This window comes from Capra hircus, chromosome 6 (genome assembly GCF_001704415.2).
Source record: "Capra hircus breed San Clemente chromosome 6, ASM170441v1, whole genome shotgun sequence".
Classification (NCBI taxonomy): domain Eukaryota; kingdom Metazoa; phylum Chordata; class Mammalia; order Artiodactyla; family Bovidae; genus Capra; species Capra hircus.
This window is the reverse complement of record NC_030813.1, coordinates 11257861-11546218: the sequence shown is the minus strand read 5'-3', so window position 1 is coordinate 11546218 and position 288358 is coordinate 11257861. Positions and strand designations below refer to the sequence as shown.

The window sequence follows — 288358 nt, the reverse complement described above, 5'->3', positions numbered from 1 at the left end:
GGTGCAGAGGAGCATCTGTATTCTGCTGAGTGACTGTAGGCAGGTTAACATAAAGTGTCACTGTGAGAGGCTAGTGACCAACCCTGGGTCAGTCACCACCAGAAATCACGGCTCACAGAAGGCTGCCTGGATCTGGCTGGTGAAGATTCCAGGAGTTAAGTGGCCAGCAATCAGAGTGGCTCTAGTGGCAGCTGCAAACTTTATTTAGCACAGTTCAATCACCAGTATTCCTGGATTATATGATACTGGTATCAGCTGAGTTTGCCAGCAAAAGCTTCTAAGCTTTCCCAGTTTCTCTACAGATATATGAATTAGATTCCACTTTTTTTTTTTTTTGTAGATATGCTGTTCCATTTGGAAGTCAAGGTCAATGTCACCTAGTGGGTTACTGCTGCAAGGAATCTGTGGACATCCTTATCTCTCATTAGCAAAACATCAAGGTCTCTGGATGTCATGAAAGTTTCCCATTACATTACAATAGGAGCCTAGAACAATGCTATATGGACTCCTCTCTGGGCTGGGAGGGATTGGGGGCAGGAGGAGAAGGGGCCAACAGAGGATGAGATGGCTGGATGGCATCACTGACTCGATGGACATGAGTTTGGGTAAATTCCAGGAGTTGGTGATGGACAGGGAGGCCTGGCATGCTGAGATTCATGGGGTCTCAAAGAGTCGGACATGACTGAGCAACTGAACTTAACTGAACTGAACTGGTTAGCCCAGAAAGGTGAGTTGTATTTTTATTTGCACTTTTATTATTATCAACTCGCACATTTTTTCAGGTGTACTGTTGGTTTATATGTCTTCATTAGTGAATGATCATGATGTTTTCCAGTTTTTCTTTAGAGACTGATTTTTGCAAAGTTGGAAACATCTTTCATGTAACAGCTGGCTTCAACACTAATTCCTCAAATGGGTTGCTAAAATACTTTCTCAGTTTAGACTTTCTTTTTTAAATTGTTTAACAAAGATCTTGTTAAAATTGTTTTAACAAGCAACTTTTATTTATATTTTTTATAGTTTTTGGTAAAAAAAAAAAAAAGTGAGGTACTGAAAATAGTTTTTCAGGGAAACTAATCTAGCAGTGGTAGGAAGGGTTGATTAGCCAAGGAAAGCTCAATTAGTATATCAGTTCAGAACTGAAAAATGAGACAAGGTTCTGCAGTCAAAAGCCAGAAATGGAAACAAAATTTAATGAATAAGCATCAGATGCCTTTTAAAGGATGTGGTGCTAGTGGTAAAGAACCCACCTTCCAGCACAGGAGATGGAAAGAGATGTGGGTTTGATCCCTGGGTCGGGAAAATCCCCAGAGGAGGGCATGGCAACCCACTCCAGTATTCTTGCCTGCAGAATCCCTTGGACAGAGGAGCCTGGTGGGCTACAGTCCATGGGGTCACAGAGTGGGACACGACTGAACTACTTAGCATGCACACAAACCTTTTAAGGGAAGAATGATAGGAATTGGTTCAATGTACGTTCTAAAGAGATATGTCACAAATGATTCCAAAATTTGAGAAAGAAGAAATGTACCAGTGCTAGTAACATAAGATGTTGGTATGCTGCCCCACTGTTTTTCTCAAAGTTTGTTTTATTCAATTTTAAGTAAACAGTTTATGGTGACAACAGTCTACAAATATGAACACTGAGGAGTCTTGGGAATTTTTTTTCTGTCTTTGATACACATTCTTAAATAACCAAACTCATGTTTTGTTATATTTCATTATAACCACTGATTGTGTTGTGAGCAGCAGATAAACAGGATTTTCTGTCTTCCCTCTCACTTCCTGCTACAGCTGTGCTGCTCCTCCTGTCCCACACTGGTACCAAGTCATAGGTGACTGGTTGCAACGATCTGCTGTGACATGAGACCCCAGTCTCTCGATCTACTTTCCTTCCTGCCCCTATATGCCAGAATTACCTCCCACTACATATCTAAGCCCAAGCATACTGCTGCTGCTGCTGCTAAGTCGCTTCAGTCATGTCCGACTCTGTGCGACCGCGTAGACGGCAGCCCGCCAGGCTCCTCGTCCCTGGCATTCTCCAGGCAAGAACACTGGAGTGGGTTGCCATTTCCTTCTCCAATGCATGAAAGTGAAAAGCGAAAGTGAAGTCGCTCAGTCGTGCCCGACTCTTTGCGACCCCATGGACTGCAGCCCACCAGGCTCCTCTGCCCATGGGATTTTCCAGGAAAGAGTACTGGAGTGGGGTGCCATCGCCTTCTCTGCCCAAGCATACTACATATATGGAATCATGTGCAATGGCAAATGTTCTGGCCGATTGGGAGCCTGGAAGGAAAATGGTTAAAAGACCAAGTTCAAGGAGGTCTGGTGTAGAGGCATGTGGATCGACATAGGAGAATGAGCACATGTGGAGAACAGAAAGTAGCGCTGATGCCTTGCTGTCTCTGGGCATAGGACCATGGCACCTCGTTCATAAAAGGTTGTCACAGGAATCCCATAGAGTGTATTCATTCCCACTTTCTCTGTCCATCTGACAATGCCTTATCTACAATTCTAAAATCCAAATGTCTCTGACATCCAACAGTTATTTTTCTTTTTGCAAACTCATTTGGCAGCAGAAAATTAGTTGAAGTGACATGATGACATTTATAGTTGTAATTACTATTAATAAAGGCAATAAATCAAAGAACCCAGATGTCACATGATTTTCCAATACAGTAAGGATTGCAATGGGGAGAAGAGCACCAACATTACTAAGAATTCAGGTGGTGACTCTCTCTTGCAGAGCAGGAGAATGTGTTATAAGGCTAAACTCTCTAGTAACAGTAGAAATGAATAAAATCCCCAGACAACAAAGGCTGGTAGTATTGCTTAACCATCAGAAGCCTGGTGGGTGCGACTGATGATAACGACCCTCATGCCATCTATCACTTTTGCACCAGCTCCTGTCCCTCAGCTCACATCTATGGTTGCAACAAAGATCATTTACAACCAGCTGATGGAGGGGTTGGGTTCATGAATGGGTAAGCTGGGGATATGAGTACAAGACAGAATTAGATGACAACTCTACTATAGCTTCATTCAAGGTAAGACAGTGATGATAGGAAACTATCTCCATGATCAGAGGTTTCAGGCAGTGCCCTACTCATCCATTCTGTGGGGACACAGAAGTGGTTCAAGCTTAGAAGATATATGGAATTCTGGGCAATGGGAAGTGGCTTGGCTGACCAGGGTCCTGGAAAAAGAAATGTTGAAAGGTCAGTTTCAGCGAGTTCTGGCTAGAGACGTGGGTTTGGACATGTGATTATGTTCACACATTGTAGACATATTTGTATCACGTGTTAATGCCCACCAGAGATCTCCACCATGAAAACAACACTAAACATCCTAGTAAATCAGATTGAATCGGCCAGTTTACATGAGCCAGCCTCTGTCATCATCCACTCCAGTGCTGACACACTGGTGCATAAAAGAAATATCCATGATGACAGAGTTGGAGGCTATGCAACAGTATGGGCTGCTACCTGTCAAAGCCACAAAACAGCCAACCTGCCAGCAACAGAGACCTCTGCTGAGCTGTCTATACGGCACCAGCTGGTCGCTGGGAAGCCAGCAGAATACACTGGACTCCTTCCACATTAGAAGGTATAGAGATGCATTTTGATAAGAACAGACACATACTACAGTTATGGAGTCATTTTTCCTACCCATGAATCCCTAGCCAGCACCATTGTTCTAGGATCTATAAAACGTATGAGTCATCACTACAAGACTCCACAAATATTATGTCAGGTCAAAGGACCCACTCTATTGAAAAGGGGGTTTGCTGATGGCCTGTGACACATGGCCCACCAGTCATATTACACACAGTGCCACGCAGAAGCTGCTGGCCAGATAGAGCAACGGAATTGGCTGCTGCAGGATAAGGGAGTACGTACAAGTTCAGAGATGAAATGTTACCATGACTTCATTCCTTCTGGACATAGTGTCCACTTTAACTCAGAGGTCTTTATATGATGCTGTGTCCCTAGTAAATAGAGTGTGTAAACCAGAAACCAAACTGCAGGAGCAGGATCAATCCCACTTGTCATCAGTCTAAGTGACTCACCCGGCAAATGTGTGGTTCCCATCCCTGCCACTCTGGGTACTCTTCCCTCAAAAAAGAAGCATTTCCACCAGGACACGACAAGACCTCTACTCAACTATCAGCTAAGGGTTGCCTCCTGGATGCATCATGTTCCTCTTGTAAATGACCAGAACATGAATGGAGTTAGTATGTTGATAGGAGTAATTAACCATTTTCACCAGCAGAAGTAATACAAAGTGGGCAGGGAGCAATATGTCTGATACTCAGATGGTCATTGGGGTACCTCTTGGTGCCCCCTTCCCAAGTTTTGGTGGTCAATAGAAAAGTTTGGTGGAAAAAACTTAGTAATACTTTTCTGAATAAAGCTAGGTTATCTGGGACTCAGAAACCTCAGGAATGTTGGTCTGGATCATGCCACAGGAATGATAAACGTCCTTCCATGAACCTCTGTCTTAGAATCAGATCCTGTGGAACCTAGTCTGAGATTCATGTTTATTTAAAGGGGACTCTCCAAAAGGCTGGAAATGTCATGTACTAAAAGACTCTGATGCTGGGAGGGATTGGGGGCAGGAGGAGAAGGGGACGACAGAGGATGAGATGGCTGGACTGCATCACTAACTCGATGGACGTGAGTCTGAGTGAACTCCGGGAGTGGTGATGGACAGGGAGGCCTGGCGTGCTGCGATTCATGGGGTCACAAAGATTCGGACATGACTGAGCGACTGAACTGAACTGAACTGATTGTGGTATAATGGGCTTTCCCAGTGGCTCAGATGGTAAAGAATCCACCTGCAATGCAGGAGACCTGGGTTCAATCCCTGGGTTAGAAAGATCCCCTGGAAGAGGGCATGGCAACCACTCCAGTATTCTTGCCTGGAGAATTCCCATGCACAGAGGAGCCTGGCGGGCTACAGTCGATGGGGTTGCAAAGAGTCAGACACAACTGAGCGACTAAGCACACACACACATATGGTATAAATATTGTCTTCCTTTTTTTAAATCTGAAAAGCTGGTAATTTTAAAGTGTTGTTGGCCCCAATGTTTTCAGAAAAGGGATTTCAGACTTGTGTTTATTGAATAAAATAGAACAGGGGAAAGACGCCATAAGGATTATATTATAGATCTTTTAGGCATCTTTTATGTTTGCTTGTGACCAACACTTGCACCTTTTGTCTTCTTTCTTCTTTGCAAAAATCAGTCTTCCTCTACTGCTGCCTGATTCAGGAAACTTTCATAGGCTTTGCTCTCCAAGGTGTTGACTAAAAAGATGCAAAAAGTGAGAGTAGTGAGTTAAGCTTTATTTGGGTCAAAATGAGTACTGCAGTCCAGGAGAGAGCACCTCAGATAGCTCTGAGAGACTCCTCCAAAGAGGTAGTAGGGGAAGGTCAATATAAAAGATTTTGGTGAAGGGGAAATTCAATGCAATGAAGTGCTTACTTTACAAGAAGTTTTCTGCTGGTCAGGAGGAGTTGGTGTCACCATGAACGGATTTAGTGCTTTTCTAGATATGAGGAGATGTAAGGATTCAGTTCACTCAGTTGTGTCCGACTCTTTGCGACTCCATGAATCACAGCACTCCCGGAGTTCAGCCAAACTCATGTCCATCGAGTTGGTGTTACCATCCAGCCATCTCATCCTCGGTCATCCCCTTCTCCTCTTGCCCCCAATCCATCCCAGCATCAAAGTCTTTTCCAATGAGTCAACTCTTCACATGAGGTGGCCAAAGTATTGGAGTTTCAGCTTCAGGATCAGTCCTTCCAATGGACACCCAGGGTTGATCTCCTTCAGAATGGGCTGGTTGGATCTCCTTGCAGTCCAAGGGACTCTCAAGAGTCTTCTCCAAGACCACAGTTCAAAAGCATCAATTCTTTGGCGCTCTGCTTTCTTGACAGTCCAACTCTCACATCCATACATGACCACTGGAAATTGGGATCATGAAATCAGTCCTGAAAATAACTAACCGTCTAAAGACCTGTTCCACCAGCTTCCCTGGAGCACAGACTGCCCCACTCTCCACCCTGAACTCCCCTCAGGGGGTGTTGAAGGTCCGCAGTTGCAGAAGCTCAGGGTTCAGTCTCTGCAGGTAAATGCCCTTGTTGTTGTTGTTCAGTTGCTGGCAAATGCTTTTGGCAATTGCTAATTTGTGGTTGACAAACGTTCACTTTTCCTTCTCATAATCTCCAGACAGTGACATCTTAGAAGACCTACTGTTCATTTTTAAATTTTTACTGGATTATATCTTTCCCAGTACAAATATATTAAGTATTTTCTAAGAAATATTCTCCTCAAATCTTCTGAATTAAAAATGAGCAAATTATCCTCCACTAATAGTTCATGATTATATAAAGTTTTCTCTTTGACATGTTTTAAAAATTACTTGGCAAAGATGAAGAGTAATCACTGGAGCGAGTACTTATATCTGATAATTAGGAATATACATTCTAACTACATTTCTCAAAGAGACTGCATCCATGTAAACACTATGGTTTTTACACGGAAGCGTACAAAAGTGTTATCTGGCATTATAGCTCCACCAAGTGGCAAAACTGACATGAAACTGTAGGATTATATTCTTAATCTCAAAATGCTATCAGTTTAACTTCCATACTAGAATTCCTACTAAGGCTGTGTTCATAATCAAATATCTCCTCATTTCAAAGCACAACCTGAGCTATTTTTAATTTGGTAATTCTGATGATTTTATTTATGGACCTGATACGGAGCATTTAGATTTGGGGGGCGGGGAGGAGGAGGCAGGTATAGATATTGAATAAAGCACACCATCCTACTATTTATTTTGATTCTTTACCATCTTTGAATTACCATTTGCTACTGCAAATGGCTATTGTCAGGCCTAAAGTCCTCTCTGACTTTTGGCCAGAGGCAGTTCCTTACCATGTGGGCCTCTGTTTACCGTTGCTCACAAACCCCTGTCTTGCTTGTCACTCTGAGCAACAGATCCAAAAAAGGAGGAGAAACAGCGAGGCAGGAAGAGCAAAAGTCAAGCCACAGTCTTTCTCCGACCTCTTCTCAGGAGTGACATCCCACCACCATCATCGTTTTTCCTGTTGATTAGAGATGCGTCCAGCGCATGATCAAGGGGAGGGGATTACAGACAGCAGAAACACCAGGAGGCAGGGCTCTCTGGGGGGGTCATCTTAGAGGCTGCCTACCACAGTGCTTCCCTGAAATAAGTGCATAACCCCCGAAATGCTCATACTTTATAAAAATTCAAATACCGTATCGTTCACTCGCAGACACTAATAATTTTATTATCCATACTAGGGTTTACTATTATGCTCTGGGCTTCCCAGATGGCACAATGCTGGAGACCCAAGTTTGATCCTTAGGTCAGGAAGACTCCCTGGAAGAGGAAATGGCAACCCACTCCAGCATTCTTGCCTGAGAAATCCCAGGGACAGAGGAGCCTGGAGGAATACAGAACACGTGGTCTCAGAGTTGGACACGACTGAGCAATGAGCACACACAGTACTGTTCTCGAGGTATACTATTCTAAATGTTTTAACACATATTTACTCATTAATTCGGAGAACGCAATGGCACCCCACTCCAGTACTCTTGCCTGGAAAATCCCATGGACGGAGGAGCCTGGTTGGCTGCAGTCCATGGGGTTGCTAAGTCGGACATGACTGAGCAACTTCACTTTCACTTTTCACTTTCATGCACTGGAGAAGGAAATAGCAACCCACTCCAGTGTTCTTGCCTGTAGAATCCCAGGGACGAGGGAGCCTGGTGGGCTGCCGTCTATGGGGTCGCACAGAGTCGGACACGACTGAAGAGACTTAGCAGCAGCAGCACTCATTAACTGTCAACTCTCTAATCCTTGTAACAACTCTATAACACTATTACTAATTCCATCACACAGATAAGGAAAAGGGGGGCTCAGAAAAATTAAGCACGTTGTCAAGATTAGAAACTGGGCCATCTGGCTCCAAGGAGAATACAGTGTTCAAGATGATTTCTATTTGCCATACAACAGAAATTGTAAATTGAAGATAAGGAACATCATTGAAAATAAAGATAAAAGCAGATTTTCCACAGTGATTCTAGCTTCCTACTATTCCAGCTGATACATTTTAAAATATAAAGGCAGTGCTTTTTCTTCACCTTCAATAGCCCAGTTTAGGCCAATATCCTGGCATTATTGTTAATTCTGTCACCCTCAAAAGTGTTGCAATTTGGATAATAATTTATTATTTGTTTTAATATATAGGTTCCCAGGTGGTACTAGTGGTAAAGAATCCAATCCAACTGCCAATGCAAGAGATAAAAGAGACTTGGGTTCCATCTCTGGATCAGGAAGATCCCCTGGAAGAAGGCATGGCAACACACCCCAGTATTCTTGCCTGGAGAATCCCACGGACAGAGGAGCCCAGTGGGCTATAGTCGGACATGACTGAAGTGACTCAGCATATATATATACACATGTTCAAAGTGTCCCAACACATCTGAAGAATACCATACATTTCATCACTGGAGAAAATTTAGTCTTCCCACCATACCTCCAAGTGATTCTGATGTGGTGCTAACAGTTGATAGCCACTTTTTTAGATGTAAAAGCAGTAATGATAAAATAGTGTCATAGTGATTATGCCTTGATTAGGGAGCAGCACAAATCATTTAGCTGCTGCTGCTGCTGCTAAGTTGCTTCAGTCGTGTCCGACTCTGTGCGACCCTATGGACGGCCGCCCACCAGGCTCCTCTGTCCCTGGGATTCTCCAGGCAAGAATACTGGAGTGGGTTGCCATCTCCTTCTCCAAATCATTAGCTAGCTCCCACATAAATCTAGCGGCAGAAACTCGAACGTATGGGAAAAAGTAAGAAAAGTTGTCTTTAGAGTTTGTCTATCACTTTGTCCTTCATAAATACAATGTAAAATGTGGGTCTAGTTAAGTTGATCAATTTTACCAGCAGAATTATCTCAACTAGACAGATTACAGTCCAAGATTTTTAAGAAATTATTTTAGTTTGCCTATACTTATTACACTGAGTTGTTAAGCAAGTGAATGCTTCCATCATTAATAAAATGCATTTGTTTCTAGAGTTAGTAAGAGAAAAACAGACTAAAATTTGTTGAAAAAATAATTAAAAGTTTATATACAGAAAATATCTAAGAACATGCAAATTTTCAGATACTAACATTAGCAGAGAAAAGGCTGCATTTTGACCTTTAGCCAGAAGAGGGCATTACATGACTACCATTTGATTGGAGAAGGACCCGGCAACCCACTCCAGTACTCTTGCCTAGATAATCCCATGGACGGAGGAGCCTGGTGTCCATGGGGTCGCAAAGAGTTGGACACGACTGAGCGACTTCACTTTCACACTTTCACTACTATAAATATACATTTTTTAAATCTAGAAAGACTAGATAAACGGAAAAAAAAAAAAAAAAAACGTGAATGATAGCATCCAAAACCTATACTAGCATCCAAATCCTTACAGACAAGAATTTAAGATGGCGGGATATCATTCATTGTTAACATTTAAAGGACCCTAGCACCGCCACCCCCCATTCGAATTTCTTCATTTTACAAATGATACAGCTGAAGTTCATGCCTGAGATCCCCAGGGCCAGCACGGTCATCTGAGAGTGAATTCTTCTCTAACAACCCCTCACCCGAGACCCACCCTTCTATAGCCTCCAGCTCACCACCACATCAAAGCACTATCTTGAAAGCTGACATGGGGGCTGACCGATTCATGTTAGAACTTCAGCAGCATTGGCAACACCAAGAAAAGAAGCAGCAGCTCATTCTTAAATACTGAAGGTAATGCAGTTTAAACATAGACATTTTCATTGTGACCATACCTAGGAAATGTTTCTTAGTAGAATTTAATTCTCTTTAAAGTGAAATCAACGTGCTCCTTCATGGAAAGGATACAAGAGAAAGCAGCAGACCCTACACTCATTTTCCTGTGGCCCAAATAATGTTGGTCTTTGGTCACAAAATAATAGCAGTGTAGAACTAGAACATCGGCAACGATTGTCTCTCATTTACAAACATTTTATAATGGGTTGGGGAGATCTGCTGGAGAAGAGATAGGTTACCCACTCCAATATTCTTGGGCTTCCCTTGTGGCTCAAGGGGTAAGGAATCCACCTGCAATGTTGAAGATCTGGGTTCCATCCCTGGGTTGGGAAGGTCCCCTGGAGAAGGGAAAGGTTACCCACTCCAGTATCCTGGCCTGGAGAATTCCACTGACTGTATAGTCCCTGGTGTAGCAGAGTTGGACGTGCCTGAGCGACTCTGACTTTCACTGTGCTAGATTATATATGTGTTATCTCTCTTAGTTCTTACTTGGTATGAATATCTTTTTTTGTTTTTCTGTTTCACTGACTCAGAAATTGAGGTCCAGGGAAGTTAGAAATTTTCCCTAAATTATATTGCCTTAAATAATAGACATGATTTTTAAATGCAGGTTTATGTAACAATGACAAACCAGCTTGCAGGAGTCACCATAAAGCCCTCTAAATATTTACAGTTTGAAGCTGTATGAAAATATGAATAAGGCAGAGAAATTACATGCAATTTTGTCTTTTACTTCCCTAAATACCTTTCATTTTTACTGAAAAGGAAATACACTTCATAACATTGTTTTCAATAGTTCCACAGTTCAATAGATTTTGTGTTCACCTATTAGGCTTAAGTTCATGATTCCTCCAGCTATAGTATAAGATGTTTCCACTTATAATCACAGAATTAAATGTATATGAAGCCTCATAAGATGAACTTGTATGCACATTTCCAAAGTTATTTTCTGATTTACATTCTGAAGATCTATGTTGCAGTGATATTATTTCCTATGGAATAATAACCAGCTTCTTTTTATAGTTAATTTAATATATGAAGAATCCCATGGGCAGAAGATCCTTGGGGGCTATAGTCCATGAGGTCACAAAGAGTTGGACACAACTGAGTGACTAAGCACAGCGCAATGATAAAATACTATCTGATAGTATATCTTCTTATTTTCAAGTGGACCTTTTGTGTAGAGAACGTGTGAGCTTGTTAGAGGTAACTTCCTTTCTTCGTACATGTATGAAATGCTTCACAGTATATAATGCATTCATTCATTCACTCACTGATTCATTTTCACACACTTAACAAGTATTACTGAATAATATCTAAGTGCCCAGCACTTTTATAGGTGCAGGTAGGATAGCAGTAATCAAAATAGAGTCCGTGGGCTCAAGTAACTTACTTTCTTATATTATACACGGTCTTAGTCCATTTGGGCTGCTTTAGAAATACCATAGACTGAGTGACTTATACAACAAACACTTATTTCCGTTAGTTCTGGAGACTTGGGTAGTCCAGGAGCAAGGCACTCACAGATTCGGTGTCCAGAGACACCTAACTCGCTTCCCGGTTCATAGACCAAAGTCTTCTAGTGGTGCCCTTATATGACTGAGGAAAAAATGAGAGCCCTCTCTGGGTGTTCCTTTTTATAAGGACGCTAACCCCATCCATGAGGGCTCCACCTTCATAACCTAGTCACCACCCAAAGCCTCCATCCCCTAAAATCATCACATTGGGGATTGGGATTTCAACATAAGAATTGTGCAGGAGTACAAGTATTCAGTCCACAATAGATACCAATAGTTACTATGGTAGGCATGGGAGGAAGAAGTAAGCTAAGTATAAATACAGATTTTCCCCTTCTTTAATTCTTTCCATTTACATACTATGATTGACCTCACAGAAAGAAACCATTAGCAAAGATGCAAAAGGAGAGCTATTTTTCATCAATTCTGTTCACTTTCCCTTTGCAAACTGTCTTCTTTCTCATTTGTCACAATCCCCATTCAACCCAGACCCTTCTGCCTTCGGTCTGAGGGGCAACCAGGGGCACCCATTATATCACTCCATTCTAGACCTTTTTCCTTGGTAGTGCCAAATATTCCCTGTGATTTGTGATTTTTTTCTGGCTATACATGTAACTGTCTGTCCTATCTTCTTAAGATGATTTTAGATAGGTTTCTATCTTGACATGCTGTTTTGATAAGAATGTTATTAATAACTATTCGCTAAAGAGCATAGAATCATCATTCTACTAAATAAATGTCTTTGAAGAATTTTCACGTACACTAGATTGAGTATAATGCTAAACTCTATTCATACGCCATTTATGATTTATAGCCTTCTCTATGTACAACAAATCTGTCCCAGCATCTTCAAGGTGATCAATCTCCTAGAAACCAAAAATGGACTCACCCGCCAAGGAGTAGATTGAATAAGTAGGAGTTTGTCATTCACTGTCTGTGACAGAGTCACTGAAGGACTGCTCTTGATTGCCAGATCAAGGATGCACTTCCATCATTTCAGCAGGCAGTGGTCAATGCAGCGTGAACTACTATATCAAAGTAAGCCTAGGAAACAGAGAATGGGTTTTCATATTGCAACACAGTATGCAAATGTTATTTTCGTATAAATATATACTAGACATGATCTAAGATTATTAAAGCAGGATTAATAATGCAGGATTTAATCTTGCCAGTGCTTAATACCTTTTGCACAGTGTCCGACTCTTTTGTGACCCTATGGACTATAGCCCTCCAGGCTCCTCTGTCCATGGGATTCTTCAGGCAAGAATACTGAAGTGGGTTGCCATTCCCTTCTCTAGGGGATCTTCCCCACCCAGGGATCGAACCCATGTCTCTTACATCTCCTGCGCTGGCAGGCAGGTTCTTTACAACTAGCACCACCTAGGAAGCCCATATAGACCCTAAGAATAAGTCACCATAAGACTCTATCTTCCCTGTTCCATCACAAAGTGTAACTGCCCCTCCACCCCCATTGCCTCCCCAACTTTGTCCTAATACACACACATACACACACATATTTTGGATCCTATCCAATAACAAAACTGTACAAAGATTAGTCAACAATCCAAAACACAAACCAAGTACAAGACCTCATGGGAAGAAGTGGTTAAAAGGATGAAGACTTGTTGGAGAAATACTGTGATGAAAGTGACCACAATCAGTGGATAACTGTATACAGTGGTCCAAGTATTAAAAACTGAAACCCTATACATTTTGGATAAAAGTTAATGAAAGAGAAAACCACTTTCATATATCTATCCTGCAGTGACAGAAACAGGAAAGTAAAAGTTTATCTGCTTATGTCCATTGTCCTGGCTGGTTTAATCATGTGATTATGGACTTTAATTCTCTTCTTTCTTTGGTGGAGGTAAAAATGCTGCAATAATCTGTAACAAAAAAGCAGATGCTACTTCCTGAGACTGTTCAGCATAACATATATATATGATATATATATATATCATATATATATGTCTAAATCTATTTCTATATCAAAATATTCATTATTTATGATAGAAGGATTATTCCATCATATCATTTAAATTGTTAATGAAATGTGCCAATGAGGAAAAATGGTTTTAGTCAAATTATAAATCAGTTTAGAAATACTTTCAGAAACTAGCATAATATTGTACATCAGTTTTATTTCAACTAAAAAAAAAACAGAAAATACTTTCAAGTAGAGTACACAGAATGCTCAGTAATGATTTCACAACTAGAGTCAATTTGTGAGACCAGAATTTGAGATAAATACTTTAACCAGAGACCAAGAGTTAGGCCATGCTGGAAGGTTACTTTGTTGGTATCCTTCCAAAATTTCTGACAAGAAATGTCACCTGTGCTGTGTTTTAAACACCCAAGCTGTTTGGCAAGGATTCTTAAAGATAATTTTTTTAAAAAAGATAAATTGTTTTCAGATCAAGTGAAAGGTGTATCCACTAGTGGTGTGGCAGAGAGGGAGATGGGCTGGAGCAGATGCGATTAGGAGGCCCTTTCATTTGTACCGTGGGCAGGTCGCCCGAAACCACCACCCTCAAATCAGTTTGAAGCCCCTGTGTTTGTTGGGGCTTCCCAGGCAGCACTGGAGTAAAGAGCTTGCCTCCTACTGCAGGAGACTTAAGAGACACAGTTTCATCCCTGGGTCGGGAAGATCCCCTGGAGAAGAGCATGGCAACCCACTCCAGTATTCTTGCCTGGAGAATTTCATGGACAGAGGAGCCTGGTGGGCTACAGTCCACGGGATCACAAAGAGTCAGAAATGACTGAAGTGACTTAGTACGCACGTATTCATGTTTTGTTTGTTTGTTATTCCAGGTCCTAAAAGCTAAAGTGTTTTTGAGGAGAGGCAAAAGTTGGGGATGATAATTTTGAACCACACACACACACAAAAAATGTGTTACAAATCTAAATGTTTTAGGTGTGAAAATTAAGAAGCAAAACATAGGCTTGTGTGGGGTGGATAATTTTCCCTCTGCTCCTTTGAGTTCTTAGCTGAGACCTCTGTAATAAAAGACGGTTACTAAGAGAAAAACAAACAGATATTTATAAACATGTGTACCTCATGTATACATGAGAGAGAGCAAAGGGAAAATGAGTGATTGAAAGAGGTGGCTCAGGATTTAGACTAAAATACTGTAGTAATAAGGAAGAATTGATGCTTTTGAACTGTGGTGCTTGAGAAGACTCTTGAGAGTCCCTTGGACTGCAAGGAGATCCAACCAGTCCATCCTAAAGGAGATCAGTCCTGGGTGTTCATTGGAAGGACTGATGCTGAAGCTGAAACTCCAATACTTTGGCCATCTGATGTGAAGAACTGGCTCGTTTGAAAAGACCTTGATACTGGGAAAGATTGAAGGCAGGAGGAGAAGGGGATGACAGAGGATGAGATGGTTGGATGGCATCATTGACTCAATGGACTTGAGTTTGAGTAAACTCCGGGAGTTGGTGATGGACAGGGAGGCCTGGGGTGCTGCAGTCCATGGGGTTGCAAAGAGTAGGACACGACTGAGCAACTGAACTGAACTGAACTGTGTGTGTATGTGTGTGTCGTGTGTTAGTTAGTCAGTCATGTCTGGCTCTTTGTAGCCCCATAGACTGTAGCCCACCAAGCTCCTCTGTCTATGGAGATTGTCCAGGCAAGAATACTGGAGTGGGTTGCCATTTTCTCCTCCAAGGGATTTTCCCACCCAAGGATCAAACCTGGGTCTCACTTACTGCAGGCGTATTTTTTTTTACAATCTGACCCACCAGGAAAGCCCCCTCTAGGCCTCTTATGGGAGAATAAATAATTTTTAAGAAGATGAGTAGATGGGAGGAATGATAGTTTGCAATGAAGTGTGTTATCAAGCTTTAGTCTCCTCTCCTGTGATGTCAGTCTCTCTTGATTTGTGAAACTCCCAGGGAAAGGATTTATGACAAGTGAGTTCTTTTGATAGCTTTGTATTTAGGCAAATAAAGACAGTTCAGAGAAGGCTTCTCCCCACATTTATTTTTTTAAACGTGTACAACTGAAAATAATCAATATACCAAGGTGCATATTTGGGGATGGCTTGTCCAGATCCCCTATAGTCATATCTCGTACTGGTATATCCTTCTACCCTTCAAGTTCTAGAGAGTTTCCCAGACATTTTTCTTAAAGCCACATATGAATTGCAAATCAAGGATGTATGTATCAATCTTGGTGCATGATTTGTTACAGGTTTAATTATTTTTAATTAATTTATTGTTACTGATTTAAGAATATGTCTTTGAAAGAGTGAAATGTAGTAAGAATACATATGTCATGTTTTCATGACACATTCTGGTAGACTGCTTAAAGATTTTGAACTAAGTAATAGGATCTATGAAAACCTGCACAATGCAGAGGACACATGGAACTTGACCAGAAAACCAGTATAGCTCAAAGAAGTATTATAAGGAAGCATTTATTGCCAAGAAATGTTAAGTCGAAATCAGGGACAAAATTAACTTCAGTGCCTCCTGAAATTTCTCACATAATGCAATTAACTTAGGTGTAAAAGAAGCTGAGGACACAGCAGTTTTTTCATTTGAATATGTTGACAGTAGTGGTGGCTCAGCACCAAGCTTGTGGTACAGAAGTTTTCGGGAGGCAGCAGTGGGAGTCGAGAACCCACATGCTCAAACTTTGGGAAGGGAGGTAAGGTATCAAAAGGAGGATTGTGTTTAAATTCCAGGCAAAATGATCCCAACTCTTGTTATTAATAAGAGTTATTGTTGTTCAGTAGCTCAGTCATGTTCAGCTCTTTGCAACCCTATGGACTGCAGCATGCCAGGCTTCCCTGTCCTTCAGTGTCTCCCAGAGTTTGCTCAAACTCATGTCTATTGAGTCAGTGATACCATCCAATCATCTCATTCTCTGTTGCCCCCCTTCTCCTAATGCCCTCAATCTTTCCCAGGTTCAGGGTCTTTTCCAATGAGTCAGCACTTCCCATAAGGTGGCCAAAGTATTGGAGCTTCAGCTTCAGCATCAGTCCTTCCAGTGAATATTCAGGATTCACTAGATTGATACCATCTAATCATCTCATCCTCTGTTGCCCCCTTCTCCTAATGCCCTTAGTCTTTCCCAGGTTCAGGGTCTTTTTTCCAATGAGTCAGCACTTCCCATCAGGTGGCCAATATATTGGAACTTCAGTATCATTCCTTCCAGTGAATATTCAGGATTCACTGGATTGATTTCCTTTAAGATTGACTGCTTTGATTTCCTTGTTATCTAAGGGACCCTCAAGAGTCTTCTCCAACACCACTGTTCAAAAGCATCAATTTTTTTGGCACACAGCCTTCTTTATGGTCCAACTCTCACATCTGTACATGGCTACTGGAAAAACCATAGCTTTGACTGTATGAATCTTTGTCAGCAAAGTGATGTCTCTGCTTTTCAATAGGCTATCTAGTTTTGTCATAACTTTCCTTCTAAGGAGCAAGCATCTTTTAATTTCCTGGCTGCATATACTCATAATCTCCAAGTGACACACTCCCATTAACCACTCATTTGTGTTGTAAACAATAGGGAATGTTTAGAACAATCTCCAAAAGGTCATAGGGTTCTATAGCCTGGTGCAGCTGGGTTTTGCAGATCACTGGGTCCAACTCACTCCACAGCTCTGTGACCTCCACTTCAATTCCACCCTACCTCAAATTTCCTTCCCCTTGGGTTGGTTGAAAGAATAGATTCAAATAAAGTGAGAACTTTGTCAATTTGTGTGGAACATACCAAGTCACTTTAAAATTTTCAGTATTTTTATAAGCCTATCTCACCAATTTCTGTTGATTAAATTTGCTATGATTCTGCCTTTGTGGCTTGAATGCAAAGATAAAAGTACGAGAGTTGACGGTAGTCAGCATGGAGTTTCCAGAGAAAGTTCTGAGGTTGGCAGAGTAAAGATTGTATACTTCTGTGTGAGTATAACCTTGAAAGTATTACTGAAGTAGATACATACTCAGTATTAATACTGGCTTCTTTCAAGTGTCTGACACTACTATCACAAGCAGGTTATGGAAAGAATATAACCACACTCCTAAAATGCTCCAGAAATGTTAAAGATATACCATATCTAAATGGAGGAAAACAAACAGTTTGCTTGGAAATCAACAGTGGATAGCTTGCAATCAGTGCTTCCCACTTAGGAGCCCAAGGAACTGAGTTTGAACAGCCTTAACTTTATTGGTTCCTTGGTTTCTGAGCAGTGCATATCTTCTCTTCACAAGAAGACATGTGTTGTGCAAAAGGGGAGCATCATCAAATAATACAAAATCCTTAATTCATGCAGGTATGTTCTAAGAGAAAAGAAATAGTAATTTCAGGACTTTAAAAAAACTGAATATCCACAGTATTTGGTTCTCCAAGTCTGTGTTTTTATTCATTTTTGATGATATAAGAAATACAAAGAAGTAAAGATTGGATTGTTATTATCTTTTTAAGAATAATAGAAATCAGTACAACACAAAACAAAAAGTTATTTGATGCACCCTAAGCAAATAAAAAATTAGTAGCTCATGTCTTATAGAGGTTTCCTGAGAAGCAGAGCCTTGAGTGAGGATTCTTGTTCAAATGATTTATTAAGAAATTGCTCTTGAGATAAGAAGAGTTAGAAATGCAAATTTGAGTTAAAAAAAAAAAAGTCAAGCAAGCAGAAACATGTTCTCAGGCGGAGACTAGCTTTAGTCAAATCTCATAGCAAAGCTCTAGAACAGCTCTTGAGATCATAATCTCACAATCCTATATTGAGGGAGGTGGGATAAGAAGACCATATCCAAGTGGTCAAGGTGGCTCTTATTCAGCCAGGAGAAATTTTCCGGAAAAGGGGCAACTTGTTCATTGTTGTCAGCCAACCCTCACATCCGCTGGGGGTGGGTACGCTGGATGGTAAAGCGAAGCTGGTCAGAATACTAGTTTTGTTGGCTATAGACACTTTGTTACCAAGCTTCTCATATTATGTTCACACCATCCAAGCCAGGTTCTCCAGGACTATAATTCATCATAATCCTGTGGAAATTTTTCAGAGGAGAGTTAGTAGGTTGAACTATAGTTCCTAATGCTTTAGCTGGTCCTGAGATTATAACTGATATTGAGCGTCTCCCTCCTGCATGACACATTCTGAATGTCTTTCCCCTTTGGTTAGTGCTATGTGACTTACTCATTGGGCAAATGAAGACTTTTATCACTCATCATGAGGCACCTGTTACTATATCCTTTCATCAGGCTGTAGTTGTGAAATTTAGTTACACTTTCCACAGGCATAACATACCAAGAGACAGCATAATAAATCACTTCTATGCCACATAAATTCCTGCTTCTCACTATAATCTAGCAGCAGCCCTACCTCCTAATGATAATGAGGTCATGCCAGTATGGTAACTTGTCTGATTACTTTCCTTCTGGTGTGAGAAGTGACCAGAGAGCTGTAAAATTCATAGGTTCGGGAAGGCTCTTACCACGATCCCTGGTAAAAACAGCCCTGCTCTAGAAATTGGAGCCTCCAGATGCACGAAGCCTAATGGCATAGGAAGCGGAGCACAGATTCCTTCTTCCACAGTTTGCTGGTTATCTCTGCTTCATTTCCCGTGAGCTGCTGCTTTCAAGGAGGGCTTCCCAGGTGGTACTAGTAGTAAGGAACCCGCCTGCCAATGCAGGAGACACAAGAGAAGCAGATTTGATCCCTGGGTTGGGGAGATCCCCTGGAGGAGGGCATGGCAACCCAGTCCAGCATTCTTGCCTGGAGAATCCCATGGACAAAGGAGCCTGGCGGGCTATAGTCCATATGGTCGCAAAGAGTTGGACTTGACTAAAGTGACTTATCATGTACACTGCTTTCAAGAGCCATCTTGCAGCATGTTAGAATCATCCTGGAACTATGTTCAGTTCAGTTCAGTTCAGTTCAGTCGCTCAGTCATGCCCGACTCTTTGCGACCCCATGAATCGCAGCACGCCAGGCCTCCCTGTCCATCACCACTCCCGGAGTTCACTCAGACTCACTCCCATAGAGTCAGTGATGCCATCCAGCCATCTCATCCTCTGTTATCCCCTTCTTCTCCTGCTCCTAATCCCTCCCAGCATCAGAGTCTTTTCCAATAAGTCAACTCTTCACATGAGATGGCCAAAGTACTAGAGCTTCAGCTTTAGCATCATTCCTTCCAAAGAAATCCCAGGGTTGATCTCCTTCAGAATGGACTGGTTGGATCTCCTTGCAGTCCAAGGGACCCTCAAGAGTCTATGTTAAAAACTCCTTATTGACAGACTCTCCCCTATCCATCTCCCTGCTTGACCCAACAGCCTCAATATCCACTCCTAGGAATTCTTTTCTGGTTCATTCCAATACATGGAACCTGACCAATACCCTTGGGCCATTTAATCATTGTGATCTGTAGCTGAGCAGAGCTCTCTAAGCTAGGGGCTTTCTATCTGCCTGTGGTTACTTCTTTCAAGGATTAAGCAGCTTCATCACTCACAACCCTTGGCTAATGAGTGCAGCATCCAGGAAAATGGAACCTGGGTAAGGCACCAATGGTACCCACCTTACCCGACACCCACTAGAGAAGCTTATGGTGAGCTGCATGGAGTGAAGACACACCCCAATCTCCTTTCTGCTGCTCTATTCGAGCAGCAACATTTTTAGTGCACTCTGAATGGTGTGCTAAATCATTACCAGAAATGGAAGTTTTGAACTGTTAGTACATTCTGGATTTCATGTTTATGCTTGCCATACAAACATTAAGACTGTATTGCTAGAAACTGCACCATACCTCCTTACATATTAAATGTCATTTTGCAGGAATACAAAATCATTTTTAAATGATTTTTTAAATCTTTTTTTCCTGATTTAAAGAAAAAAAGGCTCTCAAAATATCTTTCATTCATTTTATCTAATGCTAGGAAATTCCCACGTAAATATATTCCCTTCCTGATATATACAGTAGAAGCTGTCTTACCCAACTCTTGGGATATAGTAGTTGATTGGTTGTTTAAAAATTTTATTTGAAGTAACAAAGAAGTAAGGATGCATAAATCTCTTAAACATTTTATTTTAGTTTAAATCATATAAATGTACATTTAATGATCAGTTTGGGGAGAAGGCTTTTCCTTTGAGTATGACGTCTATTTGTGTCCATCTCTCACACAAAAAACACATCTAGTTTTATTTTCTCAAAAGTAGAGTGAAAAGAGCTCTAATTCAGAATTTCCTATATTTTATAAATTTTCCAGATTTTAAGACTTGCCTTGTTTAATTTTGGCAAGCAACCTTTTTTTAGTACCTCACAACTATGTAAAATTTCAAAAACATTAATAGAAAAGATGTTGTATACCCATTTGTTTATACAATATTTAAATTACATAATTATGCTGACAATTACAGTGGTGTAACAGGCCTTGATGGAAAGGGCAATCAATTCTTGGTAAAAATAAAATTCAAAAGCAGTAAAACACGACATAGCAGAGGTCAGTGCCCTAGCCAAATGCTTTTAACAAATCAGTATATTTTACATTGCTTGTTAATCTGTGGAGTAAGTTATTTGGAGATTGATTTATAATACTGTTTACCCTTTAGAAAACAAGCAGCATGTTCTGACTGACTTTTATATCTTCAAGTCCCATGACATTAAGAGGGTATCTCCTCCTTAATGATAATTCCACCATGGTCTTGTTAATTTAATTCTGATTTCTAGTTGTAATTTTCAAACTAATTCATTATATTTATTTATTTAGCCTTAGAAAGCATCACTACGAACAAAGCTAGTGGAGGTGATGGAATCCCAGTTGAGCTCCTTCAAATCCTGAAAGATGATGCTGTGAAAGTGCTGCACTCAATATGCCAGCAAATTTGGAAAACTCAGCAGTGGCCACAGGACTGGAAAAGGTCAGTTTTCATTCCAATCCCAAAGAAAGGCAATGCCAAGGAATGCTCCAACTACCACACAATTGCACTCATCTCACACGTTAGCAAAGTAATGCTCAAAATTCTCCAAGCCAGGCTTCAGCAATACATGAACTGTGAACTTCCTGATGTTCAAGCTGTTTTAGAAAAGGCAGAGGAACCAGAGATCAAATTGCCAACATCTGCTGGATCATAGAAAAAGCAAGAGAGTTCCAGAAAAACATCTATTTCTGCTTTATTGACTATGCCAAAGCCTTTGACTGTGTGGATCACAATAAACTGTGGAAGATTCTAAGAGAGATGGGAATACCAGACCACCTGACCCGCCTCTTGAGAAATCTGTATGCAGGTCAGGAAGCAACACTTAGAACTGAACATGGAACAACAGACTGGTTCCAAATAGGAAAAGGAGTCCATAAAGGCTATATATTGTCATCCTGCTTATTTAACTTCTATGCTGTGTACATCATGAGAAACGCTGGACTGGAAGAAACACAAGCTGGAATCAAGATTGCCGGGAGAAATATCAATAACCTCAGATATGCAGATGACACCATCCTTATGGCAGAAAGTGAAGAGGAACTCAAAAGCCTCTTGATGAAAGTGAAAGAGGAGAGTGAAAAAGTTGGCTTAAAGCTCAACATTCAGAAAACGAAGATCATGGCATCTGCTCCCATCACTTCATGGGAAATAGATGGGGAAACAGTGGAAACAGTGTCAGACTTTATTTTTTGGGGCTCCAAAATCACTGCAGATGGTGACTGCAGCCATGAAATTAAAAGATGCTTACTCCTTGGAAGAAAAGTTATGACCAATCTAGATAGCATATTGACAAGCAGAGACATTACTTTCCCAACTAAGGTCTGTCTAGTCAAAGCTATGGTTTTTCCTGTGGTCATGTATGGATGTAAGAGTTGGACTGTGAAGAAGGCTGAGCACTGAAGAACTGATGCTTTTGAACTGTGGTGTTGGAGAAGACTCTTGAGAGTCCCTTGGACTGCAAGGAGATCCAACCAGTCCATTCTGAAGGAGATCAACCCTGGGATTTCTTTGGAAGGGATGATGCTAAAGCTGAAACTCCAGTACTTTGGCCACCTCATGCAAAGAGTTGACTAATTGGAAAAGACTTTGATGCTGGGAGGGATTGAGGGCAGGAGGAGAAGGGGACGACAGAGGATGCGATGGCTGGATGGCATCACTCACTCGATGGACGTGAGTCTGAGTGAACTCCAGGAGATGGTGATGGACAGGGAGGCCTGTCGCGCTGTGATTCATGGGGTCGCAAAGAGTCGGACACGACTGAGGGACTGAACTAAACTGAACTGAAACATTTTTCATTCAAAACCTTATAAGTAATCATCATAGTTAAAAAGAAAATTCTGATTAAAAGATGTGTCCTTTTATGTCGTCTATTTTGATTCTCGTTTCCCCAAAAAATGACCATTTAGGTTGGGTTTTAAGGAATCCGGTTTGAATAGCACTAGCTAAGGCATAGTCTTATTTCATAATTCTCCAGGTTATACTGCTGCCTATTGAATGTTATCTTTATACAGACTCAAATCTCTTATATCAAAAGTAAGGTTTTTGTTTTCTTTTTATGTAATAAACTGTGAAAGATATAAGTTTGAGTGGGTGACAGATTGTTAGAAATCTTCTTTGAGTGATTTCTCCTTACTTTTACTTCTGCTCTGAATGTAAATATAACCAGAGAAGAACAACCATTTTTCCCCCACTGTGTGAACTTTGTATTGCTGTCCACAGCAATTTTCTTTCTAAATTAAGTGTTCTGTTAACTCTGGCCTTGAAAGCCCAATCTAAATGTCATAAAAAATAGTTGCTTTAAGAGTTAGAATCTGTGCACTCTAGGTCTTCAGTGTCCTTTAGGAGTAAGACTAAGAGTGTTTTATAGCTTTTCCAGTCAGCTGGCCACAATTCTGACTGTAGCAAATTGGATTATTGTACCACATGATGATGATAGCAAGGAAGGAATATCTGTGACTTATTGTTAAAGCATTTGTCAGAGGAACCCGCATTTGAGAAAGGTTCTGGACTTAGAATCACGGAAATTTCAAGTGATAAAGGACTTTAGAAATCATTGATTCCCCAGAGGTAGTAAGTGATATGCCCACACAGCTGGTAAATGGCACAAATCATGAATTACCTTAAGGTCTTATTTTAGTGTTCTTTCCTCAAAGCAGATGGCCCTTAACCTTTTCCTTTTTGTTGTTTCTCTTTTTATTATGGTTGTTCTTGAACTCCTTTGTGAACATGAGGAAAATAATGAACCCAGTCCTGAAAAATATACATGTTCAAATACATACCAGAGATGCTATACATTGTCTGACTGAGAATCTCAATTTACTTGTCCATGAGTCTAGCTTAAGGATGATAGAAGATTTTGTTGTTTCTCTGAATGTTGTTCAAATTTCTATGTATTTCTAATAACTATTTATTTTATTTTCAGTATATAATTTTTTAAAAAGACATTATGCTAAATATGTTTGGGGGGACTACTTTCTAAATAAATATGTTCCCATTTATTTAGTTTTTATAATTAATCACAGGTGTAATATACTGATTTTTCAACTTACATACAGTAAAATTCACATTTTCCCCCAGAATTCTGTGAGATATGACCAATCAGTGAGTTGTATTATGTAACTATCACCACAGTTAGGATACAAAACAGATCCCTCACTTCAAAAAGTGTCTTTCCACTACTTAATTTTTATCAAATCCACCCTACAGCCCTAATCTCTGGCAACCACCTATCTGTCCATTATCTATTTTGCCTGTTTCATAATTTTATTTCAGCGTAATCACATGGTAAGCAATTTTTTACTCTAACAATGTTCACTTAGCATAATACATTTGAGATCTATCCGAGTTATTCTTTTCTTTCTTTTTTTTTTTTTTTGCTAGTAATGTGTGCTTTTATTTCCTTCTTTTTATTGATGTGACATTGGCCTATAACATTATGTAAGGGTCATGTATACAACGATATATTTTGATTCTGTGTATACCACACTGTGCTCACCAGCAAAAGTTTTGTTTCCATTTAACACTATACAGCTGACTACCCTTACCCATTTTGCCCTCCCCTAAAGCCTCTTTCCATCTGGTAGCCACTACTCTGTTCTCTGTATCTATGTGTTTATATTTGTTTGGTTTGTTCATTTATCTTGTTTGTTTCACATAAGAGTGCAACCATACATTGGCTTTCTCTGTCTGACTTATTTAGCTTAGAATAATACCCTTGAGGTCCATCTATGTTGTCTGGGGTTAACAGCTAGGAGTGGGGTTGCTGACTTTAATGGTATGTGCGTGCTTAACTTTTTAAGAAGTTATGACCCTATTCCCAGAGTAGTTCTATCATCTTGCATTCCTAGTAACAATGTATGAGTGATCCAGGCTTCAGTTTTCTCTTAATATAATATTAAAATCATCATAATGATTAATCTTATTGCATACTGACTCTATAGCAGTCATTCTGCATGTAGACAATACATAGTAGATAGAGAATTGAGTATTTTAGTAAATAACAAATGAATTGATCATGCTGTTTCAACCACTTTCTGCTTTTGATTTTTAACCATCATTAAAAGTCTGCCATGTTGTTTAGCACTAAATGGCACCACTCACATCCTAGTCTATAAAGTTTTGCCCTAAACTAATTGTTTTTAGGTCTTTAGTGGATATGCACATCGAGCAGAATCATCATGTGGGTGTGTTTGGCATTTTCATTACTCATCTCTCATAGTACACTATCAAAGCAAACAAAATAATCAAAAACAATTCCTAAAGCCAATTTTAGAGTCTTTAAAATGTATATGTAAGTATGAATCTTCATAGTAGCACTAATTATTTCCCAAAATGTACTTACTAAAAAAATCAATGACACATGATATTCACATGTTTATTTGAGGAGTGTTTTAGGGAGAATATTTGCTAAGGGAAAAGACTGGAATAATATAATTAAATATTTCTCTTTACTTGTTTACTAGAGACTTTATATTAAAGAGAGAGCCAATAGATCATTTTCCAAACTTATTTAATCATGGGGCTCTTAAGGAATTTCATGTAAAATTTTGAACCTGTAACATAAGGAAATTTGAGAGAACCATTAGAAGAAAACTCATAGTAGCATTTATTCCAAGTGGTCAGTTATTACTGGATTCAATTTCATATTGATCATCTGAGAATGGTATTACAATCTGATGTATAGTATAAAGTATCTGCAGGAATTAAGTAGATTGGTTAGAACATTTTTATAAAGCAAAGATGTTTGTAGATAGCATCAATGCATAACAGAACATAAGCAAATGTCAAAAACAATCTACAGAATCGTTAGTCTCATAGGAGCACTGGTTTTAGTTGACATTTCTATAGCCACTTTCTATTTTCTGTAATGTTTCCATAGGCTGACAGGAGATAGCTCTTACTTAGAAAAGCAAGGATTTCAGCCCCCCCTGGAGAGTCTGAGGTGTTAAGCCTATTATGTTCAATTCAGGTGGTAGATTTTAAAAAGGACTACAGAGTGCAGCTGTGGGAGGCATTCACTCCACTCTTAAGGCCAAAAGCCTCTGCTGTGGAGAGTGAAATGAAAGAAACATTTTAGATGTCTCCATGGATAACCTAATGCTTTTAACTGTGTATTTCTTCTTTGATGCTCTGGGAATGAAAAAGGGAAAAATGGTTTTATAGGGTTTTGTTTGTTTGTTCCAAATAGAGATTCAATAATATTTGTGCCTGCAGAAATTTATCACTTTGTATCATACATTAGACTTAAGGCTGCATGTCACCTAGTAATTTCAGCATTCCAGAACCCCTGACTTCATAGGTCTATTATCTGTTTTTCTAATTGAATTGCAATTTCTGAAATTAGAAGAGACAGAAAAATGGGGTCATAAGAAAAATGACCTCTCTCAAATTTAATTAAAATTGTCACACATTTAACACAAATCGCCTTCCTCTTTCTCTTTCTCTCACAAACACACACACAAGTTTATCTAATCAAACGTGTTCTTAGGCAGCTAGAGTTGTTTCTTATGGCATATAGTACATGATAAAAAAACTTGATTGTGAAACTGAGCAAAGTTGAATTAACTTGTGGTACAACTCCATCCACTGAAAGTACGTGATAAAATGTGTATTTGAAAATGGTATTGAGGTTCAATTCATAAATTTTCTTTTTGAAGTTGAGGGAACATCGAGACACAACTTCAGTTCTAGCTAATAGCTTTACAGGTCAAAATCAGTGTACAGACCTCTCCCACTGTTCCTACTGTAATATGAAACCCAAGGACTTGCTTCTAATTCTTTCACCTTCTTCCTTTGATTATTTAACACTCCAGCTCCTATAAAAATCAATATCAATAGGGCTGGTGCACGGTGACGACCCAGAGAGACGTTATGGGGAGGGAGGTGGGTGGGGGGTTCAAAAAAAAAATCAATATCAATAATGAGAAGATATTTAAAAATGAGGAGTGGAAGGAGAAACAGCAATTATAGAGTGCTAAAAATTTGTCTTTCACAGTAGCTAATAGTCTTATTTTTTATCTCTATGAATAACATTCATTATTTAATAATATTCAAAATTTAATTAAAAACTTACAGCAAATATTAACCATTATACATTAGTAGTGTTAATTGCTCAGTTGTGTCCAACTCATTGCGACCCCACAGACTGTAGCCTGCCGGGCTCCTCTGTCCATGGGATTCTCCAGGCAAGAATACTGGAGTGGGTTGCCATTTCCTTCTCCAGAGGATCTTCCCAACTGAGACTGAAACCAGGTCTCCCCATTGCAGGCAGATTGTTTACCATCTGAGCTAGTCTCTAAGTCATGTCTGACTCTTTGCGACTCCATGGACTGTATATATTAACAGTCCAATATATTAACATATATATATTGAGAAGTCCAATATATTAACATATAGTAAAAGTGTATTCATAATTAAAATTATAATTAACACTTTGGGAAATGGAGGCAGCAAATTTATCTTTAGTCCCTTGTATTTTCCTTATGTTGAAATATAAAACATGAAGAATATATTTCTCTCTAACACCAATTCTTTGAAAAGAAAATTAAAATAGGTAAACTGTTGGCAAAATCATTCAAGGAATAAGAGAGAGAAGGCACAAATAACCAAATTAGGAATGAATAAATATTCTCATTCTAATTGAATAGACATTTGAAAAATAAAAGGATATTATATTTGAAACACTTTATGCCATTAAATTTGAAAATTGAGATAAGATGGCAATTTTCAAAAACATAATTTGTAGAAGTTGGCCAAAGAAGAAACATAAAACTGAATAAACCTGATGTGTTTAACAGAAGTCAGCAAAGTGCTCTGCTAAAAATTTTAATTTCCAATCACCATATTGCAGATAATCATTGCTATGTAATCCTCTTCTGCTTAATGAGATACAAACAGAAGTTTGGTGAGTTGTGTGTTCTATTGGTTTAGACAAATGTCTTTGATATGTATCCACCCTTTTATTATTATAAGGAATAAATTCACTGAATCCTCTGACTATTTTCTGAACTATTCATCTGTCCTTAATTTCCAGCAACCACTGATCTTTTCACTGTATCCAGAGTTTTGCCTTTTTCAGAATGTTAAGTAGTTGGAATAATAGAATATGTAGCCTTCTCAGATTGGTTTCTTTCACTCAGTAATATGCGTCATGGTTCCTCCATCCCATGGACAGAGGAGCCTGGCTGGCTACAGTCCATGGAGTCGCAAAGAGTCAGACATGACTTAGAGGCAAAACAGGGACAACAAAATGTATTTTTATGGCTTAACAACTAATTTCTTTTTACTATTGAATAATATTCCATTATCTGGATGTACCACAGTTTATCCATTCACTAACTGAAAAATGTTTTGATTGATTCTAAGTCTTATCAATTATAAATAAATCTGCTAAAAAGAATGTGAATGCTTTTGTGTGCGGATAGTTTCCAACTTTTTTAGGATAAATATCAAGGAATGTGATTGCTAGATCAGAAGAATATGTTTAGTTTTCTAAGAAACAGCCAAACTGTCTTCCAAAGTGACTGTAGTATTTTGCATTTCTACCAGAAATGAATGACAGCTTTGTTTCACATACTTGTCAGCATTTAAGGGTATCAGTTTTCCAGATTTTAGCTATTCTAATAGGTATGCAGGGATATCTCATTGCTGTTTAGATTCTAATTACCCTGATGACATGATGTGGAGCATCTTTTCATATGCTTATTTGCTATCTGTATGTTTTCTTTAGTGATGTGTCTACTAAGCTCTTTGTCTCATTTTTAATACGGTTTTTTACTTTTTCATTGAGTTTTAAGAGTTCTCTGTATATTTTATACAATAGCCCTTTATCAAATGTGTTGTTTGAAAATATTTTCTCTCGGTCTGTGCCTTGTCTTCATATCTGTCAGCGTCTCTCAGAGAGTAGAAGTCAAACTTTTCAGTCCTCTTTTTTACGCATCGTGACAATGGTATTTCTAGGAAGTCATTGCCATGCCTAAGTCATGTAAATTTCTTCTATGATATCTTCTAGTTTTATAATTTTGTGTTTCACATTTAGGTCTGAGATTGATTTTGAGTTAATTCTTGTTAAGGATGTAAGGTCTTTGACTAGATTCCTTTTTTGTTTGTTTGCTTTTTGCTTTCATTTCTATATCATTTTTTTGTCCATTCATTTAAATTCTTTTGTTGAAGAAATTATTCTTGCTCCAAGGTATTGTCTTGGCACCTTTGTCAAAGATCAGGTGACTATATTTATATGGGTCTATTTGGGGAATCTCTATTCTGTTCCATCAATCTATTTCTTCACTCTTTGGCCAGTACCTTATGTTTTGATTACTATAGCTTTATAATAAATCTTGAAGTTGGGTAGTATCAGTCCTCCAACTTTGTTACTTTCCTTCTATATTAAATTGGATTTAGGGTCTTTGGGCTCTCCATATAAACTTTAGAATCAGTTCGTTGGTATCTATTGTCTTCCCAGGTGGTTCTAGTGGTAAAGAACCCACCTGCTAATGCCAGGACACATGAGATGCATATTCGATCCCTGGGTCTGGAAGATCCCCTGGAGGAGGAAATGGTGACCCACTCTATTATTCTTGCCTGGAAAATCCCATAGACAAAGAAGCCAGAGGGCTACAGTCGTTGGGGTCACAAAGAGTCACACACAATGGAGCGACTGAGTACACGTCCAATGTGGAGTAGCTTTGGTGAGCTGATCTATAAAATAACTTTCTGGGATTTTGATTGGGATTGGGATTCATTGAATATATAGGTCAATTTGGGAGGAACTGACATTTTGAATGAATCTTCTTCTCATTCAAAATCTAATCTTCTATTGATTCTTCTGTCCATAAACATGGAGTATCTCTCCATTTATATAGTTCTTTGATTTTGTTCATCTGAATTTTGTAGGTTTACTCATATAGATATTGTACATATTATGTTAGATTTATACCTAAGTATTTCATTTTGGGGTGCAACTGTAATTGGTTTTGTGTTTTAATTTGAAATTCTACTTTTCCGTTGCTAGCATATACCAAAGTGATGGATTTAACCTTGTATCTTGCAGCCTTGCTAAAGTTGGTTATTAATGCCAGGAGGTTTTGGTTTTTGTTGTTTTTGATTCCTTAGGAAATGGCAACCCACTCTAGCACTCTTGCCTGGAAAATCCCATGGATGGAGGGGCCTGGTGGGCTACAGTTGATGGGGTTGTGAAGAGTCTGACACGACTGAGTGACTTCACTTTCAATTTTCACTTTCATGCATTGGAGAAGGAAATGGCAACCCACTCCAGTGTTCTTGCCTAGAGAATCCCAGGGATGTGGGAGCCTGGTGGGCTGCCATCTATGGGGTCGCACAGAGTCGGACACGACTGAAGTGACTTAGCAGTCATGCCATCTAGGAAGAAAAATAGTTATTTCCCTTTCTTGTTTTATTGCATTAGCTAGAACTTCTAGCATGATGGTGAAAAGTCGTTGTAAGAGGAAACATTATTGCCTGGTATCTGATCTTCATGGGAAAGCTTCAGGTTTCTCACCATTAAATATTATGTTATCTGTAGATGTTTTGTAGCTATTCTTTGTTGAGGAATTTCTTCTTTTGGGGGGCAGATCATGAATGAGTATTGGATTTTATTATTTAAAATCCATCTTTTTATACATCTATTGATATGATTGATTATGTGATTTTTCTCCTTTAGCCTGTTGGCTTAATATATTACATAAAGTGATTTTTAAATATTTAGTTAGGCTTATGTACCTGGGGAAAATCTCACTAAAATCATAGTGCATAATTATTTTTAGACATTGTTGAATTTGGTTTGTTAATATTTTTGCTGAGGATATTTGTTTCCATAGTCATAGGAAATATTGTTCCATAATTTTTTTTCTTGCAGTATTCCCATCTGGTTTTAGTTATCGGGGTGATGCTAGTGTCATAGAATGAGTTAGGAAGACTTTCATTTGTTTCTATCCTCTGAAAGAGACTGTATAGAACTGGAATAATTTCTTCCTTAAATATTTGGTAGAACTCACCAGTGGACACATCTGTGACTGGTGTTATCTCTTATGAAAGTTTATTAATTATGGATCCAGTTTTTAATGGATATAGACCTATTGAAATTCACTATTTCTTTGTGCAACTGGCAAGTTATGCCTTTCCAAAAATTGGTCTGTTTGATCTAGATTATCAAATATGTGGGCACTGAGTTGTTTGTAAAATTATTTTATTATCCTTTCAAAGGGTAGAAGATATATAGTGAGGTCCCTCTTTCATTTATAATACTAATTTGTGTCCTGTCCCTTTAAAATCAATTTTGTTGACCTATTTAGAGAGCCATATTTCTATTTTATTGATATTCTCAATTGATTTCCTGCTTTTAATTCCATTTATTTCAGCTCTAATTATTATTACATTTCTTCTGTTTACTTTGCATAAAATATGCTCTTCTTTTTTATATACTTCTAAAGTGGACACTTAGATGACTGATTTTAGATTTTTTTTCTGATATACACATTCAATGCTCTGAATTTCTGTCTAACCACTACATTCACTGCATCATATAAGTTTTATTAAGTTGGGTTTAATCTTCATTTAGTTCAAAATATTTTAAAATTTATCTCAAAATTTCTTCTTTGACCCATGTGTTATACAAAAGTATATTGTTGACTTCTCCATATATTTTGAGATTTTTCCAGTTATTTTACGGTTATAAATTTTTGGTTTAATTCCATGTGGTCTGGAGTAGACATTGTATGATTTACATTCTTTCAAACTTGGCATTTTATGTCTTATGACCCAGAATGTAGTCTATTGTGGTGACTGTTCCAGGTGAGCTTGGGAAGAATATGCATTCTAGTGTTCTTGAATTAAGTGGTCTGTATATATCCAGTTAATTAATGCTGTTGAGTTCAACTCTGTCCTTCCTGATTTTCTGCTGGATGAATATGTTCATTTCTGACTGAGATATTAAAATTTTCAGCTATGATAGTAGATTTATCTCTTTTTCTTTGCAATCATATTAGTTTTTGCCACAGACATTTTGACTGTCTGTTATTAGGTTCAAGACACAAAATGTCATGTTGGAGAATTAACTTCTTTATAATTATGTATAAATTATGTGTAACTATGTATAATTATATATAAAATTATGTATACCCTTCTCCCCCTACCCTTATAATTGTCCTTGCTTTGAAATTTGCTCTATCTCAAATTACCTTTTTAAAAATTAATGTCAAATTAGTTTATTTTTCTCCTTCAATTTACATTTAATCTATATGTATCTTTATATTTAAGTTGGGTTTCTTATAGACAACATATAGTTGGTATTGTTTATTGAAACACTCTGATAATTTCTGTATTTTACTGGTATATTTACACCACTTTTATACTATTGACATTTGAAATGATTGCTGATATAGTGCCTTGCTGCTGCTGCTGCTGCTGCTGCTGCTGCTGCTGCTGCTGCTGCTGCTGCTAAATCGCTTCAGTCGTGTCCGACTCTGTGTGACCCCATAGACGGCAGCCCACCAGGCTCCCCATCCCTGGGATTCTCCAGGCAAGAACACTGGGGTGGGTTGCCATTTCCTTCTCCAATGCATGAAAGTGAAAAGTGAAAGTGAAATTGCTCAGTCGTGTCCGACTCCTAGTGACCCCATGGACTGCAGCCTACCAGGCTCCTCCATCCATGGGATTTTCCAGGCAAGAGTATTGGAGTGGTGTGCCATTGCCTTCTCCAATATAGTGCCTTAGTATCTGCCATATTTGGTTTGTTTTCTATTTATTTCTCTTGTTTTTGTTCCTATTTTTGTCTTCCACTGTTTTTCTGCCTTTGTTGTTTTAACTGAGAATTTTGTATGATTCTATTTTTCTTCTTTTTTAGAACATTGGTCATACTTCATATTTTATATTTTTAGTGGTTTCTCTAGAGTTCACAATATACAGTTACAGCTGATCCAAGTCTACTTTCAAATAATCCTATGCTGCTGCTGCTAAATCGCTTCAGTCGTATCTGACTCTGTGCGACCCCATAGATGGCAGCCCACCAGGGTCCGCCCTCCTTGGGATTCTCCAGGCAAGAACACTGGAGTGGGTTGCCATTTCCTTCTCCAATGCATGAAAGTGAAAAGAGAAAGTGAAGTCGCTCAGTCATGTCTGACTCCCAGCCACCCCATGGACTGCAGCCTACCAGCCTCCTCCGTCCATGGGATTTACAGCCAAGAGTGCTGGAGTGGGTTGCCATTGCCTTCTCCAATGCAGGAAAGTGAAAAGTGAAAGTGAAGTTGCTCAGTCGTGTCTGACTCTTAGCGACCCCATGGACTGCAGCCCACCAGGCTCTGCCGTCCCTGGAATTCTCCAGGCAAGAGTACTGGAGTGGGGTGCCATTGCCTTCTCTTACTATATAGGTAATGTGAGAATATTTTAATAAAATGATCTTAATTCTGCCCTTTTATCTTTACTATCATTTCTGTCATTCATTTCAAGGAACAAGAAAAATCTCAAATAAAGAATCTAAGCTTCCACTTAAAGAAACCAGGAAAAGAACTAATGGAGCCAAAAGTTAGTAGAAGGAAGTAAATAATAAAGATCAGAGCAGAAATAAATAAAATAGAGATTAAAAAGACAGTACAAAAGGTCATTAAAACTAAGAACTGTTTTTGAAAAGATAAACTCAATTGACAAACTATTTGGTAAACTCACAAAGGAAAAAAGAGAAAGGCCTTGATAAATAAAATCAGAAATGAAAGATGAGAAATAACAACAGATACCATGGTTGCCATTTCCTTCTCCAGGGGATCTTCCCAACTCAGAGATCAAACCCGAGTCTCCTGCACTGCAAGCAGACTCTTTACTGTCTGAGTCACCAGGGAAGTTTTTTAACAGATACCACAGAAATACAAAAAATTGTAAGAGAATACAATAAACAACTATTTGTCAACAAATTAGAAAACCTAGAAGAAGTGGAAAAATTCTTAGAAGCATACAATCCTCCAAGGTTGAATCATGAAGAAAGAAACTCTGAATAGACTGGTCACTACAATGATCACTACAGTGATCACTATAATAAAGAGAATGAAATGTAATTTAAAAAGCTAATCAAAATCAATGTAATAAAAAAACTCCCTAAAAGTATAAGACTAGATGGCTCCACAAATGAAATCTACTAAACATTCAAAGAAGACTTAATTCATACCCCTCTCAAACTATTCCAAAAAATTGCAGACGAGGAATGTTTTCTAATTCATTTTATGTGGCCAACATCACCCTGGTACTAGAAGCAGATAGAGGCAACATTAAAAAAGAAAGAAAGAAAACTACAGGCTAATATTTCTAACAAATATAGGTGCAAAAATCTTCAACAAAACATTAGCAAATAGAGTTCAGCAGGACAACAAAGCAATCATACACCATGATCAATGGGATTTATGGACAATTAATTTATGACAAACAGTAAGGAACATAGGCTGGAGAAACAATAATCTTTTCAAAAAATGGTACACCCATGGCTGATTCATGTGAATGTATGGCAAAAACCACCACAATACTGTGAAGTAATTAGCCTCCAATTAAAAAAAATTGTACTGGGAAAACTGGATGGCAACATGCAAAAAATGAAATTAGACCTCTATCTCACAGCATACACAAAAAGTTAACTCAAAATGGATTAAAATTTGAATGCAAGACTTGAAACCATCAAACTCCTAGAAGGAAACATAGGCAATATACTCTTTGACATGGTTTAGCAATATCTTTCTAGATTTGATTCCTTAGGCAAGGGAAACAAAAGCAAAAGTAAAGAGATGAGATTACATCAAAGCTTCTGTGCAGTAAAGGAAACAGAGAGACCCCCTACTGAATGGGAGAATATATTTACAAATGATATAACTGCTAAGGGGTTAATATCAAAGTATTATTGACAACTCATACAATTCAACAATAAAAAGCAAACAACCCGATTTTAAAATGGGCAGAGGGGCTGAATAGACATTTTCCAAAGAAGAAATACAGATGGCCAACAGACACATCACTACAGAAGTAGAAATTTGTCATACACATAAAACTTATATAATGTTATGTCAATCTTGTCTCAATAATAAAACTTTTATATCTTTTATATCTTTTTATAAAAGAATAAGAAAAATCATTAATTGGATATATTTTTAATGGTTACTTCAAAGCCATTTTTGCTAAATCCAATCTATGGATCACCTCAGATTTGCTTTTTATTGGCTGCCTTTTAGCCTAACTATAGTAACATTTTCCCATTTCTTTACATGTCTTGTGGTATTTTACTGCATAGTGGAAAATTTGGAGAACATGCTGTCAAGTCTTAAATTCTTTTGAAGAATGTTTAGATTTGTATTGGTATTCAATTATTAATTGATCATCTAAATCTGTTTACACTTGACTTTTCATCTTCTTAAGGCTAAGCTGAGAAAATCCTTTGTGCTGTCCAATTCCTATTTGGCATAGACTCCTAGCAAGTGGTGGCAGTCTCATCTTTCTTCTATGGAGACAAATGTCGAGTTTGGAGCATCCAAATAAGTTGAGATTTGAAGTAACTCGCATAAGGAAAGTAACTTGGAAAATGAAGTCCTAAATCTCTTTTCAACCTCTTCTTACATGCAACTCTGAACCCTTGGAGTTATATGTAAGGCAGAGTAAAACTGCCATAAGCCCAGCAGGAGAGAGCAGCCCAGAGCCTAAAGATCTGGACCAACATTTTTGCAGCCACTCAGTGATAAGAGAGACACTGGAGTTCAAATCCTGTGGAGAAAAGCATCTCAACCTTGCCCTGAATGGCCCAGAGAGGCCTGAAATAGAGCAGCCCAAACATACCTAAAGGAATACTTAGCAAGATTATAGTGATTTTCTTGCTCCCTACATGCCAAAAGAAAGATTAACCTTCTTAGGAAGAAGATAATATCTTCTAATATTTTTTAATCCAAAATGCTCAACATCTAATAAAATGATGAGTCAGGCTAAAATTCAGGACAAAATTATCAAAAACCCAGAGGAAAATGGTTAGCTGTTGAAACAGATGCAACAGATATTATATTTCAAACAGAATTTTAAAAAAAAATCATTAATATTAATATATCATAGAAATGGGGATTGGGAATTTCAATAGGTTCTTGGAACCCATGAGTAGAAGTTATAAGAACTAAAATTAATGGCTCAGTAGTTACGTTTATACCATATGACCCAGCGATCCCACTCCTAGGCATATATCCTGAGGAAACCAAAATTGAAAAAGACACATGTACCCCAATGTTCACTGAAGCACTATTTACAATAGCTAGAACATGGGAGAAACCTAGATGTCCACTGATAGATGAAAGAATGAAGAAGCTATGATACATATATACAATGGAAAACGACTCAGTCATAAAAGGAACACATTTGAGTCAGTTCTAATGAGATGGACAAACCTAGAGCCTATTATACACAGTGAAGTGAGTCAGAAAGAGAAATATACATGTTGTATACTGATGCATATATATGGAATCTAGAAAGATGCTACTGATGAATTAATTTTCAGGGAAGCAATAGAGAAACACACATAGAGAACTCTGGAGGAGTGGAGAAGGGAGAAGGTGAGACTATGGTGAGAGTAACATGAAAATTTACAGTACCGTATGTGAAATAGATAGCCAGTGGGAATTTGCTATAATTCAAACAGGGGCTCTGTGACAGCCCAGAAGGGTGGGGTGGGAAGGAGATGGGAGGGAGGTCCAAGAGGGATGGGACATGGGTATACCCATGACTGATTCTTGTTGATGTATGACAGAAAACCACAAAACTCTGTAAAGCAATCATCCTTCAACTAAAAAAATTAAGTGGTTAAAAAAAAAAAAAGGTATAGTAGCAGATTAGACTCTTCCAAATAGAGGATTCATGAACTGGAAGACAGGTCAGTAGAACCTATCCATATTAAAATATGCAGAGAAAAAAAAGGAAAATTACTGAAAAGCATAAAAGAAACATGTGAATCGTGGTGAAAAGTTCTAGTCTATGTAACCAGTCTCAAAAGTAGAGAATGACACAAAAGCCATATTTGAAAACATGCTAGTCAAAATTCATCAGAGATCTAAAACCACTAATTGAAGAAGCTCTACAAATCCCACTGTGCCTATGAACAGATGATGTGATAGATATGGGTGAGTGTACAGAAGGGTCCTACAAATATAGTCAAGGGTCTCTAACCTGTCTAGGTTAGTGGAACTTTCTAAAGAAGACAAGAATATACAGCTAAAATAAAAATTATTGGAACAATATAATTAAATCAACCAGAACTTATTGAATACCAATGCTGTATATATCATTACTGGTTTTAAAAATCTATTTGAGGGTATGATATACATAGCAAACACAATATTGCGGTTTAAAATTAAGTTTAAGCTTGCATTATGACTTAATAACTGTGCATTGATTTACCAGGAATGAAGACAATGATAGAGATGATAATAAGATATAAATTGACTTAAAAGGATGAACTAGAGTTGCAATTTATGCAAATAATATGTGTGGTATTGATATATGGGTCACAATAAAGCAAATCTTTAATTTTCCCCAGTGGCTCAGATGGTAAAGAATCTGCCTGCAATGCAGGAGATCCAGGTTCGATTCCTTGGTCAGGAAGACTCCCTGGAGAAGGGAATGGCTACCCACTCCAGCATTCTTGCCAAGAAAACCCCATGGACAGAGGCGCCTGGTGGGCTATACAGTCCATGGAGTTGCAAGACCAACACTTTCACCTCACTTAATTTTCAAATGGGATTCCACAAATCTCTGGGATTCTTTGGAAATATCTCACCGATATCCTTGCGAGACTGAGGATGAGTATTTGGGTATAATCTAGAAGAATAAATTTAAACCAAAAGAAATACCTTTTATCCCATAATAAAAACAAGAATTTTTGGTAACATACAGTTGATGAGTGAAAAATGTTCTAGGGACAGCAGTAACTCTGGATAAAGAATAATCTGGAATATACTCCATCAATATGATAACTGACTGGGTTCAGAGGAAAAAGATGACCACTGAGAAATTACCATGCTCTGACCACCCAAGGAATTTTAAGAAAACTGATATATACCATTGAAATATTTTAAATTCTGTACTATTTTGTACCTCATTGCCCTTTGCCACAAACCATTAGTTAAAGTCTATTACACACAAGATTATGTTAGTGATGCTTTGGTAATTAAAGGAGAAATTAAACACATACCCTTTTGGGAGTAAAGTGATATGGAAAGAGTTTAAAAGTTATAAGAAACAATAGGGCAAGTGCAGTTGAGAACTGATATCTGAGAGTAGGGATTTGAAATAATTATTACTGAACAAAAATGCCATAGCCTGTACCCACAGATCTTCAGGAATTTAGGCAACTTCTAAATTTCCCATAAGAAATGGGATGGGGCTATGAAAACATAGTCAGCTAAAAGGATAGATGCTTTACAAGGCTGTAGAATGAACATTTAGATTACACTTATAATTCTAACATTTAGTAGGTTTGTCAGGGTGTAATTTTAAGAGGAAAGGACCATTGTCTTCTAGCATATTATATGATTTTGAAATTTCTGGGCTCTTAAAATGTTAAACTACAGTGAAATTGTCTCTACATATTGTTTTTCTGGCTTGGTAAAGGAAGTTAGGCAGGCTTTGATTCTGAGTGGATTTTGTGCCTCGGGTCATCATTTCTGCAAAATTTAGTACATTTTTAGAAGTTACAGAAAAGTTTATAAAGGATCACATTTCCTAATCTTTCATGAATTATAATCTATAAAATTCCTTTTATTTTCATCTGAATTCTGAGTTTCTAAAGAGTAATGTAATTATTTAAAAGATTAATCATCTAAACTGTGAGAATTGTTAACTTTAAATTTCTTGGAATGCAGGAGTGTGTTTATCTCCAACCTCAGTATTTGGAGCAGAGTCTTCTATGTGTTGAATTTATCATCTAATTAGTATAACAATGATACAAAAGAGAGACAGTGAGGCTGTGTGGAGCCTAAAGTTTACTTAATTTGGGAGACCATCTTTATGGAAAGTAATTAAAAATTGCTGGTACAAAATTAAGGAGAGGGATCTGAGAGTCCCTAAGCTGGAGCTTCACTAACTTTACAAGAAGGTGGGAAAAATAAAATGGAAACTGTTAGTCTCTCAGTCATGTCCAGCTGTTTGCCATCCCATAGTCTGTAGACCACCAGGCTCCTCTGTCTATGGAATTCTCCAGGCAAGGATATTGGAGTGGGTATCCTTTCCCTTCTCCAGGGAATCTTTCTGACCCAGAGGTTGAGCCCATGTCCTCTGCATTGCAGGTGGGCTGCCTCTGATATAGATATTGATTTTTCTCCCTTAATGTGATTTATATCTTCCTCTTCAATTTTGCTTTACTAATGCTTGTCAGTTGAGCCTTATGCATCATAATGCATTTTAGTTTTTAAATGCAATATTTCTAGGACAGAAGAAAAAAAATAAAGAATAATTCTCACACTAAAAGTCATACAAGAGAAACAAGGTTTCAGTAAAATGGATTGATTATATTTTCAGAGAAGTAATGTCTCTAACCAAAAACTAAGGTCCTATATTTAGACTTAAGGTCATCTTTAAAATAGATGCCAAATAGTATTCTATACTGGATGTCTGTATTTTAACACATTTCCTCCCTTAAGACCACATGATGGCAATATATCCCCAAAAGACTTAGTTTTGTCTCTAGGTCCCTGTATCCTGGGCGGGCGGGGGGTAGGGGCGGGGGGTGGGGGGTGGTACTTCTTGGGTAGCTCAGAGGTAAAGAATCTACCTGCCAATGTAGGAGATGTAAGAGAATGGGTTGGCTCCCTGGGTTAGATAGATCCCCTGGAGGAGGGCATGGCAACCCACTCCAGTATTCTTGCCTGGAAAATTCCATGGACAGAGGACCTAGGCGGGCTACAGTCCATGGGGTGACATGGGGTGACAAGTCAGACATGACTGAACATGCCTATCCAGGCTAATTCTAAAAGAAGAGCTAGTTTCGTTTCTCTCAGATACCAAGCTTACCTGTCAAATAATTTGTCAGCAATTTTGCCCAAGAAGATTTCACTTCTTTTTCACTTTATTATAGTTTATCTATAAAAGATCAAATTTTTACTGTGCAGTGCTGGAGCAACTTCAAGGAGATACCCCACATCTAAGGGCAAAGAAGCCCCAGCAAGATTGTAGGAACTGGAGCAGCAGCTGCAAGGTGCTGGAGTGACTTTGAGGAGATACTCCACATCCAGGTGCAAAGGAGAATCCCCAGAAAGATGGTAGGAGGGGAGAAATTGCATTTAGAATCAAATGCCATACCCTCCAGAGACACTCAGGGGGCTCAAGTAAACCTTGTGTGCACTAGGACCCAGAGGCTGAGACAGAACTGTGTTTGAGTGTCTCCTGCGGAGGTACAGGTCAACAGTGGACTACTGCAGGGGCAGGGCCTCTGGGTGCAGTAGACCTGGGTATGGCATAAGCCCTTTTGGAGGAGGTCACCGTTAACCCCACCATAGAGCCGCCAGAACTTACACAGGACTGGAAGCAGACTCTTGGAGGCACAAACAAAACCTTGTGTGTACCAACACCCAGGAGAAAGGAGCAGTGACCCCACAAGAGACTGACCCAGATTTGCCCATGAGTGTCCAGGAGTCTCCAGCTGAGGTGCGGGTTGGCAGTGGCCTGCTGCAGGGTTGGGGGCACAGATTGTAGCAGTACATGCATGGGACCTTTTGAAGGAGGTCACCAAATCACTGCAGATGGTGATTGCAGCCATGAAATTAAAAGATGGTTACTCCTTGGAAGGAAAGTCATGACCAATCTAGATAGCATATTCAAAAGTAGAGACATTACTTTGCCAACAAAGGTCCATCTAGTCAAGGCTATAGTTTTTCCAGTGGTCATGTATGGATGTGAGAGTTGGACTGTGAAGAAAGCTGAGTGCCAAAGAATTGATGCTTTTGAACTGTGGTGTTGAAGAAGACTCTTGAGAGTCCCTTGGACTGCAAGGAGATCCAACCAGTCCTTCTAAAGGAGATCAGTCCTGAGCGTTCATTGGAAGGACTCATGCTGAAGCTGAAACTCCAATATTTTGGCCACTTCATGTGAAGAGTTGACTCATTGGAAAAGATTCTGCTGCTGGGAGGGGTTGGGGGCAGGAGAAGGGAACGACAGAGGGTGAGATGGCTGGATGGCATCACCGACTCGATCGACATGATTTTGAGTGAACTCCGGGAGTTGGTGATGGACAGGGAGGCCTGGCGTGCTGCAATTCATGGGGTCACAAAGAGTGGGACATGACTGAACAACTGAACTGAACCATTATCTTCATTACCTCCGTCATAGTTTGGCCTCAGGTCAAATAACAGGGCAGGAACACAGCCCTCCCCATCAACAGAAACTTGGATTAAAGATTTACTGAGCTTGGTAAAGATTTACTGAGCTTGTTCTGCCCATCAGAACAAGACCCAATTTCCCCCTTAGTCAGTCCCTCCCATCAGGAAGCTTTCATAAGCTTCTTACCCTTCTCTGTCAGAGGGCAGACAGACTTAAAACCACAATCACAGAGAACTAACCAATCTGATCACATGGACCACACCCTTGTTTAACAATGACTATGAGCTATGCTGTGTAGGGCCGATGGATGGCCCTGTGCTGTGTAGGGCCACCCAAGATGGATGGTCATGGTGGATGTTCTGACAAAACGTGATCCATTGGAGAAGGGAATGGCAAACCACTGCATTATTCTTGCCTTGAGAAGCCCATGAACAGTATGAAAAGGCAAAAAGATAGGACACTGAAAGATGAACTCCCCAGGTCGATAGGTGTCCAATATGCTACTGGAGATCAGTGGAAAATTAACTCCAGAAAGAATGAGGAGACAGAGCCAAAGCAAACACAACACCCAGTTGGGGATGTGACTGGTGATGGAAGTAAAGTATGATGCTGCAAGGGCAATATTGCATAGGAACCTGGAATGTTAGGTCCATGAATCAAGGCAACTTGGAAGTGGTCAAACAGGAGACGGCAAGAGTGAACATCGACATTTTAGGAATCAGAGAACTAAAATGGACTGGAATGGTTGAATTTAACTCAGATGACCATTATATCTACTACTATAGGCAGGAATCCCTTAGAAGAAATGGAGTAGCCATCAAAGTCAACAAAAGAGTCCAAAACGCAGTACTTGGATGCAATCTCAAAAATGACAGAGTGATCTCTGTTCATTTCCAAGGCAAACCATTCAATATCACAGTAATCCAAGTCTATGCCCCAACCAGTAACACTGAAGAAGCTGAGGTTGAACGGTTCTATGAAGACCTACAAGACCTTCTAGAACTAACACCCCCAAAAGATGTTCTTTTCATTATAGGGGACTGGAATGCAAAAGTAGGAAATCAAGAAACACCTGGAATAACAGGCAAATTTGACCTTGGAGTACAAAATGAAGCAGGGCAAAGGATAATAGAGTTTTGCCAAGAGAACACACTGTTTCCACTGTTTCCTCATCTACTTGCCATGAAGTGATGGGACCAGATACCATGCAGTTGGTTTTCTGATTGTTGAGTTTTAAGCCAACTTTTTCACTCTCCTCTTTCACTTTCATCAAGAGGCTTTCTGCCATAAGTGTGGTGTCATCTGCATATCTGAGGTTATTGATATTTCTCCCAGCAATCTTTATGGTATTATCTCAAATAGTAGAATATATCATTTCTGAAAACCAGAGATGAAAGTAATAATGGTCCTCACATTATTCACAATTTTTACTTTTTATTCCAGCATATAGGCTCTGTAGGTCTAGTGACCTTGATTTTGAAAGGGGAATGCCCCCATCAAGAAATATAGCATGAGTCATTTCAGTGTCCTCATGCCAGTGGAGCAGTGGGTGAAAACGGGGGATCACTATTCCGGTGAGGGTGATTAGCCTTGATCATCATGAAGCACTAAGACAGAGCCAGGGAGAAATGTATTTGGACTTCACATTGCTGGGGGAGTGTGTAATTTCCTTGGTTCTGGCTCGCCACAGCAAAAATTTGAAGTGACAGACTCTGTCCCATTAGGAAAAACAAAGTATAGCACACCCTTAAGGAGCAGGGGCAGGCCGACCCAAAAGACCCAAAAGAGAAGAGAGACCTCAATCCTTTTAGGCTTCCTGCTTTTATACATTTGTCTCCTGCCCCCAAGCAAGCCCTATGTAAATTGGACTACTAGGAGGGCTGTTTGTTTCACCTGAGGTTTTCACTCAGGTCCTTTGTTCTATTTACATGGGCTTTCCCCCTCTTTGTCTTCTAGCTAGCACCATTTTGGACTCCTTGTCCCTATTCTAACTACTTAACAAGATGATCCACTTACATGATTTTCAAAATTCCCATGTTCAGTTGTAACTATAATTGGGTAGGTACAGCAACCACATCCTCCTAAGGGCAGATAATCAGGAACTCAGAACCCTTGGGTTGAATGTTAGTTCAAGCCACCATCTGAGTCACTGTAGGGGGAGGAAAAATAATTTTCCCCTGACCCTTCGAGGTTCTTGAATGAACTTGCTCCTGCCCCCCAGTAACAAAAAACAGATTAATGAGAGGAATATAAACACAACATTAATTATGGACATCTCTATAGGAGCCCCACAAAAGTATGAGACTCAAAGGCACCCAGATGATCCTGAGCTAAGAAAAGGGATGGGGCTTTGGGGCTTCAAAGGGGAGAAGGCAGTTAGTTCATGGGAAGGTGAGAAAGGAAACGCTCCACTCTGACTCTGGCTGGGCTCCATAAGCAGAGATGGTCCTGCCTAGCAGGTAAATCTCAGTTAGATGCTCTGGTAACAGCTCTCGTCCAGCTTTTCTAATGTAAATTTCCTTTTAAAAGTAGATTTCTCTGTAGTAGAAATACAGAGCTTCTTCTGTATTTCTAGTTTCTTTAAAAAAAAGTAATCCTTTCAAAAGAATCCTTATGCCAAAGAAGCATATTTGGGGTTGGCATGTTCAGTTACCCTTCACTAACCTAGACTAGCAGATCTTCCAGTTGAAGGGGAGGGGCGCTCTACAGGAGTGACCATAAAGTATAAAATCATGGAAAATATAAGTGATTTATTGCTAATACAATACATGCTGTGTTGACTGACATCACAGGGTATGCTCCATGAATATTTATTTGTTCTGCTGTGTGCTGTGATTAGTCGCTCAGTCGTGTCGGACTCTTTGCAACCCCATGGACTGCAGCACGCCAGGCTCCTCTGTCCATGGGGATTCTACAGGCAAGAATACTGGGGCGGGTTGCCACGCCCTCCTCCAGGGGATTCTCCCAATCCAGAAATTGAACCCAGACCTCCTGCTGCAAGCAGAGTCTTTATCACCTGAGCCACCAGAGAAGCCCCATGCAAAATTTCCATCAACCCCTGCAAGTGTAGCTGTAATGTGTTGCTTTTCTGATTTTCACTAAAAAAAAAAAACCCACAAAAACTTGTTCTTTTCACATCCCACTGTAGAAGTAAACAACGTTACTCAGTCTGTTTAAGGAGAGACAGGGAGAGAAAGATTCCAGTTTTCATGGCTGCTATGTAGCATGGGCAGGAAAGAAAGGGGTTATCAATATCCCTTGCAGCCTTAGGACCAGTTGCCCCTATCAGTGCTATAGCTTGGCCAACTAATCTTTTCTTGTAAATTTCCCTAGAAACATACACAAGCAGGATCCCAGAGAAACTGGTCTGATGGAGCATACTTAACACAGGAAATAAGTAGGTCTGGATGGCACAGGGGATGGCTTGTGGTGGATGCTCTTGATACCCCACTTAGATGCCCATTCTCCAACTGCCTTGATTGTAAGCTATTAATGTTTCTCAGCTGCCACTTCGGAGAAGGCAATGGCACCTCACTCCAGTACTCTTGCCTGGAAAATCCCATGGATGGAGGAGCCTGGTGGGCTGCAGTCCATGGGGTTGCTAAGAGTCGGACACGACTGAGCGACTTCACTTTCACTTCTCACTTTCATGCACTGGAGAAGGAAATGGCAACCCACCCCAGTGTTACTTGCCTGGAGAATCCCAGGGACTGGGAAGCCTGGTGGGCTGCCGGCTATGGGGTCTCACAGAGTTGGACACAACTGAAGCAACTTAGCAGCAGCAGCAGCAAGAGCTGCCACTTTCTCTGAAGCTAGGAGTGACCGCCGCTTCCCCATGTCCTCATGAGGAGGTAGACCTAAGCCAATGACTGTCTGACAACAAAGTATAAAAGGTTAGCCCTTGGACCCAAGTGAAAGTGGTGTCTGACTCTTTGCCACCCCATAGATTATGGAAATTCCATGGAATTCCCCAGGCCTGAATACTGGAGTGGGTAGCCTTTCCCTTCTCCAGGGGATATCCCTGACCCAGGAATCAAACCCAGGCCTATTGCATTACAGGCAGGTATTTTACCAACTGAGATATCAGATACCAACCCAGCCTCAAAGGTGAACTAATTACCCTTTGAAGGTGAGGATTAAAGCCTAATCCTTCATCACTGCAGAGACAACTGTGAGTTTTGGTTCCAGAATTTTCCTGTGGAACTAAACTGATATTAGTCTCTGCTGCAATGAAGGATTAGGTTTTAATCCTCACCTTCCCCTGCGTCCCTCACTCCTCCTGAGGCACTGTCTTCTAATGAATTGCTTGAATTTCTCTGACTCTGCTTAATTAGTGACTTTGGTGCATTGTGTACATTGAAAGAAAAAGGTATGCTTGTCCTTTGTTCCATCATCATATTTTATTTATGCCCTATGGTTTCTTTTTGTTTTTATATTTTTCACTATATTGTCCATTTGCTTTATTCTGATGTGTGCGCTCTGATAATCTGGAAGACTGGGTTTTTGTTGTGATGAATATTCAGTGTGGGTGTTTACACTTAATCCTCCATTTTGCTAAACAGAATCCATAAACAGTGACAAAATTAGAATATTTCTTCTTTCTCACATCCTTTCAATTTTATTGTTCCACAGTCTTCATTTTTATTTGTTATGGTTAGTCCTATAGTTAATTAAATCTGTGTTTACAGCCAGGGTTATTCCTATATTTTCTGGCTGACTTCAGTTCTTTCACTAGTAGTTTCTTCATGAAGGGCTTATGGAAATTAGATATCTTGAGTTTTTGCAGATTACAGGTGTGTTTTTTTTTTCTTTCCATTATATTTGGATAAGTGAATATAAAATTGGGTGTTTTGTTTTGCAATAAATATTTTTATTCCACTTATTTTGAATTTATCTCTTTGTCATTGGTATTAGACCTTTTCAAAGTACAAACATGTAAAGTGCTCATCTTTCCTTATATTGTAAAAAGGTCAGCCATATTTCACAAATTTCAATATATTATATTGTTATTTCTATTCAGTTTGAAATATTTTATTTTCATTTTAATTTCTTTTCTGTCCCATATTATTTAGAAGTATTTTGCACTGTTTCCAATTATGGGGGAGGAGGTGGGTTCAAGATATATGCTACTGTTTTCCAATGTAATTCCACTGTAGTCAGAAAAACTCTGTATGGGTTCCATGATTACTTGTTGAAATAAGAAGTGGGTCTTTTTTTATGGCCTACGTGGCCCATCTTGGTGAATTTACTATATGCACTCAAAAAATCAGTTTTGTAGTTATCAGGTGTGGTATTTTATAACTATTGACAACAGACTGGTTCCAAATAGGAAAAGGAGTACGTCAAGGCTGTATATTGTCACCCTGCTTATTTAACTTCTGTGCAGTGTACATCATGAGAAACGCTGGACTGGAAGAAACACAAGCTGGAATCAAGATTGCCAGGAGAAACATCAATAACCTCAGATATGCAGATGACACCACCATTATGGCAGAGAGTGAAGAGGACCTAAAAAGCTCTTGATGAAAGTAAGAGAGTGAAAGAGGAGAAAGAGGAAAGTGGAGAGTGAAAAAGTTGGCTTAAAGCTCAACATTCAGAAAAAGAAGATCATGGCATCTGGTCCCATCACTTCATGGGAAATAGATGGGGAAACAGTAGAAACAGTGTGAGACTTTATTTTTTTGGGCTCCAAAATCACTGCAGATGGTGAGTGCAGCCATGAAATTAAAAGACCCTTACTCCTTGGAAGAAAAGTTATGACCAACCTAGATAGCATATTGAAAAGCAGAGACATTACTTTGCCGACTAAGGTCCGTCTGGTCAAGGCTATGGTTTTTCCTGTGGTCATGTATGGATGTGAGAGTTGGACTGTGAAAAAGGCTGAGCGCTGAAGAATTGATGTGTTTGAACTGTGGTGTTGGAGAAGACTCTTGAGAGTCCCTTGGATTGCAAGGAGATCCAACCAGTCCATTCTGAAGGAGATCAACCCTGGGATTTCCTTGGAAGGAATGATGCTGAAGCTGAATCTCCAGTACTTTGGCCACCTCATGTGAAGAGTTGGCTCACTGGAAAAGACTCTGATGCTGGGAGGGATTGGGGGCAGGAGTAGAAGGGGATAACCCAGGATGAGATGGCTGGATGGCATCATGGACTCGATGGGTGTGAGTCTGAGTGAACTCAGGGAGATGGTGATGGACAGGGAGGCCTGGTGTGCTGTGATTCATGGGGTTGCAAAGAGTCAGACACGACTGAGCGACTGAAATGAACTGAACTGAACTGCAGTACCTAGCAGAGTGCCCAAAGAAGTAAACACCGTCTGTAGAATCTCTTATCATGTGTGGAAAATGGAAACTGCAGGCACGATTAAGTTAAGGACTTTTCAATGGGGAAATAATCTGGATTTCCTATAGGACCCAACAGAATTCCAAGGGCCTTCATAGGAGGGAAGGAGTAAGGTCAAACAGGAAAATAAGGCAATCTGATGACCAAGTTAGAGAGGAGTCTAAGCTGCTGACTTTGAAGATGCTGGGAGGGGCCACAAACTAAGGCTAGAGAAGCCTCTAGAAACCTGAAAGGTTTGTAAGAAAATGAATTCTCTCCCAGAGCCTCTAGAGGAATGCAGCCTTGCTAACACCCTGGTTTTGACCCATTAAAGCCCATTTTGGACTTTTGATCTCCTAAATGGTAAGATAACAAATTGTTTTAAGCCATTAAATCATTTGGAAAGTTGCTGCAGAAGTGATAGGAAGCTGACATATAGATCAGGGTGATTCATGATATTGTTCAGATCATCTGTGTTACACTGAGTTTTTGTCTAGTTGTCTTTCCAGTTGCTCAGAGAGGAATCAGGTTCTAGAATTGTCTTCATTCCTTTAATCCTGATTTTTTGCTTTGTCTAAATTGAGGTCCTCTTTTTAGATGCATGCACGTTTATGGCTGGATTTCCACTACAACCTAAGTCTAGAGAAGCAGCTCACCTCTCAGTTAAGTTCTTTTATGTATAATTGGATCTCCCCTTTTCTGTGCATGTTTCTGGGATCAGCCAGAGATTTGTAGAGAGTTTATCAACAGAATTTGGGGCTTCTACCCATTGGCTATCTCCTTTCCAGGATTCCCACCTTTATTTCTAACACCAGTGGTTGCTCTGAGAGCTATCCTCTTTTTCACCATATGGACTGGAAACTTCATATAAAGGTAGTTCACTTGTGCTGTCTTCTGCCTGCCTCTGCACGCATGCTCAGTTGTTCAGTCGTGTCTGACTCTTTGGGACCCCATGGACTGTAGCCTGCCAGGCACTTCTGTCCATGTGCCGGGGTCCAGCCCCGGTGGATCCAGGGTGATTCGAAGGTGGGGATGGAGTTGGCATCTTTGGAAAAATACATATTTAATCACAGATATAGAGAGATTAGAAATGGATAATGTAGTAGGAAGATTAGTGGAGAAAAAGTGGCTGAATAACTTGGATTATGTGGAATTGCATCCATGCTCCAGATGGGAATTCAGCCAGAAAAACAGGAGCAAGAAAGAAGCGACATGGGGGAATCAGTCTTTCTGGAAACTGATCCGATTTCTTTATTTTGGGGTTTGCTTGTATACCTTTTGTTACACATAGGGATGAATACAGAGTCACGCGGGAGTCAGCAGTCCTGACCTTTATCAAAATCAGGTGCTTCACATAAATGTATAGAAAAAAAGGTCTTAGGGATATTACATCATCTTCTGGCCATGAGTGAGACCTGCTGACATTTTATGATCCTTTCTTTCTAATAACCAAAAAACTTATTTTTTCCAAGGGTGTTTTTTCTTAAACCAGGCACCACCCTCCAAATAAAGTTACATTCCTATAGGGTGAGGGTGTAGTGAGTTACAATCAAGAAAGGAATTTATTTAACCCAAGGTTAACATGATTAATCTTAAAGGTTAATACTTATTTCTCCTATATGCTTAAAGGTTAATACTTATTTCTTCCTATATGCTAGTTATATTCATTATAAGGGTAGGGAACATGGAGATTTAGCAGCAAACATCAGCCCAACAAGTGAAAATCCTTTCACCAATGCTCCCCTTAAGATCTATTTAGTCTTAAGATATGATAAAGTTACATTTTTACATAAAAAGGACACAGTGATTTATAACAAAGCACAGTGATCTATTACAAAAGAGAAAATCCATTACCTCAAAAAGTCTAGTATTGCTAACATCAAACTATTATATTTCCTTTGCTATATTCCAAATACATTGATTAATATATTCCCAGGTGCCTAAGGATATGGAGGCCTGGCGGCAATCATTGACTCAACAAGAAGAAAAAGCCCTATGCTAATTAAGACTCTCAAAATACTCCAAAACTCTCTGTGCTGTTTATGGTTGAGAGGTAGTAAAAAATCATGTGGCAGGAGTATGGATAATCCTGTCACGCAAGCTAGTCTGTCAGCAGAGAGGTTTGACCTGAGACATCCTTGTCCCACCCAGAGCAGGGAATTAGCAGCAATTATTGACGCAACAAATGAAGAACCGTTCATCAATATAATTCCTAACCAACACACTATACTAATAATTTCTAATTCCCCAAAAGAATTTGCCTTTAGTAAGTCTAAAACATCTCGTGCCTCTCAGATTGGGAGGCTGTAAACAATCACATGTGGCCGGACGAACCTATACAGGTGGGCTAGATAACCTTCAGAGGAGTCCGTAAGCTGAAACACTCTTGTCACGCCCAGGAATTTTTATTGCCTTGGAGCTGCACGTTTACTCCTTCTCCGAGAGAAACGGTTATGGGGGAGAGCCCCCCGTAAAGTCAGAGGTGTAGGTGAGAGCATAAAACAAACTCTGGTTTGGGGGTTAGATGCTCGGGAACAGGGGGTTTCCTGAGGCTTGATCACGCCTTTGTGTATGCCAAGCCTCCTTCCTCATGACCTTTGCCATGGGCGGAGTTCCTCACGCTGGCCCCCGGCATCCATGGAATTTTCCATGCAAGAATACTGGAGTGGGTTGCTGAGAATTTCCTGAGGATTTGCATTAAAAAAAAAAATTGTCTATTTTACAAGCTTTGACTCCCCTCCAGAATCTATTAATGAAATCTAATCTCAGGAGTGATAGCCCACCACATAACACACTCAAGGGGAGATTGTATGGGGTGTGTACACCAGGGGGTGGAAATATCACATAGGGGCATCTCAGATTTCTGCCTACCACTAATTGCTATACAAAAAGTGAAGTCAACCTTTTGAATTTTATTATATGAATACCACTCCATTATCAAGAACAAATCACAGGCTCATTTCTCTTTCTCCATGTTATCTAAGATAATGTGACATTTATATGTCCCTACTCTTAGGATCCAGGCGGGCTACAGTCAGTAGAGTTGCATAGAATCAGACACGACTGAAGCGGCTTAGCAAGCATGCACTCTTAGGAGAAAAAAACAAAAATTGTGCTGTGATTATTATATTCATTTCATAGGTATCTCACATTTTAGGGGTCATGGTATTTTATTCTTGAGTTTTCTACAGTTTTTGCTTCTTTCTCTCCCCTGCCTCAACCCCAGCCACAGACCCCTCACTGCCTTTCTGTTTTATTGCCCTTTCCTCTTGTTTTCTTCTCTTGTGAATATTTATAATACTTAGACCTGTAAAGGAAACTTAAGGGTTTAGTGTTCTTCAAAGTTAAATTGAGTTCATTTTATACAGCTGCAGGCATAAATTTGATTCCATGGATTTCCATGGATTTCTAAGTTCTTTGGAAAAAATTTACTGTGATCTCTAGCTGGAGGCATTCTAAAATTATTTACAACTATTTCCATAATTATCCTTAAGCTTTGAGAGAGCTGCCTACAATTTATACTGTTCTTCTTAGGAATGTTTTTCAAAAGACTTAGCACACTGTAGCTTTCATGTAGCTTTGGGGGTGTTTACAATGCTGTATTATTGCTCAGGGATCAGCTTGGTGGTACCCAACCACACAGGACATAAATCCTCTTTAAGACTGCTTGCTTGTCTATTTAGAAACCTTTAAAGCTATTGTTCCAAACTAATTTTAGAAGATTAAAATACCTGATAAAGTTTTTAAACCTTAGTCAATTTACAATTCCATCAACAGGAAATAAGATATGCAATAATTTGTGTGTTTTTTTAACATAAAAATTCTTATACTATACCTATTAAGGCATTTGATAAGGAAAAACAATCCAAATTAGTACAGGAATGGAAGCCCTGACTTTTACAGCTATGAACATTGCTTTTGTCAACTGACAAGACTAAAACAATTTAGTAAGGACTCTGATATCCTTTATTCAATGTAAAATCCATGAATTGGGGAACACACTACCTTACAAGCAATGGAGCACCCTTCCTGAAGGGTCTCAAGCAAGAGCAAGTTTTAGACTGTTACAAGAGGCAACTTAGGGCATAATTGACTAGAGGGTCAGGGATTTACTTATAAGGCTAATAGATCTTACCGTCTAAAGGTCAGGTAAGCTAGCTAAAGCTGAATTGGAGGATTGTGCATGTTAGCTTTTCTTGACAAGTGCTTTCTGTAGTAAATGGAGACTGACAGGTTTAGATTTCTGACCTGGGCTAACCTCCATCTGGTGGATTCTGATATGTAAATTAAGTTCCTCACTGATACAGGTGACAATTTTAGATGAGAAAACAGGTTGTGAAACAAAGTAGGGAACTGCAGATCCAGAACTAAGCAGATGCAAAGGGTTCCCCAATGTCTCAGCAGTAAATAATCCACCTGCTACCCAGGAGATTCAGGTTCAGTCCCTGGGTAGGGAAGATCCCCTGGAGGAGGGCATGGCAACCCACCCTAGTATTCTTGCTGGGAAAATCTCAGGGACAGAGGAGCCTGGTGGGCTACAGTCTATGGGGTCACAGAGAGTAGGGCATAACTGAAACAACTGAGCACAGCACAAGGGGTCCACTCCCAATTCAACTTCTTTCCTCAAAATATATTTATGGTTATATAGAAATAACTTTTTATAAACTGAATTGCTAAAAACCACAAGGCTTTTAAAAAACTCATCCTGTTGTAAATTAAATAACCACTCTAATTCATAATTAGATTTATTGAAAGTAAAACATAATGATTGCATACTACCATTGTTTCTTCAGATGTTTCAATTTGGAAAATATGAGCTGCAAAATTAAGTGGACAAATGTACTTTACTTCTGTTTGAGCTATAACCTTTCTACCCTCTAGGATTTTCCCCCAATATCAGTTCCTTTATATTCTGATGCAGTTAGCCTCTCTTGGAAGCACTGGTTGATTTATACTCTTTCTGACATGATTTATAAACAATTGATGTTTAATTGCTTTCCAAGAGCATTCAGCTGGGGTCACTTAGAGCTGACCTTTCTAATGGGGCACTGAGGTGGAGAGGTGGAGGGGGTGATCCTTGTTGCTACTCTCCTAAGGCATGACTTAGATTTCTAACTAGGTTTTTGGCTTGTTTCTTCCTTTCTTTGCCTAGCCTAATTTTGAAACATCTGTAAAATGGTGGGCAAATACCCTAAGATATGCACAAAATATTTGAATAGTCTCAAAAACATTTAAGCTCTTCAGAGGTTGGATTCTTTTCCTACCACAATAAGCACTCAGAACATGTATTGAAAATCATATGTATGTAGTTGAACTATTTCTGTAAAATTAATTTTTGAGGGTGGGGTGTCTTGGTTAAAGGAAAGTATATGACCTCAGAGCAACCATTCAAATTTCTACTTGGCTCCTTACCAGTTTTTTGTGTCCTTGGATAAATTATACTGTTTGACATTTTTCCTTAAATAAAAAGAGATGATAAATGTAGTTACCGAATTTGGTTGTATTAACAAGGAAACTATGTAAAATATCTGAAATATAGAAGATTATTTTAAAAAAAATTATAGGTAATTTTATAAACAGTATTTCCTTTTGGATATCATATATTCTAATTTAAAAAAACAATTTATGGATTAATGATTTTATTAAATTGTTTTAACTATTCAATTTTTATTTTTCTTCCATACTTAAGGATGACAAACTAATTTCTAATTAATAGTAGTCATTCATTTGCCTAAAATAGCTGGAGAGTACAGCACTTTGAATATAGTTTTCTGTCTATAACAATAAATCCACTTGTCCAATTTTCAAGTTAAGATTTTGTCATAATTCTTATTTTCTGTCTTTCCAATCTATAAGTGATATCTTATATCAAGAGTGAAATTTTAAAGAGTGAATGTGGTGAGGACAATTACAGATGTTTGACAAAGATATAACCAAAGAATCAATAGCCTCTTTTATTAATATAAGCATAGATATTCCACAAAAGAATTCCTCTGTTTGGAGGAACAATAATGCATCTGAAAAGTATGAAGAGGGTATTCTTTTCTTAATGCAGGATGTTTTGATGGAGACATTGTATCTATTGGAATAAAAACAGCAGACAGGGATGAAAGTTTAAAGGTCAATAAGAATTTTAAACTAAAGAATTAGACCTAGGCATCATTACCATTGAGTTTGAAAGATGAACATAAATTTCGTCTCGATAAAAAGAAGTTGAATGAACATGAATGTTTTAAATGGGTATGATCCTAAACTTCAAGTGTGTTTATTTTTAAATTATAGTCTGGTTAAAATATAAGGATATATTTTTAAGTCTTCTCTTCTGGCTCTATCAAAATAACAGAATGGGTGACTTAAACAACAGATTTTTATTTTTCAGTTCTAAAAGTGGGGAAGACCAAGAATATGATGGCTTCAGATTTGGTTCTTGTTGAGGAATCTCTTCCTGGCATACAGACTACCACCTCCTAAATGTGTCTCCATATGATGGCAAAAGACCAAGGATATCCTTCCTCATGACCTCATATGAAGCTAATTAATTCCCAAAGGCCCCCCTTCAAATACATCATGTTGAGAGTTGGGGCTTCAATATGAATTTTGGGAGAACATGAAAATTTCATCCACAATGTGTATAAAAGCATGGTAGACTTGTTACCTGTGTAACTTGACAGGCACCAAGTTATGTAGACAAAGTGATATTTGTACACAGTTATACAAAGATGAAGAAGAATCAAAGGTTTGTAATGTAAGGTAAATTTTATCAGGTATGAGATAAATTGCGAATTTTGAGTTGAGATAATAGCCAAAAATATCTGAAGTGTTAGTTGCAATTCTATAATCCCTGCTGTTAATGGAACTTCTGTAATATTTTTCCTACCAAAACCTTGTTGTAGTGGTTGTTGTTCAGCTGCTAGGTCGTGTCCGACTGCTTGTGACCCCATGGACTGCAACGTGCCAGGGTCCTCTGTGCTCCAATCTCCTGGAGTTTGCTACAATTCGTAGCTATTGAGGCAATGATGGTATCTAACCTCTGCCACCCCATTCTCCTGCTTCAATATTTCTCAGCATCAGGGGCTTTTCCAATACATTGGTTCATCACATTAGGTGGCCTAAGTATTGGAGCTTCAGCTTCAGCTTCAGCATCAGTCCTTCCAGTGACTATTCAGAGTTTATTTCCTGTAGGATTGACTGGTTTGATATCTTTGCTGTCCAAGGAACTCTTAAGAGTCTTCTCCAGTGCCGCAGTTTGAAAGCATCAATTCTTCAGTGGTTCAACCTTCTTTATGGTCCACCTCTCACATCTGTACATGACTACTGGGAAAACCATAGCTTTGACTAGACAGACCTTTATTGGCAAAGTGATGTCTCTGCTTTTTAAAACACTGTCTAGGTTTGTCAAAGCTTTCCTTCCAAGAAGCAAGTGCCTTTTAATTTCATGGCAGCAATCACTGTTTGCAGTAATTTTGGAATGCAAGAAAATAAAACCTGTCAGTTTCCACTCTTTTCCCTTCTATTTGCTATGAAGTATGAGACCAAATGCCTTGATCTTAGTTTTCTGAATGTTCAGTTTTAAACACTTTCCTCTTTGTTCTCATCAAGAGACTCTGTAGTTCTTTACTTTCTGCCATTAGAGTCATTCCTCTGCCTTTTCTAAACCCAGTTTGTACATCTAGATGTTCTCAGTTCACATATTTGTATTATGTTACTGCTTCTGAGCTTACTCCAGGAAGGGCTGTGGACCAGCAGTTCAGCAGGGGCCTATTCCCTGATGCAGGCGAAGGCAACTCTTCAACCACCTCATATTAAGCCGACTGAGTGAGGTTTCAAATGATCATCCCCTGTTTAGTGGCCTGGAGGTTAGTGTCCTCAGTGGGGCCTGGCTTAGGGAAGAAGTGGTAAAATACACAACATCCAAGGACATAGAGATTACAAATGTGTAACAGTTAGGACTAACCCCGATTCATTCATTTCTTTTACTGGTTTCAGAATACTTGAGTATTTTTTTTTTTTTTCATTTACATTTTCTAAAGACTCTGATGCTGGGAGGGATTAGGGGCAGGAGGAGAAGGGGCCGACCCAGGATGAGATGGCTGGATGGCATCACGGACTCAATGGACGTGAGTCTGAGTGAACTCCGGGAGATGGTGATGGACAGGGAGGCCTGGCGTGCTGCGATTCATGGGGTCGCAAAGAGTCGGACACGACTGAGCAACTGAACTGAACTGAACTGAATCAGGATGAGGAGAGAGTTAGGATAAATATATAAATATGAAAAACTATGGCTTTAAAAATTGGTTTCTCTGTTTCTGAATAATTTTACTCAGGAAAGAATTTCTTCTAATGTGACACACATAGTTCCTTAAAAAAAAAATAATGGGATGCCTGTCAAACTGCAAACCTTTCTCTCTTGGTTGGAATTTAGCGTAAAGTGCTATGCCCTTTGCTCATCTCCTCCAAGGAGAAATATATTTAGAGGAGTACTTTTTTGTTTTAACTTTGAACTTGATGAAATGTGTCTTTAAAATAAAAAGCCAAAAACCATTCCTAGAGTGTGGTAAAAATCAGTGTATGCTAGAAAGTAGATTTTGGGAAGTGTACAATTTATTCTGTGGTAATATTCACTATTCTGTAAATCTTGGTCATTTACTCAGGCAATGTTATGCATGCTATCTACTGTGGGCGTCTGAAGAATGTTCTGTGTTATATGCCAAATAATCTCATTTTGATTCCACTTAAGTTATGCTTGGGATTACCCTAAACCAGTAGAAGAACAGAGAATTGTAAGGATAATCCTAGAAATATTTAATAAGGATTGTAAGAAATATATATCCTCAAGTTTATGAAGAAACATCACAGTATCATGGATATTTGAAACATAACAGGTCATGGGATGAAACCAGTAAAATATTTTCATTGTGTGCACTGCAATGTCCTCACCTCTGCATTTTCTAGAAGTACATCTTAGACTAAGGCCATCTTATATTAAATGAGCTAAATTATAGTAAGTACTTAGCTCGGTAATTGGTCTATAGTTGGCAGTCAATAAACGTCATTTTTCTTCTCTGACATGTATGTAACGTGGTCCGCTCATCTGTTTATTTAAATATGTAATATAAATATATATTTGCAACTTTGAGGACATGGAATAAATTTTAAAGTAACAATTTCAACAAATAACAATAAACGGCTCTAAGAACATGCACGTTAAAATATAAGACATCAAAATGAGGCAGCCAATCAGTTAAAAAGAAAAGCTCAACAGCAATTAAATATGAGAATATTCTTTAAAGACTCAAACAGTAACAATTTCCAAAGGAAATTTAATGTGATTTTAAAGACAATACTAATATTGGGCCCAGAATTCCCTCATACGAAGGGAAAGCTCAATAGATAATGATTCAAGTGGCTAGCTTCAAACTTGCTGCTGAAACATGGTTCCTGATGGACTAGAGGGTCTTCTGAAAATAAAGGCAAGTCACTTTTCACACAAGCAGGAAACTACAGGGGTAGCTAGTGAATCGTAATATAATGAACATATTCTTGTTAATGCTTGTCCCATGCAAGAGAGCAATATAGGCATAATTGTTTCTTTCTATTGCCTATGCTTTTCACAACAATCTGAGAGGTGAGTTCAGCTTACCCATGTATAGATATTTTCCTACCTATTCATTATTTGAACACTAATGCCACAAATTACACTTTAAATTTGTAAAATATTACCTACCAATTCTATCTTTTGATACCATAAAATTACTTTTTAATATCTAATACTTTCAAAAACAGCTTGCAACAACCTTCAAAAACTAGTTTCAAGCTCAACATTCACTTTATGAAACCATGCATCCTTCACAGCATGATGTGTTCACTCATCCCTAAACACCCCCAAAGTGCTAGAGGGGGAAGCATGTATTTGAAGGGTGAAACACAATGCATCCATCACAGTTCTCTTCTGTGGATGACAGGAGAGACTGGGAGCCTCCAGGGCTCATGTGCGGTGACTATTGCTTTTCCCTTAAAAAGGAATTTTTAAGCAAGGTTTCAGGGCAAAAAACAAACATGCAAAAGTCTGTTCCATTTCTTTATACCGTCAGTAGTTAAAATGAAATATTCTTTTAAAAGATAAAAATGCCATTATCTCAACAAACATCAAGTATCTAAGAATAAATCAATCACACAAAAAATCTGCAAAATCTTTCTGAGGAATACATACTGGATATAACAATGTATTAGAGAATATGTATAGATTTTTGTGTAATCTCAATCATAATCTGTGAAAAAATAGTTTTTATTTCAGGCTTTATCATTTTAAAAAGAGGTGGGAGTACTTTTTGCAGTGGCCCAGGAATCCTAAAGCTTCTGTCAAATAAAAGCTCTTGCTCTATATCACAAAAGGGATTTTTCGAATAACAAGCTTGGCTTCTGAGTAGTCATCAGTTGTCAGCGAAAGTCTGGGGAGGAAGTCTGCAGGGTGTATAACCCTTTTCTGATTGGTTGGCGTGAGGCAGCAGGGTGGCGTTCCAGAAAACTCAATTGTCAGCCTGCTTTTAACCAGTCTAGGGTCCACGTGCTTGTGCACAGCCTGAAGTTACCATATTCCACCTGAGTAGGGGTGTTAGTTCCTGTAGAAGAGCTCAGAGCTATCTATATCCCTTCAGGGTATCCACTTCAAAAAGATGCATAATGTGAGAGTGGCAAGTTAAGTTTTATTTGGGGCAAAATGAGCACTGCAGCTGGGGAGATAGCACCTCAGATACCTCTGAGAAACTGCTCCAAAGTGGTAGTTAGGGGAGGGTCAATATATATGATTTTGGTGAAAGAGGAGTTCAGTGCAATCAAGTGTTTATTCTACAAAAGGTTCTCTATTAATCATGAGGAGCTGATGTCACCATGAAGAGATTTAGTGCTTTTTTAGATATGAGGAGATGCAACAATTGTGATAGCATCACCAACTTAATGGACATGAATTCGCACAAACTCCAGGAGATAGTGAAGGATGGGGAAGCCTGGCATGATGCAGTCCATGGGGTTGCAAAGAGTCGGACATGACTTAACGACTGAACAGCCCCAAGAATTGAGATCATGAAATCAGTTCCTGAAAATATCTGTCTAAAGATCTGTTTCACCAGTTTTCCTGGAGCAGAGTGCCTCACTCTCCACCTTGAACTCCCTCCAGGGTGTGTCAAAGGTAAACAGCTGCAGGGGCACAGAGGCAGATGGCAAATGCCCTTGGCAAGTAGCAATTTGTAGTTGGCAAGGGAGGAGCGGGACCCTGCCCCATTGACTGACTTTCATTTGTTTTTGGATTCCCTCACTCCTCAAATTAGTAACTATTTGATTCTGCCCTTTAGAACTCAGGGAAGGTTAGGAGGCTGAAACGTTACCCCGCAAGCAAAAAATGGGAGACATGAAAAGGCTTTACACCTGGGAGGGCCCCGCGGGGTTCTGCTCAGTTTCCATTTCCCCTTTTCTTTGTTACTTCTCAATCTTGAGGGGAACAGGTGTTGGACAAGAAAGGGGCTAACATTCTGGATAGAAAGGTTAATCATAAATTTGACAGAGGAAGTAAGTTTTAAGGGGACTTGGTTTCAGAGGAAATTGTAACTGAAAGGAGTGAAGAATTATAGACCAACGGTGGACTATTCCTCAGCATTAACAGTGGCATCTCTGAGGGAAAAAGAAGGAAGGATGCAATACAGAAACAACTGAGGTAGTTAGTGAGATATATTAACCTGGCAATAAAAAAGGATGATAGAGAATATTCTGCTCTCATGTCTCCACCTATCCAGCTGGAAATATCTTTTCTGTAAGAGCATATGGGTAATTTTCACCCTTAAATGCATAAAAGTGCTTCAAAACAAATACTCTGTTCTTAATGGTATGTTTAATATCTTGGAAAAAGAAAACTCAACCTAATAACCCATTTGTTAGTCTAATATTCTAAAGTGACTCAACTGATAGATGTTTTGAACTATAAGCAAAATTAGCTCTCTGGCAATAAAGTAGATAGCATATTCAAAAGCAGAGACATTACTTTGCCAACAAAGATCCGTCTAGTCAAGGCTATGGTTTTTCCAGTGGTCATGTATGGATGTGAGAGTTGGACTGTGAAGAAAGCTGAGCAGCCGGAAGAATTGATGCTGTTTGAACTGTGGTGTTGGAGAAGACTCTTGAGAGTCCCTTGGACTGCAAGGAGATCCAACCAGTCCATTCTAAGGAGATCAGTCCTGGGATTTCTTTGGAAAGAATGATGCTAAAGCTGAAGCTCCAGTACTTTGGCCACCTCATGCGAAGAGTTGACTCACTGGAAAAGACTCTGATGCTGGGAGGGATTGGGGGCAGGAGGAAGAGGGGATGACAGAGGATGAGATGGCTGGATGGCATCACCGACTCGATGGACGTGAGTTGAGTGAACTCCGGGAGTTGGTGATGGACAGGGAGGCCTGGCGTGCTGCAATTCATGGGGTTGCAAAGAGTGAGACACAACTGAGCGACTGAACTGAACTGAATAAAGTAGAACTAGTTAATTCATAAGAGAGCTATGTCTTAATAAAATTTTGATTTAGGAAATTTGAGATTGTTTAAAAATAATTATAATTTATATGAGTTTTTCATTCAGTTAGTAACTTACATTATTTTATGCAACATTATTTTCACTAATACAGTGATATGGTGTGTGTGTATATATATATATATATATATAATTGATTCTCATTATTCATGGTTATGTTTTATAGCATCACAAGAAACACTGAATTAGTGAAATACTGCTCCTAAGGGAAGTATAGGGTTAAGTTCCTACAAATCTCTGAACACATTTTTGCAACTAATTATTACATAACTCTGTTTTAAGGTGTCTTTAAATAGAAACACACATTTTATATATATTTATATATCTATAAATATATATGCATATTATATATATATAGTAGATTCATTAACTTTAAAATCATGGCCAACGGCACTGTAACTCATACCTAAACGAAGCTTAACTGACGCATGTATTTTGTCAATGAAACATTTATAATTATAGCCTTCTTGCACAGAGGAATGCCATATAGCAATTTATCACTATACCCAGGGACCATTTTTAACAAGATTACCAACAAAACACAAAAATGCAGAAAGCATGGCACTGAATAGATGCAAAAGGGACACTTGAGAGCTGAGGCAGGGAGGCCATCACCTTGTTTGATCTCAGTTAGGAGCAGACATATTGGACGACTCAAATTTTTTTCGTGCTCTGTGTATGTCCCTGAATATGTGAGTAAATGTTGAGAGTATTGATTTTGGAGTTACAAATTTTAGTAAGCAGACTAAATTACAAATATGAAATCCATGAATAAGGGTTGACTGTGTATGTATATATGTGTATGAAAGTGAAAGTGAAGTCGCTCAGTTGTGTCCAACTCTTTGTGACCCCATGGGCTGTAGCCTATCAGGCTCCTCTGTCCATGGGATTTTCCAGGCAACAGTGCTGGAGTGGATTGCCATTTCCTTCTCCAGGGGATCTTCCTGACCCAGGGATCAAACCTGGGTCTCCCGCGTGCAGGCAGACTCTTTACCGTCTGAGCCACCAGGGAAGCCCCATATATGTGTATATAATATACACATATATGTGTGTGCGTGTGTGTGTGTGTATATATATATATACATATATATGTGTATATGAATACACACACACATATGTATATAGAACCTGTTTAAGATTCTTTGGCTTAGCAAGTTCTTCTCTGTTTTTCTTTTTTCCACCAAATATTTCAGTGAATTGACTCTATATCTACCCAAAGCAATGACTGGTAGTAATCCTAGATTTTATCCACAGCTTTGAATGCAATTATTCATCAAATGTTTGTTGGAATACTTTTAGTCATTTGTCACAAAATCAATAAGTTATTTTGAGCATGACTGTAATTTATTAGAAGGATTCTGGCATCACTCATGGAACCCAAGGCAAGAATCAATGTGAGCTTGCATATGGAACTGTCACCAAACTTGAGTGTCTTCAGGTTCTTTCTCTCCTTCTTTTGTTTCTACTTCTCTCTGCCCATTCATATCACTCTTGTCCATCACTAGCTTCCTCTCCTACAAAATATCAATAGAATATGCTGCTACATCACTTTAGTCGTGTCCGACTCTGTGCGACCCCATAGACGGCAGCCCACCAGGCTCCCCCACCCCTGGGATTCTCCAGGCAAGAACACTGGAGTGGGTTGCCATTTCCTTCTCCAATGCATGAAAGTGAAAAGTGAAAGTGAAATTGCTCAGTCGTGTCTGACTCTTAGCGACCCCATGGACTGCAGCCCACCAGGTTCCTCTGCCCATGGGATTTTCCAGGCAAGAGTACTGGAGTGGGGTGCCATTGCCTTCTCTGTCAATGGAATATAACCACCCATATTTGTTGAATGAACAAAACTTGTGGGAGAATATAGATAACATTTCCTCTCCTAGATCAATATTCACAAATCCATGAACCACACATTTTGATTACTGGAAAGAGTCAAACAACTGCTAAATAAACTTTCTGGAATTGAGTATATTTAATTACACAGGATAAATTTTATTCTATTGACATTTCCATGAATTTTTTTTTTTTTTTTGCAAATGGTAATAATGACCATTTGTACCCAACTGTTGCCCTAAAAAAAAATAATTTATGGAGCAGTAGTCATACAAAGCAGTAGTTAAATGTGCTGTAACATATAGGGATACTTCTGCTGCACATACCTACCAGCCACACTCTTACATGTCTGCCCATCACTAAGATGACAGCTTCATTTTTCAAATTATAAGATGTATTACTACACCTCTAAAATTTAAATAACAACACAACTTTATTGGCTTGGGTGATTTCCAATGATTAAAATATAACTCATTTAGAAGCATATTTTTTCCTAGTATAACCTAATTACCCAAGATTTTTACTTCAAAAAGGTTATTATTACAGTCACCTTAGATTAGAATATACTTGAAGACTAAAGCCTAAAATAATATATGGGAAAGTTCTGAAGTTAAATTTAGGTATAATCTTAATATTTATTAATATATCAAAAATAGAATATATTTCTTATAGAGCATTTTGCATATGAATGGCTGGAACTGCACATTTTCTCAAGTTAAATTACCTGTTGAAAAGCCACATATTAAAAAAAAAGAAAAGCCACATATATTGTTCAGTTTTTGCTCTATGTCCAATTATATATATATATATATATACACACACACATATATATGGTGAAAGTGAAATTTGCTCAGTTGTGTCCAACTCTTTGCGACCCTATGGACTATGCAGTCTATGGAATTCTCTAAGCCAGAATACTGGAGTGGGTAGCTTTTCTCTTCTCCAGGGGACCTTCCCAACCCAGGGATTGAACCCAGGTCTCCTGCCTTGCAGGCAGATTCTTTACCAGCTGAGCCACAACTACATATATAAGTATAATCTCCCAGGTTAGCTGCTATTATCACAGGATTTCCTCTCATAGCTTATGCTCTCAGACCATTGTAGGTTATGTGTTAAAAGAAACAAACTAATGTAAATATTAAGATATGACCACATTTCCTATAAACATACATATAAACCAAGTACCACTTAGTAAATTATTTTAGGAATAACCATACAACCGACCACTTAGGCTACTTATTTACATAAATTACTGATTATTAAAAAGTTCAAGTCAATAGTTATCCACATGTAAAATTTACCACACCCTTCTCCCCCTTCTGAGCTACTCATCTTTAATACCTAAAATTCAGCTAGTAATAGTTGAGTTTTATGAGTCATAACAGCTAGCCTTTTGTTATCACCCATAAACACAAACAAAATCAAAAATTTATACATTATCTCTCTAATACTCTGAGGTCTTCACACCGACATTTATGCCTTAGGGTCACATGGTTTGAAATTCATCTTCCTCATGGATAATTCGCTCAAGTCATTTTAAGTACAAGCGCCAAATTCTGATGGAATTAGGAAGAAATTTCTACCAAATGAGAACTTAAGCACTGCTTGTGACTTCCAGAGATGTTTGTACTTTCCCAGCAATATCTTTGTTGTGAATTGCAAATCTGCAGCCAAAGATTAGATTTCAAATGCAAGGAAAAACAGATGAGAGACGAAGGGCAAATAATTCTCCCTGACAAGTACTTAATTAGTATCTTAATGGGGTATCTACAATCCTGAGACGGTGTTGTGCTGATATGTGTGCTGTGTTGTACGGGCAAGGAGTCTAGAGTTTCTTTTTCCCCTTTGTAAGATGCTCTACGTTCTTTTTCTGCAGTAAGGACGGAATGCACAAGTAGTACATAGATAATATCCTGACAGATGAATCCCCTTTACTGCTCAAAACCCACATCATGGGATCATTTAAAATAACTGTCAGGCTAACTAGAGAATTAAGTGAAATGGACCTACTGGGAAGGGTTTGTTGTTATTGTTTTAGATCTATATATTCTTTGTCTTTTCACTTACATTTTACCTTAGATGAACAGAAAAAACTTCACTGAGAAAATCGAGGCAAGGAGACTCAACAGTTTTCCACCACTGTATCCACCTTCCCTTGTGGCTCAGCTGATAAAGAATCCACCTGCAATGCAGGAGACCCGGGTTTGATCCCCGTATTGGGAAGATTCCCTGGAGAAGGGAACCACTACCCACTCCAGTATTCTGGCCTGGAGAATTCCATGGACTGAAGTCCATGGAGTCGCAGAGTGAGACACAATTGAGATACTTGCACTTTCACTTTCATCCACCTACCTACTGTGTCAGTGTTTCTTAGGTTAAACTTCTCTCCTGGTTCTGTGAAAGAATTTTCCATGCATCTAGCCGGCATTCCATTCCCTATCTCCCACTTAAGGTCATTGCTTCAGCAATTATCCACCCCCCTTTGTTTTCTAGCATTGTTTTTTGCTTGTTTGTTTCTCCCCCCCTCTCTAAAGCACAATACCATCAGTGTACAAACATACTGTTATTTCTCTCATCTTAAAACAAAAAGCAAAGAGACCCCCTAAGAACCTTTCTTATCTCCACTCTATCTTCCAGCTCCTGCACCATTTCCCTCCTCATAACTGGAGTGCAACTCTTTGAAAGGATTCTCCATATTCCCTGCATCTCCAAATTATTTCTGCCTATTCTTTCTTGGACATATTTTGTTGAAGTTTATTTTCCATACTGCTACCTCAGAACTATTATCCAAGTGGAAATACTATTCTTCTCAGCATCTTAAGTTCTCAGCTGGTGATCTATAAAAATAATAAAAATAAATAATAAAATAATAAAAAATAAAAATAAAATAATAAAATAATAATAAGTAATAAAATATATAATAATAATAATATAATAAAAATAAACTTTTTATCTTTAACAAGAGCGGCTTAGAATTCAGGCTATTCAGGCTACACAGACAATAAGTTTGTAGAGAAATGACAGCACAAAGGAAAGTCACTTTAGGCTTCCAGGGATAGCAAAATGTGGGAAAGCAGATTCGTGGGAAACTGATGGCAGATAAAGGCTAGTTAATAAAATCTGTCACAAAAAGTCCTCTGGCAGTCTCCAGGATAAGGGTGTCTAAAGTCATCTCTGGAGCCTAACTTTTATCTTTCTTGGTAGAGGGAGGAGGGGCACCTTTGAAAATTTATGTCCTGCTTCCCTGGTAGCTCAGACAGACCTGCAATGCAGGAGACCTGGGTTCGATCCCTGAGTCAAGAAGATCCCCTAGAGAAGGGAATGGCAACCCACTCCAGTATGGTTGCCTGGAGAATTTCATGGACAGAGGAGCCTGGCGGACTACAGTCTAGTTCGTTCAGTCGAGTCAGACATGACTGAGTGACTGTCACTTTCTTTCACTTTTGGTAAATAAGCTGGGGGCAGAGAACTTTTCTTGTATTTGCTTCTTATTTGCTTTCAGCTCAAAATAATCCTTATGTCAAAGTGGCATATTGTGTGGTGACATTCTGATTTCTTTCAACCTCCACATTGCTAATCCTTTAATCATTTCTCAATATTCAACTTTCTTGACCTGCCAGTAGTAACTTCTCTCCTTTTCCTCCCTTTAATACTTTCTTCACTTTGCCTGCAGGATGCCACAGTCACCTGCTTTTGCCTTCTCAGCCCCTTTGCTGGCTTGTTTCTCTCTCAGACATCTTGATGTTAGAGCCTCTTGTCTCTATCTTCACTTAACCAGTCTCATGGTTTAAAATACCATCTATAAATTCCAAAATAATAAGATCTACCTTAAACCTCTCCCTGAATTTCAGACTATTTTCCTACTTTACATCTCTATTTGAAGGTTCAATAAGCCTCTTGCGTTTACCATGTTCACTCTTAGTTCCTAATATTTCCCCCAAATCTTGCTCTTCCTGCAATTCTTGCTATTAGACTTTATAGTAACCTCAAAACTTTAGCTGCAAAAGCCAAAAAGTTTGATATTAAGTCATTTGTCCTTTCATCCCAAATTTGAGGCAAATTCTGTTGACTCTACTATCAAAATATACCTGTAAATCACCAATTTCTCTCTACCACCACCATGATCTAACTACCCACTTCTCATCTGTATTCCAAACAGCCTCTTAAATGTCCTTGCTTCTAACACTGGCTAATCTTACCTTAAGTCTTCTAGTTAATTCTCAAGAAAGTAGCCAGGGGTCTTGTCAGAAAAAGAACAAGTCCAGTCGTGTTATTTCAATGCTGAAAAAACCTGTAAGGGCTTGCCATTTCACTTGAAGTAATTGCCAACGTCTTTAATATGACCTACAACCCTCATCTGACTCTCCCTGCCTGTCCTCTATGTCGCGCTGGTGTTCAGTCACTAAGTTGTGTCTGACTGTGCAACCCCATGGACTGTAGCTGGCCAGGTTCCTCTGTCCATGGTATTTCCCAGGCAAGAATACTGGAGTAAGTTGCCATTCCTTTCTTCTTCCCAACCCAGGGGCTGAACCCTTGTCTCCTGCATTGGCAGGTGGATGCTTTACCCTTGAACCAATTGGGAAGCCTGCCTTTCCTCTATAATCTTTTCTCTTTCGTCCCAACTTCATTCTGCTCAGTTCTGCTGGTTCCCTCAGTGATGTTTTAAGTATCCACATGCAACATGCTGCTGCTCCTGCTAAGTCACGTCAGTCGTGTCCGACTCTGTGTGATCCCATAGACGGCAGCCCACTAGGCTCCCCCGTCCCTGGGATTCTCCAGGCAAGAACACTGGAGTGGGTTGCCATTTCCTTCTCCAATGCAAGAAAGCAAAAAGTGAAAGTGAAGTCGCTCAGTCGTGTCTGACTCTTCGCGACCCCATGGACTGTAGCCCACCAGGCTCCTCCATCCATGGGATTTTCCAGGCAAGAGGACTGGAGTGGGGTGCCATTGCCTTCTCTGACATGCAACATAGCTTTTGCTTTTAACAGTCTTTCTACCCACAATGCCCTTCGTTGAGCGATCCGCATGGTCCGTTCACTTATTTCATTCAGGTCTCAAATACTTTCTTGAGTTCCTGCAAGCTTGCCACCTCCAGGTAGTAATATTCCTCAAGCCCATCTCCATTCCCCAATTTTTCTCCCTGTTTGTTTTTTTTTCTCCTCCCTGTTTACCATTATATTTATCTTGCTCATTGTCTGATTTCTCTACTACAATGTAACAGGGAGAAGAATTTCTTCTCCTACAGAATTTTGTCTCCTATAATGCCTGGCATGTTATAGTCAATAAAACTTTAATTTTATCATAATTATGATATATCATTGCATATTAATTTTTAGACAATGCAGTGAATGAACGGTTGCTGCTACTGCTTTGTGCACATGGTGTGGAAAATGACAGCTTGTCTATAATAACATAGTGGAGTCAGGTAAGTCTGCTCACATTCTCTAATTCGGAACCCTGTGTCAAGTACATGAGAATGTTATATTCACATAGCAATGTTAAGATATATTGAAGAAATGGTGGTAATTGATAATAGTTTTTGTTAAATTAAACAAAGAGGCCTTCAGACTGATGTGTGGCTTTAATGCCATCATGGCCTAAATAAGCAAATCCAAATCAAAGCCTGTAAACCCCTCCAGGTCATGGACTCAAAATGCCAAACAGTCAACTTTGCTTTAAGCCATAGCCAATCAAATTTCCTTTCTCTGCTTCCACATTTTCTCCATGTGAGTCCTTTCCTGGGCTTCTACCCTTGGAGTGCTCCCAGCCACTTCCAGTTTGGTGCTGCCAGAGTCAGATTTTTGCTCAAATAAACTCTTAAAATTTGTAACATGCCTTAATTTATCTCTTAATTCTTGGTTACATATAATTGGAATCAATCAGTCACCAGAATCAATCTTGATTGCATTTTGGGGAAATTTTTTTTATATTTTTACATTTTTTTTTACATTACAGTACATAACATGTACATATTTACATTACATTACATTTTTACATTTAAAATGTAGAAATTTTAAGTTTAAAAACATTACATTTTTACATTTAAATGCATGAATGTTATAATCTTGATTCAGTTAGCCTGTGTAGGGAGGGAAAAATAATCTTCCCTGAGGAACTTCTCTGTAATAAAAGATTAACAAGAGAATAACAAATAGAAGATTGCTAAAATACATACCTCATGTCTGCATGGGATATACCCAGGCAAAATCAGTACATTCCCTGAATTAGGCCCAGGCCACCACCTTAAATACCATCATCAGCTAAAGACAAAGGAAAGACGTTTGGAGACATTGTTCAGTTCAGTTCAGTCGCTCAGTTGTGTCCGACTTTTGCGACCCCATGAATCCCAGCACGCCAGGCCTCCCTGTCCATCACCAACTCCCGGAATTCACCCAAACTCATATGCATCGAGTCAGTGATGCCATCCAGCCATCTCATCTTCTGTCATCCCCTTCTCCTCCTGCCCCCAATCCCTCCCAGCATCAGGGTCTTTTCCAATGAGTCAACTCTTTGCATGAGGTGGCCAAAGTATTGGAGTTTCAGCCTCAGCATCAGTCCTTCCAATGAATACCAAAGACTGGTGTGGAGACAATGTATAGGGGGCCAATTAAGGGAGCTTATAAGGAAAAACATAGTAAACAAGGGTAAGGTTGTTATGTAGATTTAAGTGGGGGCCTACTTACTGATAGGACTTTCTTGTGATTTAGTCATCCTTCTCTTCTTGGTACAGAGAGGGAGTCCTTGCAACCCCATAGCCCATCAGGCTCCTCTGTCCATGGGATTCTCCAGGCAAGAATGGTCGAGTGCGTAGCCACCATTCCCTTCTCCAGGGTATCTTCCCAACCCAGGGATTGAAACTGGCTCTCCTGCATTGCAAGCAGATTCTTTATAGTCTGAGTCACCAGAGAAGCCCATAGAGAGGGAGACAGATTTACAGATAAAGTTTTCCCTTAGAAATGTAAATTTATAAGCATAAAAGCATAACTAGTTCTATTTTCAGAGTTCTCCTATATCTATTTTTTCTCAAAAAATAATCTCAAAGTAATCCTTATGCCAATGAGGCATCTTTGGGGCTGGCACCTTCTGCTTCCCTTCACCTGTGTCCAAAAGGGGAACATACTGAATATAACTCAATTCTGTTAAACTCTCGGGATGTAGTTTTTTATGTGTGCGTGATAAGTCACTTCAGTTGTGTCCAATTCTTTGCGACCCTATGGACTATAGCCCACCAGGCTCCTCTGTCCATGGGATTCTCCAGGCAAAAATACTGGAGTGGCTTGCTGTGCCCTCCTCCAGGGGATCTGCCCAACCCAGGGATTGAACCCATATCTCTTACGTCTCCTGCATTGGCAGGCGGGTTCTTTACCACTAGCATCACCTGGGAAGCCCAGTTGTTTCATAGGGGGAACTTAAACTAATGTTATTGCCTAAGACTTGCTGCATTTAGCCCATTGGAATCTTGGCCCAGTGTTGTCCGGCTACCTGCTTAACGCCTTATTTTCTGTCTTCTCTCTTCTGCTCACGTTAAAGATGCCGGAGGGAAACAGTCTCCCCCAGGCCTTTTACTAGCTTATCCCATTTCCCTCTGGAGATCCTCTCTATATCTGCAAGCCTATTTAGCTTTTACAGTGTTCACATCTGTTTCAGTACCGTACCTTCTCATGTCCCTACCGTTACGTGGTACTGGGGTCCAGTTGAAAGTTCTGTTCTTCTTGAACAGAGAAAACAGACTACATTTTCTTTCTTTGGAGATTAAAATTATAAGTATTATTTTATTTATTAGCTTAGAATGTTTGATAATGCATACCCTCACTGAAGAATATCCAATTGAGCAATTACAGTAGTTATAATTTTAATTACTATAAATGTTGCAAGTATTAGTCACTCAGTCATGTCTAACCCTTTGCGATCCCATGGACTGTAACCCGCCAGGCTCTTTTATCCATGGAATTCTCCAGGCAAGAATACTGGAGTGGGTTGCTATTCCCTTCCCAACTCAGGGATTGAACCCAACTCTCCTGTATTACAGGAAGATTCTTTACAGTCCAAGCCACCAATAATTAATGCTAAAACCCTCAGGCTATATTTCAGAGCAGGAAGCTGGAAACTGATATTTTGTTATTTTCTTTGGTTGTTCAGTTGCTAGGTCTTGTCCGACTTTTCTAGGACTCCACTGTAGCACGCCAGGCTTTCCTATCCTTTGCTGTCTCCTGGAGTTTGCTCAGACTCATATCCACTAAGTCAATGAAGCCATCCGACCATCTTATCCTCTTTCATCCTCTTCTCCTGCCCTCGATCTTTCCCAGCATCAGAGTCTTTTCCAATGACTCGGCTCTTCCCATCAGATAGCCAATGTATTTTTGATTCAGCATCGGTCCCCATACTCTTAGCTTCTATCTCAGCAACGGAATATTCACTTTAAGTTTTATTCACTTTAATGCTCCCTCATAACATTTAGTAAAGTGACCTTTACTCAATTCACTTTTAAAATATAGTATAAGAGATTTATTTTTCATCTTTATTGAGAAGTAACTGACACGTAATAGTCTATATCTGCTTTACATTTAATCTTTCTCTATGAAGCTGTGTACATTACAAATCCAGTGTAGACACTGCTGAAATATAAGTGAATGTATAACTGTAAAGTGTATGAAATACAATTTTAAATAAAGATACTTGAACAGTTTCAGTAAGTTGATTATTAAAATATAATGTTATAAATTTTAATTTATAAGCCTAGTTTGTTGAGAAAAACTGTCAAATCCTTATCTACAATGCTGGCTTAGTTTAAAAGACAAGTTCAAAATTCCATCATTGTATTAGGTTCTTTTTTAATGTTTTTATTGAAAGATAATTGCTTTAAAGAATTTTGTTGTTTTCTGTTAAACCTCAACATGAATCAGCTATAGATGTACATATATCCTCTCCCTTTTGAACCTTCCTCCCATCGTCCTCCCCATCCCACCCCTCTAGGTTGATACAGGGCCCCTGTTTGAGTTTCCTGAGCCACACAGCAAATTCCCGTTGGCTATCTATTTTACATAGGGTAATGTAAGTTTCCATGCTACTCTTTCCATATATCTCACCCTCTCCTCCCATCTCCCCATGTCCATAAGTCTATTCTCTATGTCTGTTTCTCCATTGCTACCCTGTAAATAAATTCTTCAGAACCATTTTTCTAGATTCCTATATGTTCATTAGAATATAAAATTTTTCTTTCTCTTTCCGACTCACTTTACTCTGCGTAATAGGTTCTAGGTTCATCCACCTCATCAGAACTGACTCAAATATGTTCCTTTTTATGGCTGAGTAATATTTCATTGTGTATATGTACCACAACTTTATCCATTCATCTGTCAATGGGCATCTAGGTTGCTTCCATGTTCTAGCTATTGTAAACAGTGCTACAGTAATCAATGGGATACATGCATATTTTTCAACCCTGGTTTCCTCAGGGTATCCAGGAAATTAATCCTTTGTCAGTTTTTACATTTGCTATTATTTTCTGCAATTCTGAGGGCTGTCTTTTCACTTTGCTTATACTTTCCTTTGCTGTGCAAAAGCTTTTAAGTTTAATCAGGTCCCACTTGTTTATTTATTTATTTATTTTTTAATATACAACATCTCTTTTATTTTTTTTCCCTTATTTATTTATTTTTTAATTTTTATTTTTACTTTATTTTGCTTTACAATACTGTATTGGTTTTGCCATACATTGACATGAATCAGCCACAGGTGTTCATGAGTTCCCAACCCTGAACCCCCTCCTACCTCCCACCCCATATCATCTCTCTGAATCATCCCCGTGCACCAGCCCCAAGCATCCTGTATCCTGTATCCTGTGTCGAACATAGACTGGCGATTCGTTTCTTACATGATATTATACATGTTTCAATGCCATTCTCCCAAATCATCCCACCCTCTCCTTCTCCCACAGAGTCCTAAAGTCTGTTCTAAACATCTGTGTCTCTTTTGCCCACTTGTTTATTTTTGTTTTTATTTCCATTACTCTAGGAGGTGGATCATAGAGGATCTTGCTTTGATTTATGTCATTGAGTGTTCTGCTTATGTTTTCCTCTAAGAGTTTTATAGTTTCTGGTCTTACATTTAGGTCTTTAATCCATTTTGAGTTATCTTTGTGTGTGGTGTTAGGAAGTGTTCTAATTTCATTGTTTTGCATGGAGCTGTCCAGTTTTCCCAGCACATTTATTAAAGAGACTGTCCTTGCCCCATTGTATATTCTTGCCTCCTTTGTGAAAAATAAGTTACCCATAGGTGCATGATGGGTTTATTTCTAAGCTTTCTATCATGTTCCATTGTGTTATACTTCTGCTTTTGTGCCAGGGCCATGCTGTCTTGATGACTGTAGCTTTGTAGTATCATCTGAAGTCAGGAAGGTTGATTCCTCCAGCTCCATTTTTCTTTCTCAAGATTGCCTTGGATATTCAGGGTCTTTGGTGTTTCCATATGAATTGTGAAATTTTTTGTTCTAGTTCTGTGAAAACTGCCATTGGTAATTTGACAGGGATCACATTGAATCTGTAGATTGAATTTGGTAGTATAGTCATTTTCACAATACTGACTCTTCCTACCCAGGAACATGGAATATCTCTCCATCTGTTTATGTCATCTTGAATTTCTTTCATCAGTGTCTTATAATTTTCTGTGTATAGTTTATTTGTCTCCTTCTGTTCAGTTCAGTTCAGTTGCTCAGTCTTATCTGACTCTTTGTGACCCCATGAATCGCAGCACACCAGGACTCCCTGTCCATCACCAACTCCCAGAGTCTACTCAAACTCATGTCTATAGAGTTGGTGATGCCATCCAGCCATCTCATCCTCTGTCGTCCTCTTCTCCTCCTGTCCCCAATCCCTCCCAGCATCAGGGTCAGCTCTTTTTCCAGTGAGTCAGCTCTTCGCTTCAGGTGGCCAAAGTATTGGAGTTTCAACTTTAGTATGACTCCTTCCAATGAACACCCAGGACTGATCTCTTTTAGGATGGACTGGTTGGATCTCCTTGCAGTCCAAGGGACTCTCAAGAGTCTTTTTCAACACCACAGTTCAAAAGCATCAATTCTTCGGCGCTCAGCTTTGTTTACAGTCCAACTCTCACATCCATACATGACTACTGGAAAAACCATAGCCTTGACTAGACAGACCTTTGTTGGCAAAGTAATGTCTCTGCTTATCAATATGCTATCTAGATTGGTCATGACTTTCCTTCCAAGGAAAAAGTGTCTTTTAATTTCATGGCTGCAATCACCATCTGCAGTGATTTGGGAGCCCAAAAAATAAAGTCTGACACTGTTTCCAGTGTTTCCCCATCTATTTGTAATGAAGTGATGGGACCAGATGCCATGATCTTTGTTTTCTGAATGTTGAGCTTTAAGCAAACTTTTTCACTCTCCTCTTTCACTTTCATCAAGAGGATTTGTAGTTTCTCTTCACTTTCTGCCATAAGGGTGGTGTCCTCTGCATATCTGAGCTTATTGATATTTCTCCTGGCAATCTTGATTCCAGCTTGTGCTTCTTCCAGCCCAGTATTTCTCATGATGTACTCTGCACAGGAGTTAAATAAGCAGAGTGACAATATACAGCCTTGACATATTCCTTTTCCTATTTGGAACCAGTCTGTTGTTCCATGTCCTGGTCTAACTGTTGCTTCCTGACCTGCATATAGGTTTCTCAAGAGGCAGGTCAGAAGGTCTGGGATTCCCATCTCTTTCAGAATTTTTCCACAGTTTATTGTGATCCACACCGTCAAAGGCTTTGGCATAGTCAATAAAGCAGAAATAGATGTTTTTCTGGAACTCTCTTGATTTTTCGATGATCCAGCAGATGCTGGCAATTAGATCTGTGGTTCCTCTGCCTTTTCTAAAACGAGCTTGAACATCTGGAAGTTCATGGTTCAGGTATTGCTAAAGCCTGGCTTGGAGAATTTTGAGCATTACTTTACTAGCATGTGAAATGAGTGCAATTGTGCAGTAGTTTGAACATTCTTTGGCATTGCCTTTCTTTGGGATTGGAATGAAAACTGACTTTTTCCAGTCCTGTGGCCACTGCTGAGTTTTCCAAATTTGGTGGCATATTGAGTGCAGCACCTTTACAGCATCATCTTTCAGGATTTGAAATAGCCCAATGGGAATTCCATCACCTCTGCTAGCTTTGTTTGTAGTGATGCTTCACATTCCAGGATGTCTAGCTCTAGGTGAGTGATCACACCATTGTGATTTTCTGGATCATGAAGCTGTTTTTTGTTCAGTTCTTCTGTGTATTCTTGCTACCTCTTCTTAATATCTTCTGCTTCTGCTGGGTCCATACCATTTCTGTCCTTTATCGAGACCATCTTTGCATGAAATATTCCCTTGGTATCTCTAATTTTCTTGAAGAGATCTCTAGTCTTTCCCATTCTGTTCTTTTCCTCTATTTCTTCGCATTGCTCGCTGAGGAAGGCTTTCTTATCTCTTCTTGCTATTCTTTGGAACTCTGCATTCAGATGCTTATATCTTTCCTTTTCTCCTTTGCTTTAGCTTGTCTTCTTTTCACAGCTATTTGTAAGGCCTCCCCAGACAGCCATTTTGATTTTTTTGCATTTCTTTTCCATGGGGATGTTCTTGATCCCTGTCTCCTGTACAATGTCATAAACCTCCATCCATAGTTCATCAGGCACTTTGTCTATCAGATCTAGTCCCTTAAATCTATTTCTCACTTCCACTGTATCATCATAAGGGATTTGATTTAGTTCATACCTGAATGGTCTAGTGGTTTTCCCTACTTTCTTCAATTTAAGTCTGAATTTGGCAATAAGCGTCTCCTTAGGTAAGTTTATTCCTAGATAATTTAATTCTTTTTGTTGCAATGGTGAATGGGATTAATTCTTTAATTTCTCTTTCTGATTTTTCATTTTTAGTATATGGAAATGCAAATGATTTCTGTGTATTGATTTTGTATCCTGCAACTTTGCTAAATTCACTGATTAGCTCTAGTAATTTTCTGATACTCTCTTTAGGGTTTTCTATGTACAGTATCATATCATGTGCAAACAGTGAGAGCTTTACTTCTTTTCTTATCTGGATTCCTTTTATTTCTTTTCCTTTTCTGATTGCTGTTGCTAGGACTTCCAGATCTATGTTTAATAACAGTGGGGAAAGTGGACACCCTTGTGTTGTTCCTGACCTTAGGAGGAATGCTTTCAGTTGTTCACCATTGAAAATAATGTTTGCTGTAGGCTTGCCATATATGGCCTTTCCTATATTGAGTTAGGTTCCTTCTGTGCTCAGTTTTTGAAGAGTTTTATCATAAATGGGAGCTGAATTTTGTCAAAGGCTTTTTCTGCATCTATTGAGATTATCATATGATTTTTAACCTTTCAGTTTGTTAATATGGTGTATCACATTGATTGATTTGTATATATTGAAGAATCCTTGCATTCCTGGAATAAGCCCAAATTGATCATGGTGTATGAGTTTTTGGATGTGTTGCTGAATTCTGTTTGCTAAAATTTTGTTGAGGAGTTTTGAATCTATGGTCAACAGTGATATTGGCCTGTAGTTTTCTTTATGTTGTCTATGTCTGATTTTGGTATCAGGGTGATGGTGGCCTCATATAATGAGTTTGGAAGTGTTCCTTTCTCTGCAATTTTTTGAAAGAGTTTTAGAAAGATAGGCATTAGCTCTTATCTAAATGTTTGACAGAATTCTCCTGTGAAACCATTTGGTGCTAGGCTTTTGGTTTTTTGGGAGATTTTTGATCACAGCTTCAATTTCAGTGCTTGTAGTTGGGGTGTTCATAATTTCTATTTCTTCCTGGTTCAGTCTTGGAGGATTAAACTTTCCAAAGTATCTGTTTCTCTCACGTTATCCATTTTATTGCCATATAGTTGTTCACAGTAGTCTCTTGCAATCCTTTGCATTTCTGCATTGTCTGTTGTAATATCTCCTTTTTCATTTCTCATTTTCTGGATTTGATTCTTTTTTCTCTTTTTCTTGATCATTCTGCCTAAATATTTGTGAATTTTTATTTTCTTGAAGAACCAGATTTTAGTTTTATTAATCTTTACTATTCCTTTCATTTCTTTTTCATTTATTTCTGCTTGCATCTTTATGATTTCTTTCCTTCTACTAATTTTGCATTTTGGGGGCGGTTCTTGATTTTTTAGTTGTCAGGCTGTCTATTTGATGTTTTTCCTTGTTTCTCGAGGTAGTGTTGTACTGCTATAAACTTCCCTAGTAGAACTGCTTTTGCTGCATCCCATAGGTTTTGAGTTATCATGTTTTCATTGTCATTTGTTTCTAGAATTTTTTTGATTTGCCTTTTGATTTCTTCAGTAACATGTTGGTTATTTAGAAACATGTTGCTTAATCTCCATGTGCTTGTGTTTCATACAGTTCTCTTCTTGTAATTGATATCTAGTCTCATAGCTTTGTGGTCAGAGAAGATGCCTGATATGATTTCAATTTTCTTAAATTTACTAAGGTTTAATTTGTAACCCAATATGTGGTCTATCCTGGAGAATGTTCCATGTGCACTTGAGAAGAAGGTGTATTCTTCTGCATTTGGATGGAATGTCCTAAAGATATCAGTGAGATCCATCCCATCTAATGTATCACATAAGACTTGTGTTTCCTTATTAATTTTCTGTTTTGTTGATCTGTCCATTGGTGTGAGTGGGGTGTAAAGGTTTCCTACTATTATTATGTTACTGTCAATTAATCCTTTTATGTCTGTGTTTGTCTTATGTATTGAGGTGCTCCTTTGTTGGGTGCATAGATATTTACAATTGTTATGTCTTCCGCTTGGATTGGTCCCTTGATCATTATGTAGTGTCCTCCCTTATCTCTTGTAATCTTCTTTAAGGTCTATTTTTTCTGATATGAGGATTGCTAGTCCAGCTTTCTTTTGCTTCCCATTTGCATGGAATGTATTTTTCCATCCTCTCACTTTCAGTCTACATGTGTCTTGAGGTCTGAAGTGATTTCTTGTAGACAACATATATATGGGTTTTGCTTTTATCCATTCAGCCAGTCTGAGTCTTTTGGTTAGAGCATCTAATCCATTTACATTTAAAGTAATTATTGATACATATGTTCCTATTGCCATTTTGTTAATTACTTGGGGTTGATTTTGTAGATTTTTTCCCTTCTCTTGTATTTCTTGACTTTAACTTGACTTTAATATAAGTCCCTTTAACATTTGTTGTAAAACTTGCTTGGTGGTACTGAATTTTCTTAACTTTTGCTTGTCTGAAAAACTTTTCATTTCTCCATCAGTTTTGAATGAGATACTTGCCAGGTACTGTAATCTTGGTTGTCAATTTTTCCCTTTCAGTACTTTAAATATATCCTGCCATTCCCTTCTGGCCTGCAGAGTTTCTGCGGAAAGATCAGCTGTTAAGCGTATGGGGTTTCCCTCATGTGTTACTTGTTGCTTCTCCCTCACTGCTTTTAATATTCTTTCTTTGTGTTTTAGTTTTGGTTAGTTTAATTAGTATGTGTCTTGGCATGTTTCTCCTTGGGTTTATCCTGTATCAGACTCTTTGTGCCTCTTGGACTTGATTGACCATTTCCTTTTGCATGTTGGGGAAATTTTCAACTATAATCTCTTCAAAAATTTTCTCATACCCTTTCTTTCTCTCTTCTTCTTCTGGGACCCCTATTATTCGATTGTTGGTGCATTTGATACTGTCCCAGTGGTCTCTGAAACTCGCTTCAGTTCTTTTCATTCTTTTTACTCTATTATGCTCTTCAGAAGTTATTTCCACCATTTTATCTTCCAGCTCACTGATTTGTTCCTCTGCTTCAGATATTCTGCTATTGATTCCTCCTAGAGTATTTTTAATTTCAGTAATTGTATTGTTTGTCTCTGTATGTTTATTCTTTAATTCTTCTAGGTTTTTATTAATTGATTCTTGCATTTTGTCCATCTTGCTTTCAGTGTTTTTGACCATCTTTACTATCATTATTCTGAATCTTTTCTCAGGTAGTTTGCCTATTTCCTCTTCATTTGTTTAGACTTTTGTGTTTCTAGTTTGTTCCTTCATTTGTGTAGCATTTCTCTGCCTTTTCATTAATTTTTCTTAACTTATTTTGTTTGAGGTCTCCTTTTCCCAGGCTTCAAGGTTGAATTCTTTCTTCCTTTTGATTTCTGCCTTCTAAGGTTGGTCCAGTGGTTTGTGTAAGCTTCTTATAGGGTGAGATTTGTGCTGAGGTTTTGTTTGTTTGTTTTTCCCCTGATGGGCAAGGCTGAGTGAGGTGGTAATCCTGTCTGCTGATGACTGGGTTTGAATTTTTTGTTTTGTTTGTTATTTAGATGAGGTGTCTTGCACGGGGTGCTATTGGTCATTGGGTGATGCCTGGTCTTATATTGCAGTGGTTTCCTTTATGTGAGTTCTCACTATTTGATACCCCCTAGGGTTTGTTCTCTGATAGTCTAGGGTCTTGGAGTCTCTTCTCCCACCCCAAAGGCTCAAGGCTTGATCTCTGGTGAGGAATGAAGATTCCACAAGTGGTTTGTTATGGCATTAAGTGAGATTTAAAAAAATATCCAAAAATGAGAAACCAAAGATCACCCCAATACAAGTGGCAGTTACAAAATCAGGCAAATAATAATTAAAATAATGGAATATACACATATACACATACACCCATGAGCAAAGTCAAAACAGTCCAAAAAAATAAAGTACAATAGTTAGACTCGGCAAACAAAGGAAATAAAAAATCATATTTACCAGTTAAGAACAAAAACTAAAGCACAAACTGGAAAACAAAACTAAAGCAAGGTGCCAAGTGGGGAATAAAGCAATGGAAACAAAACTAACAAATATGTTGAAAGGAGAGAAAAGAAAGAATAGATATGCAAAGCTATACAGAGGTAGAGGAAGAAGATTGATATACATAGAAAATTAACTCCAAGGGGAAAAGAACAGTAGGAAAAGCAGACAAAGAAATAAATGTAGAAAAATAATAATAGGTTTTAAAGTTTTAAATTAAAATTAAAAAAAGAGAAAAATAAAAACTCCCCAGAACTGCAAAACCCAACATAGAGGCAGAAATTTATAACAATAAAAAATGTGACTGAGAAAAAAAGAAAAAAAAAAAAAGCTCAAAAGCTTAATTAGATTTCATAGTGCCAATAAAATTGACCCCTGCAACTGGGTGGAAGGAGGGGGAGAAAAAAAAAAATCCTAAAGAATCTACAGAACAAGTCGAAACATAGGAATAATAAATGTTTTCTGAAGTCACTGCTGTCAGAGTCCTTTCCCTCACTGAGAGTCAAAGTCTATTTTGCCTCCCTAGGATGCCCTGTAACACTGTGCTGATCTCTGCACCTGCTGTGAGAGCAGCTCAGATCTAATCTGCTTCTCTGTGTTCTTGCTTCCAATGTCCACAGCTATGAGAACTAGTGTTTTTCTTTTGTGTGAGCTCTCAATGACCTTTTATATATTCCACAGACACAGAGTCTTCCTAGTTGATCATGTGGATTTAAGCTGCAGCTTGTACAGTTGATGGGAAAGTTTTTGGTCTTCTTCCTTAGTCACATTGCCCCTGGGTTTCAATTGTGGCTTTATTTCCACCTCTAGATATAGTTTGTCCACTGGGGTTTGCTCCTGGGGCTGCCCTGAAGGACTTGGGTTTGCCTCTGTGAAGGACAGGTGTGGAGGTGGTGCAGCTGCTTGAGTCACAGGGGTTATGGCAGCATTAGGGTCTCAGTGGAGTTGGCAGCTAGGACAGCAGGAAATTTAATGCTGTAGAAGGGTATGGCAACCAGTATTTGCCAATATGCTCCAGTATTCTTGCTGGGAGAAACCCCCTCCCTGGCAGAGAAGCCCGGCAGGCCATAGTCCACAGGGTAGCGAAGGGTTGGACACTACCATAGTGGCACCATGCGCATAGGCACAAGGCTTTTTTTGCCTGTGGCAGCTCTGCCCCATTAACAGTTAAGCGTGAAGGTAGCGCAGCTGCTGGGCTTGCAGGTACCCTGGTGGCACTAAGTGTTCAGGGACATGGACTGCCTCCACAGTAGGAGTTATGGCCTTATCAGAGACTTTTATCGAGCCTCTTGTAGCTGGTGTCAGAAAGCCTCTTTGGCCAGTCTTTCTCTGTAACGCTGCTGATTCAGGCACTTAGAGGGCTTCCTCGCCTGGGGTCCTACTCTGTAGATCGATACATCAGGCACTTAACGGGCTACCCTGGGTGGGGTCCTACTCTGTAGTTTGGCGCAAAGGTCACTTAAAGGAGCACCAAGGGTCAGGTCCTACTCTGTAGTTCAGTGCATTTGATGGGCCAGCCTCTCTGTTTTTCTCCACAGGCATTTTCCACCACAATCTACTCCTTCACATCCCCTCGATCTGTCTCTCTGCAGTCAACAGCAGCCCTCACCCTGGGATAGCTCCATAATCCCTAACTCCAACCTCCAGCCACTGCGTCGTCTAGGGTATATATGGCTGTGGCAAGGACTGATTCTCATTCCATTTAGACTGCCACAGATCAGCTGTTTCACTCTCAGCCTTTAATGTTTCTTCTCTGACTCAGACAATTGCCCTGATGTGGGGATTGGACCTCTGCTTCAGTTTCCCCACCCGCCAAGGGCAGGTCCTGTCCTACTAGTTCAGCTCAGTTCAGTCGCTCAGTCTTGTCTGACTCTTTGCGACCCCATGAATCGCAGCACGCCAGGCCTCCCTGTTCATCACCAACTCCTGGAGTTCACTCACACTCACATCCATCGAGTCCGTGATGTCATCCAGCCATCTCATCCTCGGTCGTTCCCTTCTCCTCCTGTACCCCAATCCCTCCGAACATCAGAGTCATTTCCAATGAGTCAACTCTTCTCTTGAGGTGGCCAAAGTACTGGAGTTTCAGCTTTAGCATCATCCCTTCCAAAGAAATCCCAGGGCTGATCTCCTTCAGAATGGACTGGGTGGATCTCCTTGCAGTCCAAGGGACTCTCAAGAGTCTTCTCCAACACCACAGTTCAAAAGCATCAGTTCTTCGGCACTCAGCTTTCTTCATAGCCCAACTCTCACATCCATACATGACCACAGGAAAAACCATAGCCTTGACTAGACGGACCTTAGTCGGCAAAGTAATGTCTCAGCTTTTGAATACACTATCTAGATTGGTCATAACTTTTCTTCCAAGGAGTAAGCATCTTTTAATTTCATGGCTACAGTCACCATCTGCAGTGATTTTGGAGCCCCCAAAATAAAGTCTGACATTGTTTCTACTGTTTCCCCATCTATTTCCCATGAAGTGATGGGACCAGATGCCATGATCTTCGTTTCTGAATGTAGAGCTTTAAGCCAACTTTTTCACTCTCCTCTTTCACTTTCATCAAGAGGCTTTTTAGTTCCTCTTCACTTTCTGCCATAAGGGTGGTGTCATCTGCATATCTGAGGTTATTGATATTTTTCCTGGCAATCTTGATTCCAGCTTGTGTTTCTTCCAACCCAGCATTTCTCATGATGAACTCTGCATATAAGTTAAATAAGCAGGGTGACAATATACAGCCTTGACACACTCCTTTTCCTATTTGGAACCAGTCTGTTGTTCCATGTCCAGTTCTAACTGTTGCTTCCTGACCTGCAGACAGATTTCTCAAGAGGCAGGTTAGGTGGTCTGGTATTCCCATCTCTTTCAGAATTTTCCACAGTTGATTGTGATCCACACAGTCAAAGGCTTTGGCATAGTCAGTAAAGCAGAAATAGATGTTTTTCTGGAACTCTCTTGCTTTTTCTATGATCCAGCGGATGTTGGCAATTTGATCTCTGGTTCCTCTGCCTTTTCTAAAACCAGCTTGAACACCAGGGAGTTCGTGGTTCACATATTGCTGAAGCCTGGCTTGGAAAATTTTGAGCATTACTTTACTAGTGTGTGAGATGAGTGCAATTGTGCGGTAGTTTGAGCATTCTTTTGCATTTCCTTTCTTTGGAATTGGAATGAAAACTGACCTTTTCCAGTCCTGTGGCCACTGCTGAGTTTTCCAAATTTGCTGGCATATTGAGTGCAGCACTTTCACAGCATCATCTTTCAGGATTTGAAACAGCTCAACTGGAATTCCATCACCTCTACTAGCTTTGTTCGTAGTGATGCTTTCTAAGGCCCACTTGACTTCACATTCCAGGATGTCTGGCTCTAGATTAGTGATCACATCATCTTGATTATCTGGGTCATGAAGATCTTTTTTGTACAGTTCTTCCATGTATTCTTGTCACCTCTTCTTAATATCTTCTGCTTCTATTAGGTCCATACCATTTCTGTCCTTTATCGAGCCCATCTTTGCATGAAATCTTCCCTTGGTATCTCTAATTTTCTTGAAGAGATCTCTAGCTTTCCCAATCTGTTGTTTTCCTCTATTTCTTTGCATTGATCACTGAAGAAGGCTTTCTTATCTCTTCTTGCTATTCTTTGGAACTCTGCATTCAGATGCTTATATCTTTCCTTTTCTCCTTTGCTTTTTGCTTCTCTTCTTTTCACAGCTATTTGTAAGGCCTCCCCAGACAGCCATTTTGCTTTTTTGCATTTCTTTTCCATGGGGATGGTCTTGATCCCTGTCTCCTATACAATGTCATGAACCTCCATCCATAGTTCACCAGGCACTCTGTCTATCAGATCTAGTCCCTTAAATCTATTTCTCACTTCCCCTGTATAATCATAAGGAATTTGATTTAGTTCATACCTGAATGGTCTAGCGGTTTTCCCTACTTTCTTCAATTTAAGTCTGAATTTGGCAATAAGGAGTTCATGATCTGAGCCACAGTCAGCTCCCGGTCTTGTTTTTGTTGACTGTATAGAGATTCTCCATCTTCGGCTGCAAAGAATAGAATCAATCTGATTTCGGTGTTGACCATCTGGTGATGTCCATGTGTAGAGTCTTCTCTTGGGTTGTAGGAAGAGGGTGTTTGCTATGACCAGTGCATTTTCTTGGCAAAACTCTATTAGTATTTGCCCTGCTTCATTCCACATTCCAAGGCCAAATTTGCCTGTTACTCCAGGTGTTTCTTGACTTCCTACTTTTGCATTCCAGTCCCCTATAATAAAAAGGACATCTTTTTTGGGTGTTACTTCTAAAAGGTCTTGTAGGTCTTCATAAAACTGTTCAACTTCAGTTTCTTCAGCATTACTGGTTGGGGCATAGACTTGGATAACTGTGATATTGAATGGTTGGCCTTGGAGACGAACAGAGATCATTCTGTCGTTTTTGAGGTTGCATCCAAGTACTGCATTTCAGCCTCTTTTGTTGACCATGATGGCTACTCCATTTCTTCTGAGGAATTCCTGCCCACAGTAGTAGACAAGCCCAAGGTAAGAGAAACCCAAGTAAGATGGTAGATGTTGCAAGAGGGCATCAGAGGGCAGACACACTGAAACCATACTCACAGAAAACTAGTCAATCTAATCACACTAGGACCACAGCCTTGTCTGACTCAATGAAACCAAGCCATGCCCGTGGGGCAACCCAAGATGGGCGGGTCATGGTGGAGAGGTCTGACAGAATGTGGTCCACTGGAGAAGGGAATGGTAAGCCACTTCAGTATTCTTGCCTTGAGAACCCCATGAACAGTATGAAAAGGCAAAATGATAGGATACCGAAAGAGGAACTCCCCAGGTCATTAGGTGCCCAATATGCTACTGGAGATCAGTGGAGAAATAACTCCAGAAAGAATGAAGGGATGGAGCCAACGCAAAAACAATACCCAGCTGTGGATGTGACTGGTGATAGAAGCAAGATCTGATGCTGTAAAGAGCAATATTGCATAGGAACCTGGAATGTCAGGTCCATGAATCAAGGCAAATTGGAAGTGGTCAAACAAGAGATGGCAAGAGTGAACGTCGACATTCTAGGAATCAGCAAACTCAAATGGACTGGAATGGGTGAATTTACTTGTCCTACTAACACTCCCATTTTCCCCCCTAGTTCCTTCATCCTACCAAGTTTTGTGTGGGTCTATATATTCTTTTCTGGAGAAGGCAATGGCACCCCACTCCAATACTCTTGCCTGGAAAATCCCATGGGTAGAGGAGCCTCGTAGGCTGCAGTCCAGGGGATCACGAAGTGTTGGACATGACTGAGTGACTTCATTTTCACTTTTCACTTTCATGCATTTGAGAAGGAACTGGCAACCTACTCCAGTGTTCTTGCCTGGAGAATCCCAGACACGGGGGAACCTGGTGGACTGCCGTCTGAGGTCACACAGAGTCGGACACGACTGAAGCAACTTAGCAGCAGCAGCAGCAGCAGCAGCAGCAGCAGCATATATTCTTTTCAGCTGGTCAGGTACTCCTGTCTGCTCTCAGCTGATGGTCTGCATGCACTTCTGTGTCTGAAGGTATATTCCTGATGTTGGTATTAGTTTCTTATTACCAAATAGCAGGAAATAATCCATTTCTCAGCTATAAAATAGATAATGTTATATGCATTTTCCAGGTGAGGCAAAGCAATCTCAGAAAGGTAATGTCATTTGCCCAAGCTTTGAAACCCATTTGACTGATATCTGTCCTAGTCTGCAGTCTATGTGAAAGTGTTAGTTGCTCAGTCATGTCCGACTCTTTGATCCCATGGACCTCCAAGCTCCTCTGTCCATGAAATTCTCCAGATGAGAATACTGGAGTGGATTGCCATTCCCTTCTGCAGGGGATATTCCTGGCCCAGGGATTGAACCGGGGTCTCCTGCATTGTAGGTAGATTCTTTATCATCTGAGTCACCAGGGATCCTATTAATTATACTACTCAATAGAATTTTTTGCCTATAGGATGTATTCTGAAGATATATTAACTTCATGATTATTTAAAACTGTCCCTATACATTCATGACTTACATCAGTGGCAATAAATGCCTTCTCCTTGGTTAATCTTAATGAGATCAATGGATTTATTTAAGAAGCTTTTTGTTGGAAAACACAGATTCAGTCTTTCAGTGTTTTATCATGGTATACTAAAAACATCTTAATTCTGTCACATTTATAATGGAAAGTTTATATGAAAGAATACAGAACACCCTTGACATTTATCTTGCACTGAGTTAGTGTGCTCTCCTATTTGCATGGGGTTAACTTTAATTAGCATGTTAAAGCAGACATTTTGGAGATTTCACATGCTAATAGATAAGAACCAGGTACTTATTTGCATAATGCATCCTGCCAAGTTCAAGGGAATACAGTATCAAAATAGAACACAGTTTAGTGAAATAAGAGAACAGAAATCCAAAAGAATAAACCTTGTCAAGAACAAACTTTGTCAGTACTCAGAAGTACTCAGATATTTTTATATATAATCATCAGAATTGTTTGTGGTAATAAAAAAATAGATATCATTGATCATTCTATAATAGACTTCTACAGTTTTGTAAACAAATGGCATGTCTCATTATGTATACATGTTGAACTTTTTGTATCTGAAGTCAGTTTAATCCCAATGTCCTAGCAAAAATCTAGCATGCCACTTTTTGCATTGTAGGTATTCTATAAATATTTGACTATTTGAAAATGAATACTCAAACTCAAAATGAGTCTAAGGAAACAAGCATTTATATTAGTGGGACTAATATTTATAAAATTTACATAAAATGAAATTTTTAAAATTCTTTGTGAAGTTAAATGTACACATGTGTTAGATAAAATGGAACAACTTTATATCCTAGTTATGGGGGAATATCCAATAAGTAAATTTATCTGTATTATTATGAGCACATGGAAATATCAACTGCAAAATGTCTCACATAAAACCTAGAATTTAATAGCATTTTCACTGATAATGACACTTTTAGATTTTTCAAGGTTTTTTTAAAATTTACTTTTGCAGTAGTAATTATGTTCATCTATCAGTACTAACACAAACTAGCTATAAGCATGAGAAAAATATATAAATGTCCGCTGTGAGACTGGATAGTAGTTAGGTGTCTACTTAAAGAAGACTTTAAAAAAATAAGTTTTCTGACTGGAATTTTTATCATTAAAATAAAAATCCATGAATTACACAATAATACAAAAAGAAATGGAAGGTTCTCATAGGTAGAAAAATGGCTACCCATTTCAAACTGGAAGAAAAGATGTCCTGTTTTATAGAATTTATTTAAAGAGAATACCTCAGACCAGTTTTTTAGATGCACAAGCTGGGAAAAACTCTTCACTTTTTGGAAGCCATTTTATTCTTCAAAGTGAAGTCACTCAGTCGTGTCCGACTCTTTGTGACCCCATGGACTGTAGCCCACCAGGCTCCTCCATCCATGGAATTTTCTAGGCAAGAGTACTGGAGTGGGTTGCTATTTCCTTCTCCAGGGGATCTTTCTGACCCAGGGATTGAACTTGGGTCTCCCACAATGTGGGCAGACGCTTTACCATCTGAGCCACCAGGGAAGACTTTATACACTATGTCCTGGATAACACAGTAATTCTACAAGTATATGTGTGTCACCTACAATATGGCAGGCACAAGTATTTATTAAGAGCCTGTTGTTTGCTAAACTGTTTATCAGATGAGGATTCAACAAACAGGACCAGTCCCTTATCTCAAGTATACAGATGCCTACTTGGGATAGATACGGAGATAAACGTGTGCATTTACTCTTCCTTTCCTTTAGAAATCACCTTGAAAGGGCACCAGAAGCTTTTGAAATGGTTCTCTTTAAAACTAAGTACATGTTGTAATATTCCAGATGGAAGCATATGACAAATTCTCTATGCATTTCACCTCTATGCCTCAACTGAAACCTGGCTGTCCTCCAAACACCTGACTTCACTTTTGCCCTTTCAAGCACAGTCTTGTTCATTCTGCTACACCCCAAAGTTCCTAACGCAATCATAGCATTTTCCTAGGTTGTTGGTTGTTGTGTTGTTGTTGTTTGTTTGTTTTTTTTTGGCCAGTTCTAGACCATTATTCCATATGCATGTGAGAAAAACCTCTTGTCTTTAAAGTTTATAGTAATCAAATTTACCACCTTCTAAAGGTTTCATGGAAAAGCCAATTCTAATTCCATCTTGGAACTGTTTCTTTGACTTGCTTTTCATTGCTTTTGTTTTTAAAATCTGCCGGGAGCCAGCGTGAGGAACTCTGCCCATGGCAAAGGTCATCAGGAAGGAGGCTTCGGCATATACAAAGGCGGGATCGAGCCTCAGGAAACCCCCTGTTCCCGAGCATCTACCCCCCAAAACCAGAGTGTTTTATGCTCTCACCTACACCTCTGACTTTACAGGGGGCTCTCCCCCATCACCATTTCTCTCGGAGAAGGACTTAACTTGCAGCTCCAGTTAATAAAAATTCCTGGGTGTGACAAGAGTGTTTCAGCTTACAAACTCCTCTTAAGGTTCTCTAGCCTGCCTGAGCGGGTTCATCCAGCCACATGTGATTGTTTACAGCCTCCCAACCATGAGAGGCATGAGATGCTTTAAAACTTTCTAAATATAGACTCTTTTGAGAAGTCAGAAAATTATTAGTATAGTATAGTAGATTGATTAGAAATTATATTGGTGAAGGGTTTTTCATTTGTTGAGCCAATATTTGCTGCTAAATCTCCATATTCCCTGCCCTTATAATGAATATAACTAGCATATAGGAGAAATAAGTATTAACCTTTAAGATTAATCATGTTAAATCTTAGGCTAAGTAAATTCCTTTCTTGATTGTAACCCACTACACCTTCACCCTATAAGAATGCAACTTTATTTGGAGGGTGGCACCTGGTTTAAGAAAAAATCACCCCTGGATAAAATAAGTTTTCTGGTTGACTGACCGTTATCAGAAAGGGCCATAAAATGTCAGCAGGCCTCATGGCCAGAAGATGATATAAAACCCATAAGACCTTTGTATACATTTATATGAAGCACCTGATTTTGACAAGGGTCAGGTCTGCTGACCCCAGCGTGACTCTGTGTTCATCCCTATGTATAACAAAAAGTATATAAGCAAACTTGAAAAAATAAAGAAATGGGATCAGTTTCTGGAAAGACTGGTTCCCCCATGTCACTCTTTCTTGCTCCCCGTTTTCCTGGCTGAATTCCCATCTGGAACGTGGGTACTCACCAAGCCTGCTAATTTTGCCTGGGCTTCTAAGATCGGACCGGGGAGGCCTCAGTGCCTCCTCTCCTTCGGGAGAACGGAAAGACGCCTGTGGCCTCTGTAGGTGGTGATTGGTATTCCATGTAAACTAAGTTATTCAGCCTTTTTTTTCTCCACTAATTTTCCTACTACACTATTCCTTTCTAATCTCTCTTTATATCTGTAATTAAATAAGTTTTTTCCTAGGACACCTACTCCGTCTCCCCTTCAAATTACCCTGGATCCACCGGGGCTGGACTCTGGCAAAAATCATACATAATGTCCTGTTTCAGAGAATCCTGCCCCTCTGCCTGACTGGTAAAGTGCCTTTGTTCAGAACCCTGTCCACCGATTGATGAAGGAAGAAATGAAAACATTCTTTGGCAGAGGCTTGCCATTCTGAGATATTTGCAAGATTAATGGCCTTTTTACTTTGTTTACTCACCTGCCCCCATCTCTGATCTACAAAAGAACCTGACATCCAGACCTTCATAAGATGGCTATTTTGAGACATTTGTCTGCCACCTTTTCAGCCAGTTGGCTCTCTGAATAAAGTCGTATTCTTTGCCTCAACAACTCATCTCTGATTCGTTGATCTGTTGTGTGGAGAGCAGAGTGAGCTTGGGCTCTGTAGCATAAGCTTCGCCTCTTTTGTCAATTTTCTGGTGAATCTGTCCTTCTCCATTTTCGTTGAGGGGTTTGGCTCCCAGTTTACATTCTTCTTTTCATCTCATTTTTCTTCATTCTTCTGGATGGTTTCCATATACAAGCTATCCAATTCCATGGTTACCCTATTTATTTGATCTTCAAATCTACTCACTTTCACCTCTACTACGGTTCAATATACCCTCCAAGATAGTACACAGGAAGTTACCAGCTGAAGGTTCCCCAATTCGGGATTGTTAGTGTCAAACAACCCTTTTAGTCATCGAAACCCTCTGGCTTTCTCTATCTCCTCCTCCCATGTATCTATGGTCTTTTACTAAATTGAGACCCTTAGTTTCCCTCACTTTACCCTATGTTGACTTCTTTCCCTGTGTTTTGGGCATTTTGAGGTTTGGAAGTTCCGATACTTTCTCTGCAGCCTTCCCAAACACTTCATCTCGAGTATTTCTTCTCCACTGTCCTGAAAATGCCCAAACCATCAACTCTTCCTCTCACCTGATCTTTCCTCACCTCTTGCATTGCTGAGCTTTATCGTTGGTACTAAAAGTGAACACTTTCTAATCTCTGCTCGTCTTTCAATACAAAAGAACAAAAATACAAAACATCCTTGGTCAGTTGCTTCTCCAATTTCTTCTCTGTCTTTCAGCTCTCTTCACCCCTCTCATCTTACTCCTTTCCCGACCTGGCTTTCTGTGTTAGCTGGGAACCTTGCTTTATATTTGGATGTCAAGTATCTACTCCTTGTCATTATCTTATTTTCCTTGTTAGAAAGTGTAGCCAATAATCTAGATCCAATGCATCTTATTTCCGAAGGTGTTTTGCCCCACTAATTATATCTCTATATGTTGGATTCTTTTTTATGGTGTATAAATACACTCATCTGTTTCATTGGGGGGGAGGGCGGTGAAGTGGGGGAATCCGTCTTTGATGCCTATCATTGTAACACAAAGCCTTTCTTTTGCTCTTGTTTGCTTAATCAGATTTCTTGAAAGCAGAATTTATATAGTTACTTCATTTCCTCACAAATCACTTTTCATTTTCCAAGAATGTGACCTTGTACCCAAAATATCCACAAATTTTCTCTAGGGTCTTTGTGCCTCAAATACTTCTCAGCCAACTTTTTTTCAGTATGATCACTGTATATCAAGGAGCACTTAATACGTTGCTTTGCAACTTCCTGATTATCTGTATCACTTAACATACACAAGCCATGTTTTGTCAAAATTATAGTTTGTCTGTAGCACAAGCCTATTTCATAGAAGTTGTGTGTGTACATTAGCTGTTCGGTCATGTCCTACTCTTTTGCGACCCCATGGACTGTAGCCCACCAGGCTCCTCTGTCCCTGGGATTCCCCAGACAAGAATACTGGAGTGTGTTGCCATTTCCTTCCCCAGCCGTAGCAAGTGCTTAAATAATATTAGAATGAATGACTAGACTACTACAGAAAATGAACCTGAAGTGTCTTATTCCTAGGAATTCATAGAAATCTATCACTGAAAGGGTGTTATGACTCTTTAACGTCCCAGTTCTCTAAGATATCCTATAGGTCTTACCTCTGTTAATTACTTGCTAGTAACCTTATAAAGTTATTTCCCTTAATTTTCTCATAGGGAAGGTCAAAAGTTGGAGTAGGCTATAGTCCCAAGCTGTTCTGAAATAAGCTTATTCCAAATATAATTTTCAAACACACAAACTACATGCCACATGGACAAGTGAATGCTAGAATACCTGCCTGGGGCAGGATCAAGGTGTGGTTATTTACTTAGATTCAATTCCTGTCTTTGGAGTTACTGAGCAGATGTCAATGAATGGATGAATAGGTAGAAGCTAGATTTGCTGCCAATTTAGAAGAGCTCCGATTTTCCCCATTTCTTTTCATGTTGTGAGTTGTAGATAGGGAGATGAATTTGTAAACCCTTCTGCTTCTATGAGAGAATGAGAATAAGGAGAGGAGTCAGATATCCTAAAAAAAAAAAAACAATAGTGCTATAAAGTATGCTCCAAAGAAGATTTAATTTTACACAAATATGCCAAAAAATAAATAAAATAGATAAAATGTTTAAAATGTGCTGCACTGTTTTAAGCTAAATCTAACTTATTTTTTCCCCTCTTCTGATTGGACACTGTTCTATTTTTACTGCTCAGGCGATCACTTTCCTAAAGCAGTTGAATAAGCCCCAGAGGACAAAGGTATCACTCTGAAGGGCGTGAGCTTTGCAGTAGGGAAGCTATTGGAATTCTATTCTGTTGACTCAGTGTCTCCTTAGATCAGATGAGTGAGAGAAGCTGAGCTTGTCAGCAGATTTACTCCCACTGCACACTCTCATGCCAAATCAAGCAGGTCAATAGCATCTCCAGAATTTCCTACTTGTTTTGGACAATATCTCCAACTCTAAGGGTAAAACCAAAGGCCTCGGTCAGTGATCTGCAGCAATTATCTTACTTTTAAATATGGATTTTTACAGAAGACTGCGTGGTGTGTGCCCTAAGGCAATGATGCAATAGTTAATAAGATCGATGCTCCATAATATGGAACACAAAATGTCTCACCCCATCATTTGAATAGAGTTATACCCACTTGCATAGTGCCTCAAAATACAGGATTTTAACATTAGCGTTAATAAACCTTATGCCCTGAAAGTTGCTGAAGCTTCTGTGAAAATGAAACTGAGTTCAAATGCTATAGTCTGTGAAATATAATTGCTCTGGTACATTTTGGAAAAAATGTCAACAGTGAAAAAAGGGACATAACCTTCCATAAGACTTTCTATTTAACCCCTGGTTAATCAAACAAGAAAACTGACACTATTTTCCTAGCTTTCAAATTACATAGGACTTTATTTTACTTTTCAGTTCAGTATCAGGTCTGAGATTCTGTGTGGAAAGGACTAATAAAGTAAACAATATAAAGTTGATTGTGGCTGCACCTATTAAGTTTGTCTCTTACAAGGTCACTTTTCCTTTTCAGGTAGACTTCATTTAAATGTTTCAGAAAAATAAAATTCTCTACTTACTAAAAATTTCTAAAAAGGAAGACACCAGTATTTCCCACCATTAATAAAATAATGACTGTTTAAAAGACTTAATTCACAGGAAAATTCTTCATTTTTCTACCATCACTGGAATAAAATGAACCATCAGTTTTTGCACAATAACCTTTAAATCTTAAAAAAAAAAAATCCTTTTACCCTTGTTCCCCTCAAAAGGTCCTAGCTTCTATAATGTGTGTTTTTTGTTTTTTTGAGATGTAACTAATATATGATATTAGATTAGTTTCAAGGATAGTTAGGGAGTTTGGGATTGATATGTACACACTGTTAATTTTAAACAGATAACCAGCAAGGACCTACTGTATAGCACAGGAAACTCTGCTCAATATTATATGACAATCTAAATGGGAAAAGAATTTGAGAAAGAATTGATACATATATATGTAAATGAAAGAAAAATAAAATAAAATTGTACACTGCAAAAATAGTTGTTTCAGGTGTACAATACAATTTAATATTTGTTTATATTATGAAATGATCACCACAGTAAGTCTATATAACATCCATCATCACACATAGTAAAAAAAGTTTATAAGAACTTGTAAGATCTACTTTTAACAACTTTTAAATATTTAATACAGAATTATTAACTATAGACACCGTGCCATACATTTTTAGGAGATTTTATAACTGGAAGTTTGTACCTTCTGACCTCCTTTATATAATGGGTGTTTCTTAGTCAACTTCTCTGATTATAAGATAAAAAAGTACAACCAGATGTGACAGCCTGGCTATTTTTCCATTCATATTCACTATCCCATAATTATTTATTATTATATGTACAATATTCACTTCTTGGGTTTTAGTGGGTTCCCCACCCCACTAAATGGAATACTTTACATTTCATATGTCGAGTTTCATTTCCAATAGGTTCTTTCGTTTATGAAAGTAATTTTGAGTTCTGAAATGCTAACTACGTCATACAACAGAATGAGACACATGCCAAAAAGTAATATCAAAGCATTGTGAAAATTCAAAGAAGGGAAAGTTAATTTCTATCTACGTGGATCAGTATATTCACAGAAGAGTAAAATATTAGTGACAGGAGATAGAATTTGTTGGGCAACATAGATGTTGGGAGAAACACTGTACTAACAGTGCAAGCAAATATACCAATGTATGGGAATGCTGGGTATTTAGAGGAAAAAGTAAATTGTTCAGTTTGCCATAAATATAACATGCACAAGTTAAAGAGGTTGGAATGGAAGACTATTGATATTTTATTATCAAAAATATAAAAGTATATTGCCTCCAGTTCTCATCTACATAAAGAAAATATACAAAATGCAGTCTCTGGTTAGCTTTCTGAGGCACTCCGGAAAATTGTACTTAAAATAAGTTCTGATTATTTATAATAGGACAAACATTTTGAAACTACCTCTTTTAGAGTATGAGGGAAATTATGTAGAATTCTTCAGTGACACTTGGGAAAGCAATAAAATATTTAGCAATCCACTTGTGTTGGGGTACCTACAGCATTCATATAATTTGCATCTCTTGCTGATAGTGGTCTATTCAGTTTAGGTATCTAGTTTAAGGATCAGAAGACAATTAACATTTAATTACAAGCTCATATGGCTTACCTGATATAGCTTCTATGCTATTAACTGCTTGTTTCAACTAAATGCTTTACATCATACTGCTAAATCAGAACAAATGTTGCTAAACAAAAAAGTATGGCACAAGGGTGCTTTTAAAAAAATCTGCAATTTTTTTTTAAACTATGTAATTTTTTTCAGGGTTATAGAAAGAGCGGTTTTTCTTAAAATGTAACAGTTCTATAAATGATATAAATACTTTTTAGACTGAGTCATTTTTAATAAACATAAAGAGAACTTTTATTAAGATATACTGAAACCATCTACCATATAGAGAAACTTATGTCCAACACATTTAATTTTTTATTCTCATTTTTACATGCCAAGATCCCCTTAAAATTTTTATTTTGTAACTTTTCTTGCTTGTTCTAATATGTTTAGAAACACTCTGAGGAATGAAAGAAGATATCAATATGTTTAAAATATACTAGAACTTCCCTAGCTTTGTCCCAAATGTTTAATCATCTGTATTTAAGTATCGTATGTTCATTAATGCCATTTCTTCCATTTTCCTGTGCAAGATTTATTGCAATAACCTAAGTCCCAGCTTGCTTTCATTGAATTTTTAATTCCAAAAGGAAACAAGACACAGCTAATACAAAAATGGAAAGGCCATCACATTAAGTAATTAATCTCTTAAAAGATGTATTCAAATTCTGTTCCTACTTATCTTTCAAGGTGACAGGAAAAGAGCACATACCAGCCTGTACTGTATGTGAGAACTTTCCTACTGAACACCATTATTAATAGGTTGGGGCTTCCCAGGTGACTCAGTGGGGAAAGAATCCACCTGCAATGCAGGAGATTCAGGAGACATGGGTTCGTTCCCTGGGTTGGGAAGATCCCCTGGAGTAGGGCAAGGCAAGCCACTCCAGCATTCTTGCCTGGAGAATCCCATGGACAGTGGGGCTGGCGGGCTATAGCCCACAGGGTGGCAAGGAGTCGGACATGACCAAAGAGACTGAGCATGCACACAAATTACTGGGCTGATAAACCCACATTAGAAACACTTTTAGAGGAAGTACTCAAGATAACTGGGCTTCCCAGGTGCTGCCAATGGTAAACAACCCTCCTGCCAATGCAGGAGACATAAGACACATGGGTTTGATCCCTGAATTGGGAAAATGCCCTGGAGGAGGGCATGGCTATCCACTCCAGTATTCTTGCCTGGAAAATTCCATAGACAGAGGAGCCTGGTGGGTTACAGTCCATGGGGTCGCAAAGAGTCAGACATGACTGAGGTGATTTAGCATGCACATACTCAACATAAAGGAGAAAAAAGTCTCAGAGGTGCTCTAAGAAATTTGCTAATGAAAATGATTAAATACCTAGACAAAATTCATAATTAAAAAAAATTGAGACCAAAAGAAGAAAAACAGTAAGCACTCATTTCACAAGTTAGCAAGGTAATGCTGAAAATCCTTCACGCTAGGCCGCAACAGTAAGTGAACCAAGAACTTTGAGATGTACACGCTGGACTTAGAAAAGGCAGAGGAACCAGAGATCAGCCTTTTTTATGGTCCAACTCTCACATCCGTACATGACTACTGGAAAAAAACATGGCTTTGACTGTAGGAACCTTTGTATGCAAAGTGATGTCTCTGCTTTTTAATACACCGTCTAGGTTTGTCATAGTTTTTCTTCCAAGGAGCAAGCGTCTTTTAATTTCATGTCTGCAATCACCATCTGCAGTGATTTTGGAGCCCAGGAAGAGACAATCTGTTCCCATCTAAAGTCAGCTTTTTCATACTCCTCTTTCACCCTCATCATGAGGTTCATTAGTTCCTTTTTGCTTTCTGCTGTATAGGGTGGTTCAGTTCAGTTCAGTTCAGTCACTCTGTCGCGTCCAACTCTTTGCAACCCCATGGACTGTAGCATGCCAAGCTTCCCTGTCCATCACCAAATCCTGGGGCGATCACAAGCTCATGTCCATTGAGTTGGTGATGCCATCCAAAATCTCATCCTCTGTCGTCCCCTTCTTGTCCTGCCTTCAGTCTTGCCCAGCATCAGGGTTTTTACTAAGGAGTCAGCTCTTTGCATCAGGTGGCCAAAGTACTGGAGTTTCAGCTTCAACATCAGTCCTTCCAAAGAATTCTCAGGACTGATCTCCTCTAGGATGGACTGGTTGGATCTCCATGCAGTTCAAGGGACTCTCAAGAGTCTTCTCCAACACCACAGTTCAAAAGCATCAATTCTTTGGTGCTCAGCTTTCTTTATAGTCCAACTCTCACATCCATACATGACCACTGGAAAAACCATAGCCTTGACTAGACAGACCTTTGTTGGCAAAGTAATGTCTCTGCTTTTTATTTTTTATTTATTTTTTAATAAACTTTTAAAATTTTTATTTATTTATTTATTTACTTTATAATATTGTATTGGTTTTTAATATGATGTCTAGGTTGGCACAACTTTCTTTCCAAGGAGTAAGTGTCTTTCAGTTTCATGGCTGCAATCACCATCTGCAGTGATTTTGGAGCCCAAAAATAAAGTCTGACACTGTTTCCACTGTTTCCCCATCTATTTCCCATGAAGTGATCAGAACAGATGCCATGATCTTTGTTTTCTGAATGTTGAGCTTTAAGCCGACTTTTCACTTACCTCTTTTACTTTCATCAAGAGGCTCTTTAGTTCCTCTTCACTTTCTGCCAGAAGGGTGGTGTCATCTGCATATCTGAGGTTATTGATATTTCTCCCGGCAATCTTGATTCCAGCTTGTGTTTCTTCCAGTCCAGCGTTTCTCATGATGTACTCTACATATAAGTTAAATAAGAGGGTGACAATATACAGCCTTGACGGACTCCTTTTCCTATTTGGAACCAGTCTGTTCCATGTCCAGTGCTAACTGTTCCTTCCTGACCTGCATACAGGTTTCTCAAGAGGCAGGTGAGGTGGTCTGGTATTCCCATCTCTTTCAGAATTTTCCACAGTTTCTTGTGATCCACACAGTCAAAGGCTTTGGCATAGTCAATAAAGCAGAAATAGATGTTTTTCTGGAACTCTCTTGGTTTTTCAATGATCCAGCAGATGTTGGCAATTTGATCTCTGGTTCCTCCAAGTCACAAATTTGGATTGTCAGCACTACACCTGGCCTTTTCTGCTACTATGAACACTAAAGATCACCCTAGTGACTGAAACCAGCTATGTCACCATGACTTGTTTTCTCTGGGGGAAGAATGGAGCAGGAAAGGACAAGACAAAATCAGTAAATGATTTTACTATTGGCTGTAAGAAATTCCTACAAATTCATTTATCAGAGATAGCATTCTGCTCATATAAGGAGCATTTATTAAACAATAGTTTACTTATCACTTCAGAACCTTCACCTCCCTGTATGCAACAATCCTAAACTGTTGTATCATAAATGTTGCCCAATCCTTATTATTACCCTGCCTTTAAAGATCTGCCTAGACCTCAGAACTTCTAGATTTCCTCCTTTTGAGATATTGCCAAGACTCTGACTCTCTCACTACAGTGAATTAAACTTGGTTTGTCTTTATTTATACGGGGTCTGATGCTACTTTCAGAAATTCGATATTAGGCATTTCTTGCCAAAGCCCCAGCCAATGCTGTCTTATTATTTAAGCCTATGCATTTCCGTAAGAAAAGGAGAAAAGACCCCAGACAGATTCCATTTGTGTTGGTACTGCTAGTTATTTTCCTAAAGTGATAAGAAAATTTATTTTCAGTCTGACAAAGGGGGATATCTTCTTTAGAGGTGGGACAAGATGAGGAGCAGGTCTCTGAATGGGTTTGTGTCCACAGAGGAGACATAGTGTTGAGGTTAGCTTAGTCCTTGGACTCGCAGCAGTCAGCTTTAGTCTATGGTTTTTGGTAAGGGGTGGGGGTGTTAAAGATATATATATTTTTGATGTGGACAATTTTTTTGAATCTTTGTTGGATTTGTTACCGTATTGCTACTGTTTTATGTTGTTTTATTTTTTTAACTGTGTGGCATGTCGGATCTTAGCTCCCTGACTAGGAATCAAACCTATACCCTTTGCCTTGCAAGGGCAAGCCTTAACCACTGGACTGTGAGGGAAGCCCCCTATTATAGGTTGTAAGTGGATTGTCCTCCCGTATCCTGCTTCCTGCCTGTAAGTCACATCAGGGCTTGTGATGGTGTGGGGAGTCAAGGGGGCAGATAGTAAAGGGTAGTGCTGTCTCCCCTACATGCTTTGCACTGAGGCCCAGGCAGCAGTAATACCACTGCTCCAAGGAAGCTGATCAAAACGCAGTGACCAGAGGCCCATGCAGAGTTAACTGGTGTGAGAAGCTGTAGCAGTGTGGATGGACGCAGAATAAGATGGCAGAGGGCTCCTTCCCCTTTCTCGAATATAGTAGGAGCAGTATTTTTGCCAAAGGAAAGATAGTAGAAATTTGGAATACAGTTACAGAGTGATAAGTAGAGCATTTTGTTTGAAGTTTCCTGCTCCTTTTGTCTGGGAAAGAATAAACAAGGGCCTACTGCAATCCTTGCTCTTATCCTCTGTCTCCATACAGGTCTGTAGTTGCCTGAAGGAGACATGGCAGTCTCTCCCAAGATGGAAGACTAGGGAAGGAGGTAGGTGATCAGGATGTCAAAAGGTTGCTAGATAGTTCTAGTGTTGTAATTACTAATGAGAATTCATGAATCAACTGCTCAGCCAGGGGCCCATAGGCAACTTCTATTTTGATCAAACATTTATCCTGACACAGCTGGAACATGTAGAGAACATTTCAGCAACTAAACTTATTTCTTTTCTTCATTTAAAAGCAAGATGATGAATTATCTCAGAGAATTGTTCTCATTTTCCTTTAAGAATATATATGTATATAAAAATAACATGTAAATAGAATACTACAGAGTAGATTGAATATTAACACAACTCTGCCTAACTGGAAATAACCTTGATTTTTTAAAATCTATTGCTTAGGGAAGGTATAAATAATCTTTGCTGCCAAATTAATTATATATTTTGTAATAATTCTTGTTTCAGTAGTCATCTTAAGCGTTGATTTCCTACATGGTGTGTTTTGTAACTAATGTTGGAAATGCAGGAGATCTCAGGAAAAGTTGTATTTCCCCCTGTTTTTCAGTTACAAGGTTAACTATATGTTTTTAAAAAGAAGGCTGCATGTGATACAGTGAGGAGGGTGTGAATCAAAGTCCCTGCCCTTTCACAGCAATGAATTATCATGACCTTGGGAAAATCATTTAACCTCTGTGAACAACAATTCATATTTTTGCAATACTTGGAAGTCTAATCTAGATCATGGGTGGGCAATCTGTTTCTATTAACAGTAATTAATATTTTAGGCTTTGCAGTGTATCTGGTCTCTATTGCAACTTTTAGCTCTGCTGTCAAAGTGCGAAAAGCAATCACATACAAATGTCTAAATGGGCATGGCTAGATTCACTATTTATAAACATTGAAATTTGAATTTCATACAATTTTCATGTCATGAACTATTACTTTCTTTCATTCCGCCCCGCCAACCATTTAAAAATATGAAAAGTATTCCCAGCTCACGAACTGTACAGAAAACAGGATATGGACTGGATTTAACTCAGAGGCCCTGATTTCCTGACCCTTGAACTAGATTTCTGCTGAGAACAAAATTCCCTTTGACTTTGGCTTTCTTGGGGCTGAAATGGAAAAGGTGCAGGTGAGTCTTGAGGTAGAGAAGTAAAATGACAATCAAGATTTTAGAGAAGTTGCAGAAGACATTATGATGGAGTAATGTTTTGGGAGTAGTGCAACAAGAAACTAGCTGATGAAAGCGACAACTCAGGGAAAAAGAGTAACTCCGAGTAGTAGACTTGCCTAACTAATGGCCAGTATATGTAAGTAAGATATCTCTGGCTTGAACTGAAACAGAAGTAAACCTGGAAAAGAAATAGAGACAGGTAGAGATGACAATAGATATCATATTATATGTTTTTTCATGCATGTTTGCATGTGTTAGCAATCATTAATTATGCAGAAAACATTGTGAGTGAGTATGGGAAAAATCAGACATGACCAATATGTGCAAGAAAAGAGGAATAAGGATATGAACACAGGATGAATAAAAATCAAAACATTTTAAGCGAGTTTATAAATGAGTTGTCTTCTCCTATAGCAATTTAACTTGCTCTAGAATGAAACAGTGTTAGACTTTATTTTGGGGGGCTCCAAAATCACTGGAGATGGTGATTGCAGCCATGAAATTAAAAGATGCCTACTTCTTGGAAGGAAAGTTATGACCAACCTAGACAGCATATTAAAAAGCAGAGATATTACTTTGCCAACAAAGGTCTGTCTAGTCAAGGCTATGGTTTTTCCATTGGTCATGTATGAATGTGAGAGTTGGACTGTGAAGAAAGCTGAGAGCCAAAGAATTGATGCTTTTCAATTGTGGTGTTGGAGAAGACTCTTGAGAGTCCCTTGGACTGCAAGGAGGTCCAACCAGTCCATTCTGGAGGAGATCAGCCCTGCATGTTCATTGAAAGGACTGATGCTAAAGCTGAAACTCCAGTACTTTGGCCACCTCATGCGAAGAGCTGACTCATTGGAAAAGACTCTGATGCTGGGAGGGATTGGGGGCAGGAGGAAAAGGGGACAACAGGGGATGAGATGGCTGGATGGCCTCATCAACTCGATGGATATGAGTTTGGGTAAACTCCGGGAGTTGGTGATGGACAGGGAGGCCTGGCATGCTGTGATTCGTGGGGTCCAGAGTCAGACACAACTGAGCAACTGAACTGAACTGAACTGAACTGAGAAGTAAGTTATATGGCAATAAAGCATATGTTAAGAGCAGGTTGGCGTATTGGGTAATGACTTATGTATGTTAACACGAGTCAGGAATAAATCTTATTTAAATGGTTAACGTCAAATCAGACATTGATTTCATCTACTGGCTATAAAGGAGTTGACTCCTATTATGCCCATCTGGGCAATGTTCTAGATTATGTGTTCAATATGTTTACTTTTAATAAACTCACTAGAATCATTTAGGTCTGTGAATGACTTGCCTTACTTATCCTGGCCAATGATTTCCAGGGCTTCAGCTTGATAAGCATGGATATAGATAGATATCTGTCTATTTTTCTATCCAGCAGTCATCTAATAAGGACATTCCTAAAGATATATTGCACTGGTCACATAAACTATGCTGCAAAGGGGGAAAATAGTTCAGCAAAACTGCATCCACTATGAAATTATGTTAAGGAAGTAGAAAATGTAAACACAATAGATAGCTTTTTACAAATATATTTCATAAATAAAAGTAATAAAGAACACTAGAGTGAGTACCCTGAGGGAGTTGCTTAAAGTAGTAAGTAAGTAGGATTTTGCGAAGTGCTCATTTGATGAGGAGATAGTAGCAATCTTTGTAAGAATCTTAAACATTAATTTAACTCCTTCTTTACTCATTAAATATATTCAGATGCATAATAAGTGTACAATTTCATGAAGAAAAAAAAATCACAACTTTATAGGGAAAAATTGTTGACAATAGATTTGTCTTAAGGTAGGTGCACACAGAAATTCTTGATGGACTCTTAAAAGTATTCTTGAACTTCTTAGAAGTCCATGATGGACTCTTAAAAGTATTCATTGAGCTTCTTTAGTGGAACTCACCTGCCAGTGCTGGGGATATGGATTCAATCCTTGGTCCGGGGCGCTCCCACATGCTACGGAGCCACTGAGCCCATTTGCCACTACTGAAGCCTGGACGCCTGGAGCCTGTGCTCCGCTTTGAGAAGCCTGGCACTGCAAGGAAGAGTAGCCCCCGACTTGCTGCTCCTAGAGGAAGCCCTCGAGAGCAGCAAAGACTCTGCACAGCCCAAAATAAATAAATAAAAAGAATTTTAAAAAAGTATTCATCAAGGAGAAGAGTCATCTACTAGACAATAATGGGTACCCTATTAAATAAATGCATTGATTTTCCCATTTCAGAACTCAGCTAATAAGATTTAGTGATATGATATACTGGGTCTCTGATTCTATTCCTTTTTATTTCCTTTTGAACTTTTTATTTTGTATTGGAATTCACTCAATTAATGATGTTGTGATAGTTTCAGGTGAACAGCAAAGGGACTCAGCCATACATATACATGTATCCATTCTCCCCCAAACCCCCTTCCCATCCAGGCTGCCACATAATATTGAGCAGAGTTCCATGTACTATACAGTGGGTCCTTGTTGGTTATCCATTTTAAATCTAGCAGTGTGTACATACCCAGCCTTATCTAGATTTTAAAAGTATGAGAGTTTAATTATGGGAATGTTTGCCAAGGTGCACCTTTGTTCTTTAGCATCTGCTGAGTGAAGGAGCACCTATTAAGCTGTTAAGATATTAATGCTCTTGAACTCCTATGGCTGTGTTAAGTTACCGTGTGTATTGAAATCATTAAGTTTTCTGCCTGTGGTTTGTGGTTCAACAACGCAAGCATCTGTAGGATTCCTGCTTCCCTACAAAATGTTAGTTGTGTATGGCTGACAGACAGAAACTTGTATTTCTCCTCTAATTTTTTCCTCTTTCAGTCTAAGAGGAATATGTGTTCTTGGTGTTGATCATTCCTGAGATATTTGATGAAAAATATTTCATGGCAGAATGATTTATAACATTCCAGTCCTTAAAACATTTGGATATTATAATGTAAATACGGACATCATATTCTTCACTCTTCTCAGGGTATGTTCTCATTGTTTGCTGTGGGTTTTAGTTAGTCATTTAATGGCTTAGTAAATTATTTTTGTAAATTATTTTTTTTTGTAAACTCTTTTTGTCATGTGTGATGTCTGAAATCTGTTCCTTAAGCTTGCGATCAGCTATTGTTTTGACAGAAATTTCCTTGAATAATTGGACTTCCTTCCCCCCACCCCTCAACCGCCCCGCCCCTCAAAAAAGAAAGAACAAAAAGAAAGAAAAGGGGAAAAAAATTAAAACAATTCTGCCGCTCTTTGCAGGCTGGCTCTGTGTTGTGGCACCCCCTCAGTGCTTAGCCAGGCTATTTACAACTATGCCTTAGCCTTAGTTCTTAACTTGCGCTGAGTATAAAGAACAGCCAGAGGTAAAAAGCTTGTAGTCTTTTTGGATTTTTCTGACTGTGCATCTTACCCTGTGCAGTGTGTGGCCCTCTAAATTCCTTGTATATGCAAGTGCTTTTCCATGCCCTGCTTCCCAAAAGTGATTGTCTTCCCAGCTTTTCCTCCCATGCATGCCTATTGTTCGCTTCAACTACAGTCTTTTGTCCCAAACAGCAGAGACAGTGAGTTTCATTCGCCTCGCAGTGTTTTCCAGGAATGCCTTCTCTGAAGACACTGAAAACACAATGTAACAGATATTGTGGGGTGCAGTGAAAGAAACGTTGAAAGGGAAATTTGTAGTTTTAAATGTAAAATTACAGTTAAAATTTTGTATGAGATAGAAAACGTTTAACGTCAGTGAAAAACAGAGTGATATCAGCAAATATAGCAGAGACAATTAGGAGACACTTGTCTCCTAGAGACAATATAGGACAATTCTTGAGTTGGGAGAAGCAAAGACAGGTACCTCCCATCATCCTTTGAGGTAGCACAAGGCAAGCAAAAAGAGAACACTTCTTTCAGAAATTCTGCTTTGATCACTCCAGAGCCAGGGCGAAGGTCCCAAACTGGGAACGCAGGTTCTTATCCTTAAGACTGCAAAAGAATGAAACTAGATCACTTTCTAACACCACACACAAAAATAAACTCAAAATGGATTAAAGATCTAAACGTAAGACCAGAAACTATAAAACTCCTAGAGAACATAGGCAAAACATTCTCTGACATAATCACAGCAGGATCCTCTATGATCCACCTCCCAGAATACTGGAAATAAAAGCAAAAATAAACAAATGGGATCTAATTAAAATTAAAAGCTTCTGTACAACAAAGGAAACTATAAGCAAGGTGAAAAGACAGCCTTCTGAATGGGAGAAAATAACAGCAAATGAAGCAACTGACAAAGAACTAATCTCAAAAATATACAAGCAACTCCTGCAGCTCAATTCCAGAAAAATAAACAACCCAATCAAAAAATGAGCCAAAGAACTAAATAGACATTCCTCCAAAGAAGACATACGGATGGCTAACAAACACATGAAAAGATGCTCAACATCACTCATTATCAGAGAAATGCAAATCAAAACCACAATGAGGTACCATTTCACACCAGTCAGAATGGCAGCGATCCAAAAGTCGACAAGCAATAAATGCTGGAGAGGGTGTGGAGAAAAGGGAACCCTCCTACACTGTTGGTGGGAATGCAAACTAGGACAACCACTATGGAGAACAGCGTGGAGATTCCTTAAAAAACTGGAAATAGAACTGCCTTATGACCCAGCAATCCCACTGCTGGGCATACACATGGAAGAAACTAGAATTGAAAGAGACACGTGTACCCCAATGTTCATCACAGCACTGTTTATAATAGCCAGGACATGGAAACAACCTAGATGTCCATCAGCAGATAAATGGATAAGAAAGCTGTGGTACATATACACAATGGAGTATTACTCAGCCATTAAAAAGAATGCATTTGAATCAGTTCTAACGAGGTGGATGAAACTGGAGCCTATTATACAGAGTCAAGTAAGCCAGAAAGAAAAACACCAATACAGTATCAGTTCAGTTCAGCTCAGTACAGTTCAGTTCAGTCGCTGGGTCGTGTCTAATTCTTTGCGACCCCATGAATTGCAGCACACCAGGCCTCCCTGTCCATCAGTATAGTAACACATATATATGGAATTTAGAAAGATGGTAATGATGACCCTGTATATGAGACAGCAAAAGAGACACAGATGTGTAGAGCGGACTTTTGGACTCTGTGGGAGAGGGAGAGGGTGGGATGATTTGGGAGAATGGCATTGAAACATGTATACTATCAGGTAAGAAATGAATCGCCAGTCTGTGTTCGATACAGGATACAGGATGCTTGGGGCTGGTGCACAGGGATGATCCAGAGAGATGATATGGGGTGGGAGGGGGGAGGGGGTTCAGGATTGGGAACTCATGTGCACCCATGGCTGATTCATGTCAATGTATGGCAAAAACCAATACAGTATTGTAAAGCAAAATAAAGTAAAAAAAAAAAAAAAGACTGCTAGTGAGCTGAGGAGCAAGCAGGACAAGGTCACAGAGAAACACCATGGAGCACTCCTGCTGTTTTAAAGTTGCCTTTGCTTGATCAACATATGCTTTGTTGCTGTAAAACCTTTTAGTATTTCCCGGGGTTCTTGCACTTGATTCTGGCAGTTTTCACTCAGCTTTTCTAACTTTTTGTGGAGAAAAACTTGGAGCTAACTTCTCTGCTGTATTTGCTGATATCACTCTGTTTTTCACTAACTTTAAAATTTTTCTATCTCATACAAAATTTTAATTTTAAATTTAAAACTAAAAATTTCCCTTTCTTTCAGTGAAACGATTTCAGTGAAACGTTTCTTTCACTGCACCCCACGATATCTGTTGCGTTGTGTTTTCCCTGTCAATCAGTTAGAAATATTTTCTGATTTCTCTTGTAACATATTATTTGATCCTCAGGTTATTTAGAAATATATTTTACAATTTCAAGATATATGGTGCTTTCCCAGAAATCTTTTTGCTACTGATTTTTTATTTAATAACTTCAGGGATATGGGAACATGCTAGCTAAGGTTTAAATCCTTTGAAATTTGCTGAGATTAATTCATTACGCAGCCTATTGTCTACATTAGTGAGCATTCCATGTAGAAGTCAAAACTAATGTTTTCCTTCTGACCAAATTAACAATTCAGTTTAGATCTTGATCCTGCATATAAGGTACTGGTTCTATGCTTTTATTTCCACACCACACCTGAAAAAGCCATCACTGACTTTCACAATGAAGAGCACTTGTTTGAGTCAGCAGATTTGCCTAAACTGAACAAATAAAGTGTGGAGATTTAAATGGAACTAACACAAGCACATGTTATTATATTGTTAATAAGAAGAATTAAATAATTGGCCCTGTTCTTCCCCAGGTCTCAATGTCAATTTGTTTTTTTCAGTTAACTGGTAAAAGTAAGGAGCACAATTATTCATTCATAACAGTAGACACCATCTCGTTTGTTATACCATCAGCTCTCTGTGTTATGAATATGAGGGGGTCAATGAGGATGGACTGAAAAAGGTCACCTTCCGACATGTGTTTTAATGAAAATTATTGAGCTGGGATTGCCGGAAATAGGACTATACCAGCAGCCTCTTTCATATGTGAAATACAACTTTTCAAGTTTCCTAAGAACTACAAAATAAGATAAATATTTTTCTGATCTACTATTTTGGATTTTTTTTACCCCTATTCCTATAGTCAGAGTTTTAGTTCTATGTTACAATAAAATGACAGAGAAAGCTCCAGAACATCTTTGGAACTGAGTGGTTATTACAGGGGACAACCAGTGATTCTTTATCTAGCAGAAGTAACTAGTCGCCTAGAGTATGCATTCTGGCAATTGAGTTATCTGCAAATTTGATCTGCTACAGGAAAGTTAAAAGAATGCACCCAGTATTTATGAAGATGGCTAGCTATTATGGGAATAGTGTTGCAAGCTAAAACTAATTGGGATAGAAGAGAAAATGATTTCATCAGTACTCATCACACTCAGTGCAGCTGTTGCACAAAAGAGAGCGCTCAGTTAATCTATTGTACTCCACTACTGTCGCTCAATAGACTTTGTTTCCTCTTGTCAGAAAATTAGTTAAGAGTGTGTAAGACCTCAACTAGGATACCAGGTTTTGACAGCCACTTGAAAATTATGAAGATTCATCTGACTTATTTCACTTAGCATAGTAACCTCAAGATCCATCCATATTGCTCCAAATGGTAAGATTTCATTGTTTGTTTCTTTTTTTAATAGCTGAGTAATCTTCCATTGTGTATATACACTGCATCTTATTTTCCATTCATAAATAGATAGACAGTTAGGTTGCCTCCATATCTTGGCTATTGTATTGCATTGGCCAAAAAGTTCATATGGGTTTTTCTGTAAGATGTTACAGTGCTATTGAGAACCTAGGGGTATGGTCAAAAATATGTTCATATTTTTGAATTTGTATTTTTATTTTCTTTGGCTAAATATTCAGAAGTGGAATTACTAGATCATATGGTAGATCTATTTTTATTTACTTTTTTTTTGAGGATTCTTCATATTGTTTTCCATTGTAACTGTACCAATTTACATTCCCATCAACAGTGCATAAGCGTTTCCTTTTCCTCACATTCTTGCCGACACTTGTTTCTTATCTCTTTGATGATAGCCATTGGGACAGGTATGAGATGGTATCTTATTCTGGTTTCGAGTTTACATTTTCCTGATGATTAGTGATGTTAAGCATCTTTTCATGTGCCCATTGGCCATCTATGCAGCTATTTTGGAAAACACATCTATCCAGGTCTCTGCCTGGTTTTAAATCAGGCTTCTATTTTTTTTGATATTGAGTCTTCTGAGCTCTTTATATATTTTGGACATCAACCTCTGATTGAATGTCACACCCGCCCGTGCGCTCAGTCACGCCCAGCTCTTTGCGACCCCGTGGACTGTAGCCCCCCAGGCTCCTCTGTCCATAGAGTTTTCCAGGCAGGAATACTGGAGTGGGTTGCCATTCCCTCCTCTAGGGTATTTTTTCAACCTAAGCATCGAATCTGTGTCTCCCGAGTCTCTTGCATTGGCAGGTGGATTCTTTACCACTGCACCACCTGGGAATGCCCCTTATTGGATATATCATTTGTAAATATTTTCTCCCAACCAGAGTGTTTGCAAATAAGGGCAATTTTCTCTTTTCCAATCTTTTTAATTTTTAAAACATAGTTATTTCTTTGTTGCACAGTTAGAATGGCTCATATAATGTTGAAGGGTGTTGGAAATTTTTACCTCTTCAAACTAGTTTATAGCCATTCATCATCTTACTGTTCCTCTCGGAAATCTAGTTACACAAATGTTAGAACTTCTCACAGTACTGCCTATTTATCTGCTCTTCTCTTTTGTATTTTCCAGTGTTTTGTCACTCCCTGATTCATTTTTAGTGTTTTATTCTAACTATGTCAAAAGTTTAACTTGCTCTTCAGTTGTATCTAATGTGTTATTAACCCATCCATTGGGTTCTTAATTTTAGTTACTGTATTTTTCAATTCTAGAATTTCTCCTAGTTCTTTCATAATTCCAGTACTTTTGTATAATTCTGCATGTATATATCTATAAATATATTAAACATAACTATTTGAAAGTATAGTTTGCTAATTCAATTATCTGGATTATCTGAAATGTTTTCTATTTTCTGTTGTAGCTCTTCAGTTTGGTTTATATCTCTTTGCATGTTCTGCCACTTTAATATATTTTATATTTGATTTATCTTGGCGCAGATGGTAAAGAATCTGCCTGCAATGCAAGAGACCTGGGTTCAATACCTAAGTCAGGAAGATCCCCTGGAGACAGGAATGGCAACCCACTCCAGTATTCTTGCCTGGGAAATCCCATGAACAGAGGTACCTGGCAGGCTACATACAGTCCATGCAATTGCAGAGTTGAACACGACTGAGCAACTAACACTTTCATATTTAATATCAGATATTTATGTGAAAATGATAGCACTATTTTGAGACCTAGAATGATACTAATTTCCTCCAGAAATGATTTATAGTTTCTTTTTCCCATGAGCGTAGGATCAGTCTCAGACTACCTTAATGTAGTTGTGGAAACTGAGATGACTGGCAGCTGGACTTTAGCAAAAGAGTCTATTTATTTTTGCTTTGCTTTTCCCTTACTCCTAGGACTTAACTTTCTGGAGCACCTACCAAGACCTGTGAACTTATCAGTACCCTTCTCCCAAATGGTAAGCTCTAACATCAGTTTTCAGCCTCTGAGTCTATTGAGGCTGTTGATTTATTTGTTCAGTTTCTCATCCTCTCAGTTTCCTCTTTCAGAAAAATAGCACTACCAGACTCACCTCTCTGCAGTTCCTTCCCACAGATTTTTATTTTCACAATTCCTCAGTGTCTTTTTGTTCTTAGCTCTTCCAGTGGCTTTACACATATGTTTCTTGCATTAGTCTACTTTTTCTAGTTATTTTCAGTTCAAGGGTAGAGTTTAATTATCTAATCTTCTTATACTGAAATTTAAAATTTCTTCCCTTAATTTCTCATTTCTTTTCTGTGAAAGAAAATTAGCAGGAGAGAAATCTTTAACAAAAGAGACTATAGATCAATATTTATTAAGCATTGATCACATGCCTAACCATTAGTATATATTTTCATTAATAATGTTCAAATTCTGTAATGTCATAAAAAGTCATCTCTTTTTAAAGATTACAACCAATGCAAAACAAACAAAAATCTCAAAATACGGTGGTTAGAAGATTTTACTCCGTGAGTGTTTCTCATTTATTAATGCAGATAATTCAAATGGGGATACTATTCAATGCAGAGTCTGATCCAGGTGCTCTGGGGTTTGGCCTGAGATTCTGTATTACTAATGAGTGCCTGAGGGAGGCTGATATTGCAGGTCCCCAGACCACACGTTGAGCAACAAGGCGCGCCATCATGCCACCAAAGCAGCTTTTTCTCTTTGTCTATCAGTTCAGTTCAGTTCAATTCAGTCGCTCAGTCGTGTCCGACTCTTTGCGACCTCATGAATCGCAGCACACCAGGCCTCCCTGTCCATCACCAACTCCCGGAGTTCACTCAGACTCGCGTCCATCGAGTCCGTGGTGCCATCCAGCCATCTCATCCTCAGTCGTCCCCTTCTCCTCCTGCCTCCAGCATCAGGGTCTTTTCCAGTGAGTCAACTCTTCGCATGAGGTGGCCAAAGTACTGGAGTTTCAGCTTCAGCATCATTTCTTCCAAAGAAATCCCAGGGCTGATCTCCTTCAGAATGGATCTTTGTCTATAGAGCTGAGCAAATCTTATCAGTCCTCACAACTCACTGGAAAGTGCGTCTTATCTCTTCCCCACTCCTATAATCTCTTCTTTTAAATTGTACAACAACTCCCATTCACCTATATTTTCTTATAGTCATATTCTAAGTATGTTCCCTTATTTTCCTTTTTAAAACTATCATTTTGAACTCATCCATACTTTAATCCCACTTCTTGCTTTCTACTGTTCATTCAAACTCAATGATTCTGCTTTTCCCCTGCCGCACAATTATTTTCATTCAAAATTTCCATCAGATATTATGATCACAGTCTTAACTGTAGCTTAATCAATAACTATTTAGCTTCATCTTTATAGCTTCCAGCTTTTCAACTTCTGCTTTTCTCTCCATTGTTTATTGCTATCTAATAACGCTCAATTAAATTTGAGTATTAGCATGCAAAACATAAGTGAGGAAGAGCAGTTAGGCTTTCTGAGTGCAGAAATCAAATAGGAGGGATTCTAGATAGCATTTCCCAAAGTGAAGTCTAGAAACTTCTGTGCCACACCCAGTTAGGTTATGAGAATTGGGGCAAATGTTGAAATAGATGGATATACAACAACTGTGAGTACAAACAGGCTAAGAAGATTGACACAGAAGAGAGAAGACAAGACATGCTAGATATGTATGCTATTTAAGAATCACTGTAAGGGGCTTGTGACCAGGGAGTTCAGTTATAGTATCATCACCTCTAGACTAAGCATGATGTCTTAGCCTTCTTTCTGTTCTTTCATTCCCAACTAAACACATTATAAAAACATAAAAATACCTGCCTATTTGAGTTATACAATGATACGTGAAAAGAAAGAAAATTATGTCAGAGGAATAAATTACTTTTATAGGATTTTATAGCAAATGCTCTGTTTGCATCCTCTAACTTTTCTTTAGCATTAGAAATACTATCAAGCTCACTCTGCTCTCCTCTCCGTTATAGAAGACATTATGAAAACAATGTGTTTTTAGTATTTAATATTAAGAATGCTCATTATTTTGCATTAATTTTAGTTCAATGAATATTAACTAAATATATAATTGACTATTAAATTGCCAGGCATCCTTCATTCTGAGATTTTAAAACTTATGTAATGGTTTCCAAATGAAAGAGCAGCTGGATTTGAAGTTCTCAAATAAACCCAGTGATAGTTTATATCAAAGAACACAAAATATTAGTAAAATTTTTGGCCTCCTTAGTTAAAAAATACCAGATGGCAGTCTTGAAGAGATAAGTTTTGAGAGACTAAGAGGGTTAGTGTATTAAAGAAAAAGGATGAAAAATAAAGGTTTAAAAGTTTTAACCTTTACTTCTATCCATGTCTTTGTGTTATCTTTCTTGCTAGAAAACTTAGATATCAGTAAATCATCAAGAGCTTCCCACATGGCTCGGTGGTAAAGAATTCACCTGCCAATGCAGGAGACACAGGGAACTTGGGTTCGATCCCTGGGTTGTGAAGATCCCCTGGAGGAGGAGATGGCAACCCATTCCAGTATGCCTGCTTGGAAAATCCCATGGACAGAGGAGGCTGGTGGGCTATAGTCCATGGGGCTGCAAAGAATCTAACAAGACTGAATGTCTGAACACACACACAGGGATTTTGCACTGCCAGAGTTTAGCAATTGTTAAATTCTGTATTACAGCCATTTACACTGAACAGGAGATTAAACCCCAAAATATGTCCTAAACATTGTCTAGCTGAAATCAAAGGGAACTCACTATATTAGAACACAGTGTGATCTATTATTCAAGTTTATAAACAAAATAAAATCATCCTACACAAAGAGGTGCCAGACAGGTCTTGGGGTATCAGATTTTATATGATGTTGATAATGAAAGCAACCCAGGAGTTATACAAAGACTTAACTTACATTTCCTTTTTCCTCAATAAAATAAGGAATTTTAAGGGCATCAACGGAGAAGGCAATGGTACCCCACTCCAGTACTCTTGCCTGGAAAATCCCATGGATGGAGGAGCCTGGAAGGCTGCAGTCCATGGGGTCGCTGAGGGTCGGGCACAACTGAGCGACTTCACTTTCACTTTTCACTTTCATGCATTGGAGAAGGAAATGGCAACCCACTCCAGTGTTCTTGCCTGGAGAATCCCAGGGATGAGGGAGCCTGGTGGGCTGCCATCTATGGGGTCGCACAGAGTCAGACACAACTGAAGTGACTTAGCAGCAGCAAGGGCATCAAAAGCGAAGCCCATTTATTTCCTAATTCATTTGTTCATTCATTATAACACAATATTTATTAATATCTATTATATTATTTGGAGCATCTGATAGTTGGGATTGCATTGAGATGCATTCACCTCAGAAACAAAATTTTTATGTAAATCAACATAAAATGAAAATATACAAAATAATATCCAAATTTTTCTTCAAGCTTGCTATATTTTTGTTGAAAGTCTAACAGATTTGAAGAAATAGTATCTATCAAAGAAAAGTTGGTTTAGGTAATGGCATTATAGAAGACATGATCACAGAGGCAAACATTAGCTTTTCATATCCAAGAACTGTCCAAAGAAAAGGGATCCCTAATCCAAGAATTTGAGTTATCCAGTCTAATGGCAGATGTGTCTTTTGTGGGAAGAGATGCACTGGCCTGATGCTTTTAAATATTCATTTCAAATAATCAATTTTTCCTGTTGCAATTTTTCAAAATGCAGAAATTATCTATAATGCTACTTTCCCTATAACTTACTTATAGGAGTAGAATCCACTTAAAGAAGAACTTTAAGTGTTTAATTCTTTTAGTGTTTATACTTACCATTGATGAAATTTGCATTCTAGTTTCCCTCTATTTGTCTTCTGCGCATTATTTGAAGTATTGATACTTCTGAAGTCTGATAAACTTTGGAACACCTAAAACAATATTTTTAGACTGTTCTAGAGAATGGCAATCCACTCCAGCCTGGAAAATCCCACGGACAGAGGAGCCTGGTGGGCTACAGTCCATGAGATTGCAAAGAGTCGGACACGACTGAGTGACTTCACTTTCACTTTAGAGAATACAGCAGGCTTCCCTGCTGGCTCAGATGGTAAAGAATCTGCCTGAAATGCAGGAGACCTGGGTTCTATCCCTGGCATGGGAAGATCCCCTGGAGGACGACCATGGCAACCCACTCTAGTATTCTTGCCTGGAGAATTCCATGGACAGAAGAGCCTGGCGGGTTACAGTTCCTGGGGTCACAAAGAGTTGGACATGACTGAGGACTAAGCACAGCAGTCTCAAGAATTATAAAGAGGTGTTTCTGAAGTTTATATTCCATTCTCAAATAAATTTAGAACTTGATTTTAATTCATACTCTCTGCCTACTGACTAGCTATATGACCTGCACTAAATACCTTTCACAATCAGAACAAAGTCTACATTTTAATAATTATGTATGTTTACATATATAAGAATTATGAAAGCTAAATAATAATAATACAAAATAAAGCACTTAGCTAGCATGTGGCACTTAGTAGTGAAAAAAAAAGAGAAATGGCTTCCCTGGTAGCTCAGATGGTAAAGAATCTGCCTGCAATGCAGGAGACCGGGTTCAGTCCCTGAGTTGGGAAGATCGCCGGGAGAAGGGAATGGCTATCTATGCCAGTATTCTTGCATGGAGAATCCCATGGACAGAGGAGCCAGGCAGGCTACAGTCCATGGGGTCACAAAGCATGTAGCACTTAGTAAGTAAGTGCTCAGTAGATGGTAGCTGGTAGCCATAATGGCAGTAGCAGGAAATAGCCCTTAAGTTTCTTATGTCATAAGTCACTGATATCATCATCACCAGTATAGCTTTGTGCAATATTTTATTCTTTATACATATAGTCTATCATGTAAGCTGGAAAATAGTATTAAGCTTATTTCTAGAAAATTCTCCCTAGAGATTTCAATTCACCATATAAAATCCTTCAAGCAGTTAATCGGAGACATGAATGGTGGTGAGCATGAGCTTGCAAAGAGTATTAATAAATGTATGAAGAAAACATGACTCATTGAGAAAAGTAAATACAGCTCTATTGACTAAATTATAGTGATAAAACGTTATGTGGAGTCATATGATATCATTTATTAGGGTGACTATACATATAGCCATGATGATAAAAGCAAAATATTAACAGAAAATATGGACAAGGATTGAAGTTTCTGAAGCTTGGGATTAGAAAAGCTCTTAAACACCCCATCAAAATATCCGCTTCAAGTTAAAGTGCTCTTTAATAAAAAATTAGTTTGCCTTTCAAACAATTATTGATCAATCAAGATTTCTCCATTAGTAGGCCCCGTGATTCATTACATGAATCATAAATATAGTTACATGGTCAAAATAAGAGTGCTGAGTACAAAAGCAGTCTCCTCACATCTTATAAGATTGCCACTTATTTCATTAATACCCTTGATTTTGTCACCCCAGTAAATATAAAGGTAAAATGCACTATATTAAATATATTTGAATTTTTAACTTATATAACCAAAGTTTAAAAGTAAACCTTTTAAAAATGTAAATTTTCATCAAACAAACATTACCCAAAACTAATAATTTTTCTATACTTTGATCTACAGATTCTGTAGGTTAGTAAGAAAATCATCAAAACCACAGCAGTTACAAATGATTAAACACAAGAGCAAGTAATTGTTCCATTAAGAAATACAATTAATAAAGAAAAAAATGTTCAACCTTGTTTGATATCAAAAAAACTGAAAATATATGAAGGTATTAAACTTAATCATTAAGTCAGCAAAAATAGTAGAAACTTCTAGAGTAATGATGCTTAGTGATGCCCAGATTGGCTCGAAAGGACATAGGCTTTCATGTCTGACAGTTCAGATGTGAATCCTAGAGCCTCAGATCTTTTAATTGCTGTGTAATGTTTAATACATTCTTATCTTGTATGAACTACTTTTTTCTTTTCTGAAAATCTGCAGATAAAATATTTTCTTCCTGGGACTGAGATAAGTTAAGAAGAAAAGGATCATTTCTGTTTTTTTCTCATCAATGACTATCAGTATCTGGCATATTATTGATACTCATTCAATATTAGTTAAATGAATAAATGGATAAACAAACAAACATGTAGACAAAGAGATCCCATAAATATTTATCACCATACTTTTTTGGTGAATATTGTAATAGAACTTTATGTTGCTGATGGCAATGTAAACTGATTCAATCATTTTGAAAATTAATTTGAAAACTTGTGATAAGTGACACAGTTTTTCAAATGTAATAATCATTCCTCTAGGAATTTACATTCAAAATTTATCAAAATCAGACAAAAGCTTTATGTAAAGACATTTTCAATATAGTTCTAAATAGACTAATGAAAAAATTTAAGCAACCTGTATGTTTATTGGCTAAGAACTTATTGATGAAAATCTAGTATACATTTAAAAGATTTGTAAGAAGGTCTTATGTCAAAATGGAAAATATATTTTGTTTAGTTCTGGTTTCTTGGTAGCGCTTTTACAGCTTACTGTGTTATATCTTACTTTTTTACTAGAAAAATATAGAAAATGTAAAACAAATAAGTTAATATAATCTATTAATTTATAAAAGTATCATATAAAGTATAAAATGAAAGATTTTTCCACTATTAAATATCCAGTGAGACTTCTGCAGAGGTGATCACAATTAACAGTTTGTGATATTCCTCCTCAAGTTTAAGATCACATGATATGTATTAGTTGGAATCATCAAAGCACAGAAGTGCATATTTTCCAACTACATAACTATGGATAAACTTTTATATGTGTAGATATAGGCATATGAAAAGGTGAATGAGTGAAACATCTGCCATGAGTACTGGGATTATATCGATTTCTAAATTTTCTTCAGTGTAATTCTAATGACTCTATGAACCTAAATACAAGGAGACAATTGCCTACAGTAGATACGGGCAAAGACTGATACAAGAAGTAAAGCAATATTATTCAACTAATTAGAATTTGGGGGAGGGGGACTTTTGTTATGTAATACAAAAAGGGAGAAAGAAGATTAGAACATTTTTAAGGATCTGATAGATGAAAAATGGTGCCTTAATCTCTTGGCTAATTTACGTTAGCCAGGGAAGTACTTGTGTTCCAACTGTGCACATTATGAGGATTATCATTTATGAGTGACTGCTTAGTCATTCTGAATATGAATGTTAAGATGGGCACACCAACAGTGACTCATATAATGCTGTCAAGTTATTTTTATTTAAATATAAACTAAACTTGAATAGAATAAGAATGCCATTATTATTTGAATAAATTTGAGTCACTATAATTAAGAAGAAATGTTTTCCAAGAAAGGTGAAGTCTAGTTGTACAATGTTGGAAAACAAGAACAGATGGACAAATTGTGACATTAATTTTAGGTGATTTATTCAGACCATTTATAGATATCTGACCATATAAAAATTAAAAAAAAAAAAAAGGTCAACCAAATAGCCAAAGCAATCTTGAGAAAAAAGAACAAAGCTGGAGGTATCACACTTTCTGACTTCTGACAATTCTACAAAGCTACAGTAATCAAAACAGTATGGTACTGTCACAAACCCAGAAATATAGATAAATACAACAGAAAAAAGAGTCCAGAAATAAACCCATACACTTATGGTCAATTTATCTATGATAAAACATGCAAAACAATGGGGAAAAGACAGTTTCTTCAATAAAGTGGTGCTGGGAAAACTGCACAGCTGCATGTAAATAATGAAATTAGAATATTTCCTTACATCATATACAAAATAAACTCAAAATGGATTTAAGACCTAAATGTAAGGCTAGAAACCATGAATCTCCTCTAAGAAAACAAAGCAGAGCACTCTTTGATATAAGCCATAGCAATATTTATAAGGATCTATGTCCTAAGGCAAAGAAAACAAAAGCAAACATAAACAAATGAGACCTAATTAAATTTAAAAGCTTTTGCACGGTAAAGGGAACCATCAAAAGAATGAAAAGATAACCTAGTGAATGGGAGAAATTAATATTTACAAATGACGTGACCATCAAGGGGTTAGTATCCAAAACATAAATAGCTCATGCAGCTCAATATCAAAAAAATAACTCAATTGAAAATGAACAGAATATCTGAACAAGAATTTTTCCAAAGAAGACAGGCACATAAAAAAGATGCTCAATATCACTCACCATCTGAAATGCAAATCCAAACCACAGTGAGTGAGCATCTCACACCTATCAGAATGGCCATCAGCAAAAACTCACAAATAATAACTGCTGGTGAGGACATGGAGAAAATGGAACCCTGGTACACTGTTGGTGGGAATGTAAACTGAAATGGCCACTATGGAAAACAGCATGAGTTCCCTAAAAAAAACTAAAAAATAGAGCTACTAGAAATTACATTGGAGAAGGCAGTGGCACCCCACTCCAGTACTCTTGCCTGGAAATCCCATGGACGGAGGAGCCTGGAAGGCTGCAGTCCATGGGGTCGCTGAGGGTCGGACATGACTGAGCAACTTCACTTTCACTTTTCACTTTCATGCATTGGAGAAGGAAATGGCAACCCACTCCAGTGTTCTTGCCTGGAGAATCCCAGGGATGGGGGAGCCTGGTGGGCTGCCATCTATGGGGTCGCACAGAGTCAGGCACAACTGAAGTGACTTAGCAGCAGAAATTACATTCCTGGGTAATTTCAGAAGAAAATGAAGACACTAATTCAAAAAAAATCACACACCCTAATGTTCATTTTTTTGTATATTATTTCTAATAATAATAATATCCAGCATTATTTATAATAGCTAAGATGTGAAGCAACTTGTGTTCATTGACAGATGAATAGGCAAAGAAGATGTGGTGTATATAAACAATGGAATATTACTCAGCCATAAAACACAATGAGATTTTGTTTCATTTGCAACACAGAAGGACCTGGAGGGGATTATGCTTAGTGAAGTATGTCAAAGAACGAAAGACAAATACTATATGTTATCACTTACACATAAAATCTGAAAAATGAAACAACTGAGTGAATATAATAAAAGCAGACTTACAGATATAGAGAACAAAATAGTGGTTACCAATGGAGAGAGGCAAAGGGGAGGAAAAAATAGAATTAGGGGACTAAGATATAAAAACCACTATATATAATGTAAAGTACATTATATAGCACAGGAAATATAGCTAACATTCTATGGCTTTAGAGTTAATTGAATCACCATGTTACATACCTGAAACTAATATAATATCATAAATCAACTATGCTTCAATATAAAATTAAAAAGTGGGGTCAAAAATGTTGATGGTTCCAACCAACAAACATTACTGACTAAATTGCTAAAACATTTCTTATATATCCTTGTTTGGAAAAGTTTACTTGTCACATGTTGCATACCTCAACCAGGTTTACACAGTAGGTTTTATGACCATAAGTGTTGTCTAGTAATATTTCAGTTCAGTTCAGTTGCTCAGTCATGTCCAACTGTTTGTGACCCCGTGAATTGCAGCATGCCAGGCCTCCCTGTCCATCACCAACTCCCGGAGTTTACTCAGACTCACGTCCATCGAGTCCGTGATGCCATCCAGCCATCTCATCCTCTGTTGTCCCCTTCTCCTCCTGCCCCCAATCCCTCCCAGCATCAGAGTCCCTTCCAACGAGTCAACTCTTCACATGAGGTGACCAAAGTATTGGAGCTTCAGCTTTAGCATCAGTCCTTCCGAAGAACACCCAGGACTGATTTCCTTTAGAAGGGACTGGTTGGATCTCCCTGCAGTCCAACGGACTCCCAAGAGTCTTCTTCAACACCACAATTCAAAAGCATCAATTCTTTGGCATTCAGCTTTCTTCACAATCCAACTCTCACATTCGTACATGACCACAGGAAAAACCATAGCCTTGACTAGACGGACCTTAGTCGGCAAAGTAATATCTCTGCTTTTGAATATACTATCTAGGTTGGTCATAACTTTTCTTCCAAGGAGTAAGCGTCTTTTAATTTCATGGCTGCAGTCACCATCTGCAGTGATTTTGGAGCCCAAACAAATAAAGTCTGACACTGTTTCCACTGTTTTCCCATCTATTTCCCATGAAGTGATGGGGCCAGATGCCATGATCTTCATTTTCTGAATGTTGAGCTTTAAGCAAACTTTTTCACTCTCCTCTTTCACTTTCATCAAGAGGCTTTTTAGTTCCTCTTCACTTTCTGCCATAAGGGTGGTGTCATCTGCATATCTGAGGTTATTGATATTTCTCCCAGCAATCTTGATTCCAGCTTGTGTTTCTTCCAGTCCAGCGTTTCTCGTGATGTACTCTGCGTAGAAGTTAAATAAGCAGGGTGACAATATACAGCCTTGACGTACTCCTTTTCCTATTTGGAACCAGTCTGTTGTTCCATGTTCAGTTCTAACAGTTGTTTCCTGACCTGCATATAGGTTTCTCAAGAGGCAGGTCAGGTGGTCTGGTATTCCCATCTCTGTCAGAATTTTCTAGTTTATTGTGATCCACACAGTCAAAGGCTTTGGCATTGTCAACAAAGCAGAAACAGATGTTTTCCTGGAACTCTCTTGCTTTTTCCATGATCCAGAGGATGTTGGCAATTTTATCTCTGGTTCCTCTGCCTTTTCTAAAACCAGCTTGAACATCTGGAAGTTCACGATTCACGTATTGCTGAAGCCTGGCTTGGAGAATTTTGAGCATTACTTTACTAGTGTGTGAGATGAGTGCTATTGTGCGGTGGTTGGAGCATTCTTTGGCATTGCCTTTCTTTGGGGTTGGAATGAAAACTGACCTTTGGGAGTAATTAAATTAAAAAAAAAGTAAACAAAAAACCAGTTGAAGCTGGATTACATGGTAGGAAAATGTGTTGACAAATGAAATTAAAAATCAAAGAGAAACAGGTTTTGAATTTGGTAGCTCTAGCACTCTAAGAATTATCTCAAGTTTCAGGGTCATTGTATCTCTCTGTCATGATCTTCATCGTCCTTCTAATATACCTTTTAATATTAATTCCTTACCTGGTTCTAGAATGGCGAACAGTTGCAACAGAAGATACATGCATATTTATTCATCTCAGATGTAAGAGAGGGTGGCTTCCAGAGTTCTTTCAGAGTAATGAAGAGAATCTTTTCCACAAGCTTCCTGCAAATCACTGTAAGAATCTCAGTATTCTGACTTGCCCTTCGCTGTCTCTGAGCCAAAAACTAAAAATGGGAGTGGAAGGAGCATTAGAACCACCAGACCCCACTTTCTAAGAGGCACTTAGGCTGCATGGCTGAGATGCAGGTAACTAAATAGTATCAGGATGCACTATGGAAGGTGAAGGAGATAATGAATTCTGAATACTGAACAACAAACATGTCTACTGTAACATCTCCCAAAAGAAAATGTTCCTGTGTTTTTAAGGTCAGTGTGCATACAAGGAAAAGGGCTATTAGTTAAAGGATACTTTCCAATGACATAAACTGTTGTCAGGAGTCGTTGCCAAGTGGTAGGATTTAGGGAGATGGAAGATGTGCTTGTAAACGGGGATTTCCTGCCTGGCATGCCTCTGTGGAACAGTCAGAACCTCATTAGCTGTCCTTCAAGCTCCACATCCTTTGCCTCCTATTTCTTTGGAAGCCTGTTTGTTTGCTCTTAGCAGAGCTTGCTCTCTAATGGCATAGCTCAGGCACTTTCAAACAGGAAGCACAATGATCATGTCAGCTTAGCTCAATATTTGCCACACCAAAAAATACTCCCTTAGTGAAGAAAGCTAAGTGCAGAAGAATTGATGCTTTTGAACTGTGGTGTTTGAGAAGACTCTTGAGAGTCCCTTGGAATGCAAGGAGATCCAACCAGTCCATCCTAAAGACCAGTCCTGGATGTTCATTGGAAGGACTGATGCTGAGGCTGAAACTCCAATACTTTGGCCACCTCATGAGAAGAGTTGACTCATTGGAAAAGACCCTGATGCTGGGAGGGATTGGGGGTAGGAGTAGAAGGGGATGACAGAGGATGAGATGGTTGGATCGCATCACCGACTCGATGGACATGAGTTTGAGTGAACTCTGGGAGCTGGTGATGGACAGGGAGGCCTGGTGTGCTGCAATTCATGGGGTCGCAAAGAGTCAGACATGACTAGCTACTAAACTGAACTGAACTGAGTCTTACGTTGCAGGGGGCTACACTGGTGGCTCAGACAATAAAGAATCCGCCTGCAATGCAGGAGACTTGGGTTCAGTTCCTGTGTTGTGAAGATCCCCTGGAGAAGGGAATGGCTACCTACTCCAGTGTTCTTGCCTGGGGAGTTCCAGAGACAGGAGGCTGGTGGGTTGCAGTCTGGGTCACAGAGAGTGGGACACGACTGAGGGACTTTCACTTCACTGTGTAGCTGGAGTGCTTTGAGCCCTTCAGCTGTTCGACACTGACCGAGTGCTTATGAGACAAGAACTTTCTCCAGCTTCCTATAAATTCTGGCCATAATTAAATGGACCTTGGTTTCCAGATCATTCAAGAATTTTTATAATTTCATTATTCTGTTATGCTATAATACAGTAGTTGAAGACCTAAGAACCCACATATTAAAAAAAATTAATTCTAAAAATTGTTTTAGTAGGCAAGAATGGTATTAAGGTCTAGAGAATTTAAGAATAAATAGGATAAGTTTATTTACCCTATAGATGATTTCTACTATAAAGTCATTTTATTGCTCTTAGAAACATGATTGTAAAGTTCAAACATCACTGATCAAGTCCAATTCAATTACATTGCTTCTTATATACATCACTCTTAAAACACATTTACACATTAAACGAAGCAGAAAGCCCTAAGTTAACAACTGTATAGTCTACTCAACTAATTTTTTTTATACCTATGCAATGACTTTTCCTAATAACCTCTCATTCTTGATCTTGCTTGTTTATAATCAGCAATTTTAGCATGAACTGATGAATATATATAGATTACGTCTCCCTCTATTTAATCACTTGAATCCTATCCAGTTCTAGTAATGAAATGCCCCACTTTAGGGGAAAAAAAGTGCCTCATGGATTTATATTAGTTTTCCTTTGATGTTCGTTTATGGTGAAGGCTGTGCAGCAAAGAGGTACCAAAAATGCAATGGCTCCAATAGAGATAGTTTATTATTCTCTTCTGTGTAAAAGTCGAGGAAGGGTAGTTGGGCTTTATGACATCTCACGGAGGCAATGGCTGCTTTACCATTCACCAAGGCATTGTCCTCATCTGCACGTTGAAGTCTGATTGCCACGATGTCCAGTTTCTCCCAGTGGAAACGAAGGAGGTACGAAGGAGCCCTCATGGTGTGGTAAGACCCAGCCTTGAGATGGCCCAAGTCCCTTCTGCTCACATTCCATCAGTGAGAACTCTCTCAAGTGTTTCCTCTGGCTGTGCGAATAGGTGACTGAGAGTAGCTCTGAATGACCAAGTATGGCTTTAATCCTTTGTTCCTGTGGATGGAGAATAGGACAGATTCCAGAGGACAGGTGGTCTCTAACGCTTTCAATAAACATTGCCATTCTGCACTTATTTTGTCATGTATCTGAAAGTGAGAAACAGAACAACTTAGATTTTGTCAGTTTGAATGAAAAAACGAATTTCATATTGGATTATTTTGTTAACTGATCATTTCTTTTTAGCGATGATAATATTCTTTGATGAATAGGAGTTCTGAGGAAGAAAACTGCTACTATTTATCAAGAAATCACTCAGAATTTCCTTTGAGTTTAAAAATGGCCATGCTCTTAGCTTATAAGCAGAACTGAATGAATAAGTTTTCTAATTGCTCAAAAGATACCCACTGCTCCTCCCATCATGATTGCTGGTTCAGTCAGGAGTGGTGATAGCTTCAAGGCAAATACTTTGGTGCACAAACCATTTCAATTTCCCTGTTTTCCCAACTTACTGGTTTATAACTCCCTGCTCCTTAGATGTAATTTACTTTACAAATGTGTTTATTTTATTTTTAGCACTTTTTAAAGTTAATTTTTATTGGAGTACAGTTGATTTACAATGTTGTATTAATTTTTGCTGTACAGCAAAGTGAATCAGCTATAAATATATATGAATCTGTTCTGTTTTTAAGATTCTGTTCCCATATAGGTCATTACAAATGATTGAATAGAGTTCCCTGTACGACATGGTAGGTTCTAACTAGTTATCTATTTTATATATAGTAGTGTGTACATATCAGTCCCAATCTCCCAATATATCCCTTCCTCACCTTCCCCCATTGGTCTGTTTTCTACATCTGTGACTCTATTTCTGTTTTGTAAATAGATTCATTTGTACCAAATTTTTAGATTGCACATGTAATATGATGTGGCATTTGTCTTTCTCTGTCTGACTTACTTCACTTGGCATGACAATCTCTAGGTTTTCCATGTTGCTGCAAATGGCATTATTACATTCTTCTTAATGGCTGAATAATATTCCACTGTATACATGTACCACAACTTGTTTATCCATTCACCTGTTGATGGGCATTTAGGTTGCGTCCATGTCCTGACTATTGTATAAAGTGCTGCAGTTTTCTTTCAGGGTGCATATATCTTTTCAAATTATGATTTTCTCTGGATATATGCCCAGAAGTGGGATTGCTGGATCATATGGTAGCTCTATATTTAGTTTTTCAAGGAATCTCCATACTGTTTTCTATAATGGCTGTATAAATTTCCATTCCCTGCATCATGTGGGAGGGTTCCCTTTTCCCCACACCCTTTCTAGAGTTTATTGCTTGTAGATTTTTTTTTTTTTTATGATGGCCATTCTGACCATTGTAGGATGCTATCTCATTGTGGTTTTGATTTGCATTCCTCTAATAATTAGCAATGTTGAGTGATATTTAGTGATATTCAATTTCCCCATTTCTCCCAACTCACTGCTTTATAATTCCCAGTTCCTCATATAAATTTAGTTTAGAAATTTAAATTACTACATCTGTTTAATATTTTATTGAATTTTTAGTTCAAAAGTACACTAGAGCAAATGCTTTCCCGCCATAAAAAGATGAAATAAAGAAAAAGGATAAAATAGAAAGCAAAGTATATTGAACTGAAAATTCTGAAGAGAAATTTCATTTGAATTAAAATTTGATTGGGAGAAGGGATACATGTATTCAGGAGGGCATGGGGAGAATCAGAGAGGATAATCATCCCACCACCGGGAAATAAGAATATATCTTTCTAAGTAACACACAAGTAACAGTAAATTAAGGTTCAAACACTATTATAGTTAGCTGGAACATTTTTAAACTTAGAACAAAACTATATGTGAAATTAAAGAGTGATAGAGTTCTCCTAGCATAGAACTTCTAGAGTTCTACAGATCCAGAAATTATCTAAGGGAATATATTAGACCTCTATCAGCAACTCTACTTTTATATATTTAGCTTGAAGATGTGCAAAAGTTAAACACATACAGTTCTTTTTAAATAATCTTTTACGTCACTGTACTTTGCTAACATCATGTTGGTGAAAAAATAGGCTGTGCTGTACTTAGTCATATCTAACTCTTTGCAACCCCATGGACTGTAGCCTGGCAGGCTCCTCTGTCCATGGGATTAAGACTGGAGTGGGTTGCCAACCCTCCTCCAGGGAATCTTCCCAACCCAGGGAGCGAACCCAGGTCTCCCACACTGCAGGTGGATTCTTTACCATCTGAGCCACCAGAAATGCCCAAGAATACTGTAGTAGGTAGCCTATCCCTTCTCCAGGGAATCTTCCTGACCGAGGAATTGAACTGGTGTCTCCTACATTGCAGGCGGATTCTTTACCAGCTGAGCTACCAGGGAAGCCTGACAAAATAGGCTGTCTTACTACAAAATACTAGGAAACAATTCTTATCTTTGCAGTTAGAAGCTTAATGATGATTAAAATAAAAGTTAGTGAACTACCTTTACAAATTACTCAGTATCATCCTTTGAAAAATATTGTCAAACCATAACAAGAAAAGGGAGCTGCAGCCTGGCCCTACCACTTCTCCTTTACATTTCACATACTTCCTATACTTTGAATCTACTTCTTTCTATTTTAACTATAGCACAATAGTGATCAGTTGGCTGTTTTCACCTTTATAACGTACCAAGTCACCATTATTAAGCTGCTCAACTTTGCTCGGGCTGAACAAAGTCCTTTCACTGTGAGATGCCCTTTTTGTCCAGTTCATTTGAGCCATATATATAAGCTGTGTAAAATCTGTAAGAACTCACAGTATCTTAAGTGGGTTTCAGAGAGTGTATATTTATTTTTAAAATCTTTTTAGAAGAAAAACATGTTATGGTTTCTTTGGACTGGGTCCCTGACAAAGGGCAAGAGTCTAGCATGATTTGGTCTGGCATGACTTCTGAGAATTCAGGATCTTCCTGCCCGGGAACCCACATTGTGTGCCCAAGGACATGACCATAGTTAGGTTTCAGGTTCCGTGGGGAACACTTACATCTTGTTTGTGCTCTACGATATTCCAGAAACCCCGAGAAACAAAGATAGTCCTAAGCAAAGTTTCAAGCTGAGAATTGTCTGATAATTATTTATTTATTTATTCTGTCTTCCATCATATTTTATACCCCGGAAGCCCCATACTCTCATCATAGTCCTCATTTATCTCAGCTTTTACTATGTCACCTGTCAGAAGCTAGTTTGGATTATTATAGTGAAAAGGACAAGTGACAAAGGGTAGCTAAGAGCAGTGACTGCATCCTATACTATCATGTATTCTAAAGGCACATGTGATGAGCTCTGCTCGAGAATAATCAAGCTTAGAGGTTAGATTTCAGACAGAAATGCAAGTAGGTGAATAAACATCCTAGACAAGAAGTCCTTTTCTTATCTTCTGAGCCATGTCTTAAAGACGGGCTGAAGTTTCATTTAAGCATGCATTTGGATCTGCTAGGAAAATGAAGCAACTTATTTTAGGTGTGGCTGGTATTTCATGTTATTGCTTTGTAACTCAAATTTAAGTCAGCTACCTGGATGCAGGGACTCTATAATCTCTGGAACATCCTCCTGAAGCTCAGAGAAAGGATCCTGTTGCCCAAAAGAGTTCTTTTGGTAAGTTGGTGGAAATAGTGAATTTGAGTCGTGTTGAAATAGGCAGTTGCCCAAGTGGCCAAATCAATCTATTTATGGCTTTCTTATTAAGGTGTGTATTTAGGCAACCATCCGAGTCTAAGGTATACATTCAGGCATAGGGGAATATGGTAGACGCCTTCTTGGGAAGAAAGTGGAAAGATGTTCCACAGATTAAATTCAGAAACAGCCAACTAAAGGACTTAGGGAGATATGGCTTGTCCAAGTAAAAGCTATTTATTCAAAAAGTGATTTAATAAAACTGGAATAAGCACTACAGGGAGGTTTATGTAAACTAGCAGATATGGTCATTATCTGTAAGATAAACATTTGGTGAGATAGGACACATGATGTGAGACAAAGACATGTACAAAACTATCATCAGATCTAAACTGAGAAGTTCTCAGAGATGGCTCCTAAAAGAATACTCACTGAAGTTACAAGAGTTGGGAAATGTTATGTGATGGATAACAGGTTATTGATATGAGAGAGAGTACTATGTTTTAAAAACATCTGACAATTCAAGTGGTCTAAGACGCTGTGATAACTCATTACTCTTTACATTTGTAAGTTGTCAAAATTCCAAGACAATGAGGTATAATGGTAAAACACGGACATGGGAACTGGAGGGCTTTCCATCATAAGGTGGTAGCTATTCAGTCTCTCTGAATGTTAGGCACAGGACTAAACTGTGTGAGAACCTTTCAGCTGTACAATTTTGTGATTTTGTGAATATGATGTACATGAAAATACCGCCAAAAAATACTGGCATAAAATCATAGAATTTTAAAAGAATGCTGTGGTATAATGAATGGGAAATTTTTAAATGTTTTATTTGTGGGTTTATTCTCAAGTTTCTAGTAGTAATTAGTATTTAATTGTTTATCTTTTGTCAAAAGAAACTAATATATGTGTTGTTACAGAGCTAAAAAAAAAATGCAAGCAGTGAATGGATATTTAGGGCAATCTGAGTCTTAATGCCATTCTTGGGGTTGAGTTGCCTGCCAGAGACCTAAATCTCTAACATCAGAAAGAGAAGCATCTTCATCTATGTGAGCACAATAAGTCCTCTGTTGGAGTTTTGGGGAACGTGGACAAACAGAGATATGATCCATTTCATTTTTCTGTGTAGAGATGCTTATGCCTCCTCTGGCTTGCTCTTATTGGGACAGAGAGATTTTGAGGCTGGAGAGCGCCGGCATCTCAAGATGCCTTTGTCTCACAGTCTGAATTATTAGCTGTAAGCATTTTTCCTTGCCTGTCTTGGTTCTTTATTAAGCATCTCCCTAGGAAGGCATAGATTGGAAGACTGGGATTGACACATACACACCATATATATAAAATAGATAACTAACAAGGACCTACTGTATAGTATAGGAACTCTACTCAGTACTCTGTAATGATTTATATCGGAAAAGAATCTAAAAAAGAGTGGATGTATAACTGATTTACTTGCTGAACACCTCAAACTAACAGAAACTTATGAATCAACTCTAACCCAATAAAATTAATTACAAAAGAAGAAAAGATTGAGAGTTTATGTACAAAAAAAGGCATCCCACCCAAAAGCCTTCTAATGATATGGTATGGACCTTTCATTTTATTCTCTCAATTATTGTAAAATTTTAGACAGTTAAGTATCTCTTAGAAGTATAGAACTGTAAGTCATACTCCTCCACTCCACTGTTACCGCAGCTGCCTGCATCCATGCCCCCACCTTTCCCCACTTCATGACTGGCTAAGCCCACAAGCTAAGTGCTGAGGAGGAGGACCAGCTGCTGCCAAACCCACCTGCCATGAGGTGGAGGGAGCCTGAAGGGCAGGATGCTATCTGCAGGCAGTTCCATTTCAGTAGGGCTTTTGGCCTCCTGATGAAAGTGGCCTGCAGACTGAAAAACTGGACCAGCATCTTGAATGGTTTAACCTGTGCACCAAGGTCCACACCATCCTGAGTACCCAAAAGTGTGCAGGCCTTTCAGAAAGGGACATAAATATGGCCAGCTTCATGGAGCAAGTGGCAGTGTCCATGACATAGACCCCACCCTTCATCTCTGAGTTTTTCAGGGGATCCAGGGAACTGGGAAGCCCTGAGATGTTGCTGCAGTCAAAACTGCCAAGTCAGTACTGCTGACTCCGATTAGAGGCAAGTTCTTTCCCTGGAAGGAGAGGGCCATATCACTACCAAGATGAGGAAATTAGACTGTTTTTCCCACACCACTCTCTTCCTCCTTAGACCTCTGAAACGTGTACACTGATCTGAATACATTTTTCCCTTGCTTCACAACTTCTCAGCAACAGTAATGATTTCTTTCCAGGCCATGTTTTACTTGCTCCTTTACTGATTCATTTCCCAAGAAGCTTAATGGAAAATGTGTCTAAGACAAAGTCTTATCTTAGAAAACAGGATCCTAAAGTTGTCCTCATCCTATGTGACAGAAATGCATTCACTTTTATGGCTCAAATAAAATCATTGTTTCACTTGGGGGAAAAGAAAAAAACAAAAGAAATATGGTACTATAAATCTCAAAATTTCCACTCCTTTATTTTATAGATGACCAGGAAAAGCCCCCTTGAACTGAGAATGTCTTTCAAAGTCCCACAAATATTTTCTAACTAGCACTGTTATAAGATAAATGTTAGATTCTGTGGTTTTGCAAATTTCTCTTCTTAATGCACAACCTGTCTTCAGCTCTTATTCTTGCAAATTGTTCTTAGAAAGCAGTGAGTAGAAAGCTCTTATTGGCATCAACAAGTGAGAAATGACAACATTCTAGCATTATCTCCCCTAAGAGATAAAACATTAGCTTAAAATACTTCATGATGATTTCAACATGACCACAGGCAGAGGAAATGACAGGTTTGGATGCTGGCAGCTTCTCAGGACCATAAAATTAGTATATGCAGGCACTTAGTTGGAGAAGGAAATGGCAGCCCACTCCAGTATTTTTGCCTGGAAAATCCTCATGGACAGAGGAGCCTGGTTGTCTACAGTCCATGGGGTCACAGAGAGTCCGACATGACTGAGTGACTAAGCACAGCAAAGGCACTAATTATTCTATCAGTGGCTCTAAGTAAATTATCTCTGAAGATAAAACATGTTCCTTGTTTGGGTCAATTCTGCCTGAAATGGTATTTCATACAAGCTTTATAAAACAACTCACTAAGACAAGCTAGTTTTATCTGCAATGGTTTTTCACTATAACTCTTATGAGTGACATTGCTAATATGGACTATGTGTTGATTAAAGACAACAGATCCCTTTTTATCACTTTAGAATCATTTATACTTTTGCAAAACCTTCTATAAAGCCACAGTACTGGGATTTTTATATCTCTTCACCTAGAACATCTTTCTAACAGTTGAAAAAATCACCTGAATGGGACCAAAAAAAAGAAAAAAAAAGGAATGAGAAATATCATTCCTCTGTTCTTCCTTTGGAACAGAACAGAGGAAAGAACAGAAAGCATTTCTAGAGTGACTACCACTCTCCAGGAAGTGTGTTTGGCACTAGAAATATATACGGACTTTAATGAGATATTTTCCTTGTCAAGTAGTTTATAATTTTTAAGAGAAGTTTAGAAGGATAAAAAAGGACTAATCATATAAGAATAGAAGTGTGTGCACGTTGCTGTAAGAGTCGAAATGAGGGGCATTTCATTTAGACTGTAGATACCACAGAAGTTTTTCAGAGCAGGTGACTTTCTCTGAAGTGTGTGTGTGTGTGTGTGTGTGTGTGTGTGTGTGTGTGTGTGTGTTAAAATTGCCTAGGCACAAAACATCAGTTCTCATTCCAGGAGCAAGAAAAACAACATCAGCATTGTCCATGAGAACATAATTAGGCCCAGTGGTTCCAGTATCCCATTATATGCTGTGACGTGGGCGGGAAGACGGAGAGAGCAGAATGGAGCCCAGAGGCTCCTTAGGTGTCCAGTGAGCCACAGGTTGACCATGCAATAGTGCGAGATGAGGTGAGGAATGTCATGGACACTTCTTAACTGTCACTGTTGCCACTGCTCCCACTTTTGCCTGTGCCTCCCTTCTCTCTACTTCTAGGAGCCTGACAATCTCCACGACTCTACGCAAATGCCATTCCTGCAAAAATTTCCACCTTTTGCACCATCACTGGCATTTTGGAATTACCTCAAGCTGTGACGGGAACCAGAATCAGCTTATAGGTGATGCAAACCCCCATAATTGTTATCACTTTGCTTCCATTCTCTGCTATGTACATTCTTTATAAATGCAAAGTTCTTCCCCATCATGGTGGACACGTGAGCCCATTGTGATTAAGGTCATATTTAATACAGACCCAGCATTTTGTGGCCGCTTTCTAAATGTTGAATAGTAATGAGAGGAGATTAGTAGTAGGAGGAACAAGAAAGTGTTTAAAATAGATCCCAACTGGTTCCAGCTGCAAGAGAACATTATCAAAATATAGAACGGAAAATATTTCTAGGAAATTAGAGGCCATTTAAAATCATTAGATAGTTTTAACTGAAATCCTTTAAATCCACACAGCAGAAAAGTATTTTCCAGATGTCCTTTATACTGATACAGAGAAAGTAAAATATTCTTCCCTTACAATTTGGATTTTTAAGCATTTATTTATGCTTATATTAAAATGTGAAGTTTCACTCATTGTTTTAGCTACTTAGGTGAATATCTGCCTAATGAATAGCAGATGGTACAGGAAAATATACATATACATTTTAATTTTAGCTTTATCTGAAGTCCATTGTTCATTTCAGGCTCCCTTACTGAGAGTCCTTGCACTAAACGCCTCTGGTTGCATTCCATTCAAGACAAAGGCATGTTTTAGGGATGCACCTCTCACAAAGAGGTATTGATGGACCAGGAATCAGAGTTTGGACAAATGAACATTTCATTATAACACAGCCTAATTGTTAAAGCTCTTCTTATTGAAAAGAATAAAAATTTCATTAGTCATCACAGTAGCTCACCACGAACTCCTCCTCTTTTTCTGACAATGCACAGAAACAATGGCAGTTTTAAGCTTATCATTGAACATTTTGGAACAGTTGGTTCTTCCTTTTGGTCTAAATACACTAAGAAGTATTTTAGTAACAATTATGAAAAAATCTTTGGTAATAATTTTAAGCTAAATTTTAATACATGGAATTGTGAAAAAGAAAACTCTCACGGATCACAGGCAAATGCAACTTAAGATAAGAGCAGCCTGCTTTTTCATTTTAGGGCCCCAGGATTGTTTTATGGGTTTATTAAAGATTCATAGGGCCATCCTAAAGCTCAAATAAGGGATAGAGACAAAAGTGCTTTAGAAGCGGTAAAGGTTTTATAGGTCTAAGGGAGTAAAATTTGCATTGGCAATTCTTATCTCTATACAGCTTTCAATTTCATTATCTTTTCAGTTCTTCAGAAAGGATACATACTGATCATTGCCCTAAGTCTAAAACCTGAAACAAGGAAGGGTCAAGATACAATGAAGATCACAATCTGGCACTCAGAATTCCTGTCATTAATTAGATGGTAATGTTGAGGATACCATGTAAACTGTTGAGAACTCAGGCTGTCCTAGAGGTGAAATGTGGGCAGACTAGATGAAGGGCACAAATGTATAACAGCCACTACCCTCACCCCTGAACAAATATTGCTAACTGATCATGTAAGTGGTTCTGCCTAAGACAGAATGTGGATTTAGAATGGTACTCAACAGTATGCCAATCAAAGCTGGCTTTCTGAGTTGAAGCTTATTGGACAGGCAAGAACTAGAGAATCTCGTGGGGTTTCCTTCTGCAGGTCTAAGAGCCTATGGTTGCCACCGTGATTGTGGATCGATCATGTTATCCATTCTCATCTTGATTGCTCCCCCTCCTTCATCTCCTGCCTTTCTCTCTCTCTCTCAGCTTGCTCTGGCACACTGGAGGCATGTCTTTGTCTCACAAACTCTGCAGCGACTGTACCCTCTGCCTAGAATACTCTACTCTTACCTGTCCCCATGCTCACTCTGTTATCTTCCCCCTGTCTTCACTAATCTCGGGTTTTCAGTGGTATACAAAGGGTTGGCAAACTACCACCCGTGGGCCAAATCTGGCCTCCTGCCTGTGTGTGTATGGCCCACAAAATAAGAATGGCACTTAGGTTTTTATTTAAAAGCACACAAGTCAGAAGACGAATTACGTTCCGTGGCACATGTAAATCACATGAAATTGAAATTTCAGGGCCCATGAATAAAGTTTTATTGAAACACAGTCTGCTTTTGTGCTAAAATGGTCATGTTAGATGGTTATGGCAGAGACCATGTGGCCCGAAAAGTCTAAAGTATTTAATATCTGCTCATTTACAGAACAAGTTTGCCCACCCCGAGGATAAGCTTAACATTTTGTTAATTACCGGAAGCACTCACTGGCAATCCTGATGCCTTCTCTTTCTCAATTTTTAAAAATAACATTTATCACATTGTACTATACACTGTCTTTGTAAATTATGTATATTGTCTCTCCATAAGAGCACAAATGCCATGAAGTCAGAGAATTTTGTCCACTTTATTCTCTGATATATCCCCAGTGCCCTGAACAATGTCTGGTACACAGTAAATCTTCAATAAATGTATTTCTGGAATGAATGAATTTTATGGAAGATACCTACAATTAAGTAGAAACATATTAAATGGAATAGTCACAGAAGATTTCAGAGGAAGATGATATTTCGGGGTTGTTCATTGTTTAGTCGCTAAATCATGTCCAACTCTTTGTGACCCCATGAACTGCAGCACATCTGGCTTCCCTGTCCACCACCAACTCCCTGAGTTTGCTGAAATTCATGTCCAATGTGTCAATGATGCCATCCAACCACCTCATCCTCTGTCACCCCCTTTTCCTCCTGCCCTCAATCTTTCCCAGCAACAGGGTCTTTTCCAATGAGCCAAGTTTATTTTAGTGTTAAAAGCTATTAAGGATTTGGACAGCACATCTCCTGAAAGAACTGTGTGTACAGTAGCCTGGATGTAACACAGAGCCCATGAGGTAGAGAGACTCTGGAGAATCCATCATCAAAGACTTGGAAAGTCTGATTAAGAGGCTTGGATATCAGTTCAGTTCAGTTCAGTTCAGTCGCTCAGTCGTGTCTGACTCTTTGCGACCCCATGAATCGCAGCACGCCAGGCCTCCCTGTCCATCATCATCTCCCGGAGTTCACCCAGACTGACGGCCATCGAGTCCGTGATGCCATCCAGCCATCTCATCCTGGGTCGTCCCCTTCTCCTCCTGCCCCCAATCCCTCCCGGCATCAGAGTCTTTTCCAATGCTTGGATATAATCTTATAAAAAATTGGATATTTCTGAAAGATCTGTCTGATGATTGCTATATACAGCATGAGTTGGAGTGGATAAGATATATGTGAGAACTGAAATAGCCTGGACTCAGATTTCTAACACTGGACAGAGGTAGATGGAGTGAAAGAGAAAGGATGCAGGGAGTAATGGAGGAGGAACCATTGGTACCTTCAATAACGTGAGTCTTGATGAAAATATGTCATTGTCAAAAGTTGAAAGGCAGCAGAAAAGAGAAAGCATTAAAAAATAGAAACCAGTCTGCTTCAGTTCTTTGTAGTTTATTGAATAAATATGTATACAGTTCCCAGTTTAAGACTTCTGCAGATTTCCTGCCTCAGAGAAGGCATATGTTATGGTAAACCTGACAAACTAATCCGATTAGACTGAGCGACTTCACTTTCACTTTTCACTTTTATGCATTGGAGAAGGAAATGGCAACCCGCTCCAGTATTATTGCCTGGAGAATCCCAGGGACAGGGGACCCCGGTGGGCTGGTGTCTATGGGGTCGCACAAAGTCGGACACGACTGAAGGGACTTAGCAGCAGCAGCAGCAGAGTTAGATTAGTAGAACTATTTCAGAAGTCTGATTAGGTTTCACTCAGCTAGATGTTAAGTCACCTGTGCCATCTATGTTGAATAGAGACAATAAATCCAGATGTACATGACAGTGCCTAAACTTTTTTTGTGTGAAAATAGTAGCATGATATAATTTTAAGTGAAAGATAAGAAAAAATATCACATACAATTTGATTCTATTTACATACAATTTTATACATATTTAAGATGGACTTCCCCAGTGGCTCAGTGGTAAAAGAATCAGCTTCCCAATGCAGAAGACTCAGGTTTGATCCCTGGGTTGGGAAGATCCCTTGGTGTAGGAAATGGCAACTCACTCCAGTATTCTTGCCTGGAAAATTCCATGGACGGAGGAGCCTGGGCTACATTAGGAGTGGGCTACAGTCAGTCCATGGGTCACAAAGAGTCGAACATGACTGAGCAACTGAGCCCACACAAGATGAGATTTTAGGCTGTATATTCTTCTCCGTATTTTCTGTATTATTTGAGTTTTTGCAATGACGATATTATTTTTTACAATCATAACAAAATTATTTTTATGTTAAACTATTAAAAATGACAGGCTAGATGTATAACAAAAATCTCCATAGATTTGTTTATATATTAAGAACAGATTCATGCTACAAACTACTTATTTGCTGTGAAGACTATTAGGAATTAGTCAGCAAAGTTTGAGATAATAGGTAATGTTCCAATAAACTGTCTACCAAGCATATTTGAATTTCTATTAGTCTAGTAAGAACAGGCAATTGACTGGTTGAACTAAGATTATGAATTTTGGAAACTAGACCTGTGTCCAACGCCAAAGAATCACTTGTTGCTTGAGTTTTAAAAATGGATTATGGTAATCCTTTCTTAAAAGGTTATTTAAATGAATTGATATGATAAAGAATACAAAATACCTATCTAGTGAGTAGCTGTTCCAAAAATGATAGTTATTATTCTTAAAAAATGGGTAAGTACTAAGGTAAAATAAGAGTTTGAGAATCAAGCCATATTTACTTAACCCACTACTCAATTTGTTCCACTTTATATCATGAACTGTGCCAAGTACTGGCATAAAATGTAACATCAAGAGCCTGCCTGCTCTGTGTTTAAGGTATGACCAATAAGGTGTTTAATAAGGTGTTACAGATGCTATGACTCAAATTTTTACAGAGCAGAAAATTTAAACCAGGTTACCTCCCCAGTGAAGTTTAGCATATAAAGTCTTTTGTGTGCCCGGAGGCTTTTCACTGAAAATACATGTAAAAGGACTTTTATTTGGAAGCTGTTCTTTTATTCATCCATTCATTCAACAGTTACATGTTCAGCATGTAATTTTCATACATTCTTCTTGGAGCTGGCCCTATATAAACAAAGACAAACAAGATTTCTTCTCCTATAAAGTTCCAATCCGATGAAGGCAGAAAAATACACTAGGAAAAAATAAATAGACAAACTCAGTTAGTATTAGAAAGAAAATCAAATATGGTGGTATGATGGACTAGGGTAATTTAGCTTAGATGATTGAGCAAGGCTTCTCGGAGCAAGGGGTATCTGATCTGAGACCTGAAAGATGAAACTTCCGTCATGTAGAGAGAATATTTGGGAGAAGGGAATTATAGGTTCAGGAAATGGCTAGAACAAATCATGTAAGGCAGGAGCAAATTTAGCCAGCTTTATAATCACGACCAAGATAATCACGATGGTATGATCACTCACCTAAAGCCAGACATCCTGGAATGTGAAGTCAAGTGGGCCTTAGAAAGCGTCACTATGAGCAAAGCTAGTGGAGGTGATGGAATTCCAGTTGAGTTATTTCAAATCCTAGAAGATAATGCTGTGAAAGTGCTGCACTCAATATGCCAGCAAATTTGGAAAACTCAGCAGTGGCCACAGGACTGGAAAAGTTTAGTTTTCATTCCAATCCCAAAGAAAGGCAATGCCAAAGAATGCTCAAACTACCACACAATTGCACTCATCTCACATGCTAGTTAAGTAATGCTCAAAATTCTGCAAGCCAGGCTTAAGCAGTATGTGAACTGTGAATTTCCAGATGTTCAAGCTGGTTTTAGAAAAGGCAGAGGAACCAGAGGTCTAATTGCCAACATTGGCTGATCATGGAAAAAGCAAGAGTTCCAGAAAAATATCTATTTCTGCTTTATTGACTACGCTAAATCCTTTGACTGTGTGGATCACAATAAACTGTGGAAAATTCTGAAAGAGATGGGAATACCAGACCACCTGACCTGCCTCTTGAGAAACCTATATGCAAGACAGGAAGCAACAGTTAGAACTGGACATGGAACAACAGACTGGTTCCACATAGGAAAAGGAGTCCATCAAGGCTGTATATTGTCACTCTGCTTATTTAACTTCTATGCAGAGTACATCATGAGAAATGCTGGGCTGGAAGAAACACAAGCTGGAATCAAGATTGCCGGGAGAAATATCAATAACCTCAGATATGCAGAGGACACCACCCTTATGGCAGAAAGTGAAGAGGAACTAAAAGGCCTCTTGATGAAAGTGAAAGAGGAGAGTAAAAAAGTTGGCTTAAAGCTCAACATTCAGAAAATGAAGATCATGGCATCTGGTCCCATCACTTCATGGGAAATAGATGGGGAAACAGTGGAAACAGTGTCAGACTTTATTTTGGGGGGCTCCAAAATCACTGCAGATGGTGACTGCAGCCATGAAATTAAAAGACGCTTACTCTTTGGAAGGAAAGCTTTGACCAACCTAGACAGCATATTGAAAAGCAGAGACATTACTTTGCCGACTAAGGTCCGTCTAGTCAAGGCTATGGTTTTTCCTGTGGTCATGTATGGATGTGAGAGTTGGACTGTGAAGAAAGCTGAGTGCTGAAGAATTGATGCTTTTGAACTGTGGTGTTGGAGAAGACTCTTGAGAGTCCGTTGGACTGCAAGGAGATCCAACCAGTCCATTCTGAAGGAGATCAGCCCTGGGATTTCTTTGGAAGGAATGATGCTAAAGCTGAAACTCCAGTACTTTGGCCACCTCATGCGAAGAGTTGCCTCATTGGAAAAGACTCTGATGCTGGGAGGGATTGGGGGCAGGAGGAGAAGGGGACGACAGAGGATGAGATGGCTGGATGGCATCAATGACTTAATGGACATGAGTCTGAGTGAACTTCGGGAGTTGGCGATGGACAGTGAGGCCTGGCGTGCTGCAATTCATGGTGTCGCAGAGTCGGATACGATTGAGCGACTGAACTGAACTGAACTGATAAACAAGATTGTTTAAAACTATGGTTGAAGAAACAGGGGAAGGAGAAGGAAGCTGTGAAGTCAAAGAAGTGATCTCTTCATCACCTGAATATGAGCTTCCCTAAGTAGGAGAAAGGGCTTCCCAAGGCACTAGTGGTAAAGAACCTGCTGCCAACATAGGAGACACAGGTCCGATCCCTGGGTCAGAGATATCCCAGAGAAGGGAATGGCAACCCACTCCAGTATTCTTGCCTGGAGAATCCCATGAACAAGGGACCCTGGTGGGCTACAGTCCATAGGGTCCCAAAGAGTTGGACACAACTGAAGAGACTTTGCATGGATGCAGGCATGTAGCAGAAAGTTACAGAGAATGCTGATTGTCTTGAAATGCAAGGATTTAATTCAATTTTCTAGAGCACAAGATCATCAACTTTACCTTACTGTGTAAATCATTTATTTAATCAACTAATATTTGTGTGGATCACAGTAAACTGTGGAAACTTCTTAAAGAGATGGGAATACCAGACCTCCTGACCTTCCTCCTGAGAAATCTGTATGTAGGTCAAGAAGCAACAGTTAGAACTGGGCATGGAACAACAGACTGATTCCAAATTGGGAAATGAGTATGTCAAGGCTGTATATTGTCACCCTGCTATTTTAACTTATATGCAGAGTACATCATGAGAAATGCTGGACTGGAAGAAGCACAAGCTGGAATCAAGATTGCTGGGAGAAATATCAGTAGCCTCAGATATGCAGTTGATACCATCCTATGGCAGAAAGCAAAGAGGAAATAAAGAGCCTCTTGATGAAAGTGAAAGAAGAGAGTGAAAAAGTTGGCTTAAAGCTCACCATTCAGAAAACTAAGATCATGGCATCTGGTCCCATCACTTAATGGCAAATAGATGGGGAAACAGTGGAAACAGTGTCAGATTTTATTTTGGGGGGCTCCAAAATCACTGCAGATGGTGACTGCAGCCATGAAATTAAAAGACAGTTGCTCCTTGGAAGAAAAGCTATGCCCAACCTAGACAGCATATTAAAAAGCAGAGACATTATTTTACCAACAAAGGTCTATCTAGTCAAAGCTATGGTTTTTCCAGTTGTCATGTATGGATATGAGAGTTGGTCTAAAATGAAAGCTGAGCATGAAAGAATTGATGCTTTTGAACTGTGGTGTTGGAGAAGACTCTTGAGAGTCCCTTGTACTTCAAGGAGGTCCAACTTGTCAATCCTAAAGGAAATGAGCCCTGCATATTCATTGGAAGGACTGATGCTCAAGCTGAAACTCCAATAACTTGGCCACCTGATGTGAAGAACTGACTCGTTGGAAAACAACCTGATGCTGGGAAAGACTGAAGGTGTGAGGAGAAGGGGACAGCAGAGGGTGAGATGGTCGGATGGCATCACCAACGCGATGGACATGAGTTTGAGTAAGTTCTGGGAGGTTGGTGATGGACAGAGAAGCTTGGCATGCTGCAGTCCATGGGGTCGCAAAGAGTCGGACACAACTGAGTGACTGAACTGAACTGAACCAAATACAAAGTCTTCAGGAAATTTAACCCATACAAAAGCTCAAGTGTATGTACTTTCTGACAGAAGTTAATGTCTCCGGCAGATAGGGAGGGATCATTTCTTGCTGTGTGAATCTGGAATTTTTATGGTTGGCATTTGAGTGAGGTTAGGTGGGTAGGATTTAGACAAAAAATACAATGGTGCTGAGGGACACCAGAAGGCATTCTAGGAAACAACATGGATAAAGGCACAGAGAGTTGTTGAGATAATAATAGCATGCTATTTTAAATTCCTCTTATAAAACACCTTGAGTTCTAAAATTCCACAGATCATTGTGAAACCTTAACTTGACCTTGTCACATCTGGCTCCCACTTTTCTTTGCAAGAACTTACGTGTGTGTGTCAACAGGAATTTTGTGAGCTACACCACAGGTCTTCTACGCACATTGAGCAGTGAGGAGAGAAGAGGTGGAAGGGCCATCCCTCCTAACTTCACTGTATAGCCATGCCAGGTCTTGTAATAAACAGTGAAATGAAGGAGGAAAGGCCAGAAGGTGACGCTCATCAGCTATGCGGTTCCACAGGGATGGGGTGATTGCCCAGGCTACGAGTCGTTTGGGCAGCCCAGTGTCCACCAGGTCTGGTATAGTGAGGTGAAGCATGTAAAGCTGTAAAGTGATACAAAGGAAATGGAAAGTGGCTTATTTTTTTGAATTTGTTTAATCTGTTTTCAACTGGTAATGCGATTTACATCAGATGATGTATTTCTGGATTCAAAAAGGAAGTCATTAGGTTATGAATGTCATCAGTTTCCTTTTCAGAAAAACTGACCTCACCCATTAGCCCATCTAGGAAGTAGTCTTCCTAAAGTTTATCAACTATCTCCATAATGCCTCCTCAGCTACTCACAAAGATTATTTCACAACCTATGCTTCTTCTCGAATATGTCAGGTTGGCAGGGGTTTTATTGCAATATTTCAGGTTGATTAACATAAGAACAAATAAATAAGGACTGAAATTATTGATCCCACAAAGACAGGTGGGGCTGAAGATGGCTGCTGTAGATAAAATAGTTGATGGTACAACAAGGTCATATTTTTAATTAAGACACATACGTCCTAAGTAATAACTCTTTTAGATCTATCTATTTCTACAACTGGAAATCATCTACCCTCTTGCAATTGTCAGGCACTTGTCATATATTAAGAAATTAATACAAATGGTGTTGGTGTTTGGGTAAACTGGACAAGAGAAAGATTTTAAGATTTAATCCTAGGGGGCAGTGGTAAAAGGCAGAATTTTCATGAACACTAGTTCCCTAGAATTTCTCCAACTCTGTCATTTGCAGTAATACTTCCGCTTATTGATCCAGGGAATGTTTATTAAGCGTTTATCTGTAACAACCACTGTGCTAACAGTTAAAGATCAGAGTGACCAGAAAACAGAGAGTCCTTGCATCACTGAATTACAGGAAAGGAAACAGCAAGGGCAATATGAATGAGAAAACTGCAAAGGATGGGGAAATGTTAAACCCAGGTTTTGAGTCTCAAGGCTGCCTTCTGGGAAGAAGTACCATATAGGCTGAGACACCGATGAGCACGTGTTAGTGGACTGATAGGTAAGAAGGTCACATAGATGTGAAAACGGCTCTTTCAGGAAAGCTATGGCTGGAACATCAGGATTCAGGTTCCTGGATAACTAATATAAATTATGCTATAATTATTCTTTTCCTACATAATACTTAGCACTATGTACAATTCTCTATTTATATGATTTTTAAAATGTCTATTATTTCTCTTATTTTGTTATCTCACTTCTTGGCACACAGTAGGCACTCAATCTTTTTTTTTTCATTTGGAGTATAATTGCTTTACATTATTGTGTTTCTGCTGTACAACTCTATGTATACATATATCCCTTCAATCTTGAGCCTCCCTGCCACCTGCACCGTTCCGGCGTTCTTGCTCATCACAGAACGCCAGGCTAAGGCTTCTGTGTTATACCACAGCTTCCCACCAGCTCTCTGTTTCACACATGGGGTGTGCATATATCAACACTCCTCTCTCAAGGTGTCCCCCCCTTTTTCCCTTCCCCACGGCCACGTGTGCATCCTCTACATCTGCGTCTCTATTCCTGCCATGCAAACAGGCTCAAATGTGCCATCTTTCTAGATTCCACATACATACATGCGTTAATAAATGATATTTGTTTTTCTCTATTTGATTTACTTCACTCTGTATGACAGAGTCTAGGTCCATCCCCATGACTACACATGACTCAACTGCCTACCCTTTTCATGGCTAAGTATTATTCCATTGTATATATGTACCACATATTATCTGTCCATTCCTCTGTTGATGGGCATTTAGATTGCTTCTGTAAGGCTATTGTACTCAGTATTTGTTGAAGCAACAAATGGCTGAGAGGTGAAGGAAAGGATAACAGAAAAGGTAGCCAGGGGACAAATTAAGCAGGGCTTTCTTGACCAAATTAAGTTCTTAACTTTCTTCCTGGGGTTTCTCTAGTGGCTCAGCTGGTAAAGAATCCACCTGCAATGCAGGAGTTGTAAGAGATGCAGGTTCGATACCTGGGTTGGGAAGATCCCCTGGAGGAGGGCATGGCAAGCCAGTGTAGTATTCTTGCCTGGAGAATCCCATGGACAGAGGAGCCTGGAAGGCTATAGTCCATAGGGTCACAAAAGTCAGACATGACTGAAGCGGCTGAGCAAGAATGGTACCTTCATTCTAAGAGTAGTGGGAGATAAAGAGCTTTAAGTTGCTGTTTGCATTTCAGAAAGATCACGTAGACTGCAATGGAACAAAAGAGATTGGAAAAGAGCAGGCTCAGCCTGTTAGTTACCTGAACCAACTGAAATTATAATTCTGGGAGTGGATGTAAAAGAGAGTTTGGAAGAGAAATTGATAAAGCTTGGTGATTGGTTAGATAAGAATGGAGATTAGAGTGGAGTCCTCCAAGATGACACATAGATCTCTGATGCTATGTGAATCGTGAAGTAGAGCAATATTTTGTCTTTGTTTTTGGTGATGAAGAGAGAAATGAGATTCAGTTTTGAGCATATTAAGTTTAAAATGCCTATAGCATCGTCTAAGAAATATTTGGGAAGAGGTTGGATCCCTATCTTTGAAGTTCATGTGAGAAATTTTGGTTGGAGATAGACATTTGTGAGTTATCAGAAGATAAAGCTGTCTTTTGCTGATGTGGCTAAAAGATTCTTGCAAGACCGGCTTCCACAGACACTCTCCTAAAGGTCTCTCTTCTAGGCTGACTCCAGCCAATCCACACACTGAGAAATAAATCACAGAGGATTGCTTTATAACTTTGGGGGAAAATGCATGGTCTTTTTCAGACATCATAAAGGCCAATATGATGGGAGAGCCAACAAAGTGTCATCTGGACTCCATAGGTTTCTGCACCCCAGTTCAAGGGTTCCTCTTTCATCTCTTTGCTGGGTAGTGATTCTGTATCACTAGTTTTCTTTGCACCTCTTTGAGTAAGAGACACCCACAACAAGAAATCTGTTGGGACACTGTTAAACTGAAATGCCACAGTGGATTAATCATGTCACTGTATTTCCATATCCAATTTCCTTCCACCTGAAACTGAAGTTGCTTTTATTTGCTGCTTCTCAGTACAGATCTCTCATTTCATAACTGCTATGACCTGTGTAGCAAAAGACTATGTCTTTGGATGTGTTTTGTCTGCTTGGTTATATCAACAATGTTTAAAAGAGCAGTTTAACTTGTAAGTGTTATGCTTAGTTACAAGTACCTTAGCATGAAGTGTCTTTCATCCTATCTATTTCTGGCATTTATGTTGAATACACACCTTCTGCAGGTGTTTGGTTTGCAACCCGTACCCTAATGTTAAGATCAACAACAAAAGCACAAACATGGTACAAAGGTAGGCTAGCAAAGGAAAAGATGAGCTGTGTGTGTTAGGTACGGGAAGGAGGAGCATTTTATCAGAACCTCCATATAGAGATTTTACAAAACAAAAAAGCATTTGCCATTCTTCCAGGTAGACCTTGCAGAGGAGACTACACAATCAAAGGCATACCATGAATGAATGAATGTAGTGTTTTCAAGGATGTACAGGCAGTAAGATGTTTAATGGTATGAAATATTTGCAGGCAATAAAGAAGCATCCTAAATACTGTGGTAAGAGTTTAGGGATTATCTTGGAGACTAAGGAGAAAGAAAGTATTTGATGCCACAGAAAAAACATGTCTTACTTTTCATTTTAAAAAGAGTTTCCTGGCAGCATTATTGATCATGAATTTGAAGGAAGCAAAGCCAGAAAAACTATTCTGCCATTTTCCACGGCATTCATGTCAACACAAATTCAGAATCTGCTCCACTACTGAAACCGTGATCTCTGAAATCTTTTACCATAGCAAGTTGCTCTTTTAGCCTACCAGTAGACACACCCTCATTATTTTTTAGGACCAATAACCCTTTCTTCCTGGTACAAGCGTATTCTTCCTTCTTAGCTTCATTCCTACCCCTATTCAGCCGGCAATGCAGGGATCAACATTTCTGACTGTACTCTCCTCCCATTCCTTTCACCCCTTGACCTGAGTCCAGCCTTTATCTTCCAATCCTCTTACTCACTCTTAGTTAACTCCCTCTCTCTGTGGTGTCTAGTTTCCCACACCTGGTAGTTATAAAAATCCCTCTAGAGGCTTGTTAAAAATTTTAGAATCCCAACCCAGACCCAGAGAAACACTCTCCAATGAAAACTTGCTTTTAAAATAATATTAAGGTTGATCCTTTTAATCTGGTAAATTTAGAGAACAATTCATAGATAAGTCTATTAATTCCTCAATAGCAACTCCTCTGAAATTATTTTACAGTCTTAAACTTCAGCTCAGCCCTCCTCCTTAATTTGCTTACATTTAACACCGAAACGAGATCAAACCAGTCAATCCTAAAGGAAAGCAAACCTGAATATTCATTGGAAAGACTGATGCTGAAGCTGAAGCTCTAATGTTTTGGCCACCTGAGCCAAAGACAGCCAAAGTGGGCTGATGCAAAGAGCTGACTCATTGGAAAAGACTCATACCAGAAAGATTGCAGGTGAAAAAGAGAATGAGATGCTTAGATAATATCACTGACTCAATGGGCATAAATTTGAGCAAAATCTGGGAGACAATGGAGGGCAGAGGAGCCTTTGCACAAAAAGTGGGTCCAAACCAACAGATCACCAATTACAACAGAGTCTGACTGCCATGGGGTCTATCCTACTGTGTGGTCTGTAATGACTCAATTCTCCCACATTTTTTAACTTAAACTAATGAAAAACTTTCCTTCCTATTTGATGAGAACACACCTATGACACAAACTCAAATGTGAACACTCAAATTACAGATTGTCTTCCAAAAGTTACAGAATGCACTCAAATTAATTTTGATTTCACATAGAGAATTCTAGGATGTCAAAGAGTACATACCAGCTGGAGAAATTCTGACCTAAATGAAAAACAGGCTGTTTCCAGGAACACATACCCTGTTCATGTGGTGTTAACATCACAGTGGCTACAGTAGAAGTAAGATGAGGGAGATATAAGGAAACAAGGGTCAAAAGAAAATGAAATCTCTTTAAAGGCTACAACACAGTTTAATAAATTGCTCATATAATTATCTTCCTGACTCAGGCCTTGATCTTACTCCTAAAAAACTCAAGGGAATGGAAAGATGGAAAATCTATTGAAAAGTCACTATACAGAGGCTTATTGAATCACAGTCAAAGCTCCATCTTCCTAGGAGAATATTGCTTGGTTTTTACTCCTCAGAGGTGAATAAGGAAGAGTGTTGTTGCTGCTGCTGCTGCTAAGTCACTTCAGTCGTGTCCGACTCTGTGGGATCCCATAGACAGCAGCCCACCAGGCTCCCCCGTCCCTGGGATTCTCCAGGCAAGAACACTGGAGTGGGTTGCCACTGCCTTCTCCAATGCATGAAAGTGAAAAGTGAAAATGAAGTCACTCAGTGGTGTCCGACTCTTCACGGCCCCACGGACTGCAGCCTACCAGGCTCCTCCCACCATGGGATTTTCCAGGTAAGAGTACTGGAGTGGGTTGCCATTGCCTTCTCCAGAGGAAGAGTGTTAGATCTCCCCAAATTACTAGAGTTTACAGTGTTTAATAACAGCTAAAGGTGAATAATTTAGAGGAGAACATAGACAGCATCTGAGGCATTTAAGAGTTCTGGGCTTCCACTCAGGAGATATGGAAACCAAGCATTAACTAGTGGTGTTGACTTGAGGCAAATCAGTTGATTTTTTTGTTCGTCATTTTCCTTTCCTTTCAAACGGGGCAGCCAGACTACACCGAGGTCTCTGCTGTCCAGCTCAGAGTTGAGGTCTTAGGGCTCTGTGAGATGGTTGTATAACATAATGGAGGAAACCATACTCAAGGTTTCATGGACTCAAGCCATGGTGCTACCCTGGTGTCTGTTTTGTAGGATATTATTGAGATATTTTAATAAGTAACTTTCTGCCTGCTTAGTTACAGTTTAAGACATAACCTCCATTCTGCTATACTCAGAGGGACATACATTGTGTTCCAGTTTATGTTTCTAGAAGGTGGGGTGGAACTTTCCTTCTTGGGAACAAGTTGCTCAACTCTGACTTTTAAAGGGATTGATAGAAATCAATGTTAAGGTTTCCAGGAAAAGCAATTTTAACACCATACCCTAAAACACATTTAAGGAAATAATATTTCATCACATTAGTCAAGAAACAATCAATCTTATTAAGGTCATAACTTGTCATCTGTGTGTTTAGTCCTTATTTCACAATATAAGGGTGATAATGTTACAGTGTGTGTGTTTAAAGCAGTCATCAATTGCAACTAAAGGCAGGCATGTTGAACTAAGAAATGGCAGAATCAGTTCCAAAAAGAGAGACTTTATGTATATTATGAACTATTTTTTATGAAGTTAGTCACATGTGGATGGCTATTTCTTTCAATAACTTGAAATATATCCTTGTATATCAAATTTAATAACTTCCAAACTTTGTCTTCATAAGAACCACCTGTAGCTTTTGCGAAAAATACTGATTCTTGGTCACTATCCCTGACTTCTGGGATCATTCTCTAATCACTCCAACCTTGGTTGCACATTGAAATCATTGGAGAGCTTTAAAAAATACTCATGCCTGTGAAATAAGCCAGCCAGAGGAAGGCAAATACCATCTGATCTCACTTATATGTGGATTCTAAACAAACAAATGAAAAATAACTCTTAGATACAAAGAACAGATTGGCAGTTATCTAAGTTCAGGAGTAGGGAGTAAGTTGAAATGGGTGAAGCAGGTCCAAAGGTACAAACTTCCAGTGATAAAAACAATAAGTCATGAGGATGGACTGTACAGTATGGTGACTATAGTTAATAGTACCATATTGTATTCTTGCCTGGGAAATCACATGGACAGAGGAGCCTGGTGGGCTACAGGCCATGGGGTCACAAAAGAGTTGGATGCAACTTAGTGACTAAACAACAAAACAGCAAATCATATATTAAAAGTTTCTAAGAGAGTAAACCTTAAAAGTTCTCTTCACAAGGAAACCAGCGTTTGTTAACTATGTATTTGGATGGTTGTTAAGTAAACATATTGTGGTGATCATTTCACAAGAACAACAACAAATATTGAAACATTGTGTTGTCCACCTGAAACTGATGTCAACTATATTCCAAGAACAAATACTCAGGCTTGGGCTAAGCCCTAGAGATTTTGTGTGACCTGGATATCTGGCTTTTAAAATATTCCCACAGGTGATTCTATGGAGCAGGAGAAATTGGGAACTGCTGCCCCAGGAGATAAAGCCAGGAAGGATCTGCTTCACAAAGTTCCCTAAATTTCCCTAATCATCAGGTAAGTGTGTAGAACTTCAGATGATCATCTTCCCAAGATGTTTTCAGAACCCATGTGGATTTACTTTACATTGTGTTCCAGATCCTGAATGCATATCACACTTTTCTAGTTCACTCTCATTCCAGTGCACCTAGCTAACATTTGAAGCAATGACTCTTTTGCATCAGCAATTCTCAACTAGTAGTTGTTCTGAAAACTGTAGTGAGCCACACTCTAGACTTTTTTATTTTTAAAAATTAATTTATTTTAATTGGAGGCTAGTTACTTTACAATATTGTGGTCGTTTCTGCCATACATTCACATGAATCAGCCATGGGTGTACATGTGTCTTCCGATCCCCAAACCCCTCCCACCTCCCACCCCATCTAATCCCTCTGGGTTGTCCCAGTGCACCAGCTTTGAGAATCTTGTTTCATGCATCAAACTTGGACTGGTCATCTGTTTCACATATGGTAATATACATGTTTCAATGCTATTCTCTCAAGTCATCCCACCCTCGCCTTCTTCCACAGAGTCCAAAAGTCTGTTCTTTATATCTGTGTCTCTTTTGCTGTCTCGCATATAGGGTCATCTTTACCATCTTTCTAAATTCCATATATATGTGTTAGTATACTGTATTGGTATTTTTCTTTCTGACTTACTTACTTCACTTTGTATAATAGGCTCCAGTTTTATCCACCTCATTAGAACTGACTCAGATATGTTCTTTTTTAATAGCTGAGTAATATTCCATACTGTATATGTACCACAACTTTCTTATCCATTCATCTGTCGATGGACATCTAGGTTGCTTCCATGTCCTAGCTGTTGTAAACAGAGTTGTGATGAACATTGGGGTACACGTGTCTCTTTCAATTCTGGTTTCCTCAGTGTGTATGCCCAGAAGTGGGATTGCTGGGTCATAAGGCAGTTCTATTTCCAGTTTTTTAAGGAATCTCCACACTATTCTCCATAGTGGCTGTACTAGTTTGCATTCCCACCAACAGTGTAAGAGGGTTCCCTTTTCTCCACACCCTCTCCAGCATTTATTGCTTGTCGACTTTTTGATAGCAGCTATTCTGATGGGTGTTAAGATGGTACCTCACTGTGGTTTTGATTTGCATTTCTCTGATAATGAGTGATGTTGAGCATCTTTTCATGTGTTTGTTAGCCATCTGTATGTCTTCTTTGGAGAAATGTCTGTTTAGTTCTTTGGCCCATTTCTTTTATTGGGTCGTTTATTTTTCTGATATTGAGCTGCTTATATATTTTTGAGATTAGTTCTTTGTCAGTTGCTTCATTTGCTATTATTTTCTCCCGTTCTGAAGGCTGTCTTTTCACCTTGCTTATAGTTTCCTTTGTCCTTCAAAAGCTTTTAAGTTTAATTAGGTCCCATTTGTTTATTTTTGCTTTTATTTCCATTACTCTCAGAGGTGGATCATGAGGATCTTGCTGGGATTTATGTCAGAGAGTGTTCTGCCTATGTTTTCCTTTAGGAGTTTTATAGTTTCTGGTCTTACATTTAGAGCTTTAATCCATTTTGAGTTTATTTCTGTGTATGGTGTTAGAAAGTGTTATAGTTTCATTCTTTTACAGGTGGTTGACCAGTTTTCTCAGAGCCACTTGTTAGAGATTGTCTTTTCTCCATTGTATATTCTTGCCTCCTTTGTCAAAGATAAGGTGTCCATAGGTGCATGGATTTATCTCTGGGCTCTCTATTTTGTTCCATTGATCTATATTTCTGTCTTTATGCCAGTACTGTACTGTCTTGATGACTGCAGCTTTGTAGTAGAGTCTGAAGTCAGGCAGGTTGATTCCTCCAGTTCCATTATTCTTTCTCAAGATTCCTTTGGCTATTTGAGGTTTTTTTGTGATTCCATATGAAGTGTGAAATTATTTTAGTTCTAGTTCTGTGAAAAGTACCACTGGAAGCTTGATAAGGATTGCATTGAATCTATAGATTGCTTTGGGTAGCATACCCATTTTCACTAGACTGATTCTTCCAATCCATGAGCATGGTATATTTCTCCATCTATTTGTGTCATCTTTGATTTCTTTAATCAGTGTTTAATATATAGGTCTTTTGTTTCTTTAGTAAATTTATTCCTGAGTATTTTATTCTTTTCATTGCAATGGTGAATGGGATTGTTTCCTTAATTTCTCTTTCTGTTTTCTCATTGTTAGTGTATAGGAATGCAAGGGATTTTTGTGTATTAATTTTACATCCTGCGACTTTACTATATTTGTTGATTAGCTTCAGTAATTTTCTGGTGATGTCTTTAGGGTTTTCTATATAGAGGATCATGTCACCTGAAAACAGTGAGAGTTTTACTTCTTTTTTTCCCAACCTAGATTACTTTTATATCTTTTTATTTTCTGATTGCTATGGCTAAAACTTCAAAAACTATGTTGAATAGCAGTGATGAGAGTGGGCACCCTTGTCTTCATCCTGACTTTAGAGGAAATACTTTCAATTTTTCACCATTGAGGATAATGTTTGCTGTGGGTTTATCATATGTGCCTTTTATTATGTTGAGGTATGTTCCTTCTACGCCTGCTTTCTGGAGAACTTTTATCATAAATGGGTGCTGAATTTCATCAAAGGCTTTCTTTGCATCTATTGAGATAACAATATGGTTTTCAGCTTTCAATTTGTTAATGTGGTGTATCACATTGATTGATTTGTGAATACTGAAGAATTCTTGCAACCCTAAGATAAAGCCTATTTGGTCATGATGTATGACCAGTTAGACCTAATTAATATCTATAGGACATTTCACCCCCTAAAAATGAATTTCACCTTTTTCTCCAGGGCATGTGGAACATTCTCCAGGAGAGATAACATCCTGGGCCATAAATCTAGCCTTGGTAAATTCAATAAAATTGAAATCATTTCAAACATCTTTTCTAATCTCAGTGCAGTAAGATTAGATGTCAACAACAAGAAAAAAACTATTAAAAATACAAACATATGGAGGCTAAACAACACACTTCTGAATAACTGACAGATCATGGTAGAAATCAAAATGCACAGAAATGAATGAAAATGAAGACACGACAAACCAAAACCATGGGACTCAGTGAAAGTAGTGCTCAGGGGAAGGTTCACAGCACTATAGGCCTACCTCAAGAAACAAGAGAAAAGTCAAACAAATAACCTAACTTTACACCTAAAGCAACTAGAAAAAGAAGACATGAAGAACCCCAAAGTTAGCAGAAGGGAAGAGATATAAAAATCAGAGCAGAAATAATTAAAAAAGAAACAGAGGAGACTATAGCAAAAATCAACAAAACTAAGAGCTGGTTCTTTGAGAAGATAAATAAAACAGACACACCATTAGCCAGACTCATCAAGAAACAAAGGGAGAAGAATCAAATTAACAAAATTAGAAATGAAGATGGAGAAATCAGAACAGACAACACAGAAATACAAAGGATCATAAGAGACTACTATCAGCAGCTATATGCCAATAAAATGGACAACTTGGAAGAAATGGATGAATTCTTAGAAAAGTATAACCTTCTAAAACTGAACCAGGAAGAAATAGAAGATCTTAACAGACCCATAACAAGCACAGAAATAGAAACTGTAATCAAAAATCTTCCAACAAACAAAAGCCCAGGACCAGATGGCTTCATAGGTGAATTCTACCAAAAATTTAGAGAAGAGCTAACGCCTAACCTACTCAAACTCTTCCAGAAAATTGCAGAGGAAGGTAAACTCCCAAACTCATTCTCTGAGGCCACCATAATACCAAAACCAGACAAAGATGCCACAAAAAAAGAAAACTTTAGGCCAGTATCACTGATGAACATAGATGCAAAAATCCTCAACAAAAGTCTAGCAAACAGAATTCAAAAACATATTAAAAAGATTGCACATCATGACCAAGTGGGCTTTCACCCCAGACCTCTTGAATGAATCTGGGAAGGTGCAGTTCAAAAATCTATACACTGACAACTCAGAAATTTGCATTTCTAAGCCTCCTGGGTGATGTCTGGGTACAGCAAAAGTTGCAGACAACAGGATTAAAACTTGCTTGGCATGGGATAGCAAAGAGTCAGACACAACTTAGCAACTGAGCATGCCTGCACAGCATGGAGAACAAGAGAAGACAATGAGTTGTGGGAGCACAAGAGCCAATAATACCCTGCTCTCATTTCCTCTAGTCACAGCACCTTTCCCACAGCCAAACTCAGCCATTCTGTAGTAATACTAAAGAAAGCTTCTCAAAGCGTTTGGTGTGTGGGTTGTGAGAACTGTACATATTTACACTGAAAGGTAAATATGACTCACGAGTCAATGAAATTGCACCTTATATAAGAGCACATCATGTGAAATCCTGGGCTGGATGAATCACAATCTGGAATCAAGATTGTTTGGAGAAATATCAACAACCTCGTATATGTAGATGATACCAATCTAATGGCAGAAAGTGAAGAGAAACTAAAGAGCCTCTTGATGAGAGCAAAAGAAAAAAGTGAAAAATATGACTTTAAACTCAACATACAAAAAACCAAGATCATGGCATCTGGTCCCATCACTTCATGGCAAACAGAAGGGGAAAAAGTGGGAGCAGTGACAGATTTTATTTTCTTGGGCGCCAAAATCACTGCAGTGTCTTCAGCCATGAAATTAACAGACATTTGCTCCTTGGAAGAAAAGCAATGACAAAGTTAGGTACCATATTAAAAAGCAGAGACATCACTTTGCTGACGAAGGTCCAAATAGTCAAAGCTAGGTTTTTTTTCCAGTAATCATGTATGGATGTGAGAGTTGGACCATAAGGAAGGCAGAGTGCTGAAAGCCAGTACTTTGGCCACCTGATGCAAAGAGCCAACTTTAAAAAGACTCTGATGTTGAGAAAGACTGAGGGGAAAAGGAGAAGAGGGCAGCTAAGGATGAGATGGTTAGATATAGTATCCCCATCACTGTGTCAATGGACATGAATTTGAGCAAAATCTGGGAGATAGTGGAGGACAGAGGAGCCTGGTGGGCTACAGCCTAAGGGATCCCAGAGTCGGACGCAACTTAGTGACTGAAAACAACTCAGCAAATATACTTAACTATGTATAGACACTTAGATTTTAGAACATGGCCTAAAATTAGGAAAAGTAAGGATGTCAGTGGGCTTCCCTGGTAAAGTAGGCTTGGCAGTAAAGAATCCGCCTGCCAATGCAGGAGATGCAGGTTCGATCCCTGGAGAAGAAAATGGCACCCCATTTCAGCATTCTTGCTTGAGAAATACCATGGATGGAGGAGCTTGGCAGGCTATAGTCCATGGGGTCGTAAAAAGTCATACAGGACTTAGTGACTAAACAACAGCAAAAAAGCTTGAATGTTACATAAGTGTGAAGTTGCTATTTAAGTTACAGGAAGTAGAACTCTAAATTTCTTAGAGGTTGCAAGTACTGCAAGCAGCCCTCATCTCTAATATGTACTTGGGAGGAAAAGAGACAAAGTTATTGAAATTTAGAACCATAGAGGAAAGGCCTCATGAGCATGGGACCAGGATCTCTGAGGAGAGGGGCTTAATGAATCTAGTTCTACTAGAGTTGCACAATTACAAACTGGATTTTCACACAGATAGAGAATGCACTTCTGATGGAGTGAGAAACCTTCAAGGCTAAAGCCCAGGGCTAAAGAGCCTCTTAATGAAAGTTAAAGAGGAGAAAGAAAAAGCTGGCTTAAAACTCAACATTCAAAAAACTAAGATCATGGCATCCGGTCCCATCACTTCATGGCAAATAGATGGGGAAACACTGGAAACACTGATACACTTTATTTTCTTGGGCTCCAAAATCACTGCAGGTGGTGACTGCAGCCATGAAATTAAAAAATGCTTGCTCCTTAGAAGAAAAGCTATGACCAACCTAGACAGCATATTAAAAAGCAGAGACATTACTTTGCCGACAAAGGTCTGTCTAGTCTAAGCTTTGCTTTTTCCAATAGTCATATACGGATGTGAGAGTTGGGCCATAAAGAAGGCTGAGCACCTAAGAATTGATGCTTTTGAACTGTGGTGTTGGAGAAGACTCTTGAGAGTCCCTTGGACTGTAAGAAGATCAAATCTGTCAATCCTAAAGGAAATCAGTCCTTAATATTCACTGGAAGGACTGATGCTGACGCTGAAGCTCCAATACTTTGGCCACCTGATGCGAAGGACTGATTCATTGGAAAAGACCCTGATGCCAGGCAAAATTGAAGGGAGGAAGAGCAGAGGATGACAGAGGATGAGATGGCTAGATGGCATCATTGACTCAATGGACATGAGTTTGAGCAAACTCTGGGAGGTGGTGATGGACAGGGAAGCCTGGCGTGCTTCAGTCCATGGGGTCGCAAAGAGTCGGACACAACTGTGTGACTGAACTGAACTGAAAGTCCATAGCACATACAAGCAGACAAGAAGACTGTAGGAATCCCACAGGAAACAGGAAAACACATTCCCCTTCCTCCAACCTTCCAGTCACCCTCACACACCCCTCTTGGCAGAGATTAAGACAGATCCAGCTGGAGATACAGAAACATGGGTTCAGCCTGAGAATCACAAAGCACAGGGAACAAAGATCAAGAGATAAGTTAATAACTGGTGGAAGAAGCATAGCGATAGGCTGGGCTCCCTGTGTAATATATCAACTTCTCACCAGCTATCTGTTTTACACATGGTAGTGTATGTATGTCTATGCTGCTTTCTCCATTCAACCCTGTCTTCCCCCACTGTGTCCATAAGTCTATTCTCCATATCGATGTCTCCATTCCTTCCCTGCAAATATGAGCTAGAGGGGTGAGGTGGGGGGAGGGCAGGGAGGCTTAGGAGAGAAGTGATAAATGTATAATTATGGCTGAATTGCCTTGTTGTATGGCAGAAACCAACACAACATTGCAAAGCAATTTTCCTCCAATTAAAGAATAAATTAAAAGAAAAAAAGCACAGCATTAAATGTTGCATGGTAGACGAGAGGAGGCAAATAGGTTGCCCTAATTTGGCTCTTGGTCCCTTCACTTAATAGCTATGTGATCTTTAGTTCCTTATACTTGATAGATTAATTTGCCCTAGGTATAAAACAGGAACAGTGTTAACATCTAAGAACTGTTGTGAGAAGTGATTTCAATAACGAGGTTAACTGCTTATCATACAAGCTCAGATGAGTATGTGACAAATGTTAGCTATTATAAATTATATTTGTATTATATAGCAAGATATATAATGGTATATTCCAACTAAAAACTTTGGATGTACACTACAGATTAGTGGTTTTCAATTGTTTATGAGTCTTCAATACCTGGGAAGGCTTGTGTTTGTAGTAACATACCTGGAAATTGGACTTCCCTTGTGGCTCAGTGGTAAACAATCTGCTTGCAGTGGAAGAGATACAGGATATACAGGTTCTTTCCATGAGTTGGGAAGATCCCCTGGAGGAAGGCGTGGCAACCCATTCCAGTATTCTTGCTGGAAAACTTCCATAGACAGAGGAGCCTAGCAGACTACAGTCCATGGGGTCAGAAAGAGTTGCACAGTTGAAGTGATTGAGTATGCATGCACCTGGAAATTAATATGCATATTTCAAGAAGATTCTGAATGTGTATCTACCGTCATTCATTAATTTGTAACCTTCCTATTATGTGCCATGTCCCCGTCATAGTAGAATTTATAGTTTAGCAGACGACAGAGACAGCTGAACAATTACAACAAAGTAGCATGAAGGCCAGGAAAGGGGAAGTATAGCGCTATGACAGAGATGGGTAAAGAACCTCAACAAAATCTCGGAGGATGTTCTCTAAGGAAGAGAAACCTGAGGCCCGAGTAGGTTAGCTAGGCAAAGTTTGCGGGGAACATGGCACTCCATATACTTTACAAAGTTAAAAATACAGAACTTAATAAGCAAAAGTTTTCACACGAATGCAAAAGCTAGCATTTGGAACATAATGAGATCTTCAGATTGCACAATGAAAATGTTTAATCCTGTACCTTGAAAGGTTTAAGAGAATGCCATATATTTTATTCAGTCTTTCTAGAGAATTTAGTGCAGTGCTGAGTAAATAAAGCTCAATATGTATTTGTTAGAAAGTACAGTTCTATGGTTTTGTACTGTTATGGCTCAGGGTCTGTCTGGTGAGATTAGTACCCACCCTAATAGCTCAGCTGGGAAATCTGCCTGCAACGGAGGCGACCCTGGTTCAGGGTTGGGAAGATCCACTGGAGAAGAGATAGGCTACCCACTCCAGTATTCTTAGGTTTCCCTGAAGGCTCAGCTGGTAAAGAATCCACCTGCAATGCAGGAGATATGGGTTCGATCCCTGGGTTGGGAAGATCCCGTGGAGAAGGGAAAGGCTCCAGTATTCTAGCCTGGAGAATTCCATGGACTGTATAGACACGACTGAGTGACTTTCACTTTTACTTTTCCATTGGGGCCTTGAATTATTAACTGAGTATCTTGACATACTAGAATAGAATTACAAACTGGGGAAGGAAGTGGGTTGTATTCTGTTAATCCATCTAATAATAATCCAGTTTATATCTCTACTATATATATGCATACATTATTCTTTTAGAATTCTATTATATATGAAAAAGTGAGTGTTAGTTGCTCAGTTGTGTCTGACTCTTTGCGACCGCATGGACTGTAGCCTGCCAGGCTTCTCTGTCCATGGAATTCTCCAGGCAAGAATACTGGAATGTGTTGCCTTACCCTTCTCCAGGAGATCTTCCCAACCCAGGGATGGAACCCAGGTCTCTTGCACTGCAGGCAGGTTCTTTACTGTCTGAGCTATCTATGTATGGATAGCTCTGTACTTCTACACACAACAGTGATACAGTGACGCAGCCAAGGCTGTTGCATCACATTTTTTTCCTTCTTGGTCCCTGGTTTTGATTGTATATCCATTGTGTAACAGAGATCAAAGAACTATTGGTATGAACATCTTGGTGGAGTTATTGTCTCAATGTGAAATGACCCTAGACATCCTGACTTCTTTTTACAGTCGAAACAACACCTTGATTATAAAAGATAATTTTATGTTTTTAATTTTCATGTATGATGTTATTTGTTATATAATGTCATTAGCCAGAAAACTTAGATCTCTTAGTTCCCTTGCAGATATGCCTTTGCTGCTGCTGCTAAGTCGCTTCAGTCTTGTCCGACTCCTAGCAACCCCATGGACTGCAGCCTAGCAGGCTCCTCTGGAGTGGGTTGCCATTGCCTTCTCTGATATACCTTTAATGATCTCTTATTCTCTGAGCTAATAAGTCATACCTTGTACTAGACCATTATTTCTTTACAAAAGACATGTGATGTTTATCATCAACTACCTCTAAGAATTCTACAAATGATTAGTGAAACAATGATTTCAAAGCTGTCTAGTATTCTCTGGTGGAAAAGTACCTTGCATGAAATTAGCATTAAATAGAAGAATGCATCCATACACAAATGAGAAATAATGATAATCCTTATATTTTGTGTACTCAAACTTTATTAAGAGTCATCAGACTATTTTTATAATATTCTCTATCAATAGGGAAAAGATAATGAAATATAAATGTCTCTATATATGCATGTATGTGTGTTTTGAGGAGAAACTCACTCTAGGGAGAATAATTGGAAAACACAGAGATTCTTGATGCCTTAATTTCAGTAGAGAGTACACACATGCAAAATGACACTAATTATCGGATACACAGAATAACCATACACTGTTCAATAATCAGATGAGAAAAAAAGACTCAGAAAGGGAACGTTATTTTTACAAAGTCACACAAATAGATGGCCAAGAGAACATACTTTTCTCCCCTTCCAGATTAAATCAGTAAATAATAAGCATGTGCCAAGCAGCCTTTCTGAGAAGTAGAAGTAAAGAACAGTTCCTCAGGAATATACAATTTAGTATGGTTTCCAGCTCTTCATACATTTATATGGTATTAAATGTATTGTGTTAAGCAATTTGAAGAAAGGCATGAACCTGGCGGGGGGTGATCCTTGTGATACAAATACATCACTTTGACACATCCAGAGCGATGTGTTATATATATGTATACACACACACACACACACACACACACACGTATTCCTGCACATGATACCACTCTAATGGTGGAAAGTGAAGAGAAACTGAAGAGCCTCTTGATAAGGGTGAAAGAGGAGAGTGAAAAAGTTGGCTTAAAACTCAACATTCAAAAAACTAAGTTAATGGCATCCGGTCCCATCACTTCATGGCAAATAGGGAAACAGCTAAAGAAGTGACAGATATTCTTTTCTTGGGCTCTAAAATCACTGTGGACAGTAATTGCAGCCATAAAATTAAAAGACACTTATCCTTGGAAGAAAAGCTATGACAAACCTAGACAGTGTGTTAAAAGCAGCAATATCACCTTGCAAAGTCTGTCTAGTCAAAGCTATGGTGTCCCCAGGAGTCATGTACAGATGTGAGAGCTGGACCATAAAGAAGGCTGAGCACCGAAGAATTAATCCTTTTGGACTGTGGTGCTGGAGAAGACTCTTGTAGAGTCCTTTGGACAGCAAGGAGATCAAGCCAGTCAATCCTAAAGGACATAAATTCAGCTTTATACATATGAATAAGGTTTGCCTGGTGGCTCAGCAGTGAAAGAACCTGCCTGCAGTGCAGGACGTGCAGGTCTGCAGGTTTGATCCCTCAGTTGAGAAGAGCCCCTGGAGAAGGAAATGGCACCCTACTCTGCTATTCTTGCCTGGGAAATTCCATGGACAGAGGAGCCTGGCAGGCTACAGTCCATGGGGTCGTGAAGAGTTGGACATGACATTAACTAAACCACAACCACAACATACGATTAAAATGAACATCAGCGCAACTTTGTGCAATACACTTAAAGATTATTAGTTTTCACATATGAATATTCTCCTATGTCCATTCTTTCAAGATGGACTTTAGAATAATTTTCTTGAGTGCCAACACCCTTAAGGATAATATGCATCTGTTGTAATTAGCTACAATTATTATATTGTTACTATTTTCATTTTAACTACAGAATTCAAATCAAGGTTAATTCTAAGATATTTCATAGAAACTTGTAATCACAATTTACAATAATTTTAAAACTTCTATTATCTCTAAAATTACTAGAACTATACAAATGCCTACAATCAAATTGCCTCAGTTTTCTCATCTGTACTATAAACAGTAAAATAATCAATTAATTCTGAATCTAGCTGGTGATGAAAATAAAATTGGAGGTACTTCTTTGATGGTCCAATGGTTAAGACTTCACCTTCCAATGAAGCGGGTGCAGGTTTGATCCCTGGTCAGCTGAGATCCACATGCCTTGTGGCCAAAAATCCAAAACATAAAATGAAAACAATATTGTAAAAAATTCAATAGAGGCTTTAAAAATGATTCACATCAAAATTAAATCTTTAAAATAATAAAATTGGAATCTTTTTAAGTTTTCTTATTTTTTATCTAATGTCTTTTTTCTGTTTCAGGACTCTATCCAGCATACATTACATTTAATCATCAAATTTCCATAGGCTCCTCTCTTCTATAGTAGTTTCTTAGGTTATTTTTTCCAAGACCTTTACAGTTTTGAGAAATGCCAAGTATTTTGAATGTCCCTTTTATTGGAGGTTACTTCATGATGCTTATTAATGTGTTATTCCTGATTAAACTGGGGTTATAAGCTTTGAAAATAAGGCTGAAGATTTTCTAAAATATACATTTCTGTATTTATTTATAACTGTGTGGATCATACATGAGAATTTTTCAAAACCTCTTCAGGATTCAATCACTGCTTAAATTGTCTCTTCTCTCAGGTGCTATTTGCTCTGTTTAGTAACAATCAGATACCAGTTAAGGATTAAGATCTGAGAATCTATTTTCTTCAGTTTTTGGAAAACTCTTAGTTATATTATTTCTTCTTTCTTTTTATAGTTCCTCCTTTCTTTTCTTCTGAAACTCCAGTTACAGCTAAAATTGAGTTAATATATTCTCCCAGTCTCTTAATATTGGCACGCACATTATACGTGTCTGTTTTTCTCTCCTCCATTCTGAATTTCTCAGAACAATCTTTAGATTTACTAGTTTCTCTTCACAAATGCGTAGAATTTATTCCTCACAATGAACTTTCAAGATTTCTTTTCCTTTTTCATGTTCAAACTTTTCTTGAGATATTTTTGCCTTATAAATTGGAAATGAATTTGTAATTTTGATTTTAAAAGCTTTGTCAAGTAATTCCATAAAATTAATATTATAATATAATGTAATTAATATTATAATATAATGTAATTAATATAATTTACATAATTAATATAATATAATGTAATTAATATAATTTACAAAGAATCCATGCTTGGAGCACTGAGGTTTCTTAACTTTAGAGTTCTCCTGTGACTTTAGTATACATTTTATTTGGAGGACAGAAGACTGGAGAAGGACAGCTTTTTCCCTTGGTCTGGCCTTTCTTGTCTAAGTTTTCAGGTGCCTATGATTGCTTTCACTTGGCACTCTTGAACCACCAATCCAGACCCAAGTTTGATAGCAGCACTTTAAGGTTCTTGCTCTGGGGAGATATTGGGGGTACAAACTTTATGCAACTAGAGTTAGTGAGCAGCTTGATTTGATTCCCAGTTTGGAGTCCACACCCACTTCAGCTAGTTTTCTATATAGCCAGGTTTTTAGCCTTTCATTAAGATCGCATTCACCTGCGTGGGAGTCCTGGCCTCGCCCTTAGTTTCTCTTCCTGAATGGAGTACTGAGCTAGTTATCTATTGCTGGATCACACATTACCACAAACTCAGCAGGCTGAAACAAGACACACTTACTATCTAACAGTCGTGGGTCAGGAATGTGAGGACCAATTACCTGGGTCTTATGACCAGCGATTCTCAAGGCTACACACCAGGCATTGGCCAGGTAGCCTTTCGGCTGGGGAAGAAGACTTTAAAGTGCATTCAAAAGCAACTATACTCTAGTTAAAATAATCTAAAGTAAATAAATAGGTAAAATCAGTTTCTTTAGACTGCCTTAAAACAAAGGGGAGCGTTAGGTTGTTTGCAGAGTTCATTCCCCCGCAGCCGTATGACTGAGGGCCCTGGCTTCTTGCTGGCTGTTGGTTGGAAGCCACTCTTAGGTCCATGAAGCTGCCCTCAACTGTTTGCCACAAGGATTTCCTCCACATGGCCGGTTATTTCATCAAGCTTGCAGGCAGAGTCTCTCCTCTCAAGAAGGACCTTCTACTTCTTTTAAGAGTTTTCCCCTGATACCCTTAAAGTCATACACACAGAGAATAATCTCCCTTTTGATTAATTCAACATCACTGGATTTGGGACCTTAACTACAGTTTAAAAACCCCTTTACCTTTGCCATTTATGGGCTTGCCTTGTGGCTCAACTGGTAAAGAAGCTGCCTGCAATGCAGAAGACCTGGGTTCAATCCCTGGGTTTGGAAGATCCCCTGGAGAAGGGAAAGGCTACCCACTCCAGTATTCTGGCCTGGAGAATTCCCTGGACTGTACAGTCCATGGGGTCACAAAGAGTTGGACACGACTGAGCAACTTTCACTTTCTTTGCCATATTATAGGGACCAGAAGAAAGTCAAGGTCCCACCCATACACAAAGGGAAAGATTTACAGACAGCATGATGTCAGGAGGTGAGAATCATGGGTCACCCTGAAGACTATTTACTATAAGCACCTTCATCTCCCAAACCACCATCGATGTCTGGTCCCAGAAGAGACTCTTGGCCGCAGCTTGGCTCCCTGCTTTGCAATTCTGTTCTTTCACTAGCTCAAGAAGATGTTTTCCTTGTTCCTTACTTCCTCTATGTCTATCAAGTATTTTATCCTTTCGATGTCTGGTCCCAGAAGACACTCTTGGCCCCAGCTTGGCCCCCTGCTTTGCATTTCTGTTCTTTCACTAGCTCAGGAATGTGTTTACCTTGTTCCTTACTTCCTCTGTGTCTATCAAGTATTTTATCCTTTTACATTCTATCAGGTGTAAGTTTTTGTTTGTAACAGAGAGGTTTTGCAAAAGGATAAATATACAAAGCCAACTTACCCCATCAGAAATGTCTACGTTATCAGGGTTAGGACAGGTTTTTGAAACCTTGGTGTGTTTTAATGGTAAAGAAGTATTTAACTAAACGGCTTGGAAAAGATGGTTAAAGAAGAGGATTATTTTTAGTGTGAAAGGATAGGGAATTGGTCAATACAACTAGGGGCATTTAAAACTTTGCCATCACATTTTAAAAACAATTTTAAAAGTAGTCTATACCTGCTTTACAGCAACAGCCTCAATTTCTAATTATACTCTGGAAAGACCCACACAATCTTCATATCTTCACACTATAGAAATAGCACTGTCGATGACTAGGTTTTTCCCTACCTGGCTTTGTAAGGGATACTTCATCAGACAATTTATTACACTATGGTTCTTTATGACACAAAAGTAAGGGAGGCAATGAATGGAAAATAAGGCAAGAAAAGAGATACTCAGAACAGGATTCCAACCACAAAATAAAATACACACTATAATGTAATGATCTGAGCACTAGGGGCAAAGTCCTTAGTGTTTCTTGTTTTCCATTGATACAGAAACCCTCTTTCTTTGCAGACCTTGGGAGAGTTACACTTAGGGCTGACACTTATGAACAATAGTTTAATAGTCTTAATAGTTTCACCTGAGAGTTAAAGCCTGACCTGAGAAAGTAACAATTTAAACACCATGATTTTAAGATAACCATATGAAATAAGGGTCACAAAATATTGCTTACATCAATCTGCCAGGGCAAGTCCCTTATTTCTTTTCTGAAAATAACTGGTTCTTTATGTTAAAAGGCAGAGGATATAGTCCTTAAAAAAATTTCTATTTCTTTAACCTTCTCAATAAATGCAAGTTGACTAGGCAGATAAATTAATGTTTACTTTGGGAAGCTCATAGACCAAGGTACCGGGGGATATATTTTAGACATATTCAGAATGGCTGTAAAAATTAATGCCTGCAAGATGAATGGGGAAGGAAGCTGTTGTGGCACGGGCTTAGCTTTACTGTCATGTAGCACCACCTGATTCTCTCTCTTAAATCTTGGTTGGTGTAACGGACAGAGACTCAATACAGGGCTCCATAGGACACGACTGAGCGACTTCACTTTCACTTTTCACTTTCATGCATTGGAGAAGGAAATGGCAACCCACTCCAGTGTTCTTGCCTAGAGAATCCCAGGGACGGTGGAGGCTGGTGGGCTGCCTTCTATGGGGTCGCACAGAGTTGGACATGACTGAAGTGACTTCAGTAGCAGCAGCATAGGAATACAGAATAGCAAACCTCCCAGTTCTGAAAGGCCAAACGCCTTAAAAGAGATATTCTGTCTCCATACATTTTCCGCAACTAACTTTGAACAGAGTTTATCATCATGAAGTGTTAGAAATTATTTTAAAAGATTTTAACTGACTGGTATAGATTAGAGGGGGCTTCCCTGGTGGCTCAGTAGGAAAGAACCCACCTGCCAATGCAGGAGCTGTGGGTTCTCTCCCTGAGTCAGGAGGATCCCCTGAGGAAGGAAATGGCAACCCACTCCAGTATTCTCGCCTGGGGAATCCTTATGGACAGAGTTCATGGGATCACAAAAGAGTCAGATACAACTGAATGACTGAAACAACCAATAAACATAGATGAGAAAGCAAAGTTTTATTGAAGGCATTTTCTAATCATGAAAATAAATATTGCTTTAAAAAGACATAAAATAAACAATAAATAAGGACATACAGAATAAGTTACTGACTCTGTGCAACCCCATAGATGGCAGCCCACCAGGTTCCCCCGTCCTTGGGATTCTCGGGTTGCCATTGCCTTCTCTGATGATGTCTATCATGTAACCAAAATTACTAAAAGTATCAGCTTTTTTTTTTTGACTTGCCCTTATATCAGATATTCCTTAAGACAATTTAAAGATATATTTTTTTATGAGGAGAGAAGTTCCCCATCACTTTCAAAGTTCTAGAAATTTCTCTTTCTTCTTCCAATCATTCTTTGTTACAATTTGACCCACAGATCAGCATTTTTTAAAGAAGCCTGCTGCTGCTGCTGCTAAGTTGCTTTAGTTGTGTCCGACTCTGTGCGACCCCATAGACGGCAGCCCACCAGGCTCCCCCGTCTCTGGGATTCTCCAGGCAAGAATACTGGAGTGGGTTGCCATTTCCTTCTCCAATGCATGAAAGTGAAAAGTGAAAGTGAAGTCGCTCAGTCGTGTCCGACTCTTAGTGACCCCATGGACTGCAGCCTACCAGGCTCCTCCGTCCATGGGACTTTCCAGGCAAGAGTACTGGAGTGGGGTGCCATTGCCTATAATGCATAATAAAACAGAATTCAGATGAAAATTGCATGTATTAAGCTTATAAAGAATGAAAAAATGTGCATATTTTAAAAATGGGATATGACACTAAGTAGAGCATATACTTAAACCTGAAAGCAGGAAGCAGATGTTTGCAAGAAAATAGATGATGAGAAAGGACAAAGGAAAGAGCCAAAAGGAGAAGGTGAAGATGTGATAGTGTGCCTGTTTTAATCATATGGACTCTGCATGATCTTCATTCTGTTTGCCTTCAGGTTTAGTGTTTTTACAGCAAGTCAGAGTCCATAGGAAATAGGAATTAAACAAAATAATGGCCACAGTTTTAAAGTGGATCCACAGAAAATTAAGCCTCTCTCATTGCTAGGTATGTCTGCAGTGTGATTGCCTATTAGCAGCTGTTTTGGGGTGAAAGAGATGCAGCAAGACAGACTGGGTTTACGTGCTTCCTGAATTCCGAGATTTCCCCAAATGGCCAGGCTGCCTTTATGTTCTTCAACCTTTTCTCTGACCATGTCTTAAAACTGCACTATGAGATAGTCTGAGTAGACATAGTCACTCAGGGCATGATCTTTGATTGAGAATTCAGTTCCCAGTTTTGTCAGTTTCCCTCTGTGAGCTTGCATGTTTGACTCCCCAACGTTCTACTACTCTACCTTCCACAGGGAAACTGATATTATCTACCTCCAGGATTCTTACGAGGATTACATGAGATCAGTCTTGTTAACTGAGCATTGTGCCTGAAATTACACTTTAGAAACTCAAGTAGAAACCATAATAATCATTATTATTATTAATATTACGGAGTGCAGGATCAAATTAAGCCTAAAGAGTTTTTATGTACCTTCAGATGCTCTGAATTCCTCAGAGCTCTAAGATAGATGGTCACATTTCTTAGGAACTCAGCAGAGCTCAAACATCTAATTTGCAAAGTCAGTGATATTTTCACTCATATGATACCCCACTGTGATATATTCAGATATTTGGGACAATTAGCAAGGGAATGTTGGAATGTACAGCCATCATATTTCTCCCCATGATTAAACTTATTCCCATTCTTTTATAGTCTATATTATATCATCTACATTACAAAGACAAATGATATAAAACTGTGCCATTCATAACTGATTAAAATTCCATAGATCGTGGTTAATGATCACCAGGCTAAGCTAGCGTCCTTCATAAGTTATTTTTTTAATCTCCCAATAAAATCATATGGACCCAACTGGTTGAAGAATCATGAACATTAAAAAAAAATTAACAACTGAGTATACTGATACACTGTGTCTACTGAAATAATGGGGGAATTTTAATAACATACTTCAGGGTGGCTGGAACTTCCTTACTACAGATGAGCTAGTCAACCTTCTATAAACTAAAGCTAATGAGCAGAATTTCATGTGAATCTGGATGGGAACTTGGAAAATGGATTAAATATGAGAAATATGCATTCATTCTTCAAGAGAAGTAGCAAATGCTTTCATCATTTACTTTATCCAGCCATTCAGTCAATAATATTAAGTGTTAAATGCTGGTAGATCCTTAAAAAGGAGAGAAAGAGACTCACCGATTTTTTTGAATAATTTCAAGCTCCAAAAATGCAATTCAAGTATGTATACAATGACTGACTTAACATATTTTAAGTTATGGGATGTCTTTTGTGTGCAGAGATGTGAGAAAATAATCATTATATAAAGAGTGTTGTAGGCAATAGATAAAACAAAGAGACAATAAACATGGATATATCCCTACATACTAGAGCAACACATTTTCTTTCCGAAAATCTGACAAAAATATTATTTGACGGTCAGTTTAAATGACTTTATTAAGTAAAGGATTGTGACACAAATTCTTAAAAATCTTTCATAAAATTGAGTATTTTTGCTTAATTTCTAGTACTTTTTTTAACCAAGAATTTACAAATGCATTATCCAAAAAGTAGCCTGCAACTGCTTGAACGATTACTTGAAGCTTGACAGTTGAGAGAGGGGAACTTTTAAAGTAAATGCTTAAATTCTCTTATGTCAGATTGTTATCCGTGTTTACATTTTAGGTTTTTCTAATGAAATTAAATGGAAAATGATTATAGAGGTCAGTGATCTCCTTTGGTCAGGTACAAAGACTGAGAAAATATCCCCTATGTTTTCACAATATTCCAAATTTCTAATCTGCAAAGAAGGTAAACACATTCTTTTTTAAAATCCGCGTTTAGAAGTCTATCAGTGAACTTTGGACTCTGGTACTTAAACATAGAAACATAAATAAAATGCTAATAGCAATGCATGTTAGTCCCCCCCCCCTTTTAATGTTAAGTAATACTATGCACAATAAAACATAGTTTCCGTTTTCTTTTCTAAGGGCACAAAATCCCAGCCTATCTCTGAAATTCTGTTTGGAGCAAGCAAAGAACGGCTTGACTTGGCATTTTTTTTAAATTCCCGTGTTTGGTGTTTAAACGTATAACGTATGTACAGCGGCGGCATCTTAGCTTCTGCAGCTTACACCCCACATGATTTTTAGCTTTTCTGAAAGCTATGTCATATATATACACATTGAATACATAGCCAATCATGCTCAGAGGAAAAGCGAACAACTGTTAGACTTTCCTGGTTCCCGGGAGGACAGCACTCTAAGATCAGACTCTTAAAGGTACTTGGCCTCTGACTGGGGGAGAGGGCAGGGAAGGTGAGGTACCACAGCAGGCCTGGGTATGCAAGCTGCTTCCTGGCTTTCTTGCCTGGACGCCGACTTGGCGAAGCTCTGCTGCTGGCAAACACAGATCAGTCAGGATAAAGTCGCCACAGACTAAACCAAGCAAAGCATAAATGGCTCTTTTCAGCACGAGTCTGTGAGGAGGGATGTTCCTGAGCCCAGCAACCCCATTTCCTTCCTCCAAGATTCCCAACTCGCCTTTTCTAAACCCTTTCTGACTTACAAGGCAGGTGGCTGATCACCTAAGCACCTCCCCCGCACCCCCCCCCCGCCCCGGCCCGCCCGCCGCCTTCCCTTCACTTATCTCCTTCACCTCCTAGCCCAAGTTCAACTTTTTCGTGGGTTCGGAAAGAAGGAGGCAGACTAGCAGGCTGGGAAGTTAGGGCAGGCGCGCTCCCACCACACCACGCAGATTCGAGCGGCGCTGGTGTGACGGAAAAAGGCGGGCACGGGGACCAGCTGGGAGGTGGCAACGAGGGCACAGGGCACGCCTCGCGGGGGGACGGGGGCGGGGCCACGTGCCAGTCCCAGGGTTCCCAGCTGCAGCACCCGAAGGCTCGCGCGCCCCAGCCCGCCCGCCCGCGAGCATCCCGGTCCTAGGACTCTGCGCTTCGCTCGGCCCGCGAGCGCGCGGCACGAAGGCGCGTCGCCATCCATGCCCCGGCCGCGCGAGCAGGAGGCGCTCGCAGCCCCCGGCGTGTAATGCGAGGCTGAGCGCGTGGCGGCCCGCGTCGTGCCCTGCGGAGCCAGGCGCGGGAGGTGAGGGGCGCACTCCAGCTCAGCTCGCGGCGCGCGGGGCGGGGCGCGGCTGCTGGGGGGGCCCGGCCGCCTGCGGGGAGCCGCGGAGGAGCAGGCGCGCTGCGGACCCGAGGGAGGGCACGGTTAAAGCTTTGCCATCAATTCGGAGTCCAGAAAGTCCGTCCTAAGCTAACACGCTAACTCTGCAGCCTCCCTCACGACCCCAAGCCACCGAAGGCGGCGACACCTGATCCAGGGACCCAAACACGGGTCCCTTCTGTCCCCGGATACAATTACGCGGCGGAGACACACTCAAACTCACGCGCAGCAGCCAAGAGCCGAGGTAAGCGGAGGGACCACGCGGTTGAGCGGGCGGAAGGGGGGCGGGTAGGCAAGAGGAGAGGGGCGCTGTTAGATCCCGGAGGTGAGTGCTGGGCGAATGACTGCGATCCCGGGGTGGGGGTTAGGGATCCGAAAGAGCAGTTGCGGTTGGGCTGAGGGAGTTAAGGGTTGGGGGTGGGTGGGAAGGAAGACGGTGAGCTGAGGCGGAGGGGTGTGAAGGAGATCTTTCCAAGCTGCCCCAGTCACGCCTGTGCGCCCTTCCCTCCCATATGGCTCTCGATTGAGGTCCTCTCACTTCGCGCGTGCAGGCTGAGAGGGCATAACGCGGCGCGGATCTGGCCAAGGACTTTGCACTTGACCCTGGAGGGATGGGCACCGCGGAACCCCAAGGCCATAGCCCGCTGTCAGGGATGGGGGCCCCGGGAGGTGCTTCTTCGGAAACTCTCCAACTCTCCTCCACTTCGTCCTCTCCTTGAGGGGGAACTAGACCTGGGTGCGTTGGGGGTAGGGCGTGGCTGGGGACACCGACACAGGGACCTTTCAGTGCCCGCAAGCCTGTGCGACCCTGGGGAATGCACAGTAGTGGCAGGGTCTACGCGCGGATGCGGGGGCCATATGGCGTGCCCTTGCTCTAGGGAAGCCTGTGCGGGTGAGAGAGGAGTCGAGAGAAAGGACGCGCTGCAGGAAGTAGGGCGCCTTCGGTGGACCGGAGGAGCGGTGAGGGGGCCTGGGATATGCGGTTCGGAGTTGTACCGGGCAAACCGCGTAGGGGGGCGCAAGATTAAGCCGTGCGACCCGGCAGAAGGACGGTCACGGTTGGCGAGGGGTTTATTCAGTCTGTATGTGTAAATTCACTGCTTTAATTGAGCGTTTATGAAGTTGAGTACCGGAATGTGCCACTCTGCAGCACTTCCTTAAGAAAGGACCACCTCTGTACCTGTACCGCTGGTTGCCATCACCTTAAAGCAACTCTGGGGGCGAGGAGGGAAGAAAGTGAGAGAACTTCTGAAAGTCTGCAGACTAACTCAGTCGGCTGGGTTGTGTTAACTAGTCATCCTCAAGGGGAAGAGGGCGTATCACAAGAGTGAGGAGTGGGTAGCATTTTTATTTTCAACTAGGCATGACCCAAGAGTCACCTCTATTATGAATCAGTGTTAGTGATAGAGGCAGCCTTTTATTTCAGGTGGCTTCTATCCAGAAAAGGTAGAAAAAACGCTACTCTAAACCTTCCGTTTCCCTCAGGCTGTCATCTAGTATAATGAGTTTTTCAAGATTAATGACATGAAGATGTGGAAGTTTGGCTAGCTTCCAAGAGTGCTGTTGTTTCTATATCTGATAATTTCGTATTCAAAGAAAAACGTCTCCACTCAGAATTGGTGTAATTGGTGTGCTTTATTTCCACTTATTCTCAGGAAAAAAACAAACAAACACTTGAAGAAAGGAGGGAAAGTGCTTTTTAAATGGTATTTAATAGTATTAGAAGTAATCGTATTTTATTCCCTGGAGATTTTTAAATTAATTGGAGTCACGCACATCAATATTGTATAGTGAGGGAATCCGCACGTTGCATTCATTGAATCCGATCATAAATCAGTCTATGTTTTCTTCTGTCTCAGAGAAACAGTGGACTAGTTTTCTCCTGTAGAAACTTATCTCCAGGCAGTTTGAGGTTTGGTTTTGGAATGTCTCTGTCCAACTATTCTAGATAATTCCAGAAAAAAACACTGGAGTATTATTTGTGTTGCTGTGTTTTGTGATTTACTGCTATAGGAGTGTTTAAAAACTACAATGAAGCATAATGCCCTGACATTTAATAATAGCCTGATAGTATGTAAGTAGCTTGGGTGTAATTGAGTAAAAACTGTACTTGTGACTTTCTCTTGATGATACTACTATAGATAATACTACTATAGAGATCAAACTCTTATGTCTAAACTTTCCAGAGCTTTATGCTTATGGTGTTAATGCCTGGTGCACATATTAGAATAAGTAAACCAATTCAGTAAATAAAAATACTTATAACAGAATTTGTCTTTTGTAAAGTCTTTTTTTGTATGTAAAGAGTTTGATAGTTCACATTTGATTTAAATTACTTAAAACATTTCATGGTATCTTATAAATAACCATCAGCTTAATTACTATGTAAATATTGATGGCCAAGGAACAAAATAACCATACTCTCAATTCTTAGACTCCTTTTCAAGGTTATTATGTACCTGTTTATCAGATAATATTGACTTGATTCTGTTTAATTCACATTAAGTTTCCAAAGTACATCGAGAATGAGACACTTTGGATTGTTTTTGCAATATGTAATGAAACTGCATTTATTTGATACCATCTGGGTTGTTGCTTATTTACATAAGCACGTTTTCTAAATAGCTGACCACTCACACCATTCATTACTGAAACTTTAAAAAGTTAGTTATTAAAACAAGCAGTGTCTAAATGTTCCCCTCTTAGTTGGTCCCCAGGATGTAAGCTAAATTTTTTGTTAGATTGTCTTTATGAACCTGAATTCATAAAGAATTGAATAGTGCTATTTCTTGAGGTGTATAGAGCTGTTTTTGTTAATGGTAAATGGTCTCAGCCTGCCCAGCTGAAATACTAGAATGGAGACATAAGTACTATTCTCTTCCTCTCTCTCTCTCTTTTTTTTTAATTTGTGGTTTTTCTGTGCCCTCTTTCTGTTATCAGCTATCACTTTCTACTGCTGTCAGACTGTAAGCGGGCCCTGCTGCTGTATCTGTTGTCTTTTTTTGGCTTCCGAGATGATGTGGGCTATTGCTCTAGTATAAAGCCTGTGTCATTTGTGACAGATACATGCTGTCCTCATCTTTTGTTTCTGGGCTATATAGTGAGCTCAGTTGCTGAGGTTCCTAGACAGGTAGCTTCTATATAAGTGGTTTTTAAAAGTGTTTGTTTTTTTTTTTTAATAGAAAATTTGTATATGAGATCTTTAGAAGGGTGTCTTAATTTCAGACATTCAGTCTTCTGGAAGATCTTTTCTTTTCTGAGAAATCTAAGCAAACCTTTAATAAAAGAGTTTACTTTTCTGATGGTAGCCCCAGGTTATCTTTGTGTAAGGATACATGTATGATGATATTTTACATCTTACTTCCTGCCACTGAAGTTGACTAGCTGTTCACAATGTTGACAATATTTCTCTTCCCTGAAAGCCATAATAGTGTGATTTGATAATCCTGGTTCCCATACCTGAAGCTAGGTGAATCATTTCAATACTGTTTTGCATACCCATGTACGGAGGGGCTACATGATCAAATGAATTTGAATAAAATTGTTTTAGTTAGTCTTGAAAACAGTGGTAATCATATCTTCCTAATCTAAAGCATGTTACAAACATCCTTCTTTTTTTCAATAAATACTTATTACTTTCAATAAATGCTTATTAAATACATACTATGCATTGGGCACTGTGGTCTTGTACACTGGGGATATGCAGACATAAAGACTATGGGAGGACTCTGGATTTAAGAGGATTAGATAGACAGAAAACAAGTTAGTTTCAGTATAGTTTTACTATAGTGCTGTATGTTCTGAGAGTGCTGTGATAGGGATACTCAGGGCGCCCTAAATAGGCATTTGGACGTGGCCAGTTCTACATGGGGACAGAACACTAGAGAGGCTTCATAGGGAAGGTCACAGCAGAGGTCAACCAGACAAGGCAATCAGAAGGTAACCAGTTAAGGGCAAGATCATGGAGGACTGTTTGTCATCCTAAGATGCATAGACCATTTTCTCTTCAATGTTGTTTTAAACTAAAGAGTGATGAGAAGACAGCTGTCACAGCTGTCTAGCAGATTGATCTGAGGTGGGAGACAGGGATAACAAGTCAGAAAGTATTGAAGTGATCTTGTTAAGAGAAGTTGAGGACCTTATACCAATATGGTGGCAGTGAGATGAAGAAAAGGGTTTGGTCACACAGATGTTAAGGTGGTAGAATCTCTTGGATTAGATGACTGGTTAGATGGTGGGTGGTACGGGAGGACAGGATAGGGACTTTAAAGGAGAAGCAGGTTTGAAGACCAAGGATGGTAGAGTTCAGTTTTGGAAATGTAGAATAAGAAGTGCTTATAGAAGGCAATGGCACCCCACTCCAGTACTCTTGCCTGGAAATCCCATGGACGGAGGAGCCTAGTGGGCTGCAGTCCATGGGGTCGCTGAGAGTTGGACACGACTCAGTAACTTCACTTTCAGTTTTCACTTTCATGCATTGGAGAAGGAAATGGCAACCCACTCCAGTGTTCTTGCCTGGAGAATCCCAGGGACGGGGGAGCCTGGTGGGCTGCCGTCTGTGGGGTCGCACAGCGTCGGACATGACTGAAGCGACTTAGCAGCAGCAGCAGCATAGAAAATCCAGCTGGAAATTAGTGTCCAATGGATGATTGCACAGAAGTTCTGCGCTGAGAGGTCTGGGCTACATTTGTTGTTACTCAGTCACTTAGCCATGTCTGACTCTTTGCCACCCCATGTTCTGCAGCACACCAGGCTTCCCTGTCCTTCACCATCTGGAGTTTGCTCAAACTCATGTCCATTGAGTCGGTGATGCCATGCAACCATCTCATCTTTTGTCGTCCCCTTCTCCTCCAGCCTTCAATCTTTCCCAGCATCAGGGTCTTTTCTAATGAGTCAGCTCTTCATATCAGGTGGCCAAAGTATTGGAGCTTCAGCTTCAGCATAAGTCCTTCTAGTGAATATTCAGGATTGATTTCCTTTAGGATTGACTGGTTTGATCTCCTTGCAGTCCAAGGGTCTCTCAAGAGTCTTCTCTTGAGATAGGTAGGTACGTAAATGGGTGGATGAATGGGGGGACTCCTTTAGCCATTTTCAACATACAGGTTGTTGCCAAAAAAAGGAAGTCAGTAGATCTTCTAGGGCAGGTTCACAGAGTAAGAGGGAATTAGAGGCCTGGGGAGATCCTAAAATCTAAGAGTTGGTAAAGACATAGGGAGTAAGGCAATGGCAAACCACTCCAGTACTCTTGCCTGGAAAATCCCATGGACGGAGGAGCCTGGTAGGCTGCAGTCCATGGGGTCGAAAAGAGTCAGACACGACTGAGCGACTTCACTTCCAGTTTTCACTTTCATGCGTTGGAGAAGGAAATGGCAACCCACTCCAGTGTTCTTGCCTAGAGAATCCCAGGGATGGGGGAGCCTGGTGGGCTGCCGTCTATGGGATCCCACAGAGTCGGACACAACTGAAGTGACTTAGCAGCAGCAGCAGCAGCAAAGAAAGAGAAGGTAAAATGCAAGTTGGGAGGAAAATTAAGGGAGAGTTGTTTTTAGCAACTGAAGGAAAGAAGAATTTCAAGATATGAGAAGCTGAGTAGTAAGATGGAGGGGGGGCGGTATTAGACAGTCCTGGTTCTGCCCCTGTCTATGTCTGTGACCTTGAATTCAGAGCTTAGTTCCCTTTCCTCATTTACGTAATGAGGATCAAAGTGTGACTTCCCAGGGCTACTGTGAGGATCAAATGAGGTAAATCAAGCTCAGTGACTGGAAGGTTACTGGTTTGTGTTCAATAAGTGTTCAATAGCTGATTTTTATGGAAAGCTCAGTCATGTTGGACTCTTTGTGATCCCATGGACTGTGGCCCACCAGGTTCCTTTGTCCATGAAATTTTCCAGGCAAGAATACTGGAGTGGGCTGCCGGTATTCCCTTCTCCAGGGAATCTTCCCGACCTGGGAATCGAACCCAGGTCTCCCGCATTGCAGGCAGGTTGTTTACTGTCCGAGCCAGCAGGGAAGCCCTTTATGGAAGCAGAACTTGGATTTGGCGATTGAGTGGTCTGTAGATACTGCTGCTTTTAGCAGCACTCCTTTTCAGGGTTTAGGGAGGTTGATTAAAAGATCTATTAAAAGGGGCTTCCCTGGTGGCCCAGATGGTAAAGAATCTGCCTGCAATGCCGGAAATCAGGGTTCAGTTCCTGGGTTGGGAGATCTCCTGGAGAGGAGCATGGCAACGCAGTCCAGTATTCTTGCCTGGAGAATCCCACGGACAGAGGAGCTCACAAAGAGTCAGACAGGGCTGAGTGAATACTCTTTCACTTTAAGATGGAAACTTTATTATATTTATAATATAATTCTTTGGGGAAGAAGCCAGTACAACAGGGGCAATAATAAAGTGAAAAAAAAAAAAAAAGAAACTTTTGAAGGGAGAAGAGAGAACTTTGGAACCTGTTCCTGAAAGGATGTGGGTGGGGTTGGGTCAGGAGCTCTGGAGAGGAGTTAGCGTCCTCAGGGAAGGCCATGTTCTCACCAGCCTGGAGGGTCCATAGCAACTTTGCTGCTTTTTAAAAGCCTCTGGTAATCAAATCATAAACATTTCTAACGTTTTATTTAAAGTTTCTTGATATTTAAGTGAATTTAAGTGAGTTCTAATTTCTCAGGTAATCCACTAAGGCCAAAGATTATTCATTTTAAGAGACTCTGGAAATAAAAACAAACAAAAAAGATAGGTGATATTAAAGCAACAAAATATAATTTAATGTTTGATTCAGATGGCACTTGCATGTCAAATGGTGTCTTAAAAATCAACATTGTGGAAAGCAGGTATTAACCTGTGTAGTAGAGGAGGGACTGATGCGTAGATTTCTTAAAAATTTGAGCTGACCATAGTAATATTTTAAAATATCTCCTTTTTTCCTTAGGATTTTCTCTATTTGGATGAAATAGTGCTCTATATTAGAAACATCTGAAATTAGGTTTCTATATTAACATGTATATGGATTTTTTGCCATGTATTTAGTGGGTATTTTGAAAAAAAAAAAAATTTACATATATGAACTGGTTTGGGAGCCAATTAACAATAACATAGTGTATACTGTTTACCAAGTGGTTGTTAGGCATATTGGTGGTTAATTAATTAATTTTTTTTTTTTTTAGTTCAAATTAAGAAGTCTGTTTCAAAACATACTTAGCAATATTTATTCCTTATCATTTGTTTATATAGCATGAAGAATGGTACATAGTTTTTGGGACACCCAATAAATGTTTTTTGAGTAAAATGAAATTGAATGTTCAGTATTTTAAGATGAACTGAAGTCCATTATGTGTGTAGTTTTTAACCTGTGATGACCTTCTTTTCCTGAGATTCTTTACCTACATCTTTGTCATCGGGACCTCTGTGTCTTGGAGTTAAGTTTTGGTCTGTTGCGCTAACTCCCTCTCAGTGTATGGTCCCACCCTTGCAAACCATAGTGGCCTATGCAGGTGATTCTCAAAGACTCCTGAAAGTTCCATATTGTATGTTCACAGACTCGGCTTTGGACTCTTTGGACTCGGTTCAGGACTCCCTTACAGAGATGGCCGATGCCACGTTGAAACTGACTTAGACATGAGCTCGGCATTTGGGGTTCAGAGCCCAGATGGAAACGGAACTTCTGGGTTTGTGAATGGCAGGGTGTATAGGACAGCCGGGTCAGTTCTGAGTCTCTGGCTATAAGCAGTAAAACATTTGGATTAGGTGGAAAGAACATGTAGTTAGGAACGTTTCACAGATTCTGTGTATTTTGCTAATAATGCTCTTCTGTTTGTCTGAATTTTTAATAATGGAAACAATCACTATATTGGAGGTATTATTTCCCTTGACTTGATTGAAATAACAGAAATGCACCTAGAGGTATTCCCTTTCACTAAATAAATTTATATTGTAACTGCTTTGGTAAATATTTGCCTCATTTGAGAATATTATGAGTACAAACATATGTGTAAAATTGCTTCACACTTTTCAGTTAGATTTTAAAGAAATTTAACACTTGAAACGTTTTCGAGACACCAAGTTTTATTTTTTTAGCTGTATATTGGCCATAACTTACTTTAATAATAACCATGGGGCTGATTTTACTCCACGTGAGATGTTTTAGCTTAAACAAAATGTTCTCATGGTTTAAAAAAAATTTTAGACAATAGAATCAAGTGTGGAGACATGCCTTGATTTTTATAATATGTTCCTGAAAAGTTATATAAAATTTAGTTTTTATAAGTTGAATCATATTTGTAGAATTTAAAAGTTTCAAAACACTTGAAAGTAAGGCAGAATTTAAACTCTTAAAATATAGATTATGGGTATATAGATTTTTTTATATTAATTTTATACCTTTCCATATGTTTGAAATAGTTGACAGTCCAAAAAAATATGGACAATGATTTTAAAGCATATCATGTTTAAAATGTACCCATTTAAAACCATCTCAGATTCCCTGATGGTTCAGTGGTAAAGAATCTGCCTGCCAGTGAGGGAGATGCAGGATTTATGGGTTCGATCCCTGGGTTGGGAAGATCCCCTGAAACAGGAAATACAATCCACTCCAGTAGTCTTGCTGTGAAAATCCCATGGAGAGAGGAGCCTGGTAGGTTACAGTCTGTGGGGTCGCAAAGAGTCGGACACAACTGAGCGACTAACACCCACACACACCAAGCAATCTCAAAGTACGTCCCTCTCTAAAAAAATCTCATTCTGATTAATCTGTTTTGCAAACTCATACTTTCCTAATGGACTTAAGCGAACACACACAACAGCAACAAACCGCAAGGACACCTCTGTACCACACTGTAAATAATATAGTCATATCTACCATCTTAAACTTGTCAGATAACGGCTTAATCTGATTCTCAGTCGTAACCACATTGTAATATCCCTTGTTCAGAAGAGAATGCATAGACAGGAATTTTTTTTTTTTTTTTTAACTAGCAATAGAGTGAGCCCTTCAGTGATGTTGCCTTCCTGCATTGAGACAGCTGCCCTGAGACTGGGTGGATGGCGCAGAGCCCTAGCTGTGTCTGCTTCTTCTGGAGGCCATGTGCTTTGCATAGCCTTTGCATTTGTGCTGCTGTCCCCGTGGTTCATTTGTACTGTCATCCAGTTGGGAGAGCTGGACTTAGAAGAAAACTAGTCAGACAGGTTTGCCTGTCTGTTTAGAAAGGGGTGGGGGGGGAGCTGGGGGTGGCAGCAGAATTGTGCATAAAGTCAAGGGTGAAGCTATTTTAAGGAATATTAATGCTAATCACTGACTGTTTTTTCCTGGTTTAGAAAATACTTCAGTGGCATTTGTGAGAATATATTAATACCTTAATGGAGCTAAAGTGATCAGAAGAGAAACTGGAAGGAGAAGTAGCTAAGAAACAGGGAATTAGAGCAAGATGATGGAGAGTGGGAGAGGAGATTATATTGGAGGAGAAGGAAAAAAAAAAAGCAGGAGAGAATGAGTGCTTCAGCGGCCTATGTGGGCTTTGTGTGACTCTGGAGCACCGTGGCAGGGGACCATAGTATTGATCTGAGCTTGAGTTTAATAAAAACCAGTGCCTGTGATCCTCCACGTTCAGAAGAGGAAACACTACTGGCTCAGTCAGGGCTGAGGTTTACTAGGAACATTGGTGGCCAAACGTAGCTACCGTCTCGGACACTACCTATGTGTTGCCAACACTCAGTTCCTCTGAGCAGTAGTAAAGTCTTACAGTCATGCAGCTTTTTCGTTCCTTGCACATTGCTTACTCGGACCTTCTATCATTTTATACTCATTCTTGCCTGTCCAGTAGTGTTAGTCACACAGTCGTGTCCGACTCTTTGCGACCCCATGGACTGTAGCCCACCAGGCTCATCTGTCCGTGGAATTTTCCAGGCAAGAATACTGGAGTGGATTGCCATTCCCTTCTCTGTGGGGTCCTTATCCAGGGATCAAACCTGGGTCTCTGGCATTGCAGGCAGTTTCTTTACCACTGTGCCGTGTGGGGAAGCCCGTCCAGTAGGTCGGCACATCTTCTGAACCATGGAGACACAGCGCTCTGAGGTCACCAGGACAGGCGTAATGTTTGGACCCGGGCTCCTGGCCCTTCGTCTTCACCTGGGAATGCTGGCTCTCAGAGCTCCCTGTTATCGGGCTCCCCTCTGATCCCCCTTGTCTACTTCCTCCCGTCCCCCACACAGTTCCGTTCACTGGGTTCCCTTTGTCTCTCTAGGCGTTTGCTTCAGGATATCCCCCACCTGAATGGCTCTGGGTTCTGCTTTTTTCCCTCTGGTCTTGCAGACTGTCATCCTTCATGGTCTCGATACTCAAGCCCCAACTCAGACTGCTGTGTCCCAGTTTCCATTACTTCCCTTTCATTTCTGTATTTGGCTGTGATAGTTGATCACTTGGTTATGTTAATTCTCCCTCTGAAAAGAGTATGTGCAGTTAGAGGGTGGACTTTCACTCTGGGTTTCCCTATAAGGCCTTGGACAAATACACTAATCAGAGATAAGATATTTAAACATGGTTGAATGATACCTTCTGTGACTCAGAGCAGGAAGGGAGGTAAATTCCCTAAAATGCTGTATGTATATTGATACTTTTTTCCTGTTTTTCTTTTTTTAAAAACCATATCATTGAAACTAGAAACATTCTCTTTCTTTGTAAATGAATCATCCTGTATAGACTGCTGTAACATTTAGTTATGACAGCTAAAAAAAAAAGAAAAAAAAAAAGGTTTGGTCTGTGGAAAGATCATATTATAGGTCTTTGAACTCTTTATTATAAAATATATAATGGTTTGGTAGATTTTTCTTTTAAAATTTACCCAGGGCTTCTAATGGATGGAAGTACATTCACAGCTAATTTAAGGAAAGACTAATAGGAGGAAATAATGCCACAGATAATTAAGTGTATTTAGTTTTTAATTTGTGTTTATATTTGAATATGGACTTCCCGGGTGGCTCAGACTGTAAAGAATCTGCCTGCAATGTAGGAGACCCAGGTTCGATCCTTGGGTCAGGAAGATCCTCTGGAGGTGGAAATGGCAACCTATTCCAGTCTTCTTTCCTGGGAAATCCCATAGATAGAGGAGCCTGATGGGCTACGGTCCATGGGTCACAAAGAGTCAGACACGACCGAGTCAGACATGTCTGATGTCAAGAAACAGTAGTTGGAGAAAATGATTACACATATTAGGAAGCTGTGACTTGAAGCAATCAAATTGTTTCCTCTCTCCCTGACCCCCTGATAAGACCTTTTATATCAACTGACCAGAAGCACAACATGAGTTCTTTTCCCTCTAACCAAAGTTTTCTGGTTCAAAGTGTAACTCTTCCATGTCATTATGGGCAGGGAAGTAGCAGTAGCAATAGAATGAGACTAGATCTTAAGAAATTCTTCAGCAACAAAAAAGGAAATTGACAGGTTAACTAAGACTGTTAATAAGAACCGATGTCTGACTCTGTTATTTCCCAGTTTTAAATAATTCACGTGAGCTTTAAGAAGTAATTTTGTTTTGATCAGTTAGACTTTATCTGAGCATATAGGCTTCCTTTGAGGCTCAGCTGGTAAAGAATCTGCCTGCAATGCAGGAGACCTGGGTTCCATCTCTGGTTGGGAAGATCCCCTGGTGAAGGGGAAGGCTACCCACTCCAGTGTTCTGGCCTGGAGAATTCCATGGATTGTGGTTGCAAAGAGCTGGACACTGAGTGACTTTCACTTTCACTGAGCGTATGCCTGAGAGTAGAATGTACTTTCTGTTCAATTTCTAAATGATGAAAACCATGCAGAAACAAGGTCCTCTGGCTGTCCTGCATCTTCTTTTTGCTGTCCCACTCTTTCCTTCTGTCCGATTACATCGTCTTCCTTTGTGAAGATGATGTCCCTGTCTTCGTGGTGAGCTCAGAAGAGTGATCCCAGTGATCGGCTTACACATTGTCAGGTAAGGATGCGGATAGAGGTGTGTGTGGAGAGGGGAGGGCGGTGGAGTCTGCCCATTTCTAGAGGAGGATCTGGTCATTTTAGTCAAATCATCCTGTGTAGCAGTTGCCCAGCCTCTGTATAAGCCCAGATGCTTTATGCTTTCTCATCAGTATTTTTACCAGTAAAGATCACACAGCTTGCCATTTTGATACTAAGCAAATGCAGCCCTATTCCTATATCCCTACTCTGCTCACAAGGGCATGGAAGGGGAGAGACATTTTGAACCAGACATATTGAATTTCAGGAGGTTTGTGAGATGAGCATCTGTAACAGAGAAGAACTGATCCAACCATTCGTTCACAAGCAGCCTTTTATGTGTTAGATGTCTTCTGCCTTAGAGCCAAAATATACAGTGGTTTTTAAAAATCTAGTATAACATTGAAAGGCTTTTTGAACATTGCTGATTTGCTTTGTGTACCCCAGAATTTAAAAAAAAAAGCCTATTATCTGACATGTGGCAGTGGCAACTTCAGAGAGTCTTTTTATGGTACAGGTAAGAGATACTGAATTAGGACCCAGGAAACCTGAGTGCTAGTTCCGACTCTGCCAATGAGTAACTAGGAACTAGCCAAGTGATGCTTGGCAACCACCGCCTGAGACCTTGTTCCTTTCTCTACAAATGAAAGGGTTTGGACTCAGTTATCTTTAGTTTTGAAATTGGGACTTTGATTTGTTTTGTAAAATATGAAATACATATTTAAAAAACATATTTGGCATCATTTCATAACAAATGTATTAAGTACCAATGTTTAAGCGTATTTATATTATGTTTTCAAGACTGTTAACAATGGCAGTGATATACAAAAGCCTTCTCTGGCTTTGCTTCATTCTGTTGAACATCAGGTCTAATCCTAGATGCTAAGAAGCCACAAAACTACATTTTCACTTGTTAACAAAGGAGTCTCAGAGAATGCATTCTGTCTTTCTGTAGAACTTAACGAAAATCTTCCTCTTCTGGGGACTAATACAACTTTGCAGTTTTGTCTGATACTCCATAACAAACTTCTCTTTCTGACTTGACTAGTATTTTGTGAGACTACAGTTGGGAAATGTGTTATTTGCTCATTCTTCAGGGCTTTCAAGGAGTTAAATAGGGAAATATCCAGAGTTATTTTAAATTTGTTTTTGGTTACATTTAGTCAGGCATTTTTTATTTGAAAACATGTTAAAAATATCACATAGGGATTTATCTTTTGACTCTTGATAATGTTAATGTAGATAATGTTTACAATGTAATAACTAGTGATATTAAAGAAAGGATATTATTAATAAGTAGGAGAAAAAAAATCCCATGATCTTTTGTGAACCTAGTACATTTCTGAAACTTTAAGATTCTCTAGGTGATGGTGTATTGAAAAGCTCTCTTCCCCCACGTGTGATTTTGTCCCTTTGTGGCAGGAGATGAAAACTTGACCTGCATTTCCTCCACATTGACTGTGGTATTCTGCTAATTAAAATCCCAGTGAATGAGAGCTAATAAAAGCCCTAATGAAGCATTTTAGATCATGAATCAAACGTCAGTTTTTTTTAAAGAAAGCAAATACCTGTTGGAACTTAAAGCCTCACACAGAACCAGTTGTGTGATGTATGAAACTTTTCTCATTTGTTTAAGGATGAGAACAGCGTCAGAAAAAAGAGTTTCCTTATTGTTGGCTGAGTGTTGAGCTCATGGTACAGGGACATGGAGATACCTGTGCAACTTAGCAGCGAAAGAAACCCACGCTGCATCTGTGTGTGTGTGTGTAAAATCACAAACTTTTCCCTCTATAATGATTCTCAAAATGATCTTCGGACCAGTAGAAACATCGCCTGAAAATTTGTTAGATGTGCATCTCAGATCTCTGGGAACAGAAACGGTGGACAGGCCAATAAGTCTGTTACAACAAGCTCGTCAAATGGCTCTGCTGCTTGCTAAAGTGTGAGAACCACTGATCTATGATGTAAATATAATCGTTTCCAATTTTCTCATGTAATGAAAAATTTCTAGTCATTTTATGGACAAAAGAAAAATCCAATATGAATTTCAAAATGTTTTCCTGCTTAACACTTCCTGGCTAGTTTTTATAACCTAAATTTATGGTATTGTATTTTATATACTATCTGGCTATTTAGGAATATTCAAGTATTCTTGGTTCTGCCAACATACACATATACATACACATACACACACACACATACACACACACACACAAGCTCCTCAGTTTATTAAAAGACAACACCAGAAAGTGGGTTGGTGGGAATGTAAATTGATATAGCCACTATGGAGAACAGTATGGAAATTCCTTAAAAAAACTAGGAATAAAGCTACCATATGACACACCAATCCCTCTACTAGGCTTATACCTTAATTGAAACCATAATTGAAAAAGACACATGTACCCCAGTGTTCATTGCAGCACTATTTACAATAGCTAGGACATGGAAGCAACCTAGATGTCCATTGACAGATGAATGGATAAAGAAGTTGCGGAACATATACACAATGGAATATTACTCAGCTATAAAAAGGAATGCATTTGAGTCAGTTCTGATGGGGTAGGTAAACCTAGAGCCTATTATACAGAGTGAAGTAAGTCAGAAAGAGAAAAATATCGTGTGTTAATGCATATATATGGAATCTGGAAAGATGATACTGATGAACCTATTTGCAGGGCAATGATGGCAGTGCAGACATAGAGCACACACTTGTGGCCACAGAAGGTGAAGGAGAGGGTGCGACGAATTGGGAGAGTATCACTGAGACATATGTACTACCATATTTAAAACAGATAGCTGGTGGGAATGTGTCATATGACACAGGGTCTCAAAGCTGGTGCTCTATGACAGTCTAGAGGGGTGGGGTGGGGTGTGAGGTTGGAGGGAGGTTCAGGAGGGAGGGGACATGAGTATACCCATGACTGATTCGTCCTGATACATGGCAGAAACCGACACAATATGATAAAGCAATTATGTTCCAATTAAAAAAAAGAAAGTAGGTTGGATTAGTTAGTTCACTTTTGTGTATTTTACTGTGACTTTGTGTAAATGTAACCCAGTGGCTTTCAATAGCATAATCCCCTGGGGAGCATTAAACAGAAAACGAAAAATGCTAAGACCTAGGTAGGCCCCGTCTCCAGAAATTCTAACTGATGTAGGGTGGGGGTGGCAGGTTTTCGGGTGTCTCTGGTTTTCCTGAGCTCCCCTGTGACTATAATGTGCGCTCACAGTTGAGAGACACTGGAGGGCCGCCCTGTGCTGGGAGACTGGCTCCCTGCCACACGTAGCAGTTCCTTAAGAAAACATATATTAGGCTGCTGCTGCTGCTGCTGCTGCTGCCGCCGCCGCGTCGCTTCAGTCGTGTCCGACTGTGTGTGACCCCATAGACCGTAGCCCACCAGGCTCCCCCGTCCCTGGGATTCTCCAGGCATGAACACTGGAGTGGGTTGCCTCTGCTTCTCCAATGCATTAAAGTGAAGTCGCTCAGTCGTGTCCGACTCTTAGCCACCCCATGGACTGCAGCCTACCAGGCTCCTCCGGTCCTTTAATTGTTTTAAGCAAATTGTCTTTTGTGTGTGATTAAAAAAAATCTGTTTTCCAGTAGGCTGTTGGTGGTGTTGACTCACTGACCGCTTTCTTGATGGTGCTTTCTTACTCTTCATTCTGGCTCTTGGCTTCACTCTGCATCCTCGCTTGCTCACAGTGCACTGCACATACCTGTAGCGCCTTGTGTCACCAGAGAGCTGGTCAGAGATAACGCATCTGCGGCCCCACACCAGACGTGCTGAATCATAACTGCATTTTAACAGTGTCCCTGTGAAACTTGTCTTCACAGTAAAGATCCTCTAGAACATAAAGTTTAAACTCAGGGTAAATTGCGTTTTTCTTTGTTTTTTCCTCAGCATCCATTGATCTGGTCTTAACTATTATTATGATTCAAGTCATTTCAGTCTCATTAAACCTATTCTTAACCTCATTTTTCAATAAGCTTTAGACTATCAGCGGTTTTCCAGACTATCTAATTTAATATCCTCACTGGCAGGTGAAGGAAATTAGGTGCAGAGAAATTAAATGACATGGCCTAAATTACCAAGACTATGGATTGGGGCATCCATAGTTGCTTGCCGTGTGTGTGTGTGTGTGTGTGTGTGTGTGTGTGTGTGTTTTCCTTTAATTGTAGGGACATCATGATAGAGTCACTTACAACAATTTCACTATCATAATATAAACAACTTGAAATGTGAACTACCTGAAAAGACAATCAGGTTGCTCAAATATGACACATATTCAAAACACCAAAATTTTAAATACACATTGACATTTATTTAAATTATATATCTAAAGTGACATTGAAATACTTTACTAATAAACTAATATTTCAAATTATAATTTGTATGATTTAGTGGTGATGGGAAAGTAGAATATGTGATATTAAACTTAATGAAAATTAGAAGGTAATGTGTGTCCTTAGAAATTACTAAAACTGTATCCATGCATTCCTGAGATATTGCAGGCACTTTATCACAAGACATTTAAAATATTTGGGGAGTGTTGATTTGTTTATTCTGGGTTCTTCAGGAACAGGGGATGGGCCTTGTTCTTTTTCACATCCCCGGGAGAGTTGAGCTTTATCAAATCTTTAGATTTCAGATCCACACATCCACTGCATCACTTCTATATCTCTTATTGCAGATAAGGATTAAGTGTGAGATCCGTGTCTCTCAATCTGTTGGTTGAATTCATCGAAAACCCCAGCTGCTTCTTAAAATTGCAGATTTGGGGATTTCCCCCAGACTTCGTCATAGCCTGTGTATTGAAAAGACTGTGGAATCTGCCTTTTTAGTTAGCACTGTAGGTGTTTCATTTGGATGCACACATTTGAGAATCATTTCATTAGGGGATTAAATTTTTGTTTAATATAGTAAAATTTAATTGCCATCATTGAGCATTGAATACATATATTGTACTAGGTGCTGAGTGCCATGTCTGTTGGTATCCGTATTATCCTGTTTTTCTTTCCTCTCTATTTTCCTGGTTTTTTTAATCTTAGTTTCCCACCTCTGATTTCAGACAAGGAGCCCAGGTGCATCTGGGCCAGCTATCACTGATAAGCGAACAGCATTGGGTTTCTCATTACAGCTTCACCACCTGTACTGTAGATGGCTGGAAAGATAACTACAGGTACTGGCAGTGTAGGAGAGTGGTAAGTGCAGCTAGCTTGACGTGCTATAACAGCAACAAGAACAATAAAGGACTGCGAAAACATCCCTTATAACTTCTCCTTCAAGAGGAGGTTTCTCCTGTCCCCCTTGTGGTGCTCATCAGAGTCCCAAGGGCAGGACTGGTTTTTTTGAATGGTATTGCTACTGTTTTATTTCCTTGAGTAGTTTGCATTTCTGTAGTTGAGCTGTGCATATCCAGACAAATCAGTTCAGCTCAGTTCAGTTGCTCAGTCGTGTCCGACTCTTTGGACCCCATGAACCTCTGCACGCCAGGCCTCCCGGTCCATTGTCTCTGCTTTCCAATATGCTGTCTAGGTTGGTCATAACTTTCCTTCCAAGCAGTAAGCGTCTTTTATTTATTTATTTAAATTTTTATTTTTACTTTATTTTACTTTACAATACTGTATTGGTTTTGCCATACATTGACATGAATCCGCCATGGGTGTACATGAGTTCCCAATCCTGAACCCCCCTCCCACCCCATATCATCTCTCTGGATCATCCCCGTGCACCAGCCCCAAGCATCCTGTATCCTGTATGGAACATAGACTGGCAATTTGTTTCTTACCTGATAGTATACATGTTTCAATGCCATTCTCCCAAATCATCCCATCCTCTCCCTCTCCCTCAGAGTCCTAAAGTCCGTTCTATTCATCTGTGTCTCTTTTGCTGTCTCACATACAGGGTTATTTTAATTTCATGGCTGCAGTCACCATCTGCAGTGATTTTGGAGCCCCCAAAAATAAAGTCAGCCACTGTTACCACTGTTTCCACATCTATTTGCCATGAAGTGATGGGACCAGATGCCATGATCTTAGTTTTCTGAATGTTGAACTTTAAGCCAACTTTTTCACTCTCCTCTTTCACTTTCATCAAGAGGCTCTTTAGTTCTTCTTCACTTTCTGCCATAAGGGTGGTGTCATCTGCATATCTGAGGTTATTGATATTTCTCCCGGCAATCTTGATTCCAGCCTGTGCTTCATCCAGCCCAGCATTTCTCATGAATTTTTCTGTAAGAATCAAAACTGTAAATTTGATAAAGTAGCAGATTTTGAAAATCTGAAAGTTACCTCTCTTTATTAACTGCCAGTTGCCAACCAAATATAGGATTTTCACCCAGATTGCACTCTTAATTAAAGAGGCCAGATTGTCTCCAGATCACTGCTCTTTTTGGGGGGGTGGTGGTGGTGGTGGGAGGGATCATTAACCAAAAGCAAGTGGCCTTAATTTTCTGAATTATCACCCCCTAGCCCCCACCCCAAGCCACGGTGTTCCCGTTTCACAGTGTGATTTTAGGAGTCTCCTTGCTTTAGTAGTTTACTTGCAAATCAGTTCAGTTCAGTTGATCAGTTGTGTCTGACTCTGCAACCCCGTGGACTGCAGCACGCCAGGCCTCCCTGTCCATCACCAACTACCGGAGTTTACTCAAACTCATGTTCATTAAGTTGGTGATGTCATCCAGCCATCTCATCCTCTGTCATCCCCTTCTCCTCCTGCCTTCAATCCCTCCTAGCATCAGGGTCTTTTCCAATGAGTCAACTCTTCGCATGAGGTGGCCAAAATATTGGAGTTTCAGCTTCAGCATCAGTCCTTCCAATGAATATTCAGGACTGATTTCCTTTAGGATAGACTGGTTGGATCTCCTTGCAGTCCAAGGGACTCTCAAGCCAACACCACAGTTCAAAAGCATCAATTCTTTGGCACTCACCTTTCTTTATAGTCCAACTCTCACATCCATACATGACTACTAGAAAAACTATAGCCTTGACTAGAGGACCTTTGTTGGCAAAGTAATGTCTCTGTTTTTAATATGCTGTCTAGGTTGGTCATAACTTCCCTTCCAAGGAGTAAGCGTCTTTTAATTTCATGGCTGAAACCGCCATCTGCAGTGATTTTGGAGCCCAGAAAAATAAAGTCAGCCACTGTTTCCACAGTTTACCCATTTATTTGTCATGAAATGATGGGACCGGATGCTATGATCTTAGTTTTCTAAATGTTGAGCCTTAAGCCAACTTTTTCACTTTCCTCTTTCAGGTTCATCAAGAGACTGTTTAGTTCTTTTTTGCTTTCTGCATTAAGGATGGTGTCATCTGCATATCTGAGATTACTGATATTTCTCCTGGCGATATTGATTCCAGCCTGTGCTTCCTCCCGCCCAGTGTTTCTCATGATGTACTCTGCATATAAGTTAAATAAGCAGGGTGACAATATACAGTCTTGATGTTCTCCTTTTCCTATTTGGAACCAGTCTGTAATAGATGGTCATAATTGACTTCAGAACACAAGATATTTTTTACATATGAGAGAGAAATGTTTAAACCTGGGCTCTTTAACAACTCTGTAGCAATAACGCTGAGTATTCCCCCAGTTTGTCCACAGTCACAATATGTTTTTTCAGCTTCGCTTTCTTCCTGTCTTTGAATGGTGGGATGAAAGTGGATTAAAAGTGGATATGAAGCTCTGCAATATACTAGGTAATTTCTTATCTCAGTCTTATTCTCCGCATCTGTAAATGGGAACAACTATTTTTGTCCTTATCTCAGTATAAAATGAGATAACACTCATAAAGCCTGTGATACAGAGAAGGTACATAGTACACAGTACAACTTTACGAGCTGCTGTTTACTGAGAGTTTTATGTTAAGGTGTAGGTTTCAAGCTGTGGCACGACCAGCTCCTTCTGGTTTGCCCAGGACATTCCCAGTTTTAGCGCTGAAAGTTCCACATCCTGGAAATGCCCTCAGTTCTGGGGTGGTTGGTCACCCTACTGCTGGAGACAGTCTGCGAATGACAATGACTTCAGAAAAGTATCAGGAGTTTCCTCGTGGATAATGGTTACAGCAGGCAGAGCAGACAGGACTGATACTCAGGTGGCACAGTGCTAAGTGTCTCTCTTCTTACACGTTTCCTGGTTTGTGCTTCTGTCCTGTGGTCCAGGATGTTAATCATTACCAAGTCCTCATTCCGTCGGGCAGAAAGACCAAACGTGTAAGCTCTAAGGGTGTAAATGAGAAATTGCACGTACCACTCTGCTTCTGTCCCATCCTGTTTACTAGAACTAACTTTTGTGCCTAAACTAGGTCCTAGAGAGGCTGGGAAATGGCTTTAGTCTTTTTGGCTATGAGCCAAGCTCATGTAGAGGATTCCATTACTAGAAAAGAGATGGAAAAATGTATGCCACGACTATCTCTTATATGCCTATTTATGGCATCCAGTTTCCTTTCATTATTTAATAAATGGTTATTTGCTTGGCCATTTACAACATTGTTGTGAATGTGTAGGAAGTTAACAAATAACATGAAAAAAGACCCCTAGACTTAAGGAAAAGCTGTAATGAAATCTATTCTTGACTTGATAACTTTTTCCAATTGCAGTACCCATTAGCCCAGAAATTCTCTTCATAATTGAAGTGGGTAGCTAACTCCAGTGCCTCAGGCAAAGCTTTTGATTTAGAATTTTGTTCAGAAAGAAGGCAATAAATATAATTACAAGTTCATTCATTGCAGATTAAAGGACAAAAAAGAGTCCATTGGTGGAGGTGTATGTGGTCCAACTATGTATCCTGGTTCAGAATCACAGTCACAGTCATTCATTTAATAAATCTTTATTGAGTACCACATGGTCAAGCCATAGGAATAAAACAGTTATCAACTTCTACTACAATTTCTACCCTTTTGGAACTTAAATTATGCTACAGGAAAATAGACTTTTAAAATAAATTTGCATTTATTTAAAAGCCCTGTTCAGTTCAGTTCAGTTCAGTCGCTCAGTCCTGTCCGACTCTTTGTGACCCCATGAATCGCAGCACGCCAGGCCTCCCTGTCCGTCACCAACTCCCGGAGTTCACTCAGACTCACGTCCATCGAGTCAGTGATGCCATCCAGCCATCTCATCCTCTATCGTCCCCTTCTCCTCCTGCCCCCAATCCCTCCCAGCATGAGAATCTTTTTCCAATGAGTCAACTCTTCACATGAGGTGGCCAAAGTACTGGAGTTTCAACTTTAGCATCATTCCTTCCAAAGAAATCCCAGGGCTGATCTCCTTCAGAATGGACTGGTTGGATCTCCTTGCAGTCCAAGGGACTCTCAAGAGTCTTCTCCAACACCACAGTTCAAAAGCATCAATTCTTTGGCGCTCAGCCTTCTTCACAGTCCAAGTCTCACATCCATACATGACCACAGGAAAAACCATAGCCTTGACTAGACGGACCTTAGTCAGCAAAGTAATGTCTCTGCTTTTGAATATACTATCTAGGTTGGTCGTAACTTTCCTTCCAAGGAGTAAGCCCTATTAATGATTCCCAATTAGTTTTTACTTTGCTGGATTTAATTTTCTTATTTCTGTTTTACTGGATGGCATTTTCTGAGGCTTAACTTGTAGAAGGTGCTTAGAAGAGAATGAAATTACTCAACAGAATTTCGTATAGTACCAAAGTCAACCTGTGGTGGCAGTCATGATTGATACATTGGCTCTTCTTATTGCCATCCACATAATCCTCAATGCCAAGGGAACTTAAAAGCACGAAGAAATTCTGCTGTGCAGCTTGCTGGACTATGTGATCTGCGTTGAGGATTCAGTCACTCACTTTGTTTTTCTAAATAGCCCAATTCACTGTGTACCGACATGATCTTAAATGTCCCCTTAGCCCTTGTTTTTCCATTATCACTAAAAGATTTTGATTAATTCTTGTTTAGAATGTTAGATGGTAGGCTGTCAAAACCTGAGTTCTAATTTTGTTTTATGTTTTTCGTAGTTTTTTCCTATATAGTTCATCCTCATGTATGTCTAGTTCAGAGTTATTAATGATCCAACTTCAAATAGAACAAAAAAACCAGAAATGATTCTTTCAAGTAGTGGTCAAAAGTGAGGCACCCTCCTTTTTTCTTTTTAAATAAGTAGATGGTTGCTGGAGGTCTAGCATTATGTTACACTCTGATATTTGAGAAAATGGGAGCAATATGGATTCATAAAGTCTATTGCTTATCTTTTAAAATCTTAGTGGTATGATGGGATGTTCTTGAGTTAAATTTCTGCCTTTGTTAACCATTGTTGCTTAGGAGCCAGGAACAAAAGAGCTATTAATAATTAATTTTTCTGGTGCTCTTAAGGGGTTTAGAAACATGGGGTCTTGCAGGGATCACTTTTGCAAATGAGTATTTTGTAGAGGCAACATATAGGAGAATTCCATGGGCAGAGGAGCCTGATGGGCTAAAATCCATGGGGTCACAAAGAGTTGGACACAACTGAGTGACTAACACACACACATACACACAGACACATAGGTACACCCAGATATTCTTGTTGTTTTGCCCAAATTAATTCATACTTAAATGTTGAATGGTTTTCATATGGTGAGGGGTGGGCACACTTGTTAAGACTAGCATTATTTCTTATCTTGAATACAGCCCTAGAAATAATTTTATATAAAAAATTTTATATAAAGAAGGAAGGGTGGACTGATAGGCAACAAGAAATTTGTTTTGTTGTGTTCAATCACTAAGTCATGTCCAACTCTTTGTGACCCCACGGACTGCAGCACACCAGACTCCTCTTCTTCACTCTCTCCAAGAGTTTTGCTCAAACTCATGTCCACTGGGCCTTCCCTCGAGGCTCAGATGGTGAAAAATTTGCCTGCAGTGTGGGAGACTTGGGTTCCATCCCTGGGTTGGGGATTGAGAATTTGTTTAAAGACTTTGAATCCGGGATTTTTGTCAGTATTCTGGCAGTGTGGTACAGTCAAGTAATAGTTGCATATTAGAAGCCAGGAGAGAATTTGGAGCAGGTAAGAAAAGCCCAGTCAGATAAGTACTGGGAAAGAAAGGTATTGCGATGACTATTAGGAGATATTTTAGCTTCCCTGTTGGTGCAGTGGTAAAGAATCCGCCTGCCAGTCCAGGAGACATGGGAGATGAGGTTTCTATCCCTGGTTTGGGAGGATTCCCTGGAAGAGGAAATGGCAACTCACTCCAGTATTCTTGTTTGAAAAATTTCATGGACAGAGGAGCCTGGCAGACTACAGTCCACGGAGTCACAAGGAATTGGACACAGCTGAGCAACTGAGTACACAGAGAGGAGATATTTAGTGCCCTTGACAATGAGTATTCAGGCAGAGTTGTGGTGGAGTCCGTGGCAGACTGTAATCATTTGGGAAATAAGTGGGGCCCAATAGAGACTGATGTTTTAAGACACTTGACTCCAAGGGGAAAATGAGAGTAAGACATGCTCAAGTGGCATGTATGTTGAATGAGTGTGTAATAAATATTATGTAGTTTCGGTAGAAACCTTCAGAAGTCTGGAAATATGTAACTAGGAAAGTAAGACAAAGTCACTCAATCTGACAAGCCAAATTTACTACTGATAAGAGTTTTTATATTTACTTTGTTGTTACTATAATCATTTTGAAAGTGAAAGTAAAAGTGGTTGTTGCTCAATTGTGTCTGATTCTTTCCGATCCCATGGACCTCTTTGCCCACCGAGCTCCCCTGTCCGTGGAATTCTCCAGGCAAGAATCCTGGAGTAGGTTACCATTCTCTTCTCCAGGGGATCTTCCCGACTGAGGAACTGAACCCAGGTCTCCTGCACTGCTGGCAGATCCTTTACCTTCTGAGTCACCAGGGAAGCCCTACAATCATTTTATGTTTACATATATATGTGTATGTGTGTGCGCTCCATCGTGTCCAACTCCTTGTGACTCCATGGACTGTAGCATGCCTGGTTCCTCTGTCCATGGTATTTCCTAGGCAAGAATACTCGAGAGGGTTGCCATTTCCTATTTCGGGGGATCTTCCCAACCCAGGGATCAAGCCCGTGTCTCTTGTATCTCCTGCATTGGCAGACAGATTCTTTACCACTGCAACACCTGGAAAGTCCATGTGTATATTTATATAAATATATATATAAAACATTCTGTTTCTTACTTATGTTATAAGCATTTTCTCAAATTAAAATTGTTTTTAAAAGCATGGTTTTTGATGGTGCTAGAGTTTTCCATAGTAAAATATGCTATACTTTTTCAAATTAATTTTTAATTGAAGGATACTTGCTGTACAAAATTGTGATAGTTTCTGCCATAAATCAACATGAATCAGCCGTAGGTATGCCTATGTCTCCTCCCTCTTGAACCTCCCTCCTACCTCCCACCCCGTACCATCCCTCTATAAATGCACTGTACTCTGATCAATCCTTTACTGCTGGCTTCCTAGTGGTTCCTGGCTGTTAGCTGTCAGAAGTGAATACAGAAATTATCTTTGTAGATACATGTTGGCAATTCTGATTTTGGATCGTTTCATAAATGTAAAATAATGTGCCAGTTGTTTGTCAGAACATTTGTGCCTATTTACATTTTTACATGGCACTAGTATTACAGAACTGGAAAAGGTCAGTTTTCATTCCATTCCCAAAGAAAGGCAGTGCCAAAGAATGCTCAAACTACCGCACAATTGCATTCATCTCACACGCTAGTAAAGTAATGCTCAACATTCTCCAAGCCAGTCTTCAACAGTACGTGAACCCTGAACTTCCACATGTTCAAGCTGGTTTTGGAAAAAGGCAGAGGAACCAGAGATCAAATTGCTTATATCTGTTGGATCATCGAAAAAGCAAGAGAGTGCCAGAAAAATATCTCACTTCAGTTCAGTCGCTCAGTCGTGTTCGACTCTTTGCGACCCCATGAATCACAGCACACCAGGCCTCCTTGTCCATCACCAGCTCCCAGAGTTCATTCAAACTCATGTTCATCGAGTCGGTGATGCCATCCAGCCATCTCATCTTCTGTTGTCCCCTTCTTCTCCTGCCCCCAAGCATCAGGGTCTTTTCCAATGAGTCAACTCTTCGCTTGAGGTGGCCAAAATACTGGAGTTTCAGCTTCAGCATCAGTCCTTCCAATGAACACCCAAGACTGATCTGCTTTAGGATGGACTGGTTGGATCTCCTTGCAGTCCAGGAGACTCTCAAGAGTTCTCCAACACCACAGTTCAAAAGCATCAATTCTTCGGCACTCAGCTTTCTTCACAGTCCAACTCTCACATCCATATATGACCACTGGAAAAACCATAGGCTTGAGTAGACAGACCTTTGTTGGCAAAGTAATATCTCTGCTTTTTAATATGCTGTCTAGGTTGGTCATAACTTTCCTTCAAAGGAGTAAGTGTCTTTTAATTTCATGGCTGCAGTCACCATCTGCAGTGATTTTGGAGCCCCCCCAAAATAAAGTCTGACACTGTTTCCACTGTTTCTCCATCTATTTGCCATGAAGTGATGGGACCAGATGCCATGATCTTCATTTTCTGAATGTTGAGCTTTAAGCCAACTTTTTCACTCTCCTCTTTCACTTTCATCAAGAGCCTTTTTAGTTCCTCTTCACTTTCTGCCATAAGGGTGGTGTCATCTGCATATCTGAGGTTATTGATATTTTACTTCTGCTTTATTGACTATGCCAAAGCCTCTAACTGTGTGGATCACAATAAACTGTGGAAAATTCTTGAAGAGATGGGAATACCAGATCACTTGACCTGCCTCTTGGGAAATCTGTATGCAGGTCAGGAAGCAATAGTTAGAACTGGACATGGAACAACAGACTGGTTCCAAATAGGAAAAGGAGTACGTCAAGGCTGTATATTGTCACCCTACTTATTTAACTTATATACAGAGTATATCATGAGAAACCCTGGGCTGTAAGAAGCAGAAGCTGGAATCAAGATTTCCAGGAGAATTATCAGCAACCTCAGATATGCAGTGACACCACCCTTACGGCAGAAAGTGAAGAGGAGCTAAAGAGCCTCTTGGTGAAAGTGAAAGAGGAGAGTGAAAAAGTTGGCTTAAAGCTCAACATTCAGAAAATGAAGATCATGGCATCTGGTCCCATCACTTCATGGCAAATAGATGGGGAAACACTGGAAACAGTGTCAGACTTTACTTTTTTGGGCTCCAAAATCACTGCAGATGGTGATTGCAGCCATGAAATTAAAAGACTTTTGCTCCTTGGAAGGAAAGTTATGACCAATCTAGACAGCATATTCAAAAGCAGAGACATTACTTTACCAACAAAGGTCTGTCTCATCAAGGCAATGGTTTTTCCTGTGGTCATGTATGGATGTGAGAGTTGGACTGTGAAGAAAGCTGGGTGCCGAAGAATTGATGCTTTTGAACTGTGGTGTTGGAGAAGACTCTTGAGAGTCCCTTGGACTGCAAGGAGATCCAACCAGTCTTTCCTAAAGGAAATCAGTCCTGAATATTCATTGGAAGGACTGATGCTGAAGCTGAAACTCCAATACTTTGGCCACCTCATGTGAAGAAGCGACTCATTTGAAAAGACCCTGATGCTGGGAAAGATTGAAGGCAGAAGGAGAAGGGGAGAACAGAGGATGAGATGGTTGGATGGCATCACTGACTTAATGAACATGAATTTGAGTAAACTCTGGGAGTTGGTGATGGACAAAGAGGGCTGGCATGGTACAGTCCATGGGGTTGCAAAGAGTTGGACACAACTGAGCATCTGAACTGTACTGAGTAGTAAATAATCTGCCTGACAGTGCAGGAGACATGGGTTCAATCCCTGGGTTGAGATGATCCCCTGGAGAAGGAAATGGCAACCCACTCTAGTATCCTTTCCTGGGAAATTCCATGGACAGAGGAGCCTGGCATGCTACAGGTCATAAGGTCACAAAGAGGTGGACATGACTGAAGCGACTGAACATGAAGCACATTTTTGTCAACTGCATTCAACTACTTTGTACCTTTGCAGGGACTGAGCCTTATCATTAAAAATTACATGTTTGCTAATTTCATGGAAGAAAAAGTCTCATTTTTTCAGTCACTCAGCAAGTTTTGAGCTCCTTAAGACTGACTGGGGGGTTGCATCCAGACTGCACATGGCGGGTGGCATGTCTGGTGCTGATGCTGCCTCTGGGGTCCACGGGTGAGGAGCCCTCTGCCGCCGCCACACGCCCACATTAGGAGGGCTCAGTCATCAGTTCTAACTGCTCTTTGGGCAGATGATCCAGTTTTCCTGGAGAGCTGGTCTTCATCTTGTCTTTGGGGGGTGAATGCAACGGCCCCTGCTTTCCCTGGGAGCACATCCCCTCCATCTCTTGCTCCTGGAGTGTCCTCTTAAGCTCCCAGCCATCTGGAAGCAATCTTCATCTCTCCTGCAGCTTCCTCTCTGTGTTTTGGGCCGTGACTTCTTTCATCCTTTTGTATCCCTCAATAAGCATTTGTCAGATTACTGACGCGGTGTCCAAACTCCATTCCACTGTTGACTGTTGTCTTGCCCACACCTCCCTTCTTCATGTCAGTTCTCAGATTTGGGGTATTTGTTCCCTTTAATAGATTTTACTGTAATACCAAAGGAGCTTTAGGAAGAAAGGACTAGAGACCCCTGTGTTCAGATAGCCATCCTGGACTGGAAACTTCTGCTCCAGATGTTCTAAACATTCCAAAAATAGTTAATGATTATGTAATAAAATCTAATTATAGTGATTTTTTTTTCCTTTGCTTTATACTCAAAATTATCTTTTTCCTTCCAGAGATCATTTAAAGCTCAACACTCTTAATGACTTTATTAGAAAAAAATTTTTTTTTGACAGTCATCAGTCTGATTTACTTTGGGGAAAGTCTAAGGCAAAAATTTTAGTGATTTTCTTTCTCCAGTACAGAGCCATTTTATGACTTCACATTGAGTGAGTTCTTTCCTCGTTTACTTGTGGTACTTCCTTCATCTCATGTTATATTCAAGAAATTCTTACAGGCTACCATTGATTTGAATTAAGATTCTTGGACGAGTTCCATAGTGTTTGTTTTTTTTTTTAATTTTAATTGAAGTATAGTTGATATACAATGTTGTATTAATTTCTGCTGTACAGAAAGAGATTCAGTTATATATATATATATATATATATGTACACATACGCACATTCTTTTTCATATTCTTTTCCTTTGTGGTTTATCTCAGGATATTAGATATAATTTCCTGTGCTATACAGTGGGACCTTTTTTATCATTCAGTGTATAATAGCTTGCATCTGCTAACCCCAGCCTCCCAGTCCATCCCTCTCGCACTACCCCTCCCCTTGGGGACCACAGGTCTGTTCTCTATGTCTGTGAGTCTCTTTCTGCTTTGGAGGTAGGTTCCTTGGCATCACAGTTTAAATTCTACATGTGACTGATACCGTATGGTATTTGTCTTTCTGATATACTTCACTTAGTATGAGAATGTCTGGTTGTATCCATGTTGCTGCACAAGGCATTATTTTGTGTTTCTCTTATGGCTGAGTACTATTCCATTTCCATTATGCATATATGTGCTACATATACATACATACATGCATATATAGATGATAGATAGATATAGATAGTTTTTTTGTTTTTTTTTACAGCTCGGTTACAGCTCAGAATTTTATGTGGTCAACACAAGATGGTATACCCCTGAGGCATGAAGGTGGGCCGACCCTGAAGGAGAGGCCCAGATAGTGTTTTAATTACAAAATTTTTCTCTTTCTGTCCCAAGTCATTACTGTATCATTTTCAAAAGTGAAATCTCCTTTCTAGCCTGCTGTAACATGGATATAGTTTGGTCAAATTCCAGACAAAACAAAGCCATCCACTGGAATTTTAAGATGAATTTATTCAGTCTATTTATTATATGGAAAGGATTGACTTTTTTAGAATATTATATTCCCTTGAAAATAATATGGTATTGCTGCACACTTAGTATTCTTTTCATGTATATCTTCAGAGAAAGACTTGCCTTACTTAGAATAGCCAATATATATGTTTTTTAGTTAATTTTAAAGGTATTTTATGTACTTTATTGGTACTGTGAATGAGATCTTTTTTATCATATTATTTAAAAATAACTCATATTTATGAAGAGAAGAGTAATGGACTGCAAGGAGATCCAACCAGTCCATCCTAAAGGAGATCAGTCCTGGGTGTTCATTGGAAGGACTGATGTTGAAGCTGAAACTCCAATACTTCGGTCACCTGATGCGAAGAGGTGACTCATTGGAAAAGACCCTGATACTGGAAGGGATTGGGGGCAGGAGGAGAAGGGAACGACAGAGGATGAGATGGTTGGGTGGCATCACCCACTCAATGGACATGAGTTCGGGTAAACTCCGGGGAGTTGGTGATGGACAGGGAGGCCTGGTGTGCTATGGTTCATGGGGTCGCAAAGAGTCGGACACGACTGAGCGACTGAACTGAACTGAACTGAATGTGACCAATGTAGAAAAAGTTAAAGTGAAATCTCTTATAATTTGTACTATCCAGGAAGAAACACTGCCTTTTGATGCTTATCACTTCTGTGTATAATATTTATACATATGTATCTTATGTAAAGTGATACTTGACATGGTGGTCTTCCCCGATGTCTCAGCAGTAAAGAATTTGCCTGTGATGCAAGAGACTGGAGTTTGACCCCTGAGTCAGGAAGATCCCCGGAGGAGGAAATGGCAACCCACTCCAGCATTCTTGCCTAGAAAATCCCATGGACAGGAGCCTGGTGGGCTGCAGTCCATGGGGTTGCAGAGTAGGACACGGCTGAGCAACTGAGCATGAGCACATTACATGATAATGCTTAGTAACCTCATTTTTAATCAATAGTAAATCTTGAAGGTCTTTTCATGCCATTAAATATTCTTTTACAAGATTATTTTAGGGGCTATTGTATGGATGAATCACAGTTTACTTTAACCAGTTTCCAATTGTTGGGGGTTTAACGTGTCTCCAAATGTCTGCACTTAGTAGCAGTCTTCTCCTGCCTTAAACAGTGGCTTCATGAAAATGCTTATAGAGCTTATAATGCATTAAATGTCTATTATGTATGTTGCAGGTTGTTTTTCTAGGGCATAATTTTCCATTTAATTATGTTTGCATCACATTTGATGCATCCGCATCCCTTTTTAAAAATTGGTTTATTTTCTTTTCATTTTTTCAGGCTACTTTAAATTGTTCCCTAAAATAATCAACTTTCATTTTTAGAACAGTTTCCGGTTCGCAGCAGGAAGTGCATAGAGTCCCCACATCCTCCCCCGACACTGGTGCACACCTTCCTCCAGCATCAGTGTCTTGCACCACAGTGGTCCGTTGTTAATGATCAATGAACCTGTACTGACACATCAGCATCTCTTCAAGTCCATGCTTTACAGCAGTGGTCCCCAACCTTTCTGGCACCAGGGACTGGTTTCATGGAAGACATTGTTCTCAAGGACTGAAGGCGGGGAGAAATGGTTCAGGTAGTTGTGTGAGCGATGGGGAGCGGCAGATGAGGCTTCACCTGCTCACCGGGCCGTCACTCACCTCCTGCTGTGGCCCAGTTCCTAACAGGCTGTGGACTGGCACCAGTCCTCAGCCCAGGGGTTGGGGAGCCCTGCTTTACGGGGTTCATTCTTGGTGTTTGGATAGTCTCTGGGTTTGGGTAAATGTATAATGACATTTATACACCAATGTAGAGTCTTACAGAATAATTTCACTGCCCTAAAGATCCTCTGTGCTCCACCTGTTCATCCTTCCCTCCCTTGCAACCATCGGCAATGACGAATGTCTTTACTGTCTCCATAGATTTGCCTTTTACAGAAGGTTATATAATTGGAATCATACCATATGTAGCCTTTTCAGATAGGTTTCTTTCATTTAGTAAATATACATTTTAATTTCCTCCTTCTCTTTTCATGCCTTGATAGCTCATTTCCTTTTAGTGCTGAGTAATATTCCACCATAGCAATGCACCACAGTTTTTTTATTTATTCAGCTGACTTTAGCTGGTGTGCTTGGTTCCTCCCAAGTTTTGGCAATTATAAATAAAGCTGTTATAAAATGCATGTGCAGATTTTTGTGCAGACATCTGTTTTCATCTTTTTTCTGTACATGCCAAGGAGCACAACTGCTGGGTCACATGGTGAGAGTATGTTTACAGAAACCATCGATTTGTCTTCCAAAGTGTCTGTACTATTTTGCATCTCCAGCAGCAATGTGTGAAAGTTCCTGTTGCCCCATACCCTCTTCAGCATTTGGTGTTGTCAGTGTTCCGGATATTGACCACTTTAATAGATGCGTAGTGGTATTGTTATTTTTTTTATTGCAATGTGGTTGCTTTATTTTTTTTTTTTCTAATTTTATTTATTTATTTATTTTTGGCAGTGCTGGGTGTTCGTTGCTGCATGGACTTTTCCCTAGCTGTGGTGTGCGGGCTGCTTATTGGGGTCACCTCTCTTGTTGGGGAGCACAGGTTGTTAGGGCTTCAGTCATTGTAGCTCCTGGGCTCTGGAGCACGGGCTCAATAGTTGTGACGCGTGGCCTCAGTTGTTCTGATCTCCGACCAGGGTTGACCCCACGTCTTGTGCAGTGGCAGGCAGATTCTTTACCACTGAGTCACCAAGGAAGTCGTCATTATTATTTTAATCTGCATTGCCCTCATGACATTTGATGTGGAATATCTTCTCATCGGTTTACTCTATATCTGTATTTTCTTTGGTCAGATGTCTGTTAAGATCTTTAGCCGCTTTCAAATCAGGTCGTTTATTTTTTTATTGTTGAGATTTGAGTTCCTTCCTTACATATCTTGGTAGCAATCCTTTTATATATATATATATATTTTGCAAATGTTCCTTCCAGTCTGGTGCGTATCTTTTCATTCTCTTGACACTGTCTTTCTCAGAGAAGATTTTAATATTAATGAAGTCCAAATTTTCAGTTGACACAATGTGATATTTCTGGATTAGCAAGGATCATACCATTTATTGGTAGTTGTGTTAGTCATTCTGTTATCCATAACGGTGATATTTATGAGATTAAAGGGCTGTTGTGATCCTTCATAATTAACTTCGTGTTTTTTTTTTTAACTTTATTTTACTTTACAATACTGTATTGGTTTTGCCATACTTCGTATTTTAATAGTGAGTAACACACTTGTGCAAATGATGCTTCTTTGCTGGTAATCAGTTCTTTTTCATGAAGACATATGATGACCTAGTAGACATTATTTTTAGAAGACATTTTATCATGTGAATATTGGCATTTCTGAATAGTTTTATAATTTACATGTACAGAGTCTATGTACCTTTTCTAACCTCCTTTTGTTATACGACAGCCACTGGTGGCTGAGATGGTCAAATATCCGCCTGCAACGCAGGAGACCTAGGTTCAGTTTCTGGGTCAGAAAGATCCTCTGGAGAAGGGAATGGCTACCCACTCGAGTACTGTTGCCTGGAAAATCCCATGGACAGATGAGCCTGCTGGGCTACCATCCATGAGGTTGCAGAGTCAGATATGACTAAGGTACCAACACACATACACACGCAGTACAGTGCTAGTTTAGGTGTTCCTCAGTCACACTGATCACGCTGGGATTGCTCACTGCTGCTGCTGCTAAGTCGCTTCAGTCATGTCCGACTCCTAGTGACCCCATAGGAAGCCCACCAGGCTTCCCCGTCCCTGGGATTCTCCAGGCAAGAACACTGGAGTGGGTTGCCATTTCCTTCTCCAATGCATGAACGTGAAAAGTGAAAGTGAAGTCGCTCAGCCGTGTCCGACTCCTAGCGACTCCATGGACTGCAGCCTACCAGGCTCCTCGTCCATGGGATTTTCCAGGCAAGAGTACTGGAGTGGGGTGCCATCGCCTTCTCTGGAAATTGCTCACTAGAGGCTCCCATATTACATGGTAAGGAGATAGACCATTTTCATCATCACAGGTAGTTCTGTTGGACAGTGTGATTCTAGAACATAAGCAGTTAAACAGTGATTAAACAGTCATTTTGTGTGATTTCTTTTTACTTTGCAGTAATTACTAAAATACTAAAAGAAAAAATTAAGAAATGCAGTGAAAGCATTTGTTTCCCTACTGTTATCTTTTGTTTCTTAGTGATTTATGTTAAAGTAACAGTTACAACTACAGCTGAAGGAGTTGAGTATGCTCACCATCTGCTCAGCTAAATGTGAAATACAATTGGCAGAACAGTTGCCTAACATTAGTCCATCATGATGTTGGTCTTCTTGAACATGCCAGTAGTAACAGGCACTATTAGTCACAGCAGTGGACAATTCAGCTGAAATAACTTTTCTGCATAGATCTCATTCTCAGAATTAATAACTTGTCTATTTAAAATTCCTATTTTTTTTCTCTCTTTTGGCAAAGGCAGAAGGCTAGGCTTCACTGGTGGCTCAGTTGGTAAAAAATCTGCCTGCATTGCAGGAGAACCGGGTTTGATTCCTGGGTTGGGAAAATAAGCTAGAGAAGGAAATGGCAACCCACTCCAGTATTCTTTCCTGGGAAAGCCCATGGACAGAGGAGCCTGACGGCCTACAGTCCATGGGTCACAAGAGTTGGACGTGACTTAGCAACTAAACCCCCGCCACTATTGGCAGTAGACTATACCAGAGAGACACATTTGGAGAGACAACACAGGAGAAAAAAGGCCTGCAAAGTTTGCTCCAAGATTGGCTGTTTAATTTTCTTCTTTCATTGACATTGTAATTATAGAATAAACTTCATTGTTATGGAAACAGTGTTTGTTCCAGATTATTTTTTTAAAGGCCTCACATTAATTCAGGCAACATTTAACATAGGCTTTCATATGTTTATAACACATATTACTTCAGTTTACTGTTATAGTAATGATAATTTAATGATAGTATCATTTGGAATTGGTTTGAAAAGCATCTGGAAATATCGTTTAATCTTGGTATTGGAAGAATCTATCATTTGCCTGCTATTGACTTCTTCTTTTTTTTAGGTTTCTTGCAGTGTTTAAATGTTGAGAAGGTATAGTTGTTTAAACTGCGTTTAGATGGCAGGAATTTGTATAAGCAGGATGGTTAATATATGATGGGTAAACACAGATATCGATTTGGTGATTGCATGTAAATCTATTTTGAGTTGTTCCTTGAAGTAGAAAAGTCCAGTTCTCATGGGTATTTATTGTTTAGGTCTTTCCCTATTTGGAGGCTAATTTAGAATCTAAATGTAAATTATATGGGGTAGGTAGGGCAAGTTTCCATATTCAGTGGCCCACATAGGTATTTCTAAAAAAAATGGTAGAAGGTGATTCTAACTATTGTATACACTTTAGTAAAGCAGAAGAGTAGAAGAAACATGAGCCATCCTGTGCACTTGACCTTTGCACCTGAGTTCCAAGTACAACACAGGAAATACAGTCAAGGACACAGGCACTCATCAGCCATCTCTTTCTCAAGTATTTACTGAGATCCAGTTAGCCCTCTTGAACTTATGTATTAAAGGTTTCTCTTTTAGATAATGCCCTGAAATGAGTCAGCCAATTGATATAAATTACATAAACAGAGTTGGCCAGGATACTTAAGGGTATTTAGATAAAGGAGAAGGTCACATTAAAAGTCATTTTTTTCTCCTGTGGAAAAGCTTATTTTCTATAGAATTACTACTTGAAAGAATGATTTTCTGATACACAGTCATTCTTTGGTATGCTTTAGTCATAATTGGGGAGTGTTACTGCTGTGATAAAATGATTTTTAAAGAGACATACATGCTGATATACCCCAAAATAAGAAGTCTTGGCTCTTCTTCCTGGGGTTAACATTGATGTTCAATTAAAAGATAAACAAAGGTTTCATAGATGGCTTATAGCTCTTATTCAATGAAGAGAGTTTTTCTTTCAAATTCAATTTTACAGGTTTCATTTCAAATTAAAAAAAAAATGAGTTCTCTATTGTTGTTCCAAAGCTGATACATTTTAAATCTATGTCAGTTTATGGCAGTCTTACTGTCAGTTCTCTGTTTTAAGAGACACCTTTCAGAAGTGAAGAGACAGAACATATACTGGGATAATTTTTTAAAGCCATCCTTAGGCCAAGTACTGGATCATCAGATCCTGTGCGAAAGCATCTTTGTGAGGGTTTTGAATGGTGCGGATTGCCGTCTGTTTTAAGCAGTTTTCTGGTTGTCATTTCAGCTATGAAGTCTTACACTCCGTATTTCATGCTCCTGTGGAGTGCTGTTGGGATAGCCAAGGCTGCCAAAATCATCATCGTGCCGCCAATTATGTTCGAAAGCCATATGTACATTTTCAAGACGCTAGCCTCGGCCTTGCACGAGAGAGGCCACCATACAGTGTTCCTCCTCTCTGAAGGCAGAGACATCGCGCCATCTAATCACTATAGCCTCCAGCGCTACCCAGGGATCTTCAACAGTACCACCTCGGATGCTTTCCTGCAGTCCAAAATGCGGAATATTTTCTCTGGGAGATTGACAGCAATCGAACTGTTAGACATACTGGATCACTATACCAAGAACTGTGACATGATGGTTGGCAACCACGCCCTGATTCAGGGTCTGAAAAGGGAGAAGTTTGACCTGCTGCTGGTGGACCCTAATGACATGTGTGGATTTGTGATAGCTCATCTCTTGGGGGTTAAATATGCTGTATTTTCAACCGGCCTTTGGTATCCCGCAGAAGTGGGCGCTCCTGCACCCTTGGCTTACGTCCCAGAGTTTAACTCACTCCTCACAGACCACATGAACCTCCTGCAGAGGATGAAGAACACCGGCGTTTACCTCATTTCCAGAATAGGGATCAGCTTTCTGGTTCTTCCCAAATATGAAAGAATCATGCAGAAGTACAACCTGCTGCCGGAGAAGTCCATGTATGACTTGGTCCACGGGTCCAGCTTGTGGATGCTGTGTACAGACGTAGCCCTGGAGTTCCCGAGACCCACCCTGCCTAATGTTGTTTATGTAGGAGGAATCCTAACCAAACCGGCCAGCCCACTGCCAGAAGTAAGGTTTGGTGAACTCCTTGGTAATCTTTTCTTAATGTAAATGTCAGTTTGCCAGTTTGGATTTTTAGACGAGAGGGGATTGGGTATTGTTGGATAATAGATGCTATTATTCTAAAAAGTGGTTAAGACATAGAACCTGCCAAGGCCCTTTTATTTGTGGGTGCCCCACTCCTCTGGAACGCATTCCTGCTTTGAATGAGCATTTCCGTAACACCAAGAGGCCACTGTGCCATATGGTCAGTAGACTGTCTGAGGAGCAGATTTTTGATTAAGTTATAACTCTGAGAGGAATGGAGTTAGATAGTTCATTTTAGTGAGTATAAGTGATTTCACTTTTAAGTAAACACAGAGTTCCTTCTGATCTCCCCCAGAAAGCACAAACGCAAGTCTCTACGGCCGGGTTAGGTCCTGTGAACTCAAATAAGCGGAACAATGTTAGTAGTAGGTCTTCTTTCAGCAGTCATGACCACTAAAAAGTTTATGTCCAGCAATGAAAATGAGGTACTAACTTCCATCAGACTAGGATGCTGATTTTAAGTTAGTAAAACTATTTAAAGAAATCATGTCTCACTGTGATTTCATGAAAAAGATGGAATTAATTACATTTTAACAAAACCTATTTACTCTCTGAGTCAAACCTGATTTCTTCTTTCTGGCTGAGCTGTCAGCAAATACACTTGTGTTCTATTATTCATCTTAGTTTGGCTTTTCTTTTTCAATTAGGTGTCTCAAAACCTGTAGGAGCCATATTGCATATCTGTTGTGGTGGAATTTCCAGCCTCAGGTTGACTCTGGATTGAAACTCAACCTCTGATGGCATTTATCAGAAGTGTAGGGCCTGTTCTATGTTTTTCTCTACTGCAGCCGTTTCTACTCTTAAAATTCTTAAAGCAGCCACTCACAACAACAGTCAAAGTGTTCATTTCCAACTCTGGTCACGACATTTAAAGAAATCTGCCAGAGTCTTGATGAAGAGTCAGGCTACATTTTCTCCGATAGGTGTCACATAAGCACAATCTCTGGCAGCATTTTCTCTTGGGGAAATAAGGTGATTGGGATATATAGCCTGTAGATTTCTCTCACACCTGCATTAGAAGCACATTTAATAAATAACACTTTGATATATTTCATGTGACATGAAGAGATAGAACTTGCCAGATCTTTGACCTATAAGCCCTAGATTGCCACTGTTGAAGACGGTGAGAGAGAGTTGTTCTTTCTGACGCCAGCTGTAAAGGATGAAGGTTAATCTCAGGCTGTCTCAGCCATTATCAAGCCCACTTGGAAAATTTAATTAGTCTCTTTCAGAGTCACTGTGTGATGTATTACCACCTTCCTAAAAGTATCTAAAATCAAACTTCAGAAATAGCTTCTAAAAGTCCCGGAATCAAGTTTATCTCTACCTGAACTGAGCCATTCCTAATGTCGGGCATATCAGCCCTGCTCCCTTCAAGTCTTCATCTTTTCCCAACCAGAGCACTGCCATTTTGCCTGTTCCTTTGAAATTTTGTTTGAATACTGTCTCCCCTCTTTATGCGGAAGAAGGAATTAGTGACGTTCATTTTTCCTGTATTGTAGCAGCTTGAACGGTAAGTACAGAACACTATTGTATGCTTAGTAAAATAGCATGTGTCCTTATGGCTTCATTACAGTAGGCCCTCCTTATCTGTAGCTCAGTTATCCTCAATCAACCATAATATGAAAATATTAATGGGAAAATTCCATAAATCAACAATGTGTAAGTTTTAAATTGTACATCGTTTTGAGTAGTGAAGTGTGATGTCTTATATGGTCCGTCTCGGCCCTGCTCCATGCTGCCCTGAATCGCCATCCGTCCGCGTGGTCTGCTTCTGACCTCCAGCCAACGACATCATCATGGCTCTGCGATCCAGCGTCGCCTGGAGCAGATGATCCTCCCACTGTAGCCTGACTCTGTATCGTAACGCCCGAGTCGTTGACCTTACTCCATCTGATCATGTCTCATCTTGTGTCATCACACAAAGGGAGAGTAGAGCCCAATAAGATATTGAGAGAAACCGCTTCACATAATGTCTACTGCAGTGTATTGTGATCTGTTTTATTTTTAGTCATTATTGTTGATACCCTACTCTGCCTGATTTGTAAATTAAGCTTCATCATAGGTGTGTATGTGTAGGAAAGAGCTTGGTATATACAGGGTCCAGTATTAAGATTTCGAGCATCCACCGGGGGTCTTGGAACATATGCCATGTGGATAAACTGGGTTACTGGATACTTTGTTTTGCTTTCAAAGCATCTTTTGCATGGTTTTTGGAATTTCCTATAATGTTATTACCCAAGATGTTTTCTGACTTGCCATGATTTCTAGTTTGGCACCAGTTTGACCCAATTTGTGGGCTTCCTTGTTCTTTTTTTCCTCTCTGGGCATTTTGTAATTATTCTTTTGAATATGTGCTCCTTATTTCTTTTCACTTTCATGCGTTGGAGAAGAAAATGGCAACCCACTCCGGTGTTCTTGCCTGGAGAATCCCAGGGACGGGGGAGCCTGGTTGGCTGCCGTCTGTGGGGTCACACAGAGTCGGACATGACTGAAGCAACTTAGCAGCAGCAGCAGCAGCAGCTCCTTATTTACAAGTATTGCTTTGGCTCTGACAGGTGTCACACTCAGAAATACACACATCTGGCAGGAGTATGTGTTAGGTGTGTGAACCTAGATAAGTATATTGTGTGTGTGCTCAGTCATGTCTGACTTTTTGCATCCTGTTGGACTGTGACCCCTCAGACTCCTCTATTGCTGGGATTCTCCAGGCAAGAACATTGGAATGGGTTGCCATTTCCTCTTCCAGGAGATCTTTCCAACCCAGGGGTCGAACCCGCATCTCCTGTGTCTCCTTCATTCAGACAGGTTCTTTACCCACTGAACCATCAGGGATAAGTATATTAGTACTGAAAATCTGTGAGGTTATAAAGTGTGAAGGGCCATTTTCACTTCAGTGTTCCATTTACAGAGCTCTTCAATAGGGAGAATTTTGAAGAATGGTGGGTCTTATTTGTTCATATGTCCCCTACCCTAGTGAGGTTTTATATACTTTGGAACACGTGCATTTCTGTTGAGTTTTCTCTAGTAGATTTGTCTGATACAATAAACTGTACCTCAGCGTTCTAAAAGTTAATGAGTTTCTCAAATGCCTGTATTATTTGCAGGTCACAGTTGTGACAGTAAGATGATAGAGCCCAGCAAGTGGCCTCTTAGAACACATGGCTCACTAATAACAGCTTAATTGTTAACTGCCTTGGTGTCTCACACTGGCAGTGGATGAAGTTTTCCAGATGTCTAGAAATGATTTGACTGAGACTTCTTTTCACAGCCTGGGATAAAAAGGTAGAGAAAATGTCTAAAAGACATGTTTTCAGAAGCTTTCACAATGTTTGAGCCTAAAGAAACTCTAGAGAGCGTCGAGTTCAGCTCCACTTTTCCACCTCAAAATACAGGAGGTGACCCATTCACTGGTCACATACGAGATTAAAAGGATCTGAGTGTCTCATCCAGGCCACACAGTTTGTAGCACAGCCAGGTGAAACATGGATTGTTTCCTATGAATTAGATATTTTTGTCAAGATGCCTGCATCTCTTGTTACTCATTTTACTCATTTACACATTTATAGCATATTCGGAGAAGGCGATGGCACCCCACTCCAGTACTCTTGCCTGGAAAATCCCATGGATGGAGGAGCCTGGAAGGCTGCAGTCCATGGGGTCGCTAGGAGTCGGACACAACTGAGCGACTTCACTTTGACTTTTCACTTTCATGCATCAGAGAAGGAAATGGCAGCCCACTCCGGTGTTCTTGCCTGGAGAATCCCAGGGACGGGGGAGCCTGGTGGGCTGCCGTCTATGGGGTCGCACAGAGTCAGGCACGACTGAAGAGACTTAGCAGCAGCAGCAGCAGCATATTCAATGAACTTCCCTGTAGCTCATACCGGTAAGAATCTGCTTGTAATGCAGGAGATCTGGGTTCAATCTGTGGGTTGGGAAGTTCTTCTGGAGAAGGGAATGGCAACCCACTCCAGTATTCTTGCCTGGAGAAGCCCATGGACAGAGGAGACTGGTGGGCTACAGTCCTCGGGCTCGCAAAGAGTTGGACATAACTGAGCGACTAAGCACAACGTATTGAACACTATGCAGAGACAATTTCACCCATCTTCATTTGATAGCTCAAAGATTGTGAGGATTTAATATGACAGTCAAGTCACACCATTTGTACCCCTTCTTGGAGAAAGAAATGGCAACCCACTGCAGTATTCTTGCCTAGGAAAACCAAGGGACAGAGAAGCCTGGCAGGCTACAGTCCATGGCTTGCAAAGAGTCGCGCCTGACTGAGAGACTAACACTTGTGTTTCAGAGATTTAATGATAAAAATCAGCCAGAATCCAAAGCCTTTTGATTATAAAATGTTGTCTTGGTGTAGAGAGAAGAAATTGTCTGCACTGATAATCGAATGATTTCTAAATGCATGTGCCTGACTCACACTATTTACTACCCACTGCCTACAATAGGAGTAATGACCTTTAGAGGAAGAGGTTTAGATTGGACTATATCCATATTGTGGCTTATCTCTATCATTACAGTGTAGTAGAGAACACAGAAACAATTTTTTTTTTTTTGAAGGTTTACTTCTGCCAGAAAGGAAGTCTGTAAAAAGTCCCCCATTTGACTAGATCCTTCAAGTATTAAATGTGGATGAAATAAATAATAACATCTAATAGGGGGTGACTATAGCTTTTAGTAGTTTGACTAGGAGGTAATAACAGTAATACTCCCAAAGAATAGTACATTTACTTAGGGAGTCTTTTGATCATTAAAATTCACGTTTGAGGTGATAAATTTTAAATGATTTCCCATTGTCAGAAAGTGGTCTAGCCCTGCTAAGCTGCTGATCTCTGCCACTTTTTACCTTCTGCAGCCCTGAACTATCATTGCACCTAACAGACTGTATCTTAATTATTGGTTTTTCACATGGTTTTCTCCCCTACTAGGGTGTGGATGCCTTAAAGGGTGGACGACAAGGTGGATAACCTTTGTACCCTGAGTGCCTGGAAAATGATAGTCATTCAAAAACTGTTAAAAATTAAACGAAATGCATCAAATAGAAATTGTTGCCATAAAATAGGTGATTCAGTGAGTATAACACTATTTTTAATAGTATAACCATTATCTGTTTATTCCAAATTTATGTTCAGATGCCATTGTAGCCATTAAGTAACCTAACATTCCAAGTTCTTGTAGTGAATTAGGATAGCTACTTAATGATACAATATTGAGAAAAGGTGATCATCTCACTGCTCAGTACCCAGTTGGTGAGCTAAATGGTCCCTAGAGTGTTCCAGATATGCATGTGAACAGGACCAGTGGTGCTCAGGCACTATTGCTGTATTAAGATGGCTTGGGAGGGTATGACCCTCATTTGGTTGGACTGCAGAGGGGCTTTATTGCCAGGCTAGGGGTGTGAAAGGCATTTTCATTGCACCATTTGTACAGACATTCTTTTAAATTAGGGAAACAGTCCTGGGGAGGGATACAGATAAGATAAAAAGATGAACAGAGATAAGAAAGAGCCAGAGGCCAAGGACAGGGTCATGAGATCCTCCCTGTTGTTCATTCTTTCATTTGCCAGAACTCCCTCACAGAGAAAGGTCTGGGGGAGGCGGGGTGGGGGAAGAGACATTGTGCAACAGATTCATTAGATTAACCCACTTGGGAGCAGATCAGGTTATGAGAAGAAGAATAAAACTGAGGAGCGAAACAGTGGCTTTTTACATGTAGTTCTCATTGAGTCACCTAGAAGCCTTTCCTTATTATTACATATGGAAATGGAAAGCTGCCTTCCCCAAGAGTGAATGAATGTCTAGGCTGAGTTATGGGACCTCAGTCACTGGGGCTAACAGACTGATCCAGGGTTGCAGCAAATATGGGAAATTATGGTGATGGACCTTTTAGAACTAACGTCCAAAAAAGATGTCCTTTTCATTATAGGGGACTGGAATGCAAAAGTAGGAAGTCAAGAAACAGCTGGAGTAACAGGCAAATTTGGCCTTGGAATACGGAATGAAGAAGGGCAAAGGCTAATAGAGTTTTGCCGAGAAAATGCACTGGTCATAGCAAACACCCTCTTCCAACACCACAAGAGAAGACTCTACACATGGACATCACCAGATGGTCGACACCAAAATCAGATTGATTATATTCTCTGTAGCAAAAGATGGTGAAGCTCTATACAGTCAACAAAAACAAGACCAGGAGCTGCCTGTGGCTCAGATCATGAACTCCTTATTACCAAATTCAGACTTAAATTGAAGAAAGCAGGGAAAACCGCTAGACCATTCAGGTATGACCTAAATCAAATCCCTTATGATTATACAGTGGAAGTGAGAAATAGATTTAAGGGCCTAGATCTGATAGATAGAGTGCCTGATGAACTATGGACTAAGGTTCATGACATTGTACAGGAGACAGGGATCAAGACCATCCCCATGGAAAAGAAATGCAAAAAAGCAAAATGGCTGTCTGGGGAGGCCTTACAAATAGCTGTGAAAAGAAGAGAAGTGAAAAACCAAGAGAAAAGGAAAGATATAAGCATCTGAATGCAGAGTTCCATAGAATAGCAAGAAGAGATAAGAAAGCCTTCTTCAGCGATCAATGCAAAGAAATAGAGGAAAAGAACAGAATGGGAAAGACTAGAGATCTCTTCAAGAAAATTAGAGATACCAGGGGAACATTTCATGCAAAGATGGACTCGATAAAGGACAGAAATGGTATGGACCTTACAGAAGCAGAAGATATTAAGAGGAGATGGCAAGAATACACAGAAGAACTGTACAAAAAGGATCTTCACGACCCAGATAATCACGATGGTGTGATCACTCATCTAGAGCCAGATATCCTGAAATGTGCAGTCAAGTGGGCCTTAGAAAGCATCACTACGAACAAAGCTAGTGGAGGTGATGGAATTCCAGTTGAGCTATTTCAAATCCTGGAAGATGATGCTGTGAAAGTGCTGCACTCAATATGCCAGCAAGTTTGGAAAACTCAGCAGTGGCCACAGGACTGGAAAAGGTCAGTTTTCGTCCCAATCCCAAAGAAAGGCAATGCCAAAGAATGCTCAAACTACCACACAATGGCACTCAATCTCACATGCTAGTAAAGTAATGCTCAAAATTCTCCAAGCCAGGCTGCAGCAATACGTGAACCGTGAACTCCCTGATGTTCAAACTGGTTTTAGAAAAGGCAGAGGAACCACAGATCTAATTGCCAACATCTGCTGGATCATGGAAAAAGCAAGAGAGTTCCAGGAAAACATCTGTTTCTGCTTTGTTGACTATGCCAAAGCCTTTGAGTGTGTGGATCACAATAAACTGGAAAATTCTGAAAGAGATGGGAATACCAGACCACCTGACCTGCCTCTTGAGAAACCTATATGCAGGTCAGGAAGCAACAGTTAGAACTGGACATGGAGCAACAGACTGGTTCCAAATAGTAAAAGGAGTGTGTCAAGGCTGTATATTGTCGCTCTGCTTGTTTAACTTATATGCAGAGTACATCATGAGAAACGCTGGACTGGAAGAAACACAAGCTGGAATCAAGATTGCAGGGAGAAATATCAATCACCTCAGATATGCAGATGACACCACCCTTATGGCAGAAAGTGAAGAGGAACTCAAAAGCCTCTTGATGAAAGTGAAAGAGGAGAGTGAAAAAGTTGGCTTAAAGCTCAAGATTCAGAAAACGAAGATCATGGCATCTGGTCCCATCACTTCATGGGAAATAGATGGAGAAACAGTGGAAACGGTGTCAGACTTTATTTTTGGGGGCTCCAAAATCATTGCAGATGGTGGTTGCAGCCATGAAATTAAAAGATGCTTACTCCTTGGAAGAAAAGTTATGACCAACCTAGATAGCATATTCAAAAGCAGAGACATTACTTTGCCAACAAAGGTCCGTCTAGTCAAGGCTATGGTTTTTCCAGTAGTCATGTATGGATGTGAGAGTTGGACTGTGAAGAAGGCTGAGCACCGAAGAATTGATGCTTTTGAACTGTGGTGTTGGAGAAGACTCTTGAGAGTCCCTTGGACTGCAAGGAGATCCAACCAGTCCATTCTGAAGGAGATCAGCCCTGGGATTTCTTTGGAAGGAATGATGCCAAAGCTGAAACTCCAGTACTTTGGCCACCTCATGCGAAGAGTTGAGTCATTGGAAAAGACTCTGATGCTGGGAGGGATTGGGGGCAGGAGGAGAAGGGGACGACCGAGGATGAGATGGCTGGATGGCCTCACGGACTCGATGAACGTGAGTCTGAGTGAACTCCGGGAGATGGTGATGGACAGGGAGGCCTGGCGTGCTGCGATTCATGGGGTCGCAAAGAGTTGGACACGACTGAGCGACTGAACTGAACTGATGGTGATGGACAGGGAAGCCTGGCATGCTGAAGTCCATGGGTCACAAAGAGGCGGACACGACTGAGTGACTGAACTAAAGGCTATTTAAATAGTATGTTGCTTATAAATTATTTCTTGAAATATAAAGCTAGAGATAGCATTATATCTATTATATTGATTATATTGTCCTCTTTTAAGTAAGTTTAATTAAATCTATATATTTTATAGTTGGTTCTTGATTTTGGATACCGTCACCTACAAATAATTTTTTAGGGTGTCTTTATTCGTGTGCACTATTGGTAGCTATGCAGGGATCAGAAGATTGAGAACTATAACATTTGGAAGAGATGAATGATTTAATTTCAACTACTAATTCTTAGCTGAAAGATTCACCACAACATGATAGTTGGGCATGAATAATGGATTCCCTGTGGGAGTTTATAGGCTTCCTAGGTGGCTCATTGGTGAAGAATTTACCTGCCAAATACTGGAGATACAGAAGACACAGGTTCAGTCCCTGGGTTGGGAAGATCCCCTGGAGGAGAAAATGGCCAGTATCCTTGCCTGGAAAAATCCCATGAACAGAGGAGCCTGGTGGGTTGTAGAGTCCATAAGTTCGCAAAAGAGTCGGACAGGACTGAGTGAAAGAGCACTCAGCACCACCACGGTAATTCATTAATGTGAAGTGTTGCAGATATTTCTTGCAGAAGTTTTGTACATGGATCATATATTTTGTCTTTATTTTGTAGTGAGAAACCAGATTACCTGACTAAGTGAATCTATCTGGAAGTAAATTGGGCAGTGTTGCAACTATCGACAAGTTACTGTTTAGTTCACTGATACGGAGGTTTTCTAAGCAGCACTGTAGTTTTGAATAGCTTATCAGTTGCTTCTGTAAGCATTATAGGCTTGCAAGAGTTTTCTGATACTTTTAGAGACCCAAATATAATTGAAAGTGCAGTCTGACATAATTTTTAAACACCTTTCTTCCTCTTCTATTGAGTATTTAAGCTTTAAGATGCCCAGCAGAGTTGTTCATTTAGATATTAGACAGTGGCAATGTCAAGGAAAATATTTTTTAACTGATCGTATTTACAAATAGTAATTCTCACAATTAAATAGTTGCTCCAGTTTTTAGAATAATATTTTTCACAAGTACTCTCATTCCAAGCCAAACAGTTTGGAATGGAAATCGCTACTGTCCATGAGTTTGTCAGATCTATTCCTGAGTGCAGATTTTGACAGAAAGGACCAAGTGAGCCTGAGCTTCTGAGGAAGTGGTGGCTCTGGAGACAAGCTACCCATTTCATAGTTTTGTTTACGGAATTTTTTATACCAAAATGTCCAGGGGCTGTGGCACAGTAGCCAGATGGAAAAACATGGGCTTTTTCAGCCAAATGGCCCTGGGCTTTAATCTTGGCCTTAATAAGACTTGGAGAGGGAGGGTGTCAGCCTCCTTAAAGTGAGGATGGCAGTGCTTACTTCAGAGGGTTTCGGGGAATGAGAGCCGTGGCAATGCCTGGTGGGGATAGTTCTTGTTCTTAATATTGTTCCAGTAATTCTCATTACTGAAGATGAGCTCTGGTTACTAAATCCCTTTCACCTGCTGTCTTCCACCTGGCAAACAGAAGAAGGGTTTCGGAGGTGGAGGAAGTGCCTGTGGCATCACCCCTGCTCATTCCAGGGGCTGGCCCTTGGTCCTTCTCCTTCCATCTTGGGGATGTTTATCTCCCTTTCTTCATCCGCTTTCTCACTGAAGTAGAAGCAAAAGAGCAAGTGAACTATATGGGGTTTAGACATCTGAGCCTTAAGAAGCTGACAGGTATGTCCTGCTCAGGGAGTGCCCTCCCGGTGCTTCCAGATGCTGGCTTCTTTAAGCTCAGTGGTGTTATCTGTGGATTTTCAGCCCTTTAAACGGAGGAGCAGCAATTCCAGCCCTGTTCTGCGGGCTCCATCCTTGTTCCTTCTCCTCCTCTGTGCTTCTCATTCCTGTTGGACCTAAGGAGATGCTCCAAACAAATAAATACCTGCCTCCTAGCCAGAGATTCTACCTAGATTCCCCTCCACACCGTGACCCTGCTGCACTAGGTTATTAGATTAGATAACCCTGTACTGGTGGCTCAGATGATAAGAATCTGCCTGCAATTCAGGAGACCCAGGTACGATCCCTGGTTTGGGAAGATCCCCTGGAGAAGGGAATGACTCCCCACTCCTGTATTCTTGCCCGGTAAATTCCATGGAGGAACCTGGCAGGCTGTAGTCCATGGGGTCACAAAAAGTCAGACATGACCTTCAAAAAAAAAAAAAAAAAAGTTTGAAATTTTCTTCTAAGATCTGAAGTGCAGACTCTGCAGTCGGCTTCAGTGTTTATCCTTACTTCTGCCTAGATCTCTGTCATCTGCACAAGTTGTCGCTTCTGTCTGATTCTTTCACTCTCCACAGTATTGTTTATATCAGAATCCCATTACATTCTTGTTAAAACAGTGTATTGTAGGGCCAGTTAGGAGGCCTGAGATGGGCCTTACTCATTTGTAACAAGTTCCTGTGTCATGGTGAGGCTGCTGTTGCTGGTCTAAGGACTAACCACACTACGGGAACCACTGACCTAGATTCAGACGGTCTGCACGAAGTATACGTTTTAATTACAGCATTAATATATTTTGTCCGAGAATAATTTTTTCCTCATCATTATAGGGTTTTTTCTCTTCTAGAAAATTACTTTCAGTATAAATTGTACCACCATAAATGTATATACGTATCTAGATTTCAAGGACTAGGAGAGCCATGGGTTCCATTGTATGTCTGGAGAACTCATTACCTTATCATTTTGTTTTGTGAAATTATGATGATGCTGTAGATGTATCAGCCCTTGCTCTAGGAAGCAGGTCTAAATAGAACATCCATGTGCAGCCATGTTCATATATCCTTTAACTCTTCTCCCTATTTTCCTTCATCTCCAGCACTGTCTTTTAATAACACTCTAAAAATATTTTATTTCAGGTTAATATACAGCATTGGATCAAAGCAGGCTGTGATTTTAAAGTCATATTACATAAATGTCTTTTTCTACAATTATAAGAAGTCATGTGCTAAGATACTTTTAGCTTTTATGTGCAATCCTTTGTCCAAAATCTAGTAACAAGCAGGGTGTTATTTACTATATGCTGCTGCTGCTGCTAAGTCGCTTCAGTTGTGTCCGACTCTGTGCAGTCCCATAGACGGCAGCCCACTAGGCTCCTCTGTCCCTGGGATTCTCCAGGCAAGAATTCTGGAGTGGGTTGCCATTTCCTTCTCCAATGCATGAAAGTGAAAAGTCAAAGTGAAGTTGCTCAGTCGTGCCCGACTCTGCGACCCCATGGACTGCAGCCTTCCAGGCTCCTCCATCCATGGGATTTTCCAGGCAAGAGTACTGGAGTGGGGTGCCATTGCCTTCTCCGTATTTACTATATAGCATTCTGTAAATGCTCACTACCCATCAAACATTTTTTGTATTTATAAGATGTTAATATATCTCTTATAAATAAAACAAAATGAGGGTTTGGTTTTTAGAGTCAGTCTTTATATTAGCTTGCTTATTGAGAAAATACAGCTGACCATTGACAACACGGGTTGGGATGTTGACCCTTTGTGCCCTCAAAATCCACGTGTAATTTATAGTAGTATCTCTGTACACAGTTCCTCTTTATTCAAAGTTCCTCATTTGTGGAGTCAACTGACCATGGGTCATGTACTATGGTAGTATTTAGTATTGCAGAAATCAGTGTGTAAGTGGATCCATGTAGTTCAAACCCATGTTGTTCAAGGGAAACCTGTGTTTTTTACACTGTGACAACCACTTTTATCTTTTTACTTTGAAGGCATCTCTCTTATAAATCAGCAAACTCTGAGCATGCACATAAGCCAAAACTGGTCCCTGCCTGATAAACCCAGTGTTGTCCTGGGTCAGGAGTGGCTTTATAATGGGTATTTTTGTAGCAGGAAAACAGGACAGATAGCCAAAGAGAGACAGGCATTGAAGTAGTGGGGTGGACTTTTTCAGATACTCCTTAACCCAGGATATATTCTTATTCCCCTGAAATCATAGTATCTAGAAAACTGCTCCTCACACAGTGCGGATGAAGCGTCATTTCACCGAGCACAGGGAAAAGTGTGGCAAGCGCTCTCACAGTGCCTGTATTCATGGTAGGAACTGGGCGCCAAAGGGAAAGTGATAAAACTGTAGAGACCAGAATGCTGCGTGTTGGTGCTGGGAGGCCTGTTCTTTAAACCCTGATAATGAAGCAGTTGGAGAAGGCAATTGCAACCCACTCCAGTGTTCTTGCCTGGAGAATCCCCGGGATGGGGAAGCCTGGTGGGCTGCTGTCTGTGGGGTCGCACAGAGTCGGACACGACTGAAGCGACTTAGCAGCAGCAGCAATGAAGCAGTTGCAGCCCAAGAGGCCTGCACAATTAAACCCAGCTGTGCTGCCAGCTGCACGCTGCCTGGACCGGAATGCGATATGCATTCCTCCACCGTTGTCTTTCGGCTTTCTGTCAAGGTATATTTCTGTAAAGCAGCATTTATCACTGTTGCAGGAATCACTGTTAGTAGGAGGGTCAAGATTTCTGATTCTGTCAGTATAAATGCAGTCAGTTAATTAGCCTTTTAACAGAACATTTGTTTCATTAAAAAAATTTTTTTTTTAACTTTATTTCACTTTACAATTCTGTATTGGTTTTGCCATACATCAACATGAATCTGCCACGGGTGTACATGAGTAACCAATCCTGAACCCCCCTCCCACCTCCCTCTCCATACCATCTCTCTGGGTCATCCCAGTGCACCAGCCCCAAGCATCCTGTATCCTGCATCGAACCTAGACTGGTGAGCATTTGTTTTAGAAAGTGCTGTAAGAGAGAGAGAGAGGCATGAGACAGAGAAAGCATGTCTTTTTTCCTTAAAATGTTTGTCCACCTGAAAGAGAAGAGTGCCTATTAAAAAGTCATTTTCTTAGATTATTTCATATGGATGACTTTTTGTCAGAGTGGCTTTTGGACGAGTTATGGTGTTCAAATGCAAGAGGGGAAAACTTAATGTCATGAATGTTTTCCTTCAGTGTGCTTCTCTCTTTCCCCCCCAGATGTATGATACAGTAAGAATAAACCTGGCAAAGTAGGCTGACCTGATTTTATACTTCTTTGAATATAGTAACTGCTTAATAATTGTCTGTTGCTTCGAATTGCTTTATGCTCAATTAGATTTAGAGAAGAGTCCTTTTGATAGTATCTGAAAAGATTTCAGCTGCATAGATCTCTAAAAAAATCACTAGGTTCTGAAAAACTGAAGACCTTTCAGAAAGAGTTGTGGAAGAAACTCTCTGAGAACAGGGTTCCCGGTTTAGTCATCATTTATATCCCACCCACTTTCATACCTAGTTCTGCAGCACTTTGCAAAGCATAGGCCCTTATACATATATTTTGAATTAATATAATTTCAAGTTGTAAAAGCTGGTGCATTTGCCCAGGTTATTTAGCAAAACTGGGGTAAAATGTTTTTACATGGTAAATTCCCAGAGCTTTTATAAAAAGCAGCTCGAATGGCTTGATAAATATTATTAAAATCCTGAGGCTAATAGTTAATTTCCTTGCCTAGCATTGTCAGCCCAGTGTGAGGAACAGTTAAACCAACTTAAGGTTTTCTTTTTCAGTGGAAAGTCCATTGAGAACTCCTCCTTGTGCATGGCAGGGCAAACGTTTTGCAAAACACAAAGGGATGGCCGCTCATAGAAGGGATAGATAGCTCTTTAGTTATATATTCAGTGCATGTTTTTTGAGTGCCGAGTATGTGCCTAGCACCAGGTTAGCAATGTTAAGTACAAATCATAGTTTCTTCATTTATGCTTGTTGTTCAGTTGCTAAGTCATGTCCAGCTCTTTGCAACCCCATAGACTGCAACACGCCAGGCTTCCCTGTCCTTCACTGTCTCCCTGAGTTAGCTCAAACTCATACCCATTGAATCAGTGATGCCATCCTCTGTTGCCCCCTTCTCCTCCTGCCCTCCATTTTTCCCAGTGTCAGAGTCTTTTCCAATGAGATGGCCCCTTACATCAGGTGGCCAACATGTTGAAGCTTCATTTTCAGCCTCAGTCCTTCCAATGAATATTCAGGGTTGATTTCCTTTAGGATTGACTGGTTTGACCTTGCTAGCCAAGGGACTCTCAAGAGTCTTCTCCAGCACAACAGTTCAAAGGCATCTAGTCGTTGGTGCTCAGCCTTCTTTACGGTCCAGTTCTCATATCTCTACATAACTACAGGAAAACTATCGCTTTGACTATATGGACTTTTGTCAGCAAAGTGATGTCTCTGCTTTTTAATACACTGTTTAGGTTTGTCATGCTTTTCCTCCAAGGAGCAAGCATCTTTTAATTTCATGCCTGCAATCACTGTCCATAGTGGTTTTGGAGGCCAGAAAAATAAAACCTGCCACTATTCCCATTTTATTCCCTATCTATTTGGCATGAAGTGATGGTACTGAATGCCATGAATTTAGTTTTTTGAATGTTGAGTTTTAAGCCAACTTTTTCTACCCTCCTCTTTTGCCTTCATCAAGCGCTGCTTATAGTCTAAGTGGAGAAATGACTAGAAAAGATGTAGATAGATAAGATGGACAATTTTGATGTTGAACTACCAGCAAGGAAACCAGTGGGGCGCAATGATAGAGAACAGGAAGTCTTCTCGGGTGACTGGGTAGGGTCTCAGAAGAAGGTGAAGCCACAGGGTGGAAAGCTTTCCCAGCAGGGGACCCACCTGTCCCCCGGTAGGGAGACACTTGCACTTTGAAAGATCAGCGAAGCTGAAGCGCTGAAGGCCTGAGGCTTGGGCAGGTGGTTCATCTGGCTTTGGAGAGGTGAGCAAAGAGCCTGTCACTACAAGGGGTATAGATTCCCTGGAATAGTCAAAGTGTTAGTCACTCAGTTGTTTCTGACTCTTTGTGACCCCATGGACTGTAGCCCGCCAGGCTCCTCGATCCATGGGATGCTCCAGGTAAGAACACTGGAGTGGGTTGCCATGCTCTCCTCCAGGAGATCTTCTCAACCTAGGGATCAAACCTGGGTCTCCTGCATTGGCAGGCGGATTCTTTACCATCTGAGCCAGTGGATTTCACCAAATCAGTTAAAACCTGATGGGGTTTGCATTTAGAAAGACTCCCTCTGGTTGCTTTGTGAAGATGGTATTATAGAATAGAAAGCGAGAGGCTGGGAGGACCAGTTGAGTGCATGTTGCTGTAGCTCAAGAAGGAGGTGGGTTGTTGAATGTGGCTGTGGTGAGAGAGAGATGATTCCAGGTGCACTGGGGAGTAGAATTAACTAAGATCCAATCTGGGGAGTGGGGACACTTTCAAACAGCCAGGTTTCCTGCTTAAATAACCCAGTAGGAGGCATTTGCTGCATGGAAAGACTAGGCAATGAACAGATTTTTGAGGGAAAACACATTGTTCAGTTTGGGACATACTGAATTTGAGAAACCTGTGGATCTCTGAACATGGATTTGATGGGAAAGGCCAGACTTGCTATTCAAATGTGGGGATGATCTTCAAGAAGACTGTACCAAAGTGGTGGGAAAAAATGAGGTTACTAACAGAGAGGTGTAGAAAAAGAAGAGGACTTAGGTTTGAGTCACCAGGCCTCGACCTTGTACAGGGTGGTTAAAGGCAGAGGAACCTCCAGGAACTCTGAGAAGGGTCAGCACCCGAGATGTGAAGCATAACCAGGGAAAAGGCATGTTTTAGGATCCAAGGAGTGGCTGTTTCTGGAAGAGAAGTCCATCAGTTATCATTGCTACCAAATCAGGTGTTCCCATGTGTTCGTTGGAGGCATGTGCACGTGGTTGTATATATCACTGGACAGCTTTAGTTGTTGCTAAGTAGATAATTGCTTAATCAATATACGAGAACCTATGATCTCTTTGGGACTTCCCCAGTGGCTCAGTAGTAAAGAATCCACCTGCCAATGCAGGAGATGTGGGTTCAGTCCCTGGGTTGGGAAGATCCTCTGGAGAAGGAAATGGCACCCCACTCCAGTATCCTTGCCTGGGAAATCCCATGGACAGAGGAGCCTGGAGGGCTACAGTCCATGGGGTCGCAAAGAGTCGTACATAACTTAGTAACTAAACAATAGCAATAACAAGTAGATAATAACAGCAAAGTACTTTTTGTGCTCATCTTTAACAATCAGCCTCACATCTGCTACATCAGTCCACCGGTACAGTTGAAAGGGCACCCCTTGGAATCAGACAAATATATACAATTGACCCTTGAACAACAGGAGTTTGAACTGGGTGGCTCCTCTTATGGCCCGATGTGGAGGAATCAGAATTACAGAGAGCTAACTAGAAATTATACTGGTCTTATTGACAGCGGGAATGTTTGGCAGCCCTAGCCTCCGGGTCAGAGGTCAGCTGAATATTCAGCGTCCAGCTAGGCCCTGGGGACATCACTTTCTCATTGTGGGCTCCCCTTCCTTTATCACCAGGCTGTGGGTTGGTGAGTGGATGAGGGCTGAACTGGTCTTTAAAGTCTTCTTCCACTTCAGTGATGGTGGGAAATAGAACATTTTGAGCACCATACATACATTAAAATCTAGACTTATATTCTTAACTTAAAACTTTTTTATTTTTGGTGCAATTAATGTTGACAGAATCAAAGTCAAGCAGACCTCTCTATAGGTGTATTTTAAGTCTTAGTTCATTAAAGTGGAGGCTTGCAGAGAACGGATGAGACATAGGTACAGAAGAGGATTGAAATTACAATTTACATATGGTGAATTTCTGGTAAATCATAAAGAATAGTTATTAAGAGAAATAATTTTTGTGTTTTTCAACACTGATTAAATTTTTTAAATTAAACTGATAAAATTCAAATCATCATTTGGTTTTATTTTGTATAATACACAAGATGTATTTTTCCCTTGGGAATATAATTGAATTACCACTTTTATTGAAGAATACTTTCCCGAACTGGAATCTTAAGGAGAATTTTAGAATGCTTCAAAGCATGCACATAATTTTTTTTTCTTGCTTCAAAGATTATATCTTTTAGTTTGTTTATGATAATTTGTGAATGGATTTTGTAAAATATTCTTCTCAAAGGCAAAAATTGAAATGATAGGAAAATGCTGAAGGCTTTTGCAACTTGATTTCATTTGGGTAAAGTTCATACTTAGTTGAATATTATGTAGAGTAGTAAAATGAGGGAGTTTGGCCATTTTGCTGCCAAAACTTAGACGCATGAAAACTTGGGTTAGTTATATGTAGACATATATATAAGATTAATAATCAGTCATCTGAGGCACAAAACACAAACTTATTTTCTGTTAAAAACGCCTCACCAAATAAGTTTTGATTTCTTTTGCAGCTTGCTTCAGTTGATTTTTTTAAAAGTAACTTACTTCATGACTGAAACTTCAAATGAAGTTTATTTAATGGATTTTTACAGATTAAAAGGGTAGAAATTTATGCTGAAATGTAGTTTGGATCACTTTTCTCTTATAGAAAAGTCTCCTTTATTTTAAACTCTTTTTAGAAAAGTGTTAGATGTTATGAGGACTAAAGTTGGGTAAAGATAACAAGTGAAGTTATTTATCTACTAGTTTATTATGTGCAACTCATTTTTAGTTGAATGCTGAAAAGTTCATTTTTTATCAAAAAATATATGGGCTTCCTATAATAATTTTTGAATACAGATAGTTTATCCCTCTAGGCTTCCTTAGGAATAAAATATTTTTTAAACTATGAAGATTTAATGGAAATCATGTATAGTATGTTATTTATGGGTTAAGTCAAGCCAGCTACCTAGCCTAGGCTTGTTTTTTTTTTTTTTTTCTAGTCCAAATAGCTTTTTAACAGAGATGAAAAATATTCCATGGCTATTAGCTTTATGCACATCTTGTACATAATCAGTGCCTTTATTGATAACTTTACTTCTTTCAGCTGAATAGGGCCTCAAAAGTTTTATATTCAGTATTTGAGTACTTTTGTTTTTCTCTTTAAAAATCAGTATTAGGCACTACTGGTTACTACCAGCTGAAGCCTCACACAGCTGTGTGTTTAGCATTTAATCATGCTAAGAATTGCTAATTAGAACATCACACTGGACAAAGCGAACCCAGTGGAGTTGAGACAATACCATTTTTGTTTGAGAAACAGAAATAAATGATCTTTACGCTGTAGTCTTTTCATTATAAGCATTTGTGCAGAGTATGGAAAGTAGGTGATCTTTAGCAAAATGTTTTAACCCGCTGGGAATGCTGTATCAGTATCACCCTTTCTTGGTAATCTCGATAGGATATGGCCAGCCTTATTCAGGACTGTCAAGCTTACATGTGGCTTTTCGACTCCTCTTTCAGTTCTTCACTCTCCTTACGTTGTTGCCTTTCAGCAGCAACCCCTTCCAACCTGACACCCACCCTGCACTAAGGACACAGACCGTCTCCTGTGCTCCCCTTTGTCCTTTTGCCTTAATTTGAATCTTCGGTCAGCCTTACTCAGACTCAGGTTGCCCAGCGCTCCCAAACCCCCTTGTCCTTTTTGTTAAAGCCACCTTGTTTGCAGACCTTAGGTGCAGTTAGTTAGCTGTAGTGTAGAGGAGGACTAATTTATTCAGTGCTGTGTTAATGGCTGATAGCAATTTAACGTATTACCTTTCTAGGAGTAGTGAATATTTTATACTGAAATCGAAGGTCTAGTGGCAGTAAGGCATACGTCAGAAGAATCAATATCAGCAGTATAATTAGTTTGGTTAGGAAAAGGGGAAGATAATGGTTCCAGAAAACAAGAGGGTGCACTCTGGGTGTCCCTGATACCAATTCTTATTACCCACTCCCATGGGTGATTATGCTCTCAAAGGGTCTAGCTTACCCGGATAATGCAGCAATTTTAGCTTTTTATGGCGTCAGATCTCACAGTCCTTATGAGTTAAGAGGTAACAGGAATGTTGTGGGGTCTGACATGGTGTTTATATAATGGGTGCTTAACACTCTTGTAGCTTCCGCAGATTAAATACGCCAGACAAATAATGTGTGGAGAAGTTAAGATGTGCAGAAAATATTTAAATGCATTGAAAATGTTTAAATGGCACAGATCTTGCGGAAAACACTTCCATGCATTTGGGAAAGTACTGAAGTAGTGATTGTCTGAAGTTCAGCAATACCGATTTCTTAGTTTTTTGTGGTTGTTTGCTTTGAGCTGGTGTAGACTAGCGCTACTCCAGTAATTCACATTATTAAACCTATGTCCTTGTAGTAACAGAAGACTTCTGGGATTTGAGAGACTGGAAGTGTCCCATGTCTGCCACTTACTAACTTTGTCATCTTTGGGGCTTGTCACCCAAACTTGTCAGTTGCACTTATCTTATTTGTAAAAGGAGGGGGATAATAATGTTTTTATCTGTATCAAGAAATGTTCATTGAAGATCTGTTGAAATAGTATTTGTTTTCTACAAATGACTGAGTATTATATAAAAGTAAAAGATATATTGAGATATTATGAGGAACTATACATTATTACTTTAAAAAAACATATTATTGAGATGAGCTGCATTTTTTAGAGAACATTTAGTGGAGACCCGACGATCAGAGTCTTAGTGCCATTTCTCCTACCAACTTCGGTAACAAACAGGCTTTTTTTCTGGCAGCACTGCTTAGCTGGATGAGAACCAGGAGCTAAAATCTCAGTCAAAAGACATTTGGGAAACCACAATAAATGCCAAAACGTCCAGGAACTAAAATTCATGTATTTTACTCATGGTAGATGCCCTTAGACCGTCTTCCCTCACAGTGAATTTATTCAAATTACATACCTTTGAAACAGTTTAGTTTTTTATTTCTAAGACTCTGGAAGATTAAAAAAGCAAGTAAGTTTTTCATGTTAGCATGCCCCAAATCATGAAAAGTAACAAATAATCTGATAGAAAAAGGATACCCTTTCGGAATAACTAGAAGAATATAAATAACTCCAAGAGCATAGTCCCCTTGGGCTATTTAGTGTTGCAGACCCAGGACACCACTCTGTTATAGTGATGTAAAAGCATAATTGAGCTCATATGTTATAGAAGTCGCTGTATAAGCAAAGAATAAGTGTCCTAGCACCTTTTATGAGTCCATCCATCAACAATATGCTTTAGCTGTCATGTAAATGAAAATACTCAGAAAGATGCAAATTCACAACAGCTTCAGACAAGGGATCCAGAACTACTCCATCAAGATAGGCCCAGTGTGTTCATTTGCAAGGGCTTTCCAGGTGGCAGTAGTGGTGAAGTGGTGAAGAACCTGCCTGCCAGTGTAGGAGATGCAGAGATGTGGGTTCGATCCCTGGCTTGGGAAGATCCCCTGGAGGAGGGCATGGCAACCCACTCCAGTATTCTTGCCTGGAGAATCCAATGAATAGAGGAACCTGGCAGGCAACAGTCCAGTAGGGTCTCACAGAGTCAGACACAACTAAAGCAACTTAGCATACACATTCATTTGCAAAATGAAGAGCCTGGGCTAAACTAATCTTTCAAATTAGAGGCTAAAACATGTAGCTTCATATATCTCTTCTATCAGAATAATATTGTGCATTTTAAAATAGCCACATTTCTTGAAATCAATTTTTCCACAGAATATATCTGATAAAAGACATCGGATGACATGCAGTACTTGCTTTATTCATATAAAACCACTAAAAAAACATTTTATCTTTAAGGTCTTAGGACTTGGAAATTAAGTTATAAATCTAGTGTTCTTGCCTGGAGAATCCCAGGGACAGGGGAGCCTGGTGGGCTGCCGTCTATGGGGTCGCACAGAGTCGGACACGACTGAAGCGACTTAGCAGCAGCAGCATTCATTTATTTAACAAATTTACATGAAGCAGTTTCTTAAATCCAGAGAGCTTGTCAGCTCCTGGAGTAGAAGATTTAGCAAAGTGAGCTTGTACCCTCAGGGCACTTAAGTGCCATGGGAAGACAGATACTAAACTTCTAATCACCTTAAATGACATTTGGAAGTGCTATGGAGGAGATCCAACCAGTCCATTCTGAAGGAGATCAACCCTGGGATTTCTTTGAAAGGAATGATGCTAAAGCTGAAGCTCCAGTACTTTGGACACCTCATGCGAAGAGTTGACTCATTGGAAAAGACTCTGATGCTGGGAGGGATTGGGGGCAGGAGGAGAAGGGGACGACCAAGGATGAGATGGCTGGATGGCATCACGGACTCGATGGACGTGAGTCTGAGTGAACTCCGGGAGATGGTGATGGACAGGGAGGCCTGGCATGCTGCGATTCATGGGGTTGCAAAGAGTCAGACACGACTGAGCGACTGAACTGAACTGAACTGGTGATGGAAAACATGGGTAGGGACCCAAGGAGTGTGGCATTAGAACCTAGGAATTGCAGATAGTGTCCGTTAAGAGCGTTTTAATTGGAAGTGCCAAGGATAGTCACTGACTTTTAATAAGACCCTCAGGGAACCCAGAACTCAGGCTTTTTCTAAGGAGTAGCAAATCTGGGGCATTCATTTCTCCTTCCCTCCTGCCCTGCCTCCCCCCTTCCTTCTGTCCCTCTTCTCCTTCCTCTGCCATTCTTTCCATAGTAATTTATTGAAGTCACCGTGTGTGAGGCCCATTTTAAAACTCATCTCATTTGGCAGGGAGCAAGGACCTCCTCCTAACACCACTGTGGCTGACATTTTAGGTCATTCTGATCTTTGGTTCACGCTGAGTGTTCTCTGCTGATTGGAAAGTTACTCCGTCCCACTAGCTGCTTGCTTGTCATTTTCCAGCTTCACTAAGCTCTACAGGTCACAGCCATGCTCGGGTCCAGCTGCCATTCTTCAACATCTCTCATCGCAGAAGATCTTCCTAAACTTCCATCCCAAGCTCACCTAGGATTTCCGGGCGACTGTGCTTTCATCTGGCATTTGCTGCACTTTGGTTTTCACTGTTTTATCTCATAGATTGATCATTTTCATGGAAAGAGATATTAGAAAATTTCCTAAGGGTTTTCCGTAGACGAGAAACTTTCCTCTGGTTTCTACATCTGTAACATTCTTCAGGATGAATACATTTATAGTTATTTACTCCAGTAGCTGCTAGCTGCCATCCAAAATAAATTAGAAAATATTTTTCAAAATGATTTTAAAATTAAAATAATTATTTATTATATAAATATTTTCTATACAATATCTTAGAGTCATATTTCTTGATTATATTTAATTCACAGATTGATTATATTTAATTCACAGATATAGTTTAGAAAATATCACCAAAAGAACAGGATGTTCTTACCTTAAAAAAATGAAGCCCTGATTTTTTTCTGGCACTTTAATCATTGTTGTCAATCAGAGTAATTTCTGTGGAGAAATTCTGATAAACGTTTGACTGTCACTGTGTTCAAACACACAGGCAAAGTTCTAAATTTAAAAGCTAAGTTAATAGCCTTTGAGAGAGCTACGGATGAAGTTTGAACTAAAAAATTTGCAATGAATCATTGTCAACTGATAATTAGTTACTAAAAAGGAACCACAAAACCCCACTGTCAGTGGGGATTATATTCATAAGGTAATAATAATGTTTCTTTTAAAATACAGCATCATTTTAGTTTACTCCTTCCCTTTCTTCTGACCATCTAAGAATCTTGCCCTCTTTGTTCAATCTCACTTTTTTTCTCTTGCTATAAACAAACTTGAATTTGGATTATATATTAAACTTTGGTCTGGTGACTGTTCTCCATGACCCAGTTATGGATTCCAATTCATATGAGTGATGAGAAAGCTATGTCTTTTTATGGCGTCAGAATCTACAGTCCTTATGAGTTAAAGGGTAACAGGAATGTTGTGGGAGTCTGACATGTGTTTATAATAACTGGTGCTTAACATCTCTGTAGCGTTCCGCAGATTAAATAGCCAGACAAATAATGTGTGTGAGAAGTTAAGATGTGCAGGAAATATTTAAATTGCATTGAAATGTTAAATGGCACAGATCTTTGCGAAAACACTTCCATGCATTTGGAAAGTACTGAAGTAGTGATTGTCTGAAGTTCAGCAAATACCGATTTCTTAGTTTTTTGTGGTTGTTTGCTTTGAGCTGGTGTAGAGCTAGCGCTACTCCAGTAATTTCACATTATTAAACCTAATGTCCTTGTAGGTAACAGAAGACTTCTGGATTTGAGAGACTGAAGTGTCCCATGTCTGCCACTTACTAACTTTTTGTCATTTTGGGGCTTGTCACCCAAACTTGTCAGTTGCACTTATCTTATTTGTAAAAGGAGGGGATAATAATAGTTTTATCTGTATCAAGAAAATGTTCATTGAAGATCTGTTGAAAATAGTATTTGTTTTCTACAAATGACTGAGTATTATATAAAGAGTAAAAGATAATTGAGATATTATGAGGAACTATACATTATTACTTTAAAAAAACATATATTGAGATGAGCTGCATTTTTTAGAGAACATTTAGTTGGAAGACCGACGATCAAAGTCTTATGCCATTTCTCCTACCAACTTCGGTAAACAAACAGGCTTTTTTCTGGCAGCACTGCTTAGTCTGATGAGAACCAGGAGCTAAAATCTCAGTCAAAAAGACATTTGGGGAAACCACAATAAATGCCAAACGTCCAGGAAACTAAATATGTATTTACTCATGGTAGATGCCCTTAGAGCGTTCCTCACAGTGAATTTTTCAAATTACATACCTTTGAAACAGTTTAGTTATTTTTATTCTAAGACTTGGAAGATTAAAAAAGCAAGTAAGTTTTTCATGTTAGCATGCCCCAAATCATGAAAAGTAACAATAATCTGATAGAAAAAGGATACCCTTTCGGAATAACTACGAAGAATATAAATAACTCCAAGAGCATAGTCCCCTTGGGCTATTTAGTGTTGCAGACCCAGGACACCATCTGTTATGTGATGTAAAAGCATAATTGAGCTCATTGTTATAGAAGTCTGTATAAGCAAAGAAAAGTGTCCCTAACACCTTTTATGAGTCCATCCATCAAACAATATGCTTTAGCTGTCATGTAAATGAAAATACTCAGAAAAGATGCAAATTCACACACAGGCTTCAGACAGTTGTATAATTAGGTTAAGGGATCCAGAACTACTCATCAAGATAGCCCAGTGTGTTCATTTGCAAGGCTCCAGGTGGCAGTAGTGTGAAGTGGTGAAGCACACTCAATCTTAAAAAATTAGGGCAGAAATAAATGCAAAAGAAACAAAAGAGACCATAGCAAAAATTAACAAAGCCAAAAGCTGGTTCTTTGAAAGGATAAATAAAATTGACAAACCATTAGCCAGACTCATCAAGAAGCAAAGAGAGAAAAATCAAATCAAATCAATAAAATTAGAAATGAAAATGGAGAGATCATAACAGACAACACAGAAATACAAAAGGATCATAAGAGACTACTATCAGCAGTTGTATGCCAATAAATGGACAACGTGGAAGAAATGGACAAATTCTTAGAAAAGTACAATCTTCCAAAACTGAACCAGGAAGAAATAGAAAATCTTAACAGACCCATCACAAGCACAGAAATTGAAATGGTAATCAGAAATCTTCCAGCAAACAAAAGCCCAGGTCCAGACGGCTTCACAGCTGAATTCTACCAAAAATTTCGAGAAGAGCTAACACCTATCCTCCTCAAACTCTTCCAGAAAATCATTTGGTTTTATTTTGTATAATACACAAGATGTATTTTTCCCTTGGGAATATAATTGAATTACCACTTTTATTGAAGAATACTTTCCCGGAACTGGAATCTTAAGGAGAATTTTAGAATGCCTCAAAGCATGCACATAATTTTTTTTTCTTGCTTCAAAGATTATATCTTTTAGTTTGTTTATGATAATTTGTGAATGGATTTTGTAAAATATTCTTCTCAAAGGCAAAAATTGAAATGATAGGAAAATGCTGAAGGCTTTTGCAACTTGATTTCATTTGGGTAAAGTTCATACTTAGTTGAATATTATGTAGAGTAGTAAAATGAGGGAGTTTGGCCATTTTGCTGCCAAAACTTAGACGCATGAAAACTTGGGTTAGTTATATGTAGACATATATATAAGATTAATAATCAGTCATCTGAGGCACAAAACACAAACTTATTTTCTGTTAAAAACGCCTCACCAAATAAGTTTTGATTTCTTTTGCAGCTTGCTTCAGTTGATTTTTTTAAAAGTAACTTACTTCATGACTGAAACTTCAAATGAAGTTTATTTAATGGATTTTTACAGATTAAAAGGGTAGAAATTTATGCTGAAATGTAGTTTGGATCACTTTTCTCTTATAGAAAAGTCTCCTTTATTTTAAACTCTTTTTAGAAAAGTGTTAGATGTTATGAGGACTAAAGTTGGGTAAAGATAACAAGTGAAGTTATTTATCTACTAGTTTATTATGTGCAACTCATTTTTAGTTGAATGCTGAAAAGTTCATTTTTTATCAAAAAATATATGGGCTTCCTATAATAATTTTTGAATACAGATAGTTTATCCCTCTAGGCTTCCTTAGGAATAAAATATTTTTTAAACTATGAAGATTTAATGGAAATCATGTATAGTATGTTATTTATGGGTTAAGTCAAGCCAGCTACCTAGCCTAGGCTTGTTTTTTTTTTTTTTTTCTAGTCCAAATAGCTTTTTAACAGAGATGAAAAATATTCCATGGCTATTAGCTTTATGCACATCTTGTACATAATCAGTGCCTTTATTGATAACTTTACTTCTTTCAGCTGAATAGGGCCTCAAAAGTTTTATATTCAGTATTTGAGTACTTTTGTTTTTCTCTTTAAAAATCAGTATTAGGCACTACTGGTTACTACCAGCTGAAGCCTCACACAGCTGTGTGTTTAGCATTTAATCATGCTAAGAATTGCTAATTAGAACATCACACTGGACAAAGCGAACCCAGTGGAGTTGAGACAATACCATTTTTGTTTGAGAAACAGAAATAAATGATCTTTACGCTGTAGTCTTTTCATTATAAGCATTTGTGCAGAGTATGGAAAGTAGGTGATCTTTAGCAAAATGTTTTAACCCGCTGGGAATGCTGTATCAGTATCACCCTTTCTTGGTAATCTCGATAGGATATGGCCAGCCTTATTCAGGACTGTCAAGCTTACATGTGGCTTTTCGACTCCTCTTTCAGTTCTTCACTCTCCTTACGTTGTTGCCTTTCAGCAGCAACCCCTTCCAACCTGACACCCACCCTGCACTAAGGACACAGACCGTCTCCTGTGCTCCCCTTTGTCCTTTTGCCTTAATTTGAATCTTCGGTCAGCCTTACTCAGACTCAGGTTGCCCAGCGCTCCCAAACCCCCTTGTCCTTTTTGTTAAAGCCACCTTGTTTGCAGACCTTAGGTGCAGTTAGTTAGCTGTAGTGTAGAGGAGGACTAATTTATTCAGTGCTGTGTTAATGGCTGATAGCAATTTAACGTATTACCTTTCTAGGAGTAGTGAATATTTTATACTGAAATCGAAGGTCTAGTGGCAGTAAGGCATACGTCAGAAGAATCAATATCAGCAGTATAATTAGTTTGGTTAGGAAAAGGGGAAGATAATGGTTCCAGAAAACAAGAGGGTGCACTCTGGGTGTCCCTGATACCAATTCTTATTACCCACTCCCATGGGTGATTATGCTCTCAAAGGGTCTAGCTTACCCGGATAATGCAGCAATTTTAGCTTTTTATGGCGTCAGATCTCACAGTCCTTATGAGTTAAGAGGTAACAGGAATGTTGTGGGGTCTGACATGGTGTTTATATAATGGGTGCTTAACACTCTTGTAGCTTCCGCAGATTAAATACGCCAGACAAATAATGTGTGGAGAAGTTAAGATGTGCAGAAAATATTTAAATGCATTGAAAATGTTTAAATGGCACAGATCTTGCGGAAAACACTTCCATGCATTTGGGAAAGTACTGAAGTAGTGATTGTCTGAAGTTCAGCAAATACCGATTTCTTAGTTTTTTGTGGTTGTTTGCTTTGAGCTGGTGTAGACTAGCGCTACTCCAGTAATTCACATTATTAAACCTATGTCCTTGTAGTAACAGAAGACTTCTGGGATTTGAGAGACTGAAGTGTCCCATGTCTGCCACTTACTAACTTTGTCATCTTTGGGGCTTGTCACCCAAACTTGTCAGTTGCACTTATCTTATTTGTAAAAGGAGGGGGATAATAATGTTTTTATCTGTATCAAGAAATGTTCATTGAAGATCTGTTGAAATAGTATTTGTTTTCTACAAATGACTGAGTATTATATAAAAGTAAAAGATAATTGAGATATTATGAGGAACTATACATTATTACTTTAAAAAAACATATTATTGAGATGAGCTGCATTTTTTAGAGAACATTTAGTGGAGACCCGACGATCAGAGTCTTAGTGCCATTTCTCCTACCAACTTCGGTAACAAACAGGCTTTTTTCTGGCAGCACTGCTTAGCTGGATGAGAACCAGGAGCTAAAATCTCAGTCAAAAAGACATTTGGGAAACCACAATAAATGCCAAAACGTCCAGGAACTAAAATTCATGTATTTTACTCATGGTAGATGCCCTTAGACCGTCTTCCCTCACAGTGAATTTATTCAAATTACATACCTTTGAAACAGTTTAGTTATTTTATTTCTAAGACTCTGGAAGATTAAAAAAGCAAGTAAGTTTTTCATGTTAGCATGCCCCAAATCATGAAAAGTAACAAATAATCTGATAGAAAAAGGATACCCTTTCGGAATAACTAGAAGAATATAAATAACTCCAAGAGCATAGTCCCCTTGGGCTATTTAGTGTTGCAGACCCAGGACACCACTCTGTTATAGTGATGTAAAAGCATAATTGAGCTCATATGTTATAGAAGTCGCTGTATAAGCAAAGAATAAGTGTCCCTAGCACCTTTTATGAGTCCATCCATCAACAATATGCTTTAGCTGTCATGTAAATGAAAATACTCAGAAAGATGCAAATTCACAACAGGCTTCAGACAGTTTGTATTAATTTAGGTTAAGGGATCCAGAACTACTCCATCAAGATAGGCCCAGTGTGTTCATTTGCAAGGGCTTTCCAGGTGGCAGTAGTGGTGAAGTGGTGAAGAACCTGCCTGCCAGTGTAGGAGATGCAGAGATGTGGGTTCGATCCCTGGCTTGGGAAGATCCCCTGGAGGAGGGCATGGCAACCCACTCCAGTATTCTTGCCTGGAGAATCCAATGAATAGAGGAACCTGGCAGGCAACAGTCCAGTAGGGTCTCACAGAGTCAGACACAACTAAAGCAACTTAGCATACACATTCATTTGCAAAATGAAGAGCCTGGGCTAAACTAATCTTTCAAATTAGAGGCTAAAACATGTAGCTTCATATATCTCTTCTATCAGAATAATATTGTGCATTTTAAAATAGCCACATTTCTTGAAATCAATTTTTCCACAGAATATATCTGATAAAAGACATCGGATGACATGCAGTACTTGCTTTATTCATATAAAACCACTAAAAAAACATTTATCTTTAAGGTCTTAGGACTTGGAAATTAAGTTATAAATCTAGTGTTCTTGCCTGGAGAATCCCAGGGACAGGGGAGCCTGGTGGGCTGCCGTCTATGGGGTCGCACAGAGTCGGACACGACTGAAGCGACTTAGCAGCAGCAGCATTCATTTATTTAACAAATTTACATGAAGCAGTTTCTTAAATCCAGAGAGCTTGTCAGCTCCTGGGAGTAGAAGATTTACCAAAGTGAGCTTGTACCCTCAGGGCACTTAAGTGCCATGGGAAGACAGATACTAAACTTCTAATCACCTTAAATGACATTTGGAAGTGCTATGGAGGAGATCCAACCAGTCCATTCTGAAGGAGATCAACCCTGGGATTTCTTTGAAAGGAATGATGCTAAAGCTGAAGCTCCAGTACTTTGGACACCTCATGCGAAGAGTTGACTCATTGGAAAAGACTCTGATGCTGGGAGGGATTGGGGGCAGGAGGAGAAGGGGACGACCAAGGATGAGATGGCTGGATGGCATCACGGACTCGATGGACGTGAGTCTGAGTGAACTCCGGGAGATGGTGATGGACAGGGAGGCCTGGCATGCTGCGATTCATGGGGTTGCAAAGAGTCAGACACGACTGAGCGACTGAACTGAACTGAACTGGTGATGGAAAACATGGGTAGGGACCCAAGGAGTGTGGCATTAGAACCTAGGAATTGCAGATAGTGTCCGTTAAGAGCGTTTTAATTGGAAGTGCCAAGGATAGTCACTGACTTTTAATAAGACCCTCAGGGAACCCAGAACTCAGGCTTTTTCTAAGGAGTAGCAAATCTGGGGCATTCATTTCTCCTTCCCTCCTGCCCTGCCTCCCCCCTTCCTTCTGTCCCTCTTCTCCTTCCTCTGCCATTCTTTCCATAGTAATTTATTGAAGGTCACCGTGTGTGAGGCCCATTTTAAAACTCATCTCATTTGGCAGGGAGCAAGGACCTCCTCCTAACACCACTGTGGCTGACATTTTAGGTCATTCTGATCTTTGGTTCACGCTGAGTGTTCTCTGCTGATTGGAAAGTTACTCCGTCCCACTAGCTGCTTGCTTGTCATTTTCCAGCTTCACTAAGCTCTACAGGTCACAGCCATGCTCGGGTCCAGCTGCCATTCTTCAACATCTCTCATCGCAGAAGATCTTCCTAAACTTCCATCCCAAGCTCACCTAGGATTTCCGGGGCGACTGTGCTTTCATCTGGCATTTGCTGCACTTTGGTTTTCACTGTTTTGATCTCATAGATTGATCATTTTCATGGAAAGAGATATTAGAAAATTTCCTAAGGGTTTTCCGTAGACGAGAAACTTTCCTCTGGTTTCTACATCTGTAACATTCTTCAGGATGAATACATTTATAGTTATTTACTCCAGTAGCTGCTAGCTGCCATCCAAAATAAATTAGAAAATATTTTTCAAAATGATTTTAAAATTAAAATAATTATTTATTATATAAATATATTTATCTATACAATATCTTAGAGTCATATTTCTTGATTATATTTAATTCACAGATTGATTATATTTAATTCACAGATATAGTTTAGAAAATATCACCAAAAGAACAGGATGTTCTTACCTTAAAAATGAAGCCCTGATTTTTTTCTGGCACTTTAATCATTGTTGTCAATCAGAGTAATTTCTGTGGAGAAATTCTGATAAACGTTTGACTGTCACTGTGTTCAAACACAACAGGCAAAGTTCTAAATTTAAAAGCTAAGTTAATAGCCTTTGAGAGAGCTACGGATGAAGTTTGAACTAAAAAATTTGCAATGAATCATTGTCAACTGATAATTAGTTACTAAAAAAGGAACCACAAAACCCCACTGTCAGTGGGATTATATTCATAGGTAATAATGTTTCTTTAAAATACAGCATCATTTTTAGTTTACTCCTTCCCTTTCTTCTGACCATCTAAGAAATCTTGCCCTCTTTGTTCAATCTCACTTTTTTTCTCTTGCTATAAACAAACTTGAATTTGGATTATATATTAAACTTTGGTCTGGTGACTGTTCTCCATGACCCAGTTATGGATTCCAATTCATATGAGTGATGAGAAAGCTATGTCTTATCTAAAATATTTGGTATAGAAATTTTTCATAATATAATGTTAGTTAAAAAGAAGAAAAAAATTATATTTGGTGTGTGCAGACCTCAGTGGATATTGGTGTGGCTGTTTAGTCACTAAGTTGTGTCTGACTCTTGTGACCCTGTCGGCTGTAGCCTGCAAGGCTCCTCTGTCCATGGGATTCTCCAGGCAAGAATACTGGAGTGGGTTGCCATTTCGTTCTCCAGAGGATCATCCCAACCCAAGTATAGGACCCAAGTCTACTCACTGGCAAGCAGATTCTTTACCACTGAGCCACCAGGGAAGCCCCCAGTGGAGGTTAGTTATAGCTTTATTCGCATGTTCAGTCCCTGAGTCCTGTCTGACTCTTTGTGACCTTATGGACTGCAGCACACCAGGCTTCCCTGTCCTTCACTGTCTCCCAGAGTTTGCTCACACTCGTGTCCACTGAGTCCATGCTGCCACCCAACCATCTCACTGTGTGTCATCCCCTTCTCCTGCCCTCAGTCTTTCCCAGTGTCAAGGTCTTTCCTGATGAGTCAGCTCTTCGCATCAGGTGGCCAGATTATTGGATCTTCAGCTTCAGCATCAGTCCTTCCAGTGAATATTTAGGGTTGATTTCCTTTAGGATTGACTGGTTTGATCTCCTTGCTGGCCATTTATGTGTTTGGTGTTACAATGAGAGGAAGACCTCAAGTGTTTTGACAGTATTTACTGATTTATAAAATGAGAGATTAATCACTGAAGTAAATTCATAGAAAATGAGAGAGGAGGATGGAGAAAAAAATATTGCCTTTTTTAAAGACAGTTTCATGATACAGGATGCTCGGGGCTGGTGCACTGGGATGATCCAGAGGGGTGGTATAGGGAGGGAGGTGGAAGGAGGGTTCAGGATGGGGAACACATGTACACCCATGGCAGATTCATGTTGATGTATGGCAAAACCAATACAATATTGTAAAGTAATTAGCCTCCAATTAAAACAAATGTATATTAAAAAAAAGAAAACAGCAAAAAAAACCAATAAAGAGCAGTTTTAGGTTCACAGCAAAATTGAGAATTTGCATAAGCCCTTACTCTCTCATTATCAACGTCCCGCACCAGAGTAGCACATCTGTATCGACTGATGAGCCTTGTGTCACCTCGACACGTCGTAATCACACACAGTCCACAGTTTACAGTGGGGTTTACTCTTGGTGCTGCACGTTCTGTGGGTTTTAACAAATGTATCATGAAGTGTGTTCATCACTGTAGTGTTACCCGGGATAATTTCACTGCCCTAAATGCTATGCTTTCCACCTAGTCACCCCTTCCCACCAAGTCCTAGCAAGCACTGATCGTTTTTTACTGTCTGTCATTTTGCCTTTTCCAGAATGGCAAATAGTTGGAATCATGCAGTGTGTAGCCTTTTTCAAATTGGCTGTTTCACTTGAGAATATTTATTTAATATTCTTTTATGTCTTTTCATGACTTGACAGCTAATATCTTTTTTAATGCTGAGTAATATTCCCTTGTCTGGATGTACCACCATTTGTTTATCCACTTACCTACTGAAAGACAGCTTGTTTGATTCCAAGTTTGGGAATTATGATTAAGCTGCTATAAATGCTTATATGCAGACTTTTGTGAGGTTATAAGTTTTCAGCTCTTTTAGCTAAATACCAAGGAGTTCAGTTGCTGGATTCAGTTGTAGGGATATTTTAAGTTTTATAAGAAACTGCCAAACTCTCTTCCGAAGTGGCTGCACCATTTTGCTTTCTCGCCAGCAACGAATGTGAGTTCCTTTTGTTTCACATCCTTGTCAGGATTTGGTATTGTCAGTGTCTGGCTTTTGGTGAGGGCTTCCCTGGTGGCTCAGATGGTAAAGCATCTGCCTGCAATGTGGCAGACCTGGGTTCGATCCCTAGGCTGGGAAGATCCCCTGGAGGAGGCTTGTGATAAGCATGTAGTGGTATCTCATAGTTTAATTTGCAGTTCCTCGATAGTGTAATGTGGGGCGTCCTTTCATACGCTTCTTTGCTATCTGTAAATCTTCTTTAGTAGGGTATCTGTTCAGGTCTTTGTTGCATTTTCTTTTTTTTTTTCTTTTTTATTTATTTTTTTTTATTTTTTAAATTTTTAAATTTTTAAAATTTTAAAATCCTTTGTTGCATTTTAAAATCACATTGGTCATTGTATTACTGAATTTTAAGAAGTCTTTGCATATTTTAGATAACAGTTCTTTATCAGATGTGTCTTTTCCTTTTTCTCTAGGCTGCAGCTTGTCTTCTCATTCTCTTGAAATTGTTTTTCATAGAGCTGTAAGATTTTAATTTTAAATGAAGTCCAGCTTATCAGTTCTTTCATGGATCATATTTTTGTTATTGTATCTAAAAAGTCATCAATATACCAGAAGATTGTCTAGGTTTTCTCCTATGTTATCATCTAGGAGTTTTTTTTTTTTAAATTATTATTTCTTTGCTTTACATTTATGCTTGTGATCCATTTTTTGATTAATGCTTGCCAATGGTGTCAGGTCTGTATCTAGATTCATCTTGTTGCATGTGGATATACAGCTGCTCCAGCACCATTTGTTAGAGAGAATGTCTTTGCTCCATTGTAATGCCTTTGCTCCTCTGTCAAAGAGCGGTTTGTGCATCTATTTTTGGGTTGTCTGTTCTGTCACACTGGCCTATTGGTCTATTCTTTCACCAATACCATACTGTCTTTTTTTGTTGTTTTTTAAAATTTAAATTTATTTGTTTTAATATTGTATTGGTTCTGCCACACATCAACATGAATCTGCCACGGGCATACACGTGTTCCCAATCCCAAACCCCCCTCCCACCTCCCTCCCCGTACCATCCCTCCGGGTCATCCCCGTGCACCAGCCCCAAGCATCCTGCACCCTGCATAGAACCTAGACTGGCGATTCATTCCTTATATGATATTATGCATGTTTCAATGCCATTCTCCCAAATCATCCCACCCTCTCCCTCTCCCACAGAATCCAAAAAACTGTTCTATACATCTGTGTCTCTTTTGCTGTCTTGCATACAGGGTTATTGTTACCATCTTTCTAAATTCCATATATATGCATTAGTATACTGTATTGGTGTTTTTCTTTCTGGCTTACTTCACTCTGTATAATCGGCTCCAGTTTCATCCACCTCATTAGAATTGGTTCAAATATATTCCTTTTAATGGCTAAGTAGTACTCCATTGTGTATATGTACCACAGCTTTCTTATCCATTCATCTGCTGATGGACATCTAGGTTGCTTCCATGTCCTGGCTATTATAAACAGTGCTGCGATGAACATTGGGGTACACGTGTCTCTTTCAATTCTGGTTTCCTCGGTGTGTATGCCCAGCAATGGGATTGCTGGGTTGTATGGCAGTTCTATTTCCAGTTTTTTAAGGAATCTCCACGCTGTTCTCCATAGTGGCTGTACTAGTTTGCATTCCCACCAACAGTGTAAGAGCGTTCCCTTTTCTCCACACCCTCTCCAGCATTTATTGCTTGTAGACTTTTGGATCTCAGCCATTCTGAGTGGCGTGAAATGGTACCTCATTGTGGTTTTGATTTGCATTTCTCTGATAATGAGTGATGTTGAGCATCTTTTCATGTGTTTGTTAGCCATCTGTATGTCTTCTTTGGAGAAATGTCTGTTTAGTTCTTTGGCCCATTTTTTGATTGGGTCATTTATTTTTCTGGAATTGAGCTGCAGGAGTTGCTTGTATATTTTTGAGATTAGTTGTTTGTCAGTTGCTTCATTTGCTATTATTTTCTCCCATTCAGAAGGCTGTCTTTTCACCTTGCTAATAGTATCCTTTGTTGTGCAGAAGCTTTTAATTTTAATTAGGTCCCATTTGTTTATTTTTGCTTTTATTTCCAGTATTCTGGGAGGTGGGTCATAGAGGATCCTGCTGTGATTTATGTCAGAAAGTGTTTTGCCTATGTTCTCCTCTAAGAGTTTTACATACTGTCTTGATTACTATAGCTTTTAAAGTAAGTCTTGAGAACTTACTTTAGTAAGCTCCCAGTGACTGGGAAACCAGTTTTCCAATTTTGTTCCTCATCTTAATGTTATTAATATGTTGGTTATTCTGGGTCTTTTACCAGGATAAAGACCAGGTGGCACCAGCGGTAATGAATCTGCCTGCAAAGCAGCAGACTTGGGTTCGATCTCTGGGTTGGGAAGATGCCCTAGAGAAGGAAATGGCAGCCCACTCCAGTGTTCTTGCCTGGGAAAATCCCATGGACAGAGGAGCCTGGCGAGCTACACTCTGTGGAGTTGCAAAGAGTCAGACACGACTTAACAACTACACAGCAGCAACAGCAGCATAAGCTTTAGAATCAGTTTGTTGCTGTCCACAACAGAACTTGCTGGAATTTTGGTTGGATATCACTGAATCTAGATTAAGTTGGGAATAGCTAACATTTTAAAAATAATTGAGTCTATCTGTCTGTGAACATGCAGTATCGCTCTATTTCTTTAGTTTTTTTATTTCATTCACTCTCAAAGGTGCACACTTTTTCTCATTTAGATCTTGTGTGTGTGTGTATATATATATATATATATATAGTTAAGTTTATACCAAAGAAGTCTTTGGAGATGCTAATTTAAAAATATTGTATTTTTAATTTCAAATTCCACTTGTTCATTGCTGGTATATGGGAAAGTGATTGACTTTTGTGTATTACCCTTGTATCCTGAAACCTTGATACAGTTACTTATTAGTTCCAAGGAGTTTTTATTTTAATGTTGTTAACTGACTCTTTTGGATTTTCTAATCATGATGTCATCTATGAACAAAGGCAGTTTTATCTCTTCCTTCCCAATCAGTATGATTATTTCCTTATCTTAGCACACTGCTTCCCAGACAGTGTGAAAAGGGAGAGATGAGGGGAGACATCCTTGCCTTGTTGCTGATCTTGTTGGAAAGCTTCTAGTTTCTTTCAATTAAGTATGATATTAACTGTATGGGGTTTTATAGCTATTCTTTTTCAAGTTGAGAAGGTACTTCTCTATTTCTCTACTTACTTCTCTATTTCTAATTTTATCGTGAATGGGTGTTAAATTTTGTCAGATGTCTTTCTGTATATATTTATATCCTCATTGTGATTTTTAAAAAAATTTTAGCCTGTTGATGTGATGTGTTATTTTATTTCCTAATTTTGAACCAGCCTTGCATACCTGGAATTTTATTAGATTTTTAGAAACTGAAATAGATGCAGTTAAACTTGAAGAAATTGTAGGGTCTCAATTTCTCCATTGCCTAAATCAATCTTTCCATCTTCATTTGCATTTGACAGTAAAAGGAAAAATTCATAGTCATTTTCCATCCGTCTGTACACTGAAAGGTATTACAACATGACCAGTAATTTAAAAAGTGAACTTGAAATGTTGTCAGATTAAATTTAATAGTTTTGCAGTATATGGTAATTTCTATTAAAGGGAAATAAACATCAATAAGAGGAAGAAATGGACTCATTATGTCTTATGAAGTAGTCTATATGAGGGTTACTGGTACCTTTACGCTGAGTAGTAGCCAATTGTTAACATGGCCCCATGGATTTAAATAGAATTGTCAGATCAGATACACCAATGGCTGGCAGAATATTCGCGAACTTTTTCAAATCTTACTTTAACTTTGTTGGAATTTTTTAAGCCATTTGTATCTTTGAGATATTGGGACTGTGAGCCGGCACGTATTTCGTCTGTATAAAGGGGAAACTGTTTACCTTACAGTTAGGTTTTGCAGTTTAAATAGGGCAATAGAGTAGGTAAGGCACATTATGTAATGCCATAGTAAGGAAAATATTCTGTTATATTTTTAGTTCGAACTGTATTGATGTGTTCTTTTCAATATGAGATTCTTTAATTAAACCTGTTCTTTTTACTAACTTATTAGACTATGAATATTTTGCTTCCTGAATCCACCCTTCTATTTTCAGTTGAATGAACAGCTGTAGTGACTCACCCAGTACGGACAGCTGAATAAACTAGCACTCAACAAGTCAGTAAATAAAACATCATTTTATTTATTTCTCTTTTCTTTTTCTCAAAGCTACTTTAGTTTGCAAGGAACAGAATCTAAGCTTGCTATTTGACTTTCTGTTGGTGTAAGAGAAAAATGTATTTATTTAAAAAAAAAACATGCTGTTTTAAAGTCCCGCAAAAAGATAACTTATAGAAAAAATTAATAGAATGAAATTCCCTAAAGTCACTATTTTTCCCCTTGCATTTAGAGAAATTATTTTTAATGAAAAATATAGTGCTTTTCTTTTGTATATTACATGTGTACCTCTGAGATGAGATGTGATCTCTGATAAGCATCATGCTTTAATCAGAATAAAATTAGAAGCAGCTAGCCCTTTAAAGGGTTATTTTTCCTCCAAAATGGAAAATCAGTTTGAGGTGGGGGTGCTTAAAAGGAAAACAAAGAAGCTTGGGTTTCATTCTTTCTCTTTTAATGGTGTTTTGGTTTGTAAAATTTTGGCTTAAGGTCCAAGGTAAAAACTGTGAAATGGCAGGACCCGGTACTTAAGATGCACAGTCACACTCTCTCTTTTTGGTTTAAACATTAAGTTGTAAAAACAGTTCTGGATGCAAGATGATGGCAGTGGCATTGAAAGCAGCTTCTAGGCCGTTAGGCACCTGTGTTCCAGAGGATGGAGACAAATACTGTAAACGTTAAGTTTAAAGTTTAATAGTTACACAGTATTGGTGAGTGATAAAGCGCCTAAATTAGGTGGGTGACACCTAACTCCAGTTGGTACAATTGGGTGGGAAAATTCTTGGGGGCAAAAGAAAGTCCTAAGCCATATCATAACAGGTAGAAGTAGTTTTGTGGTATTCCATTTGGTACTGATAAAAAGGTACTTGTAGGGCTTAGAAAAAAATGTTATCAGATTTTCCTGAATGAAGTTAATATTTCTTGACCTTTAAATAGCTTCTTTGTGACATTATTGTAGAATAATGCACCATTTCAGAAACAGATCAGTCATTCAAATTTATTTCCTTCTGACAGCTCAGTATTTGGCCTACACACAGTAGGGCCTCAGGGAATCTCCACTGAATGTGTGAATGCATTTGTAACTTTTATGTTAGTTGGTTAGATGAAAACAACTAGTTGTTGAGACTTAACACATAATTCATATGGGCTTTCCTGGTGGCTCAGATGGTAAAGAATCTGCCTGCAATGTAGGAGACTCAGGTTCAATCTCTGGGTCAGGAAGATCCCCTGGAGAAGGGAATGGCAACCCACTCCAGTATTCTTGCTGGGGAATTCTATGGACAGAGGAGTCTGGTGGGCTACAGTCCATGAGGTCACAAAAAGTTGGAAATGATTGAGCAGCTAACGCATATTTACATATTAATATTGCTAATGTGGTAATTAGCTCATTAAAGTCATGTTGAGCTTCTACTGTAACTAAGTGTTTATAAAACACCCACTATATACAAGTCTCTGGAGAAGAAGGAGGCAACCCACTCCAGTATTCCTGCCTGGGAAATCCCATAGACAGAGGGAGCCTGGTGGGCTGCAGATCATGGGCTCACAAAGAGTCAGACTTAACTGAGCAGAATACACACGGCTCAGAGATACAGGCTTCCTGACCATCTTTAAGAGTTGAAAGTGAAAAAGGAGACTTTGTGGGAGGAATTCAGACTGTATAGAGGAAAAAAACTTAATGAGCAGTTAAATTAACAAGTCTGTGAATTGGTCAAAATTATTAAGAAAACCATTGCAGAATTTCTTGAATGGGAATAAACATCAAGAATTTCACTACCAAGTTTGCTTGAAAATAATACTGGTCGACGTCCCTTGTTGTTGGCTTACTATGAAGAGGCACGGTACTGAGTGACTTACAGGTACCGTTTCATTTCGTCTTCACGCTTATTACAGGACAGAACTGTGGGAGACACATGAAAACAAGCAGATAGCCCAGGTCATGCAGAGCATAATGTTCTTATTACGATTACAGTTCTGTCAGTTTGGTGTCACTGGTTTGCCAGTTGGGGAAGTTTTCTACCATCAAAAATATAAAATATAATGAATTTAAATATTCTTCCAAAGTCCTTTGCCTATTCTATACCTGGGCATTTAGGACAGAACATTTCTTGGTTTGATTCCCTTATTTATCTTCATTATATAAGACAGGATATGAAAAGGTAGCGTATGCACTTCATATGTGTGGTGAGGAAGCAGGATGGTGTCATGAACATGAAAGCTTAGTAGCATCACTTACACATATCTTCAGGCACACAGATAACCTGTTTTGTATTCTTTAAACTTTTCAGTCAAATCAAATCCGAGGTAATACTTAAGAAGTTCAGTTCACTTCAGTCCCTAAGTTGTATCCGACTCTTTGCAACCCTGTGGACTGCAGCACGCCAGGCTTCCCTGTCCATCACCAACTTCCGGAGTTTACTCAGACTCATGTCCATTGAGTCAGTGATGCCATCCAACCATCTCATCCTCTGTCATCTCCTTCTCCCTCCTTCAGTCTCTCCCAGCATCAGGGTCTTTTCCAATGAGTTCGTTCTTCGCATTAGGTGGCCAAAGTATTGGAGTTTCAGTTTCAGCATCAGTCCTTCCAATGAATATTCAGGACTCATTTCATTTAGGATGGACTGGTTGGATCTCCTTGTAGTCCAAGGGACTCTCAAGAGTCTTCTCCAACAACCACAATTCAAAAGCGTCAATTCTTCAGCACTCAGCTTTCTTTATAGTCCAACTCTCACATGCATACATGGCTACTGGAAAAACCATAGCTTTGACTAGAAGGACCTTTGCCTGCAAAGTAATGTCTCTGCCTTTTAATATGCTGTCTAGGTTGGTCATAGCTTTTCTTCCAAGGAGCAAGCATCTTTTAATTTCATGGCTGCAGTCACCATCTGCAGTGATTTTGGAGCCCAAAAAAATAAAGTCTGTCACAGTTTCCATGGTTTCCCCATCTATTTGCCATGAAATGATGGGACCAGATGCCATGATCTAAATTTTCTGAATGTTGAGTTTTAAACCAGCTCTTTCACTCTCCTCTTTTACTTTCATCAAGAGGCTCTTTAGTTTCTCTTCACTTTCTGCCATAAGGGTGCTGTCATCTGCATATCTGAGGTTATTGATATTTCTCCCGGCAATCTTGATTCCAGCTCGTGCTTCATCAGGCCTGGCATTTCATAAGATGTACTCTGCATGTAAGTTAAATAAGCAGGGTGACAATATACAGTCTTGATGTACTCCTTTTCCAGTTTGGAACCAGTCTGTTGTTCCAGGTCCAGTTCTAACTGTTGATTCTTGACCTGCATACAGTTTTCTCAGAAGGCAGGTCCCATCTCTTTAAGAATTTTCCACAGTTGGTTGTGACCCATACAGTCAAAGGCTTTGGTATAGTCAATAAAGTAGAAGTAGATGTTTTTCTGGAACTCTTTGCTTTTTCTATGATCCAACAGATGTCAGCAATTTGATCTGGTTCCTCTGGCTTTTCTAAATCCAGCTTGAACATCTGCAAGTTCTTGGTTCACATATGTTGGACCCTCACTTATAGAACTTTGAGCATTACTTTGCTAGCATGTGAGATGAGTGCAGTTGTGTGGTAGTTTGAACATTCTTTGGAATTGCCTTTCTTATGAAGAAGAAGCAGTTGGCACATTTTAAAAAGCTTCATTGACTGCACTTCAGATGGATTAATACATATGCACTAAAGCCAAAAAAAATTAAAGAAAAAAAATAATTAAAAGTGAAAAATAAGAAACACAGTGTTTACCAGTAGCAAAATGAAAGTGGGTTTTTTTTTTTTCCCATTTCCTGTTTTCACTGCCTTCCAGTGCACCGAAAAAGGGGAGATAAAATGCAGTTTTGGAGGACATAGTACAGCATTGTATCTTTTCATTGAGCAAGTAAAAAAAATTCGTTATGGATTCCCTGGATTAATACCTTTGATTTACATAACATTATTCTTCTGAGGAATTTAAAATAGTCTTTGCATTGTCTCATAGAATAAATGGCCATGCTACGATTTTATAATAGAGAGCACTAGAACTTAAGGCTGGGACTCAGTTCCCTCTTGCTTCTGATTTCCTGCCATTGGTTTATGTCTTTCTTCAGTTTCTTTCGTTGTAAAATAGCTTAGCAGGACAACATGAATGTTTGCTGTTCAGACTTTATGATGCTGGCGTGGTTTGATTTTCAGGTACAACTCCTGGTCACTGGTATGAGAGACTGATAATATAGTACAGGTAGAGCATTCTAGTTTTAAAGCAACCCAAAGATCCAGAAATTAGCATTCTATAATAATTTGTACTGCATGATTTCTCAGACCTACGCCACTGTCACGAGTTTGTGCACCTGGGTGGTGCTGGGAAAGCCTATGCAGCCAGCCAGAAGCATGGACATTTGTTTGAAGTCTCCTATTTTGCATCCTTTTTCGTAATTACATTTCTTAAGAATTACATTTTAATTATAGTTTAATGCAAAAGCAGAAAACGAATATACAGACCCAATGGAAATTTATTTTTGTGTCACAAAAAGGAATCTCTAGGTTGGCAACTGTGAGAGGTCAGCAGGGATCCAGCCCTCGTTCTGCCATCCTGGAGTGCGGCTCTGGTCCTTGTAGTCCAGCCGTATGCCAGCCATTGGAAGACCCATTACTTCCGCGTACATCTCATTGTCCAGAACATTGGCTGCTCACCTGTTCATGCTCAGCTTCAGCTAAGGCTGAAAAGTGTCTTCTTTACTTGGGCTACAATATGCCCAGCTAATATCTGGGAATTGTTACTAAGGAAGTTGAGAAAATAGATGTTGCTAGGCAACCAGCAGTCTCTCCTACAATTTTATACCTTCATTTGTTTAATTTTTTTTAAAAAAGTTAATATTATTTGTGATTAAAATTAACATTCCATGATGTTTTTATTTTATGGCTTGATGATGTGTGTATTCCTTCCTACACCTGGGTGTTTCCTCACTTTGAGAAGTACAGATTTATATGTGAGTATTTAAATTCAGTAAACACCAACTTAAAGTGATACGTGGACTGTTAATTAAAAGCAGTGGTGTTTTGGACCAGTGGGTCTTGAGTTTGGTTGGTGTTGTTTTTTCTAACCTCACTGCGTTGGCATGCAGAGATATTTCCCATACTGAGCTGGAGATTACATTTGCCCTGAGGACCTGATGTGCTTAGGGACCACTGGTTCCTCTTCTCCCAGGTGCTCAATTCTTCACTGTGACTCAGCTATGTGGTCATGTCAGTTACCTCTGGCGTTGTATTATTTCCAAATGACTGGCAGTTGGCCAACCTTGTAATCCTTTTTCTTATCACTTTATCTACATCTTCTCCTGGAGCAGATTGCAGTATTACAAATGACAATTGTTGGTAATATCCCCACATTCACATTTCTCTTATGTATGAGCTACTTTTTTCTTAAGGATGATATGCTTTGAAGCTGTCTGTATATAGCTACTACTTACAATTAAAGTTAATTTGCCCTTTTTTTCCCCCTTAAGTTTGTTGTAATTTTTAAAAATTAATTTATTTTAATTGGAGGCTAATTACTTTACAATATTGTAGTGGTTTTTGCCGTACATTGACATGAATCAGCCATGGGTGTACAAAATTAATATATGTATATTCTCATTTTTTGTCATACTTAGTGTAATATTATGACTATGATGGACTTCCCTGGTTGCTCAGACGGTAAAGCATCTGTCTACAATGCTGGAGACCTGGGTTCAATCCCTGGGTTGGGAAGAATCTCCAGAGAAGGAAATGGCAACCTACTCCAGTACTCTTGCCTAGAAAATCCCATGGATGGAGGAACCTGGTGTCCATGGGGTCGCAAAGAGTTGGACACGACTGAGTGACTTCACACACACACACACACAAAATGACTGTGATTTCCAGTTCCATAAAAATAGTTTCTTGGTGTTTTTGTTTGGTTTGTTTTGTTTTGTGACTTTTGGTTGTTGGTTTTTCATCTATTTTGAAGGTTATTCAGTGTGTCAGAATCAACTGTCAGGTAACAGGAATCCAGGATAAACTCATCATAATCTGATTTGATTGATCCTGGAAAAACCTGATCTCTGCTTTACTCAGCATTTCTTCTGAACTGTTGTTCTCAGTTTGCCCAGCCTTAGACCTAGATGAGATAGTTGAGATCTCTGCCAGCAAACTTCCTTGAAGCTGTTAATTTGGAGGAAAAAGTTGTTTTCCCCTTTTCTAATTTTATACTCTAGTAGATAACCATCATACAGGTTTTCTTCTGGAGTCACATAGTGAACTAAATCATGTATATTCGGAAAATCTGTGACCAGTTTGCCTTAAAAGATTTGGCAAGTCTTTATTCTTTCCATCTTTTCTCAATTGAGAATGCTAGAAGAACCTACGTCTAAGAGAAATATTACATAACCCCTTTTCTTTAGTTATGTTTTTCTTTTATAAGATAAAAGTATCATATCTTTTAATTTTATGTAAAATTTGAGACAGTTCCAAAATTGTAAACAAGAACTGGATGATTTTCCATATATATGTCATTTCTGCTCTCTTGCTGAAGTGCTGTTATGGTTTTCCTTTATGTCCCCTCTCTTACAAACATATTTAAGATTCATAAACTCTTTAAGATACTTACTTTTAAAATATACAGAGAGATGATTTTTTTTAAAAACAGATACAGCAAGTTCGTCAGTCACTGATGCCCCAGAATAGGAGTAGAGAAGGTAAATTCGTTGTCCCAAAATTCCCACTGGAAAATGATATCCATCACAGCTAGGTTCTTTCTGTATCTCCCAACTATCTTGTAAAGTAATAATTGATCCATACTATCTTTGAAGTACTGAAGTCAAATTCAGTTATCCTAAATTACTGCCTGTAACAATAGCATTTTGTGAAAATAGGTAGGTTTCAGAAAAGGATTTCTAAACGAACCTTAAGAATAAACCCATTTATAAGCCAATGGATGTGTGCATGGGTTTGATTTAGCAAAACAGTAATGAAAATATAATGTAATTTATCAGATAGATATATATTCAATGAAGGTTTATTGCGTTTAGATGAGTTATGAGAAATACACTGTTTTGGGTACTTTAGATCATGGCATCCGGTCCCATCACTTCATGGGAAATAGATGGGGAAACAGTAGAAACAGTGTCAGACTTTATTTTTGGGGGGGCTCCAAAATCACTGCAGATGGTGACTGCAGCCATTAAATTAAAAGACGCTTACTCCTTGGAAGAAAAGTTATGACCAACCTAGATAGTGTATTAAAAGCAGAGACATTACTTTGCCAACTAAGGTCCGTCTAGTCAAGGCTATGGTGGTCATGTATGGATGTGAGAGTTGGACTGTGAAGAAAGCTGAGTGCCGAAGAATTGATGCTTTTGAGCAGTGGTGTTGGAGAAGACTCTTGAGAGTCCCTTGGACTGCAAGGAGATCTAACAAGTCCATTCTGAAGGAGATCAGCCCTGGGATTTCTTTGGAAGGAATGATGCTAAAGCTGAATCTCCAGTACTTTGGCCATCTCATGCAAAGAGTTGAGTCATTGGAAAAGACTCTGATGCTGGGAGGGATTGGGGGCAGGAGGAGAAGGGGATGACCAAGGATGAGATGGCTGGATGGCATCACTGACTCGATGGACGTTGAGTGTGACTGAACCCCAGGAGTTGGTGATGGACAGGGAGGCCTGGCATGCTGCGATTCATGGGGTCTCAAAGAGTCGGACACGACTGAGCGACTGAACTGAACTGAAAGGATATGACATATGCTGCTGCTAAGTTGCTTCAGTCATGTCCAACTCTGTGCGACCCCATAGACAGCAGCCCATCAGGCTTCCCGTCCCTGGGATCCTCCAGGCCAAGAACACTGGAGTGGGTAGCCATTTCCTTCTCCAGTGCATGAAAATGAAAAGTGAAAGTGAAGTCACTCAGTCGTGTCCGACTCTTCACGACCCCATGGATTGCAGGCCACCAGGCTCCTCCGTCCATGGGATTTTCCAGGCAAGAGTACTGGAGTAGTGTGCCATTGCCTTCTCCGCATATATATACAAATAATTTTATAACAAGTTCAGATATGGATGGTACCATACCAGAGATATAAAGCATTATCAAAGAAGAGAAATAAAGAATAAATTCTTAAACTTGGCAAGATCCAAGATTGATGTAGAAGGTGACAATTGTTCTGACCCTTAAAGATATGCTGAATTTGGATAAATGAAAATACCCTGATGCAGCAAAAACAGAAAACCTAGTTACCAGTGTGGGCAGGGTGGAAGAAGCTAAGAGAATGTGGAATGATATGATGTGGTTCAATGTTAGAAGTGAGAAACAGATTGGCCTTGCCTTGTCAATGACAATTTTAAGATTTTTCTTAATGGGTAAAGTTAAGAGAAAGTGAGAACTTGAGCACTGGATGAAGAGGTACTTGTATAATACTTTGAAAATATACTGGTTCAGGTTGGGCAGAAAACTTTTGAGAGGGCCCAGGTATTAGGACAAAAAAAAAATTGGTGAGAAAGGGAATTTGGAGTTGCTTATTCAAAGATTTGCACTGGTCATAGCAAACACCTCTCTGCCAACAATACAAGAGAAGACTCTACACATGGACATCACCAGATGGTCAACACTGAAATCAGATTGATTATATTCTTTGCAGCCAAAGATGGAGAAGCTCTATACAGTCAACAAAAACAAGACCAGGAGCTAACTGTGGCTCAGATCATGAACTCCATATTGCCAAATTCAGACTTAAATTGAAGAAAGTAGGGAAAACCACTAGACCATTCAGGTATGACCTAAATCAAATCCCTTATGATTATACAGTGGAAGTGAGAAATAGATTTAAGGGACTAGGTCTGATAGACAGAGTGTGTGATGAAGAATGAATGGAAGTTCGTGACATTGTATAGGAGACAGGGATCAAGACCATCCCCATGGGAAATAAATGCAAAAAAGCAAAATGGCTGTCTGGGGAGGCCTTACAAATAGCTATGAAAAGAAGAGAAGCAAAAAGCAAAGGAGAAAAGGAAAGATATAAGCATCTGAATGCAGAGTTCCAGAGAATAGCAAGAAGAGATAAGAAAGCCTTCTTCAGCAATCAATGCAAAGAAATAGAGGAAAACAACAGAATGAGAAAGACTAGAGATCTCTTCAAGAAAATTATAGAGATACCAAATGAGCATTTCACACAAAGATGGGCTCGATAAAGGACAGAAATGGTATGGACCTAACAGAAGCAGAAGATATCAAGAAGAGGTGGCAAGAATACACAGAAGAGCTGTACAAAGAATATCTTCAAGACCAAGATAATCACGAATGTGTGATCACTCATCTAGAGCCAGACATCCTGGAATGTGAAGTCAAGTGGGCCTTAGCATCACTACGAACAAAGCTAGTGGAGGTGATGGAATTCCAGTTGAGCTATTTCAAATCCTGAAAGATGATACTATGCAAGTGCTGCACTCAATATGCCAGCAAATTTGGAAAACTCAGCAGTGGCCACAGGACTGGAAAAGGTCAGTTTTCATTCCAATCCCAAAGAAAGGCAATGCCAAAGAATGCTCAAACTACTGCACAATTGCACTCATCTCACACGCTAGTAAAGTAATGCTCAAAATTCTCCAGGCCAGGCTTCAGCAATACATGAACTGTGAACTTCCAGGTGTTCAAGGTGGTTTTAAAAAAGGCAGAGGAACCAGAGATCAAATTGCCAACATCCGCTGGGTCATGGAAAAAGCAAGAGAATTCCAGAAAAACATCTATTTCTGCTTTATTGACTATGCCAAAGCTTTTGACTGTGTGGATCACAATAAACTGTGGAAAATTCTGAAAGAGATGGGAATACCAGATCACCTGACATGCCTCTTGAGAAACCTATATGCAGGTCAGGAAGCAACAGTTAGAACTGGACATGGAGCAACAGACTGGTTCCAAATAGGAGAAGGAGTACTTCAAGGCTGTATATTGTCACCCTGCTTATTTAACTTATGTGCAGAGTACATCATGAGAAACGCTAGGCTGGAGGAAGCACAAGCTGGAATCAAGATTGCCAGGAGAAATATCAATCACCTCAGATATACAGATGACACCACCGTTATGGCAGATAGTGAAGAGGAACTAAAAAGCCTCTTGATGAAAGTGAAAGAGAAGAGCGAAAAAGTTGGCTTAAAGCTCAACATTCAGAAAACAAAGATCATGGCATCTGGTCCCATCACTTCATGGGAAATAGATGGGGAAACAGTAGAAACAGTGTCAGACTTTATTTTGGGGGGGCTGCAAAATCACTGCAGATGGTGACTGCAGCCATAAATTAAAAGACGCTTACTCCTTGGAAGAAAAGTTATGACCAACCTAGATAGCATATTGAAAAGCAGAGACATTACTTTGCCAACAAAGGTCTGTCTAGTCAAGGTATGGTTTTTCCTGTGGTCATGTATGGATGTGAGAGTTGGACTGTGAAGCAAGCTGAGCGCCGAAGAATTGATGCTTTTGAACTGTGGTGTTGGAGAAGACTCTTGAGAGTCCCTTAGACTGCAAGGAGATCCAACCAGTCCATTCTGAAGGAGATCAGCCCTGGGATTTCTTTGGAAGGAATGATGCTGAAGCTGAAACTCCAGTACTTTGACCATCTCATGTGAAGAGTTGACTCATTCGAAAAGACTCTGATGCTGGGAGGGATTGAGGGCAGGAGGAGAAGGGGACCACAGAGGATGAGACGGCTGGATGGCATCACTGACTCGATGGATGTGAGTCTGAGTGAACTCCGGGAGTTGGGGATGGACAGGGAGGCCTGGCGTGCTGCGATTCATGGGGTGGCAAAGAGTCGGACACGACTGAGCGACTGAACTGAAATAAACTGATTCAAAGATTTCCACTGCAGGCTTCTCTAGAAGCACAGTAGTTAACTGTATCAGTGGAAGGAACTCATGACATTGGTGAATTAGACAAACAGATCAATCCAATTTTTTGTTCCACAGAATTGACCTTGGGGAGTGCTTCTGTCAGAGCAGTGCCTGGAGGGAGGCTGAGAGGCAGAGCAACCCCACGGAACATTCTCTTGATTTTCCGTCTTTGGTTTAGCCTTTGCTGGGCCCAGCCAGGATTTTCATCTTATTGTGATCTTCCTGTTCTCTGTCCAAGCAGAGGGTGAGATTTATTTTGTAAATTGTCATTATGTAGCGTAGTACATGGAAGTATGTGGAAGATTACACAGTCTAGCAGGCACTGTTACCTCGGCTCTGCATGCTTTTGCCCCAGGTAGAAATGCTTTCCCTGGGATGACTCACCTCCTCATCCAAGGATCAATGCACTGTTGCCCAGACCCTTCTGGGTCACTGGCTTTGTTGCATAGGGGGAGATGTACTTCCTGATGAGTTATAGAAATAGATGATCTACAGGGGAAAGAGATGGAGGGAAAGAGGTGGGCAGGTTTAGTTTTCTATTCTGTATAGTCTCTTACCCCAAGCTGACAGCAAAAGTAAATAAAAAACTTCTGCCTTCCTTCTGGCTATGTGCACCATTTATGGTCAGCATGGAAAGACAGAGGAGTTAATGGAAATATCGACTAGGTACTACTTGCAGCTTATTGCATATGTTGGTTTTTGTCTATCTTCCTATTTCTTTAAGCATTTGGGAGGAGCTGACTCCAGGGCACTCTGATACTGTCATCTAATTGAATGATTTATGCTGAAACTGAAATGAACTAGACTGGTTTTAGCTAGTATTTGCATTTACTGTTCTTTTATTAGGTTTATAGTCTGAAAATTAGTATCAGTATTAAAATAGAAAAAGGTATATTTTTTTTCTTTTATTTAGGAAGGGATTCTTTAGTTCCCAAAGCATTTTTTTTGACATAGTATTTTATTGAACTATCAATGTATTTCCAATTGTTTTTGAAACTGTTCAGTTCAGTTGCTCAGTCATGTCCGACTCTTTGCGTCCCCATGGACTGCAGCACACCAGGCTTCCCTGTCCATCACCAACTCCCAGAGTTTACTCAAACTCATGTCCATTGAGTCAGTGATGTCATCCAACCATCTCATTCTCTGTTGTCTTCTTCTCCTGCCTTTAATCTTTCCCAGCATCAGGGTCTTTTCTAGTGAGTTAGTTCTTTGCATCAGGTGGCCAAAGTATTGGAGTTTCAGCTTCAGCATCAGTCCTTCCAGTGAATATTCAGGACTGATTTCCTTTAGGATGGACTGGTTGGATCTCCTTGCAGTCCAAAGGACTCTCAAGAGTGTTCTCCAACACCACAGTTCAAAAGCATCAATTCTTTGGTGCTCAGCTTTCTTTATGTTCCAACTCTCACATCTATACATGACTACTAGAAAAACCATAGCTTTGACTAGACAGACCGTTGTTGGCAAAGTAATATCTCTGCTTTTTAATATGCTGTCTAGGTTGGTCATAGCTTTTCTTCCAAGGAGCAAGGGGCTTTTAGTTTCATGGCTGCAATCACCATCTGCAGTGATTCTGGAGCTCAAAAAAATAAAGTCTGTCACTGTTTCCACTGTTTCCCCATCTATTTGCCATGAAATGATGGGACCAGATGCCATGATCTTAGTTTTCTGAATGTTGAGCTTTAAGCCAACTTTTTCACTCTCCTCTTTCACTTTCATCAAGAGGCTCTTTATTTCTTCTTTGCTTTCTGCCTTAAGGGTCGTAGAATCTGCAGATCTGAATATATGAGGTTGTGGATATTTCTCCTGGCAATCTTGATTCCAGCTTGTGCTTCCTCTAGCCAGCCTTTCTCATGATGTACTCCGCATGTAAGTTAAATAAGCAGGGTGACAATATACAGCCTGACATACTCCTTTCCCTATTTGAAACCAGTCTGTTGTTCCAGGTCCAGTTCTAACTGTTGCTTCCTGACCTGCATACAGATTTCTCAAGAGGCAGGTCAGGTCGTGTGATATCCCCATCTCTTTAAAAATTTTCCACAGTTTGTTGTGATCCACACAGTCAAAGGCTTTGGCATAGTCAGTAATACAGAAGTAGATGTTTTTCTGGAACTCTCTTGTTCCAGAACAGTCTGGCAATTTGATGTTGGCAATTTGATCTCTGGCTCCTCTGGCTTTTCTAAATCCAGCTTGAACATCTGGAAGTTCACAATTCACATACTGTTGAAGCCTGGCTTGGAGAATTTTGAGCATTACTTTGCTAGCTTGTGAAATGAGTGCAATTGTGTGGTAGTTTGAGCATTCCTTGGTGTTGCCTTTCTTTGGGATTGGAATGAAAACTGACCTTTTCCAGTCCTGTGGCCACTGCTGAGTTTTCCAGATTTGCTGGCATATTGAGTGTAGCACTTCGATGACATATTCTTTTAAGATTTGAAATAGCTCAACTGGAATTCCATCGCCTCCACTACCTTAGTTCGTAGTGAAGCTTCCTAAGGCCCACTTGACCTCACATTCCTGTATGTGTGTCTCTAGGTGAGTGATCACACCATAGTGATTATCTGGGTTGTAAAGGTCTTTTTATATAGTTCTTATGAGTATTTTTGCTACCTCTTCTTAGTATTGTCTGCTTCTGTTAAGAGCATACCATTTCTGTCTTTTATTGTGCCCATCTTTGGATGAAATGTTCCCTGGGTATCTCAGATTTTCTTCAAGAGAGCTCTCATCTTTCCCATTCTACTGAAATTGTTAGCATACAGCTCTTCATTGCTTGTTGCCACACTCTTCCATTGGGAAGTCAACTCTAAAGTGAGGAGAAAACTGACTTATAATTTACAGAAATTTAATGTGGAAGAATGTTTTGAAATTATTTCTTGAGTCTCCATTTCCCCCGCATGGAGGGAATACATGGAGCAAAGGCCGTATTCATGTAATGAATGAACACTGTCATGTAACGGTAGTGAATGAAGTCCACGAATCTGCCCTGGACTGTGATGTTCTGTGATATGTGCAGAGAACCATATCTTGGTTTTTTGTATTCTTGGGCCCTGTTACTTGTAGCATAGAAAGTGATCAGTAATGGTTTAACTGTTACCGAACTATTGATGACATGAATATGCCTGCAGATTAGTTAAGGGCACTCCACCCAGTCCTTTGTCAGTATCAATACACATCAAAAGGGAATGTGGCTGTAAGAATTATTTTGGAAAAATACAAGGTAAATATATTTTTTTCAGTTGAACTATTGAGTACCACAAGTCCATGGCTCAGAAACAGGTTCTTTTGTTATTATTGGGCCTCACCTTTATTCATTATCTCTTTTTCTTAGAAATAATTTTAGATGGGTTGATAATCACAGAGTAGGTATTCAGTGATGGATAGTTAATTCCTATTCTCCCAGTCTTTTCTGAGAAAAAGAAAATGCTCTGCCAGGAACTTCATGTGGATCTCTTAGCCCTGTTTTTAGAATCTACCTGTGACTCTTGAGAAGCTAACCAAATGGAGATCTGTTGGGACATTCCAGTTATTGGAGGTGTAAGGACAACCTTAGTGGCAGTTAAGCAACCATTCATGTGGCCCCAGAACCTGTAGATGAGGACCTCAGGAAGGACATAGTAGGAAGGGCTTTCCAGTACTTCCATTTTCTGCAGCCTCAGCTGGACACCTTGAAAACTGGAAGCTGGAATCATTGTAGGTACAGACAGTCACATGTTTGGCTCTTGGTACTGGTGAGTGGCTGAGACCCTACTTGAGGCTGTTAGTTAGAACACCTACTTGTGGCCTCTCCATGTGATGGGGATTTATTACAGAATGGTGATTGGGCATCAAGGTTGTGTGTTCCAAGAGAGAAGCAGGTAACATCTGTATCCTTTTTTTGACCTTCTACTATATCAGATGATCAGGAGAGTCACAAGCTTGCCCAAGTTCAAGGGGTGTGGATACAGCCCCATTGTGATGGGGAGTAGTGAGGTTCAGAAAGCATGTGGGCATCCAAGTTAGCACAATGGTAAAGAATCTGTCTGCCAGTGTAGGAGACCCAAGAGACGCGGGTTCAGTCCCTGGGTTGGGAAGATCCCGTAGAATAGGAGATGGCAACCCACTCCAGTATACTTGCCTGAGAAATCCCATGGATAAAGGAGACTGACAGCTTATAGTCCACAGGGTCGCAAAGAGGTGGACACGACTAAAGCAGTCTAGCACACATGCACGTGTTGATCAGATACTGAAATTGATGGAGGGAAGTTTACATTTAAAAATAAAAATGACTAGATTATCTAGAATTTTTGTTTTGTATTTCCCAGTGAGGCAGTTACAGGTTTGTTAATACTTTGGAGAGCAGTTAGGAGTTATAATAAAATTTGATTGTAAAAGGGATAAAATTATCCCATCCTTCTCTTGCACAAGTAAATAATGAATACTCAGCTTCTAGGGAACTTGTTCTTGTTTATTTTTGCTATATGCTATTTCACTTTTCTCTCGCCTTGAATATAAATCAGTTTTATCTCCATTCAGGTATATAGCAAAGACATGCTTGTCAGTGAGCCACCATGTCTATTTCCTTATGATCCTAAGCTATATTTTGTGATGGCATAGGGAATTATACAGATATCTCATTCAGGAATTTCTCAATGGAAAATCATTTTAAGAAAAATAAAAATAGACAGGGACTCCCTTTATCAAACTTCCTTATTTTATGTCGTCTCCTTTTAGTCCAGGTGCTAGTTTTGCTCAACAGGAAGTCATTGTGTTATTTCCTTCCGTATCAGCACTGAATTCAGTGAGTTAGAGGTAAGCCCAGTTGCTTCTCAGCCTGGAGAGGGTCTGGAGAGCCTAGCAGGGACGTCCAGAGAATTAAAGCCAGCAGATTAAGGAGGACTCATTCTGGAGTTGGAGTAATGGTTATTCCAAGTCTTTGACTTGCTTTGGGATCCTCCCTGAAGGAACCAGATTGACTATAGGGCCCAACTGCGCTCTTGTGGGGTTCCCTGGGTGGGGTGCTGTGGACTCTCTGCCTGCTGCTTACTGAACTGCGGGACCGCATTCTGACTCGGGCTCTAAGCAGAACTGTAACTAATTCATTCTGTGTTCGAGACCCAGACTCTCTGTCTCTCGATTCTCTTTAAAGAGGCCGCTGGTCACCACTTGTCCGTTATGCTGATGTGTTTCTCCTGAGGTAGTCAAGTGCTCTCCAAAGCTGTATCTGCAGCCCCATTTTCTTCCCCCAGTTTTCTGTTTCCTTCTGCTCTCTAGATAGCTCCACATGTATATTACACAGACCTCTCAGATTCATTATGTTCAAATAAAAACTCTTCTTCTTCCCCCTCGCCCCCAGATCTGCCTCTCCATAGGTTACTTCTCTTGGTGGATTAGGAAGTTATTCCAAGCCAGAAACTTGAAAATCACGCTTACCCCACATTCTCCCAATGCCTCAGTAAGTCTTTCCTTCTAATAAACACCCGCCTGTACCCACTCCTTCCTCTTCTCAGCCTTAGACCCTCGCCTCGTCCCCTCCAGTCTCCTCACTGTTGTCTCCCATCTCCTCCGAGATGTCCTGGGATAATCCTCTCCTATGTGAACCTCACTTTACAACAGCCATTTCCCTCCTCTGCCCTTACACTAGGGGCTTCCCTGACGGCTCAGTTGGGAAGAATCTGCCTGCAGTGCAGGAGACCCCGGTTTGATTCGTGGGTCAGCAAGATCTGCTGGAGAAGGAATAGCCTGCCCACCCCAGCATTCCTGGCCTTCATACTAGACGTGAATTTTGCCTCCTTCCTTGTGTCTTTGTGGCGTCACTCAGTTCAGGTTAGTCACTCAGTTGTGTCTGAATCTTTTCAACACCATGGTCTGCAGCACACCAGGCTTCCCTGTCCATCACGAACTTCCGGAGTTTACCCAAACTTATGTCCTTTGAGTCAGTGATGCCATCCAACCATCGCATCCTCTGTCATCCCCTTCTCCTCCTGCCATCAGTCTTTCCCAGCATCAGGGTCTTTTCCAATGAGTCAGTTCTTCACATCAGGTGGCCAAAGGATTGGATTTTCAGCTTCAGCATCAGTCCTTCCAATGAATATTCAGGACTGATTTCCTTTAGGATGGACTGGTTGGATCTCCTTGCAATCCAAGGGGTTCTCAAGAGTCCTCTTCAACACCACGTTTGAAAGGCATAATTCTTCAGTGCTCAGCTTTCTTTATAGTCCCAACTCTCACATCCATACATGACTTTTTCACTCTCCTCTTTCACTTTCATCAAGAGGCTTTGTAGTTCCTCTTCACTTTCTGCCATAAGGGTGGTGTCATCTGCATATCTGAGGTTATTAATATTTCGCCTGGCAGTCTTGATTCCAGCTTGTGCTTCATCCAGCCCAGCGTTTCTCATGATAAACTCTGCATATAAGTTAAATAAGCAGGGTGACAATATATAGCCTTGACGTACTCCTTTCCTAATTTGGAACCAGTCTGTTGTTCCATGTCCAGTTCTAACTGTTGCTCCCTGACCTGCATACAGATTTCTCAAGAGGCAGGTCAGGTGGTCTGATATTCCCATCTCTTGAAGAATGTTCCACAGTTTGTTGTGATACACACACACAAAGGCTTTGGCGTAGTCAATAAAGCAGAAGTAGATGTTTTTCTGGAACTCTCTTGCTTTATCGATGATCCAACACATAGTGGCAGTTTGATCTCTGGTTCCTCTGCCTTTTCTAAATCCGGCTTGAACATCTGGAAGTTCACTGTTCACATACTGTTGAAGCCTGGCTTGCGAAATTTTAAGCATTACTTTGCTGGTGTTTGAGATCAGTGCAATTATATAGTAGTTTGAGTATTCTTTGACATTTCCTTTCTTTGGGATTGGAATGAAAACTGATCTTTTCCAGTCCTGTGGCCACTGCTGAGTTTTCCAAATTTGCTGGCATATTTGGTGCAGCACTTTCACAGCATCATCTTTTAGGATTTGAAATAGCTCAACTGGAATTCCATCACCTCCACTAGCTTTATTTATAGTGATGCTTCATAAGGCCCACTTGACCTCACATTCCAGGATGTCTGGCTCTAGGTGAGTGATAACACCATAGTGATTATCTGGGTTGTGAAGATCTTTGATCTTTTTTGTACAGTTCTTCTGTGTATTTTTGCCACCTTTTCTTAATATCTTATGCTTCTGTTAGGTCCCTACCATTTCTGTCCTTTATCAAGCCCGTCTTTGCATGAAATGTTCCCTTGGTATCTCTGATTTTCTTGAGGAGATCTCTAGTCTTTCCCATTCTTTTGTTTTCATCTATTTCTTTGCATTGATCACTGAGGAAGGCTTTCTTATCTCTCCTTGCTGTTGTTTGGAACTCTGCACTCAAATGGGTATATCTTTCCTTTTCTCCTTTGCTTTTCATTTCTCTTCTTTTCACGGCTATTTGTAAGGCCTCCTCAGACAACCATTTTGCCTTTTTGCATTTCTTTTTCTTGAGGATGGTCATGGTCCCTGCCTCCTATACAATTTCATGAACCTCCGTCCATAGTTCATCAGGCACTCTGTCTATAGGATCTAATCCCTTGAATCTACTTGTCATTTCCACTGTATAATCATAAGGGATTTGATTTAGGTCATATCTGAATGGTGTAGTGGTTTTCCCTACTTTCTTCAATTTAAGTCTGATTTTGGCAGTAAGGAGTTCATGATCTTTGTGGCATAGTATTATGATTATCACAAGAAAGTTTCACTTTATTTTTCCAAGAAAAGAAGGCAGTCAGGTACACTGGCTGGCAAGCCCACCTTTATTTTCTTGAGGCAGGACATGTAGTTAAACTTGATTTTAAAATACCTGACATTCTGTTAGCTCAAATTCTAGGGGAGGGACAGTGTTACTGAATGAAAAAAATAAAGCTATTTATTGTTTATCCTTTGAAGCTGTAGGTTACTATTGGCTTTCTTGATTTATTCAAAGACATAAGCAGTGAGCACCTACTATGTCCCACAGCCCTGGCAGACAGAAAATCCTGTGCCTAAAGTCACACACTGCAGGGCGTGCGCTGTGTGTCCTGGGAGATAGCACATCTCACAGAAGAGATAACACAGAGTTACTCCAGTCATGTCTGACCTTTGTGACCCCATGGGCTACAGCCCGCAGCCTCCTCTGTCTGTGGAATTCTCCAGGCTGCCATACTGGTGTGGGTTGCCATGCCCTCCTCCAGGGGATCTTCCCGACCCAGGGATCGAACCCACGTCTCCTACGCCTCCTGCGTTGGCAGGTGGATTCTTTAGCGCTAGTGCCGCCTGGGAAGCCCCTCCTTTGTCATGACTTTGACAGGTACCTGTGGGCTTAGGAGGAAGTGGCAAGCACCCCGCGGCAGGCTGTATCTGAGGAGTGAAGAGTAGATGAGGTGTGGAAGCCTGATGGAGGTGAGGGTGGAAAGTTAGGTTGTGGCCATGTTGTTAAGAATGTAAACTCTCTAGATAGGAATTTTTGGTCATAAATTTATTCTTTGATATGTCTGAAATATCTGGAAGAATGCCAGGTATGGTACACAGCAGGTCCTCAATAATATTTACTGACTCCATGAATAGACTCTGAAACCCACCTTCTTGCTGGGACACTATTTAATAAACAAGTATTTGATAGCCTTGCACCCCACCCCTTTTTTTCAGGAGAAATGTGAATATTTAGTTGACAGCAGATTGTTTTGGAAAGAATGTTCCAGGATCACAGATCTGAACACGACACTCACATGTGCACGGAAAAGTATCTCCTCTTCCTGCGTCTTTATCCCCCTCCCCACATGCCCATCCTCCTTTTCTGTTGCAGATCTGCATGCTCAGATCTCTCTCGTTCGCCCCAAACCTCTGCATTCTTAATTTCCTTTGGTAACATAAGAAAGATTTAGATGTCATTTTGGGGGACTGATTTTCTTTTTTTGGGTGAGATTTTCGTCTTTTTACGTTCAGTAAAATGCACATGCAGTACTTTCCATATTGCCGAGTCCCTTGCTGTAATCGCTTCCTGGGAACATCCTGACTGTGTGCGGTTTCTTGACGGTCTTAAGAACCTTGAAAACTTAACTCTCTTCACAGTCAAATCAGCGTTTCAAATTTTGCTTACTTCTTTTCATTGTAGCTGTAATGGCAAAAATTTAAAAGCCTTATGAGAAAGAAAAAAGATACTGCAGAATCTCCGTGGAAATGAGTACACCCTTCTAGGTACCTGTTTCATTCTCCTGGATGTTCACTGTGTTAATAAAGGCATCTTCTGAGAGTTTTTTTTTTTTTTTTAAATAGAACCATCACCTTGACATTGGTCACTGACATTGGTCATTCTTCAGGTTAGTTGTGACATAACCCCTTTGGATCATCTTAGAAATCATTTGAATATTCTGAAAAATCTGACAACTAGATATAAAACATTTTTGTGGTATTTCTCGTTTATGTATTTGTATTAATCAGCTTTATTCTGGAGAATACAAAGCATGACGAAGAGAGTAATACAATTGAGAGAAAATCTGTTTATGCAAATAACTTTTTTTCTTCCTTTTCTCAGTGTAGCTTATCATTTCAGTCCATCATCTATATACTGTTTTCCAGACTTCCTGCTCTGGGAAAATGACACTGTAATTTTTATGTGACAAAGCACTTTTATATATTTGATCTCATTTAATCTTTACAATGTCCCTATGGAGTATTATCAGAATTTCTAGAGAAGAGAGAGCTGGGTCTCAGAGAGAATGAGCCCTTGATGGAGATTACACGGCAAACCATGGAACTGGAGGTTTAAACCAAATGCTTTCCCAGTTAACTCCGTGACAGCAATGGTTGGTGCATTTCCATTGTGAATGGTATCTTCTGTATTCTCAGCGGTATTTTTTTGTTATTTTTGTTTACTACATCTTGATTAACTATCTTAGCAGTAGTCAAAGATCACGTTTGATGTCCCATGGTGTTTCTAAAACATTTTATGTCAGAAATGTTCCGTATTATCTTATCTGTACTGGATTTTGCAGAATGAATATTTCAATTCTGTGCAGCCCACCTGACCAAATCGGAACATTCTTTGTATCAGGCCCTTTAAAATGGGAAAAGAGAGCTATTGATACTGGTGTTGGAAACAAGAAGAGCGGTCCCAACAGCCACCCCCCTCCTCTCCCATCACCATCTCTGTGTGGGATTCTCTCACAGTCCAGGCATTCTTTGCCTCAGAACGCATGGGGCTGACAAAGGGTGCAGTGTTTCTGGTGTCTCCACTGCTCTGGCCCCCTCTCAAGGCTCCTATTTTGTGGGGAGAAGGGAGTAGGTTTGGGTCATAGGCTGCCGTCAGGACAGATCTGGTCCTCACCTCGGCAGCCCCGTCTGTCCCCAGGCTTGAAACTGTGACAGACTTCTCTGGGGAGGAGGGGGCCTCTCCACATCCTTCCAGTGAAGCCGAGACAGGATAGAGGTGGGCCTGCACCATCCACCTTTTCACTGGATGGTCTTCCGTTGATTCTGAAGTGACCATCTCTTAAAGATCTACTTTCACATTTCTGAAACTGGGGTGTGTTTTACATACGTACAGTTAAGAGGTAGTTTCTCGTTGTTTTTGGATAGGAGGCCTGACTGTATAAAAAAAGGAGTCACTCAATGACTGCCTTCTCTAGAAGTCTCAGAATCTGCTTTCTGCTCCTTCTTTGAGGGTTCCATTGGTCCACTATCTTCATGTCTCGACATTCACCATGTCAAGACATTACGTAAAGTTATTGGACTTTTTGCACTTTGGGAGCATTTGCTGCCTCAGTGTAACGCTGGTACTTCTCTTTTACACCCATCTGCGGTCTCACAGGGCCAGGCTGTGTACCCGCCCGTCCTGACCAGCGCTCCATCGAGGGAAGTGGGGAGGGGGAGGACAATATACTTTGTGTTGCCTTATTCGTCTGACAACCAAATCAAGGCACGTGGTGTATAATTACTCTAGGGAAAGGAATCTGGCCATACCAGAAAACACATCATGCGTAGCAGTAATCGTCTTTTATTTAAAAAAAAAAGGCAAATATGTAAATATATAGCACTTGAATATGATAAATATATTATCCATATTTCCCTATTATGCTACCCTTTTCCACAGAGAGTTTAAGACACCTTCCCTATTTAATGCTACAGGAAGATAACATGATTATTCTTATTGTAAGGTTGTCTTTTCAAATCTAATATATTATATGTTATAATTATAGGAAAATATAAGTATATATCTAAATTGGTTAAATTGCATAGAAATGTAATTATTCATGGTAATATAGCTGGCGAAGGCAATGGCAACCCACTCCAGTATTCTTGCCTAGAGCACCCCATGGACAGAGGAGCCTGGCAGGCTACAGTCTGTGGGGTCACGAGAGTTGGACGCGACTTAGTGACTAAACCACCACACGGTAATATAGTGAGACCTGTGACTGTTGTTGCTTTTTTCTGCTCAGTATTTGACCTAGTACTGTGAAGGCTTCCCTGGTGGCTCAGAGGTTAAAGTGTCTCCCTGCAATGCGGGAGACCTGGGTTCAATCCCTGGGTCAGGAAGATCCCCTGGAGAAGGAAATGGCAACCCACTCCAGTATTCTTGCCTGGAAAATTCCACGGACTGATGAGCCTGGTGGGCTACAGCCCACAGGGTCGCAAAGAGTCGGACACGACTGAGCGACTTCACTTTCACTTTGTGAGGATTTTGCTCTTACTTACATTGTGGAAACACAGAGTGCTTCCCCTGGACAATAAGCAGGAAAAACCATAGAGACAGGCTGTGGGTTCGGGCCTGGGATGATGGCCGAGAGTCTGGAACCTTTGCAGAGCCCAGACATCCGTGCTCTGCTCCTGCCCTGCCATCTAGTGGAGCAGCATGGATGCAGCGCTGGTCGTGTGTTTGCCAAGGCGCTTCAGTCATGCCCGACTTCCTGTGACTCTGTGGACCTTCGCCCACCAGGCTCCTCCGTCCATGCGTTCTCCAGGCAAGAATACTGGAGTGGGTTGCCATTTCTTCCTCCCGGGGATCTTCCTGACCCAGGGATTAAACCCGAGTCTCCAGCATCTCCTGGGTTGGCAGGGGGATTCTTTGCCGCTAGTGCCACCTGGGAAGCTGCAGTGCTGTTCAGTTAAGCATAGAGGACCGAATGCATTTCTAAACTCTTATGATATGTGAAATGATGTGTTTATGCTGTGCATATATGCGTAAATACCAATAACATCCATAAAAAAATGGTACTGCTGATAAATGGTGAAGGTTAAATGCTCAGTCGCGTCCGACTCTTTTTGAGACCCCGTGGACTCCATGTGACAGTCCATGGAATTGTCCAGGCCAGAACACTGGAGTGAGCAGCCTTTCTCTTCTCCAGGGGATCTTCCCAACCCAGGGATCAAACCCAGGTCTCCTGCATTGTAGGTGGATTCTTTACCAGGTGAGCCACAAGGGAATCCCAAGAATCCTGGAGTAGATAGCCTATTCCTTCTCCAGATCTTCTTGACCCAGGAATCGAACTGGGGTCTCCTGCATTACATTCATTGATGTGTTAAAAAAGCAAAGTCCATAAATGGAAAGTAGTGAGACAGTGCAAATATTAAAATGTTTTGTACCAATAAATACAGCTCTTTGACACAGGCACAGAAATGAATGGATAGTTCAGTGGAACAGAATAGAATTTAGAGAGAATTCTCTGGCAATCCAGTAGTTAAGATTTTGCACTCTCATTGCCGAGAGCATGGGTTCAATCCCTGATCAGGGAACTAAAATCCCACAAGCCATGAAGCATGGCCAAAAAAAAAAAAAAAAAAAATAGAATTTAGAAATTGACTGAGAGAGTGACATTTCAAATAAACGAGAACCAGATGAAATACCTAGGAGTGTTGAAAAGGCTGGAAATTTGGTTTAAATGGATCCCAGTTTCATTCTTTCCTCAAAAAAAAAAAAACATGTCTAGATGAGGAAAGGTTGAAAATTAAAGAAACAATATAAAATGAAGTAGAACAATTTAAAAGATAATCTTAAAGTGGGAAATGTTTGCTAAGTAATTTGGGAATAAACTCAGAGACCACTTAGGAAAAGGCATTCATCCTTCTGGCCAAAAAAAAAAAAAAAAAAAATAGTTGTCAGAAAATTATAGAGCAACAAAACTTAAGGGGAAATGCCACATTCGGTTCTGAAGCTAAAGTGAATCAGGTGATACTGCACTGACAGCATCTGATAGAGTACTCTACAGACTACTGGAGAAGGAGAGATGAAAACAGTTGAATTTGTGTTTCCCCGATGATCCATCTGAGGCTGAACAGCTTCTGTGTTATGCCGTCTGCTTTTCTTCTATGAAATAGGTGTTTTCTCAAGCTGTTGGTGTGGGGGGTGTTCCTCATTATTTAAGTTTTTTTTTTTTAATTTTAATTTTTCATTCTGTTTAGAAGTGTAGCCAGTTAACAAAGTTGTGATAGTTTCAGGTGTACAGCAGAGGGGCTCAGCCGTACATATACACGTGTCCTTTTGCCCCCAGGCTGCCCCGTAACACTGGCAGAGTTCCCTGCGCTGTACAGTGGGTTCTTGTGGGTTATCCATTTCCTCATTATTTTGTTCTATGTATTCTTTATTTTGTGTGTTACAAATACTCTGCATCAACTTATGGTTCTGTTGCTTTTTATTGATAAAACGTCTTCCCTTCTCTAGATGTTTATTCTGTGATCGTATGTGTCGGTCTTTTCTTTATGACTTCTGGGGTATGTGACTGGCTCAGGAAGGTTTTCCCCCCCCGCCAAATGCTATATTCAAGTATTTTATCTGTTTTAATTTAGTTTAACTGTTTAATCCTTCTCCGATTTGTGTTAGCGGAAGGATCTAGTTCACTCTTTTTTTCTGGACCGGTGGCTGGAGACCTCATTTCTGTGCTGATAAAGATGCCGACTTCCTGTCCACAAGGCAGTCCGTCTTGTCTGCCACCTCATGGCGCTCTCTTCTCTGAATACTGAAGACATGAATTGTGATGCTTCTAGATTCTACAGTGCATTTTAATATCTTGAAGTGTAAACTCTTGTTTTTTCAAAAGTTTTTTAGCCTTTCTTATACATTTTCTTTTCTGGATGAATTGTAGGCTCAGATTTTTAAGTTCGGTATATAACAGTCCTTTTGGAATGTAGGTTGAGGATGCATTGAACTAAATTTTATAAAAAATCAGCATCTTAATAACATTGATGTTTCCTTCCCAGCCCATGTTACATCTCTCCATTTGAATAGATTTTTGTTTTTGTCCTTCAGTAAAGGTTTCTTGTTTTCTTTCTGTGGATCTTATATATTTTATTAGTAAGTTCATCTTAAATGTGTATTATCTTTGTTGATATCTTGAGGGTTTTTTTTTTTTTCCAGTCCAATTTTTTAAGTTAGTGTTTGCCACAGGGCAGGGGGATTCTAAAGTATCTATAATTTTAATAATGGTAAGTTTCTGGAATTGGGATAATTTTTTTTACATTCATTGCATTTGTTATGAAGGGTGGAGAGGGTTTTGTGAAGAACAGTTTACCCTTTATAACCAGTGGAGTCTTAAGTTCTAGGAGACACAGTGCGTGTACGTAGAACTGAGATGCTGCCTGGCCTCCTAGCTCTTTGGCAGCCTGAGCACACTCTTCAGTGAAGCTTCAGCTCCAGAGTCTTCCCCATGAGTTGAGCAGATTCTAGACCCCCTCGGCGTCTAGCTACTGCATCTCCTCATCCTACCTGAGGGTCACTGAACCAGCCAAGCCCCAAACCCGGCTGCTTCTGTGTGCTTGGCGGACATGAGTCACACCAAACCTTTTCTGAATGTACGCGGCAGATTGGAGACCTTGGGGAGGGGTTCCGTCCCCTCGTGGCCAGGTGGCCTCTGCCCCCCTCTCGACTCCGGTCTCTCACTCTCCTCTTCTGCCTCCAGCTCAGGACAGAGAGTCGGGAAATCGCATTAAGCCAAGTGCGGTGCATGTACGTGCTAAATCGCTTCAGTTGGCTCTGACTCTTTGCAATCCCATGGACTGTAGCCGGCCAGGCTCCTCTGCCCATGGGATTCTCCAGGCAAGAATACTGGAGTGGGTTGCCACACCCTTCCTCCAGGGGATCCTCCTGACCCAGGGATTGAACCTGTGTCTCTTATGTTTCCTGTTTTGACGAGAGTGTTCTGTACCACTAATGCCACCTGGAAATCGCAAGCCAAATGTGGTACTACCTTCTAAAAATGCTGAGTATTTCTCCTGGAGGGAGTGAACCATAATGAATAAAAGTTTTTCTAGTCCCTTGCTCACCAATAAAGACAAGATACTTGAATATATTCTGCTTATGGCTAATGACTGTGATAGGAAAAGCTGGAAAAACAGGTTTATGATTTCATTGTGTGTCAAGCAAAGCAGAGAACAACTGAAGAAGTATCTGTAATTCTGTATGTGTCCACAGAGTCAGCTGAAACTTAAAGACGTTCTAAGTTCTTACGAGATAAAAATTAAATAATGTTATTCCCATCAGGTTAGTTGCTCAGTTGTGTCCAACTTTTTCGCAACCCCATGGACGGCAGCATGCCTGGCTTCCCTGTCCGTCACGAACTCCTAGAGATTGTTCAAACTCATGTTCATTGAGTCGGTGATGTCATCCAACCATCTCATCCTCTGTCATCCCCTTCTCTTCCTGCCTTCAATCTTTCCCAACATCAGGGTCTTTTCCAGTGAGTCAGTTCTTCGCATCAGGTGGCCAAAGTATTGGAGTTTCAGCTTCAGCATCAGTCCTTCCAGTGAATATTCAGGACTGATTTCCTTTAGGATGGACTGGTTGGATCTCCTTGCAGTCCAAGGGACTCTCAAGAGTCTTTTCCAACACCACAGTTCAAAAGCATCATTTCTTCCACACTCAGCTTTCTTTATAGTCCAACTCTCACATCCATACATGACTGCTGGAAAAACCTAGATGGACTAGATGGACCTTTGTTGGCAAATTAATATCTCTGCTTTTTAATATGCTGTCTAGGTTGGTCATAGCTTTTCTTTCAAGGAGCAAGCATCTTTTAATATCATGGTTACAGTCACCATCTGCTGTGATTTTGGAGCCCCCCAAAATAAAGTCTGTCACTGTTTCCATTGTTTCCCTATCTATTTGCCACGAAGTGATGAGACTGGATGCCATGATCTTAGTTTTCTGAATGTTGAGCTTTAAGCCAACTTTTTCGCTCTCCTCTTCCACTTTCATCAAGAGGTTCTTTAGTTCCTCTTTGCTTTCTGCCATAAGGGTGGTGTCATCTGTGTATCCGAGGTTCTTGATATTTCTCCTGGCAATCTTGATTCTAAGTTGTGCTTCATCCAGTTTGGCATTTCACATGATGTACTCTGCATAGAAGTTAAATAAGCAGGGTGACAATATACAGCCTTGATGGACTCCCTTCCCAATTTGGAACCAGTCTGTTGTTCCATGTCCAGTTCTAACTGTTGCTTCCTGACCTGCATACAGGTTTCTCAGGAGATAGGTAAGGTGTTCTGGTAGTCCCACCTCTTTAAGAATTTTCCACAGTTTGTTGTGATTCACACAAACTGTTGTGATCCACCAATTTGTTGTTTGATCTATGGTCAAAGGCTTTGGCATAGTTGATAAGTAGATATTTTTCTGTAACTCTCTTGCTTTTTCTATGATCTAACAGATATTGGCAATTTGATCTCTGGTTCCTCTGGCTTTTCTAAATCCAGTGTGAATATCTGGAACTTCATGGTTCATGTACTGTTGAAGCCTGGCTTGGAGAATTTTGAACTATACTTTGCTAGTGTGTGAGATGAGTGAATTCCATGGACAGAGGAGCCTGGTGGGTACAGTGCATGGGGTCACAAAGAGTTGGACATAACTGAGTGACTAACACTTCACTTCACTTGAGCATTCTTTGGCACTGCCTTTCTTTGGGATTGGAATGAAAACTGACCTTTTCCAGTCCTGTGGCCACTGCTGAGTTTTCCAAATTTGCTGGACTATTGAGTGCAGCACTTTTATAGCATCATCTTTTAGGATTTGAAATAGCTGAACTGGAATTCCATCACTTCCAGTATCTTTGTTCGTAGTTATCACACTGTTGTGGTTATCTGGGTCATGAAGATCTTTTTTGTATAGTTCTTCTGTGTATTCTTGCCACCTCTTCTTAATATCTCCTGCTTTTGTTGGGTCTATCCATTTCTGTCCTTAATTGTATCTGCCCATCTTTGCATGAAATGTTCCCTGGGTATGTCTAATTTTCTTGAAGAGATCTCTAGTCTTCCCCATTCTACTGTTCTCCTCTATTTTTTTGCATTACTTTTCCTATAAGGTTTAGTATTTTTGAATGGAAACATTTTGTAAATAGCATGGGCCCTGAAATCTTTGGCTTTAGAGGATTGGATAGTTGGTGATAAATTATTTGAAGACAAGCCATAGGGAGAAACCACCATATGTATTGAGATCATTCTACTGCGCTATGTTTATAGTTGTTCTAAGTACACCTAGCTTATCAATATAAAATGAAAATTCTGAATCAGTTTGTTGTGTTTCTTACTTTGAATCTTCAAATTTCACTGTTAAATTTTTAGCACATGTGATATTCTTGATAAATGTGGTAGCGTATAAGTTAAAAGCGTTAATCTACAGTTGATATGTTCTGTTTCTTTTATATATTCATTAATAAGTAGAGTTCCCTGGAAAATGAGGTATTTTGATAAGGTTTTCTTCCCTCCCAAATAATGATAGCCTATTTCACTCACTCAGTAGCTGGAAGGATGTGCTTCCTTTCCATCTTCATTCTTGGTCGTATAATGACACTCTTCACTAATTCATTTGGGGCATAAAATGTAGTCCTCTCTTCCCTGCTAAGAAAAAGTGTAATAGAGCCAGTTAACACAGACCTCATTAAGTGAGAGGCGGGAAAGACAGCAGAGAAAATCAAGGCATAAAGAGGCCAAACATTCCATATAAATACTTCATATTCAGCTACATGGTGATGCCATTGTGATGGTACTCCATACTGTACTTCTTACCTCTCAGCTGCAGCTCAGTTATGCCAGACAGTGGTGTGCCATGAAAAACACAGACGACACAGTCATCTCAATAACTTCTTCATCCTGAACCAGAGACCTCCCAGGCCTGCAAGCCCTAACTAAGCTCACTCTGCCTGTTGTGACTGCAATGTGGGACTGTCCCCTGTTTCCATGACTGTGATAGGGCATAGGTATTGCCAGTGGACAGTATCTTTGTTTTCCTTACAGTAGAATCACGTGTTCTTCAAAGCACTGTGGCTTAATGAATTCTCATATGGGAAACTGAAGCTCAGTGACTTTGACAAAAGGCTTAGTCAGAGGGGTGAGTTACCCTGAAAACAAGCTGGTGCTTACAGAATAAAATGCTGCCAGGGTCGTGTTCCTTAAAACAAACTGCTTTCATCTTTAGCACAAGTCAGTGATGCTGGCAGAAGGGTGTTAATGTGTCTTCCTATGGAAGGAGTAATTCCTGAAGTTTGGCAGTTTCCTTAGTTAATATCAGATTTGCTATGGCCCTGTATCTGTTAGCTGTAGATGGACATGTCTGAGAATTTAGTGTTTTTCCACACAACGAGGGCAAGCTTCTGCTCGGAGATTTCGAGAACCCTGGGATGCCTCTCTATACAGTACGTATGATTTCCATTCTGTGTGAGTGGAAGTTGAAGAAATAATTAGAGAAACAGTAAAAGTTGTTAGGCCTATGGTTCTGTGCCCCTATCAGCTAATTCCTTCTCTTTCTCAGTCATATACTACAGTACGCTTTTCAGAAATGCTTAGACCAAGATAAAATCAGCCTCAGTTCAGATTAATTCAGTCCAGTTGCTCAGCTGTGTCCGACTCTTTGCAACCCCATGGACTGCAGCACGCCAGGTTTCCCTGTCTGTCACCAACTCCTAGAGCTTGCTCAGACTCATGTCCATCGAGTCAGTGATGCCATCCACCTAGCTCATCCTCTGTCATGCCCTTCTCCTCCTGCCTTCAATCTTACCCAGCATCAGCATCTTTTCCATTGAGTCAACTCTTTGCATCAGGTGGCCAGAGTATTGGAGCTTCTCCCTGGGTGGGTGTTGCGGTAGTAGTTTTTATTTTTATCATATGTCTAATCTTTTAGGTATATCCTCATACAGATTTATCTCTAGCCATGTTTTAAACATAAGTTTCAATTTTTTTTTTTTACTTCTGTCTGAGGTCTTAGGCCATTAATTACTGATATTTTGTTGTTGTTTATTAATCTTACCGAATTAACTATCTGTTCTCCTTATTTTAGTTAGCATCAGCAGGTGAAATATTTGTAAGAAAAGCATTTAAAGGAAAATATATCCTCTTCAGGTTCTAATTGTTTAAGAAAATTATCTGAGTGCTTTTTAAAAACAGAGCTGTGATGACACTGATGATAAGCTATATTACTCCGTCATAAAATTAACTGCCGTGTTTTGAATTGCAGGACCTCCAAAGGTGGGTCAATGGTGCTCATGAGCATGGCTTTGTCCTGGTGTCTTTTGGAGCTGGCGTCAAGTATCTGTCAGAAGACATTGCTACCAAACTGGCCGGCGCTCTGGGGAGATTGCCCCAGAAAGTGATTTGGAGGTAAAGGAATAATATAGATTGTTTCTTCACCACTGATTTTCCGTATCCTCTTGCTTAGTCCACAGGTGTAAATAACCACAACACACTGATACCTTGGCAGCATTAGCAGGATGCCCTGACTTTTCATTTTGTTTCTTAGTGTGTTGAAATCTAGGGATTAATTTATATAATACTCTATAATTTATATAATACTCTTTAATATATAAATAACACATCAATTTATATATTATTAATATATAATATTAAATATAAATTAATATATAATTATAATTTATATATTTCTAATATAAATAAAACAATTTATATAATACTCTTTAATATACATTAAATTTTAATATATATAATTTATATAATACTGTCATTTTGTTTGCACCCCCATAGACTGCAGCCCACAAGGCTCCCCTGTCTATGGGATTGTCCAGAAAAGAATAGTGTAGTGGGTTGCCATTCTTTTCTTCAGAGGATCTTCCTGACCCAGGGATCAAACCCAGGTCTCCTGCATTGCAGGCAGATTCTTTACTGTCTGAGCCACCAGAGAAGCCATTTCTGTATACTCCTTCAAATCAGTGTTGGAATGAGATTAAAAACTGATAGGTGAATGATTAAATAGGTAAAATATTTCATGGGACCTTTGGGGCTCCCACTTTGTTTATAAATGCTTTTGATTCCTTTCATCCAAGAGACCAGGCCTTTAAAAAAACAGTGACTTGCCAGTTAGTACTGGTCCAAACAGACCCCACTTCTTTTGGGAGGCATGGCCAATACGTGTCTGTCTCTGGAATTTTTTTTTTTTAATTACTTACCTATTTTTATTTTTGGTTTCTCTGGGTCTTCATTGCTGCTCTCTGGTCCTCTCTAGTTGCAGCAAGCGGGGGCAACTCTTGGTTGTGGTGTTCGGGCTTCTCATTGTGGCAGTTGTGGTGAACGGGCTTAGTTGCTCCGCGGCATGTAGAGTCTTCCCGGACCAGGGATTGAACCCATGTCCCCGACACTGGCAAGCGGATTCTTAATCCAGTGTACCATCGGGGCAGTCCGGTCTCTGGAATTTCTAACCCAGTGTCTGAACTTGGCCCTGAGCACTTATATATTTAGTACCTGCCCCCACCATTGAGCGTTAGGGATACAGAAGTGAACAAGGTCAGCCCCACAGTGTTGAGCCTTTACAAGTATGCTGTAAGGAATGTGGTTTTCTCCCTTGTACAGACTGTGGCAGCATTAGTTCCCACTTCTTCTGGTGCAGCTCGGATGGGAAAGAATCTGCCTGCAATGTGGGAGACCCGGGTTCAATCCCTGTGTCAGGAAGATCCCCTGGAGAAGGGCATGGCAACCCACTCCACTATTCTTGCTTGGAGAATCCCATGGACAGAGGCTACAATCAGTGGGGTTAGAAAGAGTTGATACGACTGAGGGGCTGACACTTTTCCTTTTCTCGCGGCTAAGCTATGAAGTGGATGTTGGGTTTCCTGTTTCAGGCTTCACCCAGAAAGTGCCCCTTCAGTTAATTATCTGGGCCGGTTTGTATCAGCCCATTTCAGGCTCTTGCCTTCCTCTCAGTTGATGAGCACGTTATGGTTTGTGTTTCAAAGACCAAGGCAGGAAACAGCCTGCATCCTTACCCCACAGTACCATCCCTGGGGCCCAGCTGGAGAAGAATACTTCCTGCTTTCTCCTAGTTCTCGAGCCTTTCCTCGGGTTCTGGGTGTCCAGATGGGAAGTGGGGGCTGCCCAGTGGTGGCCCTCCCTGCCTTCCTCTTTCACCTTCTAGATGCTGGTAGAAAGTTGACTTTCTAGCAGAGGTTCATATGGTTGCTATTTTCCCCAGCTCTGTGAGAACTGCTGAAGGAACATGAATCTTAAGATAATCCAGAATGTTTCATATTTGTCCCTCAATCAATGAAAATGTGAAAAAGTAACTAAAATTTTTGTTGTTGAATATCAGCAAAAGATCATGTAACATTTATTTTAAACCTAAAGTTTGACCAGACAGTTCATACCAAGAGTCAAGTTTGATTCATTGTCTGGTGTACATTTCAGATTTTCTGGAACCAAACCAAAGAATCTGGGAAACAACACCAGGCTCATAGAATGGTTACCGCAAAATGACCTGCTTGGTAAGTCAGTGACCCATGGGTGGTTACTTGGCTTGATTTTAATTGTGTAAATGTGAATTTTACACTTGAGTGGCTTATATAGTATACGTGTGGTTTATAATAGAATCATTATGTTATCTTGAGTGCTAAGTCCTAGATTTCGGACCAACAAGTCAGATCTTCAGTTATTTTCAAATCATTTTAAAGTGTAATCATTTAGGCCTATAAATTTCAGACCAGTCACAAATTTTGATTTTCTGAAAAATATACTTAACACTGCATAAACTAGTAGGAGTAAAGCTATATCTCATTAGACTGATCAGCTAAAAGTAGTCAAATTAAAAACAGTGAAAATTTAGATTTGTATTGTACTTTTACTATAGCTGTATCTAAGAAACCAGAGAAAGTTGAAGTTACTCATTTGTTTGAAACCACAGTCAAGCAGAAAGCCAAAAAACAGTCAGTTTATTTCAACTTTATTTGAATTGTCTGACTAAATTTACCCCCAAATCACTGGGCAATTTTGAACACTTTATTTCTTTTGATTTATTTATTTATTGGGGTTCTGATCCTCAACTCAAAATTAAAATGCCAATTATATGCATATCTCAAGATTTGAATATAAACAATTTAATTCTCTTTGATAAGCAGCGATAGTAAAATGTAAGTTGCTTTATTCATTAAATCTCTAGGAAAACATAATGTCATGTTATCCTTTGAGATATTACTTCCTAAGGAAATTATAAAAATGTTATTGATTTTGGCAATATCAACTCATTTATTTGTTCAATAGTACTAATCTTAACAGATTATGTGAAAGTAGGTGAAAGTTATATTCTTACAAATAGACTTTTAGAGAGTATCTTTTAGAAGCTAAATGGACCCTCTAAAACCCTGCAAATTGAATTTTGTAACTATAAAACAGTAAATATAAATAATTCCTTTTCATCTAGTTTATTATAAATGTTATTCTATAATTATAAAAATGATGGGAAAAAAGACAATTTACCTTTTTTGATATTTGCATTTTTTTCTGTTTCTTATCTTTACTGTTATGATGTCAGATGCCGTAGAAAGTAGGCAGGAAGCAAGAAATTTAAATGCCTCCGCGTCTTGGCCCTCAGCCATCTCACTGCAGCAGCAGACTCCTGTCTGGGATCGCTGGAATTGGTTTCATGCCATTTGTCTCTGAGGCTATACAGCGGGGTGTAGCTGCTCCCAGAGAGCCTCCCATTTCCGCAGCTCCTCCAGGTTCCTCAGGATCTCAGCTCTCCGCCTTTGCTGAGATTAGCATCCTTTTCAACTCCAGCCATGACCTCTGTGGATCCTCTGTTGGTTTCTAACTTTGTTCAGAAGGTTCCTCCAGGAACAGAAGCAGGAACCGAATCAGTGTTCCTTCCTCTCTCAGTGCATTCCCCTTGGTCTCCACACACCAGTTCTCTTTACTTTTTCACAGCTGGCCTTGCTGGTGGTCAGGTTTCACTCGAAGAAAAAGAGTTCTACTGCTGAAAAGAAAGTTTGAGATGCACTGCGAGGGCAGAGTCCTTAGCTGGGCTGAGTTGAGAAGCCCCTTGTGGGTCAGGGCAAGAGACACTGAGTGAGCAGCCTGCTAGATGTTTGGGGTGGAGGGTCCTGGAGCCCCACTGAGACCTAGGTTCATACGTGACATGTGTTTATTTTAAATGCTCGTGTTTTTGCAAGCTGTAATTTCTTTCTGGCCATCTAATACCCATCTCAAGTGCCGTGTTTTTTTGTCTTACATTTTTTTATGCAAGTCTCTCTGCTCACAAGGAGATGTAGAGTTTGAAATATCACTAACTTTGATAAATTATCTCTTTCATCTCCATGACAACCAGATGTTACATGATGTCCTATCTCTTAGAACTAATTTTTGTATTAATCTGTCCCTGCTTGTTTTTATTCGTAAAATGTAGAAATGGACCCTAAGATTGAGAAGTGCAGATGCTGCAGACATGACTTGAATGTTGTGAATACTGAGCACTGTGCAGTGTTCCTCCTTGGATAAGCACAGAAACATTTCTTGGACATCTGGAGTCCAGCCTCACATTTTAACTTTCTTTTTTTACAGAGTATGTTTGACTTTAATATAGATAAATGTTGAAGCAGCCAGAAGTGGATATCTGCATTTAGTAGAATGTGGTTATACTCTGGTATTTTTGGTTATTCCTTGCTTTCATTGACCTCTTATTAATTACTGGCTATTTGAATGCAGTTGGTATTTGTTTTTTGGGTGAAGATATTGTAATATGCTTCTTAAAACTATAAATGTTAACTACTTAAAATGGCTTTTAATTGATATATACACATCTGATAATTATGCTTATAATAAACATTGTAGTTGGTGCAGTGTAGGAATCAGTGAAACTATGTCTTTAAAAATCTTATATCTGAAATGCATGTTTATTATAATGTCAACTCTTGAAAGATTTCTGGAAAACATCTTTCTAGAATAATAGACAATATTCTAAGTGGTTTTCTTTTTAAATCCTTCTTTAGGGCATTCCAATATTAAAGCCTTCCTGAGCCATGGTGGTCTGAATAGTATTTTTGAAACTATGTATCACGGTGTGCCTGTGGTGGGAATCCCACTTTTTGGAGACCATTATGACACTATGACCCGGGTGCAGGCAAAAGGCATGGGGATACTGCTGGAATGGAAGACAGTGACTGAAGGAGAGCTGTATGAAGCACTAGTGAAAGTTATCAATAACCCCAGGTAAGGTTTCAACTGCTGTTAAAGCGGGCGAACTGTATTTACCACAGCATATTGTCACTAGCTGATAATTGCCAGTAGGTCGTCAGTAAACTAAATATAGAAATACCCTTTAGATTCCTGTGTACAATGCTTTGTGCATGCTTCTGTCATTTGAAAAATAAAAATAGCAATCATTTGGCCAGCCGTGTATGACCTCGAATAATATTCGACCACAGTTGGCCAAACTGGGGAAGAAACCACCATGGGAACCTTTGGGTCCCTAGAGTTTGTCAATTTTTGTGTCCTTTACGTCATTTTAATGCTCATAAAACTTTATATCACCATTTTCCTTATTTCCATTATAGAGATGAGGCACTTAAAACTCAGAGAGCTTAAGTAATACACCCCTAGTTATACAGCTTTGGAGTAGGGACTTGAATCGAGACTGTCTGATTTCAAAACAGGTGCTCTTGATACTGCCGGGTGCTGGGTTTCCCTAGCACTAGGCGTCAATGAAATGCCAAGGTATATTTACTCAGGTGAATGACTTGGTCAGAATATTTTATCTTATTTTGTTTCTTAAATTCTTGATGTGTCTTGAGTTAACCCAGTTCGCAACTGAGCTTCAAACGGTTGAGAGTTGGCCTGCATAGTTTTAAAACAAAGCATAGGTTTTCCCATTTTTATGTGACATTTAATTCATCCTGCATTTCAAGTGGCATTAACGTCTGGAAATGTGTGAGCTTTGGAAATGGCAACCTACTCCAGTATTCTTTCTTGGAGAATCCCATGGACAGAGGAGCCTGGTGAGCTACAGTCCACGGGGTCGCAAAGAGTCGGACACGACTGAGTGACTTCACTTTCACTTTCCTCTTAATACCCAGGATATATAGCATAACACTGGATTGAGAAATATTGCCCTATTCTAAGAACACATAATAAAGAAAAACTCTTTCATATAAAATGTTTCTTCTGTGTAAAAGACTGGATTCAAGTGTCCTGGGGTTCTTTATGCTGCCATATGTGGGCTTGGAGGCAGCCTTTATGCACTGACCCCTTAGAGGATCTACGGTCTTGGTTGTAATTCTTGGCACTTGGAGCAGTATGTTTGATCATCCAAGGTGTTGGAGTAGGGGACCCCTTTGTCTGTGTTCTATAGCTTTCCTTTTAAAACTGTGCTCAGATGCTCAGTTGTGTCCAACTCTGCAACCCCGTGGACTTAGCCCACCCTGCTCCTCTGTCCATGGTATTCTTCAGGCAAGAATACTGGAGTGGCTTGCCATTTTCTTCTCCAGGGGATCTTCCCGACCCAGGGATGGAACCCATGTGTCTTGTGTCTACCTGCTTTAGCAGGCATATTCCTTACCATCTGGGAAGTCCTTTAAAAGTATCAGTTCAGTTCAGTCGCTCAGTCGTGTCCAACTCTTTGTGACCTCATGGACTGCAGCACACCAGGCTTCCCTGCCCATCACCAACTCCCGGAACTTGCTCAAACTCATATTCATCACGTTGGTGATGCCATCCAGCCATCTCATCCTCTGCATCCCCTTCTCCTCCTGCCTTCACTTTTGCCCAACATCAGGGTCTTTTCCAATGAGTCCGTTCTTTGCATCAGGTGGCCAAAGTATTGGAGTACATCAAGGCTTTAAAAGTATAGTGTTTTTCAGAATATGATGTTCTTATGGAAAATGACATGTGTGTCTTGCCTCTACTCCATAGCTACCGTCAGAGGGCTCAGAAGCTTTCAGAAATCCACAAGGATCAACCTGGTCACCCCGTCAACCGGACTGTCTATTGGATCGATTACATCCTCCGTCACGATGGAGCTCATCACCTACGTGCTGCCGTCCATCAGATCTCTTTCTATCAATATTTTTTACTGGATATTGTCTTCGTGCTTTTGCTTGGTGCTGCCTTGTTTTACTTCCTCTTGTCATGGGTGACAAAATTTATCTGCAGAAGAATTAAAAGTCTGTGGTCAAGCAATAAGCATAGCACAGTGAATGGACATTACCATAATGGAATCCTCAATGGCAAGTATAAAAGAAATGGCCACATTAAACACGAAAAGAAGGTGAAATGAGCCAACAGCCCACCTGGTAGTAACAAATCTATTCAGTCATTGAATTTTTATTGCTACAAGTTAGTCTAACAACTACTAAATTAAAAACATCAGTAAACAATTCTAACACTCCCTTATCTGATCTTATTAATGAAATTCTGTGGAATTAAGATGGCTGTAAAAAGCACAAACCTAAAATGCAAAAATGTATTTTATTCGAATACTGATACAGGTAGTTTTGGCACTGAACCTTTTAGAAGCCTTAATTATTTAAATCAATTAAGTGACTGTGTCAGACTTCAGTTTTAAGTCTTGACATATGTGTGTCCCGGATGAGGAATGGTTCATTTTCTCTTAGAAAGGTTTGTCTGTGTGTGTCTGTGTGTATGTCTGTGTGTGTGTGTGTTTCCTAAATGAGAGACTTTTAGCCAGCTGCTTGTTATATTTGTTGACGGTACAACACATCTAAGAATGAAATAGAAAGACAGTTAGGATCCAGATGTTTCTCTTCTAGAACGTAATATATGGGAACTCAGAAACAGTACCACGAAAGAACACATTTTTCCTCAAAAGTGAATGCAGGGGAAGGAAATGCAAAAGATAAATGGCACCTGTTTTTGTACTTTGGGGTTTTTTAATTTGTTTCCTTTCTTTCTTTTTTTTCTTAACAATTGGATTCTTCTTGGGGTGGTGGGTGGGAAACATACAATTAAGTAAATGTATAAATTGGTTGTCATAGTTTATTTTTATTTCCCCCCTACCAATAATTTGCCTCTGGGAGAATTTTATAGTTTTCTTCTATTTCATTTGAATGAATAACATTATCTTAACTATATAATCCAGACAAAGCAACCAAGCTCTAATTTTTGTTCAAAATACTGAAGACTACTGCTTATATAGCATCTTTAAACAGGGCCATTGTTTGATGACTTTTCTATAATGTAATTTTTGAATGTTCAGATGTAATATTTCCAAGGTTTTAACTGAAAAACCACCTTCTTCATCCCCTTTTGGTGTCTGGGCCACACAATCTCTTATGTAGGTGCCAACATTTAATTCTTTCCATTGAATCTTTTGCTTTTCTCCATATTGGTACCTGCTTTGTCTGAGAGGTTTGAGATCTGGTTACCAAATCAAACTTTCCATGACATACAGAAGTGACAGAGAAATTGTACCACTTGTTTGTGAAGATGAGTTCCCACTTCCTCGTCACTCCCTTCACCTCGCTTCAGTCTGCTCTGGCTCTTGGATCCATTGTGGCTGACGTGGGGCAGACAGTGTTCGTCTGAGAATGGGGTGCAAGCCACAGACATCATAAAATCAGGACCTCCCCGCTGGACCACACACTCACTGGCATCTAGGAGTTCATTCCACGTCATTCTGTTTACTTAGCATTTGCACTACACTTGTTGAGTGTATGCTCTATTTATTTGTAGTTCGAAATCTTCTGTCTGACGGCTGAAAGGAGAAAACTACAGCATTTACCTAATGGCTTTCACTAACAGGGGAAGAGTTGTGAAAATTCTAGAATGCTGTAAATCCTTGTCATACACTATGACATACAACTTCATCAACTCCCACCAGGAGCCACTCTCCTGTACTTAGAAATAATGTCACAAGTAGTTTTCTAGTGTACAATGCAGGCAAATATATTGCTCTCTGAATACTTGAAGAAATGGTATTACATATATAAGCCTATTAGTTATACCTTTTCACAATCTTGTAATATTGCCGTTAAAGGGAAAGAAAAACGCAGGCAATGAGTGGTGGGATGGCAACAGGACTTAGAGTGTATGACTGAGTTGATTTTGCTTTTTTGGAATTGGATGAAGTTGACAGTAGGCATTCACTGGACGATTAAGCATGAGTTAATCTCCACTGTGATAAGAACTTAAACAATAAACATGATTTAAAAATAGAGAAATGTTGTTGGAATAAAATTTTTATTCAGATTTTATTTCACAATATTATGTATATCCATTATAAACATGTTTCTGAGACAGGTCTCCCATCTTTTATATGTGTATATGAGTGTGAAAACAGTGTGTTACATGTGAGAATGTTTTTTTTTAATTATTATTAAACAGAGGGACTTACCTTACAAATACATCAACATGGATCATAAAATTGTCCCATAATTAAGAATGTTAAGTGTAGGTATTTACTGATCATTGTTGTTGTTGTTTTTTTAGTAAGCTTATTGTTAGCCAGTTTTGGTAAATAGAGTGATTTTAAATTTTCCACACTTGGGCTAGATTCTCTAATAAAGTAAAGTTTTCATGAAGGTATTTATTCATTTATTTTTAAAAAAAAAACTTATGCAAGTGTTTCTATAACTGGTCGTCATCTTGTCAAATGCAAATGAGAATTAATACATCAATCATTTTGCCTCTAGAGCCATAAATTTCAGTATCCCTCCACATAGACATAGAAGCAGAGTTTGGATGTCCAGGATTGGAGGGAAGCAATGTTTGGGTTAAAGCAGTGGTGTATGATTAAGATTGAAAAAAGCTGGAGATTCTTTCTTGAAGATGTAGATACTTTGTATTACAATCTGGGGACATTCCCAGAGACCTGAGTACAAAGTTGGTATTTTCTGGTAAAGATTCCACTGATGTTTATCAACTTAGATTTGAGAGTATTGTCCTTTTTTAAAAGAGTCACCTCTGAACCTCTCCTGCCCAACCACAAATTTACCACCACCCCTTTTCCATATTGTGCTATGCAACACCCTTCTCCAGCTGAACTGGAATCCACCACACTGGATCCTCTTGAGGACTCCAATTAAAAAACAAACAGAAAAACCCTCTTCATGTGATCTGGTACCTGTCCCTGGCGCCCTGCCCTGCTAGGAACCAGCAGTGGTGAGGTGCTGCTGAGACAAGACGAACCTCTTGGTTTTTTCCACCCATATCCTGTTTCTGCCAACACTACGAGAATATTTATGCCCAGATGGCCTGCTTCAGGGCCCTACTCCCAGCTTTGCCTGTTATTAGACACACACGCCTGCGTGCTCAGTCGCTAAGCTGTGGACTGTAGCTCACCAGGCTCCTCTGTCCGTGGGGTTTCTGAGGCAAGAATACTGGAGTAGGTTGACCTTCCCTCCTCCAGGGGATCTTCCTGAACCACAGATTAAACCTGCCTCTCTTGCGTCTTGTCTCCTGCATTGACAGGCAGATTTTTTTTACCACCCAGCCACCTGGGAAGCCCAATAATTAAGTATATTAGACATTATAATTAAACATCGTGGAACATAAAACTTGCAGTGAAATTAACATGAAAAACGTTCAGCCGCTTGTTGTAAAAACTTTGTGGACCATTGTTATTTATAAACGGTAAGTACTTCCTCTGAAATACACAACTGTAGTGAATTGCAAGAATATTTATACACCAGAGCTTAGGAGCTGCCATGAAGGGGTAGGGGTAGAGATTGTTTGATATTCTGTGGTTGCTACCTTGTTCCAGACAATAAGCTGGATACCAAGGGAATTAACAGACGATAAGGACAGTCTCTCCTTCAAGGAGCTTGTGGTCTATTGGGAGACGTCGACATATAAGTAACTATAAATACTGGCACTTATAGTCAATATATGTGCAGGGTTCTGTGGGGACACTCAGAGGGCAAGAGTACATGTCAAAAAAGCTTTTGTGTGCACCAGAGAGTTCACTCACTACTGCTTGTCTTATAATACAGTGTGTCCATGGATTGCCTCATCGGGAACATCCTCATGAATTTATGTAGTTTTTGAATCATGTATTGAACTCAAGCTCTAATTGTCTGAGGGTCCTGACTTTGCAAGCTTACCCCAACATCTACTAATTTTAACTTTTTAATTTCTTATTTGTATGATATCTTGAATACATATCACACACACACACACACACACACACACACACACGTAGCCCATGCGGTCACAAAGAGTTGGATATGACTGAGCAACTAACAAATACACACACACACATACTAAATAGACGAACTTCTTCCATATTATTGTGCCTTCAGTTTTTGAAAGTTATTGTTTAAGAAAACATGTCTTATTCATTCATCCACCAACTATTTATTAAGGCTCCTGTTCACCTGCTGATGTGCATTTGGCCATCACAGTTACATCATATCCTCTCTCTTCATAGCTCAACTCTGCACCAGATTCCAAAGTGCCACTGAAATGGAATGGCTCCACTTTGACAAGGTTTAAACATGAGAAAACCAAATTGAAGTGACAAAACAATTTCAAGTCATCTGTTTTATTATTGAAAGTGTTATTTTTCATTCCAGTCTCTAATTCAGCTGGTTTGTAAATATTAAATCACAGTAGAGAATGCTTATTTGCAATTGATATTATCAAAAACAATTTGAAACAAAGCTTTTAAATCTTACATGACAAAGTTTAGAAATTATATGAATTTTATTAAAGAGCTTCTTTCTTTCTTCTGAGAGAGCATAATTTTTAGCCAGCTATTTTTCCCAACAAAAGGTCTCACATATTTATTACTACGCCAAAGCACTAATGTGTGTGCGTGTGTGTTAGTCGCTCTGTTGTGTCCGACTCTGCAACCCCATGGACTGTAGCCCACTAGGCTCCTCTGTCCATGGAATTCTCCAGGCAAGAACACTGGAGTGGGTTGCCGTTTTCCTCCTCCAGGGGATCTTCCCCACCCAGAGATCGAACCTGTGTCTCCTGGTCTGCATCGCATGCGGATTCTTTACCGACTAAGCCACCAGGAGAGCCCCCAGTTATAGTGTAAATCTACTCTAAGAAGTCTAGCACCAACATTAAATATCTCAGGTATTTCAAAGCCTTTTCATGTATTAAATCATGAAATCTGAAGTCCTCACAGAATTTTATGCAACTAAAAATATTTTATTGCTATGTTAGTTTCCGTTTACAATTAGTTATTCCTCTTTCAGTGACATATTTGTGCAGTAAGTGATCACTTCTTATGACAAAGGGAGAATTACCTTGAATTCAATATAATATCTACACTTTTAAAAGATAATTTCTACCAAGCCATATTAGTCCTAATATTAAGATCAATTGTCCATCCAGGGCAGAAGCAAAACACAACAGAAAATAGTTACTTATTGAGATCCTAGATAAAAGCAATTTTGCTGTTGAAGGATATATTTCTCTTAGCACAGTGCTGCATTAGAATGTAAATTACTAATATGTTAGAAAGGAAGAAATTTATGTATTTATGCTAATTTTGCTTTAGTTACCCTCATGGGACTGTGACTGAGGATTCCTTTTTGCAGAAAATGGTGACTTTGGATGTAAACATATTAGGTAAATTGAATGTAACATCCAAATTTCACATTATTGATGATATGTGGTGTTATATTTCTGATTGATGACTATACATTTTTTTCTCAAATCGAAAGAGCTGGTAGTTAGAGAGCAGGCATTAAGAAAAGCCCAAGGCTATGATATAAAAATCATCAATTCTGCTTCCAATTCTGATTCTGCACTCTGGACATAATAAGTTTACCACCTTATGAATAAGAAGGTGGTTCTAGATACTTAAATATGCCGCTGTGAACAACTGGTTAAAGCTTGGTCAATAGAAAAAAAAGCAAATACAAATGCCTATATACATGAAAAAATAGATAAGATTCTGTGCATGTGTGTAGTTAACATTTAAATTATACTAAACAATTCTTTAGATTATACAAAAATGAACTCAAAATTCATCTGTTTTTTTAAATAAAAGCAGTATTTTAAACAAATTTTATTTTAAAAAACAAAAACTTCTTTGAAACTGAATGATAGTCAAAAGAAGTAGGGCATTTTAGCATCTAAGTCAGATGTACCTCTGTAAAACTTATGGCTAAAATATTGCAAAAAATAGGATGAAATAGTTATAAAATAAAGTCAAGCTACTGCTCTGAATATAGTCTTCTTTCTGGAACTTCCATCTTCTTATTTATTCTAGAATACAAGTATTTTGAGATTTAGAAGTTTAAACCAGTTCCTAGTTATAACGTTTTCTTTTACAATGAATTCAACGGACACAGACAATTTTTCATTCGGGATCTCGAGGAGATGAGGATGAGAAAGAAGTTTACTCATGTACCTCTGAACCCATTTCATAGATCCAGGAGAATGGATAAGTTAGCCTTGCCATTTGTGAAAGCATAATTTGAGTGGAGTGTGTTGGCTGCCAGTTGCAGATTTCATACTCCACATCGTACAACCTGACTGCTTGCCTTTCCTGCTTCCCATCTTCCTGCTTCCAGGCTTGCAGTTTCCTCTCTTGGGTTGTCTGCTGTTCATTGTGTTTCAGTTGCCTTAGCAGTTTCCAGTTTATGGTGCATAGATTGTGCTTATGTATATAACAATGTGTTTTTCAACAGAGTATGGAAATCCAATTGGAAGTTCAAGCATTCCACATTACTGAAGGCCAAATTGAGAAAATGTTCAACGGTGTTAAAAAACATTTTGCCTGCACTAGCTGAATGTCTAGGATGTAGTTTCCATCAAAAACGATGAATGTACAGATGGTGCCTCGTCTTTGGTTTGGGAGGAATTGGGAGGAATGCTGCTCTGAGCAGGGGACAGCCGGGGGGCCCTGTGAACTGGTTTGGGGCATAGATTAGTGATCTTTTAAACTGTCAAGCCATGTATTCCCTTTTTCACCTCCTACTTGGTAATCAAAATTTTAATACAACTGGTTTGTACAAATAGAGACCTGATCTTTCCCCAGCGAGAGCCTGCCTCGTTTCATTACTGGAACTTCTAAAAGGATCTTCTGCCCCAGGAAGCATTTTATCTCTGATTCTCTAACTCTCACTTGTTTAGCATCACTCGTGTCCCTGATATTAACAGAAGATGCTGGAATTGCAGCCAGCTGTCAGGTTAGAGACAGAGAAAGGCCCAGGCCTGATAGGAGGCAGCCATTCAACAACTTAGCCTAGGGTGGCAGCGTGTTCATTTTCCCTGGAGCAATAGAAAGGTGTGAGAGTGAAGCAAGGGTGACCTGGGAAGGAGGCAGCATTTTCAGATCCAAATCCACCTCAGAATGGCTCTCATGCTTTGGGTGAATGGTTCCTCCAACCATGCAATTTGTATTTTGGAATGCTAGCCTATCTTTTTTGTTTGTTTTTTCTTTCGCAAAAATGAAGCTGGGAAGGGGCAAAATCAAGCAAAGATCTTTAAAGTCTTGAATATAAGACCCAGGGAAGTCAGGGGGATTTGGCCAACAATGCAGGACTTTGCAGTATCCAGGCATCTACAGCCGTGTGGGTCCTGTTATTTCATAGATATTTCCATGTGCAGCAGATGTGATCCTTGAGAGTGGGTGACTGCACTGGAAGTCAGCTACTGTGTGTCCATGCCAGATGGAGAGGTGCAAAGCATCTCTCTGCTGGTTATTTTTTTCTCAAATGAGGGAGACTGCAATTTTATAATTTATTATTTTCCAGTTTTGAAAGCGGGCTTCTCAGGTGGCGCACACAGTGGTAAAGAATCCACCTGTCGATACAGGAGACGCAAGAGATCCGAGTTTGATCCCTGGGTCAGGCAGATCTCTTGGAGGAGGAAAGGGAAGCCCATTCCAATATTCTTGCCTGGAGGATCTCATGGACAGAGAAGCCTGGTGGACCACAATCCATGTAGCTGCAGAGATTTGAACACAATTGTGCAACTGAGCATACACACACACAATTTAAAAGTAAATAGGTTAAGTTCGGCATTTGATTACATGGAATTTTGTTCCATGGCCAACTATGTTGTATTAATCTCCCAGCTTCAAATATAAGCTCTCACATGGCTTCAAAAGAATTAATACCTCAAAAAGTCTCCTTTTTTCACATCAGAATTTCCTCCATTTCATTGATCAAATACTTCTTTTCCATAGCCATCTGTATTTCCTTCTGCTGTTGCTCATATCACTGGTTAAGAAACTACCCTTAGATATTTACTGCATTTTTAAATTCCTTACACCATAGGGCCTGTGAAAACTAAATAGAAAAGAAGCAGATGAGGGAAGCTGTCTAATTTTAAAAGGTGTTTTAGATTCTCTAGTATTTCATATGTAGTAACATATTGCCTTAACATTTTATTCTATAAAGTGAATAGTAGCCTTCTAGTTTTGTTTTTACCTCATCACTTTATGCTACTCAGCTTTAAGTTCTAGTCTTAAAAGTGTCATTCTAAAATCCTTTAAGCGAGTACAGAGGAAGACATTACTATGCTTTTCCTTCACCTCCAGAAAATATAAACCCTCTACTCATGCAATTAGATTGACTGATTAGTTACATTATCACTGAGTTTGGCATGGGATGCCATGTTTATTTGTTAGTTCCAAGGTTTTCTTTTAATCTTTGCTTTTGGATCCAACTGTAAACTAAAAATCTTAAGTTGCAGGTTGCTTAGTTTGGGGCTGTAATACACAACACTGTTCAAGGCTACCTGTCCCTGGGCCTTCGCCTATGGCCCAGCCCTAGATGCCCCTTTACCAGTCGGTCCAAATTCTCTTACTGGTTCAACTTAGGAGAACACCTTGTTATCAGCATTAAATAGCTCCAATTGCTCTTGTTCTGGTGTTTCTTCTAGTAGACTCTCTATTTCATTGTAAGTCAAAAATCCTTTGGCTTCATGGTCAGTGCCATAGAAAACGATTTGAAGATCTACGGAGATGAAAGATTTCATACATTCCAGCTCAGATTTTTGGTGTTAAACCTCTGCCACCCATCAGAACAGTGCTTTGTCCTCTTTGGGCTGTTGTTTCTGTTCCTCAGATATATCTATGTCATTTTTACCCCTCACCTGGGCCTTTGTACATCTCTTTAACAAATCAATTGTTCCTTACATTCCTTTTAACACCAGCTTACCGCTTCTCTTCATTCTGCTGAAATATCTGTTCATTACATTAATGCTTCCCTTCTGATATCTGTGTTCTCATACTGTTTTATAATTAAACCATAAACCTCAATGTTTTTATAGTTTTCTATTTGCCTCATTCATTAATATAAGCATCTTAATGAAATATTCTGCTTCACATATACTAGAACATTTGATATATCTATTGCTGCTACTGCTGCTGCTGCTGAGTCGCTTCAGTCGTGTCCGACTCTGTGCGACCCCAGAGACGGCAGCCCACCAGGCTCCCCCATCCCTGGGATTCTCCAGGCAAGAGACACTGGAGTGGGTTGCCATTTCCGTCTCCAATGCATGAAAGTGAAAAGTGAAAGTGAAGTTGCTAAGTCGTGTCCAAAGATCTTTACTAAAGCTGTTATGAAAAACATCCATCTGACTACACTGTAATTATCTTTTTATACAAAATCCTTGACTTATTTGCTTATATTCACTTTCTAGCTCCTATTTTTCTAACACTTCTTAATGTTACATCACAGGTAGCCTACATTTTTTGCTATCAATTCTGACCATACTGACATCTCTAATGCTAAATTGGATGTAATCATCTATAACATTTACTTTAATTTACACATAGTCAAAAGTTGTATCTTCATCTACAACACCACAAAATAATGTTCCTTTGTCAGTATTCTTATTATCCTCTCCATCTCACTGCTCTAAGTACTGTCTTTATTGAAACACAATCAAACATTGTTTTCTGTGTTTCTAAAGTACCAGGCACTATATGCGCCCCTGGGAATAGAAGGAAGAAGAAGCCACAGTCCCGGACACGAAGGAGACAAAGCCCACAAGCCAGCAGCTTCAGTCAGCAGCGGAATATATTGTAATGTACACGGAAAATGTGCTGTTGAGAAATAGAGAAGGATGAGGGAGTGTCCACCTAGGCTTGTTTTAGTTGAATTACAAAGAATGAATAGACATTCAAGAGGCAGATAAGTAAGTAGAGATAATTTTTGGAAGGCATGATTCCATGGTGGATCATGAGTTATGGAGAATTGTGGCACAAAAGCTACAAGTAGTTTGTTCTAACAGAAGGATATGTGGTGAAGAAGGGAGGCGTGTGGATGTGTGTGTGTGTGTGTGTGTGTGTGTGCGCTCAGTGGTGTCTGACTCTGTGTGACCCCATGGACTGTAGCCTGCAAGGCTTGTCTGTCTATGGGATTCTCCAGGCAAGCATACTGGAGTGGGTAGCCGTTCCCTTCTCCAGGGGATCTTCCCACCCCAGTGATCGAACCTCTATCTCTTGCATTGGTGGGTGGATTTTTTACCACTCAGACACCTGGGACGTTCTGAAGAAGGGAGGACCACTATACTGAGGAAAGTGATTTTCTTACAACACTCTTCCCTTTGGATCTTCAGTTAATCACTCTCAAATAAAGTCTGCATTGCATTAGCTAGGCAGCAGCTTGCCCCAGAAGCCTGTGTCTATGCCTGAGGGCTGAATACCTGGTTTTATGGCACAGTTGCACCACTGTTGTCACCAAGTTTCTTGTATTAGACACTTGACATAATGTCAAGGTCATTCTGTTTCCCAGGCGGAGCTAGTGATAAAGACCCCACCTGCCAATGCAGGAGACTTGGGTTCAATTCCTGGGTTGGGAAGATCCCCTGAAGGAGGCCATGGCAACCCACTGCTGGAGAATCCCATGGACAGAGGAGCCTGCTGGGCTACAGTCCATATGGTTGCACAGAGTCAGACACAACTGAAGCAATTTAGCATGCAAGCGTGCAAAGGCTATTCTATTATGCCAAACTGTAGAAGACCAAACTCTAACCCTCTTAAGTGTACCTGTGTACTTAGGCAATCTTCAAACTAGTTGTAATAAGTTCAGCTTCTTAACTAGTTTGAAGAAAAAGAAATGGGAATTTTTTTCATCTTAAAATAGGAAAGACTATGTTCTGGTAATGAAAGCCTTCAGCAAAAGTAACAGTTTATAAATTGTGTTTTACTTGACTTGGTGAAAAAAAATAAATGCCTAGGAATATTGACTGACGGAGTGCTGGAGAATGACAGTAACAGAGAAAGCATTATGATTATCTAGGCAATTCATGGGCTAAATGTGATTGTGGAGATTATGACATAATGTCCATGAGAATAAAAAAGAAACTGCTATGCCCATGACAGTGAAATGCAAGAAATATAACAACTGAATGTTATATATCACAATTTTTAGAGCTTTTAAATCAAGCCACGCGTATTATCCAAATAGCACATGGATTTTATCCTACAGTTTTGGGCTTTGCTCGAGCAGTTACTACTGTTTTTATCAGTCTCCATTTCAGAAAAGCTTGTATTCCAAACACCAAACTCAGGTCCCAGAATCAGATCAGCTGTGGCTTCTAAAGCTTCCTAAAACTGTGGAATGGAAGGATGGCTAAACCCCACTCCAGGACGGTTGAAGGAACCACGTGTGGTAAAAGAAGCAATTATGGCATCTGACTCAATTCAATAGTTAGGTCTCTTCTCAGATTCAATAACTTTTCTCTACCAATGGATGAAGATAGTTAAACTATAAGATTAATAAAGGTTTCAGAAACATTTTAAGAAGCATCTGCACGTATCTTCTGGAGAAGGCGATGGCACCCCACTCCAGTACTCTTGCCTGGAGAATCCCATGGACGGAGGAGCCTGGTGGGCTGCAGTCCATGGGGTCACTAAGAGTGGGACACGACTGAGCGACTTCACTTTCACTTTTCAAAACTTTCATGCACTGGAGAAGGAAATGGCACCCCATTCCAGTGTTCTTGCCTGGAGAATCCCAGGGACGGGAGAGCCTGGTGGGCTGCCGTCTCTGGGGTCGCACAGAGTCGGACACGACTGAAGGGACTTAGCAGCAGCAGCACGTATCTCCTCGCTCTTCTTGCGTGCATGCTCTGTTGCTTCAGTCGTGTTAGACTCTTTGAGACCCTATGGCCTGTAGCCTGCCAGGCTCCTCTATCCATCAGAATTCTCTAGGCAAGAATACTGGAGTGGGTTTCCATGCCCTCCTTCAGAAGGTCTTCCTGACCCAGGGATCCAACCCACATCTCTAGTGTCTCCTGCATGGGCAGGCAGGGGGGTTCTTTACTACCAGCGCCACCTGGGAAGCCCAGTTCTCCTTACTCAGGTTTGATTAGCTTGTTTAAACTCAACAAGCCTTTTTCAGCCTTTTGCAGCTGGCAAAAAGCGACACTCCTCCTCAGGGAGGAAGGGGAAATAAACTTTTTTCCTTGATCTTGACTCATTTTTTGGAAAGAAAATGTGAAAAAGAGCCTGGGGAAGCCAGCAGTCTTAAGTTTTCTTTCTATAGAGGCTGATAGTGGTACAATCTTTTAGTAGATTTAAAACTCCAAGGATAAGTTTTGATATTTTGAATTATGTTTAGTTCTATATTGAGTCCAGGGATGCATTTATATAAAGGTTAAAAAAATAGGATTTAGCGGTCTGATATATTGCCAAAACTGGGTATTTAAGATAATAGAACTTCCTGAGCAAGAGGAAGTGGGCTGGGAAAGCTGAGATTGGCTTCATGCCTGTGCATGAGAAGTAATTTAAATGTCAACTCACAGAGAACCTTAGTTACATCTTTGACTGCTTCTCCCACTAGAAGTTTTGTTCAAGTGCTTTTGACTCAGAGAGAACCAAAAGTTCCTTCTTTCCACATCATGTCAATGATTTCTTCTGAAAATGAAGTAAAAAATACTAACTCCTGTTGCAAATCATTAATTTTAGCCAAACAAAAAGTATGACTGATTTTATTTTACGGTCATTTTAAAGAATGTGAGTGAAATCATTCCTAGAGGATGTTCTATCTTG

General features: G+C 39.6%; 1 protein-coding gene, 1 long non-coding RNA gene and 1 pseudogene across 2 annotated transcripts; 2 read left to right on the top strand and 1 right to left on the bottom strand.

Moving 5' to 3' along the window:
• LOC102171779 lies at positions 126857–127161 on the top strand (annotated as a pseudogene).
• On the bottom strand, positions 163733–165058 carry LOC108636271. The gene is made up of 2 exons (XR_001918244.1): positions 164951–165058; positions 163733–164688 (listed from the first exon to the last, which is right to left on the bottom strand). It is a non-coding gene; the product is annotated as an uncharacterized LOC108636271 (long non-coding RNA).
• Positions 165211–277970, top strand: UGT8 (UDP glycosyltransferase 8). Its single transcript, XM_018049186.1, has 6 exons — positions 165211–165718; positions 200567–201390; positions 268676–268818; positions 270853–270929; positions 273426–273645; positions 275344–277970. The coding sequence occupies exons 2-6, from the start codon at positions 200569–200571 to the stop codon at positions 275705–275707; spliced, it is 1626 nt and encodes a 541-aa protein (XP_017904675.1). The 5' UTR covers positions 165211–165718; positions 200567–200568; the 3' UTR covers positions 275708–277970.

Coding starts and splice junctions, on each gene's coding strand:
- UGT8 (XM_018049186.1), top strand. CDS start 200,569: ATGAAGTCTTACACTCCGTATTTCATGCTCCTGTGGAGTGCTGTTGGG. Junction 201,391..268,675: donor CGGCCAGCCCACTGCCAGAA/GTAAGGTTTGGT, acceptor TTTGAATTGCAG/GACCTCCAAAGGTGGGTCAA. Junction 270,930..273,425: donor ACCGCAAAATGACCTGCTTG/GTAAGTCAGTGA, acceptor ATCCTTCTTTAG/GGCATTCCAATATTAAAGCC.